The sequence below is a fragment of the Castor canadensis genome, chromosome 11 (assembly GCF_047511655.1).
Source record: "Castor canadensis chromosome 11, mCasCan1.hap1v2, whole genome shotgun sequence".
Classification (NCBI taxonomy): Eukaryota; Metazoa; Chordata; class Mammalia; order Rodentia; family Castoridae; genus Castor; species Castor canadensis.
This window is the reverse complement of record NC_133396.1, coordinates 620688-890208: the sequence shown is the minus strand read 5'-3', so window position 1 is coordinate 890208 and position 269521 is coordinate 620688. Positions and strand designations below refer to the sequence as shown.

General features: G+C 50.8%; 10 protein-coding genes, 4 long non-coding RNA genes and 1 pseudogene across 27 annotated transcripts; 9 read left to right on the top strand and 6 right to left on the bottom strand.

Annotated features, from left to right (window-relative positions):
- Nucleotides 1-13784: 13784 nt before the first annotated feature.
- LOC141414025 (uncharacterized) lies at nucleotides 13785-15360 on the top strand. Its single transcript, XR_012439129.1, has 2 exons — nucleotides 13785-14078; nucleotides 15211-15360. It is a non-coding gene; the product is annotated as an uncharacterized lncRNA (long non-coding RNA).
- A 24111-nt stretch (nucleotides 15361-39471) lies between these two features.
- Nucleotides 39472-43875, bottom strand: Cd7 (CD7 molecule). Of its 3 annotated transcripts, none has more exons than XM_074044830.1 (5): nucleotides 43676-43875; nucleotides 42306-42530; nucleotides 41148-41519; nucleotides 40779-40912; nucleotides 39472-39973 (listed from the first exon to the last, which is right to left on the bottom strand). In XM_074044830.1, the coding sequence occupies exons 1-5, from the start codon at nucleotides 43701-43703 to the stop codon at nucleotides 39866-39868; spliced, it is 867 nt and encodes a 288-aa protein (XP_073900931.1). In that variant the 5' UTR covers nucleotides 43704-43875; the 3' UTR covers nucleotides 39472-39865. The 3 variants fall into 3 exon arrangements, with proteins under 3 accessions (XP_073900931.1, XP_073900933.1, XP_020043279.1); XM_074044832.1 differs by having other exon boundaries at nucleotides 41148-41459; XM_020187690.2 differs by lacking the exon at nucleotides 43676-43875 and adding an exon at nucleotides 43092-43653.
- Nucleotides 43876-45319: 1444 nt separating this feature from the next.
- Nucleotides 45320-49603, bottom strand: LOC109702320 (secreted and transmembrane protein 1-like). Of its 2 annotated transcripts, none has more exons than XM_020187702.2 (4): nucleotides 49469-49603; nucleotides 47075-47383; nucleotides 46686-46733; nucleotides 45320-45620 (listed from the first exon to the last, which is right to left on the bottom strand). In XM_020187702.2, the coding sequence occupies exons 1-4, from the start codon at nucleotides 49560-49562 to the stop codon at nucleotides 45466-45468; spliced, it is 606 nt and encodes a 201-aa protein (XP_020043291.2). In that variant the 5' UTR covers nucleotides 49563-49603; the 3' UTR covers nucleotides 45320-45465. The 2 variants fall into 2 exon arrangements, with proteins under 2 accessions (XP_020043291.2, XP_020043305.2); XM_020187716.2 differs by lacking the exon at nucleotides 45320-45620 and adding an exon at nucleotides 46302-46453.
- LOC141413659 (uncharacterized) lies at nucleotides 47379-54263 on the top strand. The gene is made up of 3 exons (XR_012438393.1): nucleotides 47379-48399; nucleotides 49442-49826; nucleotides 52102-54263. It is a non-coding gene; the product is annotated as an uncharacterized lncRNA (long non-coding RNA).
- Nucleotides 54264-60156: 5893 nt separating this feature from the next.
- LOC109702357 (secreted and transmembrane protein 1A-like) lies at nucleotides 60157-66807 on the bottom strand. 4 transcript variants are annotated; one of them, XM_020187725.2, is made up of 7 exons: nucleotides 66673-66807; nucleotides 65214-65410; nucleotides 63600-63749; nucleotides 62393-62701; nucleotides 62007-62060; nucleotides 61622-61758; nucleotides 60157-60991 (listed from the first exon to the last, which is right to left on the bottom strand). In XM_020187725.2, the coding sequence occupies exons 3-6, from the start codon at nucleotides 63682-63684 to the stop codon at nucleotides 61655-61657; spliced, it is 552 nt and encodes a 183-aa protein (XP_020043314.1). In that variant the 5' UTR covers nucleotides 63685-63749; nucleotides 65214-65410; nucleotides 66673-66807; the 3' UTR covers nucleotides 60157-60991; nucleotides 61622-61654. The 4 variants fall into 4 exon arrangements, with proteins under 4 accessions (XP_020043314.1, XP_020043322.1, XP_073900934.1 ...); XM_020187733.2 differs by having other exon boundaries at nucleotides 61712-61758; XM_074044833.1 differs by lacking the exon at nucleotides 61622-61758.
- Nucleotides 66808-82324: 15517 nt separating this feature from the next.
- Nucleotides 82325-84879, top strand: LOC141414024 (uncharacterized). Its single transcript, XR_012439128.1, has 3 exons — nucleotides 82325-83618; nucleotides 83717-83947; nucleotides 84813-84879. It is a non-coding gene; the product is annotated as an uncharacterized lncRNA (long non-coding RNA).
- A 7928-nt stretch (nucleotides 84880-92807) lies between these two features.
- On the top strand, nucleotides 92808-96759 carry LOC141414023 (uncharacterized). Its single transcript, XR_012439127.1, has 2 exons — nucleotides 92808-94531; nucleotides 94630-96759. It is a non-coding gene; the product is annotated as an uncharacterized lncRNA (long non-coding RNA).
- A 7405-nt stretch (nucleotides 96760-104164) lies between these two features.
- Nucleotides 104165-105316, bottom strand: LOC109702261 (testis-expressed protein 19.2-like). The gene has a single exon (XM_074048901.1). It carries the CDS (start codon nucleotides 105314-105316, stop codon nucleotides 104165-104167), a length of 1152 nt encoding a protein of 383 aa, XP_073905002.1.
- A 40891-nt stretch (nucleotides 105317-146207) lies between these two features.
- On the top strand, nucleotides 146208-147398 carry Tex19 (testis expressed 19). The gene is made up of 2 exons (XM_074048900.1): nucleotides 146208-147069; nucleotides 147145-147398. The coding sequence occupies exons 1-2, from the start codon at nucleotides 146208-146210 to the stop codon at nucleotides 147396-147398; spliced, it is 1116 nt and encodes a 371-aa protein (XP_073905001.1).
- A 1381-nt stretch (nucleotides 147399-148779) lies between these two features.
- On the top strand, nucleotides 148780-155191 carry LOC109702283 (polyadenylate-binding protein 2-like; annotated as a pseudogene).
- Nucleotides 155192-158736: 3545 nt separating this feature from the next.
- Uts2r (urotensin 2 receptor) lies at nucleotides 158737-163103 on the top strand. Of its 2 annotated transcripts, XM_020187750.2 has the most exons (3): nucleotides 158737-158929; nucleotides 161380-162637; nucleotides 162749-163103. In XM_020187750.2, the coding sequence occupies exon 2, from the start codon at nucleotides 161456-161458 to the stop codon at nucleotides 162629-162631; it is 1176 nt and encodes a 391-aa protein (XP_020043339.1). In that variant the 5' UTR covers nucleotides 158737-158929; nucleotides 161380-161455; the 3' UTR covers nucleotides 162632-162637; nucleotides 162749-163103. The 2 variants fall into 2 exon arrangements, with proteins under 2 accessions (XP_020043339.1, XP_020043335.1); XM_020187746.2 differs by having other exon boundaries at nucleotides 161380-163103.
- A 14656-nt stretch (nucleotides 163104-177759) lies between these two features.
- Ogfod3 (2-oxoglutarate and iron dependent oxygenase domain containing 3) lies at nucleotides 177760-204526 on the bottom strand. Its single transcript, XM_020188309.2, has 9 exons — nucleotides 204368-204526; nucleotides 201285-201502; nucleotides 196169-196244; nucleotides 195052-195094; nucleotides 192840-192904; nucleotides 192248-192304; nucleotides 188522-188675; nucleotides 185309-185432; nucleotides 177760-178089 (listed from the first exon to the last, which is right to left on the bottom strand). The coding sequence occupies exons 1-9, from the start codon at nucleotides 204436-204438 to the stop codon at nucleotides 177953-177955; spliced, it is 945 nt and encodes a 314-aa protein (XP_020043898.2). The 5' UTR covers nucleotides 204439-204526; the 3' UTR covers nucleotides 177760-177952.
- A 52-nt stretch (nucleotides 204527-204578) lies between these two features.
- Hexd (hexosaminidase D) lies at nucleotides 204579-222470 on the top strand. Of its 5 annotated transcripts, none has more exons than XR_012438392.1 (13): nucleotides 204579-204680; nucleotides 205630-205760; nucleotides 211731-211840; nucleotides 213656-213743; nucleotides 215085-215249; nucleotides 216615-216798; nucleotides 217681-217752; nucleotides 218199-218394; nucleotides 219605-219687; nucleotides 220835-220913; nucleotides 220989-221090; nucleotides 221191-221268; nucleotides 221385-221982. XR_012438392.1 is itself a non-coding variant. In XM_020188299.2 (13 exons), exons 2-13 carry the CDS (start codon nucleotides 205677-205679, stop codon nucleotides 222195-222197), a joined length of 1458 nt encoding a protein of 485 aa, XP_020043888.2. In that variant the 5' UTR covers nucleotides 204579-204680; nucleotides 205630-205676; the 3' UTR covers nucleotides 222198-222470. The 5 variants fall into 5 exon arrangements, 4 of the variants coding, with proteins under 4 accessions (XP_020043888.2, XP_073900928.1, XP_073900930.1 ...); XM_020188299.2 differs by lacking the exons at nucleotides 221191-221268; nucleotides 221385-221982 and adding exons at nucleotides 221269-221358; nucleotides 221993-222470; XM_074044827.1 differs by lacking the exons at nucleotides 217681-217752; nucleotides 221191-221268; nucleotides 221385-221982 and adding exons at nucleotides 221269-221358; nucleotides 221993-222470.
- Cybc1 (cytochrome b-245 chaperone 1) lies at nucleotides 222360-228253 on the bottom strand. Its single transcript, XM_020188314.2, has 6 exons — nucleotides 228129-228253; nucleotides 227204-227245; nucleotides 226602-226675; nucleotides 225974-226070; nucleotides 224409-224553; nucleotides 222360-224113 (listed from the first exon to the last, which is right to left on the bottom strand). Exons 1-6 carry the CDS (start codon nucleotides 228211-228213, stop codon nucleotides 223993-223995), a joined length of 564 nt encoding a protein of 187 aa, XP_020043903.1. The 5' UTR covers nucleotides 228214-228253; the 3' UTR covers nucleotides 222360-223992.
- A 14027-nt stretch (nucleotides 228254-242280) lies between these two features.
- Nucleotides 242281-265292, top strand: Narf (nuclear prelamin A recognition factor). 3 transcript variants are annotated; one of them, XM_020168136.2, is made up of 11 exons: nucleotides 242283-242883; nucleotides 243884-243964; nucleotides 247378-247521; nucleotides 248508-248640; nucleotides 251458-251592; nucleotides 257372-257490; nucleotides 259198-259327; nucleotides 260919-260982; nucleotides 261589-261726; nucleotides 262191-262348; nucleotides 263709-265292. In XM_020168136.2, exons 1-11 carry the CDS (start codon nucleotides 242536-242538, stop codon nucleotides 263948-263950), a joined length of 1692 nt encoding a protein of 563 aa, XP_020023725.2. In that variant the 5' UTR covers nucleotides 242283-242535; the 3' UTR covers nucleotides 263951-265292. The 3 variants fall into 3 exon arrangements, with proteins under 3 accessions (XP_073900926.1, XP_020023725.2, XP_073900925.1); XM_074044824.1 differs by having other exon boundaries at nucleotides 242285-242871; XM_074044825.1 differs by lacking the exon at nucleotides 251458-251592 and having other exon boundaries at nucleotides 242281-242883.
- Nucleotides 265293-269521: the final 4229 nt, after the last annotated feature.

The window sequence follows — 269521 nt, the reverse complement described above, 5'->3', positions numbered from 1 at the left end:
GGCCATAAGAGGCAGTGCCCAGAAAAGGCCCAGACATGTTGAAGTGTTGCTGCTGGTTTTTTTTTTTTTTTTTTGAGCGATGGGGGGCTGAACTCTAGCCCTTGCACTTGCTAGGCAGGTGCTCTACCACTGAGCCATGTCCCCAGTCCTTTTTCCTTTGTTTTTGTTTTTTGTGGTACTGGGGTTTGAACTCAGGGCCTACATTGTGAGCCACTCCACCAGTCCTTTTTTGTGATGGATTTTTTCCAGATAGGGTCTCACAAACTATTTGCCTAGGCTGACTTTAACTGAGATCCTTCTGGTCTCTGCCTCCTGAGTAGCTAGGATTACAGGTGTGAGCCACCGGTGCCCGGCTTTCTTTGATTATTTTTAAAAGGGTTTTTCTTTATCCTGGGGCCAGCCTGAACTGTGACCTCCTATTTATGCCTTCTATGTACCTGGGATGTCAGGTGGACACTACCATGCCCAGCTTTTGTTGGTTGAGATGGGATCTTGCAAACTTTTTGCCTGGGCTGACTTCAAATTGTAATCCTCCTGATTTCCATCTCCTGAGTAGCTAGGATTACAAGTGTGAGATACCATGCTCACCAGTGTTGCTGTTTTTTGAGGGCCACTCAGCAGGGCCTGTGCTGGGATTCTTTTTTTTTTTTTTTTTTTTTTTTTTGTGGTACTGGGGCTTGAACTCAGGGCCAACATCTTGGGCCTGAATTGTGATGGGTGTTTTTCTCATGAACTATTTGCCTGGGCTGGCTTCAAACTGCCATCCTCCTGATTTCTGACTCCTGAGTTGCTAGGATTACAGGCGTGAGCCACTGGCATGTGGCCTTGCGCTGATATTCTTGACCCCACTGTCTCAGTGCTACAGGTGGCATTACCCCAGAGCCACAGCTATCCCCTGTGAATGCCTCAGTTTCCCATTTGGGAAGCAACCTTCTGGCTCCAAGGGCTTGCCAAGGCTGCACTTACCTCAGCTGCTCCCTATTTCTAGCCTTTGCAGGTGGGGCAAGGAAGTCCTCTGTGTGCTCATGTGCCACCTTCTGACTCTGCCATCTACTTGTGGATCTTGAGAAGGGACCATATGTCGGTGCCCCCAAGATCCGCCACACACAGCAACAACACAAGACCCAAGCAAGTGCTCGACAAACAGGCTGTGTTCTTCTGTTGGGAATGGCCTCATTAGCCTCCCAACTCACACTGACCCCAAATGATACCACACCTGCACCTGGCACACAGTAGACAATAAACAGTGGCTTCATAAGCGACTAGTGGACGGATGCCCACCCCATTGGCCTAAAGCCAGGCCAACCCCAAGCTGGCCCCAAGCTGACAAGTACAGACGCTGCCTGGGGCTGGCTTTTCTGGGGTCCCAACCCCCCCACTCCCATGCTCACACTTCTCAGCAACAGCACTGATCTGAGCTTTCCCTTCCCTCAAACTCACTCTCAAACTAGGACTCTCCAGGTATGCTCTAGAATGCACTGGGGGGCTCCTCTGCCCCTACCCAAGGTCTTTTTTTTTACAATCCATACTCCAGGGGAAGCCAAGTGTCCCCAGGAAAGTATGTGTGGCCTGGGATTCTGGGACTGAAGGCCTGCCCAGATACGTTCATTCCCTGCTGTGCACTCCACCTTCATTCCACTGAGCTTCACTGCCAAGGTCTCCTGTGTCTGCAGGCCCCTCCTACCCCACCTGACACTTTGTGGTTATGATGTGCTTCTGAATAGAGCCAAGAAAGACCCTTTGGCTTCAGCCCAAATTCCCGGACCTCCTGAACAGGGAGGTCAGGTTCCATATCCTAGTTTCAAGTGGGGAAACTGTGCAAAGGGAGCTGATGCCCAGCCTGTCCTCTCAGAAGAAGCAAAGTAAGAGAGCAGCAAACTGACCATGTGCTCTGTCCTGGTATGGAAGATTTCCCGTGTGAATGGCCGTGTGTACATGTGTGTGAATAGCCTTATCTAGAAATAGTTCACTTACCATACAACTCACCCCTTTAAAGTATGCAATTCAGCATTCTTTAGTGTATCCACAGAGATGCATAACCATGCCACAATTTTACCTCTTATCACCCCAAAATAACCCAAACTCATGGCTGTCACCCCCACACCAGGAGTGAACAAAGCAGCCTTTGCTAAAATGGCCAAGCTGGTCTCTGAGGTCAGCCGGGGCTGGCTTCAGGACCTGCAGCTTTGGTTTTCCAGTTTGGTCCTCAGAACTCAAGGTAGAAACCTCCTTGCTCCATCACCACCTCAGGTACAAGTCCTTGTCAGACAAGTTGTAGACATGCACCCAGTCTCCAGAAGCAAGAAAAGAGTGTGCGCATCCTTAAAAGAACACATGGGAACCTGACCTCTGTCTGGACATGAGATGGGGGCTGCTCCAGGGTTCCCTTGTGCCTGTCTCCTAGGTGGCCCTACACCTCCTTCCTTCACTGGCTGGCTTTTCTGGCTTCTAGAAGTTTTGCTTATCAGGCTTTTCCTAACCTCCCTACAGTGCGTCCATTCATCTTCCCAAGAGATGGTAACTGGGAGTCATTTCTTTTTCTGCCTCAGGTCACAGGCCATAGGTCCCTGGCAAGCCCAAAGATGCCACTCTAGAGGCAGTAATGGGGACACAGGGCCATTCACACAAACTGACCCCTGTGCATCCCCTGTGCCAGAGCCTGGGTCACCCATTGTCACCAAGTGCTTTGTGTCCCGGGCTTGCAAATGGAGAATGGGTTACCAGCTGCAGCCCACCCCAACTGGCTCCACAGTGAGCACTCAAAGGTCAAAGAGCCCCCGTTTCTATTCCTTATACCTACTGCAAAGCCACAGGGATACTGACAGGCATTGTGTCCATAGGAATTATCACTGTGGCAGAAACCGGGCCCATTGAAATGTCTTGATCTTTCATGGCAGCTCCAATTTTGGACATTCTGTATGAGTGGATAAAATGTGGCATAGCCATACAATGGAATGCTACTCAGTCTTTAAAAGGAAGGAAACTATGGCACATGCTACAGCGTGGATGATCTTTGAGAATATTATGCTTGGGGGAATGTGACAGTTACAAAAAGATAAATACTGAGTGATTCCACTCACATGAGGTCCTTAGAGTAGTCAGACGCATGGAGACAAAAAGCAGAAGGGTGGGTGCCGGGGCTGGGGAGAGGAAGTGAGAACAGGAAGTAGAGCATTTAATAAGTACAGAGGTTCAGCTTGGTAAGGTGGAAGATTTATGGGAACGGATGGTGGTGATGGTTGTTCAACACTATGGTTATCTGTAGGTGGGGAGATTTTGAGTAAGTGTGTGTGTGTGTGTGTGTGTGGTGTGTCTCTGTGTGTGTATATGCATGTGTGTGTGTCTCTGTGTGTGTGTATTTTGCTGGGATGGAACCCAGGGCCTCACATATGCTAGGCAGTGTTCAACCACTAAGCCACACCCAAGCTCTGTTTGTATAGCATTGTGTATATACTTAATGCTCCCGAACAGTACATTTAAAACGGTTAAGATGGCTTTTACCACAATTTTTGAAATACCATGGAAGGGAGGAAGGGAGGAAGGGAGGGAGGGAGGGAGAGAGAGAGAGAGAGAGAGAGAGAGAGAGAGAGAGAGAGAGGAGGAGCAGGGAGCCCATGCTGACTGCTCTCCATGCTGAATTGAGTCAGAAGGCTGTGACTGATCCTTCTTCCCAGAAAGACTTCCCTCCTTTGTCAACACCTGCTCGTGATCACTGCCTCTCCTCACTCCTCTCTTGGTAGCACCTCTCTGTTGGCCCCTTGTGGCTCTGATGGTCCCAGACTTTCCTGCTTTGCTCACTCCTGGTGCCAAGAATTAATACGGTTGCAACAAATACCATGCCCACCCCTCTGGTTTTTGTGGTTGTGGACCAATGGGGTGGCAGGGATGGTGGGTGAACCTGGCACATCTTAGGCCAAAGTGGTAGCCAAGGCTCCTCCCCACAGATCCAGCCCTAACCAACTGATGATAGAGAGGACAAACTGGGCCTGGGAGCCCTGGGAGTCAGAGAGAGGAAGACCAAGCAGGTGCTGTATACAGTAAATAGCAAACCCCACCCCCTAACATAAAAAACTGGCAAAAGTAAATGTTTATAGGTTTTCAGTCTACAAAAGGCTGCTACAAGGAGTTCTATCAGCACACTAGCCCCAAAGCCCAGAATCTGGAAACAGAGAATAGGGGTGAGGAAAAACTTCCCAGAAGTCTCATTAGAGATGGGGAAGAGAAGAGGAAGGGGACTAGGGTCTTCAGATTTCATCAGTGGAGGCTGTGAGGGACAGTGTAAGTGTCAGGGGAAACTGTGGGCATCTCCTTTGCATGAAGACAAAGAACACCTGACTTTGAGTGTTGGGACAGGTAAGAAGCAATTTCAGTGGGACTCCAGGTCAGCCAAGGAGGACAGTGGGGAGAAAGCTGCAAAAACTCATAAGGTGAAAAAGAGGAAGGGGCTGAAAGTGAAGCCCAGCCATCCTCACACCTGCCCTGTGAAACTCCTGCTCCAGAGACATCCATGGTTTTCTGACACTTCAGCTATTAAACCACACCCAGTTTGAATAACTAAAGCCTGCTTTTAGGTGTTCCAGGAACAGCTTCTCACCTGGCACTGGTGGGCCTGAGTCTTGGGGTCCACAGGAAAGTACAGATGGTCCCTCATTCCTCTGTGCCTGCCTGTAAAATACTAGTGTTTGGGACCATAGGACAGATGAGGAAACTGAGCAACACCCAGGTGATCAGCACCCAACAACCAGTCTCCCATGCACTCTGTGTGGCTCAGGTGTACCTGGCCTCTAACATGGGACTGACCCATGTTCTGTTCTGCTGACCTCTGGGCATTTGCTCCAGACACCCTGCTTCTAAGCCCAGCAGTGTATCAGTGGAGCTCCTTTGCAGCCCCACCTCAGGACCTTTCAGGCATCAATGACTGGACATTTTGGGATTAAATAGTAACAGGCTGTATCAGTCCAACCAAGTTGGGCAGCAGACCCCAGGCCTCAGAGATTTAAAAGAGGAAGAGTTTCTGTCATGAAACCAGCATCTCAGATAGTGCTGGTCACCACAGCTGAAGGAAGAGGGGGACCCAGGAGGGACTTGCTTTGGCAATGGCCTGCTTGTGACCTGCTGCAGTTCAGGGGCCTGGAGGTGCCACTATGGGCTGGGCAGATAGAATGTCCATGTGCTGGAACTTGGCAGTATGCTGGGGACCTCTAAGCAAGCAGAAGAGCCACTGGGAGTAGCACTTGTTGGCCTTGGTATGGGGGTGAGAAACTCCCTTTAGGGCTCCTTGGGCCGGGGAGGAGAGAGACAAAGCATGCAGCAGGCGCTACCCCTAGGACAAACGTGACCTCCCTTCCTGGTCTTCACAATGTCACCTGTTTCCTGTTACTTGGAAGTGCCCTGCAGGCCAAGATCTTGGAGGAGTGCCCCTCTGGAGCAGATGAGTTGCTGCCACTGGCCTGGCTGGACCATAGTGAGTGGGGTAGGTTAATGGAGTCTCCCTAGGTCTCCACCAGGCCCTCTGTAGTTCCCTCTTCTCTCTCCTAGCTGGAAACCACCCTTGACCTTGAAATGGTTAGAGGCTATCTGGTAACCACCAGGTCAAGTTGTCCTGAAGGCCAGCTTATAGTGTCAGGTGGACTCCTTCACCTACCTCACAGAGCGGGTGGCTGCAGGAACCTGTGGTACCACCACCAATAAGCCTACTCACCGTCTGCTCAAAAGCTCCTATTCCCCAGAACCTCAGCCTGCTGTCACTGACTCCACTTCTTCTAAAACAGCCTCCACTTTTACTGCTTTCTTGCTCTTAGTGAAAGGTGTGGCTTCTTCCTCTGGAAGCACAAGAGAGCTTGCCAAGCCTTCATTTGTGGGTTCAGGGTCATGATTCTGCACTGGAGTCCAGGTCCCTTCTCCTGGGACCCAGTACAGGATCTGACATTCAGGGACCGCAGTAGGGTCCCTTCCTCCACTGCTGTATAGACTAGCAACCTGAGGCCAGATCAGCCCCACCTGATCAACCTGGGAGACAGTTGTTTCCAAACACCCCAGGTGGCACTCAGTCTGATGCTGTCCTACCCATGTGGGGGTTCCTGTGTCTAGACCATGTCCTTCAGGCCCCGGTGCACCTCGCAGCATCCATTGGTTCCCTCAGTGAGCAAGAGGTGGCTGCAGAGACTAGGACTCCACTCTGAGGGCCCTTGCAGCCTGCACAGTGGGAGATCACCCCTCAGCACCACCTCAGCCTGGGGCTGGGCTCTGCTTACAGCGGCTGCTACCAGGTCAGACTCATCCATTTATACTTTCCTGTGACATGAAACCTTGTGTGGATCCCATTGCTGGCAGTGAAGAATTACATTCCCTGGTTTGATCTTCACAGTTCTCTGCTGACACTCCTGCCACTGCTTCTCTGCCCTGTCCCCAATGACCCCAGTGTCCTTAATTCCCTTCCTGCCTGCTGTCTGCACCATAGCCAGAGTTTGCATGAAGAGGGACACCCTGTGTCCTCTTGCTGCCCCTTTGTTAACCTTGTAGAGAAGTCTTATATTCCAAGGCCCCTCTGAAGTCACCTAGCTCACCTGCTGCAGGTCTGAGGCCTTAACACCTTCTCCAGGGCGCCATCCACACCCTGACCAGCAGCTGCCATCTGGGAGCCAAGCACAGGAACAAGGTAGAAGTAGCCCCTGGGGGTGAACAGGTAGAGGACTGCCTTTGCCCCTCACTGGTGTTCCTGAGTCAAGATCAGGGGGTGCCATGGGCCGAATGTGTCCTCCCAACTCAGTCAGCACCTCAAAAGCATTGGGAAGTCGGACCCTGAAGAGGTGACAAGGTCCTGAGGTCTCTGTGTTCACGAATGTACACAGGAATGAGTTCCTGATGAAAGGGTGAGTTCAGCCCCCACTGCCCTTCCACCTTCCAGCATGGATGACACAAGAAGGCCCTGGCCAGATGTGGAACCCTTGACCTTGGGCTTCTCAGCCTTCAGAACTATAAGAAACAAAGCTCTGTTATAAATGCCCCAGCCTGTGGTATTCTGTTATAGCAGCAGAAAATTAGGTGTCCTGTTGAGATGATTAGTGCTCACATCTGCCAGAGCCCAAGTCCCTACCCTCTGCCCTGTGTACTGATATGACCAGCCTGAGGTGAGCCACCAAGCCTTGTGACTGTCCCCAGCCCTAGCCCCTGTGAGGTTCAAGGAGGACTGTGGGGTGGGAGCTTGGTGGCCTGCCTGTTGGTTCCTCTAGAATTCTGGGTCCCTGCCCTGAGCTCAGGGAATTCCCAGTAGTAGCCAGGAGATGCTGGGTCAGAGGGATGTGTGGTGACAGGCTGGAGGCTAGGGTGAGAGTGGACACAGCTCTGACAGATGATATAGACTCCTGGGCAGTCTGGAAGCCCTTGTCTATTGGCTGTGTGTGTGTGTGGGGCGGGGGGTAGGTCTCTGGTGACATTCTTCCCTGGTAAATGAGGATGCAGCCAGTCTGGAAAATCTCATGGAGTTTTGCGAAGGGTCTGTGCAGGGATGAAGGAGCAGAAGCTGGAGCCTGAGTCCATTGTCCCCCAAGGCCTACGATTTGAGGAGTGTCTGAAGTATTGTCACCCTTCAGGACCCCAGGGAGTCCTTGAGAGAGACCATTCTAGTTGGTACCCATCCTCATTTTCCAGGGATAGCACAAACTAATGGGCTCCATCTTTGGTGGTGGTGGTGGTAGGTGTGTGTGTGGGGTGAGATGGTCAGGCCAATCCATGTACGAATGAATAGCAATTACCAACTGTACAAAGGGTGTGGGTGGCCCATAACAGTGCTCCATGACACAGGGCTTGCCCTGGCTGCTATCTCTAGCTTCTGGAAGCTTCCAGGGGGAGGTGACCACTGGGAGCCACCCAAGATGTGAAAGGTGAAGAGTGATCTTGACCTGAGAGAGTGACAGAAGTGTTCACTGTGGATCTGGGTATGGTAGGAATGAAGGTCAGTGTGAGTTCATGTATGCATGTGTATGCATGCATAGGTTGGTGTGTTGGGCAAAGCTGGCACCCAGCTGCTGGGAAAGGGTAACTCCAGGAAGTGCTGGGGTCACTCAGGGCTCAGGTGAGACGGAGGCACCCATGCAAGCTGAGGAAAGCAGTCATTCAGGTTCTTGGATCTCCAAGACAACCTTGATGAGTAACTGGGCAGAGGTATGCAGTCCCTGACCCATGCCAGAGGGAATGGAAGTGAGTTCATCCCCCACCTCCCTCCGTCCAGCCCCATGCAGGTGAGGTCTGCCAGAGGCCTAGACAGTGGTGCGTTGGTGTCAGGGGTGCTCTGTGCAAGGTGACAGGCACCAGGCAGATGTGGCTACTTAGATTAAATAAAAGTACTGTGAGGCACAGTTAAAGTTCAGTGATGCCTGGGCCAAATGGCTCAGATGGAGGGGCTTCTGGAGCCCAGGGGCCTGAACTGGAGCTGGTTTTGATCCCCAGGGGCATGTGACCACCACCACAGAGAATGCTCAGTAGGGCAGAGAGTCTCTGGGCCAGGCCATCCCTGACCAATAGTCCAGCCCACATCTGGGACAGCAACTTGCCCATCCAAAGGAGGTTTCATTAGATGTGGATCAGGTGGGGAGTGACTCACTGAAAAGGCTGGGGGGTTGAGGTGGGGGCTCCACTGTGCCAGTCCTGGGCTGGACTAAGGTGGTCCATGTGTGTGGACACTGTGAGGCAAGGCTGCATTCCCTGAACCGAGCTAGTATATATCTGACATTTTAAGTCTGACCTGGGGAACTGGAGAGCTGGCCTCTCATCTTCCATCCTGGACCCTTGGATCTGAATGGCCTCCAGGGCTGGCAGAGTGGCTCATGTGGTAGAAAACCTGCCTAGCAAGCAAGAGGCCCTGAGTTCAAATCTCAGTACTATTTAAAAAAAAAAAGAGCCTTATTTGAATGGCCACCTGGGCTAGGTGAGGCTCCAGTCTCTGTGTCCAGAAGCGTCCTGGGGTTCTCTGGCCCAACTCAGGAGCGCCCCTTCCTTCATCCTGGTGCTGCTGAAAGTCTAGCACCTCTTCCCTTCAGCCTCAGGCAGATGTGACCCCTGATGGGAGGGCTTCTTCTCCAGGAAAGTGGCATTGATAAAGGTTCTTGTTCTCTGCCCCACTCTTCCTGCTGGGCACTGAGAACACAGGACTAAGGCAGCACACTTTCTTTTTTGGACAAGAACCTGGTGCTTCATGCTGGTGATGGTGATGTTCTTCCACTGATGGTCTCATCTGTGGCATGACCAGTAGCCCCTCGGCAGGACAGTATCCTCTTTTCCAGAGCCAGGGGAGGTGGAGGGGCTGGGAACTCTCCCAGGCCTGGCCTGCCTTTTGCCCAGAGTCCAGGGAAGTGCCTGGCTCCCTGAGATGGCATCTGCCTTTGGGAGGTGCAGGGACTGCGCACAGAGGGGATTTTCTGGGACCACATCTTCTCCCTGTACAGTAGATAGTGTGCAGGCTTGGCCAGCAGGAAGGACTGGAGCCTGGGCTCAGGGGCTTGAGGTATGGCAGGCACCTGGCCAAGGACCTTACCCAGGCCAAGGCTCCAGCCACCAAACCCATCAGAGGCCAAGGAGAGACTAACTACCCATGCTTGTTCTGAACACACCTGTAGCCTGGTCCTCCAGGCAATGGGCAGAAAGGCCATTGGTGCTGCTTGAGTGTGCTTTGACCAGGATGGATGATCCCAACCTCTTCCTTCTGCTCTGGACCTCAGACACTAGTATGTTCAGCTAAATGGAGTAGATAGTCCTCAGGGTGCTCTATCTCCTGCTATGTGCTGAAGGCCCTAAGGAAATAGGAGCCAGGGCTTGTGGCCTCTCTTGCACCTGCCCAAGACCCCTTGCTCCATTCCCCAGAGTATGGGACAGAGTGTGACCCTGAACCCACTTCAGGCTGGGCCTTGGCGCACTACAGAATCCTCACGGCTGTGTTCCGAGCTGGACATTGTCATGCTCTGCACTTGGAAACTAAAGCTTACAGGGGTGAGTGACACAGCAAGGGTTTAGCCTCCTGAAATTGACCTCTGAGCTGAGGCAGCTCCTGGTGAGCATCATTAAGACTCAGGCGTGAGGGACAAGCTGCTGGAGCAACTCCAGGCATGGGAGTTGCCTCTATGGGGCCAGCTGTGCAGCCTTGGGTTCCCCTCAACCCACCACCCTCCCTCTGCCATCACCACCTGCCCTGTTTCCTGGGCTTTGCCACCAGGCACAAGTCCTGCAGACTCCTCTGTAGGCCCTGTTGGGTGGCAGGGACTTCTAACACCATCCCAGGTGCCAGTGTTAGGATACAAGGTGAGAGTACCTTGGCCTAAAGCAAGTCAGAATGGCCCCAGATGCCCCCCTCTCCCACTTGTGCTGAGGGTGCTGACCTCAATTCCTCCCTATCAAGGGGCTGCAACTGCTGGATATAAAGCCTCATTGGTCAGTGCTGACGGGGCAAAACTGGGAGGGTCATGCCTGTCTCTGCCCCCAGGGTCTTACTCCTCTCTAGGGGCATGGAGCCAACTGAGAGGCCCAGTCTGGCGGCCCACTGAGTCTGGGCGCCAGCCAGACCAGCAGGAGTGCTCATGCTTAGTGTCAGACATTGGGCATTTGTGCTCAGACACCCTCTTATCCCTGCTTATCTGCATCTTGGCACTGGGCGATGAGTCACTGGCTGAGCTTCTCTCAATTTCACAGGTGAGCACCCAGCGAGCTGGCAGCAATGAGAACTTCCCCAGCACTCCTTTGTGAGGTCTGCACATCCTAGACAGATTCGGCACCCAGGGCAACAACAGTCCCTGAGGGGGTGGGGGCTCTGGTCACCAAGCAGAACATTCTGCCAGCTCAGCTGGCAGAGTTCTTGCTCTGGATCAGTGACCAGAGAACACAACCCAGCCCTGGATAGCTCTGAGCATATTCCCTGGAGGTCAAAGGTAAGGGTGTTCTAATACCAGGGCATGTGCTGAAGGCCTTCTGGGTGAAATCAAGGAATGACTTGTAAACACTCAAGCTGGTTCACAGCTGCTGCCTGGGAAGGCAGGGGTGGGGTTGGGGGTTAGAGGAGATGGCTGTGTGGCGTCTAACATGGTGCAGGATGCATAGTGCTGGAGAAGAAACAGCTGTCATGATTGTTAGAAAAAATTGCTGGAAAGGGGTGGGGTGGCAAAGGCAGCTGACTGCTCCAACTATCATCAATTCCAGAAATACAACGCAGTTCAGAGCAAACCAAAGAAACAAGGATGGAAAAGAGAGAAATTAAAAAGGAAAGAAGTCAAAGAAGGGGGTGGGGGAGAGAAAAGAGCAAGGATTGACAAAATGCAAAATTGGGCACTGGAAGAACAGCATGAAGGTTCCCTGCAGGAAAGAAGACAGAAAAGCAGGCTGTGCCAGCTAACAAAATCCAGGAATAACAACTGGCACAACACAGTTTTAAAGGGGAGAGTTAGGAACACTAAGTAACACACTGACAAAAACTGAAAACCTAGATGAATTAGATGAAGTCCTGGAAACCTATGAAATGACAGAAGAGTAAATGAAAAGGGGAAAAACCAGAGCAGAACAGAACAGACTAAAACATGACTGTGGGATGCTCTCCTTTCAGCAGCTGGGAAGGGGTTGCTCCACCCCAAAGCTCCACTCAGCTTCCAGGATCCAGCGAATTCCTGCCCTGGACAAGATGTTCCCGAAAGTGAAAAGAGAGGGAGGCGTCCAGCTCACTTTACGGAGCTGGAATATGCCAAACCAGAGAGAACAAACAGAAAGACAGCATGAGAGGAGAGGCCTGTTCCACAAGGAACTGAGGTGAAAAAAAAAATACAATATTAAGAAACTGGACCCAATTACATCTAAAAACTGGACTTTCTGGTCCAGGTTTCTCTAATATCAGACTATATCAACACAACTCACCCATGAGTAGATTAGTAGGGAAAAAAACTCTATGGTTAACTCAGGTAGGCCAGAAAAGCATTTGATGGAATACAATGGATTTTATGACTAAATGTTATTAGTACAATAGATATGAGAGCATTTCCTTTCAATGGTAGAGGTCAGACACCCATGCCTACTGCAACCATGTTAGTGGAGAAACTAGGGTGGCAGAGACCATGACCAGGATAAATAAATAACCAAAGCAAAATGGACTGGAGGTGTGGCTTAAGAAGGATTGCACGAAGACCTGAATTCAAACCCCAGTCCCACTGGGGAGGAAAAAAAAAAGTCATGTTGGATCCTGGACAGAAAAGAATCTTAGGTAAAACCAAGAAAATATAAATGAAGTATGGGTTTTAATGATAAGGTACCAATATTGACCCATGATGGTAACAAATGCAATACACTAAAGTAAGATTTTAGCAAGAGACGATATGGAGGATGTGGGAACTCTATGCTACCTTCTCAGTTTATCTACAAACCTAAATCTATTCTAAAACAAAAATTTTATCCAGAAAATTAAAAAAAAAAAAAAGGGCTGGAGGCGTGTATCAAGTGGTAGAGCACCTGCTTACTAAGTGCGAGACCCTGAGTTCAAACCCCAGTGCTGCCAGAAAAAAAAAAAGAAAAAGAAAGTGATGGTGGCTGTTTGGTCAGAAGGCTACTGGGCCAGCTGTTGAGCATCGCTGACTTTTAGGTGAGGGTCAGCTGAACCTAGCAGGGAGAAAAGGCCTGGCCACTCTGAGATACCAGCCACAAAGTCCCCCTGTATCTAGAGATCTACCAGGAGAAATGAAGGCAGCACTATAGAGAGCCACATCAAGTTTTGATCCAGGAGCTGTCAACTGTGCATCATTAACAACAACAAAAAATCGAAATATGGTGACTAAGAAACACAAATGGAACTATCCTGAAGTATGTAAACAGATCTACAAGTATGGAAAGAGGGACAACTCGGACAATAATAAACTTGTGGAAAAATTTTGGGGCTGTTGGATCTACTACAATCACCATCACTAACTGTCCCTGGCATTACACCCTGAGCCTGGAACCTTTTCCATGGAGGGCTATGCCTGGGTCAACTCCTGAGGAGCCATGCACAGCCGGGGATGGACTCGGATGCCCGCCGGCTACTGTGAGGCTGCGTTCTGGGAAACATGGAGGAGGTGGTGGTGGTGGTGTGAGAGAGAGATTGTCCTATGGGAAGATAGATACTTCTGGGCTCAGGTCAGCTGCGCAGATGAGAGTCCTTGGATGTACCCCTTAGGGTGCATAGGATCAGATTTGGCCATTTGTAAAAAAATAAGTTTTTGGTGTAAGTCTGTCCCATGTGATGTAGACAAATCTGTAGGGACTGACAGCAGATTCCCAGGGCTGTTCAGGGGCATGAAAATGTAGACTTAGATGATGGGACACCTGCACAAGTCTGCTTCGTGGTTGTGCATTGCGGCTCAACAAGTCTATCTAGCTGGCCATGCTTTCCGCCTTCCCGTCCCCCGTGTGCACACGGGTCCCAGGTGCCTGCGGGGCCTGTCTCTAGGCTAGAGTCCCATGTCCCCAGCGTCTGGTGGCCACTGAATGTCCTCGTCCGACTGCCCAGGGATGCTTGGTTGCGTTCTCTGTGGCTGGCAACTAAGGTCACCTGCCACGTGGTCGGGATTCAGACCCACCCGCGACCGGAACCTCACGACGCATAGCCGGAGCGCGGGGGGGGTGGGGGGACCCCCGAACGCCACCGCCCACGCCACGCCCCCTGAGCGCTGTATGCTGGACTCTCATTGGGCCGTCCAGATCACGTGCCTGGCTATGGCCCAATCACGTGGCGTTTCGGATGTGCCCGGGGCGGGGCAGTACTGGCTTCCGGGGCGCAGGCTCCTGGTTGTCCGGATCCCCGACGCCGGCCGGGGTTGGGAGTCGCGCCTCTGGTCGCTTCCGGGTCCGGGTCGTCCGCAGTGGAGACCCCGGGGGAGCGAGGACCGAGGCTGGCGGGGTCACCCGGCCGGGGAGCCACTCTCGGGACGCCAAGCGCCGGCGACTCTGAACCGCCGCCGACGCCAGCATGCCCCACCACGCTGGCTGTTTGTGGGTTTAAATAGGGAATTGGTGGTGAAGTGCGCAGGCCTGGACGGCGGTACTGGGGTCTGAACTCGGGGCCTCGTGCTTGCTAGGTAGGCATTTCTACCACCAGAGCCTTTTTTTGCTTTAGTTGTTTTTTTTTAGGTAGGGTCTTGCGATTTTTGCCCTACCAGGCCCCAAATCGATCTTCTTAACTGGAACCCCAGGCACTTACTACCCCACCAGGCTTATTGATGAGATGGGGTCTCTGCAACTCTTTACCCCAGCTGGCCTTGAACCTTGATCCTCCCAATCCCTGTCTTCCTTGCAGCTGGGACTATAGCCATGAGGCAGGATGCCCAGCCCTATACACAAATCTTAGTTGTACGTGGACTGAGTTTTCGCAAAAACACACAACTGTGTGACACTGCTCTGGAGACGCACGGAGCACCCTGGGACATTCTTTGTCCACCCTAGCCCCCAGCAGCATTGCTGTACTGCTTTTTCCACTAGCTTGCCAGCCTGTCCTTGGAGTTCATATAAAGGAATCAGTGCATACTCTTGGGGGAAGGTTTCTTTCACTTAGCATAACATTTTTGAGACTCACCTCCACAATTGCACGCGGCCTGTTCCTTTTGGTTTTTGAGTAGTCTGCATTGTAAGCACACCACAATGTGCTGTTCACTCCACTAATGTTCGCTGGAGCTGTCTCCAGGTTTTGGCTGTCATGAGTAAAGTTGCTATGGACGTGGCTGTGTGGACGTGTTTGTTGTTTGCTTTTTCGGTTTTTGAGAGGGTCCCACTTTATAGCCCAAGCCCAGGCTGGCCCTGAACTCTTGATCCTCCTGCCTCTGCCTTCCATGTTCTGTGGGATCATTGTGGGAAGACAGGCCTGTGCCACCACGCCTGGCTGGACATGTTTTTATTTCTCTGGGAAGATACAGAGGAGTGAGTCAAAGACCACTGTTTTAGTTTACATGCGGGTGCTATGCTGCTTCTGTTCCATGTTACAGTTTGAGTTGTACTCTATAACCAGTCTTCCTGCTCTTTTCAGCACTGAGCAATGCCAAAAGCTTGTGTTTTTCTTTTTTTCTTTCCTTCCTTTGTGTTTCTTAGTTATTCTAACATAAGAAGTGGTAGCTCACTGTGGTCTTAATTTGCCTTTTCCAGATGACTAATGATGTTAAGACCTTTTGTCTTCCTAGCAGAATAACTCTTTTGTTCACCTTTTTTTCCTCCTTGCAGTGCTGGAGATGGAACCCAGGGCCTGGAGCATACTAAGCAAGCACTTCATCACTGAGGGGCTCCCCTAGCTCCGGACACTTTTTTATTGAGTTGTTTTACATCCTCCCTTCCCAACAGTGGCATTAAAAAAAATTAACATCTATCTATCTATCTCTCTGGTGGCACTGGGGTTTGAACTTGGGGCTCAATGCTTGCTAGGCAGGCACTCTACCACTTGAGTTATTCCACCAGCTTAACATTTATTCTTTTTTTTTTCTTTTATTCATATGTGCATACAAGGCTTGGTTCATTTCTCCCCCCTCCCCCCACCCCCTCCCTTACCACCCACTCTGCCCCCTCCCTCTCCTCCCCACCCCCTCAATACCCAGCAGAAACTATTTTGCCCTTATCTCTAATTTTGTTGTAGAGAGAGTATAAGCAATAATGGGAAGGAACAAGGGTTTTTGCTGGTTGAGATAAGGATAGCTATACAGGGCATTGACTCACATTGATTTCCTGTGCGTGGGTGTTACCTTCTAGGTTAATTCTTCTTGAACTAACCTTTTCTCTAGTTCCTGGTCCCCTTTTCCTATTGGCCTCAGTTGCTTTTAAGGTATCTGCTTTAGTTTCTCTGCATTAAGGGCAACAAATGCTAGCTAGTTTTTTAGGTGTCTTACCTATCCTCACCCCTCCCTTGTGTGCTCTCGCTTTTATCATGTGCTCAAAGTCCAATCCCCTTGTTGTGTTTGCCCTTGATCTAATGTCCACATATGAGGGAGAACATGCGATTTTTGGTCTTTTGGGCCAGGCTAACCTCACTCAGAATGATGTTCTCCAATTCCATCCATTTACCAGCGAATGCTAACATTTTGTTCTTCTTCATGGCTGCATAAAATTCCATTGTGTATAGATACCACATTTTCTTAATCCATTCGTCAGTGGTGGGGCATCTTGGCTGTTTCCATAACTTGGCTATTGTGAATAGTGCCACAATAAACATGGGTGTGCAGGTGCCTCTGGAGTAACCTGTGTCACAGTCTTTTGGGTATATCCCCAAGAGTGGTATTGCTGGATCAAATGGTAGATCGATGTTTAGCTTTTTAAGTAGCCTCCAAATTTTTTCCAGAGTGGTTGTACTAGTCTACATTCCCACCAAGAGTGTAAGAGGGTTCCTTTTTCCCCGCATCCTCGCCAACACCTGTTGTTGGGGTGTTGCTAATGATGGCTATTCTAACAGGGGTGAGGTGGAATCTTAGCGTGGTTTTAATTTGCATTTCTTTTATTGCTAGAGATGGTGAGCATTTTTTCATGTGTTTTTTGGCCATTTGAATTTCTTCTTTTGAGAAAGTTCTGTTTAGTTCACTTGCCCATTTCTTTATTGGTTCATTAGTTTTGGGAGAATTTAGTTTTTTAAGTTCCCTATATATTCTGGTTATCAGTCCTTTGTCTGATGTATAGTTGGCAAATATTTTCTCCCACTCTGTGGGTATTCTCTTCAGTTTAGAGACCATTTCTTTTGATGAACAGAAGCTTTTTAGCTTTATGAGGTCCCATTTATCTATGCTATCTCTTAGTTGCTGTGCTGCTGGGGTTTCATTGAGAAAGTTCTTACCTATACCTACTAACTCCAGAGTATTTCCTACTCTTTCCTGTATCAACTTTAGAGTTTGTGGTCTGATATTAAGATCCTTGATCCATTTTGAGTTAATCTTGGTATAGGGTGATATACATGGATCTAGTTTCAGTTTTTTGCAGACTGCTAACCAGTTTTCCCAGCAGTTTTTGTTGAAGAGGCTGCTATTTCTCTACCGTATATTTTTAGCTCCTTTGTCAAAGACAAGTTGGTTATAGTTGTGTGGCTTCATATCTGGGTCCTCTATTCTGTTCCACTGGTCTTCATGTCTGTTTTTGTGCCAGTACCATGCTGTTTTTATTGTTACTGCTTTGTAATATAGTTTGGAGTCAGGTATTGTGATACCTCCTGCATTGTTCTTTTGACTGAGTATTGCCTTGGCTATTCGTGGCCTCTTGTGTTTCCATATAAATTTCACAGTAGATTTTTCAATCTCTTTAATGAATGTCATTGGAATTTTGATGGGAATTACATTAAACATGTAGATTACTTTTGGGAGTATAGACATTTTTACTATGTTGATTCTACCAATCCATGAGCATGAGAGGTCTCTCCACTTTCTATAGTCTTCCTCAATCTCTTTCTTCAGAAGTGTATAGTTTTCCTTGTAGAGGTCTTTCACATCTTTTGTTAGCTTTACACCTAGGTATTTGATTTTTTTTTGAGGCTATTGTAAATGGAATTGTTTTCATACATTCTTTTCCAGTTTGCTCATTGTTAGTGTATAGAAATGCTAATGATTTTTCTATGTTGATTTTATATCCTGCTACCTTGCTATAGCTATTGATGATGTCTAGAAGCTTCTGAGTAGAGTTTTTTGGGTCTTTAAGGTATAGGATCATGTCGTCTGCAAATAGGGATATTTTGACAGTTTCTTTACCTATTTGTATTCCTTTTATTCCTTCTTCTTGCCTCATTGCTCTGGCTAGGAATTCCAGTACTATGTTGAATAGGAACATTTATTCTTAATTGACGTAAAATTATGTATCATGTATACAACATACTTTGAATATATACATGTGGAAAGGCTAAATCTAACTAATTAACATGCACTTGTTATCATATTTACCTTTTTTTGTGATAAGGACACTTAAAACCTACTCTAAGCAAAGTTGAAGAGACAGCAATACATTGTTTATAGTCACTTGTTTTTGTTTGTGTGGTACTGGGGCTTGAACTCAGGGCCTTCACCTTGAGCCACTCCACCAGCCCTATTTTTGCAATGTGTTTTTTGAGATAGAGTCTCATGGAACTATTTGTCCAGGCTGGCTTCTAACTGTGATCCTCCTGATCTCTGCCTCCTGAGTAGCTAGGATTATAGGCGTGAGCCACCGGCACCCGGCCTGACTTCCTTTTGTTTTTGTTTTTTTTTTTTTAAAAGACTGAATAGTATTCTATTTTATATATATGTATACTTTTTAAATTTTTAAGTGCTGTGGATGGAACGCAGGGCCTTACATAGGGTAGGTAGATGCTCTGACACTGTACTACATCTCCAGCCTTTTTACCTTTTCTTTGTACACTCGATTGATTGCCCTGTCTTGTCTATTATGAACAGTGTTGCCCTATTAGTTGCATTTTATTAGAAATGTGGGGACTCCGGGAATAGCTCAGTGCTAGAATGCTTGCCTAGAATATGACGGCCACACAAAAAAGTAACATACTATAACAGACAGTTTCCAGGATGGCATGCACTTGAAATGATTATGATGTGGAAAAGGGATTTTCAAATGCAAGCTCTGTGTTTAAAACCCTGATAAAATAGTAAAAATATAGTTAGCCTAATGGGGCCACTTAAAATTCTGTATTGCAAATAGTCTTGCAATGGCTTGACCACAGCCATTTTAGGTATAATCTCTGTCTGCAAGCCAGGTAACCTGGGCACTCCTCCCAGACTCTATCAGACAAATAAGGCTTGAAGACAGCCAAGTGTGCTGCGCTGGCCACGGACACTCAGAATGCTTCTTAAGTGACATTGGACGTGATGATGGTTTTTGACAAAGGCAAGGTAGATTCCAGCTGGTTGTGGCACAACTTTGTTTGGGTTAGTGCATAAACCTCATCCTTCCGCTTGGAGTGCAGGGGAGACCCTTCTGTCTTGCTGCCGGCCAAGACCCACTTCTGTACGTAAGTTTCTGTGGAACTACACATTGTGTGATCCTGGGTCCCAGCCTCCTTCTCCCCCTCACTGCACTTTCCACCTTTGATGGCCAGTTCTCTGTACTGGGACTTGTTTTCCTGAGAAGCAGTTGCTGAAGATGACTTTTGGGTCTCATAATTGCTCTTACACTGATGGATCAGGTCACGCTGCAGGGAGGGTATTTGACAACTGAGTGGCAATAAGGCTTTATTTCAGGCTGGCCAATTAAAGTGTTATATCTGGGTGCTGCAGAGTGCTTTAGCATGCTCAGCCCTGGGTTCCATACCCAGCAACTGAAAACAAACAAATGGAATGTCACATCTGAAAAAAGGTATATTATAACTTCTGTCTCAGTATGCAAACATTAGCTCACCCCATGGGAGCTCAGATTTCCCTCCCTGTCCCACTTCCTTTCTTCCCTTTGCTCCCTCTCCCCTCTCCCCTGCTGCCTTACCCCTCTCCACCACCTCTCTCTTACTCTTCCTCCTACCCTGACGCACACCTGGCCAAGTGACTCCCTCAGCCCTCCCACACCCAGGATCTAGAATGTTTTCTTTGAGCAGTTCTGCAAGGATTGGTATTTTATGACTTTAATTCTTGCAGATCTTTCAGGGTACAAAGATACAAGAACACCAAGTCACTTTTGCTCTTTTCAGTAGCAACATAGCCTAGTGTGCGCTGACATGAAGAGGGGAACAGGGTGGTCTCAAGGTTCTCAAATGTCACATTTCCGCCATTCCGCAGCTCAGGGGTTACTGCATCATCGCTGCATCATCATCTGTTGTTCCCAGCTGTTCTCCCCCTGAGTGTAATAGGAAGATGCTGGGGGGGGGGGGCACATGCACTGCCCAGAAGGACACCGTGCGCAGTGCAGCTGCAGTGTCCTGCAGTCTTCCCATGGGCCACCAGAGCCGTGGACCTCAGAGCACAGCAGGGCCAGACTCTTGCATTTGCTGCCCCTAATGGCAAAGAAGAGTGCCGCACAGAAGGAGAATCGAAACAGTTCCGATGTCGGAAATGACGCCTTCAGATGACGAGGTCCCAACCGAATGCCAGCCTCAGATCAGTGAGTGAACAGTCTGTGTCTCATCTAGCTGTCATTCGCTGGGAGGATGTCATCAGTCGGTGTTTTCCCCCCAGCACGTCGACCATCTCACGTAACCAAAGGACTCAGATCAGTGTGTCATCTTTCATGACGTCTGTGCTTCCAGAATTACTGGATACAAATAAGACAGAGGTTTTTCTGCATTTAAATTTTTATGAAAATGTCTAATACATGTTTTCACTAGGCTTCTATTTTTAATTTGTAAATTATTCATAAGCTGACTTAAAACAGGAAAAAAAAAGGGCACCATTGTACATTTCCTGGCACACGGAGGTGAGGACTGCTGGAACGCTAGGTGCAGTGCTGGGCTCAGCCCTCCAGGTCCCTCCAGGATCTGGGCAGAAGCCCTACACTCTGAGGCCAGAGGGGTGTGAGAGGGTGGGCAGAGGCTATGGAGGAGGTGCAGGACCGAGGCAGGGTCCAGTGTGTGCGTGCAGGCGGGTGTGTGAGAGAGCAGAGGTGGGCAGGCCCCAGCCCCTTCAAGGAGCCTTCAGGGTTGTGGGCCACAACCTCCTGCCAGCAGAGCCCCTTCTTCTCATGTACACTCCAAGACTGTGGCAGTACCACATAGGATACTCATTTGACAGACAGGTTTCCACTAAACCCTGATACATCTCCATTTATAAGCCCCAGACAGCCTCTACGAGGAAGTTGTGGGCTAGGAGTGACGTCATGGCTCAGGCCACGTGGACAGCGGAAACACGTGGTCCCATTACAGGAAATGATCACAAACACGAGGGACTGGGAGTGGAGCTCAGTGAGAGCTCTATCACTGAGCTCTAGCCTAGCATGCTTGAGGCCCTGGGTTCAACCCCTAAGCACTGGGCATGCAGGGGGCGTAGGGTGGATTGCTGATTCTTTGAGCCAGGCACAGTGGCACATCCCAGTTCCTAGGAGGCAGAGACAGGAGGATTGCAAGTTTGAGACCAACATAGTCTACATAGTGAGACTCTGTCTCAAACAAACAGAAACAAACCTGACAAACCCCACTGAACCCAGCAGGGTTGAATCCTTACCATAACTCAGGACTGCAGTGCAGTCCCTTCCTCAGAACTGGCTCCATCCTGTGCCAAGCCTCCCTGCCCCTATACAGGGCATTCCCTGGATCTGGCTTGTCATCCTGAAAGGGCAGTTTCCCTAGGAGCTCCCTCACAGGGCAGGGCTACATTTGAGGCCCTTGTAAGTATTGGAGGTTCCCTGGGTCTGACTCCAACAATGGAGGAGGCAGTATGAGTGTCCTGCTGCTGTGGCCGGGGAAGAGGAAGAGGGAGGCGAAGCCAGGACCCTGTCCAGGCCACTCCAGCCTTCAGTGGCCAGCTAGAGGAGGGGCCTGACCATGGACTGAGGAGGGGTGGTCTGAGGTGAGGGGTTGGTGGGTCCTGGAGCTCAGGGAGCTCTGGACAGGGCAGCCAGCCAGCTGTCCATTCTGCAGAACACAGGTCCTGCTGGGCAGAGGGCTGTGCTTTCACTTCTGCATGGTGAAAAGCTCTAGGGTGTGGAGTAAGGGTCTAGGAAGTGGAATTAAAAAGAATTTGAAGAGAGAAACTCCCACATATTAGAAAGTCCTCAACTTTTTTTTTTTTTTTTTGTGGGTCTGGGGTTTGAACTCAGGGCTTCCTGCTTACAAAACAGACACTCTACCACTTGAACTATACCTCTAGTCCATTTTGCATTCTGCTTTGGTTATTTTGGAGATGGGGGTCTCCAGAGGTCCCAGGCTGATCTCAACCTCCCAAGCAGTTAGGTGTGAGCCTAACTGAGGCTTTCTGGCTGAAAGCCCTCAACACTTGTTGCTCTTTGCTGTTCTGGAGATTGAATCCAGGGTCTCATACAGTTGGGCAAGTAAGTGCTTGCCCCCTGAGCTGTGTGCCAGCCCTCAACAATTGTGATAACTAAGCCGGAAAGCCCCAGAAATGTACAATGACAGATTTTTCTTGTCAACGTAGAGTCCCCAAGAGCAGGAAACCATAGTCAGATCCTCACTGGATGGTTGACTGTAGGGCATTAAAATCTCAGAAATGTTCCCCGCACACACCCCAGGAGCCACAGGTGAATGGGACATGGTGTCCAGGCTGTCGGGGCTTGCTCATAACAGCAGACTCTCTAGAGGGCATTTAGGGGTTCATGGGAAATGAGGAATTTGTACAGGGCTGGCAGAACAGTCTCTCTTTTTGCTCCTGTGATGCAATGTGGTCACTGGACAGGCAGTCGGGGGGGCAGGCAGGGGTGGGGGCAGGAACAGGCTGGCTGGCCCCAGAGGACAGCCTAGGGGTCCATATGGCTCCATCTCAGAGGAGGTAGTCTCTTCACTTGGCCCAGGAGCCCAGAGGCTGAAAAAGGCACCCTTCCTCCAGACCAGTCTCAAGAGCTGCCATCCCTGGTCAAGGCCCCTCCCCACCCTGGAGCCTAGTTCAGGCTAGTCTCAATCCCCTGCAAAGATTGCTGTGGAGAGAACAGAGTAAATATCTAAGTTGTGCCACCTTTCTAGAAATGGCTAATGAAAACAGAAACAAACACACCTGGAAGAGGTCCTGCAGGCCCATGGCAGAAAGACATTGATGGGAAGTCCAGCTGGCCCTTCCCAGTGACCCTTTCTCTCCCTTGAGCAGTTCCTCCTGTGACCCTGGGGAACCACGGGATGTGGAGACTGGAGGACAGGACCCAGTCTCCACTGCTGGACCTGAGGTTATGTCCAGCTGGGCCCTGCCTCTCCCTGGGAATTCAGTCTGCCTGCATGGTAGCTCTACCTCACTCTCTTCCCTCCTGCTCTCCTTTCCTGACTTGGGAAAACATGCTCATCAATTCCTGCCGCAGGAATTCACTATGACTGCAGCATTCAGTCATGTTCCCTACCCGCTCTCCTAGTAAACATTTGCCCTGGAGTATGTCAAAGCACCCACATTGCCCCTGATGCCAGGCCTGTTCCCTGTGTGGAGGGAGGACCACAGTGTGTTTGATGGGCTGTCCCCTGTCCCTGCCCTTATCCTGCCACCAGAGGGCAGGCGGCCCTTCTTGGAGCTGCAGCTGGCTTTATACTCTCTGAGGGTGTTACTGTGGCAGCAAAGTGACAGCCCAACAGGATGGGGACAGCTCCATGGAGTCCACAGAGCCTGGGGAACCCAAACAGCCACTGCGAAGTGGGGAGCTATGCACTGGGAAACTGGCTAGGAACTTCTCACCAGAGAGGCATTAGAAGCAGGGTTGTCCCCACGGTCAGGACAGGCTAGAACTGGCCCAGAGGATTTCAGCACAGATGACAGGAGATTCCTCTGGGCAGGTTGAAGCCTGGACCAATGTGTGGAGGGAGAGCCAGCAGGGTGTAGTGGACGAAGCTGCCCCTTGGGGCCACTCCCTTGCTCAGCTCCTTCTCTGGCTCCCCCAGTAGCAGGGAAACGTTGGACCCCATAAAACTAACTCTGCCTGGCAAAGAGATTCTGGGCAGTGAGAGGGTGGCCAAGCTAAGATGGGCAATGCTGGGTGCTGGGCAGGGGCTATGGGAGTGACGGGGACAGGTGGGCTGGGCAGGAGGGGGAACGAGGAGGCTGAAGGTGTGCAGGGTAGACACAAAGGAGAGGGGAGAGCAGTGTCTTGGGACAGACTCTGGGCAGGCTCTCTGAGGGAGGAGGAGAAGGCTTTCCGGTCTACTCGTTGGGGGCAGCCTGACCGTGGGAAAAGGGCAGCCGGCCTTGGACCTAACATTGGAGCTGAGAGCAGGGTCCAGCAGGGGTCCTCATGCTTGAGAGCTGACCTGGGTGCACATGGTATCCTGGGGAGGGGGATGAGAGAGGCCACCCCAGCCTAAGTGCCTATCCTTTCCTGACTGCTCGGGATAATGTGACCAGCTGTGTCACAGGATCACTTATCAAGGCTCCATGACTAGGACCTGGGGAAGGACATGCCAATTTGTCCCTGCGATCCTTTGGCAGCTGCAGGAATGCAACCGACTTCCAGAGCTGACCACTGCTTTCCGGACCCACTGCCACCCCACCCCTGGTAGGGGTTGTTGGGACTTAGGGGGTGGGAGGCTGACCAGATGCTTCCCAGACTCAGCCTGGTCTCTCAGGGAGTCCTCACACCCTGGATGTGAAAGGCAGAGTGGCCTTTAAGTCACTCTGCCTGGGAGAGTCTGAGGTCTGTGATGTCTTCTGGGTATGGAGGGGCCTGCTCAGGCACAGGGTGTGTGGGAAAGTGGGCAGAGGGCTCTCAAGGAAGAGGTCATCTCTCAGAACATGATGGCTATGACCCTAACCTTCTCCTTTGCATCACACCTGGGCGAGAATGTGGGTTTTCCTGAATATTCTGCACCCCTTGTGGCTCTCTGTATTCTCGGGACCTCTCTCTGGATACCATGTAACTCAGCTCCCATTAGAGCTAAGGCGGCCAGCCCAGTCCTGAAGGAAGGGGGAGCTTCATCTCCCCAGGGCCTCTCAAAACTGTGAGTGGGGCCTGGAGGGGACCTGGCCAGTGTCACTCTTGGTGCCCTCTGACTCCCAGGTCAGATCCCTGGGGACGAGAGCCCTCTGACTCCCAGGTCAGATCCCTGGGGACGAGAGCGGGGCGACCTCAGGGTCTTTTGTCTCTATTCCTTCCAGAACGGGCAGGAAACTGCTGAGTGGTTTTCTGTTCTTTCCCTGCCCTAGAGCTGCCTGGCACACAGTAGCTGCCGGCTGAAATCAGGATGACTCTGGTCCCAGAGTGTGAAGCACACAAGTGGAGGTGCCCAGTAGAAGGTGGTAGGGGCCTCCCTTGAGGGTCTCTGTCCTGGACCCTTTGCCCCTCTCACAAGGACAAGGTGTCCAGGCCCTGAGGGCACTACTGGCCCCCTGTATGTTGGTTAGCCCAGGGCTCTGGGGGGACTGGACATCTCTCCAAAGTATGGCCTGAGTTCAGGGAGAAGGACCAGGGCCCTGGTGTCTGGGGCTGGTGCAGGTCTTGTCCCCTGCCTGGGTCCCCCATTGTGTCTTCAGGCCCATCACAGGCTCACAGAGGGGCTAGTGGACCCATTTTCTGGGGCTCCTCATGACTGCTCTTCCCTGACCCCCTAGTGCCTTCCAGGAGGGGCAAGACTGGTCACTCAGAGATGGGCAAAAGTGACTGCATGCCTGGAGGCTGAGGTGGGGGCCTGCAACAGGATGTGGTGCCTGTGGCCGAGCCTGCCAGGCCTCTTTGTGCCATGTGAGGTCTGGTCAGGCAGACAGGAGGTGGCTGGGTTAAGACCTCATGAGAAGTGGGTCTGCCAGCTTCACAGACCGGAAAGGGGAAAGGACATCAGAAACCCAGGTCCCTTCGTGGGTCACTTCACTGCACTGGCCTTTCCAAGTGGTCACAGGTAATGTAGTGGCCTGGTCTGGAGCACTGACCAGGGTCCCAGCCCTCAGTATCAGGTAACATGCTCACTGGACCTGATGTGGCCTCAGGACTGGCCCTGGGCAAGAGCTGGGAGGAGGAAGAGGGGATACCCCTCTCTCACAAGGCAAAATCATCTTCTTGGGGCTTGGAGTCTCTCCCAGAGGAAACGCTCCTCTCCAAGTCACCCTTAGGATGAGGACCAGATGGCCTTAGCTGGGAGGTTCTTCTGAGCTTGGTGGGTGGGTGAGTGGCTGTACTCAAAGCTCAAAGTGGTCTGTTGGGGCCAGAGCCGTCAGCAGAGCACAAAGTGCCCCCATCATGACGAGGCCTGGGGCTGCTAGGCCGGGAGAGCTGGTAGGTCTTATTAGGACAGAGAGTCCTGCAGGGGGTAGAGGGTATCCCAGGCAGTAGGCCCCAGGCCAGAAGGAGAGGGTGGGTTGGGACTGGCTGCCTTGGCTGAGTTGCAGAAGAGTGAGCGAGCGCTCCCAGGAGGCAGGATGAGGCCTGGCCCACCTGTGACAAACAGGAAATTGAGCCTCAGCAGTCAAGACCTTGGCACTCTGCACCAGGTCCTGATTGTGGGTCTGGGAAAGCTACTCCTAGCTCAATTGCGTTCCCTCTACAAGGTCACAGCCGGCTGGGCGCCCCAAGTTTTTTTTTTTTTTCTTTTTGGGCACCCCAAGTTTGAGCACAGGCCTCTGAGAGCTGTTCCCCAAATACTATAGCAGACCACCCCCCCACAGTTGTGGCTGCTGGATGGGCCTCTCACAATGTGACCACAGTGGCTCTCTGTGACATGCTGATGCTTCTGTCCTAGGCTAAGGGGTGCCTGTCCCCTCAGCCCTGTGCCCAGTGGGGAGGGGAGGACAGGAACTGGGGAGGGTACCTGGGCTGCTGCAGAGTTGACCGGCCTCTTGTTAGCCAGCAGCCACCCCCTCGTTAATGACTTATGAGAGCCAGGATGGGGCCCCACCCCCCTCTTTTCTGGTGTCTTTTTCTGAGGTCTATGGAGGGCTTTGATCTTTAGCTCAGGAAGCCCCCAGGCTACACTGCAGAGCAGCAAGCACAGAGGTGCAAGCTGTAACTTCTACTTGCTCCCAGGGCGGGTTTCCCAGGTGGTTTTGTGGTGTGGGGGCCTGAGCAGACTGGCTGAATGCAGGAACATTTGCTATGTGTTCTGTTTGTCAAGCAGGGAACACCAAACTCCCCAAAGTATTTGCAGAGGAGAGAGCCCACCCCCTGCATACCTCCTGGGCTCCAGTCTGAATGGACGGGTGGGGCAGGGCCTTCTGACAAGGTGCCGCAGTATCTCTTAGAAACTTGACCTCCACAGGGAGGCAGTTGGGGTCTTCCAAAAGTCCTCTTCCTTCCTGGGTCATGGGTGGGGCCCAGGCAGCCTTGGCTAAGCAGATGTCCTCTGGGCCTTGCTAGCCTTTTCTCAGGCCTGGTTTTTATTTTATTTTATCTTACCTTGTTTTAATTTTTGCAGTACTGGAGTTTGAAATCAGGTCTAGGCAGGCACTCTACCATTTGAACCACACCCCCAGCCCAGGCCTGGTTTTGTTAAAGGGGTGGCAGTCCTTCTCCTCCCTGGACCCTAATGAAAATAAACGTTTTAAGTAACAGGGTGAAGTTTATGGCTTGAGAGAAGAGAGAAGCAGGTTGTCTTGAACAGGACTTCGTCTTCTTTCCCACAAGGGAGAAATTAGCTGTGTCCTGAACCCAGGTGAGTAGCCCTATGGTGGGGTTGGGATATTACCCAAGGCAGACTTAGGGTGGAGGCAGCAAAACCATGGCAATGTCCCTCAAGGGCCACTCAGACACTTGGGTCAGTGCAGCAGCATTTATTCACACTTCCAATGCACACCTACAAGGTCCAAGAGGAAGCCATGGCACTTGGTCCATCACCTCCTAGGGCACTGCACAGCAGGTAAGGCTCGTGCTTCTCAGGTGAGCCCCACCAAGCAGTCCAGGCTGAGAATGCCGGGAGCTCAATCTGCTCGGGAGGGAGAGCTACCACCCCGCAAGACCTCTCTTACTCCGGAGAGAGAGATCTGGCAAGGAGAGGAGCATGCAGGAGAAATTCCCTGTTGCTAACGTACGTACGTTGCTCGTGCCGGGTCCCCACCAGGTGCCCTTTTTATATCTTTTTCCTCCAGGGTTTTTCCCTCTTATATCATTTAGTCCTCTGCCGACTGATTACATCTTTGGGTGTATTCTAGTTGGGGGTCTGTGGCAGGCTGCTCTAGACGTCATCACATCTTAGCATGAGTGTCACCATATTGAACACCATATTGGGCATTTCTTGGCTGCATGCCTTATCAGTCCTGTCCATATAGATGGTGTCCTGGTGTTGATGGCAGTCTGATGGTGTTATCTGTAGTCCAGAGGTCTAGTAGCTCACTGATTCTAAACTGCAAAACACCCAAAGTATAGACAGACTTTGCAGTTTGTTAAGTGAGGCTTTATGTTCTCTACATAGGTGCAATGGGAGAGGTGTCTGAGGAAATGTGGTGCCCTGGGTCCAGGGGTATGGACTGGGTGGGTTCCAACCTTCCCTGTGGACCCAGGGAGGTTCAAGGAGGCCATGGACACTGCCCGCCAGAAGCAGGGCAGCCCAAGTGTTTGCAAAGGCACAGCTGCCTCCAGTCAGGTGCTTGCTGGTGGCCCTGCTGTCCTTGACCACTGGGGTCAAGGGGAGGGGCTGAGAGGACCAGAAGGCTGAAGACTTGGAAGGGAGAGGTCCCATCCTGTGAAGAAGGGAGGAGAGGGACTGGGCATGTGGCTTAAGTGGTAGAGCACCTGTCTAGCAAGCGCCTGGTCCTAAGTTTAAGGGGAGAAAAATGAGTGGGGTGCGTGAAGGGAGGCCAAGGAGAGGGGAGAGGAGGAGAGGAGGGATGGGATGGATCCCTGTCATGGTGAAAAGGCTACTTTTCCCTCTGCTTGCTGCTCTGGGAGGCCTGACAGGTTCTGGGCCCTGTATTCTGAGAAGTGAGTACCCAGAGCCGACTCTTCTCTAAGCTGCTGGGCTCTGGGCTCAGCCTGGCAAATTGTTCTCCCTGCTGCCCTAGGACTGCCTGGGCTCCACTCAACTCCCTCCCCTTTCACCCTTCTCCTTCTTTCCACCTCTCCTCACCTCTCTTCTCTCCCCATTCTCTACCCCCCCATGCCTATCACAAGACCCCTAATCCCCTTCTCCAACTACCCCAGGCCAAAGTTCAAGTGCTCATCCTGTCCTCTAGGGGCCTTTCCTACCTACAGTCACCCTTTGCAATAAGGCAGAAGCGGAAGGGGAAGAAAAGGTGGAAAGTAAAGGGTCTGTGTGGACCCCATACCTAGAGCATCTGCCCAGGTCAGTAGCAGAAGAACTGTCTGAATTCCCCAGTCAACCACGACCCCACAGTGGGAAGAGGTAGTTGGGGTAAAATGAGAGGTAAGGGCCCAGCATTAATTTGCATGGGGGGTGGTCCGTTACTGGAGGGGCCAGGTGTGGACAGGGGCTGGACAAGATGCTGGACAAGGAGGCCTGGCCTTCGGATCATGGCCAAAACATGGGTGGGGAACATGTTTTGTGTACCTGTCAGTTACTTGGTTTAGGAGTATGACCCCTCAAGCACAGAAGCCTGACTGGCTCTTACTGGTGTTGGGGGGGGGGCAGGGAGTGGGGCAAGATGACGGGGGCCTTTGAGAACTTGGTAGGCCACTGTAGGCACAGAGGGTCAGCTCCTTCCTGCCTCAACCTCTGTGAATCAAAGCCACACTCACAGCCACAGCAGACAAGCACCTGCAAGCAAATGTCATGCAGGCAGCTCTGCATCCTGCTGAGGGGAGGATAAAGGAGGCTGTGAGGGCCCCTGGAGGACTTGGTTACAGCCCTGACCCCTTGGGCAGATGCTAGGCTGAGAACCAGCTGGTGGCTGGGGTTCTTCTCATGGGCCATGAGAAACTTTGAGAGTCTGAGTCACCCCCTCAGCCTCCTCACCCTTCCCTCACCTTTGTATCATTAAAAAACAAACAACAGACACAAAAAACCATAGAGGGCATAGTTTTGGACTGAGCTCCAGTATTAGGTCCCAATAGGCCAGACCAGACCTTGGCCAAAAATGGGGTCACTCTTGCAAATACCACATCAAAACCTTAAAGAAGCCGGTGGACCATAAAACACACTGTCTCTCCTAAAACCAGAAGATTGCAGTCAGCCTGAGTCAGCACAATACAGAGGACTCTCTTGCTGTCAACATTACCAGAAAAGCAGACAGACATTAACCAATCAGCCTTCTCTATTCTGTTTCCTTGCTGTCATCTTATAAAACCATTCTGCCTGTAGGATGACAGCTGCCCAGATTCATGAATCTCTAACAAAAGGCAATTAGACCGCAGCTAAATTTGCTTGTAGTAAGCCTGTCTTTTGGCAGATGGTGGGGGCCGTGGAGAGGTGGGGTTACTGCTGCTCTGGCCCCTAGGTGCACTCCCACCCCTCCAGTCAGAGCTCTGTAGGTAAAAAGCCCACACCCTCTCTATTCTGCCCCAGCCATGCTGACCTGGTCCAGATGAGGTCCAAGAACCTCATCTTCAGGTCAGCAAGACCTGTAGGGCTCCTGACTCTGCTCCCTGTCCTAGGATGTCCCCGAGGGCTGAGTCTGAACCTTCTCTTCTGCTCTCAGGTGAGCTGAGCTTTGTTGTTGGCCTTGACCCCTGCCCAGTCTACTAGCTCCACCCCTTCTCCTGCCTCCAGCAAAGCCAGAACTGACCATCTTCACTATGCTGTCAACCTGTGTCTGCTCCATGCACTGCTGTCCCCAGCCAGAGGGATCCTGGGACAGCCTTGGCCAGGTTAGGCTGCTCCCTGCTGCCAGCCTTCTTTGGCCCCACCTTTGCCAGAGTGAGTGACTTGTCTGTTCTCTCAGACCCATCTGTTTCCTTGTCCTACCTGTGCCACCTTTACCACCACTTCTTGTCCCTGCCCTCAGGCCTCTGCCTACAACCAGGTCCCCAGACTCACCAGGATCTCTGTCTTCTTGTCCATGCCCTGGACACTCTGCCTGAGTGTCCTAATGGCTTGCTCTGGTCTCCCTCAGCCCTAGCATTGGACTCTCCTCTCTTCCCAACTCCCAGGATTTTCTGCTGCTGTCTAGAATCTCTAGTTTTTCCTGAAGGGCCTTAAGGGTCCGCCTACCTCCCCAAGCAACTCCATGGGAATGGGACCTTAGGTTTGTCCACTCTGCTCCATCTTTAGCACTCAGACCTGTGCCTGAGGCAGAGGACCTGCTCAGTCAGTATTTCTTGGACAAACTAAAAGTCACTCATTTGGAGGAGTGAGAACTTGTTCCTGACCCCCTTAGAAACCCTTAAACTGGTTTCTAGTTGCATGGACATTACTCAGATATGGCCTGTCTTGTTCCCCAGCCCAGTCACCATCACTTAATTGGGCTGCCCCATCCCTGGGAGGACCCAGAACTGACCCACCGGAAACAGGACACACAGGGGCCATCAGGCCAGGGCTTGCAGAGTGGTCTCAGGCCTACCCTGGGCTCATGGCCTACAGTAGATCCCCAGGGGAAGTGCAGGATGCTGTGGTCCCACCCTCCCCTCCATCAGGTCCTGTAGGCCATGCATGCAGTGCCCAGTACATGCTAGACCTTGGCGGATGCAACCATATCCCTGCCCAGCTTTTGCCACCCCATGCCCTTACAGGGTCAGGGTTGTGAAAAATTTGCTTTAATATGATCCAGCCCATTGTCTTCCCTGAGCTTCTGAAGCATCAGCTCAACCTGAGCCCTTCTGGGGCCTGGCTGAGGGGGCAGAGCTGGGGAATCCACGCAGTTGGGTTTAGTGGGATGCGTTTATGGGTATGACATTGCTCCAAGATTGATGTTCTTTCTAGCTGTCTGAGAAAGGGATGTCCTATTGGGTTGAATAGTATCCTCCAAATTCATGGCCACTAGAAGTTGTAAATATGACATTATTTAGAAACAGGGTTTTGGTAGATATAATAAGATGAGGTCACTGGATGGGTCTCAATTCAAATTGGCATCCTTATTTGAAGAGAACAATTTGGACACAGAGACACAGCCAAGGGACAAGCCACCTGAAGATGGAGACTTAATGGGAAACACAACGGTGGCTGGGAGACAACCTGCCACATGCTGGTTCCTTCTGGAGGAACCAATCCCCACCACATCTTTGTTTTGGACTTCGCCCTCCAGATCTGGGTGGCAATAGATTCCTGTGGTTTTAAGCCCCTGAGTCTGTGGTCCTTTGTTCCACAGTCTTGGGAGATTTACCCAGCTCCCCCAGGCGCACCCCGCCCCTGGCCAGCTGAGCAGGACTGAGGTAGCCTTCCATGCCACCTGCACTAGGAGGAAGTGGTGTGAGCTGTGTGGAGGCCATGAGAGTTGTGAATTTGCTGGTGGAGGGCTCGTTGCTGACCCACATTAGTCTCCCTGATGGAGCCCGTGACGTGGCAGCTTGCCACAACTGTGACCACACTACTCTTCTGTCTTTTTATTTTGATGAGTTTTTTTTTTTTTTGGTAGGACTAGGTTTGAACTCAGGGCTTTGCACTTGCAAAGCAGGTGCTCTACTGCTTGAGCCACACCTCCATTTTGCTCTGGTTATTTTGCAGATGGGGTCCTGAGAACTATTTTCCCCAGCTGGCCTTGAGCTGTAATCTTCCCCATCTCAGCTTCCTGGGTAGCTAGGATTATAGGCATGAGCCACCTGTGCCCGGCTGATGAGATTTTTTAAAAACAGAATCTTCCACAATCACTGTGTCCGTCCTGAGCAATTTGACACATTCTGTGCAGCCCCAACCAACCGTGTCCATCTCGGTCTATGGGATACATCCTAGTTGAAACAGCGTTTGGACTCCATATCTGCATCCTAAAAAATGACCTAACGGAACCACAGTCACCTGAAGAGGCAACCAGAGAGGAGGCTGCTGAAATCACACAGCAAAAAAATGCAATTATGGTAGAGTGCCTGCTTTGCAAGTACAAAGCTCTGGGTTCAAATCCCATTCCCACCAAAAAAAAATCTTGCTGGTCACTGGTGGCTCATGACCGTATCCTAGTCATGACTCAGGAGGCAGAGATCAGGAGAATCACGGTTTAAAGCCAGCCCAGCTAAATATCTCACGAGACCCTATCTCAAAAAAATCCAACATGTGAAAGGGCTGGCAGAGTGGCTCAAGTGGTAGAGCACCTGCCTACCAAGTGGGAGGCTCTGAGTTCAAACCCTAGTACCATCAAAAAATATAATTATGGATAGTGTCATTTAATTTTGGAATATTAGTTCCAGGGTGTAACTTTGTGTTTATTTTCTTGAGAGCACCCTTGAATTGCATTTGTTTATTCTACACTTGGCTGAATTGCTGTGTCCCTGGGACCCCTTGGAGCTGCTTGCTGTGTTCCAATCCGTGGTTGTCCACGGCCCCTCCAGTGGGCTTCTGCCTGCCAGTGCCTGTAAGCCCAGCACCTGGACTTTGGGCATTGGCTGAATGAGTGACTAATAAATACATAGACCATAAAGCATGGTTGGAATTAAGACTGATTTGTGTTCTCTTCTTTATTATGCTGCATGGTGTTCTTCACAATGGCTATGCATCATACTTTCATAAATTTAAAAAACCAGCTTTTTCATGTCCCGAATGGAATGGCCCCTTCTTCAGCTTTCCTAGGTTTCAGCATAGGTCTCCAGGCCACCCAAGGCAGCTGCTTCTTGGGGGCTACAGACTGCTGGTCAGGCTGGGAATGGCAGGACACAGCTCAAGAGAGAGAGCCAGGCCTTGCAGAGAGCGGGACCCAGGATGGATCTGGAGAGCTGCTTCCTCCAAAGCCCCACTCTGGGACATTTTGTACCGAGCAGGGAAGGGAACCAGGAGCCCAGGTAGGAGGAGAGTAGAGCAAGAGCTTGAGTTTGTCCTGGGGTGGAGCAGAGCTGGGTGAAGCCACATGTCAAGTTGGGTCCCAGACCAAGGCAGTCCAGAATATCTAGGTTACCTTACAGCCCTCCTGGGCTCTCCTCAGATACCCAGCGCTGAGTTAGCATAGCCTTATCACAGCTCACTCTTCTGCTTTGTGGTTCCTTGTTTTTTCCCTTATGTTAAAGAAAAAAAAAAAAAAAAGATAGCCTGGCACTGGTGGCTCGTACCTGTAGTCCTAGGTACTCAGGAGGCAGCGGTCAGGAAGATCACAGTTTGAAGCCAGCCTGGGCAAATAGTTTGCGAGACCCTAGCTCCAAAAAAACCCACAAAAATGAGCTGATTTCTTTTTTTCTTATAATGATCTTGAGTATTGCCTCCAACAGTGATTTCAGGGTTGATGTTGGTCATGAGTCTTAAGAACTTAGAAGTCAGGGGAGAAAGCGGGGAAAGGGTGTGGGAGGGTGAATATGGTACAAATACTGTGTACACGTGTGTGTAAATGGAAAAATGAGACCTGTGGAAACTGTTCCAGGCATGAGGGAAGGGGGGTAAAGGAGATGGGGGATGAGGGTGAACTCAAGTATGATGCATTTGATACATTGTAAGAAGTTTTGTAAATGCCACAATGTACCCTCACCTAGCACGATAGAAAAGAGCTTAGCTGCCTGAGGGTGTCTATCTTATCCGTACGCTGTGTGATTTAATTGGATATGACCGTACAGGAACACAGTTATTTTCTTTCAGCATTTAAGTATATTATTGCATTGCCCGCTGAAATTCAGAGCTGTCTTTGAGAAGCCTGTGCCACCTGAGTTTAGGATTTCCTCTCTGCTGTGGTGTTCTCGGGGTCCCTAGGCTGTGTCAACATTTCCACTTTTTTTTTTTTTTTTTGGTACTAAAGTTTGAACTCAGGGCCTCACACTTGGTAGGCAGGTGTTCTGTCACTTGAGTCATGCCCAGCCTGTCACATGGACGTTTTGACAGCTGATTTGGCAGTTTGAGGGTGGTCGAGGAGGTCTCTTAGGATGGTTTTGACTCATGCCGTTCTTCCCTTGCTCCCTTTCCTGGAGAGGGTTCCTCTCAGAATAGCCATTACTGCACCACTGAGGGTCTGGTGTGGGCAACACCTGGAGAGGCCCTGGGTGGCAGAGGCCCCGTTCCTTGGAGCCCTTTGCCCACCATGCTGACCCTCTCTCTGCTGGCTGCTGCCCTCTGGCTGCATCCTTGCATTAGGAGCTTAGCTTTAACAGAGGGAGCTGATCAACACCCTCTGGAGTTGATGAGGGGGTGGCAGGTGCTTCCACAGCTCCTCCACGGTGCCGGGCTTCCCTGGGTTGAGGCCGATCTCTGCTTTTCCAAGTCTAAATGCCCCCCTGCAGGAATCTCCCAAAGCCTCAGCCTCAGGGGTTGGACTTTCCCCTCAAGTTTTCTCCTTGTGGTCAACACTGTGCCTTCTAACTCCTATGGTGTTTGTCCAAGCTGATGCAGTGATGGAGTCCTGCTCTGCGGAGGTGCATTCTGAGAGCATTGCTAGCTGTACCTCAGTTGATCCTCGCGGCATCCAGCTATCATCTTGTCCCCATTTTACAGACGAGGGGCCCCGTCACAGAAGTCTGAGTGCATGTTCTCGTCATGAGAGGGATAAACCTGACATGCCCAGCATGGGGCCAGGCACCCTGAGAGGCTGCATGGGGTGGACTTGTCCCTGCTCTCCTCACCATCAAGGTTTGCACACAGCCAGAAAGGCAGTGATGACTGTGGGTGCTGAGATGAGTGGCGAACACTGCACAGGGTCAGGGGAAGGACTGTGGAGAGCGCAGCCCTGAGCATGGAGGGGGCAGGAAGTGGGAGCATTCTGGCAGCTCGGCCCTGTGCGCGTGTGGCCTGTGGTCAACAGGGTGGGGTCTGGTGGGAGTGATACTCAGATGACAAGGACTTTGCGAAGGGCTTATGGTGTTGTCTGCTTATCTTTTGGGAAGTTGCTTCAGAGCCGAAAGGGAAATGAGAGGGGCCTTACTTCCTTTTGGTGGGAGCTGAGGGGCAGGTGGACAGACCACCAACTCAGCCTGGCAACAAACAAAGTCAGCACTTGAGGGGAATGTGAACCCAACACCCCTAATTCACAGATGGGGAAACTGAGGCCCAGAGGGGCAATGACTAGTTCAAGGTTTCTTTGTTGAGTGGTCATGAGTAGGGGCCAGAATCTGCTGGGAGCTGATGGACACCTGCTGAATACCTGGCTCTACTCATGGATGAGCCACAGGTGGCCCTATTTCCTCCAGGGCTCTTTGGGACGCTGGGACACAGAATCAACCTCTTGGGCTCTGTTCCCCCATAGTCCTTTGCTCCTCGTGCATGAGGCTGCTGGGAAGAGAACTCCTGCTGCCCAGGAGCACAATTGTGCCAACATGGCTGCTTTTGGATTTGAGGGGGAAATTTTCTATACATCAAATCTTGAAGATGATGTGTATTTGTCAGTACTGGTCATGCAAAGTGACAGGGTTTGAGAGTCTTGGATGCCAGCGGTGCCAAAGCCATCCTGAGGGTCCCACACCTGTCCCTTCTTCTCTCCCTGGCACTGGCTCCACCTGATGGCTTCAGCCATAAAGAAGTCAGTGGTAACAACTATAAGCAACTTATCTTTGACAAAGGAGCTAAAAATATACGATGGAGAAATAGCAGCCTCTTCAACAAAAACTGCTGGGAAAACTGGTTAGCAGTCTGCAAAAAACTGAAACTAGATCCATGTATATCACCCTATACCAAGATTAACTCAAAATGGATCAAGGATCTTAATATCAGACCCCAAACTCTAAAGTTGATACAAGAAAGAGTAGGAAATACTCTGGAGTTAGTAGGTATAGGTAAGAACTTTCTCAATGAAACCCCAGCAGCACAGCAACTAAGAGATAGCATAGATAAATGGGACCTCATAAAACTAAAAAGCTTCTGTTCATCAAAAGAAATGGTCTCTAAACTGAAGAGAACACCCACAGAGTGGGAGAAAATATTTGCCAACTATACATCAGACAAAGGACTGATAACCAGAATATATAGGGCACTTAAAAAACTAAATTCTCCCAAAACTAATGAACCAATAAAGAAATGGGCATGTGAACTAAACAGAACTTTCTCAAAAGAAGAAATTCAAATGGCCAGAAAACACATGAAAAAATGCTCACCATCTCTAGCAATAAAGGAAATGCAAATTAAAACCACTCTAAGATTCCACCTCACCCCTGTTAGAATAACCATCATCAGCAACACCACCAACAACAGGTGTTGGCGAGGATGCGGGGGAAAAAGGAACCCTCTTACACTGTTGGTGGGAATGTAGACTAGTACAACCACTCTGGAAAAAAATTTGGAGGCTACTTAAAAAGCTGGACATCGATCTACCATTTGATCCAGCAATACCACTCTTGGGGATATACCCAAAAGACTGTTACTCCAGAGGCACCTGCACGTCCATGTTTATTGCGGCACTATTCACAATAGCCAAGTTATGGAAACAGCCAAGATGCCCCACCACCGACGAATGGATTAAGAAAATGTGGTATCTATACACAATGGAATTTTATGCAGCCATGAAGAAGAACGAAATGTTAGCATTCACTGGTAAATGGATGGAATTGGAGAACATCATTCTGAGTGAGGTTAGCCTGGCCCAGAAGACCAAAAATCGTATGTTCTCCCTCATATGTGGACATTAGATCAAGGGCAAACACAACAAGGGGATTGGACTTTGAGCACATGATAAAAGCGAGAGCCCACAAGGGAGGGGTGAGGATAGGTAAGACACCTAAAAAACTAGCTAGCATTTGTTGCCCTTAATGCAGAGAAACTAAAGCAGATACCTTAAAGCAACTGAGGCCAATAGGAGAAGGGGACCAGGAACTAGAGAAAAGGTGAGATCAAGAAGAATTAACCTAGAAGGTAACACCCACGCACAGGAAATCAATGTGAGTCAACTCCCTGTATAGCTATCCTTATCTCAACCAGCAAAAACCCTTGTTCCTTCCCATTATTGCTTATACTCTCTCTACAACAAAATTAGAAATAAGGGCAAAATAGTTTCTGCTGGGTATTGGAGGGGAGAGGGAGGGGGCGGAGTGGGTGGTAAGGGAGGGGGTGGGGGCAGGGGGGAGAAATGAACCAAGCCTTGTATGCACATATGAATAATAAAAGAAAAATGAAAAAAAAAAACGAAGTCAGTGGTAGCTGTCTGGGCCACAGTTGCTGGCTGGAGGCTCCAAATGTGGACACTATAGTGACATGCCCAACTCTGCATGGAGGGCTGGTGGCCTGCAGATGCTGAGGGGTGGGGTGCCAGGTGCAGAGGCTGGTGCACACTGCAGAAGCACAGGACACCCCAGTGAGGGCACTGAGCCAGTGAGGTGCTGGGGCCACAAGCAGAGGGAGGATGGAGAGGGTCAGGAGGGAGACTGTGTCCCTAAGAGCCTCTAAGAGAGCTGGGAAGCTAGGTCCCCAGGCTGCCCACCCCAAGCCCTCTGTGATGCTAAACCAGCCCCAGATAACACAGGCACTGAGAAAGAGGGGCAAAAGGCTCTGCATCCCACACTCAGAGAAAACCATTGTCAATTTCCTGTGCCTGTTACTCCATTTTTCACTCGGAAAGACATAAAATACATGCACAGCCGCAGAACATCCATATTTCATATTCTGCAGCCAGCCTGCCTGGCGTCATCGTGTCTCGTGCTGGAGACTGCAGGTTCCTCTTTGGCACAGGCAGTCTGATGCCTGCGGTATGCATGCCACGGTCAGCGCCACGGTCAGCATGGCAGCTCTCATGTGGACATAGAGGTCCTTTCTCAGTTGCTAATTTTTGCATTGAAAGCAACACTGCAACACGTAACACTATGATTTGGTTTCTGTGGCCAAAGATAATTTCCTGAAGATACATTCTAGACATGGTGTTTCCAGGGAGAAGGGACGTCATACTCTAGTGCCATTTTAACCTTTACAAACCCATGGCTCAAAGACTATGTTATCACGATGTCCCAGGGCTGGCTGGGAACTAGTCATCTCCTGAGTGGCTGGGATTACAGATGTGTATCACTGTGCCCAGCTAGTACTGTATATTCCAATTCATCTTCCTATTAATTGATAAGCCTCACTATAAATTAGGCATATTAGCTCTTGACCTGTTTTTATTTCTCAAACATTTCCTTTGAGTTTGTAGACGTCCCTCCATTCTTCTTCTTTTTTAATATCAGAGAAATTTATTTGAACCAGTACCATCATTTATTGTTTGTGCATTGTGGTGGCTTTTGTTGTTGTTGTTTTGTTTGGGGGTTTGAACTCAGGGACAAGACCCTGAGTTTGATATGCAGGCACTCTACCACTTGAGCCATTCTGTTAGGCTTTGTTGTGTTTTTATAGAGAGAGGTTTTAAGTTTCCACCCCACAGTTGATAGCATTGGTTTTGCCTTTGTGACTTAGACAGGAGGTAGAGGAAGCTGAGGGGTATGAGGTGGGGAAGGTGTGAGCAGGTGTGGGGTGTGGGCAGGTTGCAGGGGGGATGGTGTAAGGCAGGCACAAATGCATCAACTTTGCTTTTGTCCCCCTGATGGCTTCAGCTGTCCCAGGTGGCAATGTTGTGGGGTAGCTGGGGGCCTGGGCAGTTTCTCCATGTATCTTCTGACTTCCTGTGCCTCAGTTTCTCCATGCATAAAAGAGATATAAAGGCTTCTATCTCCAGGGAAGCACTGATAGCTGGGCTGGACTTGGAAGGTGTTGGGTGAATGTTGGGGTGTATGAGGTGGAATGGGGCTGAAGGAACCCAGGGCTGCACCAGTGCCCTTCCCAGAGCCTGCTGTCAGCCTCTGCAGACCCACAGAGGCTGGAGGCCTGAGAATGCTGCTTTCTGGAGCAGGTGGAGTGTGCAGAGAGCCCCTGGACCATGCCCTTCCTGTGCAGGTCAGCTGCTTTTCAGGGCACCCAGGGCTGCTGGGGTCCCTCCCTCCTCTCTGATCCTCTTCAGGGTCTCACACAGTAACAAAAGCTGCAAAAGCCCTAGTGGGTGCCTAGGGAGGGGGTTGGGCAGGCTAAACCCCTTGCTCTCCTCTGCTATGGGCTGGCTGGGGAATAAATGCCAAGGTCAGGAAAGGAACAATATAAGTGCTTTATTTCTCATGAGCTGGATGGGGACTGGGCCTCTCTGCTCACTTTGCCAGGCTATTTATTCCCAGGGCTTGGGAATCCACCCAACAAAGAAGGGGCTCCTTGGTCTTGGGAGGGGAAGGGTGCTGCCAAAGGACAAAGCTCAGCTTTTCCCGGATGGCAGCATGACCAGGGCCACCTTGGGGTATCCGGGCAGGCAGGGAAGCCCTCCTTGAGGAGGCGCCTGTACACACCAGAAGCATGGAGGAGTGCCTTCGAGAGTGGCCTGCACAGAGGCAGTGGGCGAGCTGGGCTGGGTGAGTCAGCAGGTCAGCAGACCTCTGAGCTCTGCTGAGGCAGGGCCTAAGGGATGGTGGGAGAGGGACAGAGGGCCCGGTGGGTTCACTGGTAGAGGTTCGGGGCAGACAGGGTGTTGCGGCAGCTGTAAGACATGTCTTCATACACCATGCACGAGGGGTTCTTAGACTCGGAGGTACAGAGCTTCTTGATCTAAAAGAAAGCCTGTTGTCACTTGAGCAGTGGCCAGCCTGGGGTCCCAAGGGACACCTGGCTCTGAGCACCCCCTTTCTTCAAAACACACACCCCTTGGGAAGCTTTTTAGTTTTAAGTTTCCCAGACCTGGGCAGTGATGGGACAGAGAGACCCCTCACCTGGACCTTGGAGGGCGGAGTAGACTAGAACCTGGAGGGGACAGGACAGACCCTTCACCCTGACCTGTGGGGGTGACAGGGCAGACCCCTCAACCTGGATCTAATGGGGCAGGGCAGACCCCTCACTTGGACCTGGGCAGGGGTTAAGCTGCAGTCAGGTACAGGCCTGGCTGCACCACCAGGGGCAAACAGCTGAGTGACCAGGGCATAGCCGACTTCTGCAAGTCCCCTGTGTCTGTCCCTTGTCCCCTCCCTTTCCCCCCCCAGCACACCCTGACTCTAACACACTCACACAGTGGCGTATGGCCCTCCACACACCCACCCTCACACCAGATGCACACAGCACACAGCACACTCACGCATGCGCTCAGTCACATGCAGTTGTGCTGCAATCTGGTCAGCCGGCCCCACCCTCTGGACCCTGTCCTCCCCTAGGTGCCCCACACACTTCCCACCGTTCCGTGTCTTTAGAACTCTGCCATCTACACCCTGAGAGCCCTCTGGGGACCCTGGGCAGAGCACTGAGTGGGCTCTGGGGCTTCCCAAGTGGCCAGCTCTGTGGGACTTAAGTCCTGTCCTTCTCTCCCTCTCTGCCCCTGTGAGAAGGGCCAGCTTGTGGGTGTCAGCTGTGGGCTGGCACTGACCTGTGACCTCCTCAGTATGCACACCATGCCCAGGCCTATCCCGATGAGGAAGAAGCCCACAGTAAGGATAGATGGGAGGGTGACGGACATCAGCTGAGGCTCCTGACACCTGCATACTCCTTGGGACAGCTTTTCTGGGAAGGGGGAAAAAAAGAAGCCTGTGGCAGCAGGGGACTCTCCTAGATGTTGGGGGACCCCATTAGAGCCTTTGGGGTTCATGGCAGGGAGGGGCTGTGGAGGAAGTAGAGGGGCAGCAATCTAGGAGGGTGCCTGGAGGAGGAGGGCTTGCCTGGAGGAGAAGCAGCTCCAGCAAGTGTAGGATGGAAAGTCCTTGGACCGGGACCAGCAGTCGGTCAGCATGTTCCCTACCTGTCACCACGACCATGGTGCCTGAGCCCCAGATGTCATCTTCCATGACAGCTTGGCAGGTGTAGACGCCTGAGTTGGCTAGGTGCAGGTGGTTCATGGTGATGGTTAGGTTTTCCTGAGACCCGGAGAAGGCAATGCGGTTCCAGAACTGCTTGTCCACGGTGGGCTGCTTTCCATCGTAGTAAATCACGTTGGTGGTCTGTGGCCAGGTTTGCTTCAGGAAGATCCCGTACAGGGGCTTGCTGCTGGAGCAGGTGATGCTGACCGAGCCCCCCTCGGGGGCTGTCGTGTGGAAGGGAAACTGCTGCACCTCTGTGGGGGGACCCGCTGCTGTCACCACCAGGCTGGCCAGAGGTACAGAGGCTGTCCTATCTATAGGACAATGGCGGGGTTATGGGGGTCCAACATGGCACCAAACACAAGGTGCCCATGGGGCCTTGGAGCAGCCCTGGAAGCTGGCACCTTGGGGACTGTGCTCAAGTTCTGAGGGCTGCATGGGGCCACAGGGCCAGGCTGCCCTGAGTCTTGGCATTTCTTCCTTCTGGGCAGCTCTGGCCACTCTGTTCCCTCTCTTAAGCTTCAAGTCCTGAGACAGCTGTAGGTCATTGTCTTTTTTCCCCTTAGCCTCTGTTCTCAACGCTGGCTGCCTCGGTTTCCCCCACCCTCGTTTCCAGGTGGTCAGAGCCTGTGGCTCTGTGAAGGGGGACCTGCTGGCTTGACCCCCAGAAACAAGCCTTGTCCATTCTGCCCAGGGCTCAGCAATGCTTAGCTTCTGGATGTAGACAGGATGCTTTTTTCCATGTGAACCAAACCTCAGCTTCTCACCAAACTCAGTACTCTGTGGGGTTATTTTTTGCACAGGATTTTAAGTGCAGAGCCCCAAGGACTCCCACCCACATAAATCTGCCCTGAAAGAAAACTAAAGGCCAAAGTCCTGACAGTGATAAAGGTAAAAGAAAGTCTTGGACATTAGGTAGAGAGAGAGACAAGAACTCACTGTGATGCTGCTGCCTGCCCAGACCAACGCTTGTTCTGACGCCTACCCCTGGAGGAGGGGTAGGGGCTCTGCAGGAAGGTGGCACTCAGCATCCCACCCCATTCCCCAGGTGGGTCAGTGCCATGCTGGGCAGGAGCCTTAGAGGGTGGGGTAGCTTTTACCTTGGGTGGTGCTCGCCATTCTAAGCAGCAGGGCCAGCAGCGAGAACCAGGTCATGCTGCCCAAACTCAGCCTGGCAACCCTGGCTGAGTGGCTCCTCGGCTGCATGTGCTTGATGTGCACCCAAAAGCCCGGCGAGACTAATGGTGGGGGACAGAGCAAGAGGCTTGGCAGCTCAACACAAGGTGGTTGGTGGTGGAGCTCAGAGGGCTTCCTGGAGGCGGTGCCTGGAAGAAGGGGGAGAGGCAGCTTTCAAGTGGGAGGAGCCAACCTCTGGTGGCTGGTTGTCCTGGTTCTCCTGGAGTGTCTCTTCAGAGGACATCAGGGGGAAGGAGAGACAAGGGGAGGGACGGGAAAGGAGGAAAGGAAAGGTCAAGGACCCCAGATGTGTGTGAAGGCAGGGTTGTGGGGGAAGTGAAGCTGTAGCTAAGGCCGAGGCTGGCATGCCCTCATCCTCTGGGTTACGTTCTGCTGGGATCTGGTTTAACCACAGACATCTGCAAAGTCACATGTCACATGCACAGACTGGGGTCCCTCCTCTGGCCTCACGGGGCCCATCTGGGAGTGACTCTGGAGGAGGCGCCTGTGCCTGCACCCAAGGCTGGGGCTGCTGGGGGGGGGTGGGAGGGGGAGGGGCAGATTTGCCCCTGTGGGATGAGGCTGGGGCAGCTAGGCTGGGACTGATAGGCTTGGGGTGCTGTGCTGAGGGTGGGGCTGTAGTGGGGGGTGCAGTTACCATCTCTCGGGCTGAGTCCTGGGGACGGGAGTCCTAGCCCATGAGGACATACCTGCTTGGGGGTGGGATCTGGTAAAAGGCCCTCAGCGGCCCTGCAAGGCGGCCGGGAATGATGGGTTCTGAGATACTTCTCCTCCCTAGTCTTGACTTCGGGCGTTTCTTCACTCTTGGACACTTGGAGTGGTTTAACCCTCCTGGCACCAAGCACAGGGAACAGAGAGGACGAGGAACACAGACCACTGGGGCTGACCTCCACAGAGGCCAAATGGACAGGAAGTAGGACACAGGGCAGGGGGGCGGGGTCTGTTGAAGAAGGTCAAGCAGAGGGGGCAGGAAGCCAAGGACTTGGGCAGGCAGATCACAGGGCCCCAGCAGGGGGAACGAACAGTAGATACAGAACCCTTGTAGCTGGGGAGGTTAAAGACAGGGAGGGGAGGTCAGGGTGGGGTGGGCATCGCAGTGACCAGCACTAATCCCCATCTGAGAAAACCTTGAAGAGAAGAGAAGAGAAGCAGCAGGGGACAGTAGAAAGAGCCAAGACCCCAGACTCAGGACTCCCTCCTAGGACTCCCGGAGGTGGAGGGCAAGGTGACTCTCCTGGACCCCTCCCACCATCATATGTACATGAAAGCTGACCTTTGACCTGACCTTTCTGCATCAACATTATTTTGATGGTCTCAGGCAGGATGTGACCGATTTCAGGGCCCAGGACCTGTGAGGGGCGGGGGGCGGGAATGTAGCCAGGACTCTGGGGGAGCTGGTGGACGGAGCTGGCCTGAGGAGGACAAACCCAGCATCAGCATCGCCCTGACTTGAGTCTTGTTTTGATCCAAGAGGTGCAGGCTATGAACACCTGGATATAGGCCCTCTATCTCCCAGGAGTCCATGGGCCCTGATTTTGGGGGTCATGGGCACCAGACACTGCCTTGAGGTCTCCCAGGTGAGCGAGGCCTCCCACCAACTTCATCTTCAGGACCACACCTTTGAGTGCTTTCAGAGGCCCCAAAGCTTCTTGTAGGGTTTTATGGTTTTCACTAAAACAATTGTATTCCCGGCTGATTGCTTGGATTGTTAATTATATCCCTTAATTATATATTCTTTATTACGTCCATTTAAAGATTAGGCTTATGGTAGTTATTCTAAAGCACTGGAGGTGGCATATCTAGAAAAACTTTCACTTTTCACCCAAGTGTAGGAAGAAAACGCTGAAATTACATTGTAGTAGAAAAGACAAGTGTTGTAAACACTTGGGCCTAAGAGGAACATCAGGTGCGGTGGGTGGATGAGATCAGAGTGGGGTGGGGTCTTCGGGGAGGGTCCCCTGAGGAGTCTGAGGAGCCAGGTTGTCCTCCCCGGGGGAGCAGTGACTCCAACAGGCACCTGCCTCCAGCCTCCTTTATCCCCAGTTCTCTGAGGACGGCCCAATCCACCCCCTGGTGGTGGGAGACATGTATGACCATCATTTTAGACTTCTAGTCCTCTCATCCTGGTCCTTGGAGCCCTGCCTGGGGTCCCCAAACATGCTACTCTTCCTCAGTCAAAAGACAGGTGTGTTGGGGACCAGGCATGAACCCTGGGCTGGGAAATAGTGGAGTTTGCACAGCCTCTCCATGGTAGGAGTTTGCACAGTCTCTCCTACTCTCATTCTTGACCTTTGTTCTCACATCTCCTTGAAGAACACAGCCTGCTGTGTCTGCATACCACCCCCTGATGCAAAACCAGATAAAGTACCAGAACTGTCAGGAGACTCCCTGATGCCAGATTAATCAACACCTTAGACAAGGTGTCCTGTGTGCTTGATGACTCCAGAACAGATGTGTTGTAATTAAGCTTCATTAGCCTTAGGAAAATTAGCCCACCAGACCTCATTCCTTTTACCATAGATCAAAGAATTGTTGAAGCTTGATTTTTACCTGAGTCTTTTCCTTGTACTGACCTATAAAATAAACACTGGCTCAGGTAGGCGCTCACGTTTCCCATCAGGAACGTGCAGCCCTCCCGTCCCCAGCTTTTCTGTTTTATGTCTGTATGTCTGTGTGTCTGTGTGTGTCTTATTTCTCATTCCCCACTGGTCTTAGTCAGGTTCACCAGCATACCCATGCAGGTTGTGGGCACAGGTGTGTGTGCAAGGTTCACTTAAGGCAAAGCTGGACTGTCCCCCCACCACACACACCCTCCAGCTGGCACTGGAGACCTTCAGAAGAGAAGAGAGGCCCTGGACCTAGGGGTCTTAGCCCAAAGAAAAGAGCCCAGGTCCCCCTTGTAAGAGGATAAGGATGGAGTGAACACCATGCATCAAGGTTTGTGCAACTTGAGATTTTGTCATTTGTGGAAAGAGGTGAGGGAGCTGAAGACCACAGAGGGGTCAGGTTGGTTTCCTGTCTTTGTGTGATGACCCAGAGAGGCCCAGGACACTGACCAGCTTCCTAGACTCTTCCTAAGTGAGCTCCTGCCCTCAATTTCTGCACAGGGACTGAGGGTCCACTATGCTCAGTCCAGGTCCCACGCCTCCTGTGTCCAGCAAACACTGACAGTGTCCTTCTTTTCTCTGCCAGGAAGGTGGTCATGGCTCCAAGAGCATCTGGAATCCAGAAGATGATGGTGGGCTGTGAGGGCTCCAATGCTGGGACTGTGACCACCCCATGCTGGCCCGGTGCCGGTGGGCACTCCCTCTGGCTCTCAGACTAGAGCCTCTTCATCTGGTGAGCAGGACAGGTAAGGGCTGTGCCTAGACCGAGGTGTATGGTACAGACACCTGGCACAGACACTCACAGACACAGCACCAGCCACACAGCTCTGCACTCAAGTCAGGCTCCACAAGCTAGGCTCACTCACACACCGTGCTGCTCCCCACCCAAGCCCTGCCTGGGTTTTGAGCCCAGGAAGAGTTGAGCCCACTTTTATGGTATTCTCAGCCAGGGGCCCCTGGGACAAAAACCACAGTTTCTCCCCAGGAGCCCTGGGAGGAGCCTGAAGACCACAACTCTTACTGCCCTCCAGGGTGTCCTGGGCACAAAGTGAGGGCTTGAGGGGAGGGGGTCCCTGTGGGCCTGGCCCAAGTTGGAGTCTGTGTTTTTGGTCATAGCTGACTGGAGTCCTGGGGGAATGTGGTGTTTGAGGTGCATGCCTTCCCCATTGTCCTGCTGACCCCTTTGGGAGCAGGGCTTTGGAGTGGTCCACAAGGTAAAACATCATGTATGGGTCCCAGGAAGACCTACAGCTCTGACCTGACTAGGTGCTAGGCTCATACCTGTTGGAGCCCCTAAGAATGGCGGAGCCTGTTCTGGGTGAATGCACCAATTCCCACAATTATCAGGATCAAGAAGAGGATGCCAGCGGCCACCACCCCTTCTGTGGATCGGGGCCCTGTGGAAGCCTCAAAACTCTTGGACTCCAGGGTTTCAGGCATTGAGTCTGGAGGAGAGAGGTGGGTAGGTGTTTACCTGCAATTCATTCACCCAGTGTCACTTACATCACTCACTTCTGTGCCCCACATGCACCACCTCTTCAGCCCCTTCCCATCACCTCTGGTCAGCAGGGGCCTCTGCTAGGGCGGGACTGGGAGGATGAGGGGTGAATGGTGCCAGGTGGGCTGGGGGCTGGACTCAGTAGTGTGATGACCCAAGCCCAAGGGGCGTGTACTTACCCCAGGAAGGCAGGGGCTCTGTCTGGTCTGCTTCCTGGTCTTGGGGCTCTGCCAGAAAGAAGACATCTGGTTGGGGGCAGCCCCAGTGCTCCCCTAGGCCTGGTAGCAGGAATCCAGGTAGATCCTGGTCTCCTGGCAAGGCCAACTGCAGTTCCTGCCTCCATGATGGATTAAACCAGGAGGGCAGGGAAGGATGGTTGCGACTGGGGAGATTTTTCAGGGAAGGAAAAGCGGAGGGGAAGGCAGTGGGTTTCAGGCTGGGAAGGGTCCATGGACTTGCCTGGTAGCAGATAGAATTCAAAGCCAAGAGCAAGAGGTCCCCTCTCCCTCTTCATCGTCTTTCCCACTCCCTTCTCCCCTGCTCACCCCTCCCCAAACCCTCTCCTCACCTGAAACATTCAGGGTGGTGATCTTGTTACATGCCTGGAGTCCGTGAAGACGCCACAGATACTGCCCTGCATGGCTGTCCTGGGCGGCTTCGATCACCAGCTGTGCCTGGCCTCCTTGAACCTGGAGCTGCCACCCATCCCGAGAGAAGTGCCCTGGGCCATCCTCGCTGAAGATGGTCTTGTTCTTCCCATGGGCACGCAACTTGATGGTGATGTGGGTGAAGGTGTTGGAGATATTGCAGGCCATCATGGCGTGCTCGCCCCTGGACACGAAAACCACATCCTCGGTGCAGATGGCGTTGTCCCACTCTGTGGAGGGGGCAATCACACACATGGGCAGCACGGGGCCTCAGGACAGTAACCAGATGCTCTCTTGGGGCCCTGGGCAGGGGCAGGTGTCAGTTCCTCCCTGGGCTTTTCCATTGGGTGGTCTGGGGTGAGGGCTGGGAGGTGTGGCAGGTGGCTGTACTGTAGCTCAGGTACCCTGGCAGGGAGAGAAGAGGTGGGGACTTGGACGAGACTCCATTCAGTAGCCCAGAGTAACCTGTCCTAGGTGGGACCGCATATGGGGTTTGTCAAAGCCCTGGGGATGTCGTTCTCCAGGGGGACATCCCTGTTGGGAATCTGACCTCAAATCTTACTGTGCTCTGTGGCCATCTAAGTGTCGACTGTGGGAGCTTTTTAAAAATGCCTTCCCTTTCTTTTCACAAAAATCATCCTAGGACTCCGTGTGTGCGCACACGCACAGTTCAACAATGCAAACACTCTCAACACACTCCTGTCCAAATCTGTACTGGGGTTGGCGGTAGGGGGAGTGCAAGGCTCAACACAAGGGCCCCGTGCCACAGAGACAAGTGCTGGCGTGTGATATTGTGAGTCAGTAAGAAACATACGGTTGACCTTCGTCCTGGTTCCTGAGACAGAGCTCCTCAGACCTTTGTGATTTCCTGGGGGATGGGAGCAGCTTTTCTCTTATGATGGCCTCTCAGGTTTTTGGATGCCTCCCGCCAGGGCTGTTGCCAGGGAGGTGATCAGAGGCTGGGACGCTTTATCAGCAGCCTGACCTCCCAGGAGGAGGGAGGGGCTGGAGGATGAGTTGATCAGCAACGATATGAGCGGTGATGCTTTCATAAAGAACTCTACTGAAAAACCCCAAAATTGGGTTGGGGTAGCCTCCAGGTTGCTGCAGATGGGGAAGTGCCCAAGGGTGGTGCTCCTGCAGAAGACGTGGAGGCTCTGCCCCTTCGCACACCTGGGCCTGGGCATCTCTCTACTAGCTGTCCACCTGTCCCCTGCATAAGATCCTTTAGGATAAACCAGTATGGGTAAGTAAAGTGTTTCCCTGAGTCCTCAAGCTGCCCTAGCAAATTCACTGGACTTGAGGAGGGGGTTGTGGGAATCTGACTTAGAGCCCACTGGTCAGAGGGACAGATGGCACCCTCTGGGGCTGTCTTGGGGCCTGTGGGATGTGATGCTGCACCAGGTCTACAGTGTCAGACTGAAGCAGTTAGGTGACCCCCAGCTGGTGAGAGCAGCAGGAAGGACTGATTGGCTTGTGGGAAGGAAACCTCCGTCAGATGCAGAGTGTTGTGTTGCGTGGTGTGTTTTCTTACGATGACTGATAGGTTGGGAGCAGGAGTTAGTCAATGTCTGAGAGAGTCTGAACCTCACTGCTGAGCTGGGACCTTACCTCTCAGGCTCTTGGTGACCACCTGAGGCCACAGTTGAGTCCCTGGAGGGGAGGGCTCTTTCCTGGTCCTTGGCTGGTCCCCAGTGCACTAAGGCCAACCATACCGTGGCGTGCTGGGGACAAAACACTACGAAGCCTCAGCTGGGGTTTGAGTAACTGCTCTGAGACGTGCCTTGGTGCCATCTTTTAAACCCCTCTGGGGCCGGGGGAACAGGCTCCAGTGAGCTGTGCTGGGGGACTACAGAGCCCAATTATGACTGATCTGAGGATCCATTCGTCTAAGGGCCCTGGCGATGCTGAGGCCGATGGACAGGGCAGATCCAGGCCCAAAACAGACAAGGCAGGTTTCTAGTCCTGTGGAGCTGGGGTTCTTCACTAGGACCCAGGCCTCCAACTCCTGGGTCTCTTCTTCCCCTAGAACCTGACCTGGTCTTGGGTGACCCCACCAATGCTCTGACAGTGACCCCAGGCACTGCGGGGGCCTTGTTGTCTGCCATTCTTAGGGGGCACACAGTTGCCCTTTTGCCACCTAAAGGTGCCAGCCCTGCTCCTCACCTTCAGGACCTGGGCCTGCAGGGTCACAGTTATCACTTGGGGCCTGGGGGCCTTCAGACCTTCTGAGTGTGACCTTGGTCTTCCCTTCCCACCCTGTCTGGCCCGCTGGACTCCTCCCCCAGCAGAGAGAGCAGAACCTGGAGACCTACCTTTATTCTGAGCATTCATGGAGGTGGCCAAGAGCAGGAAGGCCCCAAGCATCTTGGGAACATAGCCAGGGGTCACCCAACGGGAGCTCAACATGGCTGGCTGGTGGAACAGAGGCTTCAGGATTCCTTCGTCCTTGCCATTGGCTCTTGGGACACCCCTGGAGGAAGAAGAGCCCATGATCAGAGGCCTGTTGCAGCCGTTGCTGTGGAGGCCAGTGGGAACAGCCTGAGTCAGGCCACGGATGGGAATCTGTGGGCCCTGACTCCTCCTAGAGCAGCTCTTCCTGGGATGCCAGAGCCACTACCCAACCTCAGCAACCAGCACCCCAACCTCCTTCCTGTCCTTGTGCTTGGTAAGGTGGGTAGCGCTAGCATTTAAAAAGCAATGGGGAAATGCAAAGTGTGGTGGTGAAAGCTTCGCTGGGGAAGCCGAGGGAGGGGGATCTCAAGTTTGAGGCCAGCCTGGGCTACACAGAGAGACCCTGTGTCAAATAAACAAAGTGAGGAAAACACGGGGAAGTCAGTCAGAGCCCATCCACAGCCAGCAGCACTCAGGACCAAGTCCACATTGTGGGATTCTTTCTTAGAGTTTTGTACCAAATTATACAAAACTATGCCTGAGTTGCATTTCCTATTGGAACAGGGTGCTGCCCCAGGGAACACTTTTAGCTGCTTTTGACCTAATGATGTCTTGAGATCTCTTCCACAGTCCCCACCATGCTGTACTTTGAGTGGTTTTCCACTCAAAAGCAGCTTGTGCTTTTTTTTTTTTTTTTTTGGTAGAACTGGAATTTGAACTCAGGGCTTCATGCTGGCAAAGCAAGTGCTCTACTGCTTGAGCCACACCTCCAGTCCATTTTGCCCTGGTTATTTTTTGGAGATGGGAGTCTCATGAACTTTTTGCCCAGGCTGGCCTTGAGCCATGATCCTGATGATCTCAGCCTCCTAAGGTGTGAACCAGTGGCACTGGGTTCTGTGTGCTTCAGTGTTTAACGTGCACGCCCGAGGTCTCGGAGCTGCCATGAGGTCTTGGAGCTGCCATGGTGTCTGTCCGTCCATTCACTCGCTCATTCATTAGCTCACAATAATCATCACAGTCAACTGCCAGGAACCCACCCCCCGCCAAGTGCAGGCATGGGTCTCAACCTGCACCCACCCTCTTCTTGCAGCCTGTTCTCTGCCTCCCTCTGCCCAAACCCCAGCACAACCCACTGACCTGTATATATAGTCGTTTTTAGTACCTCTGTGCATTCCAAAAGGACAGGGAGGTTTTATTTTCCTTGTTTTTAGCATATGACAGGTGGTTTCTGGTGGGTGGGCCAGAAACCTCCTGTGTACTTTAAATGTTAAGGCTGCCCAGCTCATGTGGCCCCATGCCTGGGGGGACACCACATTCCATGGTGTAGTGACCCCATCCCTCACATGCCTTGCCCCAGGAGAGCCCAGTATCTGTAAGTAACTCCTTCCTCCACTGACTTTCCCGACTGGTGTGGCCTTTTCTCTTTCCTGATATGTCTAGAACCCTGTTACCAGGGCCTCTGTAGCACTCTGGAATAATAACCAAGGGTAAAGGAAAGGAGAGGTCCCCGGGAACTGCTCCCTACTGGGCTAGCCCCCACTTCCCAGGGGTCCTCTCTGTTGTGTCAGCACACCTAACCACCCTAGTCCTTACTTCCCAGCAGTTATTTCTCACCGACTCAGTGTTTGAACCTTACTTCCTGCTGCCACCTCACCTCAGGAAACACACCAGCAAAGCCACCTCCAGAGGTATTATTATGTATGCTTCATGGTGCACAGAAAATGCACAGGATGACCACAGCAGAAAGTGGCCTCTACCCCTGAAAGTACCCTATTTTCCCATAGAAAGCTGGCCCTAACACCCAAGATATCCTCCCCAGCTGGGATCTGGGTCAGCTGAGGATGGTGACCAGGGCTCCAGGCTTCTCCTAGTGCCCAAAGCTGGTGGCATCCCAAAAACTACCGCGGACAGGAAGTCTCTCTTTGCTCTCTCTGCTCTGTCCCTGTGGTCCTCCTGCATGAAAGCCAGGATGGGTCCAGAATCTGGATAGGACACTGGGCACAGGTCCTTTGCCCTCATCTGCTTCCATGTTGGGCTGGTTCTGTGGCCTTTGTCACATCACTGTGTTGCTGGTTGGGCATCAGAGAGCCAGTCTGAAAAATCACAGTTTGAAAAGCCTGCACTTCATTGGCTACCTCGACTGGCCAGGACCCTTCCCCAGAAGGACTGCAGGATCTGGGGCTGACTTTGTGTCCAGGAGCCCAGCTGGTGCTGAGCAGGCAGCCTGGCCTTGATGTGGTGTTTGTAGCTGCCTTGGGGACTGAGGTTAGCTGTGAGGGAGTGGGTGTGTGAGCTTACAGGTTCCCAAGGCCTGTTAATTTCTCACCGTTCTGGAATTGGAACTGCTCCTTCCCATCTCCTGAGTCCCCTTGCTTTTCCTCTCCTAAAGTCCCCAAAGGGACTCTGGGGAGCAGTCCAGTCAGTGGGGTGGACAGCAAACCAGGTCTGTTCTGGGTGGTGTTTCCTCACTGCTCCACACCCAGCTGCTCCAGGGGAATCCAAGCCTCACCAGGAAGCTGGGCAGCACCTGAGTGTGTTTTGTTCTTGCTTCCAGGAACTCTGTATCTTCAGGCTATGAATCACAGGTCAAGATCTCTGACCATCAAGTTAAAGGTCATCAGGATCCTCGGGCCAAGGTCCTCTAGCACACTTTTCTCAGCCCTTACCTCTCCTGATGTGCTTGCTCTGCTACTGTGTGGAGATCAGGCTGTTCTCTGCTCCGTATTGTAGAGTACAGTAGCTTTCAAGCTCTGCCTTGACTCCATTTTGTATAAAATTGTCAAGAGTAGAACGACTCTACATCTTGTTTATGCAGGCAGACGGCTACCAGGTGCAGCACACTATGAAGTACAAACTAATAATTTATTTGTGTCAATAAATACTTACATCTGGAATAATCTGAAAATACATCAGATCACATCAGAACACAGAACACCTATCAGTCACTCCAGTTGTAACCCCTCACATGGGGCTGTCAAAGGAGGAGTGCCCTACTCCAAGACTGAGATGTGGTAGCCACACTGACCCTCCACCTGGTCACCCGTCATGAGCCTCCACAGGAAAATTGCCAAGGTAAAGGACTTCTGCCTCTGTCCCTAGACGGCAGCTCAAGGGTAGTTTCTCCTGCCTGACACGCAGCACACTTCAAACTGGCAGTTGAAATGGCCTGTCACGCAGACCTGTGTGTGACACCTTGAACAGCTCTCGCCTGCGGCTCATAAACCTTGTCTGGTCTCCTACAGAGACTTTTCCTTGTGTTTCTAGCAGCTCATGTCTGTGCGGCAGCCCCTCTGAATGCTGAGGTCTCTTTTACCGGCTCTTAGCATTACCTGTGTCCTGCTGGTGTGTGAGGAGAATGTCTTGATGCTCAACACTCAATACCAGGAGTGTTCAGACTGGTAGATTGGAACGAAAAAACGTGTTGCCAATGGCTGTCAAGTGACATCAGTAGTGCTTGATGAATTAGTGAAATGGTGTCACTTGTGAATTTGTCATTGTTCATTAAGTTTGATGTTGTGGAAAGACACAAGCATGTTCTTTTACGTTTCTGACGTAGTCTGCTTATGACACATAGGCCATTCATGTGGAGGCACAGGCCTCGCCCTGGGTGCTACTGGACACTAACCCCTGCTTAGGACAGAGTGGACCCTTGGCTCCAGCTCTAAGTGCCCAGGTCCCAGAAGACCCTGAGGGACAGTGTCTGGCATGTGGCAGGTTCTGGACCAAGCTGCTCCTGCCAGAGCAGTGGCTGCAGCCGTTATCACCTGGCCTGAGAGTGCCACCAAAGTGCTGCCTTTGTTGTACGCTGAATATTAGGAATGGCCAAATATGGGATCTTTTTTTTTTTCTCTAAAGCCCTAACTGCTCCAAGCAGTTGAGGTGCACCTGCCTGCTGCCTCATCCTTCCAGCAGGACTGGGGCTTGGTGGCCATGGTAAGGATGAGGGCAACAAAAACTGGTACTGTCCCCTCTCTCTGGACTCCATCTTCTCTGTGGTCCCAGCTTCCGGTTTCCTGGACTCCTGGAACGTCCCGAGTCCCTCCATCTGTAACAGGTACTTAGAACCTGCTTTTGCTAAAACATACTGACTCCTCACTTGTGCCCACAAGATAACTAAAGGCAGAATAGAAGCCTGACATCCCTGCCTTTATTTTGCATCTGTCTCCTTTGTCTATGGATCAGCCTCCTGCTCTACTGTGCACACAGGTATGGTAATCTCTCAAGGAGTCTCTAAAAACCAGTGATACTAATCTGTCTCACCCCCTTTAGGGGCTAAAGGCCTAAAGACAAGAGTGACTGAGGCACCTTTCTGTCAGTTTTTACACTGTCCTGTTCCAGACCCTCAAAAGGCACCTGAAAGTCTCTAGTCATGGTCCTAAACCACACTGGATTTAAGGAACAGCAAAGCCTCATGGACAGATCTCCCTATGATGAGATCACCCCCAAGCAGGAGCCATCATCTCATGGGAACTTTTTCATCATCTCCTCCAGCAATATGAAGTTCTTTGGGTCACTTTGCAGAGCCTGATTGAAGCAATGAACAACAGACCAGAGTTTGACCAAGACTGCTTATCTTGGTTATGCATATCTCTCCCCCTGCCCCAGTTCTTCCTCTATTTAAACCCAAAGCTCTTATTGGTACCCCCCAAATTGGCTGAAATTCTTAGTCACCACCCTCCCAAAATAGCCATTTTTATTAAAATCCTTTCACAATTACTTTCGTTTGATTTCTCTGGAGTGAGTGGCAGGACCTGACATGTTGGAATCTCCAGAGTCAGGTCTTTGCTCTAGGAGTCCCCATACACAGCCCATGTGTTGCAGCTCCCCGGCTCTCACATCCGGGTGGCCTCACTGACCCTTCAGGCCCTTCCTTCTTCCTGCCACATTCCTCACAGCCGCCTACTTGATCCTTCTCCATGAACGTCTGGGCCCTGACCCTCCTCCACCCACGGAGGAGGGTCAGCATGAGTGCCACGTCTGGGAAGTGTCAGGAGCAGGGTGTACCCCTCTTCTGCAGCCCACCATATACTGCTGTTTGCCTAATATCTGGCAGGTGCAGAGAAAAGCCGGGAGTAAGTCAGCCAAGTCATCCCAGATGCACCAGGACAGGCTTACGGCTCTCCTCGAGGGTCACTGTCAAGGAGCCCTACGTGGATGGCTGGAAGATGACTTGGAGGGGCTCAGGAAGTGGGGTTGGAGTGGTCACTGGAGGAGAAGGGCAGGCCTTGTTCCCTGGCTGAGTGCAGCTCCTCAGAGTAGCAAATCTGGGCTGGTACATGGATTTGCTCCCTTTGGGGAGAAAATTTACTCTGGACACAAGGATCCTCTCTGTTACCACATATTTCACATCCAGTACACTCAGTTACATTTGAATGCCAGATAAGCCACCAACCTTTATGGGCCCTGGGCAACTGCTTTTCCTGGCTTCCCACGGGACATTGGGAACAGGGAGTGAGCCTGGTCTGTGGGTACTGGGTGTGCTTGGGACTGGGTACATTGGGGTCCCGTGTGGTCAGCAGGTGTCTCACTCACACCAGTACCTGAGGGGCATCCGACAGTGCTGCCCACCTGCCGTGAGGACTCTAGTAACCCGCAAGCCTTCTTGTCAACTTGGAAAGGCCCTTGTGCCTGGGTCCACTAGCACTTTGAAGGATGTGACCTGCCAGCTCTTAGAAGACAACTGCAGTCTGCAGTCACAGAGCCCACCCAGAAGGTGCAGGCTGCTTAGACTTCTGTCCTGGTGGCTGCTGAGACAGGCCAGGGGGACCCCAGGTGGGCAGCAGAGTCCTCTTCCTGGGTCGGACCCAGTGAACCCTTCCCCCTTCAACTGTTGCTGCCATAGTGACCCCTCTGCCTGAATGCTCCTGACAGTCCTTTGCCTGCTCTGGGCTCACAGGCAACCCTCCCTTCCCTCCCCATACCAGCCAGGGCCCCCCAGCTGGCAGCACTTGGCATTCAGGGTCCGTGATCCTCTACCCAAGGCAGGGAAAGTGGTTCACCTTAACCAAGGTGGTGGGGACTCTAATTGAATTGAGAGAGTTCTGGGCAGTTAAGCCTTCAAAACAAAAGGGAGAATGGGAAGGAGCAGCTGGGAGGCTGGGCTCAGCAGAAGTGAACCTAGAGTGAGCTTCAGTGTTGTGTTCAGTGTTGTGTTCAGTCCACAAGAGACATAGACTGTTCCGCGTGTGGGAACAGAGTGAGGACAAAGGCCATGAGGGAGCACCCTTGAGACTGCACAGAGGGGAGAGCTTGTGTATGAATGTGTGTGTGGGGGGTGTCTCTTACAGCATGCATGATTTGAGAGTGCAGGAATTGTGTGCAGGTAAGGTGAGTACCTATGGGGTCTTATGCAGCCCTGAAGTCAGAGCCTCTGGTGTGGTTGGAGAGCCAGAAAGGGAGGGGGCACCATCCAACTCAGTGGATCTAGGAGAACCCAGATGCTGCCTGTACCCCTCCCAGAGCTGAGCCTGAGGTGCCAGAAGAGATTCGGGTCTTGCCACAACTGTAGTTCAGACCCTGCAATGTCCCTTCTGCTCACTGCATCCCACACACCTGGCTAGCAATGCTACCCTGCCCTTGCCCTGGGCAAGTCCAAGAGACCAGAGTAGCGACAGCCAGGAATGCCTGCATCTGGGATCCTGACAAAACACATGGAGCCTCCACCCCTAGAGCACCCAGGTCCCCTGCACCCTGGCCTCCTCCACGCATGCCCAGAAGCCATTCCTTACCTCTTGCTCCAACCTGCAGCAAATCCTCTGGTGCCTCTGTTGCCGCTGGCATTCTGAACTCACCCAGTTCAAAGGAAAACTGAAAGAGCCAGAGGGAGGGGCCAGAGGAGGCCGGTTCCTGCAGAGGGCTGTCCTAGCCTGAGAAGCAAATCTGTTCTGGGAAACCACAGGAGTTTCAGGAACTACACTGTGTCCACAGAAAAGGGCTGTCACCTCACGTAGTACACACATTCTGTATTTTCATTATAAACAGCATTAGCTGTTCATGTCAAGAAAACAGGAGGAAGGCGGGGCTTTTCCAGAGATAACCATGGCTGGGTGGCTTGCTCAGGGCTCAGGAGCTGCTCCTTTGCGGTGCCTGTAGGATTCACTTTCCTGCAAGGGTCAGGACCCACTGTGTGCTCTGGGACCAGGCGCAGGTGAAGGGCAGGACTAGCAAGACACACTGAGTGCTCTTGGAGACAGGCACAGGGGTACAGGAGGTCTCTCAGGGCTCAACTGTGAACAGACAGATTGGGCAGGGCTGAAGGTGCAAGGAATGAGAAGCTGAGATGGTCAAGGGTTGACCACCCTTTAATGACCATACAATAAAGCACCAGGGACAGAGGAGTCCTCGTCTGCTCCTCTCCATCAGGAACATGCACTATGTGACAAAACCTGGAGGTTGCCTTGGCCCCACCAGGGAGAGGCCATGTAGGCTGAGACTTCACAGAAGATTGGTGGCCAGTCCTGCACAGTGGCTTTGGTGGCTGTTATGAGGGATGAGTTTAAGAAGACTCACAGTAGAGAAAACAGACTGTGGTCCCCTAGAGCTACTGGAGGGAAAGGAGGCTGGGACCAGACTCCCAGGTCGGCTCCACGTCCACCTCACAGCGGCAGGGACTCAGAGCCTGGCCTCTGTCCACTCGCTCCCACCAGTGGCCAAAGCGCTCAGCCCTCCACGCCCCAGCTTCCTCTAGGCTCAGTTGGCCATGTTGCATCAGCCCAGTTCCTGTGCGGTGAACTCACACCAGGGCAGTGGAGGGGGATCAGATGACCACGGGCACCACCCCAGGAGACCCCTGGGAAGAGGTCCTGGCAGGAGGGGCAGGAGATGGGCTGGGGGACTGCTCAAGGGCTTGTCTCCATCCAGAAAGTGGCTGGATAGTGAGGTGACCTTGCAAAGGCCAGCAGGGGATGGGGACCGTACGTACCGGGTCAAGTACTGAGTGGTTCTTCTCTAGGGTCTCCAGGCCTGGTGGGGAAGGTTCTGGATTGTACCTTAGGGAGAAAACCCAGAGGTGTGGGGTGTGGATGTGATCTGAGGAGTCCGGAAGGACAGGGTTCCAGGCTGGGTGGCAGGGGCTGGTCATGCCACTCGACCTTAAGATGACACACCAACAGGGCAGGGTTTAGGGGCCAGAGATGACCTGGCACACCAAGGAGGGTCCCCACGGGCTGCAGACACGTGGGGGTCAAAAACGAAACAGGGAATTGACAGTGGGGATGTGGGAGACTCTGTAAATTCACGGATTAGAGTGGGAAGCAGAACCCAATTCTGGGAAGCCTGGAATTTCGGGGAGGGCAGAGAAGGGAGCCAGACTGACCCAGCATTAGTCCCAGCTGCCACACAGGTAGAGCTAGAGACTCACAGGATTCAGGTGAGAAGACTCATCTTCCTGGGGCACATGGGGCCTGAGGGTCAGCTGGTCCAGAGCTGGCCAGCAGAGGACAAAGTCTTCAGGTCAAAGCAGGAACTCCTCCTAGTGGACAGACAAAACTCAAAGCCTACCAGGCTGAGGAGGATGGCGCCGAGGTCAGCATGGAACCCAGCTCCCCACAGGAGGCACAGTGGCCAGTCCTTGGCCCCCCCTTCACAGAGCCCCCAGGCAGCCCCAGTGCCAGCAGGTGCTGGAGAGAGGCCCACAACTGACCACCACATGGGAACAGAAGTGCCACCCACTGTAAGTCCTCTGTACCTGGGGCCCTGCCCTCAGTCTCTGGTGTTTCATCCCCACCCACTGAGACGCCCTTTGGGATTGATAAAAATCCCTACCTCATTGCATATTGAAAATGAAACCAGCTATGTATTTTCAAAATGATTAACCAGAACAAAACAAAATGTTTATGATAACATAATTCCCATCCAGTTTCAGTTCCAGAAGTGACTTGTGCCAGCCTTTCCTCAGCTTTCTAGCCATTTCCTGCGCACACAAACACACTCACGAGAGCTCTGTGTCTCCTCCAGTTCCTGCCCCAACCCTGGACACCTGGCTCAAGAGTTTTCTGCCTTTCTCCTCCAGGATGTCCACCTCTGCTTGTTCCTGGATCACAGTTTCCTCTGCCTGGAAGACGGTGGCATCTCAGAGTCTTTCATTCCTAGGAATTTGTAGGGCTGGCCATGCTTTGCAGGTTTACTCAATTTATTCAGCAGAATGTTCTGAAAACTCTGGAAGTGCTGATTTATCTTATATTCTTTTCTTCTTGGTGATGGGGATGGACCCCAGGAAATTGCCTATGCTAACTCAGCCTTTGTTTTGTTTTGTTTTGTTTTTTTTGGTTTTGTTTACTTTTTTGCCATACTGTCATTGGAACCCAGGACCTTACGCTTGTTAGGCAGGTGCTCTCTACCTCTTGAACCATGCCCCCAGCCCTTTTTGCTTTAGTGATTTTTTGAATAGTGTCTTGCATTTATGCCTGGATGGGCTTGGACTGCAATCTGCCTATTTCTGCTCCCCTGACAGCTGTTATTACAGGCATGCCTGTAGACTGGGGGATGCTCTCAATCCTCAAGTATTTGGGGTCCTGTGGTATGGACAGGGCTGAGATGTGGGGTACTGGTTTTTGTCTGCTGGGATGAGGGTCCTGGGGACTAGGAGGCCTACCCAAGAAGTACATATCTATTTGGCAGAAGGTTCTGGTCACAAGTCTCTCAGGGTTCCTACAAGGCTTTGCCAGGCAAAGCCTAGCACATGGGGTATGAGAGAGTTCTACTCTCTAGTTTAAATCTCTTGCATTTCCTCACTTAAAGACACTTGTGAGGGCCTTGTGCCCATCCCTGTACCAAGAGCAGAGGACAAGGACTCTGACCCTTGGAATGACTTCCACAGAGGCCAAATGGACAGGAAGTAGGACACAGGGCAGGGGGGCGGGGTCTGTTGAAGAAGGTCAAGCAGAGGGGGCAGGAAGCCAAGGACTTGGGCAGGCCGATCACAGGGCCCCAGCAGGGGGAACGAACAGTAGATACAGAACCCTTGTAGTTGGGGAGGTTAAAGACAGGGAGGGGAGGTCAGGGTGGGGTGGGCATCGCAGTGACCAGCACTAATCCCCATCTGAGAAAACCTTGAAGAGAAGAGAAGAGAAGCAGCAGGGGACAGTAGAAAGAGCCAAGACCCCAGACTCAGGACTCCCTCCTAGGACTCCCGGAGGTGGAGGGCAAGGTGACTCTCCTGGACCCCTCCCACCATCATATGTACATGAAAGCTGACCTTTGACCTGACCTTTCTGCATCAACATTATTTTGATGGTCTCAGGCAGGATGTGATTGATTTCAGGGCCCAAGTACTATGGGAGATACAGGGGCTGTGCCCAGTGTGACCAGGACTCTGGGGGAGCTGGTGGACTAGTCTGGCCTGATGTGGCTGAAACCCAGCATCACCTGACTCGAACCGTATCTTGATCTGAGAGGTGCAGGCCCATGTGAAACTGGGTCTATGAACCCTGGCCACAGGCACTAGACACCATCCCTGGCCTCTGCCTTGAGGTCTCCCAGGTGAGCGAGGCCTCCCACCAACTTCATCTTCAGGACCACACCTTTGAGTGCTTTCAGAGGCCCCAAAGCTTCTTGTAGGGTTTTATGGTTTTCTTTAAAACAACCGTATTCCCAGCCGATTTCTTTGATTGTTAACTCCTTTATTATATTGATTTAAAGATTAGCATAATGGAGGTTTTTCTAAAGCACTGAAAGTGGCATGTCTAGAAAAACTTCCTTTTTTCAGGCATGTGTAGAAGAAAACACTGAAATTACATTGTAGTAGAAAAGACAAATGTAAACACTCTGGGCCCAAGAGGAACATCGGGTTGGGATGGATGAGCGTAGAGTGGGGCGGAGTCTTCACAGTTGGTCCCCCAGCAGGCACCTGTCCCCATACAGAGGACCCACTCTCCCCCTGGTGGTCAGAGAGGGGTATGACCCATTATCTCAGACCTCTTTTCTCGCCATCCTGGCCCTTGGAACCCTGGCTGGGGTCCCCAAACATGCTACTCTTCTCTGTCAAAAGACAAATGTGTGTGCAAGGTCCACCTAAGGCAAAGCTGGGCTGTTGTCCCTCTTGGCTGGCACTGGAGACCTTCAGAGAGAGAAGAGAAGCCCTGGGCCTAGGGGTCTAAGCACAAGGAAAGGAGCCCAGGCGCCCCTTGTAAGAGGATTGGGACAGAGTCAAGGTCAGGGTCAAGGGTTGTGCAACTTGAGATTTTGTCATTTGTGGGAAGAGGTAAGGGAACTGAGAGAGCAACTGAAGACCACAGGGGGCTGAGTGCTTCCTGTCCTTGTGTAATGATCCAGAGAGGCACAGGACACTGACCAGCTTCTCGGGCTCTTCCAGAGTGAGCCGCTGTCCTCAGCCTCTGTACACACCACTCCATTCGGTCATATGGTGCAGGGCCCTCTGTGTCCAACAAACACCGACAGGGTCCTTCTTTCCTCTGCCAGGGAGGTGGTCATGGCTCCATTAGTATCTGGAACCAGAAGATAATGGTGGGCTGTGAGGGTTCCAGTGCTGGGACTGTGACCACCCCATGCTGGTGGCCTCATTCTAAGCCTCCAGGAATTAGAAACCACACTCTAAGTGTGCACCAAGAAGCTCCTGTTGGCTGTTAGGCTAGAACCTCTTCATCTCAGGAGCAAGAAGGATGACGGCTGTACCTAGACCCAAGTGTGTGGTGCGGGGCCTGGACACAGACACACCACCAGCCACAGAGCTTGCACTCAAGGCAGGCTCACCACACTTAACTCACACACTCTGATGCCCCCCCCCAGCCCTGACTTGGGTTTTGAGCCCACTTTCATGGTATCCTCAGCCAGGGGCCCCTGAGTAAAAAAACCGTAGTTTCTGTCCCCGTGCAAATACCCAAGAGTTCTGAGAGGAGCCTGAAGACCACAGCTCTCTGCCCTACCACATGTCCTGGGGACAAAAGAGGCTTTCTATTGTTGTGGCCCATGTCCCCTTGTGTTGACAGCCAGCACCAAAAATGCAATCTTGGGCCTGGGAGAAACTTGATTTCTGGGATAAGTGCTTTCCTCATTGTCCTCCCAGGCTCCTATGGGAGCTGACTTGGGGTAGTGTCACCAGGCACTGGGCCTCATACCTGCTCAAGCCTCTGTGAACGGCAGCACCAGTGCTAGTTGAGGGTACCCACCACCAGAATGGAGAAGACACCAGTGACCACAGCTCTCACCAGGGACCAGAAGCTGGCCTCCGACCCCAAGGGCAGTGGCTTTGGTCCTGAAGATGGGGGGAACGGTCAGAGGGGCATGATCCCCCCTCCTATTGGCTGTCTCGCACATCACTCACTGGTTTACAACTCCACCCCCACCATGCCCGCCACCTGCTGCCCCACAACCCCCTGGTTAGTGACACTTGCTGGGGCAGGATGTAGAAGGTGAGGGGTAAAGAATTCCACATGGATGGGGCATTGGACAGGGACAGCCCCAGGGCTGAAGACCCCTCTGGGGACAGCAATGAAAACCTACCCTTGGAAACCACGGCCTGTCTTGGACCAGATAACTCCTCCTGGTCTTGGGACTCTGTCAAAGAGAAGCTGTCAGGTTGAGCGCAGCTCCGGTGCACCCCTAGGCCTAGGCATCAGGGGTCAGTTGAAGCCCCTGCCTCTTGGCTCAAGAGTCTATGATGGACTGAACCAGGATGTGGATATAGAGAAGGAGTGTGGGGACTAGAGAGATTTTGCAGGGAAGGAAAAAGGTAGGGGTGGCCAGTGGGATTCAGGCCTGGAGGGGTCCATGTTCTTGCATGGCAACAGATGGAGTCAGAGCCCAAGTGCAAGGAGTCCCCTTCCCATCTCCATCCTCTTTCCCACTCCCTTCTCCCCTGCTCACCCCTCCCCAAACCCACTCCTCACCTGAAACATTCAGGGTGGTGATCTTGTTACATGCCTGGAGTCCGTGAAGACGCCACAGATACTGCCCTGCATGGCTGTCCTGGGCGGCTTCGATCACCAGCTGTGCCTGGCCTCCTTGAACCTGGAGCTGCCACCCATCCCGAGAGAAGTGCCCTGGGCCATCCTCGCTGAAGATGGTCTTTTTCTTTCCCTGGGCACTCAGCTGGATGGTGATGTGGGTGAAGGTGTTGGAGATATTGCAGGCCATCATGGCGTGCTTGCCCCTGGACACGAAAATAGTGCCCTCGGTGCAGGTGGGGTTGTCCCAGTCTGTAGAGGGTACAGTCACACATGTGGACAGAGCAGGGCAGGGCCTTGGGACATGAGCATGCTGCTCTCCCAGGTGTCAGAGCCTCCAAGGGACATGACTACTAGTTATACAACAATCACTGAAATCCACACATGCATGGAGCATGGGAAGGACAGAAGGACAGTGAAAGGGAAGGGAGTACCTGCACCCTATCTGTCGCTGTTTCCTGGGGGTGAGCCAGTTGTCTCAGGGGCTTTCCTCTGGTCCCCTCCCCTGTGCATTTCTGTAATGTGGGCTGCACAGAGATCCTTGGGGTAGACGCTCTCATGTAACACATCCTGTGGGGTTCTGACCCCAAATCCCTGCTGTCCCCTGTGGCCAGTCAAGTAATCAGGCACTTATATCTTTCAAGCCACTTTGTGACTTCTCTGCTTGGGCCCAGGGAGTCCTTGGTTTGGAGAACTGTGTTGGAGACTCCCTGGGTCCCGTGCTGACTGCAGAGCTGGAGTCTGGCTGGACTGAGCCTCTGTTCTTCTAAGGGGTCATGTGATGCTGAGGCTTCTGGAAAGGGCAGATTCAGGCCCAGAGCAGACATGGCAGGTCTTCAGTCCTGTGGAGCCTGGGTTCCCTGCTAGGACCCAGGCCTCCAATTCCCGAATGTGTTCTTTCCCTTGGAACCTGACCTGGTCTTGGGTGTCCCCACCAGTGCTCTGACAGTGACCCCTTAAGGGTACATGGCTACCATTTTACCATCCAGGGGTGCCAGCTCTGCTTCTCACCTTCAGGGCCTGGGACTGTGGGGTCATGGTTATTACCTGGACCGGGGGCCTTCTGGGTCTGACTTGGGCTGTCATTCCCACCCTGACTTCTCCTCTGGGGCCCTCCCCCTGCCAGAGAGTCTGGGATCCTGAGACCTACTTCCATTCTGAGCATTCAGAGCGGTGACCAGGAGAAAGAAAGTTCCAAGAACAGTTCCAGAGGACACTGAGGAGAAGGTCAGCATGGCCAGCTTGTGGTACTGGAGGTCTTAGGGTCCCTTGTCCTCGCCATCAGTTCTTGGGAGACTCCCTGGATGAAGGAAAACCCATGGTTAGAGGCCACCTGACCAAGGTGTTTTTTTTTTTTTTTAAATGTTAAAGTTTGTTTTTAAAAGTGTCCTTTCAAAAAATGCTTCCTGGTCCTTGGAGAATCCATGGATCACCAAATTTCCAAATCCACCTGGAAGTTATTTTGTAAGCAGCAGGTGACAGGGGCTACCTCTGCCCTTCCCTGAGGAGAGCAGGTTGTACCCAGGAAACACTATATGGGGCTGTGGGGCTCCCTGTTTCCACTGTGCAAGACCCCTGGTGCTTGGGGTCCCTTTGTCCCTGCCTGGGGCATCTCCTCCGATCCAGGCAACGGCAGTGCCCCAAGCCTCAGGGAGCATCTTTGTCCTCTGATTTAACACCTGGCAGGCACTTCCTCTCTTTGCTTTTTATCTTTCTTCAGATCTGTTTTCCAACGAATGTATTAGTACAATTCTATGCCATTTTTTTCTGAGAACCAGGAGTTTGGTGATGAGCTGCCCAGTCCTGCCAGAACCTGTCCTTCATCACGTGACAGAGTCCGTGTTACCCATTCTGGTACAGACTGGCAATCACCTGCCTGAGCTCCCTCCAGGTGTATTCCAGGCCCTGATGGGAGGGCAGATTGAGGCAGAACGAGGTTAGTATGCCACCTACACCTGTGAAATGCAGCCCCCATTTCCTGCTTTGCTTCTGGCAATCACCTGGAGGAACATAAACAGCTCACACATATTCTTAGCACTTCCATAAATAGAAAGTTCTAGAAAGAGGTGTGGCCACTCACCTGAGGCCGGGCTTTCCACCTTACATAAGATCTGATCAGGGGTTGGGGATTTAGCTCAGTGGAAGAGCGCTTGCCTGGCAAGTGTAAGGCCCTGAGTTCGGTCCCCAGCACCGAAAAAAAAAAAAAAGGAAAAAATAGAAAAAAAAAAGCAAAACAAAAAAGACAAAAAAAAAAAAAAAAAAAAAAAAAATAAGATCTGATCAACCTCTCCCTGTGACAGTTTTTGGAACACTTTCCCTAATTTGGAAGATTCTGCCAGGACACACAAAATGTCTGGGGCAACCTTGCTGGCCATGATAGTGGCCACCTGGGGCTCAAGGTACCTGCTACTCTCAGGGTACCTGTGCTTGCTGAAGGCTGGGCCCTGCCTGGGGCTGTCCTACCTGAAACTGGACTGTGCATAGAACTGCATTTTATGAGTGGAGGGGGCATACTAGCCTTGTCCTGCCTCCGTTGTCCTTCCCATCAGCGCCTGGAATGCTACTGGACAAAGCCTCAAACAGGCCTTTGCCATTCTGGTCTTCTGCTCTAGTTTCACACTGGTCCTTTCCCCCCAGGTGCTACCTCAGGCCTGGAAGTTGGCAGTGGGGGGACACGGTGGGAACCTGTAGGTTCTTGCTGGCCCTGTCAGGTCCTGATGTGCAGGGAGCATCATAAAGACTTTGGTCCTGGGTTTGCTGATACCTGGGTTTCTTTGTGGTCACGCCTCCCTTCCGGTGGTCTCTGGAGGATGCCTAGCCTCAGGGATGGCACCTTTGTTCCTTGGTCATCAGTGGACCTGTGTCTCCTGCCCAGGCCACAGGCTCTTTGACTGCAGTGATCTCAGCACAGCCTCTGCCCAATGTTCCCCAGCAAATTCAAGTGTAGCCCCAGACCCTTACCTGCAGGTGAAAGGGCAGAAGGCATGTCAAGAGTCTCTTGGTTGAAGGTGTGGGAGAGCATATGTTCAAGAGGCAGCAACTGACTGGCTACCCTCTGTGACTGGTCCTTCCCCCCGGGGGCCATTAAGTCAGTTCCAGTCCCTTGAGAGAGTGTTATCCAAACCAGGGGACTTCTAGCTCCTAGGGAAGCAAGGCCAGAAGACTCCTGGGCAGTTAGCCTCCTACAGGGTCTAGCCCCAGTCCTGGTCGCCATGATTCCTGGCTCACTGTGTCCCTGTTGATCACCCAGTGGAATGTCCACTCCAATGTCAACTGCACAGACATGGTATCTGAAGTACCCAGAGCCCCTTGTCCAGGACAGGAGGGGAGTTGCCTCAGAACCTCCCCCTTGCTGGGGGCAGGGGGCTTCCACCCTGCAGGGAGCCCACACCTTCAGGGCCTCACTCCCTGAGATTCCTGCCATGTTGTCCCGGAGGAATCAGGCCTGGACCTGGCCGCTCTGCTGGAGTTTCTCTGCCCACGGCAGAGACAGTGGTTCTCAAACCGCAGATTCTTTGCCAAGGTGTGGAGAGAGATATCATTGAATTGAGGGAGTGCTGGGCAGGTAAGCCATAAAAACCCAGGAAAAATGGGAAGGGGCAGCTGGGTGTCTGGGGTTAGGGAAAGTTCTAGATGCTTGCTCATATGCTGTGTCATGGGTATGTGGTGAATTCAGTGTGGGTACGACAAAGGCCCGCGAGAAGACACCCACACGACTGTACGTGAGAGTTCGTGCATGAGAGTACCTGCCCATATGGGATGGGAGTGTGCAGAAGTTTGTGTGCAGGTGGAGCCAGTGCATTTTGCTATGGGCTCCAAACGCAAGGCCTGAATCCCATGACCCACCCCTCCAGGTCAGAGAGCCAGGAACGGCGTGACTCCGTCCCAATTGTCACACTCAGTGAAAGCCAGAGAGCTAAGACGCTGTCTCTGACCTCCCAAAGCTGAGCCTGAGGCACCAGAAGACATGGATTTGGTGAACACAGCCAGAACCCCCTGCCCCCATCCCCCTCCTCCCCTACCACCCAAGCACCTGGCTGGTAATCCTCCCTGCCGCTGCTCTGAGCAAGACTGAGGCAAGAGGCAGCCAGCCTGGTAATAGGCCTGGAGAGATCTGTGTCCAGTGGTCCCATCCCAGCCGTTCCCACCTCACAGAGCCCTCGGCCCTGGGATTACGCTGATCACCTCCAGTCCTCTCCTCCGTTCACACCCCAGCCTCTTACCTGCTGTCTCCTGCATCTGACCCTCTAGTGCCTCTGTTGCTTCTGGCTTTCTGCACTCACCCAGCCCAGAGGAAAACTGAAAGAGCCAGAGGGAGGGGCCAGAGGAGGCCGGTCCTGGGTAGGGAAGGAAACCCATTCTGGGAAGATGGAGGAATTTCAGGAACTACCCTGTGTCACAGCACACAGCTGTGACTTATCGATAGTGCACATTTTGTGTACTTTCATTAGAAGCAGTGCATAAGTTGCTTATGTCAAGGAAACAAGAGGAGGATGGGGCTTTCCTAGGACAGAATGTGACTGGGTTGCTTCTTTGGGATGCCTGGTAGATTCACGTCCCTGCAAGATCAGGGCAGTCAGGATACCCTGTGTACTCAGGGAGCAGGCACACAGGTGCAAGGCAGGGCCAACAGAACTTCACTGTGTGCTCCGGAGATAGAAATAGGCACAGAGCAAGGTCAGCGGGATCCCACTGTGTGCTGTAGGGACAGGCACAGGTGCAAGGCATTGCTAGCAGGACCCCACTGTATGCTCTGGGGACAGATACAGGTGTAGGGCAGAGAACACAGAATTGAACTGAGGACAGGCAGGTTGACTTCATCCTGGGCAGGCCTGGATATGCAGCAGGAAAAGTCAGCTGGTTTCCAGCAAAGCAGATGACCACATAATAAATCATCAGAGACAAAAGGAGCAATTTTTCCCTTCTCCCTACCAGGAGTCTGCACTCTGACAAACACTGGAGGTCACCTTGACCCCACTAGGAAGAGGTCATGTAGGTAGGGACTTCACAGGGGATTGGTGGTCTGTCCTGCACAGTGGCTTTGGCGGTTGATATGAGGGGTGAGTTTGAGAAGGCTCACAGTAGAGAAAGCAGAGACCACCATTCCCTGGACTACTGGAGGGAAAGGAGGCTGGGACCAGACTCCCAGGTCGGCTCCACGTCCACCTCACAGCGGCAGGGACTCAGAGCCTGGCCTCTGTCCACTCGCTCCCACCAGTGGCCAAAGCGCTCAGCCCTCCACGCCCCAGCTTCCTCTAGGCTCAGTTGGCCATGTTGCATCAGCCCAGTTCCTGTGCGGTGAACTCACACCAGGGCAGTGGAGGGGGATCAGATGACCACGGGCACCACCCCAGGAGACCCCTGGGAAGAGGTCCTGGCAGGAGGGGCAGGAGATGGGCTGGGGGACTGCTCAAGGGCTTGTCTCCATCCAGAAAGTGGCTGGATAGTGAGGTGACCTTGCAAAGGCCAGCAGGGGATGGGGACCGTACGTACCGGGTCAAGTACTGAGTGGTTCTTCTCTAGGGTCTCCAGGCCTGGTGGGGAAGGTTCTGGATTGTACCTTAGGGAGAAAACCCAGAGGTGTGGGGTGTGGATGTGATCTGAGGAGTCCGGAAGGACAGGGTTCCAGGCTGGGTGGCAGGGGCTGGTCATGCCACTCGACCTTAAGATGACACACCGACAGGGCAGGGTTTAGGGGCCAGAGATGACCTGGCACACCAAGGAGGGTCCCCACGGGCTGCAGACACGTGGGGGTCAAAAACGAAACAGGGAATTGACAGTGGGGATGTGGGAGACTCTGTAAATTCACGGATTAGAGTGGGAAGCAGAACCCAATTCTGGGAAGCCTGGAATTTCGGGGAGGGCAGAGAAGGGAGCCAGACTGACCCAGCATTAGTCCCAGCTGCCACACAGGTAGAGCTAGAGACTCACAGGATTCAGGTGAGAAGACTCATCTTCCTGGGGCACATGGGGCCTGAGGGTCAGCTGGTCCAGAGCTGGCCAGCAGAGGACAAAGTCTTCAGGTCAAAGCAGGAACTCCTCCTAGTGGGCAGACAAAACTCAAAGCCTACCAGGCTGAGGAGGATGGCGCCGAGGTCAGCATGGAACCCAGCTCCCCACAGGAGGCACAGTGGCCAGTCCTTGGCCCCACCTTCACAGAGCCCCCAGGCAGCCCCAGTGCCAGCAGGTGCTGGAGAGAGGCCCACAACTGACCACCACATGGGAACAGAAGTGCCACCCACTGTAAGTCCTCTGTATCCAGGGCCTTGTCTTCAATACCTGATCAGGGCAGCTGAGTGTCCAGTGTTTCATCCCCACCCACTGAGACGCACTTGGGGGTTGGTTAAAATCCTCGTTATAAAACTCACACCCTGAAAGTGAAACTAGTGTATGGTTTTCTGCTTGTTTTGTTTTATTTTGTCTTGTTTTGAGACAGGGTCTCACTGGGTAACCCAGGCTAGCCTCAAATTCCAGATCCTCCTGCCTCTGCCTCCTGAGTGTTGGGATTACAGGTGTGCACCATCACATCCAGCTAGTTTGTGTATTTTGAAAGTGATTGAGCCAGATAGAAACCATTTGAAGTCTTCTGTAATGACATAACCCCCACACTCCAGTTTCACTTCCCAGAGGTGACTTGTGCCATCCCTTGCTCAGCTTTCTAGCCATTTCCTGGGCACACAAACACACTCACGAGAGCTCTGTGTCTCCTCCAGTTCCTGCCCCATCCCTGGACCTTGGCTCATAAGTTTTCAGCCTTTCTCCTCCAGGATGTCCACCTCTGCGTGTTCCTGGATCACAGCTTCGTCTGCCCAGGGGACGGTGGCATCTCAGAGTCTCATTCCTAGGAATTTGTAGGGCTGGCCATGCTTTGTGGGTTTACTCAGTTCGGCAGTTATCTTTTGTGATCCCTGTGACTTCTTGCTAATGTGTGACTCCACTCTCTGGGATCCTCAGCCTTTGAAACTTGTTGGGATTGTGCAGGTGACTGTATGGTCACACATGGATCATTTGTAGACATGGCTTGTGTCCTGAGCCAGGCGTGTCTTCCTTGGTTGGGAAGCAGAGTCCGCAGCTGTTACATGTCCTGGATGGTCAGCGGCCTAGGTTATCTTTATGGATGTGCCTATTTGGACTGGCTTGAGCCATCAACAAACAGAAGTGGGGTGCAAAATAGCTATGTTCCTTGTTATTTTACCAGGCACATAGATGTTTTTAAAATGCTATAATATTGCCAGGCTCAAGTTGGTCTGCTTGAAAATCAGTACTAGGGAGAAGAGAGTTGGTGTGAAGGAAGTCAGGTTTATTCGAGGGTCAACCCAGAGAAGATGGAGGAGCCATGGTTTGGTACAGGACAGGAAGAGAAGGAGGTGCAGTTGGTCAATGGACAGGAAGCAAGGATCTTCATCTCGGTTCCTGTGTTTTTGTTAGACAATGGGTCTATTGATTTTCTGTGTTAAATCTTTCCAGAATTTATGTGCTTTGAGTGAAGTGGTGCACAGGATTAAAGAACAAGGAAGGTGATTATTACACATTCTGATGTTATCTGAAGGCAGGCAGTTGTTCTAGGTACCATAAATCTAGAGAAAGATCATTTAGCAGTTAACGTCTCGATTATTTAGGTGTGGCCTTTCTGTAGAATTGAGAATGTTTGCAACTGGAGGGAAAGCAAAAGGAGAGCTGGCAAAGTAGCAGCCAGTGTTGCACCATTTCCTGAAAAGTCCACTAGAGAAAGGAAGGAAGGAGAAAGAAGTGCTAAAAATGGACCACGGGAAGAAGAAAAGCGAAGATGAAGTGGCTGGACGTGATGGCGAACTGAATCTTTGTTGCTAGACAGTGATCCTTTCTATCCTAACTGTCATGTTATTTTAAAGTCTATCTGTCTGATCTCAAATAGAACAGCACCTGTCTGCACCTGAATATTTTTGATAGATCTTTTCCAGAATTCCAGCTGCAGCCATTGTGCGTCCACAGGCTAGGGGAGTCTCTTGCGGGTAAAGGTGTAGGTTTTCGTTCTTACAGTCCCCGCCTGTAGCTATCAGTGTTCCATTAATGGTGGTGAGGGACCTGTTTCTACCACGTTACTTTGTTACTGCTGTGTGTAACACTGTTTTCAAGTTCTTTGTAATCCCTTCCTTACTTTTTTCAAAAACTGAGATCTAAACATCTCCCCCAAAAGACAAAGCTTATGGTGCCACCAGGCATCCAGTTCTGAGGCACACGGTCACCTTCTCTCCTTGAGTGTCCGGGCAGTTCCAGAACCCTTGGCTCTCCTGGTTTCAGGTGTCTGAGTGGCAAAGCCTGAGAATCCATGACCTAATCATCAGCCCCTTCATGTTGAGCAACCTGTGCCGGCCTCCAGTTCTACCATCTTCCTTTCTCCTTTTTTCAGTAGTTTGGCTCCCGTGGTCTCTTCACGCAGAGCAGCTAAGGGAGAATATGTCTGCTGCGTTCTTTTTCAACTGCAAGCCATTCTGTAGGGAACATTTTTAAATGTTCTCTTCTCTTTGGCTTTCTTGCACTTTAAAACAGATCTTTCTTCTCATTTTTATAAATACCAAGGAATTAATTTCCTTCCTGTATTCTTCAGAGTTTTCTGGAGGAACAGAACCAAAAGAACATTTTATTAGATTGGTCCGCACGTTTGGAGGCTGAATTGTCCCAACAATGGCTGTCTGCACTTTGGAGAGGCAGAACATTTGGCTCAGTCCCAGAAGCCGGAAGCCTCAGAACAAGGGGTCATTGGGCCAGTGACCACTGGTGCAGCCCCAGTCCAGAGCGGAAGGACTGGAGGCTCCCTGGAGAGTCGCTAATGAGTCCACACTGAAAGGCTGAAGAAGCTGGAGTCCGATGTCCACAGGCGACGGCGGCAGCCATAGACACTCGCTCAGGAAGCGTGGGATCTGCGCGCCCTGCCTGGCTTCCTCTTCTTCACTTTTATTCCGTCTGGGCCCCCTGGCTATTGGACATTCAGAGTGGGGCTTTCTCCCTTTCTGTCCCTGTCACATGTCAGTCTTCTCTGGAAACTTCCACAGACACAGACATAGGTGTGCTTTACTAACCCTAGGCATCTCTCAATCCAGTCATGTGGATAACCAAGATTTCTCAGATCCTTCTTCTTTAGTTACACATTTATTGGTTTATTTATGCAGGTCTGGGGATGGAACTCGGGGCTTTGCCCATGCTAGGCAAATACTCTATCACTGAGCCAAATCCCCAGCCCTTGTTTTTTTGAGACAGAGTCTCACTATGTAGCCCAGGCTGGCTTCGAACTTAAGATCCTCCTGCCTTGGCCTCATGAGTGCTGGGATTATAGCTGTATGCTACCATGCCTGGTCACGTTTCACTTTTCATTCTCCCATAGTGCAGTTGTCAGGCAGTCCCATCACAACTGTTTCTTTCTCTGTCCTTTGTTCTCCCAGTGGCCTTTTCTCGGTGGCCTCTCCCAGCCCTGTCTTGCCAGGAGCTGCTTCCTGCCCCAGCAGCATCTGAGGCTGCTATCATCCCATCGCTGGTATTCAGCAATTCAACCGCTTTTTCCTTAAATAAGATTTTCACTTGATTCTTTGTTGCCATTTCCTTATCATCATTCTCCTAACAACCTAATCCTAATTAATCTGTTTTAAGAAGTTTAGCAGTTCTGAAATTTAAAATTTAGTGTCTGGGGGCATAGCTCAAGGGGTAGAATGCCTGCCTAGCAAGCACAAAGCCCCGAGTTTAAACCCCAGTGTTGCCAAAAACAAAAAATATTTGCAAAATGTAGGGGAAGGGGTGAGATAAAAAAAATTTTTTTGAGGGTTTGAACGCAAGGCCTACACCTTGAGCCACTCCACCAGCTGTGATGTGTTTTTTCAAGATAGGGTCTCGAGAACTATTTGCCCCGGCTGGCTTTAAACCGTGATCCTCCTGACCTCTGCCTTCTGAGTAGCTAGGATTACAGGCGTGAGCCACCAGCTTCAGCTAAAAAAGTACTTTTTAAAAAATTTAAAATGTAGTCAGGTGTGGTGGCACATATCTGTAGTCCCAGCTACTTGGGAGGCTGTGAAGGGATAGGGTCTCCAGTCCGAGGCCAGTGTGGGTGACATAGCCAGGCTAGGCTCCAAAACCAAATTTTTATCCCAAATTCTCCCCCAGCTGGTATCTGTTTCCAACACAATCCAGTGCAGTTTGTTTTCTGTCCCAATGGCTCCAGACCTTGAACATCTGGTTCTGCCTCCGGTCACCCATCTTAGTATTTGGAGTGGGATTTTATTGTCATTAAACTTCGTTTTAGAAACAACCACATCTTTAATACTAACCCAAGGAAGGCTTTTTTATATTCCTCAGCCCACCATAAAGTGCTCTCTGGAGAAGTACTTTACACTTCTTACAAAGGATCTTTTTTAAATTGTTTTATTATTCATATGTGCATACAAGGCTTGGGTCATTTCTCCCCCCTGCCCCCACCCCCTCCCTTACCACCCACTCCGCCCCCTCCCTCTCCCCCCCACCTCCTCAATACCCAGCAGAAACTATTTTGCCCTTATTTCTAATTTTGTTGAAGAGAGAGTATAAGCAATAATAGGAAGGAACAAGGGTTTTTGCTGGTTGAGATAAGGATAGCTACACAGGGCATTGACTCACATTGATTTCCTGTGCGTGGGTGTTACCTTCTAGGTTAATTCTTTTTGATCTAACCTTTTCTCTAGTTCCTGGTCCCCTTTTCCTATTGGCCTCAGTTGCTTTTAAGGTATCTGCTTTAGTTTCTCTGCGTTGAGGGCAACAAATGCTAGCTAATTTTTTAGGTGTCTTACCTATCCTCACCCCTCCCTTGTGTGCTCTTGCTTTTATCATGTGCTCATAGTCCAATCCCCTTGTTGTGTTTGCCCTTGATCTAATGTCCACATATGAGGGAGAACATACGATTTTTGGTCTTTTGGGCCAGGCTAACCTCACTCAGAATGATGTTCTCCAGTTCCATCCATTTACCAGCGAATGATAACATTTCGTTCTTCTTCATGGCTGCATAGAATTCCATTGTGTATAGATACCACATTTTCTTAATCCATTCGTCAGTGCTGGGGCATCTTGGCTGTTTCCATAACTTGGCTATTGTGAATAGTGCCGCAATAAACATGGGTGTGCAGGTGCCTCTGGAGTCACCTGTGTCACAGTCTTTTGGGTATATCCCCAAGACTTACAAAGGATCTTGGGGGCATTTGGTTGCCACCGTAGGTAGGATGCCTTTCCCTGAGGAGTGAAGGCGTGAGACCAGGTGCACTGCCTCTGCCCATCTGTCCAGAAAGCCATGTCCTTCCATGCTTTTCTCTTGCTGTCCTTTCAGAGCCTGTAACTGCACCCGAGGGAATAACAGCAGGTTTTTGATGAACCCCAAAGTGCCAGCCCACAGCTCTTTCGGGGGTCCCTTGTATCCCACAGGTACCACCCAGGCACCTAATCCTAACCTGTGTGGACCCTGTGGGAACCAGCTTCCGGAGGTCTAGCTTGAATTGCTCACACTGAATCTTCTGTGTTGACCTATGCCCTTTCATTCCGGGGGAGGGACTGGCTGGAATAGCAGTGAGGTGGCTCCACCTGGACTGGTAGAAAAGCACAGATGGGGCGGGTCACACTCACCTGAGCAGTTGGTGCTCTTCCCCATGTTATGATAACACATTTATTGAAGAATATTTTCAAACTGTAGATAATGGGAAATTTAAAAATGACCTGTAACAATGAGGGAACTTTCAGGCCTCTGCTGTGCTCACATCTGCAGTGGTGTTAACACTTCAGGGTTTGCCACATGTGCCCAGTGTGTTGCTGGGTCCTCTCTGGCTGCTGCTGTAGAGGCACCTTTCACCCCCACCCCTTTCTGTAGCTAAGTGTATGGGGAGCCCCCTTTCTGGGCAGTGTCTCCCCCCGCCCCCACCCGGCTCTCAGGCTTGGCACAGGCCTAGTAAAGCCATAAGTGGAAGGTGGAACCCAGGGTTCCACCCTCCTGCACTCAGGGAACAGAGTGCTGAGGCCCCTCACCTGTGCAGCAGCTGCCCCCAGTCCCAGTCCACCTGCCAGGCTCAGCTTCCCTCTAGCCCAGGGCAGCGTTGTAACCAGGGCTTAAAAGCTGCTTTTGCTGAGGAGCACTGACTCCTCTTTTCCATAGAAATGGAAGGAATAAATTGACAGTGGGGAGAATGTAACCAGGACCACAAAAGGGAAAAACTTTTGATGTAGCCAGCTTGCATGCTGGCCACTTAACTCTGCTTATTAATCAAACAGACACTTTTCTCCCTCTTTGTCCATATGCTGGAAAGCCCAAAGTTAACTTCCTTTATGCTTCAGCTACACCAGTCTTCTCCGCCGTATCTCTCTCTGACCACCAGAGGCGTAAACCTGCCACCAAGACATACGGCTTCAAGGCACCGGGCACCTGGAGAACCAAGGCCAGCACTCATTTTGGCTAGACCTGCATTTTGTCACACAGTCAAACTGAGTCTCTGAGCCCTCCTTTAAAAAGCAGACATTTTCTCTCAGAAGTAGGACAACAGACCTTGGAAAGGTTGATGCTCCCTGTCCTACTCTTCATCTGACGAATAATAAACCTTATTTCCTTTTCCTCAAAAACCCTGCTCTCGTTATTTGTGAAATGACATCGAGGCCCAGGGAATGGCTTTCAGGTAACAGTGTCCCCATCAGTGTGGTCTGTGTCCTGAGAGCGAGGTCTGCCCCTTTGTTCTGCACCCTCTGAGCTCAGGGTGGATGTTCTGCTCTAGATGGCGCCCAGCTGGACCGTTTTCCTGGGAACTTGGGCTGTGCATCAGTGTGAGGAATTCACACTGCTACCCAAAAGTCTAGTTGTAGTGTGAACTTTGTTGTGTTCAGTGAGAGAATAATTCAGGCAAGACGTGAAAGTGATGGTAAAGTTTATTAGGAAAGGAGAACGCTTTCAATAGACTGACTGAAAGTGGGTCTGTCTAGATGAGAACAAGGATGTCAGCATTTGGAGTTGAAATATTTGTTGAGGACTTCTCAGTCCTTGGTCCATTTGGCCCCCAAGAGGGGCTCCTGGGCCTGGTATCTTGTTAAGTGAAAGAGTTGCATGTGTGAAACTCCCAGCCCTAGGCCTAGCTGGTGTTAGGGTGTGGTTTACTCTTTATTTTTTTAAGTGATATTTTTTTAAGTGAACTCAGGGCTTCGTGCTTGCTAGGCAGGTGCTGTACCACTTGAACCACTCAGCCAGCCCTGGTTTACTCTTGAATAAAGAAAGGGTTAAGCTTTAGGTGAGTGTCTGACTTCAAAGCATCCTATGACATCCCTTGGCATAGGTGGGTTACTCTGATCTTAACAGAGGCTGGTCACCTGTGGATTTGGGAAGTTTAATTACAAATGATTCTCTTCCTCTAGTGACCACCACTTATGTCTAATTGCTACCTAAAGACACCACTCCTAAGTGGTGGCAGGTTGCTGGGCGGAGAGCCCCTGGCAAGAGCTGGAGTCTGTATCCAGGAGGGTAAGCCAGTCCTCCAGGCCTTTCGCAGGGCCCCAGACAGCAGGAGGAAGAGGCTATGGCTCTGCCCCACCCAGGGGGCCTGGCCTCAGCCTCAGATGCTCTGGCTCCTGAGGGAAGCACTGGGCCAGCCTCACCTGGCACCTATGAGACGCGGGCCAGGTTGCCACTCAGACGAGAGGGAGCACGGTGGCTGGCCTGCCTCAGGCTTTTCTTTGGCACTACATGTACAGGTTTTTGTCCTCGGTTCTTGGTGGTTTGCTTCAACTCTTCTGACCTAATTAACTTGGATTCTTTCTAACTCCTGGAAATCTAGCAGACAGGCCTTATGCTGAGTGGATGGGCAGTGGGCTGGCCATCCCCACCCCCATCCCAAGGGAGTCCAGCATCCCCTAATTCCAGAACATCCCCTGACCCCTCTTCCAGAGGAGTCCAGCTAAGCATAAGTGGCGCCACCCTGGGACGATCCCATGGCCCTTTCAGTCTATGCTTGCTGGCAGAGCTCCCATCCAACATGCCAGGGTGGTGCTCATGCAGGGAGGATCCCTGCCACCTGCCCTATCCCTTTGGCTGCCTGCCCCCCATTCCTAGAACTGCCTGAGAATCAGAACACTTGTCCCTGGAGACCCCACCACAGAGAGTTCACAGGCAGCCAGGATCCTGGAGCCCAGGCAAGGGACTGTGGCCCCAGCAGTCCCTGGTATATGGCTCTTTGGGTCAGAGCACTTTCCAGGGAGATGCCCTCCTCAGACCCTGTGGGAGGAGGCAGGAAGGTCCTGAGAGGCCTCTCAGAGCTCTGTCCTGTTGCTGCTAGGGGAAAAGTATGGCAGGGGCCCCCAAGGGACCCCTCTCCTGCTGTCAGCTCCCAGTCAGGCTCCATCGTGTGCTGACGGTCAGTCAAAGACAGGGTGGCAGTGCACCAGGAGGCTGCTCCACATGGCCCATTCCCAGGCAGGGCCTGCTGCTAAGGCCCCCACCCCCACCTCAGAAGGTTGAGGAACTATTTCTGGAACATCAGAATAAGGAACCTGGGGCTGCCCTCAAGAGCCTCTACTGAGAACAGCAACCCCGATGCTCTCTGGGGTCCCAGCCGGACACCATGGACCAGGTTCCCAAGCATCCTACGTCTTTGAGCCACCACTGGGGTCCACTAGGTTCCCCATTTGACTGTAGAGGGTCACCGAGACTTCTGAAGACAGGGGGAATTGTTTGGTAAAATAACTTAAAAGAAAAAAAGAGGGAAGAGCTGGAAGGGGAGAAAGAGCAGCATTGCTGAGTGTTTCTGGATTCTTGCTTATGCTTTGGCTGAGAAGTGAGTTAATAAACCAGATATGTTGAAGGCAGTTCTCCTGCCCTGTGAACCCTCAGGCAGGTTCATGAAGACACTTGCCTTGGAGGAATGGCTGGTCTTAGGAGCACCCTCAGGGGATGAGGACCCCACAGTTCTGCTGTCCTGCTCCCCAAGAGCTGTGTGCTGCAGAGTTCTCTAGGACTTCTAGGCTTGATATAACTGCCCAGTGTTTCTTATTGTTTTAATCCCTTGTCTGTTTTGGGAAAAGCCCCATCTGAGTCAACCGTGGCAAACAAATCCCTCTGAAACAGAGATGGCATCTGTGGCTTAGAGTGTGCAGTCTGGCCATGCTCGGTGTGGCTCCAGGTCCCCAGGCGTGTGTCTGGTCTCCCAGAGATGTGAAATATCGTCAGGTCAGGGCAGCAGGTCATTGCTCTCCTCGTGGTTGGGCGCTCTGTCTGATGTAGCCCTTGCTCCTGCAGGTAGATCTTATCTTACTGTATACAGTAGGTGCTCAGAGCTGGCTCTCAGCAGGCATGGATGCCCTGGAGCAGAAGATGGCCCCAGTTTTCACAGAGACGTTTACGTGGAGAACTGGCCTCTCCTGAGGCCCCTTTCTCCTCCTCTTAAGCACATCCAAATAGAAGTGAGCGAGAGTGGGACATTCTGGAAAATTCTGTCCGGTCTGCTTCATAAAACACAATTGTTGTAGTCTCTAAACCTGGTCAGATTTTCCTGTAGGAAGGAATCCAAGCAGGACAAGTAGATGGAATGAGGCACATAATAAAGTTTATTACAGGTGAGTGAGGGCACCGCACGAGGGGTGTGGCCTCTGCCAGGAGGCTTGGAGGAGCTGCATGGGAGAGAGAGAGAGAGAGAGAGAGAGAGAGAGAGAGAGAGAGAGAGAGAGAGAGAGAGAAAGCTCTTTGTTTCAAAGTGCTTTTAAAATACCAAAAACCATACCGCAGTTCCACTGTTACAAACGTGTTCTACATCTGCGCTTGTGTGTGATCATGCTTGTTTTTGTGAATATGTTTATCTTTGGATCTGTCTTCCACATATGAGAGAAAACATGCAGCTTTTGTGTTTCTGATCCTGGCTAACTTCACTTTCGATGTCCTCCGGTTGCATCCATACATCTTCAAGCCCCGTGTCATGATTCCTCATGGCTGAGTAATGCTCCACTCTGTACACAGACCACAGTTCCTTCATCCATTCAGCAGTTGTGGGGCATTGGCTGTTGTGAACAGTGCTGTGATGAACACCAGTGTACAGGGGTCTCTACTGTATCCTCTCTTAAGTTCTTTTGGGTAGATGCCCAGGAGCAGTGTCACTGGATCATATAGCAGTTTTGTTTTTTTTTTAAAGAGGTTGTACAATTTTATTTACTTAGCATTATACTTAACGGAGAAAAACTGAAACCATTCCCTCTAAAATCAGGAACCAGTCAAGGATGCCCACTATCTCCACTCCTATTCAACATAGTATGGGAATTCCTAGCCAGAGCAATTAGGCAAGAAGAAGGAATAAAAGGAATACAAATAGGTAAAGAAACTGTCAAAATATCCCTATTTGCAGACGACATGATCCTATACCTTAAAGACCCAAAAAACTCTACTCAGAAGCTTCTAGACATCATCAATAGCTACAGCAAGGTAGCAGGATATAAAATCAACATAGAAAAATCATTAGCATTTCTATACACTAATAATGAACAAACTGAAAAAGAATATATGAAAACAATTCCATTTACAGTAGCCTCAAAAAAATCAAATACCTAGGTGTAAACCTAACAAAAGATGTGAAAGACCTCTACAAGGAAAACTATACACTTCTGAAGAAAGAGATTGAGGAAGACTATAGAAAGTGGAGAGATCTCCCAAGCTCATGGATTGGTAGAATCAACATAGTAAAAATGTCGATACTCCCTAAAGTAATCTACATGTTTAATGCAATTCCCATCAAAATTCCAATGACATTCATTAAAGAGATTGAAAAATCTACTGTTAAATTTATATGGAAACACAAGAGGCCACGAATAGCCAAGGCAATACTCAGTCAAAAGAACAATGCAGGAGGTATCACAATACCTGACTTCAAACTATATTACAAAGCAATAACAATAAAAACAGCATGGTACTGGCACAAAAACAGACACGAAGACCAGTGGAACAGAATAGAGGACCCAGATATGAAGCCACACAACTATGAGCAACTTATCTTTGACAAAGGAGCTAAAAATATACGATGGAGAAATAGCAGCCTCTTCAACAAAAACTGCTGGGAAAACTGGTTAGCAGTCTGCAAAAAACTGAAACTAGATCCATGTATATCACCCTATACCAATATTAACTCAAAATGGATCAAGGATCTTAATATCAGACCACAAACTCTAAAGTTGATACAGGAAAGAGTAGGAAATACTCTGGAGTTAGTAGGTATAGGTAAGAACTTTCTCAATGAAACCCCAGCAGCACAGCAACTAAGAGATAGCATAGATAAATGGGACCTCATAAAGCTAAAAAGCTTCTGTTCATCAAAAGAAATGGTCTCTAAACTGAAGAGAACACCCACAGAGTGGGAGAAAATATTTGCCAACTATACATCAGACAAAGGACTGATAACCAGAATATATAGGGCACTTAAAAAACTAAATTCTCCCAAAACTAATGAACCAATAAAGAAATGGGCAAGTGAACTAAACAGAACTTTCTCAAAAGAAGAAATTCAAATGGCCAAAAAACACATGAAAAAATGCTCACCATCTCTAGCAATAAAGGAAATGCAAATTAAAACCATGCTAAGATTCCACCTCACCCCTGTTAGAATAGCCATCATCAGCAACACCACCAACAACAGGTGTTGGCGAGGATGCGGGGAAAAAGGAACCCTCTTACACTGCTGGTGGGAATGTAGACTAGTACAACCACTCTGGAAAAAAATTTGGAGGCTACTTAAAAAGCTGGACATCGATCTACCATTTGATCCAGCAATACCACTCTTGGGGATATACCCAAAAGACTGTTACTCCAGAGGCACCTGCACATCCATGTTTATTGCGGCACTATTCACAATAGCCAAGTTATGGAAACAGCCAAGATGCCCCAGCACTGATGAATGGATTAAGAAAATGTGGTATCTATACACAATGGAATTTTATGCAGCCATGAAGAAGAACGAAATGTTATCATTCGCTGGTAAATGGATGGAATTGGAGAACATCATTCTGAGTGAGGTTAGCCTGGCCCAAAAGACCAAAAATCCTATGTTCTCCCTCATATGTGGACATTAGATCAAGGGCAAACACAACAAGGGGATTGAACTTTGATCACAAGATAAAAGCGAGAGCCCACAAGAGAGATATGAGGATGGGTAAGACACCTAAAAAATTAGCTAGCATTTGTTGCTCTCAATGCAGAGAAACTAAAGCAGATACCTTAAAAGCAACTGAGGCCAATAGGAGAAGGGGACCAGGAACTAGAGAAAAGGTTAGATCAAAAAGAATTAACCTAGAAGGTAACACCCACGCACAGGAAATCAATGTGAATCAACTCCTTGTATAGCTATCCTTATCTCAACCAGCAAAAACCCTTGTTCCTTCCTATTATTGCTTATACTCTCTCTTTAACAAAATTAGAAATAAGGGCAAAACAGTTTCTGCTGGGTATTGAGGGGGTGGGAGGGAGAGGGAGGGGGCGGAGTGGGTGGTAAGGGAAGGGGTGGGGGCAGGGGGGAGAAATGAACCAAGCCTTGTATGCACATATGAATAATAAAACAATAAAAAAAAAGCAGAACATAAATTATGACCAAGAATTTATAAATGAAAAAAATAAAGAACTTGTACAATTTTATTTATTTTTATTTATTTATTTATTTATTTTTATTATTCATATGTGCATACAGTGGTTGGGCATATAGCAGTTTTATCTCTAGTTTTTTTGAGGAATCTCCATACTGCTTTCCATAGTGGCTGTACTAATTTGCATTCCTCCCCAGCATTTGTTGTTATTACCCTTTATTGTGGCCATTCAACTGGGGTGAGATGAAATCTAAGTGTTGTTTTGATTTGTATCTCTTTTATAACTAGGGAAGTTGAACACTTCTTCATGTCTTTGCTGGCCATTTGTACATCTGCCTTTGAGAATTCCTTTTAATTCATGTGCCCAGTTCTTCACTGGGGTATTGATTCTTTGGGGGTTGAGTTTTTTAGAGTTCCCTGTAGATTCTGGATATTATTCCCTTATGGGATGAGTAGCTGGCAAAGATTTTCTCCCATTCTGTGTACTGTCTGTTGAGTCTAGTGACCGTTTCTTTTGCTATGCAGAACCTCTTTAGTTTGATGCAGTCCCATTTGTTCATTCTTTCTTTTAGATGCTGAGCCTTTTGGGTTTGACTTAGGAAGTTGTTTCCTATACCTATACTTTCCAGTGTATTTCCTACTTCTTCAGCAGTGGGGGTGGGGTGGGAATCTGAGTGGTCCCTGGGCTAGAGTGACAGATCACTCTGCACATACGCTAATTCTCAGGTGTCCTAACTTCATGTATGAGGACTGGGTGGGGATTATCCATGGGCTTTCTGTCTTCCCTGCAGAGGATTTGCAATTGAAAAGGGCCTTCCTGACTGCTAACGTTTTACAATTGAAAAGAAGCTGCGAGACAGAGAGAGGGTGTCCAATCTGAAATGCACTAGGCTAATGGCACCTATGAGTGCCAATAAATTTCTTTCTCTATTTTCTAGCTTGCCTTGCGATCACAAGTGCTAGGGATGTGACTCAAATGGTGAAGAACTTGGACTTGGTGGGGGTGAGTGGTATGCCCAGCAGCAGTGTTTATTTGGTGCAAGGTTCATCTCAGCATTTGGTCCCGAGGCTACAGAAGCAGATACAGGACCCTTAGGCAGCTTGGGAGCTCCAACATTCAGCCTGTTTGGTTGTTTTTGCTTGGTTTTTAAAGAGACTAGGTCTCACTATGCTGATCAGGTTGGCCCTGAACTCCTGGGTCTAAGGGAACCTCCTGCCTCAGCCTCCACATGGACTCCTGGCCTGGCAAGCAGCCTATGTGGATGCTATTAATACGGCTGTATTCGTGATTTATGGTCACATCTGGCAGAGTCTAAATCTATCCCACAATTACAACCTTTGTCACTCACTTTACTGCTTCTTGCTGGTGGCATAGAGCAGATTCTTGGTTTGGCTTGTTTGCTGTTGTTAGTTTTAGTCCCAAAGAAATCTCTGAATAACTCTGCAGTTACTGTGCTTTTCTGGATCTTAGACATCCTATTTTGATACTTCTAGCAGAAACCCTTAAACTAATTTTCTCTTCTCCCCATCCCCTTCTCCCTCTCCCAGGGTGGCCTTAAACTTGGGATTCTCCTGAGTGTTAGGAAAAACGCCACTCTCAAAGAAAGCTCACGAGAAAAGTCTCACGTGCATAGAGCAAGGTTTAATGGCAACCCCAAACTGCCAGGCTGGCCGGGGAAAAGATGGCGCAGCCCCGAACTGGGCGAGCCGTGGCTTTTATAGAAGGGGGAGGGGAAGGAAGTTGGCACAGGTGCTGGAGTCTCTGGTAGGGGTGGGGCTGCCTTAGAGCGCGGGAATTGGTTTAAGGGCGGGGCTGCCATTTTGGCTGATTCACAAAATGGCGACATTATTGTTCTATCACTGAGTGCTGTCATTGCAGGTGTGAGCCACCATACCTGGCTACTCTTTTTCACAATGTAAAAGTGAAGCAGGCTAACTTAGAGAAAGTTCAGAACTCTTAGAACATATATGACTTTAATGTCGTATTTCAGATTTGAACATTTTTCTCTTTGTCCGAGTCTTCTTTTCAACTGCAAATATGTGCAGATTACTCATGCCCTAGCCTGGGGGACAACTCAAATCACCACCCCTTGGCCCAGGAGCCACCCAGACCTTTCCCCACTCATCCATTATGTGAGGAATTGCCCGGGGTTTTCCCTTGTCACTGGTTAGCACAGCTTTTTATTTTTCTTTTTATTTTATTCATATGTGCTAGCACAGCTTTTTAAGAGCACCTGGAAACAGGACGGGCTTTCTCTCTCTGCTTCTACCTCATACCTGGCCCATCATCGCTGTTTGTAACTTTTCCCTTACCCTTTAATAAACTCTATCTGTTTCCTTGCTACACCTGCATGTCCTGTCTGGATGCTTCCACGTGGGACACGAAGAGTCTGATCAGAGTCTACAAGAGCCTATGACGGTAGGAGGTGAAAAGATTGACACCATCTTCACCCCTACTCCCTCCTCTGCTGGCTCACTGGCAGGTGTGGGGCGTGGAGCTGAGTTGAAACCGTGGGACACTTGTCATCCTGGGAGTCAGTGGGGCTGGGACCTGCCTGCCCCTCAAGTTGTTCTGCTGGAGAGCTGAGACCTTTGGGAGGTGAGTGAAGCAGCATCCAGGCTGGGGTGATGGATGAGCAGAATTCCTATTCTTTCTTTTCCAGGAACCATTGTTAACAGTCTCACATTTCCTCAAAGGTCCCACATAAGTGGAGACTCAGAGGTGAGTCAGCCTCAGCATCTGCTTCCTGTGCCCACCTGTGTCCTGAGGGCTCCCCTGCGTGACCTGCATGGTACCCAGCTTTCCAGGAGCCACCCACCTTTTCTGGGAATCAGAGCTGTGCTGATGGACGTCCACAATCTTCATCCCTTAAGTCAGGAGTTGGGATCATCAGTGCTTGCAGAGTCAGCCGAGTGCACAGTCTGGAGGTACGGCACAGGTTGTCTGGGGAGGGGTCCCGTTCCACACTCAGGCTCCTGTTGGCAGGTCTGAGTCAATGCTAAGGGGGCTGGGTGGCGAACTGGCTCACACTCAAAGGGAACCTTACCACAGGCGCTTCGACAGTGCGGTGATGTGCAGGGCTCAACAGTGCTGCAAAGCATGACTGATTGCAGGCTTTGGGGGAAATGTCTGTACAGAGCACATGTCACCAGCAAGTAGTGCGATCCTGGTCACAGTGGCAGCCCTGTGATAGCCAAGGGGGCTGGAAATGGGGCAGGGGTGCTCTAGCTGACATGCTCCCATGGGATACTCAGGGCTGCCCTCCAGGAGCGCCCTCCTCTGCTCAGAACTGGACCTTCACAGACTGCCTCAGTGGGCACCACAGCCTGGCACCCCACATTCCTCAGGGCTCATTGGCGTCCAACGTGCCCCACTGCTCCCACTTCACGTTCAGTGTTGGTGAGTCTCCTCCCACCCCAGAGCTACACAGATACCATGCTCACATAGTGGGGACAAGCACCTTTCTTTTCCCTTCTTTTGTATAATCTCTGCCAGAATGACTTTGAGTTGGCAGAGCAATGTCTACTTGTGGGTGCGTTTTGGCTGGAGCCTCACAGGCTGATCAATGACAGCACAAGTCACTTTCAAAACTGTTGGCAAAGCACAGAGTGAATGACACCCGCCTTGCTGTTCTTTTCTGCTGTGGGGCCCCTTGGGCTCTTGGCCACCCACCCCAAGTCAGATGCTGGGCCATAGCTGAAACAAGTTTTACCCTCTCAAGAACCTCAGCTCAGCTCTCTGGACCAGTCCTCCATCTACCCAGACTCACTGAACTCTTCTTTTTCCTGTTAGGGTCTGAGGCCGGCCACCTTCTGAGAGGACAAAGGACACTTGAGACATAGTAAGTCACAAGGTGAGGTTTATTTATAGCTAGCTAGGGTCCGAGTATCCGCCTGATGCAGCAGGTTTCAACAAGGACCCTGATGCAGTTTAAGCAGGTCTTATACTCTTTAAAGCATCAATCATTGTCACATAGGAATTCCTCATGCCCCTGGGGTCACATTTTCCTAACATTGCCCACATCCTGGTGGTGGGGTAAGATTATTTATTGGCAACTGGAAAAACACCAGACGTTTACTTATCAGGTTCACCTGTCAGGAACTTGGAAAACACCAGATGTCTTAACATATTGACTCACATTCCATTCGGCAAGATTAATCGGAAACACTCCCTGTTCCCAGAAACGGTTTCACCTCCCTTTGTTCCAGGGAGTGGGGCTCGAGGTTACCCAAGGATCATGCCAGTTATAGCTGATTTCTAGGCTAGGTGGGCTGCCAGTTAAAGTACCCCAACATTCCCCCCTTTAGATGTTCGTAATGAGGAATCATGCTCATTTGGGTGATAAGCATAAATATTTTCAGGGCTAGGTAGCCCTTCATATTGCTGTCTCAGGACCATGAGTTGGACTGTACTAACTCGATCTTTTACAAAGGTCACTAGCTTATTCAGAATGCATGGGCCGAAAGTTAGGATAAGCAGCAGTATAACCAAGGGACCCACCAGGGTGGAGACCAGGGTAGTAAACCAGGGGGACCTATTGAACCAAGCTTCAAACCAACCTTCTTGGGCTTCTCTTTCCCGCTTCCTTTTTGCCAGTCCTTCCCTCACTTTAGACATAGACTCCCTAACTACTCCTGAATGATCAGCATAAAAACAACATTCCTCTCCTAGGGCTGCACATAGCCCCCCTTGCTGAAGGAACAAGTCTAGCCCCCGTCTGTTCTGAAGTACTACTTCAGATAGGAAGGTAAAGGATTTTTCTAGGTGACTAATGGAGGCTTCTATTCTCTCTATGTCCTCGTCTATGGCCACGCGCAGTGAGGACATCCTGCTATGTTGAGTAGCCAGGGAGGCTATGCTGGTTCCTGCTCCAGCCACTCCTAGGCTAAGTAGGGTAGCAATGGTTAATGCAGAAATAGGCTCTCTCTTCTTTCTCTCACCTGTTCCTGTATTCCAGTATGAATATAGGCTCTCCTCAGAATGATAGATGATGCGGGGCAGCACAGCCACTAGGACACAGAATTCTTTAGAGCCATTAAAGACATTAGTTGATAGGCAAGGGGTAAGCCCGGACTGTGAGCATACCCACCATCCATTGCCTTTTGGAATTACCCACTTAATACCATCGCCCCAGGTGGGATTGTTATCTATAACAGCACGTAGGTCCTATTTTCCCGCCAGCACCTTCCCTAAGCAGGTTCCTTGGCTGCTCACTTGTTGTATGGTCAGACCTCTCTTACGGTCTCCCCAGGATCATTGAGTGGGGTTTTCACTAGTCGAGACATTGTAGGTGGCATTTAGTCCTATTGCCGCATAGAATGGGGGCCTCACATCATAGCACAGCCAGCAGGAGGTAGTCATATTAGGGCTGGTGTGGTTCAATGTTAGGAATGCAGCATTTACCAAATTCCAGAGGGGGTCTGTGGACCCGGTCATGAGACTGGGCTTCACCAAGGGAGGGCCGGTGCCTAATGGTCCTGGAGTTTTAATACTAGCATTTGTGTGAGGCCGGGAAGGGACCGGGGTTGTGCGAGGTCGGGGAGGCAGCTCCACATAGGGCGGCTTAAGTACTTTATTGGGGCCTATCGCCCAAGTAGGGGCTGGTTGCTGTGTGAGCCAGATGGTAAATAGGGCTCCCTGGTCTTGGGCCCCAAGCCTCATCAGGTCATAGTGGCAAATTCCCCAGATGAGGCCTGATATCCATAGACTGTCAGCTTTACCTTTTTCTGTAAATTTGATTTTTACAAGGTCACAGAGGGGCCTCCAGCGGCTTCTTTGTTCTGTTATACAGCCCTTAGACACAGTAATTAGGTCTGTTTTTTCAGGGGGTGGCCACCAGATGTTGCCAGTGGACACACAGGACCAGGAAGTGCAAAAATAATTCGATGCCCCCCGCACTGTTTACTATTACTTTTACCTTTTAGGTGTCCTGGAAAGACGTAAAAGTTATCCTTTAGAATCCCTGCACGGGCCACCAGTTTTGTCAGATCAAAAGTTAAATCAGGGAACCAGACGTTGGGAGGGGTCACCTTGGAGGTCTGAGTGAGAATCTCCCCTGTGGATGTATCTCTGACCACCCAGGTGAGGTGGTAGGGCTGGTGGGGATTAGGGTTCTGGGCAGGTCCCACCCAGCATAGACACAGAAGGCTTAGAATGTGCAGGAGGAATTTTATCATCTTGCTGGCTAATGGACCCTGGGGTCTGCCCTGGTCTGGAGGTCACTGCAGGGGGGCGTTGAGAGTCACGTGGAGAGTTGCTCTGTATGTCTCCTGGGCCAGATGAGCTTCAGTTTTAATGGATTATTGGGGTGTCACCATGCGATCCACTCTCTAGCCTCTTCCTGTTCTTGCTGACTGGCTTGACACACATGGGAGTGATGGACCCAAGGCCTGACGCCGTCAACCTTAAGAGCAGTGGGGGTAACCAGAATGACCATTAAGGGCCCTTCCATCTTTCTTCTAAAGTGCGGGCTCTGTGGCTCTTTACCCATACCCAATCCCCTGGGACGATGCCATGTTCCGGGTTTGATGCATCTTTTGTCTCATACAAGGAGCACACTAAGGGCCAGATCTCTCGTTGGACCTCCTGTAGGGCTTTTAAGCTGGCCAAATAATTTGGGGCTGTACTGGGGTCTTGGTCCAGTAGAGTTTGGACAACAATGGGGGGCGGAGCCCCATATAGAATTTCAAAAGTTGTCAATCCATGTACATATGGTGAATTTCGAACCCAGAAGATGGCATGGGGTAGGAGGGCCACCCAGTCTCCGCCAGTCTCAATGGCTAATTTAGATAAGGTCTCCTTTAGGGTCCAATTCACTCTTTCTACCTGCCCTGAGCTCTGGGGGTTATATTCACAATGCAGTTTCCAATTAGCCCCCACTGCCTGGGCCAGCCCTTGTAGGACATTACTGATGAAAGCCGGACTGTTATCAGAGCCTAGAGTTTCTGGGATGCCATATCTGGGTATGATTTCCTCCAGCAAAACCTTAGCTACAACCTGAGCAGTCTCTCGTTTTGTAGGAAAGGCCTCCACCCAGCCTGAGAAGGTGTCTATCAGAACCAACAAATACCTATACCCATACCTTCCTGGCTTCACCTCAGTGAAATCCACTTCCCAGCTCCGTCCCGGCGCCCTCCCCCGTACCCGTGTACCTGTATGTAGGAGTCCCCTTTTTGCTGGGTTTCATAGCCTGGCACCTGGCACATTGGTCCACAATCTTTTGAATCTGGGCTGTTTGGTGCGGGAACAGGAGGCGGGCCGACTCGAGGAGGGCGAGTAGTTTCTTCTTGCTTAAATGGTTGGCTCGATGTAGGTTGGAGAGGAGAAATAGTCCTAACTTTTCAGGAAGGATCAGTCGCCCTTCGTCATCACAATACCAGTCTTGCTGATTGGACCCCGGGCATCGGTGACCTTGGATCCACTGTCTGTCTTCCGAGGTGTACTCAGGTTGCGGTGGCAAGTGCAGTAGCTCAGGCATGGGTAAAGTCAGCGCTAGGGTCGTGGAGACCAAAGCAGCATTTCGGGCCGCTTCATCCGCTTGCCAGTTCCCCATAGCTTCTGGAGTCTGGGAAGACTGGTGACCAGGAACGTGTACTACCGTGACAGCCTGAGGCTTCTGCACCACAATCAATAATCTCTGAATCTCCAGGAGGTTACATAGCTCCTTTCCTTCTGCTGTAATGAAACCCCTTTCCCGGTAGATGGCGCCATGTACAGGGACGGTGCCGAAAGCGTAGTGGCTGTTGGTATAAACAGTCACTCGTTTTCCCTCAGCCTGCTCGAGTGCCTCTGCCAGCGTGATCAGTTTGGCCTTCTGGGCTGAGGTCCCTAGGGGCAGTGGAGCACTCCAAATTATGCTCCTACCTTGGTCCACCACTGCTGCCCCCGCCTTACGCACCCCATCCGAGATGAAGCTACTTCCATCTGTATACCATACCAGCTCGCTGTTGGGTAGGGCTGAGTCCTGGAGATCGGGGCACACTTGGGTGATTTCAGCTATGATCGCCTGACAGTCATGTAGAGGGGCTTCCAGGTCCAGATTTGGCAGCAAGGTGGCGGGGTTCAGAGAGACTGGTTCGGAGAAGAGGATGCGGGGGGCATCCAGCAAGAGCCCTTGGTAATGAGTCAGTTGGGCGTTGGTCATCCATCTACCTGGAGGGTGCTTTAGGACCCCCTCTACTGCATGGGGGGTTACCACCTTCAGATGTTGCCCAAAAGTGAGCTTATCTGCGTCCTTTACCATTAGGGCAACTGCCGCTATGATCCGCAGGCATGGGGGCCAACCCGCTGCAACTGGGTCCAACCTTTTGGATAGATAAGCAACTGGACGCTTCCAGGGCCCTAGGTGCTGCATTAGTACCCCTTTCACTATCCTCTTCCTTTCATCTACAAAGAGGGTGAAGGGCTATAGAGGGTCTGGCAGTGCCAGGGCCAGGGCTCTCAGGAGGGTGGTCTTGAGCTCCTCAAAGGCCTTTTGTTGATCTGGCCCCCAGGCCCAAGGGGCCTTGTCCTTAGTTGCCTCGTATAAGGGTTTTGCCAGTTCAGCATACCCCAATATCCACAGCCGGCAGTAGCCCGCCGTCCCCAGGAACTCGCGGACTTCTTGAGCTGAGGTGGGGACGGGGAGTCTGAGAATAGTTTCTTTCATAGCATTTGTTAACCATCTGGTTCCCTCTTTTAGTTCATACCCCAGGTAGGTGACTGTTTGTCTACAAGTTTGAGCCTTCTTTGCACTGGCCCGATAGCCCAACTTCCCCAGCTCCTGGAGGAGGTCTCCAGTGGCTTGCCGGCATTCAGCTTCAGATGCAGCTGCCAGAAGCAAGTCATCTACATACTGCAAAAGTGTGATGGAACCGTGGCTCCAGCAATATGAGTCCAGATCCTGATTAAGAACCTCATTGAACAGAGTAGGGGAGTTTTTGAAACCCTGTGGAAGTCTAGTCCATGTTAGCTGTCCGGGGGTTCCTGTATTTTCATCATGCCATTCGAAGGCAAAAATGTGTTGACTATTGGGTGCCAGGGCTATGCTAAAAAAAGCATCTTTCAAGTCCAAAGTGGTATACCAAACATGGGAGGGGGGCAAATGGCTCAGCAAGGTATAGGGGTTGGGGACTGTGGGGTGGATGTCCTCGACCCTCTTGTTTACTTCCCTTAAATCTTGGACTGGCCTATAGTCTTTTCCCCCGGGTTTCTTAATGGGGAGGAGTGGAGTTTTCCAAGCAGAACGACAGGGCCATAATATTCTGGCCTCCAGGAGACGGTTAATGTGAGGGGCAATCCCCCTCCATGCCTCGGAAGACATGGGATACTGATGGACTCAGATGGGCTGAGCTGAAGCCTTGATCTCTACTATTACTGGGGCTTGATGTTCCGCCAGCCCCACACCTGCTATTTCTGCCCAAGCCTGGGGGTAGGTTTGAATCCATAAGCCACTTCAGGGGACCACTCAATAGGTTTTGGGGGAGGGTCCTGCAAGGAGAACAAGCGATGTTCATCCTTGAGAGACATGGTCAAGACTTGGAGGGGCTGTCCTTGTCCATCTGTCACTTTGATACTGTCCAGCTCAAAGTGAATGTGAGCCCTCACCTTAGTTAGCAGATCGCGTTCCAGAAGGGGGGCAGGGCACTCAGGAATGACCAGAAAGGAATGAGTCATCTGATGTCGGCCCAAATCCACCTGACACTTGCTAGTCCATTGATATGCCTTGGACCCAGTGGCTCCCTGTACGAGACTAATTTTCTGGGACAGTGGCTCAGTAGGTTTATTAAGGACTGAATATTAGGCCCCTGTGTCCACCATGCATCTCACGGGCTTTCCCTCCACATATATGGTTACCCAAGACTCGGGGAGGGGATCCGAGTCCCGTCCCCTCTAGTCACTGTCCATTCCGGCTAACAGGACCTGGGTGTCATTATTGGGCCTGCTATTTGGTCCCAGGCAACCCTGGAGTTTGGGACATTTCTTCTTCCAGTGTCCATATTCCTTACAATAGGCACATTGTCCCTGGTCTAGCCTGGGTTGGTCTCTTCGGTCCATCCAGAACTTGGTCCGGCCAGACCCTGGACTCCTGCTAGCAATATCTTAGCCATCTCCTTTTGCTGTTTCTTGTTTTCCTTACTCTGGTGTTCCCTGTCCTCCTTCCGAATCCTTTCTTGTCGTTCCTGATTCTCCTTCCTGATTCTATCCTCTCGTTCTTCTGGGGTTTCTCAGGTGTTAAAAACCCTTTCGGCTACTTTCATCAGATCCCAGATAGTCATTTCTCCAAGTCCTTCCTGCTTATATAGTTTCTTCCTGATATCTGGGGCAGCCTGATTTATGAAGGACATTATCATGGCTGACTGATTCACCTCTGCTTGTGGGTCTAGTGGGGGTATACTGTCTGTATGCATTGTAAAGATGCTCAAGGAATGCGGCTGAGCTTTCATTTTCCCCCTGCATTATTGCCTTTACCTTAGCCAAATTGGTAGGGCGGTGAGCTGCCACCCAGAGGCCTGCCATAAGAGTCTGGCGGTGGACCCAGAGATGCTCCCTACCTTCTGCATCCCCATAGTCCCAGTCGGGTCTGTTCAAAGGAAAACGATCATCAATCAGGTTTGGCAGGGTGGTCAGTCGTCCATTGTCACCGGGGACATTCTTTCTGGCTTCAGTGAGAATCCGCTCCCATTCCTCGGTGGTGAATAGAGTCTTATGGAGCTGCTGACAGTCATCCCATGTGGGACTGTGAGTATGCAAAATGGACTCAAACAGATTAGTCAGGACTCTAGGGTCCTCAGAAAAAGAAGGATTCTGGGCTTTCCAGTTGTACAGGTCACTACTTGAAAAAGGCCAATACTGATAGGTGCGTCCCCCATTGAGACCAGCACCACCCAGGGCCCGAACCGGGAGGATGGGGGCCCCGGTGGAAGTGGAGGAGGGCTCCTCCTCTGGGGTTTCCATATGGCAGCGACATATGGTGGGGGATTTACTTCAAAATCTAAGTCTATCAAGGATGGATGGAGAATCAGTTCTTCCTGTAGAATAGGCTTTTTAGGGGAAGTAACGGGAATGGGGGTGTTCCCCGACATGGCCAGTATCGTAGGCCGGTCTGCAGGTGACTCATGGATAAATGGCTGCAGCCAGGAAGGAGGGTCCTCTGCCAAAGTCTGCCACATAAGGATATAGGGATATTGATCAGGGTGGCCGTGAAGATCGGGTCTATTAATGACGTCTCGGACCTTCTTAATCGTGTCCAAGGAGAAAGTACCTTGAGGAGGCCAGCCTACATTGAAGGTTGGTCATTCTGCTGAACAAAGAGTGTTAAACTTACCTTTCTTAATTTCCACGCCATAATTGTGTCCCTTAGCACGGATTTCTGAAAAATGACTCAGAAAGAGGGTCTTAGGAGTTACCTGAGCCTGTCCCATGATGATCAGGAGAGAGGGACAGAGGAGACAGCAAAGAACAAGAGAGACAATTCCAGCAGACAAACGAATTTGCACAGGACTCTCTAACATGCACAAGTACTGGCCGGTCAACCAGACCACTCTCACAGGCGCAATTCCATTCACACCAGATTTAGGATCCTTACCCAAAGACTGCCCAAACGGCATCCACTGAGGATGCCGGCGCGGTTCCTGACCATTGGGGACATCTCCCACGACTTCCAATAGTGGAGCCTCCAGAGCTGTAACCCCTTCCTTCCACTCAATGAGAATTCCCAACCAAATTCAGACGGGGACTCTAAGTCCCTCCAAACAGAGGTGGCCAATCCTCCTTCCGCGGTCTTTCTCAACTAAACCTCGGTGTCGGAGGCCGTTTGTTCCTCTCAGGGAAGGGCTGAGATCTCGGTGGGACCTCCAGATGTTGGGGTCCGAGGTCGACCACCCCTCAGAGGAACAAAAGACACTCACGATAATGTAAGCCACAAAGCAAGGTTTATTTTCAGCTAGCTGGGGTCTGGGTATCCGCCTGACGCAGTGGGTTTCGATGAGGACCCTGAATGCAAAGTTCAGGCTGCTTTTATATTTTTTAAACATTAGTCACGGTCACACAGCAATTTTTATGGCCCCTGGGGTCACATATTTCTGATATCACCCACATCCTGGTGGTGGGGCAAGATTACTTGAAGATTATTTATCAGGAACTTGATAAACACCAGGTGTCTTAACTCATTGACTCACATACCATTTAGCAAGATTAACCAGAAACAGTCCCTGTTCCCAGAAACCGTCCCAACTCCCTTTATTCCAGTAAGTGGCAGCTTGGGTTGTTGGCCATGGCTGGTTCCAGGCTGAGTGGGCTGCAAGCCTCAAAGGTACCTCAACAGGCTTGTTTGCTGTTGTTAGTTTTAGTCCCAAAGAAATCTCTGAATAACTCTGCAGTTACTGTGCTTTTCTGGATCTTAGACATCCTATTTTGATACTTCTAGCAGAAACCCTTAAACTAATTTTCTCTTCTCCCCATCCCCTTCTCCCTCTCCCAGGGTGGCCTTAAACTTGGGATTCTCCTGAGTGTTAGGAAAAACGCCACTCTCAAAGAAAGCTCACGAGAAAAGTCTCACGTGCATAGAGCAAGGTTTAATGGCAACCCCAAACTGCCAGGCTGCCCGGGGAAAAGATGGCGCAGCCCCGAACTGGGCGAGCCGTGGCTTTTATAGAAGGGGGAGGGGAAGGAAGTTGGCACAGGTGCTGGAGTCTCTGGTAGGGGTGGGGCTGCCTTAGAGCGCGGGAATTGGTTTAAGGGCGGGGCTGCCATTTTGGCTGATTCACAAAATGGCGACATTATTGTTCTATCACTGAGTGCTGTCATTGCAGGTGTGAGCCACCATACCTGGCTACTCTTTTTCACAATGTAAAAGTGAAGCAGGCTAACTTAGAGAAAGTTCAGAACTCTTAGAACATATATGACTTTAATGTCGTATTTCAGATTTGAACATTTTTCTCTTTGTCCGAGTCTTCTTTTCAACTGCAAATATGTGCAGATTACTCATGCCCTAGCCTGGGGGACAACTCAAATCACCACCCCTTGGCCCAGGAGCCACCCAGACCTTTCCCCACTCATCCATTATGTGAGGAATTGCCCGGGGTTTTCCCTTGTCACTGGTTAGCACAGCTTTTTATTTTTCTTTTTATTTTATTCATATGTGCTAGCACAGCTTTTTAAGAGCACCTGGAAACAGGACGGGCTTTCTCTCTCTGCTTCTGCCTCATACCTGGCCCATCATCGCTGTTTGTAACTTTTCCCTTACCCTTTAATAAACTCTATCTGTTTCCTTGCTACACCTGCATGTCTTGTCTGGATGCTTCCACGTGGGACACGAAGAGTCTGATCAGAGTCTACAAGAGCCTATGACGGTAGGAGGTGAAAAGATTGACACCATCTTCACCCCTACTCCCTCCTCTGCTGGCTCACTGGCAGGTGTGGGGCGTGGAGCTGAGTTGAAACCGTGGGACACTTGTCATCCTGGGAGTCAGTGGGGCTGGGACCTGCCTGCCCCTCAAGTTGTTCTGCTGGAGAGCTGAGACCTTTGGGAGGTGAGTGAAGCAGCATCCAGGCTGGGGTGATGGATGAGCAGAATTCCTATTCTTTCTTTTCCAGGAACCATTGTTAACAGTCTCACATTTCCTCAAAGGTCCCACATAAGTGGAGACTCAGAGGTGAGTCAGCCTCAGCATCTGCTTCCTGTGCCCACCTGTGTCCTGAGGGCTCCCCTGCGTGACCTGCATGGTACCCAGCTTTCCAGGAGCCACCCACCTTTTCTGGGAATCAGAGCTGTGCTGATGGACGTCCACAATCTTCATCCCTTAAGTCAGGAGTTGGGAGCATCAGTGCTTGCTCTGCTCGAGGACAGAGGGCTGAGTGCACAGTCTGGGGGTGGGGCACAGGTTGTCTGGGGAGGGGTCCCGTTCCACACTCAGGCTCCTGTTGGCAGGTCTGAGTCAATGCTAAGGGGGCTGGGTGGCGAACTGGCTCACACTCAAAGGGAACCTTACCACAGGCGCTTCGACAGTGCGGTGATGTGCAGGGCTCAACAGTGCTGCAAAGCATGACTGATTGCAGGCTTTGGGGGAAATGTCTGTACAGAGCACATGTCACCAGCAAGTAGTGCGATCCTGGTCACAGTGGCAGCCCTGTGATAGCCAAGGGGGCTGGAAATGGGGCAGGGGTGCTCTAGCTGACATGCTCCCATGGGATACTCAGGGCTGCCCTCCAGGAGCGCCCTCCTCTGCTCAGAACTGGACCTTCACAGACTGCCTCAGTGGGCACCACAGCCTGGCACCCCACATTCCTCAGGGCTCATTGGCGTCCAACGTGCCCCACTGCTCCCACTTCACGTTCAGTGTTGGTGAGTCTCCTCCCACCCCAGAGCTACACAGATACCATGCTCACATAGTGGGGACAAGCACCTTTCTTTTCCCTTCTTTTGTATAATCTCTGCCAGAATGACTTTGAGTTGGCAGAGCAATGTCTACTTGTGGGTGCGTTTTGGCTGGAGCCTCACAGGCTGATCAATGACAGCACAAGTCACTTTCAAAACTGTTGGCAAAGCACAGAGTGAATGACACCCGCCTTGCTGTTCTTTTCTGCTGTGGGGCCCCTTGGGCTCTTGGCCACCCACCCCAAGTCAGATGCTGGGCCATAGCTGAAACAAGTTTTACCCTCTCAAGAACCTCAGCTCAGCTCTCTGGACCAGTCCTCCATCTACCCAGACCCACTGAACTCTTCTTTCTCCCTCCACTGGCCCTCTAAGAAGCTCCAGGTTACGCTAAATCCAAATCACAGATGCTGGGATACGGACCATCTGCTAAGATATCAATATTTCTGGGTCATGAGTGAGATTTTTGTTCCTTTTAAAATGTGTTTAATAGAAAATGTGTGTGGCACATGGTTCAGACATTAAGGTGAGAAGCTTCTTATTATCCTATCCCCAGGTGACTGTGTTCTTCTTTCTATTTTTCTAGCCCTGTCAGAGCTCCTTTATAAAAGCAAGAAAAATATGTGTTCTTTTCTCCATCGTACTAAAGGTCCGTCTTCATCTTTCCTAGGTAGAGCTGGTTCATCCACCACGCTGCTCTGAGTTCAGCTTTCTGCACCGTGGGCTGAGCTGCAGACCTCCCCACGTGGGCAGTCTTGTCCCCAGTGCTGTGCCTGGTGGAGCTACCATACTGGTTAACTAGCACCCCTGTAAGTGGGCACTGGGTGCTACCTGCAACTCTGCAGCGTCCAATCCTTGCTTCCCAGGGGTGAATGTGTCTTTTGGACACATCCCCAGGTGGGTTGCTAACTGCTGCATCTCATCCTGGAGGATGTGAGGCAATGGGTTTGTTCATGGCTTGACTGCCTAACTTGGTTATGGGTCTCCACTTCTGCTGGCACAGGGAGCCCTTCATGGCTCTAAAGCACTGCTGTTTCCTGCAGAGACTCCAGCTGGCTTTTTGGGTTTCCATCTTATGCTGTAGCTCTGGCCTTTCTGCCCTCACATGCTCATTGTCACATGGGGCTTGTGTCCAAATGCCAATGGTGTCCAATGCCATCAAAGATCTGGAAACATGAGGCCTGTGGCAAGCCTATAGTTTCTTGTCCGTGTGGAGTCTCCTTGGTGTGACATCTGACAGCTATGTGTGTTTTCCTTTGAGCCATAGTCCACATCTGTAGGGCTCTTTGCTGTGGACACTGGGGTCAGTATTTCCTGGCTCTCTTAAGTTAAGGTGGGGCCCAAAGACACCCATTCCCTTGAAATGAATAAAACTCAATACCATTCCTGAGAGAGTTGTTCATGAAGTTAGAAAAGTAGTCCTAAAAGTCATATGAAATACCAAAGAGCCAGGAATGGCCAAGATGTTTTGAAGAACAAGTTCTTAGGACAAAGCTCTCAGCCTTCTCACTCCACGTCTGACTCATGACAGGGTCACCTCTGGACACAGGAGTGGGAAGACAAGGGGCAGAGGTCCTGGGGTCCATGACAGGACAGCCCAGGGCCAGCCATGTGCTGGAGCCCCAGGCTCTGCCCCGAGAGAGGCCAGAGCCACACACTTAGGGCTCTGGGCTTGGATTGAGGCCTCTCCGAGGAAACCCCCTGACTAGAGCCTGCAGGGGAAGAGGCTCTTCCTTGGACCTTTGCACATCTTTGTGTGTGTGGACGTGCAAGTGAGTGGTGTGAATTAGCATGTACAAGCCAGCGTGTGAGTGTGAACTGTGGGGAAGACAGTGTGGGTGGGTATGAGTGCACCAGAGGCATTGGCAGCCACTATGTGGTTTGCCCTGCACCAGGAGGAAGGGCCCAAAGGAGACTCGTGACTGGACTATCACAAAGGAGTAAGTAATTCCTGCACACTCCATGCAAAGCTGCAAGCATCTGCCTGCTCAAATTTGGTGAGGAAGTGTGAACTCTATTTTGAGTAAGTTGGCGTGAAAGCTGCCAAGTGGCCAGAGCTTCCACTAGACACGACCCCAGGGAGGTCCTCAGAGAGCACTGGAGGAAGGGCTGTCCGCTGGCCACCAGCCTAAAACAAAGCCCAGGGAACGAGCACCAGTGCACACCACCCACAAGCACACGTACCACAGGCTCACTGCTGCCTGCACCCACTCACACACACCTCACACGTACCGGGCTGCAGAAGTCTGAAGAAATTTAGGCCTAGGAACTGTCTGAAGAACTTTCATTTTAAAACTGGCTACTGTTGTGGGATGGAGGAATGGTTCTGGGTTTGAAATGGCGTCAGGTATCAGCCACCTCATCTCCGCCATGCGAGCTCCTCAGACCTCTGGTACCTGGAAGTTCCTGTTTGTGGCAGAAAAATGGGCTCAACAAGTGACTGCAGCGTGGGCCTGCCCAAGGATTCTCATAGACTGCCCACAGAGGGGCATTCTTCCTGACCCCTGACCTGCCATGCCCCTTCTCAGTCACAGCCCAATGTCGTCCCGAGCCAGCCCCTGGCCACAGTGGGTAGTCTCAGTGGGCCTTAGGCTGTAGCACCTTCCATCCTCCAATGCTAGACTCAGAGCTAAAACAGAGATCCAAAATCTCACTGCCCATGCTAGGGTCAGGGCAACACAATTTTTCTCCATTTCTGCCCCCAAAACATGCCTCCCTCCACACTTGATGCACACTTCTAACTTATTCCTTGTCTATTATTGAACCAACATTTTATTGTTTTTTGTTTTTTGGTACTGGGTTTGAACTCAGGGGCTACACCTTGAGCCACTCCACCAGCCCTTTTTTGTGAAGGGTTTTTTTCGAGATAGGGTCTTGTGAACTATTTGCCAGGGCTGGCTTTGAACCATGATCCTCCTGATCTCTGTTTCCTGAGTAGCTAGGATTACAGGCGTGAGCCACTGGGGCCCAGCTAACATTTTATTTTTATCTTTCTTAAGAAAGCATGCCAAGTAGGTGAAGTTAGCACCACAGAGTGAGAGAAGCAAATGTTTTCTTTCCACATTTGAAAACCCAGCTGGAAGCCTGAACTGACACCAAGCAGCCATTGGTGCAAGGTGACATTTCTCCTTGTGACTTTGGGCCCATTCATCCACACCAGTCTCCCCTATGGGTCTCCTGGGGAGACTCAGAAAAGGCCATAAATGTTAACCCAGGCACATGGGTAGAGGCATAAAAACCCTCATTCTGAATCTGATTTTTTTTTTTTTTTGAGACTGGGATTTGCACTTGCAAAGCAGGAGCTCTACTGCTTGAGCCACATCTCCAGTCCATTTTGCTCTCTGACTCTGATTTTTAAATGTTATGAAGGCGCTTTCAGGGATACCAGCGCTCCCACTGTGACCCCACCTCCAGCCAAGTCACTGCCATCCAGCATTCTGGGATCTGGCCCGCCCTGTCCATGCCTGGTCTTTTAGGAGAGGCTCACCTGCACAGGGTGAGCTGCTCTGGGGTGGTGGGGGCAACAGAGCTTTGCCTGGCAGAAGCCTAGCTTGGGGGGAGGCAGAGCTGATGTCCTGAAGGAAAATGTTCTTTATTACAGGAAAGTTTAGGCGCTAACAAATAGAATAGAACAACAAGCCGGGATTCACCCACTGCCTAGTTTCAAGTATCAACGGGTACCTCTTCTGTTTCCTCCCTCTGGTCCTCACCCCTCTGCCCCTACACTTTCCTGGCCCTCAGCCGGCTTCCTGAAACGTGGACAGCACATCCTTGCTGCCTTGATTTGCAGGCAGCCTGAACATCTTCCTGATGTTCTTGGTGGTTTTCCTGATTCTGAAGCTCTTACAACCAGGTCACTCTCACACGTTGGTTCTTTCTCCCAAAACCTTGATAGGAAGGACTTTTAATGTACTGATTCTGTGCCTTCCTGAGTGAACACAGGTTACTGAGGCCAATTTTGATTTTCTGGGTTGTCTGGGGCTGAAGGACCAGCTCCTTTCAGTACAAGTGTCCCCAAAGGTAGACTTCTGGAACTTAGCTTTCCCCCGGGAGCAGTCTATAGCTGTGCTGAGAACCATGCAGGGGGTGTCTGCCCTGTGGGAGGCTCCACTTGGCCCCGGGAACACCTTCCCATGTTGCTTTAAAAAGCTGGTGTGTTATGGGGTTGGTGTTTTAAGTGGTTCCAGGATGACTTTAGGTGAACTATGGCAGTGACACAGCATGGTGTCTGTCTTCATCCCCAGCCTCTCTCAGGGCCCCACCACACAGCACTGGTGGTTTTCAGGACAAGATGCCTGGGGTGGGATCCAGCTGACCTCAGGTCCTCGACAGGCTGTTTATAGGGCTCTGTGGAACAAGGTGGCATTTGGCCTGGACCCCTGGATTCCATCTAATGTAGCATGTCATGTTTATCCAGGTCCAGGGTAAGCCCAGTCACATGTGACCCATCCTGGAGCTGCATGTTTCAGAGGTCAGCTCCAAATCCAGACCTGGAGTCCCCTCTAGACAGGTCACCTGCTCTAGCAGCAGAAGCATTTGTGGGTACCACTTTTCCCAGACACTTGCCCATTTTGTGGGAAGAGTCTCATTTGTCATAGAAAGAGCTAAAATGAGAGAAGATGGGTTAGGTGACAGTCCCCGGTGATAGCACAGTGGTTGGAGCCTCAGGTCGGTCCTCACAAGGCTCTGAGCCACCAAGAGAGGAGGTTCAGTCTACCCCATGCTACCTACAGAGCCGAGGCCCCAGCTTTCTTTGTGTGTCAGCCCAGGAGGTGCTGCCCCAGTGACTAGGCCCAGCCCACACTGTGGACACGGTGTTGCAGACAGCACGGGTTGATTCTTCATTTCTACAGTAGTTCAAGTGACTTTAAAAGCAGTGAAAATCACAGGTGAGCAAAAAATGTGACCATCCTGTGTCATCTGCCCACAACAGTGGCCTTAGCCACACCAAGTACTTGGTCCTCGCACCTACAGCTCCTGCCTGAGGGCCCATGATTCAGTCAGCCCCTGCTGTCTACTTCACTCTAGTAGGTGTCTACTAGCAGCCATACCAGCCAGGTCCCTGAGATCACAGCGTCTGGTCCTCGAAGCCTCAGAGGACCTGCACATGCTCACACATGTAACACCTGCAAATGGGCCTGCTCTCTCACATATGCAAACCACACTTACTGTCAGCCTCAAAAACTAGGGCAAGTGGTTGAACTGGACAGAGGGGAGGAAGACAACATGCCGGGGTGGCTCCGACATAGCCTCTCATCCCAGCCTTAGCCACATGCCAGGACTTAGGACATTGCAGACGCACCGATTTCACAGATCCCAAAGCCAGGGCACGGGAGGTGGCAGAGCAGGGAGGTCTCAGGAATGTTTAATAGCCAGGACTGGCTATTGATTTTCAGTTCTTCCTGGGAGCCAGGCTGGGGACAGAGCCTACATACAGCTGTAACTCCCTGCAGGTCTGAATTTGGGAGTACTGATGCTCCAGCACCTGTTCAGCCTGGAATGGCCACTAGGGGAAGCTGCAGGCAAACATAAATTTCACAGAGTCCCAGCCTGGAAATAGATCCTGTGGGCTGACCAGTCCTCCACCTTGTCCAAGATCCCAGGAGGAACTTGCCCCCGGCCAAATGGTGGTGACCAGGTGCACCTGGACCGGACCTCCCCTCCCCAGTTTCCACAATCTTTTCTCTACCAAAAGGTATGTGGGCTTGATTCAGTCCTCTTTCTGGACCATGTTTTCGGGGTCAGGAGGATGGAGAGGATCTCAGTCCAAGGCTTTCATACCTGCACCCTTCCTGAGCAGGAGGCTCAGTACCTGGGCAGGGAGAGGCACCAACCCAGGCTTCTCTAGAGAAGAGGTGGTAGCTGGACAGGACCCCAGGTTCCCACCTGCCTGCCAGGAGCAGGTATCTAGCCACTGAGAGAAGGGGTGCCAGCTGGCTTTGGGGCCCTTTGTGCATCTAACTGAGGCCCCTCATAGAGTCTCTGGGTGCAGTGCATGGTGATGAGGCAGTGGGGGGCATGTTTAGAACCAGGAGAGCCTCCCTGGTGCATCTTGGCCACTGTCTCCAATGTAGGAGAGCACAGCCTGTGGGTGGGACGCCAGGGAGTCCACACAATCTGAGCCTCCCAGCTTACATCTTCCATACAACTTTGGTTTTGCTTATACTTCAAAACAAACAGGTTAAACTTGAAAAAAAAATGTAAAGCTGTTTTTAACCAAAAAAAAAGTGCTATAGTGCGCAGTACTGTTGCTATTGACTACGGTGAGGCTTCCATGAAGACAGATGGCCAGCACCAAGGGTCAGGTGGGGTGACACCGCTCTGATTTGCACAGAATATCTAATTCTTGACTTTTTCCTTAGCTTCTTGTAGTCTTTTTAAGGAGAGGCCATTCTGTAGGTAACGGGAGGAATCAAAATCAGCCATGAGGTTCCACAAGATGCAGCTCTGTCCCTTCACATTTGAGTCATTGGAGAAGGGTCTCCTGCTAACAGAGCTCCACAGCAACCAAGCTGTGCCTCAGTTTCCCGGTGGGGACCAGGGAAGGGGGTTTTGTCCAGGGCATTGTACCTGGAACTTTAGAATCAGGGAGCCTCCCTCAAATGCTCCCCAGAGCTCTGCATCCGCTGCAGCAGTCTGAGGGAGGGCAAGTGAGTGGCCACATGCAGTGCCCCTCCACATAGCTGCTGGAGCCCTGGGTGGGGAGACCGGGTCCCCTGTGCCACCTGCTACTGTAGGGTTATAGACAGAGTATACACAGGAGCTTGAAAGCTGTTTCTGACCACCAGGCTTAGGTTTGCTTCACATCTATTTCCTTGACTTGCTGTGTGGAGCTGAAGTGCGAGGTTGCCTGTACCCCAGTCTTGAAAGGTTAGGAACCTCAGGATGTGGGGCTCAAACTTCCAAGTGTCTGGAAAAAGTTGGCAGTGGAGAGGAGATGTGGTCACCTTCACAGGCAGCCTTTTTCTAAGCTGGATGGGGCCAGGGAGGCTCAAGGGTCTGGAGGGCCAGTGATTCCAAAGGTCTGAGTGTGGGTGGGACCTCTGTCCCTTCCTCCAGTCCTGACCCCAGATGCCAGTCCCCATCCCACCCCACCAGGCTGCTCAGAGTTGTGTCAATGACACTTTCTCACCTGATTCACATGACAGCCCCACTCTTGAAACTGTTGATGAGGGAAACCCCCAAGCCTAAGGGGGCTTGCTCATCAGGGTCCTGCATGGCCTCTTCCAGCACCTGACTTGGGACCCAAATGGCTAGAAACCCACCTTAAGTGGTCCCAAGTTCTCTGTGTTTTCCAGAAGGCCAGGGCCTAAATACAAGGTGGAGACCAAGGCCTAAATACAAGGTGGAGACCAAATGTGGCAGCATGGAGCTCTCAGGGAAGGGCTTCAGGGGTCTTCTGGTCAGGGGCTGACATCTGCATAGTCCCAGAGGCCTCTGGAGGGGCCAGAGGCTCTGGACTCAGGAAAGCGTAATGCACACCCCATAGGGCTAGGCACAGAGCTGGCCACAAATGATGTCAGCACCCAGACCTGCCCTTCTTGGAGCCATTCCGCCTACCTGAGCATACACAGAGACTGCACCTTTAGATTTTTCTTTCAAAACTAAAACTCATGCCAGGCAAAGTGGTTCACACTGTAATCCAGGTATTTGGGAGCAGGAGACAGGAGGATTGTGAGATCAAGACCAGCCTGGGCAGTTAGCAAAAACAACAGAAAAAGCAAAGGACTGGGGGGCAAGTCTCAAGTGGCAGAGTACTTGCCTGGAAAGAACAAGGCCCTGGACTCGATCCCCAAACCCTAAACACTGTAAGTATCCATAGGAAAAAATAAAACAGTATGTATCAAGTGCTAGCGAATGCACGACTGGCCATGTTAGCCCTCCTATTTGCTTTCCTGTTTTCTAAACCCTGACAATGAATATGCATTATCTGAAATGAGCAAACAATGCCTGAAGTCATTTTTCAAAGGCCATGATTAAGTCAGGCCTCCAGGAGACCCACAGAGCAACGATGGGAAACCTGACCAGGGCACATGGAGGTGTTTCCAAATGAGAACAGATGGAGGTGGGAGCTGGGGTGAAGGAGGGCCAGCCACAGTGCCCACACTCATGTTCAACACAGGGCCCTTCGTTACAGTCGGTTAGAATTTATGGGCTTATAAATAATGTGATTGATAAACACCAGTAACACATCTCCCCACATGATCATGAAACAGACCAGAAACCTCATCTATCTCCTACCCCCATAGCCTGGTGGGATTTCCAGCCTTCAAGATGATCACAGAGCCTCCAGGAGACAAATATGAAGACAACCACACAAACAGAGGACTGACTACCCAGGGCGAAGCAAAGCTCTTAGGACTTTATTTAACCAAAAACAACATGTGAAGGAACAGGAATTAAACAGTCACAAGACACAAGTGCCCAACAATTGAACCAGGTCTCTTCCCACTGAAGACCAGAAACCCCAGAGTTGCTGCCAGGGTCCTGTGGCACCTCAGAGACCATAATAGCAAGGGACAGAACATGTGCCACTCATCTGTGTGATCCTTGGTGTCACACACAGCATTCCCTCTGCACCAAGGGTAGACCTAGTACACCATTCTGTCCCTGATCCCAACATCATGAGAGGCACAAATGTCCACCCCAGCACGGCCAGGTCAGCATCACCTTCCAAACTACTTGGCAGTCAACTGATAGAACTTAACTCCTGATTCTACCTGCAATCTTTTCTTCTGACCCCTCAGGTCCCAACACCCAGCCCCTAAGGTGGGTCCACACTCTGACTCCATCAGTGAAGGTCCCCATCCTGTGCCAACTGCTCCACTACTGCTGGAGAGGAGCTGTTGTTGGAACTTCCTGGTCCCTGGTGTTCTGGAGCAGGCAGGACAGTGGTGGCTGCCTGGGCCTCAGGCCCTCCATTCTGGGGCCCAGGGCTAAGGGACTGGAAGCAGGGCAGCTGCTCTGGGGCTGAGGCTTCCACAACATTGAGCCTCTCCCCAGACCCCCCAGGCCCGGTGCTCCAGTTCTCAGCAATGCCAGGATCTTGTCCTTGGGTGGAGGACTTTGGCTTAGAGGCTGAGCCCCCCTCTTCTGCCTCCCCCTTTCTACAGAGTGAATAGGAAATGATTTTGAACCCTTTCTTCTGCAGGACAATGTCTGCAGGGACTAGCTCTACCCCGAACTCTGTGGTCTCCAGAATGCTCAGCTTCTGCCCAGGCAGGTCAGGCTGCTGGGGTGCATCTTGGAGCTTCACAGTGCATACCTCACCAGCACTCAGCAGGACTTTCCAGTGCTGGTCTGAAGCCCTCAGAACACAGCCTGGAATCATCTTCCTGAAGTAGGTGGCATCATAGTGGCCCACCATGGAGAAAATCTGCAGGCCTAAAAACCAGGCCTTCATCTCCACAGGGTCCACTGGCAGGTTGGTGACCACCTCCAACATCATGGGCTCCCTGGAGGGTAAGTCCGTGTTGAAAAAACATGGCCGTGGGATTGGGGGTTGTGGCCAGTGTGAGCAGGGAGGAAGCCCCAAAAATCTCCAGGGAAGGGCCTGGGTCCAGTCATCATCCTCTGGGCCCAGATCCAGAGGCACTGCCTCCTCAGGCCCCAGCTCAGTTGGCACAAAGGGGTGGTCCAGGCCCACTGCACCCAACTCCCCCGGAACAGATGCCAGGGGCCCTGGCCCCCCAAACTCAGCACCCCCCATTGCAGGCTGCCCAGAGCCAAGTCCCCAGCTAGGCCCTGGCCAGGTTGGCCCCCCCTGCTCAGGCCCTACCGCAGGAGATTCCAGGGGATCAGGGTCCCAGTCTTCATCTCCCTCGTCATCCGACTCCAGGGTGTCTTTAAGGTCCAGAAAGGCAACCTTGAAGCAGGCAAAGCAAAGACCCAGTGGTTCTCCGTGGAGCAGCTGGTACATCCAGGACGCATAAAGGTAGGCCATGCCCTCTCTCCCATGGCGCACACTCACAGGGGGGCACATGACCCTGTCTGCCTCCTGTGGGTGGACAGCAGGGCAGGAGCTGATGGGGCAAGGAGGAAGGGGAAGAAGGAACAGGAGAAAGGGGAGGATGAGAGCGTTCCTCGTCTAGGGAAGTGGGGTGGGGTGGAGGAACGGGGTCCCAATTCAACAGGACCTGTAGAGGTTGGGAGGCTTGTATTTTCAGAAATTCTCAGCCGTGCTGCAGTCCCTGGGGAGCTGAAAAGCAAAGGAAGTGAGGTCAGGCGACACTGGCGGGCAGGGTGACGGGGCAAGCCAGGCGAGGGGTGTCGTGGACCTGGTGTAAAGGGTCCGGTTCAGGCCAGGCCTCTCGGGACAGACTCTGCTGGACTTGAGGCGCACAGGTCCTGACGTCCTTTGGGCAACCCCGCCAGCCGCTGCAGCTCTCGTCAACCCGATCCCCGAGAACCCCAATATACACCCGGGCAGCCTGGTCTGTGGAACTGAAGATGACCAAGGAAGCGCGAGCCTGGACCCTGATGCCCAGGCTGCGCCTGCAGGACAGAGGCCCATAAGGGGCTTCAGCCCACCCAGCTCCAGACTCTGGCGCCCCGCCCTGCTAGGCCCCGCCCTGCTAGGCCCCGCCCACTCGGCCCCACCCCGACAGGCCCCGCCCCGTCCTCACCAGCCGCCCTCTGCTCCAAGCAATCCTGGGGAAAGGCGGAGCTGAGCCCGCCGGGCGCTTATAAAGGGCCACCTCCCATGGTGCCCCGGGCTCATCTGCATATCTCCCATGAGCCCCGGCCCCAGAAGGAAAAGGGCTGAGCTGTCTCCTGGCCCAGGCAGCCTCGTCTGCCCTCCGGCGCCCCCTCTGGACGCCCAGCGCAGCGCCTCCTCCTCGGGCCACGCCCACCGCTCCGCGTCCTGCGTGTCCTGCGCGGTTCTGGGCTTCAGCAGGCGGGTGCTGCCCAGGCCCCGGGCCCTGTCCCTTGGCGGGACTCGAAGGCCCTGTCCTGGGTCCTGGCACGTGTTTTCAAAGGCAGATTTCTCCTTTGCTGTCTCCATGGGCGAAGTTCTTTATGAACTTCGCAGGACGCCATGGCTACCCGCCATCTTCCCCTCTCTGGTTCATCTTTCCACCTTTTAACAAAGAGTCTCTGCCCCTGGTCATGGGTCCTCCCCAGCCCCTGGGGGTCATGATGTCCCCTGTGGGGGTTGCGTTCCCACGATGGCCCCGGCTGGACTTGTGCACACTGTCACAGGCCCCTTCTCTCATTGGTGACACGCAGTCCACTTTCCCCTTGAAGGCCCCCATGGGCGCTTCAGAGCCCACGGACGCCCTGCACTTGGCCAGTCACCTTCAGGACACCCAGGCTGCTTCCTGGAGGGGAGACTGTGAGAGCAGCTGCTGACAACTGCCTTAGGCAGGTTTTCTGGACACAGCTCCTGTGTCTCTTGGGTGAACCCCGAGGAACACGAGTGCTGGGCTGTAGGGTGAGGGTGGGCTTAGGTTTCCAAGAAACCGCCATGCTGCCTTGCAAAGCGGCTGTGCCATTTCCGCTCCAGCAGCGCTGAATGACAGACGCTTGGTGCCACGTCTTCCCCACCATCTGCTCTGTCACGTCTGGATTCTGTGTCACTAATGCAGGACTGGAGGACTCGCACCCATGTTTAAACCCAAGTCCCTCAATGACACAGGACGCTGGCATGACGCTTAGGGTGCTTGGGACAAAATAGCGTGAATGAGGGCTGTGAACAAGAGGAACTGTGGAAGTCAGGTTCCAGGGCTTGGCTGACTCCTCCATGGACAGCTGCGGGGGCTGTGGACGACCACCACGACCATGGCTGAAGACAGCCTGCGCCAGCTTGGAAAGCAGCGCTCCAAGCCAGGGAGCTGTGGGTGACCCTGCACCTATTCTCATGCCGGCCAGAGGGGGAGCACTTCCCCTGGGGCCCAGTGGGAGCCTGTGATTGGTGCAGACACAATCCTTCATTTGCATGGAGGGCTGTGCTGTGATTGGTGCAGACACAATCCTTCATTTGCATGAAGGGCTGTGCTGTGATTGGTGCAGACACAATCCTTCATTTGCATGGAGGGCTGTGCTGTGATTGGTGCAGACACAATCCTTCATTTGCATGAAGGGCTGTGCTGTGATTGGTGCAGACACAATCCTTCATTTGCATGAAGGGCTGTGCTGTGATTGGTCAAATATTGTTGCCATGGCTTCCTCTTGAGTATATCAAGGAGGCTGCTCCTCTTATTTTTTCAGTCACCCAGACATACTGTCGTCTGCTCTTCCTGGGTGTTGACACATTGTGATCTACATCATGGGTGGAAGAAGACTGAGTTTGCAACATGAAGACAGTGACGCAGCAGCAGCAGCAGGTGGAAAGCCTCTGATTTGCTGAGAGCAGCCAGAAGTGCAAATGAGGACTACCCCAGCGGCTGAAAAAGAACTCTAGGCTGCTGTGGAGCAAGCTGTGACATTACTCACTGTAAGGTTGGAGGCTCTTGTTACCTGAGGTTCAAGAAGAGGCACTAGCTGCTGTTAGGAGCCATGGGTCACAGTACCCAATACATGGGAGCTTTGACTTCTGGTACTGATTGCCACTTCCACTCTTGCTGCCCAAACCCCATGGCAATAAACCTGTAGTGTGAGCCCCTAGATCCATAAGTCTCTGGCCTCTGGATCCCAGAGCCACAGGCCTCTAGACTCAGGACCTGAAGCTACAAACCTGAGAGCGTCAGCCCAGCCCATAGACTGAGGGCCCTCAAAGGCCCAGCTCAGCACAATTTCTAACCGAGCACAGGAAAAGGACTCAGCCAGCTGATGTTATGGTCAGGATCAAGGAGTGTTTTCCTCCTGGCTTGCTGACAGCCACCATTGCTATGTCTTTACATCACGGACAGAATTGGGGTGCTCTCTCCCCCCACAGCATTTCAGAGTAGAAATCCATCCCATGACCTCCTTTAACTTGATCTCCTAAAGACCTTGTCTCTAAACAGTCACACTGGGAGATAGTGCTTCGACATGTGAATTTGAGAGGGACACAGTTCCGTTTATAGCACTTTGCGTTAGTTTTTCTCTCACGGTGTCAAAGGTAACTGAGAAAATCGTCCTAACATTCACTGTGGCTCATTGTTTCTGGGTGTCAGTCCATGGCCAGTTGTCTCTCTTACCTTCAGTTTATGGTGAGGTGGAGCATGGCAGAATGGCTTGGAAACTGCTTACCTAATGGCAGCCAGGAGGCCTGAGATAGACAGAGCCTCCAAGGACACCCCTCAGTGACCCACCTCCTGCAACTAGGCTCCACCTCTGAAAGTTCCCACCCCCTCCCAATAATGCTGTCAGATTATGGTTGCCCAGTGCATTAAATTAACCCCCTGATCATGTCAGAGTCCTCATGATCAAATCCACCATCCAGGGACCAAGACACTGTCTCAAATAATAAATGAATAAATAAAAAAATGGAATTTTGCTTTTGTTAATATAATACAAGAATATAGATAGATGGGTCTTACAAGGATTTGCCAAATTAATCAGGTAATTCTTCTTTCCAAACTTATGTCTGACTGTACCTGGCATGTCTGTCTCCCTCCAACCCCCAGCTCTGGGGTCACCCTCAATGAGTAAATCTGCATCTGGGCTCATCGTCAGCACCAGCCTGGACAATGACTGCAGGCAGGAGATGCTGTGGGTCTCTGGAATTCAGTGACAGCAAAGGTCTTTGGACTAGTGGTTCCTTGATTTTTGCTGCACCTCGAATTTTCCTGGGAGTACTGCAAAGTCCTAATACTCATGTCACAGCATGCGGTCACTCTGAGTGACCCCTGTGAGTTACACCTTCCCTTAGTTTCAAGGTACTCTGTGACTTGCTTCAGTAGAAGAGGCTAAGAGGCTTCTCTTTTTTTGTGGTACTGGGGCTTGAACTCAGGGCCTTCACCTTGAGCTGCTCCACCAGCCCTATTTTTGTGAAAGGTTTTTTGAGATAGGGTCTCGCAAACAATTTGCCCAGGCTGGCTTTGGACCATGATCCTCCTGATCTCTGCCTCCTGAATAGCTAGGATTACAGGTGTGAGCCACCAGTGCCCAGCTAAGAGTCTTCTTTCATGTACACGTACATCATCACACATGTTATAAGGAGTTTATTACCTGATGATGTATAATATTTTACATACACATGTACACTATCATATATTTATTATTTGTGGTACTGGAGTTTTACAGTCAAGATTTTGTACCCACTAGGCAGGAGCTCTACCACAGCCTTTTTTGCTCTGGGATGGCCTGGACCATCAATCCTCCTGATCTCAGCTTCTTGCTTTGGATGACAGTGTCTTGCTGAATTTTTGTCTGGGCTGGTCTTATACCATGGTCCTCCTAATCTAATCTTCCAGGTATCATAATTTATTTTTTTTACATAGATACATATTTTATGCACATTTCTATACATCTTATACACACACATACACACACACACACACACACACAAACAAGTGAGCCGATTGCCTCTTTCTCCCACCCTGCTGGTCTTGAAGCAGCCTGTGCCTAGGAGCTAGGTTGGCCTCTGAGATTTGGAGGTGTGTCCAGCCCACAGTCAGTAGAAGCTGAGGCCTTTAGGCCTGTGGCCACAGCAAAAGCTTCTGCCACCTGAGAGCATGGCCTGGCAGAGGCGCTGGTTGCAGGGAGTGAAATCTGAGCTGTACTGCACATGGCCTTCTGATCCTGAGGCCCTGGGGGAGTGGGAGAGACTGAGTGAGGAAGGGACTTGTATGAGTTGGTGGCACATGGGCTGTGGGGCTTGTTTGGTGGTGCCAGCTCCCTGCTGTCCTCCTTTGACCCTCCTGACCCTCTATGTCAGGGGAATGCATGTCAGGAGAGGATGGGCCAAGGCCTTCCCTGCACCTCCCTAGACTGGCAGCCTCTCTCATGACAGCCCCATGGTGCAACCATGGATATCTAAGTCCCAATACTCTTGGAGACCCAGATCTTCTGTCTCTATGAGTGGGCAGACCAAGGGAGGAGAGGCACCTATAGCATGAAACCTGAGCTACCAAGATTGGGCACAGTCTAGACGGCTCTTCCTGAGATCCCATTGGGAGGGTGTCTTAGGGGTCCCCCTCATGCACATTCAGATATGTGGCTGGAAGAACCCCTGCCCTGCAGGGCCCCCAGCCGCATCCCCATACCCTCCCAGCTCCCACTCCTCCCACCATGCTGCTGTGCCTGGCTCAAAGTCATCCATACACCTGGTCAGGGCCACCCTTCATCTTGGAGATCCATGGGATGAGACGGGGTCAGGCATTGCTGTCCACGTCTCACAACCAAGAAAATGGAATTTGGGAAATTGAGCAACTTGCCCAAACCATGGAGAATCCAAGGTCTGGGGCTGGGTTTCCCAAAAAAGCTCCAGATCCCGGCTCTCTCTGAAAAGCTGCTTGAGTCTCTGGGCAGTGCTGACAACTTAGCCAAAAATACATGTGTGTGTGTGTGGAGGGGGGTCCCCTGCAGGTAGGAGGACAGCAGGGGTTGTGGTATCCCAGGGAGACAGGACCCCCCGATGCCTCACCAGGTCCCCAACATGCAACACATAGCGCAGTTGGTGCCGGGAGAGTCATTTCCCAAAATAGGTATTGACAGAGCAGCAAAGCCAGTGTCATGGGGCAGGTGCTCTTGCTGGCTTGTGTTGCTTTTGACTGCCATTGTGGTACAATGTCCAGGGGGTGCCCAGTGGGCTCAGTATTGGGATCCACCAGGAAGCATACCAGGGAGTGATGGCCAATGAGCTCAGGTGTCCTTCCAGGAGGCTGTGACCAAGTGGGCCTGGCTGGCTAGGGGCCGGGACCCCTCCCAGCTTGCGAATATGGAAGGTTCCTTTCTAAGGTCTCCATTACACAGTGTCCTGGGCTTCAGCCACTGTCCTTCAGAGCATGCTCCAGCCTATGGCCAAACCCAACTCTTGCTGGCATTGGCGATGTTTCAGGGAGAAGGTCTCCAAAAAGGAGGAGGTCTCCGCCTGGCCCTTGGATACTGGGATGTTGTACAAAAAATAATTTTAGGGCATATCAAGGTAGTGACCAAGAAAGTTTTATTAGTTAAGCAAAACAAAGCAAAGATAGAAACATAGTGCCACCCAGACATGGTGTAGCACATCTGATAACAGGTTCCAACAGGGCTCTAGCACCAGGCGTACGTATTGTGAAAAAGTGGGCTGGGGTGGTTGGCCCTGTCACCCTAGGATGAGGACTTTCCATTACTCTGACACCTGGTGTATTTAGTCATGTGTTTTAAATCATTCCTGCTGTTAATGTCTTATCCATGGGGCCCAGAGATTTCCAGGTTGCTCTGCTTATTGAATTTGGGTCATTATGAATAGACCATAAGGGGTAAGAGCAACCCTCTAAACAAAGGCTGGGTTTTGCCAGATGCTCCCTTCAGGACAGGTGTCTGTCTTTGAGGTAAATATTTTCTCTTGCAGACACTTTTTGCCCAGAGAAGTCATTTTCCCATGTGTTCCCACCACCACCCAGGATAAGTGTCTTTCTTTAAGATATCCTTGCTCAGTTCCCAGAGAGCACTAATTATTTGGGCAGGTGGGCAAGGTCAGAGGGAGAGAACTGCTCCTTTTCCTTTTTTTTTTTTTCTTTTTACTAAATGTGGCAGCTTACTGAGGAAGTGTAAGGCTGAAAGCAAAGAAAATCATGCCTGTGTGTTTTTAATCAAGCTGTTCTTTAATAGTGTTATCTCTGAATTCCTGACTCTTGTTTCCCATAGCTCGTTTCCCCTGATCTCTCCTGACCCATTATTATACTGTACTTATGGCCACTGGTTCAGGTCAGCCTGGGAAGATGCATGCTGGGCACCCGAGCTTCTCTGAGGTCACTCAGATTTGCCTGTGGTCTGCTAGGTGATGAGATGTCCACAGCATCTCTCCTCCTCCTCCACTGCCTGCCATTCCCTCCCCTGGTAAGTCCCATGCCCTGTCTACTCTCCTACAGCTCAGTCACGTGACAAGAGCCACACACCCTGTTCGTTGACGTTTGCAGAGTGGGGTGCATGAGCTCAGTGGCCCTCAGGCTGAGTGCAGACACCCACAGCCACATGAGGGTCATCGGGTTTCTTTTCTTTTTTTTTGATGGGACTGGGGCTTGAACTCAGGGCATGATGCTTGCAAAACAGGCACTCTACTTCTTGAGCCACACCTCCAGTCCATTTTGCTTTGGTTATGTTGGAGATGGAGTCTTGAAAACTGTTTGTCCAGGCTGGCCTTGAGCCAGCCTGAATCCTCCCCATCTCAGCCTCCCAAGTAGCTAAGAATGCAGGTGTGAGCCACCCGTGCCTGGCCCAGGTTTCTTTTCCCAGGTTAAGTAAGTGGTATTTTGACAAAGTGTTCAGATATGAGCTGTCGTGAAATGTCCTTTTTGTTTGTTTGTTTGTTTGGAAGAGAAATGATGCCATGTTACCCAGGGAATTAAAAAACAGAGATTTAGTAAAAATTGTGTGTGTGGTTTTGAGACAGGTTCTTACTATGCAGCCCAGGCTAGCCTTTAACTTACAATCCTCCAGTCTCAGCCTCCCAAAGGCTGGGATTACAGGTGTGAGTCACTATACCCAGCTGAGATCTCTTTTTTAAAATAAAGTATTTCAAAATAATTTTTCATTACCAGATATTAACGTGTTGGAGAGCAGGCATGGACCCTGGACTGGGAAATAATGGAGTTTGCACAGCCTCCCCATGGTAGGAGTTTGTGCAGTCTCTCCTCTCATTCTTCCCAGCACCTGGTGTCTTGACCTTTGTTCTCACATCTCCTTGAAGAACACAACCTGCTGTGTCCACACACCAGCCCCCTGATGCAAAACTAGATAAAGTACCAGAACTGTCAGGAGACTTCCCGATGCCAGATCAATCAACACCTTAGATAGGGTGTCCTGTGTGCCTTGATGACTCCAGAACAGATGTGTTGTAATTAAGCTTCATTAGCCTTAGGGAAATTAGCCCACCAGACCTCATTCCTTTTACCTTGCATCAAGAATTGTTGAAGCTTGATTTTTACCCGAGTCTTTTCCTTGTACTGACCTATAAAATAAACACTGGCTCAGGTAGGCGCCCACATTTCCCATCAGGAACGTGCAGCCCTCCCGTCCCCAGCTTTTCTGTTTTATGTCTGTATGTCTGTGTGTCTGTGTGTGTCTTATTTCTCATTCCTCTCCGCTCTTAGTCAGGTTCACGCAGCACACCCACGCAGGTCGTGGGCAAATGGCGCCATTCTTGGGGCCTGACGACAGGAGAACTCTTTGGATAAGGGAGGAAACGCTCCGCGGAGGATGCGTCCAAGAGGAAAGTAAGGTGGGGACAGCGCGCATCGAATGTAGCGGGGAGTCATAAACACGGGACACACTGGATCTAAGGAGAGAGCTCTATGTGCGCATGCTTAAAACTAAAGGTAAATCTAAAGTCTTCAATGTCTAAGAGTGCACTGGACATTAATGTAATTGTTTTGTGTTTCATTGTGGAGTTTTGTGTATGTCTATTGTGTGATTCACTTATTAGTGACAAAAAACTGATAGCTATGGCAACAGTCTCATTAAAAATGGAGACAGACCTAAAACACTTTCCTAAAACTGACTCTTGCCTCAGCTGTTAAAATGAGTCCTAAAGGAACAGAATGGGTCACTTCTCAATCTGCTCCTAAAAGTTTCAAGAAATTACTTCTCAATGTACTTGTGGCCACTTAGTTAATTTTTACATGTTCTTGAGTTCTTGAATCTATGGGCACTTAAATTAACACTTATGGCATGCCTAATTTAAAAACTTTTTTACACACATGTATATTTAAACATCTTTAGGAGGATTTTTTATAAAATTATTGTAAAGAAATACAATAACAAAAAGCTTCTGTTCATCAAAAGAAAGGGTCTCTAAACTGAAGAGAACACCCACAGAGTGGGAGAAAATATTTGCCAGCTACACATCACACAAAGGACTGATAACCTGAATATATAGGGAACTTAAAAAACTAAATTCTCCCAAAACTAATGAACCAATAAAGAAATGGGCAAGTGAACTAAACAGAACTTTCTCAAAAGAAGAAATTTAAATGGCCAAGAAATACATGAAAAAATGCTCACCATCTCTAGCAATAAAGGAAATGCAAATTAAATCCACACTAAGATTCCACCTCACCCCTGTTAGAATAGCCATCATCAGCAACACCACCAACAACAGGTGTTGGCGAGGATGCGGGGAAAAAGGAACCCTCTTACACTGTTGGTAGGGATGTAGACTAGTACAACCACTCTGGAAAAAAATTTGGAGGCTACTTAAAAAGCTAGACATTTGATCCAGCAATACCACTCTTGGGGATATACCCAAAAGACTGTGACACAGGTTACTCCAGAGGCACCTGCACACCCATGTTTATTGCAGCACTATTCACAATAGCCAAGTTATGGAAACAGCCAAGATGCCCCAGCACTGACGAATGGATTAAGAAAATGTGGTATCTATACACAATGGAATTTTATGCAGCCATGAAGAAGAATGAAATGTTATCATTTGCTGGTAAATGGATGGAATTGGAGAACATCATTCTGAGTGAGGTTAGCCTGGCCCAAAAGACCAAAAATCGTATGTTCTCCCTCATATGTGGACATTAGATCAAGGGCAAACACAACAAGGGGATTGGACTATGACCACATGATAAAAGCGAGAGCACACAAGGGAGGGGTGAGGATAGGTAAGACACCCAAAAAACTAGCTAGCATTTGTTGCCCTTAATGCAGAGAAACTAAAGCAGATACCTTAAAGCAACTGAGGGCAATAGGAAAAGGGGAACAGGTACTAGAGAAAAGGTGAGATCAAAAAGAATTAACCTAGAAGGTAACACCCACGCACAGGAAATCAATGTGAGTCAATGCCCTGTATAGCTATCCTTATCTCAACCAGCAAAATCCCTTGTTCCTTCCTATTATTGCTTATACTCTCTCTTCAACAAAATTAGAGATAAGGGCAAAATAGTTTCTGTTGGGTATCGAGGGGGTGGGGGGGAGAGGGAGGGGGCGGAGTGGGTGGTAAGGGAGGGGGTGGGGGCATGGGAGAGAAATGGCCCAAGCCTTGGATGCACAATCAGGTCTAACTAAATTACAGGCATTATTTTATGGACAGTAACCTTAATCTGTTTTATTTTGTCATAAGTAATCTATATTCAATTCTTTTATAATTAGATGTATTAACCAAAGGTGTCTCAAAAAATAAGGCTAACTAAAAAAACAATTTTATTTAAATTTAAAATTCTTACAAAAGTTAATTTTAAAATACAAGTTACAAAGTGAACAAGTAGAAAGGATCTAGATAGGTATTGAATGTGTTTTTTTAGGAAAAGTTAAAGGAAAAAAAGAATGGTTTTGGATGAGAAAGGATTTTTAAAGAAGGGTTTGTCCTAAAGATCGTTCCAAATATGGAGAGGAGGGATAAGGACAAACCATCAGAGGGATCAGAATGTTAAATGAAGGTTCTGAGAAAGTGTTAAAATGTATAATAAAAGCTTCGGTGTGTGATAAAGTTGAAGTTGACTATAATCTAAGAGTTGCCTAAAAGATTTTCTAGGCTCATGTCAAACTAAAGTTTAATTCTCTATGTCCATAAAATAACAAGGCTATCTTAATATTATTCTGCTTTGAATAACATCTGCAAAAAACTGTTATTTGGAAAGATTTTGTCAAGGTAATTACTTGTGTTTTCTGTTGATCTTGTCAAGCTTTAGTACTACTAAATCAGAGTTCATTTACATATTTGCTCATGTGTTTTAAATGACCACCTTGTAACTGTGTTCTGTGTCTAGACTTTTTCTAGATATGGTACATTTACAAAGTTAAAAGTGTCCGTTTATGTAAAATGATGAGCTAAAGCTCTCTTTTATCTAAAAGCGTTACTCTAAACCTTTGACGTAAAAATGCTTAATGAAACTTTTGACAGGTGTGCTGTTTGTAATCAGTGACATTCAGAAAAACCTTGCCATTTGGGCAATCCTGCTACTTAAAACCTGGCCTGTATTAGTTTTCATCAAGTGTTCTGTATGTGGATGAAATGTACATCAAAAATAAGGCTATTTGGGATCACAGGCCTTGGCCCCCTACCTTGAAGACCTGTAACGATGCTAGACTTTTGCAAGCTTGTGTCCACGTGTTCCTAATTGTCACAGGAGCATTGGTGGTGCTGTTTTAATATTATCAGTCATAATTATTTTCCTTAAAATACAGTCTACAATAGAAATAACTAAATGTCTGACAATTCCCAAACTACTTTTCAGTATTTTAACCATGGCTATTCTAAGTCTTTTCATTCTCAGTCTGGGTCCTTCTTCAGAGCATTTGCAATTACCCAGTACCTATTTTCAATTGAGTCAGTCTTCTAAATATTTACTTTTGTTGGCTTTTTTCAAAACCTTTAACTGTTGTCTGCTGACATTCTGCAGCATTTTTAAGTTGTCAGGATATCATCTATAGTCCAGACAGAACTAAAAGTGGATGCCAGGTAAGCCCACTTGTTCTAAACCTCTTTTGTTGCTTATAATTTGCCCAAATGGGACTCATTGTATCTCCAGGTAAGATACAAAAGCAATCCCCTTTTCATATTTGGGACAGCTTATTATTGAGGGACAGACTAGGTAATTTAAAAACTTTAAATGATTTTCAAACATTATTAGGTGATAGAAATTGGCTATGTCCTGCCTTATAACTTACTATCCGTGAACTGTCTCCTCTCTTTAAAATTTCACAGGGAGAGACTCAACCATCATCTCCTAGATGTCTCACACCAGAAGGTCGAATGGCCCTGGCTAAGGTTGAACAAGCTATTCAAAAGTCTCAGGGAACTCGTGTTGATTATTCTCAACCAATACAGCTTCCTATTTTGCCTACTGCAAGTCTACCCACAGGAGTTCTCTGGCAGACTCAGGGTGTACTAGAGTGGCTACATTTACCTCACTCCCCTGCTAGAGTCATCACTCCTTACCATAGCATGGTAGCAAAATTAATAGCCATGGACGTTTTTGCACTGTACAACTGCTAGGAGTAGAACCGTCCCTTATTATTGTCCCATTTACGAAAGAACAACAGGCTTGGTTATGGTGTACTGATACCATGTGACAAAATGCACTGGCAAACTTTACAGGACAGCTTGGAGAACATTTGCCTTCCTCTAAACATCTTAATTTTGCTTCTCAACATGCTTTTACATTTCCTCACAGTATCCAAGAGGATCCCATGCCTCAGGCTCTTGTGATTTTTACTGATGCTTCAGGTTCTGGAAACACTGCTTACTTTTCCTCTCAAGGACAAAAGGTTGTACAAACAGGTTTTTCCACTGCTCAATGTGCTGAGCTTCAGGCAGTTATATTGGTTTGTCAGGACTTGGCTTATGTTCCTTTTAATTTGTACACAGATAGTGCACATGTTTATGGTGTACTTAAGACTATTGAAACTGCTTATATAGGACCTGATAACGATGAACAGATTTTTCATCTCTTCCATGAGTTAAGGGCTTTATTACAACAACACCAACATCCCTATTTTGTGGGCCATCTCTGGTCCCACCCTGGCCTTCCTGAGCCATTGGCAGAGGGCAATTGCCAGGCCGATGCCTTGGTTTCTCCATTAATTTTACAGGTGGATACCTCATCACCAGTAAACCAGGCCATACAAAGTCATTCTGAGTTCCACCAGAACTCCAGAGCTCTCCATAAACATTTTTATATCACCCCAGAACAAGCTCGTCAAATTGTTAAGTCCTGTTCAGAATGTGCTCCTCATTTGCCTGTGCCCAGAAAGGGAGTTAACCCTCATGGTCTTCATCCTCTATCATTATGGCAGATGGATGTTACTACACTCCATCTTTTGGATGACAGCATTCTGTCCTTGTTGTCATTGATACTTACTCTGGTTTTGTTTTTGCCTCTCCAAGATCAGGAGAAGCAACACGCCATGTCATAGATGACTGTTTAGCCGCCTGTGCTGAGATGGGCAAGCTGCTCCATATTAAAACTGGTAATGACCCAGGCTATACATCTACTGCCTTCAAGGCTTTTTGTTCCTCCTACACAGTTCTTCATACCACAGGCATGTCCTACAATCCCCAAGGCCAAAGCTATAGTAGAATGAGCTCACCAAACTTTAAAACTTCAATTGCAAAGACAAGAAGGGGGAGACAGCTCCCTGGCCACTCAAATTAACAAAGCTCTTTTTACTTTAAATTTTTTAAATTGCTTTGAATCTGGCTTTACTCCAGCTGAAAAACATTGGGAACATCGTAATAAACAACATCTGCCACAGGTATTGTGGAAAGATGTAAGACTGGGGCCTGGCATGGCCCTAGCCCACTCTAGTTATGGGGCCGAGGCCATGCTTGTGTTTTTCCTAATGGTGGAGAAAGCCCAATTTGGGTACCCTCCCGGTTTGTGAAGACGCATGGAAACATAAGCCATCAGATGCAGAAGCTCCACCTGATGGAGGAGGAGAGGAGATCCTGTCACTGAAAGCAGTAAGGAACCATCTTTACTGGTCCTACAAGAGTCAACATCATCACCTTGACAAACTCAGTAAACAACCCGGGGATCGACCCCTCAACTTGGGGTCAAATAAAATGCTTGGCAGATATGGCCAAGAATGCCATTAAGGGGTGGGGACAGGAAGGAACTCCTGCTGTTCTTCTGCTAGCTATGATCACCATCATTAGTCAACAGGTAAATGCTGCAGAAGCCCAGAACTTAGTGCATTGTGCCTCATCCACCTCTGCTTCATGCAGTTACCTGGAAAAGTCCACCTATATCAGTTTTTACTAATGACCCTGAGCTGGTAGGAGGTCACTCCTACTTTCACTAATTATAATTTCACAGGACAAGCTGTTGCTTTACCCATATGTCTGGGGAATTTGCCTCATTGTCTCCCTCTCACGCCTATTTGGAAAAGTGCTCTGTATGGAATGGTACTCAGTTTCTTGATAAAAAACTAGAATTTTTTGGCTTTAATGCCACTGAGCTGTCTAATGCTACACACCGGCCTCACGTTCCCTGCCGTCATGACAAATGCAATCCCTGGCACCCCCATAAGGGAGCCTCGTGGGAACAATGTATGTTTGCTTCTCCAATGGCTATTAATGTTACAGACTACAAGCTTGGGTATTGGTCTCATAGGCACTTCTGAAACCAATATTATGGGGTATTGGACCACCCCTCTGGTGGGACCAGATGAGGAACCATTCAATCAGATATATGGAAGCATGGAGTTCTACTGCTAATATCAATCTAACCAGCCATTCAGGCAGCTCTGTTATTAAAGGATTGCAAACTTGTGTTCAACATCCTTTTGCTTTATTGGCTGGATCAATCAACATTTCTAGAAATGGAACTATTGTTTATATCTCTTGTTCTAATTGCAATTTAACCTCATGTGTGGACAATTACATAAATGGCAGCCTATTATAGTAAAACAAAGCCCCTATATCTTGGTACCTACGATTCATGGGACCATGGTATCATGATAGAGGACTACAGGTTGTCAAAGAAATAAAATCATTATTAGTAAGAGAAAAGTATTTGTAGGGTTCTTGATAGCAGGCATTGTGGCAGCCATCACTGCTATTGCCACCATGGCTACTGCTGCAGTAACCCTCTCCCAAACATTCAAAATGCTCTTTATGTTAGTACATTAACACAAAATGTCAGTTATGCCTTTCAACAGCAAGTTGCTATAGGTGAGAAAATTGATATCCACTTAAATTCTCTAGAATCTGCTTTGCTGGCTATGGGAGATGAAGTTCAAACGCTGAAATTCCATCAAGATTTACTGTGCCATGCAGGCCTCTAACCTGCACCCTACAATGCCACAGGCTTCCCATGGAAACTCGTTAAAGCACATGTCATGGGAGCCTGGGAAAATAACAATGACTCTCTTAACTTACAAGCCTTAAGACAGCAAATTTTAGCCATGCAGCAAGCACGTGATCAGGTGTCTGCTCCTGCAGATATAGCAAAAACAATGTTAGATGAATTGCAAGGATTTAACCCTTTTAATACTCTGAAATATTCCTTTTGGTATTTCATTGGCATTGTATTAATGATTTGTTGTTTTTGCTTGCTTTCAGTTGGAACTTGAAAAATCAAAAGGCATCTCCTAGGATTAAACATAGAAATGCTTCAGGAGCTTTTAAGAAATAGAGTAGGGGGAGATGTTGGGGACCAGGCATGAACCCTGGGCTGGGAAATAGTGGAGTTTGCACAGCCTCTCCATGGTAGGAGTTTGCACAGTCTCTCCTACTCTCATTCTTGACCTTTGTTCTCACATCTCCTTGAAGAACACAGCCTGCTGTGTCTGCATACCACCCCCTGATGCAAAACCAGATAAAGTACCAGAACTGTCAGGAGACTCCCTGATGCCAGATTAATCAACACCTTAGACAAGGTGTCCTGTATGCTTGATGACTCCAGAACAGATGTGTTGTAAGTAAGCTTCATTAGCCTTAGGAAAATTAGCCCACCAGACCTCATTCCTTTTACCATAGATCAAAGAATTGTTGAAGCTTGATTTTTACCTGAGTCTTTTCCTTGTACTGACCTATAAAATAAACACTGGCTCAGGTAGGCGCTCATGTTTCCCATCAGGAACGTGCAGCCCTCCCGTCCCCAGCTTTTCTGTTTTATGTCTGTATGTCTGTGTGTGTCTTATTTCTCATTCCTCTCTGCTCTTAGTCAGGTTCACGCAGCACACCCACACAGGTCGTGGGCACTAAAATGCATTACAAAATGAGTTATTAAAACAGTGATGTACTAGGACAAGGGCTGAATATCAATGCAGCAGATTCTTGGTCACCTAAAGAGAACGAGACCTAGGGAGGATTTGCACACAGGTAAGGTGGCATGGTGACATATCCAGCCTCATCAGAGGGCCTTGGCTGGATGTGCTGCCATCTGCCCTCAGGTGACTCAGGTTGCCAATATCTCCCCTTCTGAGAGGAACCTGGGTGGAATAGGTGGGTTGTTCAATAAAGGACTCTGATCCTGTCCCACCACACAAGCCAAAGTAAGTCCAGGTGGATCAGTTGTAAATCAGCAAACTGAAATTAATGAAAGACGAGAGACAACATGAACAAATACTGCTGTAAACATTTAAGCCCCATCTGTAAATAAGAGGAGACCCGCATCCAGCTGGCCCTGGGCCTTGGCCAGGCTGAAGCACATGAGCCCAGGTCCTCAGAATGTCATCAGATCCTGAAGGAATTCTCAGCCAGGGAAGGTGTGGGGTGGACAATTGAGAAAGTAGTCTGTCTTCTCCTGATCATTCAGACAATGCCCTAACCCTCAAATCAGGGTTTCACTACCTGGCTGGGGACAAGCTGTCAAACAGGTGCCCATATTGACCACAGCCTCTGAGTCCTGGGGCTGAGAGGCCCACAAAAACCCCCAACTGCTATAGCCCAAGGGCCACTAGACTTAGTCTGCAGAGAGAGTGTGATGGGGAGCTCCTGCTGGCCTCAGGGATCTGACCCTGCAGTGACTAGGGCTTCCACAAGGCTGTTCCTTTCTCCCTACTTCCATCAGTAATGGCCCAGCTGGAGGTGCCAGGGTGGTGCCCAGCTGAGGTTCGCAGGCTGGGGCTGAGGGGAACTCTGGAGGACTGGTCCTCTCCTCCTCTGTGGGGCTCAGCAGCATTGACATCTGCCTGGTTGCCTGACACACGTGGAGAAAAATCCAGGGCTGGGGGGATGACCACCCATGGGAACTGTGAATCTACATGGCACAAGCCATGTAGCTTGTGCCCTGCTCCCGACCCAAGGTTCATCACTAGGCTGAAGACTGCCCAGTCTCCCCAACTCTGGACAATCATTGCTGTGGCCCGTCCTCCCACAGTAGTCAATGTCACCTTCATGCCCTGACACAGCATCACTGTTCAATGAGCCCACAGCTTCTGGGGCAGTTTCTGACCTGTGAATTTAAAGTAAGCATTAAAAGTGTTTATGGCTGTGAAATGTGGTGGGTGGGGGACTGACGGTGAGCGGGAGGGGGACTTCTCTGGCTGCCTGAGACCCCTCAATCCCCACAGCAAACCAGGAATGGGAGGTTGCTTCCTTCTCCTAGTAGAGGCCATCAACAGCACAACTGAAGAGGCAGGCCAGGAAGGAAACAGGAAGTGTGCTTTCTGCTCCAGCCAGCCTTGGTCCTGCCCACTTGACCAGAGAAAGACACAAAATGCAAAAGTGGACAAGAAATGAGTCAGGATCCATAGAGTGATTTGTAAATAGGAAGTGCACAACACTCTACAGTGAATTAGAATTGATGGTGTTTGCTACATAGAGTGTGCAATGACCACTTGTATTTCTAAATGCTGGAAACAAACAGGAAGTGAAGTTTTATTTTAAAAGATGACACATTACTTGGGAAGCAGAGATTGGAAGGATTGTGGTTCAAGGTCAGCCTGGGGGAAAAAAAAAGTTAGCAAGACCCCACCTGAATCAGTAAGTTAGTGTGGCCATAGGGGCCTAGCATCCTAGCTCTACAGGAGATGTAGGTAGGAAGACATGATCCAGGCCAGCTCCAGGCAAAAATGGAAGACCCTATTCAAAAAATAACTAAAGCAGGAGTCTTTGCTTCCATTTCCTGCATGGGGAACAGGAAATGTTCCCCCCCCACATCTATGCTTTATCCTGTTATACTAAAATAAATCCTTGCTAGAACTTAAAGCAAAAAAGACTGGGATATAACTCAAGTGGTGGAGCCACTGCCTAGCAAGTGCAAGACCCCGAGTTCAAACCCCACTACCGCCATAAATAAAAGAGACAAAAGACACAGTCTACTTCTGAGGAATAAGTAGAACAAAAGATGTGCAAGACCTTCTGGAAAGTGTTATAAGAACTTTATTAAAAGGCAGGGAAGATTCCTGAATAAATGGAGAGGCCTCCTGCATGGCTCGCTGTTGTAAAGACATCTGCTGCCTACCAGTTGAATGATGGGTTCACTACAACCTCACTCAAAATCCTAGCAGGTTTTTTTGCGGGAACGAGACAAGCTATTTATGAAGCTGGGACACATGAGGTCTTGCATTGGAGAAGAGACAGAGATGCAAAAGCATGAGCCAAAAGTGAGTGAACAAATCTGGACAAATCAGAAGAGGACCAAGAGTGGTCCTGGCCTTCAGGGGCCCCCAGGTACCCCGAGGGCTGGGTACAAGCACTGGCTGAGACCTCGAGAAGAAAGAGGAGAAGCTCTGGGTCATGCCTCTGTCTCCCTCACAGTTCCAGAAGTGTTTGTGGGGTTTGTGCAGTTTCAGGAAGGCACATTCCTTCTCCTTCATTGGATTACTGATTGGCGTCCTTGGCATGGCCACGCTGGCGTTACTGACCCGCTGTGTCCTCTGGATGATGCTCAGAGCCTCCCTGGTATGGTATCTTTCCCAGTGAGTCCGGGAACCTGATGTAAGCCATGCCCAGAGAAACTATCCAAACCACAAAGCCTCCCAGACCCACGTGGGCTTGGTTCTGTTGGCGGGTGACCCAGTTGGAATCAAACCCTAATTTTAAAAAAAGAAAAATGTGTTTAGACTCACCAAATAGAACCTTCTGGAAAATTGTTGTAATAATCAAGACCAGGAAAGGATTACTGAGTACCCTGACTTTGATTCTAAATAAACATCTGCAACAAACTTCAGTTCTCAGTTCTAGTCTCAATATTTGCAGGAAGCATTTCAGTAGCAGATGCAGTCACATTTTTATTGGTTTTTCCCTCTCATTCCTCTTCACAACCAATAAAGAAGGATGAACATTTTACATCTTTCTTGCATAGATTCACTGCAGGGAGCTCTTCACATCTTCACAGAGATGCCTGGTGATGCCAAAGAAAGCCATTACTTTCACCAAGAAAAAAAAGCAAGAATTAGTGTTGGCGGCCAAGAGGTAGGACACACCCATGTGCATGGAGAACAGATGTGTTCTGAAAAGTCGCCTCTTCTATGATTTTCTGTATGACTTATTATATTTTTTATGCTGACTTGCCCCATAAAATTAAAGTTATGTTTCCAAAAAGAATAAAGGACACACAATAATTCTCTGACTAATGCTAATAAGATTCCCATAAGCCATAAAAACGAAGAAGGTTCATAAGTTTATTATAAAAATAATTTATGTGGCCATTGTTTCTGTTTCCCCATTTACTGGGGACACAACTGAAGTCACACACGAGTAAGGCTCCAGTGCGGTGTTTCAGTTTCCGTAGAGGCACATACTTCTTTAGGGACATTAAAATTCAAATACCATAATGAATCTGAAGCAGGAGCAAGTGTCTTAAGTCTTCCATTTTCATGCTATATGAACTTAGTGTGTATAACCCTCTTAATTTGGTTTAGTTTGTTCTTATCATTTGAACTTTATAGAATCACATTGTTCTGCTTGCCTCAGTTTTCCCTTCCATGCTGATGGACTGGACTGGCTGTTACCTAGTTTCACATCCAGCTCCCTGACTCTCTTCCCATTATCCTTTCTACTTCCAGCAGCAAAGGACTTCCTTTCCCCAAAGAAGTCTCTTGCTCTTTCCAGTCTCTAGGCAGAGCAAGCTTCAGGAGGCTTCCTGGGGGATAGCAGTAATGAAATGTGCTCCTTGCTATGGAAGATCTACTGGGCATCACATACACTGAAGACAGAGGACCCTTGGAGTGGCCACACTCGTCATGGCACTACCCTTCCTAGCACTTGCTGCTATCTGAAGTTGCTGGTAAGACCACTGCTAATGTCTTCCTACTAAAATGTAGCCTTCACAGGCACTCAGCAGATAACTTGTCAAATGAATGGCTATGTGAGTGAAGTGGTGGGTACAAGAATGGATGGGTATGTGAGTGGTGGATGGATGAGAAGGTGGTTGGATGAATGAATGGATTGGCAAATGGGTAGGAGGATGAGTGGATGGATGCATAGGTAGTGGATGGATGGATTGATGGATGGATGAGCAGATGAATGGGTGGATAGGTGGGTAAATGGGTGGGTGAATGGATGGGTAAATGAGTAGGTGGATGGATGGATGTGAATGGATGGGTGGATACATGAATAAGTGGATGGATAGATAGATATGGATGGATGGATGTGGATGGATGGATAGGTACATGATGGGTACTGGTGGAATTGTCCAAATGGATTCCAGTGATGCCCTATCAGCGGGGACTTTGACATGGGTGAGAAGAAAGTCCTGGCCCTCCCTTCTTAGATCTACCTGTCAGCATGATAAAAGCGAGAGCACACAAGGGAGGGGTGAGGATAGGTAAGACACCCAAAAAACTAGCTAGCATTTGTTGCCCTTAATGCAGAGAAACTAAAGCAGATACCTTAAAGCAACTGAGGCCAATAGGAAAAGGGGAACAGGTACTAGAGAAAAGGTGAGATCAAAAAGAATTAACCTAGAAGGTAACACCCACGCACAGGAAATCAATGTGAGTCAATGCCCTGTATAGCTATCCTTATCTCAACCAGCAAAAACCCTTGTTCCTTCCTATTATTGCTTATACTCTCTCTACAACAAAATTAGAGATAAGGGCAAAATAGTTTCTGCTGGGTATCGAGGGGGTGGGGGGGAGAGGGAGGGGGCGGAGTGGGTGGTAAGGGAGGGGGTGGGGGCAGGGGGGAGAAATGAACCAAGCCTTGTATGCACATATGAATAATAAAAGAAAAAGGAAAAAAAAAAAGATCTACCTGTCAGGATCAAATTTGAGGCCAAAGGTCTTGTGGCATTACCAGAATAATGTGACATGTGTACAGTGGCCCCTGGTGCTGCTTAGACTTCAACTCTAGGGCCAAGACAGGAGTGAGGGCTAGAGAGAGAGAAGTGTTCTACTTAGTGTCACACTTGGATTCTCAAACTATTTCAGATTCCTAACTTCTCAAGCTAGTCTTCAGAATCTGAGGCCTTTTAAATCTGGCCATTATAAGTCTCCATGTTTTAAGAAACTACCTAGTTGTTTCCTTTTCCTTCCTTCCTTCCTTCTTTCTTTCCTTCTTCCTTCCCTCCCTTCCTCTCCTCTTCTCTTCCTCCTTCTTTCCCTCCTGGAACAAGGGGTAGTAATTCTCCCCTGTTATGAGTAAACCTCATGCCAATTAAACACACTTTCCTATTTGTGGCTGTTCAAAGTGGACATGTCTGAATCTGGGAAGGTGTGACTGGGTGGTTGGGTTGGTGGTGTGTAGACATTATAGACATTGCCTAGCCTATGATGAGGTTCACCAGGAGGAAGGAGATGAGGGGCCTCTCTCTGTGCAACTCCTGACCCTGATCAGGGGTCTGGGCACTGTACTCAAACTGCACAGTGAACTGAATTTTGTTTTGCAGTACCGGGGTTTGAACTCAGGGACTTGCACTTGCTAGACAGGTGCTCTGCCATTTGAGCCATGATATTGGAGCATAATGGACAGGTTAAAACACCAGAGGTTGGTATCCCATCAGGAATTCTGGAATGGGTGGTAATGAGTTTCATCTGCTACACAGCAAATTACCAACATAGTGGCCTTAAACAGCACCCACTTGTACTATTTCCATGGGTTAAGATCAGCATGGCCCTCTGCTCAGGGTCTGATCTATAGCAACCTGAGTGTCTTCCCAGCTGTGCTCCCAGGCGGAAGAATGATTTTCCTCTGGGCAAGGAACTGAGGGCCCTGGCTTCTACTGGCTGTCAGCTTGGTGCACATCCTGGTCTCAGAGGACAACCGAGCTTCCAGGCTGCTCCTGCCCCAGCTCACAGCCTGGCTGTCTCCTGCTTCAAGGCCAGAAGGAGGGAGCAAGAGGCAGTCAGTTCTCCTCCCTCTCCTCTTTCCTTCCTTCCTTCTCTCTGCGTGTATGATCTATCTATCTATAAAAATAGATATATGATGTGTGTAAAATGTAATATGTAATAAATTCCTTATAATATGTGTGACGATGTATGTGCGTATAAACTAACATAACCAAAGGGTTGTAAAGCTAACAAATGAACCTGAGTGACTCAGTTTTCTACCTAGACTCCATTTTATGCTGGCTCCTGTCTAACCTTGCTTATCTTTTTCAGACCAGACCCCGCTGGGAACTTCTCTGTTCTATTCTGAGACTTCTGAAGATCCGTGTCCCCAAACCTCACCCCAGTCAATGTGCTGTTCTAATTAGGATACCCACCCCACCATCTGTCAAAGGGACCAGTGACCACCTGTTCCACTCCCCACCCATGTTCCTACAACCCCTGCCTCACAAAAGCCCTTAAAAACTCACACCCACTGCCCCACGGAAAGGATGGTATCTATAGCATCTGGCCCTTTCCTCCTTTGGAGCATAAATAAACCACTGTCTCTGCTTTAATTCCAAACTTTGTGAACTCTTTCACACCCTACACACAGGCTACACAACTGTGACCTCACAGTTCTGTTGGCCCGTATGGGGGTCTTCCTCATGGGAATGTCCCACCATGAAGGTGGTTTATATATCCCCTTCTCTGGGACCAACCTCTCACTGATTTGGTAAGTTCACTTAAATTCTGCTTTCAGGCAACTTGAGGAGTCAAGACATTTCTCAGGGCATGGTGACAGTTCTTTTGGCTTACAATTAAAAAACCCCTGACATCAGCCTGTCACCATTCTCTAGGTGAGAGCTGTTCAGGCAGGAATGCCCACTTGACAGACCTCTTTTTGTCTTTGGGTTGGTACTCACCAGTGGTTTTGGGATACTGAAACTCAGGAAGTTCCCGTAGGTCATTCTGTCCCTCCCAAATTCACTCCTCTCTTCTTCCTTGTACTTGTCGCTATGAGAAACACTCTAATGACACTCCTACATGATCTTTTCTGCCATAATTCTGTGCCTTACCTCCCTAGACTTTGCAGTCTGCCCTCTGCTCAGAGGGAAAGCCTGTTGCTCTCCTCAGACATTTTTTGCACTTCTGGTTACAGTCTAAGCTGATTAACAACCTCCCAGTTTTCTCAGCTGATGAAACTTGTCAATTAGATGAAACCTCCTAGAATACCAGAACAGCCTCTGGGGGTCCACACAGGAAAAGAAATTCTTGGGTTTTTTTTTTTCTTTGTTTTATGTTTGCCATGTCTAACATGACTTCCTTCCTTCTTTCCTTCCTTCCTTCCTTCTTTCCTTCCTTCCTTCCTTCCTTCTTTCCTTCCTTCCTTCCTTTCTTTTTTTGGTGGCACTGGAGTTTGAACTCAGGACCTCATGCTTGCTAGGCTAGGCCAGTGCTCTTAAAGCTTGAGTCACTCTGCCAGTCCTAAAATGTCTTTCTATTCCTTCTGAAAGCCCTTTGGAAAAATCTTGAGTTTCACTGGGAAAGATAAAAAACAGTAAGTTCCTGTCCCTAGGTCAGCCAGTCTAATAGTATGAGTAGAGCTGTACAGGACCCTATGGGAGGGAAAAGAGACAAAGAAGGGAGCTGAGACTGCAGGAAATCTCAGTAGAGATCCTAGTGGAGGGTCCCCATCACAGGTAGAAGGAGTCCCTGGACTCAAGGGTTTTATGGGCCAGGTGCAAGATGAAAAGGGAAAAGGAGAGGATCCAGGGAAGATAGCAGAGCACAGGATAGAGGAGGTGGAGTACCCAGGGTGTGTTGTGGGGGTGAAGCTGGGAACAGACTTTGTCTACCAGACAGAGCAAGGGCCCTGGCTCTGCAGCCACCTTCCTCTCTAGCTTTGGCTCCTGCTCCTCCCAGGGCCTGAACACCACAGTACAGAGGAGGAAAATAACTCACTTGGTCCCCAGTACCTCTCCAGCTCCATGGATGTCACATCTACAGGCACAGGGTCTGCATTCTGCTGGGCAGTTCTGCCAGACCACTACCTCGTCATATCCTCTTTCTACCCACAGAAAAAGACAAAGAAAAGGGGGTGGGTGGGAGGATCCTAACTCAAAATCCTCCAGTTTATTAAGTCAGGGACAGATTTAAGGGAATCAGTTACATCAGTTGTGATCTATACATTTTTCTTAAAACATGAGTCCGTCTTGTTATCCCCTAAGGAAAATAATAATTAACCTATGGCTAAAAGGTTTGAGAGTACTCTAAATTAATATAGTTGTTTATATGTGTTATTTTTGCCCATTAATATATCAAGCATTCACCGAAAACTTCTTTTGCTTCTGGAATTCCAGAAAAAAACTAATTACTGAAGCCAGTTTTCAGTTATGTTCGCTTTATGCATGCTTAAATGAATAATATTTTTTACATTCCTCATTTAAACAGTTGTGTTTAATGTTTGTGTGTCTGTGTGCATGCCTATAAATACCTCTGGTGGAAGGTGGGATAAAGGAGAATGGTGGAGGGGGTGAATTCAAGTATGGTGTATTTGATATACTGTAAGAACTTCTGTAAATACCACAATGTACCCCCACCCGGGACAGCAATTAAAAAAAAATCTTTAGGATGGTTCGTACACTACTATAATAAAGTTAATATGCAAAAGCAGTTGTCTCTTAAACTTATGTTGTTAGGACCCGGAATCCTATTCCCCCGAGAGACAGAGAGCCAGGCGTGAATGCAATCTACAAAGCAGAGTTTATTGGGCTGGCTAGCCAGGGTCGAGCTCCCACACGGACACGCAGGACCGGTTAGGAAAACACGACCCTGAGCCTCTTTAGGGGAAATCTTATATAGACCGGGGTGGCGTGCATATTTTCGTTATCAACATTGGGCAAGCAGGCAGAGCACATCTTGCGCGTACCTCACATCTTGCACGTACCTCACATCTTGCATGTACCCCCCGCTCACATTCCCCACGTTCTATATGCCCTAACTGAGCCCTGCCGCATTGCTTATCTTATCTACATGGGATGTTTGGTACTGGTTTCTCCAACAAGGGGGTTGGGGCCCGCTGAGACCTCCTATTCCTTTCATTCCCCCCTTTTCTTACGGCCTAAACTGAGGAATCATTTTCAAGGGGATGAAGAGCCTGATATTGTTGGCGGAGGACCAGAAGTTGGATAGTATTAATTCGACTTTTGACAAAAGTCATAAGTCGGTTTAGAATCCAGGGTCCTATGGTAACAAGTAATAGGATGATTATTATTGGCCCTGCCAATGCAGATAAAAGGGTAGCCAACCATGGGGACTGGTTAAACCAAGACTTGAACCAGCTTTCCCCGGCCTCTCTTTCTCGTTTTCTTTGTTCCAGGCTCTTTCGAAGTTTAGACATGGAGTCACGAACAACTCCGGTATGGTCAGCGTAAAAACAACATTCTTCCCCTAGAGCAACACATAGTCCCCCCTTTTGGAGGAACAACAAGTCCAGACCTCGTCGGTTTTGAAGTACTACCTCAGACAGGGAAGTGAGGGATTTTTCTAGGTGGCTAATGGAGGTTTCTATTCTCTCTATATCTTCGTCTATGGCTGCACGCAGCGAAGACATCCCTTTCTGCTGGGTGGCCAAAGAAGCTATGCCGGTTTCTGCTCCCGCTAACCCTAGGCTGAGTAGGGTAGCAATAGTTACTGTGGAAATAGGTTCTCTCTTTTTCCTTTTTTCAACCATTTTTGTATTCCAGTATGAATATAGACTCTCTTCCGAATGATAGAGGATGCGGGGCAGCACAGCCACTATAACACAGAATTCTTTAGAGCTGTTAAACACCTTAGTTGATAGGCACGGGGTGAGTCCGGACCGCGAGCATAGCCACCACCCATTGTCCTTTGGAATTACCCATTTAATAGCATTTTCCCAGGTAGAACTGGCGTTAATAACAGTACATAAGTCCCGTCTGTTCTTTGGCACTTTTCCTAAGCAGGTTCCTTGGCTGCTTACCTGCTGTATGGTCAGACCTCTCTTACGGTCTCCCCAGGAACATTGAGTAGGGTTTTCCTCAGATGAGGTATCGTGAGTGGTGTTTAGCCCTATTGCCTCATAGAATGGGGGCCTCACATCATAACATAACCAACAGGAGTTAGTCATGTTAGGGTTGGTGTGGTTTAACGTCAGGAAGGCAGCACCCACTAGCTCCCAGAGGGGGTCTTTAGATCTGGTCATGAGACTGGGCCTCACCAGGGGAGGGCTGGTTTCTGATGGTCTTGGAGTTGTAACATTAGCCCGGGCTATGGTTGAGGGAAGGTGATGAGCTGTGGAAGGTCGGGGAGGTGGCTTTACATAGGGTGGCCTAAGTACCTTATTAGGGCCTATTGTTAGAGTAGAGACTGGTTGTCGCACACACCGCAAAGTAAAAAGGGCTCCTGGATGATTTGTTTTGTAGAGTCTGACTCCCCAGGATTTACCCAATTCCCAATTCGTTGCCTTTTTTCCTAAATCAGTGAAATTTATCATAATGGGATTACAATTGGGGGGAGTTGGGCATCCCTTATTTATAGGTCTAGGTTGGTGGTATGTAATGCCAGATTGAGAGACTCTACTTAATTGAATAAGGTCCCCCTGTTTGGGGGGTGGCCACCATATATCCCCTGAGCTCTCACAACCCCATGACTTACAATAATAGTCTGCGATTCCTCCACATTTTTTTCTGTGGTTGGGTTGGGGAGCGGGGCAGACATAGAAGTAACTTTGGCGCAAATCCCATTGTCCCCTGCCAGTGAATAAGGCCCTTAAGTCAAAGTATAATTCTGGGAACCAGGTGCTGGGAGGGGTCACCTTGGAGGTCTGGTTAAGAATGTCTCCTGTGGACACATCTACAATCATCCAGGTCAGGTTAAAAGGTTGATGTGGATTTGTATGCCCCCAGCAAGTGGTGGACAGGGTTAGAAAAAGGAATAAGGTTACCGAGGTCCAGTATGAAGTTTGAGTTTGAAAAAATTGTCCTTGTTGTGGGACACCCTTCTTGTTGGCAGGAAGCCTTTCTTCATAGCTACCGGATCTGCCGGTCTGATGTGGGTGTAGTGGACCCAGGTGATAATCCCATTCTAGGAGGGCTGCAGAGCATCTGGAGTGTTCTCGTTTTTCGGAGCATCCCGTATCAGCCGGAGCTTGAGTGGGTTTGTTGGATGCTTCCGTGCAGACCAATTTTCCTGTTTTTTCTCCGGAGGGTGAGCCCGTCTTACATGGGAATGGTGTACCCATGCTGCAATCCCGTCGACCTTGAGGGCGGTAGGGGTAGTAAACAGTACAACATAAGGTCCTTTCCATCTAGGCTCTAGGGTTTTGGACTGATGTCTTTTAACCCATACCATATCCCCCAGGACTATGCCATGCTCCGTGTTCGGGGTCCTCTCTGCAGTATGGTACGCTTGAATTAGGGGCCATATTTGTTGTTGTACTTTAGCTAAAGCCTGTAGAGTAACACGATAATTTGGGGCCAGATCACCTAGTCTCGGGCTTAAGGTCCTCTGAATGATGGGGGGTGGAGCCCCATACAGGATCTCAAAGGGAGTTAGCACGTGGACATATGGAGAGTTCCAGACCCAGAAGATGGCCAAGGGAAGGAGTGTCACCCAATCACCGCCAGTCTCCAGGGCCAATTTGGCTAAGGTCTCCTTTAGTGTCCTATTCATCCTTTCTACTTGCCCTGAGCTCTGGGGGTTATATTCGCAATGTAGCTTCCAATTGGCCCCCATAGTCTGGGCTAGTCCCTGCAGGACTTTACTAACAAAAGCCGGACCGTTATCTGACCCAATTGCCTCGGGCACCCCATATCTGGGTATGATTTCCTCTAGCAAAGCCTTTGCCACTACCTGACTCGTCTCCTTCTTTGTAGGAAAAGCCTCCACCCAGCCTGAAAAGGTATCTATGAATACCAGCAAATATTTGTACCCAAACTTTCCCGGTTTTACCTCAGTAAAATCCACTTCCCAACTTCTTCCCGGAGCCCTCCCCCGTTTCCGAGTACCTGTATGGTGCCCCTCCCTTCGTCCTGGTTTCATGATTGTGCAGCTGGCACAATCTTCCACAATTTGGCGGACTGCTATGGTCTGGTTCGGAAATCGGAGCTGCGCAGATGTCAACAAGTCTAGTAATTTTCTCCGCCCCAAATGGGTGGACTTATGTAAGTTAGCCAACAGGAATCGTCCGAGTTTTTCAGGCAGAATTAACTTGCCTTCCAAGTCGCTTTTCCATCCGTCTTCCCCTTCTCTAAAGGGGGAGTGGGCTCTCATCCAAGTGAAATCTTCTGTGGAGTATTCTGGTCGGGGGGGTAGCAGAGGGAGCTCTGGGACTGGCACGTCTATCGCCGCAACCGTGGAAGGTTGCCCTGTCTCCATGGGAGGACTCACCATTGCTACTCTCTTTGCTTCTTGATCTGCTCTGTTGTTACCGACAGCTTCCGGCGTCTTGGCAGACTGGTGGCCTGGGACATACATCACTGCCACTGCCTTTGGTTTTTCCACTGCCATTAATAGACGCTGGACTTCGGCTAGGTTCTTTAGATGTTTTCCTTCTGCTGTGCGGAATCCTCTTTCGCGATAGATGGCCCCGTGGACATGGATGGTACCGAAAGCATAGCGGCTATCGGTGTAGATATTGACTCGCTTTCCTTTTGCCCTCTCCAGGGCCTCTGCCAAGGCAATTAATTCTGCTTTTTGGGCTGATGTTCCGGGTGGGAGGGCGCTGCTCCATACCGTATTTCCTTCTTGGTCGACTACAGCTGCCCCTGCCCTTCGGGCTCCATCTTGGAAAAAACTGCTTCCATCCGTGTACCAGTTTAATTTGCAGCCGGACAGGGGGGTATCCTTTAGGTCAGCCCGTACCTGTGTAACTTCAGAGAGGAATTCTTTGCAGTTATGGACAGGTGTCTGCAGTTCCGGGTTAGGCAACAAGGTGGCAGGGTTCAGGATTACGGGATCTGTGAATGTGATCCGAGGGGAATCCAACAAGAGCCCCTGGTAGTGGGTGAGCCTGGCATTCGTCATCCATTTCCCAGGGGGTTGTTTAAGGATTCCCTCCACCGGGTGAGGGGCCGTTACCCAGAGGGCCTGTCCAAAGGTTAGTTTATCGGCTTCTCTCACCACACGGCAATGGCCGCTATGATGCGGAGGCAGGGGGGCCATCCTGCCGCTACTGCGTCTAATTTCTTGGAAAAGTATGCCACTGGTCTCTTCCAGGGACCTAGCTGTTGGGTCAAGACTCCTTTGGCTACCCCCTTTTTCTCATCTACAAACAGAGTGAATGGTCTTGTAGGATCTGGCAAGGCTAAGGCAGGGGCCTGCAAAAGAGCGTCTTTTAGCTGATCAAAGGCCTGTTGTTCTCTCTCTCCCCAACTCCAATCTGGAGCTTCTTTGGTGGCCTCATATAGGGGTCTGGCTATTTCCGCAAATCCTGGAATCCAGAGTCTACAGAATCCCGCGGAGCCCAGGAATTCTCTCACCCCCCTAGTGGATGTCGGGGATGGGATAGCCAGAATAGTCTGTTTCATGGCATCAGTCAGCCATCTTGCCCCATCTGCAATCCGATAACCCAAATATGTCACTGACCTTTTACAGATGTGAGTTTTCTTGGCACTTGCCCGATACCCCAGCTCACCTAATTCCGTTAGCAGGTGTTCAGTAGCCTTGATGCACTCCTCTCGGGTTTCTGCCGCTAACAGTAAGTCATCAACATACTGTAATAGAGTGACTCGTGGGTGGCTCCGATGAAAAGGTTCCAGGTCCTGGCTCAGGGCCTCATTAAACAGGGTGGGAGAGTTTTTAAATCCTTGCGGCAGTCTGGTCCAAGTGAGCTGTCCGGATTGGCCCCCATCTTCTTGCCATTCGAAAGCAAATAGCGGCTGACTAATTTCTGACAATGGAATGCTGAAGAAAGCATCTTTCAAATCAAGGGTTGTATACCATACTTGCGAGGGGGGTAGGTGGCTGAGCAAGGTATAGGGATTCGGAACGGTGGGGTGAATGTCCTCCGTCCGCTCGTTTACCTTTCATAGGTCTTGCACAGGCCTATAGTCCCCGCTTCCCGGCTTTCGGACAGGGAGCAGAGGAGTATTCCAGGCAGACTGACAAGGCCGCAGTACTCCTTCCTTTATTAGCCTGTGGATATGAGGGGCTATGCCTCTTCGGGCCTCCTCAGGCATAGGATACTGTTTCACCCGAATGGGGAGAGCAGAAGCCTTCAATTGTATAACTACGGGCGGGAGGTGTTTGGCAAGGCCGGTTCCCGCAGTCTCTGCCCAGGCCGTGGGAAATCTTTTTACCCAATGAGTCATGTCCCCTCCTGGTTCCTGTTGACTCTCAAACAGACGATGCTCGTCAGCCAATGATAGGGACAAGACATGAATCGGGCTCCCTTCTCGATCAGTCACAATTATTCCATCTGGTTCAAAATGGATATGGGCCCCTATTTTGGTGAGTAGGTCCCGTCTGAGCAGGGGAGCGGGGCTCTCAGGGACAACCAGGAAGGAGTGTGTGACCTGGTGTTTTCCTAAGTTCACCTTTCTTTTGGTAGTCCATGTACATAACTGCGTACCGGTGGCCCCCTGAACAACACTTGTTCGTGCCTTGTTCAAAGGTCCATGTGCCTTGTTTAAAACCGAATACTGGGCGCTGGTATCCACCATGAACCCCATCGGCTTCCCCTCCACATGTATTGTTACCCAGGACTCGGGGAGGGGGCCCGAGCCCCGTCTCCTTCAGTCCTCTTCTCCGGCTAGGAGGACTCTGGCCTGCTCTACTGCTCGTTCCCTTTCCCTGTTTTCCCCCGGTCTCCTTCCAAACCCTCTTCTTCCCTTTAACTTAGGACATTCTCTCTTCCAATGCCCCGTTTCCTTACAGTAAAAACAGTGTTCCTTATCCGGGGTCCTGGCGTGGCCCCCTCCCCTGGGTTGGTCCCGGACACCCGCTAGGAAAATACGGGCCATTTCTCTCTGTTGCTTTCGGTTTTCCTTAGCCTGGAACTCCCGGTCCTCCTTTCTCAATTTCTCCTGGGCCTCCCTGTCTTCCTTTCTCCATCTTTCCTCCCTTTCTTCTGGAGTTTCCCTAGCGGTAAAGACCTTTTCCGCTACCTGTAGCATTTCCCTTATAGTCATCTCCCCTAAGTTTTCCTGTTTATTGAGTTTTCTCCTAATATCTGGAGCTGCCTGATTAATGAATGAGAATACCACAGCAGACCGGTGGAGGTCCGCCTCAGGGTCAATAGGGGTGTACTGACGGTATGCCTCATAGAGGCGCGCTAAGAAACCGGCCGGGCTTTCGTTTTCCCTTTGAACGACTGCTTTCACTTTTGCAAAATTGGTGGGCCTTCTAGCGGCCGCTCGGAGACCTGCCATAAGAGTCTGGCGGTAGATCCGAAGACGCTCCCTACCTTCTGCGGTCCCGAAATCCCAATCAGGGCGGCGTAGGGGAAAAGCCTTGTCTATGGCCGGTTGGAGAGTTGTGGGTCTCCCATTATCCCCCAAGACGTTCTTCCTCGCTTCGTTGAGGATGCGCTCTCGTTCCTCCGCCATAAAAAGAGTATTGAGCAGCTGATGACAGTCATCCCAAGTGGGACGGTGTGTATGCATGATGGACTCCAAGAGATCTATGAGACACTTGGGGTCTTCAGAAAAGGGCGGGTTCTGCGTCCTCCAGTTATATAGATCACTGGAGGAGAAGGGCCAGTACTGAAACTGTTGCCCCCCTCCCGGTCCCCCTTGGCCCACCATCCGGACTGGAAGTGTAGGGACAGTTTCCTCCCCCTGTGTTGATGAGGGGGGCCCGTCTTCCCCCTCCCTTTCCCGGATCCCTCGGGGGCGAAGTCTTCGACCCATTCCTCCTCCTGCTGCCAGTCCTGTTGAGGTGGATGAGGAAATTTCCTCCTCCGGGGCACTGGCTTGGCCAGGGGGAGTCATATATGGAGGCGGCCGATCTTCCTCTGCCCCTGTGAGGGATGGGTAAAGGGGGGAACTCTCTGGTAAGACCGGAGATGGTGAAGGAGATGCCCTAATTTGAGGACCGGTCAAGGTGGGAAGAGGAAGTTTTTCCTCCTCCTTTATGACCAAGGCGGGCGTGACTGGGGTTTTAGCCCCGGGGGCCGAACTGGAGGGGTGGGTCAGAAAAACTGTTAACCAAGGGGGAGGGTTCCTCACCAGATCCTCCCAAACCAAAATGTAAGGAACTTGGTCTGGATGACCTCGATTGTCTGGCTGAAAAATGACTGCTTTAACCTTAGTGATCATGTCTAGGGAGAGGGAACCTTGAATGGGTCACCCGACTCCAAAGGTGGGCCACTCTGTAGAACAAAAGGTGTCAAACTTACCTTTCTTGATGACCAGACCCGCATTTAATGCCCTTTCTTTAACTTCTGAAAAGTGAGAAAGGATCAAAGACTTTGGGGTTGTTTGTCCCTGTCCCATTGTGGAAGGAGACTCAAACACCAAGAGAGAGAGAACAAAAAGGGTGAAGACAACAATAATTCCACACACACACAACACTCTCCAGCACTCGCTCGGACCGGTCCTTCTCTCACACTGGTGCGCACCCCATTCAACCTCCTCACCGTCCAACTGGGATATCAGGCCGAAAGGCGTCCACTTGATGGGTGGTTGGTCGACTAGTTCAATTAGTTCTTCACCTGGCGCCAGGGTTCCTAAAATGCTCGAGCCCAAATGAGAGGAAAGCCTCTCCCAATAGGACCCTGTGGTCCTCTTTGCGAGATTCCCAGAATGAATCTCCCTGGGGATTGGCCGAATCCCCGCCGCGGCCCAAATGGAACACTCAAGTTCCTCCAAATGAGGGTCTGGGATCCCCTCCCAATGCCTAGGACTTGAAATTGCCCCTGCTTTCTCGCAGGCAGGTTCTGTCTCTCGAGAAAATAAAATCTCGGTGGGACCTCCAAATGTTAGGACCCGGAATCCTATTCCCCCGAGAGACAGAGAGCCAGGCGTGAATGCAATCTACAAAGCAGAGTTTATTGGGCTGGCTAGCCAGGGTCGAGCTCCCACACGGACACGCAGGACCGGTTAGGAAAACACGACCCTGAGCCTCTTTAGGGGAAATCTTATATAGACCGCGGTGGCGTGCATATTTTCGTTATCAACATTGGGCAAGCAGGCAGAGCACATCTTGCGCGTACCTCACATCTTGCACGTACTTCACATCTTGCATGTACCCCCCGCTCACATTCCCCACATTCTATATGCCCTAACCGAGCCCTGCCGCATTGCTTATCTTATCTACACGGGGTGTTTGGTACTGGTTTCTCCAACAAGGGGGTTGGGGCCCGCTGAGACCTCCTATTCCTTTCAATGTAAAGTTCTTATCTCAATCAGATCTAACTAAAGTACAGGCATTCAAAAATTAACTTTTAGGCTTGGGCTAAAAAATGTTCTAGACTCAGGTGGCAGCTTGCTGAAAGGGTCTTGAAATTTAGTTGTTTTTTAAAAAACTATCTTACTCTGATTCATTTTATTATAATTTAAATTCATTTTTTACAGTAAATGAGTCTATTAACAAATATATTTTCTGTAAACTTTTTTTTAAAACAGGGGAACAATTTAAGATTGCTTCCTTCCTGAGTCTTCATTAAAATATAAAGCCACTAAAGGTATTTCAATTTAAAATTTGTTTATGTTTGAAAGTTTTACAACAGTCATTTCAAAATGATTTTACATTTTAAAAAAATTGTAAAGTAAACTTTATCCTAAAGAATTGTTCCAAAAATAGGAAAAGGAGGACAGGGATATAATCCAAAAGGCTCAGAAAGTTGTACAAAGTGTTTTAAACAGCTGCCTAATAAATATGGCTAAACAAATTAAGTCATCCTAGAACATTTGCTGCCCTGTGACCAAAAGTGTGTGAAGCTGTATATCTCAAATTTATCTAAATGTTGTATAAATATTTAGAGTTAAAATATGTAATTTAATACATGTAAAATGACCAGCTAATGCTCTTTTATTCAAGATACGTCTAAATCTCCTACATATAAAATTGGTCAATAGGATCTTAGACATTTCTGCTATTTATGGTTGGTGCCATTCGGATGGGTGGGGTCTGCCATTTGGGCATCCCTGCTGTTTACTTGTCTTGGCTAGAGAAGCACTGTTGTATACATGAGATGCACTTGCACATTGAGAAGTCAGGCTATTTGGGGTCACTAGCACTGTCCCCCTAGCTTGTGGGAAATCTATGGTTTTGACTTTTTGTCAGTGCCATATGCCTGTTCTCTTACCTCGTCAAAGATTAAAATTTTTACTTTAAAAGTTAAAGCTAAATTAATATGTGTATATGACATCTGTGTATCTGTGGTGCTAACTGTTGCTGGTTCTTTTGTTTATTAAATATATTTGTGTTCCCCAAATATATAAGCCTTCTAAAATGCAAAGTTTAGAAAAATGCTTTACCAACTGGTGACCTCTAAATTAAAGTCGCCTTGTACAGGCTTGCATCCATGTGCTCCTAATTAACAATGATGGTGCTGACATAAAACTGTCAATCCTAATTATTGTGAAAATAATAATTGCAGACAAGGAAACTACCCAGACTGTTATGTCAATTATTAAACTGTTTTTCCTCATTTTAACCAGTTATTCTATGTCTTTTGTCATTGCAGTTTTTTTCTTTTACTAAAACACTTACAGCCAGACTCATAGAGTATGACCCCAAAAGCCTTTATTTGTCAGAACCTGCCCTTAAATACTTGCTTCTGTTGGGTTTTGTTTTGCGTTTTCCTTGAAAAACTTTGTAACTGTTGTTTGTTGACATTCTATAGAAGTACAACTTGTGATGATAGCAACTACTAGGATGTCACTTTATAAAACATACAAAATTAAACTTAATGGGCTCCAGTAATGGTCTAAGAGCCACTTTTTCTAAACCTTTGTTGCTTACATTTGCCCAAAAAGGATCTTATTGGCACTGACTCCCACCTAACCTGTTTGTTACTTCCTCTCTGGGTGGGATTAGATCATCCCAGCAACGGACAACCATTTAGAGACAAACAGTTTTAAAAACTGTTCAGACAAGAGGGAAGTTGTAAGATTCCAGTGAGTCACTTATGTCAGCTCTTCTAAAAATAACTAAAGCTTTCTCATAAGCATGGCTACCTAATGTGAAAGCCATGCCTGTCTACTTTCCAACTGGACAGGAACTTGTGCTAGCCTTTCTTATCACCCACTATTCCTATAACTTCAGGAAAAAACCCAGAGTCCCTCTTTTGCTCAGGCCCTTTGAGCTTATGTATGGATCCCCTTTTCTCCTTGCACCACACATACACTGGGGTCCTCCTTCCTTGGACTCATACCTGCCTGCTATGAATAACCCACAGGCTTCTCAAAACAAAACAAAAAAACAACACAGACCAAGTCCTCTCCTAACCTGAAAACTCTACTTCTAAAACACTCTCTTCACAACCCAGAGATTGGATCTCTCAGAACAAACAACAGCAAACTCTCCCACCACCTTGAAAGAGTCCCTTTTAAAGTCATACTAACTACCCCCACATCTGCAAAACTCTTGGATCTGCCTTCTTGGACTCATTTATCTAGGCTGAAGATTGCTGCCTCTCCACCAAATGGATATCCATCCACTGGACCTGACTCCACTGCTGCCTCCAAAAATCTATCTGCTACCAGAGGTTCTATCAAGAACCTCTGTGAGCCTGCTGGAGACTTTTGCATGATCCTCCAATGCAATCCAGGAGACACCCATGCCGGATCATAATTTTATGGATGATGTTACTCATTATATATGCTACCATTCTCTCTCTTTTGTCCTGTTAAAAAGAACTTCCCACCTGCTGGTTCTCTGTCTAGCATGTGAACATTAGTATCACTACTGGAAGTCATCTGCCATAACTGTGGCTCAATCCCTTGGGGTATTGCCTGGCATGTGCCATATGACACAGACTTCACAGACCCTCCCACACTCCCCCTTTGCTGCCTTAAACCAAACCCAAACTAACATGCTTCCTTTTTCTGCTTTATAATAACCTTCCTTCAGGACCAAATAACCGCATTAGTTACAAACTTATACAACCCCAAGACCCAAACACACTACTAGGATATTTGATTTTGACCCCTACCCTAAAGCAACCCCCTGACTCCTCAGCAATAGCTCTACAATCCTTCTGAGCATGAAGTAACTATAAAAGATGGACCTCCCTCCCTCAACAACCCTAGAGTGAGGTTGCTCCTCCTGATGTAAAGCTAAGGGATAGGCCTAAGTAACTCCATTTAATATCTGGACTCCATTTTGTCCTGGCTTCTGTCTAATCTTCCTTATAATTTTAAGACCAGACCTATCTGTTAGGCTGAAAAGGCATGGAGAGACAGGCAAGGAGATGGCTCAATGTCAGCACAGGCTTTATTCAGGAAAGAGAGCTGGTGGAGGTGGGTCTCTAGCAGAAGCTGGAGCCCACTGTCATTTACAGCCTGGGAGTAGATATAGGGGGAGCTGGTGGAAGGTCACTGAGTGGGAAATTTTTCTTGTGGGTCACTAAGGAGTGCCATTGCTGGGTAACTAAGGAAGATAAGCTATAGTTCGCTCACTCATCTGCTTAGCTGTCCTTGGTCCCCAGTAAGAATGCCTAAAGGCAAATGTTTGTCCTTCTTTGGGGTTGGGTGGGGCTTTCCAGTAAGTCACCTTGCAGGAGGAGTGGGTCTGGTCCTAATGTGACTGCCCTTATATTCTCTCTCTCACTCCCTAGTAACTTCTCTGTTCTACTCTGAGAAACCACAGTACCCAAATCTTAGAAAACATGTCGAGGCCAAATCACACCTTTCTTAACTTGCTGGTTTAACCAGGATACCACCCAACCATGTGTTAAAGGGACAAATGACGAATCTTTTCACTCCCCACCCCTTCTTACAATCCCTACCTCACAAAAGCTCTTAAAAACTCACACCAATTATCCCACAGGGTGCTTGCTGCCTATAGTTTCTGGACCTTTTCTCCTTTGGAAAGAAAATAAAACATTGTCTCTGCTTTAACTCTGGCCTTGTGAAATCTTTTATACTCATGCCCCAGTCACACAAATGATACCTATTAGGGGTGCCATCCATCACCTTAGCTTCTACTGATCAGAAGAAACCACAGTACCCTCCTCCAGTTAAAGGGAGGGCATGACTCACAGGGGTCACTGGGAGTATGTCTGCCATGTGCTGTGGTGTGGGCATGGGAACTTTGCAGCATTCCCAAGAACACTTGAAGGTACAACAAAAGAGAGGTCACTGAATTCCAGAGACCTGTATCTTCTACCTGCCATCACTGTCCAGTCCAGCACCTGACCATGCGCCCAGATGCAGACTTACTCACTCAGGGTGACCCTTAGACCTGGTGGTTGGAAGGAGACAGACATGTCAGGTACAGTCAGACAGACATTTGGAAAGAAGGGTTAAATCACCCGATAAATTTGGTAAGTCCTTGCAAGACCCATCTATCTATATTCTTGTACTATAGTAACAAAATGTTCCTTTATTAATTTTTATTTGAGACATGGTTTCACTATGTAACCCATGCTGCAATTAAAACTCCTGATCCTCCTGCCTCAGTTTCTGAGTGTTCAGATTACAGCCATGTACCCCATGCCTGCTCTCTCTTCCACTAAGTCATCCATAATCTGATAGCATTATTGGGAGGGGGTGGGAACTTTCAGAGGTGGAGCTTAGTTGGAGGAGGCCTGTCCTTGAAGGCTATGTCTATCTCAGGCCCCTCTGTCTCTCTCTGCCTCCTGGTTGCCCCAAGGTGATCAGCTCTCCTGTGTATGTCATGCTGTCCTGCTCTGTCTCATCACAGGCCTGAAAGTAAGGGAGACAACTGGCCATGGACTGAAGCCCAAAAACAATGAGCCACAAGGAATCTTTTCTCCCTTAAGATGATTTTTCAGGTATTCTTGTTACAGTGATAGAAGAACTAACACAAACGTCTATAAAAACTATATGTCAAAGCACTATCTCCCAGTATGACTGCTCAGAGACAAGGTCTGTAGGAGATCAAGTTAAAGGACACCATAGGGTAGGGCTCTATTTTGAAATTCTATAGGGGTGCAGGTGAAGATATAGAAAGGGTGGCTGTCAGTGAGCTGGGAAGGAAATGCCTTTAGATCCGGACCATAACAGTGTTACCATCAGCTGGATGGGTCCAGCTCTACTCAGGTAAAAATTGCAACTAGGAGAGCAGTTCTTATCTGGAGTGCCGAGGCTTATGGGCTGGGCTGACAGATTTGGAGACTTACAGCTCCAGGTCCTAAAACTAGAGGCTTCTGACTCTGAAATCTAGAGGCAAGGAACCTAATGGCTTTGGGGGCTCACGTTACAGTCTCTGGTAGCTGAAGTCAATGGCAGGCAGTATTACAGCTTCCACGCACTGGGTGCTGTGACCCATGGCTCCTGAAAGCATCTAGTGCCTCCTCTTAACCCTCCAACCAGGGATAGACAGCTCCTTGGAATTCATCCAATTGGGGTGCCCCTAAGTCCCATTAGTAATTCTGATCGGGAGTTACTTTCAGGAACTCTTCAGAGGCCCTCTAGCTACTACTATTGCTGCTGCTGCTGCTGCTGCTTCTCTCTCTTCACCTCACCTGCTCAGCCTGCTCTGCCCATCATAAGATCATAACGTCACACCACCAAAGGAGAGCACTAGTGGGTGTGCTGTAGGTGACTGGAATAGTGAGCCCAGCAGCCTTCTTATATAGCCAGGAGGAAGCCATAGCAACAATATTTGACCAATCACAGCACAGCCCTTCATGCAAATGAAGGATTGTGCCTGCACCAATCACAGCACAGCCCTCCATGCAAATAAAGGATTGTGTCTGCACCAATCACAGCACAGCCCTTCATGCAAATGAAGGATTGTGTCTGCACCAATCACAGCACAGCCCTCCATGCAAATGAAGGATTGTGTCTGCACCAATCACAGCACAGCCCTTCATGCAAATGAAGGATTGGGTCTGCACCAATCACAGCACCGCCCTCCATGCAAATGAAGGATTGTGTCTGCACCAATCACAGCACAGCCCTCCATGCAAATGAAGGATTGTGTCTGCACCAATCACAGCACAGCCCTTCATGCAAATGAAGGATTGTGTCTGCACCAATCACAGCACAGCCCTCCATGCAAATGAAGGATTGTGTCTGCACCAATCACAGGCTCCCACCGGGCCCCAGGGGAAGTGCTCCCCCTCTGGCCGGCATGAGAATAGGTGCAGGGTCACCCACAGCTCCCTGGCTTGGAGCGCTGCTTTCCAAGCTGGCGCAGGCTGTCTTCAGCCATGGTCGTGGTGGTCGTCCACAGCCCCCGCAGCTGTCCATGGAGGAGTCAGCCAAGCCCTGGAACCTGACTTCCACAGTTCCTCTTGTTCACAGCCCTCATTCACGCTATTTTGTCCCAAGCACCCTAACCGTCATGCCAGCGTCCTGTGTCATTGAGGGACTTGGGTTTAAACACGGGTGCGAGTCCTCCAGTCCTGCATTAGTGACACAGAATCCAGACGTGACAGAGCAGATGGTGGGGAAGACGTGGCACCAAGCGTCTGTCATTCAGCGCTGCTGGAGCGGAAATGGCACAGCCGCTTTGCAAGGCAGCATGGCGGTTTCTTGGAAACCTAAGCCCACCCTCACCCTACAGCCCAGCACTCGTGTTCCTCGGGGTTCACCCAAGAGACACAGGAGCTGTGTCCAGAAAACCTGCCTAAGGCAGTTGTCAGCAGCTGCTCTCACAGTCTCCCCTCCAGGAAGCAGCCTGGGTGTCCTGAAGGTGACTGGCCAAGTGCAGGGCGTCCGTGGGCTCTGAAGCGCCCATGGGGGCCTTCAAGGGGAAAGTGGACTGCGTGTCACCAATGAGAGAAGGGGCCTGTGACAGTGTGCACAAGTCCAGCCGGGGCCATCGTGGGAACGCAACCCCCACAGGGGACATCATGACCCCCAGGGGCTGGGGAGGACCCATGACCAGGGGCAGAGACTCTTTGTTAAAAGGTGGAAAGATGAACCAGAGAGGGGAAGATGGCGGGTAGCCATGGCGTCCTGCGAAGTTCATAAAGAACTTCGCCCATGGAGACAGCAAAGGAGAAATCTGCCTTTGAAAACACGTGCCAGGACCCAGGACAGGGCCTTCGAGTCCCGCCAAGGGACAGGGCCCGGGGCCTGGGCAGCACCCGCCTGCTGAAGCCCAGAACCGCGCAGGACACGCAGGACGCGGAGCGGTGGGCGTGGCCCGAGGAGGAGGCGCTGCGCTGGGCGTCCAGAGGGGGCGCCGGAGGGCAGACGAGGCTGCCTGGGCCAGGAGACAGCTCAGCCCTTTTCCTTCTGGGGCCGGGGCTCATGGGAGATATGCAGATGAGCCCGGGGCACCATGGGAGGTGGCCCTTTATAAGCGCCCGGCGGCGGCGGGCTCAGCTCCGCCTTTCCCCAGGATTGCTTGGAGCAGAGGGCGGCTGGTGAGGACGGGGCGGGGCCTGTCGGGGTGGGGCCGAGTGGGCGGGGCCTAGCAGGGCGGGGCCTAGCAGGGCGGGGCGCCAGAGTCTGGAGCTGGGTGGGCTGAAGCCCCTTATGGGCCTCTGTCCTGCAGGCGCAGCCTGGGCATCAGGGTCCAGGCTCGCGCTTCCTTGGTCATCTTCAGTTCCACAGACCAGGCTGCCCGGGTGTATATTGGGGTTCTCGGGGATCGGGTTGACGAGAGCTGCAGCGGCTGGCGGGGTTGCCCAAAGGACGTCAGGACCTGTGCGCCTCAAGTCCAGCAGAGTCTGTCCCGAGAGGCCTGGCCTGAACCGGACCCTTTACACCAGGTCCACGACACCCCTCGCCTGGCTTGCCCCGTCACCCTGCCCGCCAGTGTCGCCTGACCTCACTTCCTTTGCTTTTCAGCTCCCCAGGGACTGCAGCACGGCTGAGAATTTCTGAAAATACAAGCCTCCCAACCTCTACAGGTCCTGTTGAATTGGGACCCCGTTCCTCCACCTCACCCCACTTCCCTAGACGAGGAACGCTCTCATCCTCCCCTTTCTCCTGTTCCTTCTTCCCCTTCCTCCTTGCCCCATCAGCTCCTGCCCTGCTGTCCACCCACAGGAGGCAGACAGGGTCATGTGCCCCCCTGTGAGTGTGCGCCATGGGAGAGAGGGCATGGCCTACCTTTATGCGTCCTGGATGTACCAGCTGCTCCACGGAGAACCACTGGGTCTTTGCTTTGCCTGCTTCAAGGTTGCCTTTCTGGACCTTAAAGACACCCTGGAGTCGGATGACGAGGGAGATGAAGACTGGGACCCTGATCCCCTGGAATCTCCTGCGGTAGGGCCTGAGCAGGGGGGGCCAACCTGGCCAGGGCCTAGCTGGGGACTTGGCTCTGGGCAGCCTGCAATGGGGGGTGCTGAGTTTGGGGGGCCAGGGCCCCTGGCATCTGTTCCGGGGGAGTTGGGTGCAGTGGGCCTGGACCACCCCTTTGTGCCAACTGAGCTGGGGCCTGAGGAGGCAGTGCCTCTGGATCTGGGCCCAGAGGATGATGACTGGACCCAGGCCCTTCCCTGGAGATTTTTGGGGCTTCCTCCCTGCTCGCACTGGCCACAACCCCCAATCCCACGGCCATGTTTTTTCAACACGGACTTACCCTCCAGGGAGCCCATGATGTTGGAGGTGGTCACCAACCTGCCAGTGGACCCTGTGGAGATGAAGGCCTGGTTTTTAGGCCTGCAGATTTTCTCCATGGTGGGCCACTATGATGCCACCTACTTCAGGAAGATGATTCCAGGCTGTGTTCTGAGGGCTTCAGACCAGCACTGGAAAGTCCTGCTGAGTGCTGGTGAGGTATGCACTGTGAAGCTCCAAGATGCACCCCAGCAGCCTGACCTGCCTGGGCAGAAGCTGAGCATTCTGGAGACCACAGAGTTCGGGGTAGAGCTAGTCCCTGCAGACATTGTCCTGCAGAAGAAAGGGTTCAAAATCATTTCCTGTTCACTCTGTAGAAAGGGGGAGGCAGAAGAGGGGGGCTCAGCCTCTAAGCCAAAGTCCTCCACCCAAGGACAAGATCCTGGCATTGCTGAGAACTGGAGCACCGGGCCTGGGGGGTCTGGGGAGAGGCTCAATGTTGTGGAAGCCTCAGCCCCAGAGCAGCTGCCCTGCTTCCAGTCCCTTAGCCCTGGGCCCCAGAATGGAGGGCCTGAGGCCCAGGCAGCCACCACTGTCCTGCCTGCTCCAGAACACCAGGGACCAGGAAGTTCCAACAACAGCTCCTCTCCAGCAGTAGTGGAGCAGTTGGCACAGGATGGGGACCTTCACTGATGGAGTCAGAGTGTGGACCCACCTTAGGGGCTGGGTGTTGGGACCTGAGGGGTCAGAAGAAAAGATTGCAGGTAGAATCAGGAGTTAAGTTCTATCAGTTGACTGCCAAGTAGTTTGGAAGGTGATGCTGACCTGGCCGTGCTGAGGTGGACATTTGTGCCTCTCATGATGTTGGGATCAGGGACAGAATGGTGTACTAGGTCTACCCTTGGTGCAGAGGGAATGCTGTGTGTGACACCAAGGATCACACAGATGAGTGGCACATGTTCTGTCCCTTGCTATTATGGTCTCTGAGGTGCCACAGGACCCTGGCAGCAGCTCTGGGGTTTCTGGTCTTCAGTGGGAGGCGACCTGGTTCAATTGTTGGGCACTTGTGTCTTGTGACTGTTTAATTCCTGTTCCTTCACATGTTGTTTTTGGTTAAATAAAGTCCTAAGAGCTTTGTTTCGCCCTGGGTAGTCAGTCCTCTGTTTGTGTGGTTGTCTTCATATTTGTCTCCTGGAGGCTCTGTGATCATCTTGAAGGCTGGAAATCCCACCAGGCTATGGGAGTAGGAGATAGATGAGGTTTCTGGTCTGTTTCCTGGTCATGTGGGGAGATTGTGTTTCTGGTTTTTATCAATCATTATTTATAAGCCTATAAATACTAACCGGCTATAACAAAGGGCCCTGTGTTGAACATGAGCGTGTCAACAGACAGTCTTATCCTAATTCATGTCCCAGGGTTTTAAGAGAATGTATAAGCCAAGCAAGTGTAAAGGATGCCCATGTCTGGAGACAGATACCTGAGCACTTGTGCCTGCACAGTGGAGGAAAGTGGGGATGGGCTCATCTGGGTGCTACAAACAAGTGATCCTGTGTGTGCCAGGTGTCTCCTTTAGTTGTTCCGTCTGGAGGTATCTGCAGTTTTTCCACTGTGCCTTCTGGTAATTCAAGATTGGGCCCTGTTCCCTCCCATTGAGGACAGAAGGGTGCCTGCCCTGAGGCCTTCTTTTGTCAGTTAATGGTGGCAGTATTGTCCTATTATCTAACTTTGAGGGCCTTCTTTCATGTAATCCAGAATTGAGTTTCTGTGTCTTAAATCAGGAAAGTTTCTGATGCTAGTTAGTGGAGAAAATTCCTCATCATGGCAGACGTCAAGTCACTTAAAGCCTATGCCCAACATGTACTCCACCTGGGCCCTTTGTCCTCAACTCTCTCCATTCCTCCTTGTTAAGCAGTCCATCTATTCACTATCACTATTGTTTTGTGGAAACTTTTTTTTAAATGATCCTGTTGGTGTGCGGTGTTTCAGGGAGAACCCAGCTCTGTGCTACAAGTCTGCAGCTGGATCCTTAGCTCTTACCTGGAGATGGGTAAATACCAAGTCAAAAGGCTCTGGGATGGAGAAGCTGAAGGTGTGGATCAAGTAATAGAACACTTGCCTTGCAAACACAAGGCCATATGTTTGAACCCAGCACCACTAATAAAAGGACTGCAGGTGGTAGGGGCTCTTGGCTGATGTGTTCTGGGGGCCAGTGGAGAGATGCAGGAAACCCCAGGGTGTGTCAGGAACCATGGGTTGACTTGGAGTCTGAGGGAGCAGGTGTCTGAGCCTGAACCTGAAGGGGAATCCCCTTCCCCAGCCCTGAGCCCCTCATTGGGAGCTCTGAGTCAAGGCCTAGCTCCAGAGCATCTGGCAGCCAAGAAGAAGAAGACTAGGACTTGTGGAGAGTAAGCCCGGGGCTGTGCTTTTGAGGACCCAGAGCTGGAAGCAATCAAAGCTTGAGTTAGGTTGATGGAGAAAGAAGCTGAGAAGCTAAAGGAGCTAGAGGGAGGTGGAGTCAGGTGAATGTGAGTCTGCCTCCAGGCCATGTTGCCCAGTAATCCTGTCTATTGAGAAGATGGAGGCTGACATCAGTTCCATCTATGTTGGCAACACAGACTATGGTGTGATAGCAGAAGAGCTGGAAGCTCACTTTCATTGAGACCGTGGTTGGCCAACCGAATTATGCTCTGTCACAAACTTAGCAGTCATCCTGACGGGTTTGCTACAAGGAGTTCTCAGAAAATGAGTCAGTGAGGACCCCCTGGTCTTCCATGAGTCCCTTTTTAGGGGAAGACAAATCAGGGTGACTCCCAGACCAGCTAATAGACCAGGCATCTGCAGTTTTCCCACGTGCCCACTAATGTGGACAACCAACTGCAACAGTTCACAATCTTGATTCTATAGTGGTTTTAACAACAGACTCAGGGTCATGTCTACAGTATCTGAGCAACATCACGGTGTTCCCCTTAAAAAAAAAGTGTGAAGTGTGTATTAGGAGGAGAGAGAGAAAAAGAGGAAAAGAAGGGGAGTTAAGAATTTAAAAAAGTTAACCTTGCTGGAAAAAATTTATTAAAAAAAAAAGCCTGGAACCATGGCTCATGCCTGTAATCCTAGCTACTTGGGAGACTGAGATCAGGAGGATCACAGTATGAGGCCAGCCCAGGAAAATAGTTCATGAGACCCCCCATCTCCAAAATAACCAGAACAAAATGTACTAGAGGTGTGGCTCAAGTGGTAGAGTGCCTGCTTTGCAAGCATGAAGCCCTGAGTTCAAACCCCAGTACCACCCCAAATTTTTTTTAACAATAAATAAATAAAGATATATTGTGGAAGGGGGAGAATCACATAACCACCTGCCAAGGAGGACCTGTTTTGGGGAGTAGGGGAAGGCCAGGCACGGGCAGGGGCTGTTCATTCACACTGAAGATTTGCCATGAACCCTCTCAACTGTGCAAACTGTTCCCATGGCTTCCTGCCTCCTTTGCCCCCTTGGGGGCTGCTGGAGGGTAGGTGGGGTGGGTGGTAGGGTTTCTTACCTAGCACTGTGGAAGGACACCAAGCTGTTCCCCCACCCCTGCCCTCCTGCCTCCCTGTCCTGCCAGGTCTACCACCCTCCTACCCTGTCTCTGGTCCCTTGCTACCCCAGGTTGCCTGTTGGTCTATTTTGTCTCTCAGTTCTGAGTTTCTTTACAGGTTTCAGCAGCCAGATCTCCATTCTGCTGCTCTAGTGTAAATTTCCCTTCTCTCCAGGGAAATACACTACCTTATTTTTGGGGATTTGGGGTTTGGCTTTTTTCAGTTTTGTTTCTTTGCCTTTATTCCTGTTTTATTTGGAGGGAATAGTAGGAAGCAGGAATAGGGAGATGGGAGATGGATTTTGTTTATTTTTTAGCTCATTTCGGGAGGGGAGTTGGCAGTAAGGGGGTTTGAAGTCAGGGCTTCATACTGGCTAGGCAGGTGTTCTACCACTTGGGCCATACCCCTAGGCCTTTTTTCTCTGGTTATTTTTGAGATAGGGTCTCGCTTTTTGTCCAGGCCAGCCTGGACTGCAACCCCCCTGTTCTATGCTTTCCTCCATTGCTGAGATGACAGGCATATACCACCGCACCCAGCCATTGGTCAAGATGGGGTCTTGCAAAGATATTTGCCCAGGCTGGCCTGGAATAATGATCCTCCCAATCTCAGCCTCCCAAATAACTAGGATTCCAGGCATAAGCCACCGGTAGCAGTAGCAGTAGCTATGAGGCATGAGTTACTGGCACCTGGTGGGGATGAGAAATTTTTTTAAATATGTGTCAGGAATAAAGTTGATTTTGAAAACTTAAAAAACTGTTAGGATTGGGGCATAGATCAAGTGGTACAGTGCTTGCCTAGCAAGTGGGAAACCCTGAGTTTAAACCCCAGTACTGCCCAATAAAATAGAAAAGTAACAGTGATGATGAAATAAGATCAAGTTATCCTCAAAACACTAAGCACAGAATTTTCTGCACTTCCACTCGTAGGTATACACCCCAAAAGAATGAAAGCACACATGTACTCACCCATGACAGCACTGTTCACGGTAGCTGGAAAGTGGAAAGTCCAATGCTGAGCAGTGGATGAATGAATGAAATCACTGTGGCAGGTGATACATGGTTAATATGTGAATATCTCCTAAGTTTAACAAAATCGAAGGTAACTGCTCTCCACATTGGCCCAGAGTAGGGAGGGATCCCTGCTGGCTCTCTTCCCCGAGCACCTGACCTAACACACAGTCATGTGAGCCATCCCACTCCAGCATAAGGCAGCTGTGACAGTCTCGCTGTTGACAAGGCCTCTGTGTCCCATATGATCACTCAATTTCCCTGAATCCAAAGCTGCACCACTGTCATACTCATTTGCATTCACAGGCAGGTTTTTGATAGGGGCATTCCAAATAGCATTAAAGTCATTTATCATTGATCAGAAACCCAAATGTAACAGAATCTTGTCTTTTAGCAGACATGCCTCCCCGGGCCCCATCAGGATCCACTGGCATCTGTCCACAAAGGGGGTGGTGTGTGGAGATGGACAGAGAGAGGGACAGAGATGGCAGGGGAAATAGGCATAGAGATATCAGGGTGCCCAGTGTCCTACCCTCAGTGGTGTGGACCCACTCCAGAAACATCTACTGAGAGCCTGTCATGTGCCAGCAGCATTCTTGGCCCCAGGAGGAGGCCAGGGTGGGCACTGCAGGTCATGGCTCCTCTGACCTATCCCAGCCAGTACCTGCCCCTTTTGGCATGACTCCTGTGTCCTCAAGGAAGCAAGAGTTCAGGACTGGCCATCTCTCCCAAGGTTTCAAGCTAGACAGACAAGTGCAGTACCTGCAGCTGGCTGGGGAGGGCTGCTGGGAGGGGCTTTGATAATGCACCCTGGGACTCATGTGCTGACCTGCAAGTCTTGTGTCTGGGTTTATAACCAATCACCAACACCTTGAGCCCCGTACACAGCAGTGGCCCAGCAAACACAGTTCTGCCATGTTTCTGATCTCAGGCAAGATCGCAGCTTCACCCAGAATGGGACAATAGTCTCTTTTGTAACTGGAAGAAAGAGGATGGCACAAGTTGCATTAACAGCTGGAAACTTAGGGTCTACTTGTCACATTCCACGTATTGAAGGGGGCCTGCCCAACTCCTCCCTCCTAGTGACCCCTGCAAGCCCCCTCTAAATGACCCACTGAAGCTGAACCCTACCAGAGTCAAGCCTCTCTGTCCTCTGGGAACCCTGGGATAATTTCCTCAAGAACAGCAGTAAAAGCCTGTAATCCTACTACTCTGGAGGCAGAGAACAGGAGGATCGCAGTTCAAAGCCAACCATCACAAAACAGGGCTGATGGAGTGGCTCATGTGGCAGTCAGTCTGCCTAGCAAGCATGAGACCCTGGGTTCAAACCCCCTTACTGCCAAAAAAAAAGAACAGCAGTAAATTGAAATTGAGATCCTCCCCTTGTGGCCCTCTTTACCCTTCCTGTGCCACCAGTGGAAAGTCATATAGTGGTCATTACGCCCTCAATGCACATTCTTGACCTTGAGATGGGTGGTATGCTCCACAAGAAGGATATAGAGTCGTTATCTTAGTTGTTGGTCCAGGGTGTGGGCCATCTGGGGTTTTATGACTCCTCCATCGGGGGAGTAGAATCTTGTACCTTGGGGCATTTCCTCATTCCTGCTCCTGTCCGCCTATGTGCTTTTGCTAACTGATGGTGATGGTGATGGTGATGATTATGGTGATGAGGATAGTGGTTATGGTGATTGTGACAAGGAAGATGATGGTGATGATGGTGATGATGGTGATGGTGATAGTGGTATTTGTGGTAGTGATGGTGACGGCAATGACAATGGTGATGGTGGTGGTAATGATGACGGTGGTTGTGACAATGATGGTGGTGATGATAGTGGTTGTGATGGTGATGGTGATGGTGATGATGGTGATTGGGATGATGATGGTGGCAATGATGATGGGTGGTTGTAACAATAATGGTAGTTGTACTGGTGACGGTGATCATGGTTATCATGACGATGACAGTGATAATTGTGATAGTAATGATGATGGTTATGGTTGTGATGGTGATGATGGTGGTGATGGTGATGATGGTGGTGATGGTGAAAAGAGTTCCCAGGAGGAAACCTAGAGGAACAAAGGTCCATCCTCTTAGATTTTGGCTGTTACAGAAGCCATTGGTTGCAGGGCAGGAGAACTGCACTGCTATTAGATGATGTCAATGGTTCTGACCCCCTTGTTTCCCAGGGATCAGGAGGGGGCACAGCCATGCTGAGGGAAGAGGAGTGTTTGCACTCCATTACATAGGCTCAGGAGTAGACCACAGGACTTGGTGAGGATGTGTGGTACTGGCTCTATGCTTACAGACTTCTGGAGCCCTGGGTTTCTGCCCTCACTCCAGTAGCCATTTCTACCTCTGCAATCCCAAGTGCTCCCCAAGGCTCTGCTTGCCACCTCTTCACTCAGGACATGACTCGTGTGTCCTGAACTAGGGCCTTTTCCAAAGGTCACCCAGCCTTCCAGTGGCCTCACAGGACCAGGGGGAGCTGCAGTGTTGGGATCTCCTGCACCTCTTTCAGTGGCAGAAGGTCCCAGAGATCGGTTCTGAGAGAAGATTGGGAACTAGATATTTTTCTCTCTCCTGCCTTTCAGGCATTTTAAATCAGGGACATTCTCTGAGTTCATTCTGCCCTGTCAGCTTCAGTGTTTCAGCCACTTGGGATCATTCAGATGTCTGAAGCTGTTCACTAATTAATTGCCCCCTCCCCAGCTGCAGACCTGTGCAGGTTTTAATTGGGTTGATTGATGTCATTATCTCTCCAGCTGTGTCTCAGACCTGGGGACACTGAGACCAGAACTGGGAAAATGGCAGTGCCTGGAATGGGAAGTAAGGGGAAATATTTGTAGCAGTAACGAGGGGAGCACCTGCTGGAAGAGTAGAATGACTGATAGACTGGCAGGGGTGGATGCAGGAGTCCCTGGCTGTGGACAGTTGGTGCATCCACAAACCCCTGGGAGACTTCTAGGCAGCTGACACCATTAAGCTTCCGGGGCCTGGTCATCATTGCACTACAGAGGGGGCTGCTGGACTCCACTAGGGGTGCAGTACAGTCTTGCCCCCTTCCTTCCTCTCTCCCAATGTTTTCCATAACAAATCACTGCTCTCTGCTGACCAGGGTTTGCCTGAAGCAGCTGAATGGACCCCTGGTCTCTGAGAACCTGGAGGGACAGGTCCTGAACAAAGTGTCCTTTTTGACAAGCCTGAAAAGCACCAATGTTGAGGCTAGATAGGCACCTGGAAAGACTGGAGCCAGCTCCTGCCAGCAGAGCTTCATTTTCTACAGAATGTAGCAATGCAATTGGAAACGAGTTCTTTCAGAAAAATTACCATTTCCAAACATAATGAGCCCATTATGTGCAGAGCAAAGCTTTAAAATTCACATTTGGGGAAAATGGGGACTTAATGATTACAACTTATGATTTAATGGTACATGAAATGAATCACAGGTGGATAGGGACTCTTTTGCACAGAGCACAGTAGGTTTGGGGGAGGGGTTGAGGGCTGCAGGCTAAGGCAGCATTTCCCAGTAACCTTTGGGCATCCAGGCCCTCATCTGAGCACTGGGCCTCTCCTTGTGGGTGTCCAGGTTCTCTAATGGGTCCAGACCAAGGTCACCTGTGCAGTTGAGGAGGGTTCCCAGTGCCCTCCTCCCATCTTCAGTCCTTGAGCTCTCTCCCTCCTTGTCCCTCCTACCCTACCTGCTTCACCCCTGCTGTCCATTCTCACAACAGCCCAGCACCCCTCCACCTGACCACCTGACCACAGGTATCCATGCTGGATGGAAGTCTGTCCATCCCTTGTGGTACAAGTGGAGAAAAGAATGTTGTGGTGTGACCTGTGACTCCACAGGACATCGTGATGAAGAGAAGATGGAGTTGGCCACTCCTAAAAGCACAGGAAACTGACAGAGGCCTTTGACTCATGACTTTCTTCACCATCAGTTTACCTGGGCTGTGACCCTTTGGGCTTATGTCAGACTGGGTGTACAGTGACCTTAACAGCTGGCCCTGAGCAGGCCATAGGCTCCCGGAGGCCTCTCTCTGTGGCCTCAGCACTCATCAGGTCAGTGAGTTGGCTGAACACGATGAGGCTGTGGATCACCTGCTGCGGGAGGAAGAAAGCGAAAGTGACTCCCATTAGCTGCTGCTTGTTGAGACTATCCCTGCAGTCAGGCAGGTTAGGGCCTCCTTCTCTGCTTGTGACATAGACATTTCTGTACCAAGAACTATGGGGGGAAAGTGTGACAGATACTCACTGGAAGGCCTTCTGCCCCTCCTGCCTGAGGGCACAGAGTTGAGATGGACACCTTAGTGAGGAGTGAGGAGTGGAGGGGCCATGGACCCAGTCCCTGGATTTAGAGGAGGATGTAGGAAGTCAGATTGCTCTGTGTGGAGGAGGGTGAGTGGCATAGACCAGAAAGGAAATAGAGGTACAAAGCAAGCAGCCCCAAGGTAGAAAGGCCACTCCTGCCACAGGCTGAATGAGGGAAGAGACCTGGGACCGGGGGGAGGCATGCACAGAGGGGGACATAGCTGAACATAGGAAGGGAAAACCCCAAGGGAGACTCCTGGCACTTCTCCAGTGGCAATCATCAACTTCAGCCTACTGGGAGCTCTGATGATTCGTTCTGGTCCACCATGACCTTGACACCTGACCGCTGTGGACAAGCCTTGATGAGTGTCGCTTCACTCATTGTGCCAGCCTGACTCAGCCAGAACTTCACATGGTGCCATCAGCCATGAGTGGAGACAAGGTGAGGTGTGAAAGGGACTCTCTGCACCCCAAGTTTGCCTCCACAGCTGAGCCACCTGAAAATGTGGAATCAGCCACTTCAGCTAAGAATGGCAGGTCAACAAGGCTGCCACTCAACTCCAGGCTCCTGTGACGTCAGGAGAGGCAATGGTCAGTGTGTCCCCAAGGTCCTTCCTCTGGACATTTCTCCTGCTCACACCACCTGAACTATCAGCAGGCTCCACACAGTTCACCTTCAGCTTCAGCCCAAAATGCAACATTGGCAGGTGGATGAGCTATAGAGGGTCCTAGCTCCCCAGCACACAGCAAATGCTCCTCACAATACAGGATGGCAGGACCGATTCCCTTTCACCCGTCCCTGTCTCCTCCCAGCGTAGCACTGGGAGGACCAGGAAGGACCTCAAGGACCCAGAGCGTCTCCTTTGTCTTTTATTTTTCTTTTATTACAGCTGAAATTGACTTTGGGGTTTCTGATTGAGATGGGAGGCCCAGCTTGGAACTCCTCTGCTCCAACCACAAAAGAGGAATGAATAAATAAAACAGAAAAAGGCAGAATTAAGCTGCAGAGTCATGCTCAAAACCAGCAATATCTGTCATGACAGTGCCCATGAAGGAGCAGTGTTTCTCAGGTCCCCACACAGATATTCAATTCACGAGTTCAGTCCATTCCCAACCCAGTTTATAGACAAGTGGCAGAACCACAGACCTGGGCCAAGATTCCAGTGTCTGAGAACCACAAAGATGAAAAGAGTCACCACTCCACAAACCAAGTTGGAATATGAATTCACAAGCTACAATATGAAAAGGATGGAAGAATGGACAATAAGGACATTTAGGGTTTTTCAGAGAGATAGGGAATTTCATTCACAAAAGGAGGAGAAAATTGTGAAACAAAATAGCAGCATTTTTTACAATGGTGGAAAGATAGAAACAACCCCTTGATTGTATATATCAGTCTTGCTGTCAAGATGAGGGATGAGCAGATGCACTAAAAGTCCTGAGAATGTATGGACTTCTCACATGGACTCTCATATCCCCTTTGGGTCAGGGAACTTGAGTTCTGTGCAAGACGCTCTGAGCCCACCCTCCACACTTAAGAACACTCTGAGTCCTGGGAGGATGAGCGCATGGACCGCTCCCTGCCCCTCAACTTCCAGCTGGACCTGAGAAAAGAGAGCCCCAGATTCACACTCCAGTTCCATCTTCATGGAGCCGGACTGGGACATTGGCTTTGGATGTCCACTCAAGGCCCAGTGGCCATTTCTGCAGCTGTTGCTCCCATAACCTCCCCTTCCCTTCAACATGGGCAGTGGTGGCCTTCCCTTAACCTTGTTGTTACATCTGTTAAAGTCTCCAGAACTGGCTGTGTCCTCCTGGAGGCATGCTCAATCTGTGATGCCAACCTAGGTGTGTCCAGGGTTGAAAGCCACACCTCTACCCTCTCCTGCAATGTCCCCTACCCCACGATAATCCCCACAATACCCACCTCGAATCTGTTTGGCCAGTGCCACCTGTATCCCAGCAACAGAGTGGGGACAGTGGTGCTCACCTGTAGAGGTAACAGTCTATTCCCAGAGGAGACAGCAAAGAATCTGGGGAGGGGCAGGCACTGGTAGCTCACGCCTATTATCTGAGCTACTCAGGAGGCAGAGATCAGGAGGATCAAAGTCAACCTGGGGCAAATAGTTTGAGACCCTTTCTTGGAAAATCCATCACACACACACACACACACACCCCACAAGAACCTAGGGAGGAAGAAAAGCTACAGGAAGAGATCAGGAAGGGGCCAGGTCACCAGGGAAGTCTGAGACCTGACAGTCACAGAGATATGACCACAAGCCTGTAACAGGCTGGGCCACCCAAACCCAGTCAGCTCTCCAGGCTGGCTGGATGAGGTGGTGGACATGGTGTCCCGGGTGGATGGAGAAAGGGTTACAGAGATGTCCCTGGGGGGTGAATGTGAGTCTATGGAGTCCTCCCACACCTGGGAGACCTTGTCCTCTTCATGGGTTTGGCCTGAGAGAGGGAATCCATAAACTCAGAAGACCCTTATTGGGATCAGAAGGGACAGGAAGGGCACAAGGGAGGTCAGAGGCAGCCACAGTACCCGTAAGTCCCCAGACCCACAAGATTAGGGCATCTGATCTGAAATCCTCAAAACCCCATGCAAAGAACTGGATCCAACCCGGGCTGGGCCTGGAGCCTCCCCAGTTCCTCGACTCTCCTGGGGAGGAGGGGGGCAGTGATTCTTTATTCTCCTACCCTACCCCTGCCTCTTTCAATTCCTGGACATTCTTTCTATCAAAGAAGCGGGCAGGGAGGGGGATAGAGGGGATCCTCGAGATTGTGGGGTCTGCGCGCAGACCGGCCAGGCCTTGACTGCCAGCGAAGAATACCGGGCTCCGCACTGGGAAACCGAGGAGCAGGGGTGAGTGCAGGCAAGAAGCCGAGAGGCAGCCGAAGGCTTGTGGGTCGGCCTTGGCTACTTGGTGACTCTGGGCTCAGGGCGGTGCAACCCACCCAACCCGCCAGGCGACCGCAGATCCAGACCCCACCCCGGCCCTTTTTCTCCGCTCGCGCCCCCAGCGCCCCCAGCGCCTCCAGCCCGAACCCCAGCCCTGCCCCGCGCGGCCGGGTTATTAATACCGCGCCCTGGCAAGGGCGGGCGCATTCCCAGCTGGCGGCCGGGCAGGTGGCGGCGGCGCAGGAGCGGGCGTGGCGCGCGGCCCCCCGCGGCACTGGTGGCCCGGCGCCTCCACCACGCGGACCCTCCGGTCCCTCCGCACCTGGTAGGGGCAGCGCCGGGGGCCGTCCCGCGGCCCGCTTCCCTCGCAGTGACCGCCGCCGAGACCTGGGGCCGGGCGGACGGAGCTGATGGCTCAGTAACCGAGGTGAGCGCACGTGGCGCGGCGAGTGCCAGGGGAACGCGTGGGGCGCCCGCCGGCCCCGCACCGTCCCGCGGACTTAGGCCTCCCGGGCTGGCAGTGCTGGGCGCGCGGCGGGAACCGGGGCCGGTGGACGCCGCACGGGGATGGGAGGCGGGTTGCGGGGGACGCCGCACGCCGCCTCCACTCTGGGCTGCGGTCCCGGCAGGCGGCCGCCACTCCTGGCTAAAAGTTTCGTCCTCCCGAAAGCTACTTTGTCGCCCGCGCTGGTGGCCTGGGGGGATGGGGGGTGGGACCCCGGCCTGGCGCCTTCCTAGCGGTCCCCTGGGACATGGCGCAGCCCGGCAGGGCTCGGCACGGCCGGCGAGCTGGGGGCGCAGCGGGGTCGACGAGCCGAGGGACAGGGCGCCCTGCTTCCCTCGCCGGACCAACGAGAGAACCGAGAGACCTGGAGCCATGACTCCCAGCCCTGCACCTGCTAGTCCCCTTCTGCGTCACACAGACAGGGATGGCCCACATTTTTCCTTTATATTATCAGCTTTCGATGGGATGAAAGAAAACATCTAGATTCATTTCTGTGCCTGGGTTTAGAGGAGGCAGGCGATATGGGGGTCTTTTTTTTTTTTTTTTGGAGGTATTGGGGTTTGAACTTAGGGCCTTGCTCTTGCTAAGCGTGCGGTCTACCACCTGAACCACGCACCCAGTCCCCCTTTTCCCCCCACTTTATTTTTCAAATAGGGTGGGCCTTTTAGCTCAGGCCTACCTCAGACTGGGATCCTTTTATCTATGCCTTCCATGTACCTGGGATTATAGACGCGAGCCGCCATCCCCCGCCAGGGCTTTCTTTTTTTTTTCTTTTTTTACTTAATATTCTGCAGGCTCCTTAAGCGAGCAATTCTGAGCTTTCACGTGTGACCACCACTCAGAGCAAGGCTCCCCAGTGCCCCACAGCAGCCCCCGCACCTCCCCTGTCATGACTCAGCCATAGGAGCCACTGTGGAGCTCTGCCTGCCTTTTTGCTCAACCTATATAGTATATATGAGTGGCACCCAGGCCGTTGACTGCAGCAATAATTCTGTCATCTTCTTCGTTGCTATGGATCATTTTTACAGAGATGTCACCATTTGCTTATCCATGCCGCTGTTTATGGACCGCTCCTTGTAGGAAGCACAATTGCTGTGAGCACCTGTTCTCGCTCTTACCTTTCTTGTGGACTATTGTAGTCATTTCTCTCAGGCACACACCTAAGACTGGAACTGATGGTGAGAGCATATACACCTGTTTCACTATATCAAGAGCACCAAATTGTTTTCCAAAGAGGCTGGACTGTTTCACATTTCCAGCCTGGGCAGATGAGAGTTCCAGTCCCTCCACATCTTCCCAACACTCAGTAACAGTAACTGCCGTGGCCATCCTGGTGGCTGGGCAGTGAAGTCCCATCGTGATTTTGATTCTCATCTCTCTGGTGACAGATCATATTGAATATCTCTCCATGACCTTCTTGGCCACCTGGGTATCTTTCCCCACAAGTTCTAATTCACATTTTGTGTCTTTCTCTTTTCTCTCTCAAATGGGTTTTAGTCTTTTCTTCATTGACTTATGGTTCCTTGATTATGGTTCATTTTGGTTATGGTTTATGTTTTTTAATTGTCTTAGTAAAAAGTCTTAATTTTAATGACACTTATTTTTAAGAATTTTTTTCCTGTCCTGAGGGCATGGTTCAAGTGGTAGAATACCTGCCTAGCAAACATGAGGTCCTTAGTTCAAACCTCAGTGCTGCCAAAAAAAAAAAAAAAAAAACACCCTTTTCCTACCAAAGATTGTGCAGATATTCTCCTGTTTTCTTCCACAAACTTGATAGAACTGCTTACTTTCTGCATGCAGGTCTGCCATCCATTGTGTGTGGTATGAGACAGGGATCCAGGCTCATTTTCCTTGTAAGATAAGTGGAGATTACAAAGGCCTCCCCCATTATACAACTTTTTTCTATTTGGACTTTTTTAAGTCAGCAGCTATTACTTTTGCAGTTGAAGAAAGCGTTTTTAAAAGTGTACAGGCGATCCTCATTTGTATAGTGGTTTCTGAAAAAAGAAACACATATAAATGAAATAAAATGGGAGAAAGGACTTTACTTGGCAGGGCTGGAGCCCGGGACTCCCACCTCCATCCTCTGTTCATCTCTGTCCCACAGGGGCTGCACTGCTTAGCTCTGCTTTTTGGAAAAGCTCTGCTGACCTCAGAGGCCTTGAACAGGTCCAAATGGCTCTACAATCCTCCTGGGTAGCTGAGGAGATAAAGAGCGGGATCTTATTACAAGTCTTAAGGGGCTGGGATGTGAGTTAGTGAGGCCGTCTCTCTGCAGCTTGGCAGTGGCTCTGTGGCACCTGTACCATCACAGGGACCTTGTGGGCATGGAGGGGACCTGCCTGCAGCTTTTATGGTGTCTTCTCCCACAGGACAAGCTTGTTACCCACAGACACCCCATCTTTAAGGAGTGACGGGTCCCCGCTGGCAGCCTAGCCTGAGGCAGACATGGCGTTGATCCCAGAATCCACAACCGGGTTCCTGCTGTTGGCTGTGACAGGCAGCACCGTGCCCGAGCTGCCTGGTGGCCCCAATGTGTCCCTCAACAGCTCCTGGACCAACTCAGTGGAGCCCAGTTCCCTGCAGGACCTGGTGGCCACAGGCGTCATTGGGGCAGTGCTCTCGGCCATGGGCATGGTAGGCATGGTGGGCAACATATACACACTGGTGGTCATGTGCCGCTTTCTCCGAGCTTCGGCCTCCATGTATGTCTATGTGATCAACCTGGCCCTGGCTGACCTGCTGTACCTGCTCAGCATCCCCTTTATCGTGGCCACCTACGTCACCAAGGACTGGCACTTCGGCGATGTGGGCTGCCGTGTCCTCTTCAGCTTGGACTTCCTGACCATGCACGCCGGCATCTTCACCCTGACCATCATGAGCAGAGAGCGCTACGCGGCGGTGCTGAGGCCTCTGGCCACGGTGCAGCGCTCCAAGGGTTACCGCAAGCTGCTGGTCCTGGGCACCTGGCTGCTGGCCCTGCTTCTGACTCTGCCTGTGATACTTGCCATCCGGTTGGTCCGCAAGGGCCCCAAGAGCCTCTGCCTGCCGTCCTGGGGCCCTCGCGCCCACCGGGCCTACCTGACACTTCTCTTCGGGACCAGCATCGTGGGGCCTGGCTTGGTCATCGGGCTGCTCTACGTCCGCCTGGCCCGGGCCTACTGGCTGTCACAGCAGGCTTCCTTCAAGCAGACACAGCGGCTGCCCAATCCCAGAGTGCTCTACCTCATCCTCAGCATCGTCCTGTTCTTCTGGGCCTGCTTCCTGCCCTTCTGGCTGTGGCAGCTTCTCGCCCAGTACTGCGAGGCCCTGCCACTCACACCCCGGACCGTGCGTGTCATCAACTACCTGACCACCTGCCTCACCTATGGCAACAGCTGTGTCAATCCCTTCTTCTACACATTGCTCACCAAGAACTACCGCGAGTACTTGCGTGGCCGTCAGCACTCGCTGGGCAGCAATGGCCCGGGGCCCAGAGGCATCGGCAGCTTCCCCCCCAGCCGAGTCCACTTCCAGCGCGACTCAGGTCGCTCACTGTCCTCTGGCAGCCAGCGGGCCACTGAGACCCTAGTACTGTCCCCCATAACCCCTGCTAGGGCCTGTATCTTAGAGTTGCCTGCATGAGCCTAGGTAAGGGGCAGCAGGAGTCCAGGCAGGGAAGGGCCCCAAAGCCAGGTCACTCTGCAGCCCCTTCCTAGAGTCCTCCACTCTCAACTGACCATCCCTGCCTCTCTTCCTCAGCCCTGGTCTGGAAAGTTCCCAGCTCTCTCTTCCTTGTTGTTCACGTCACCTCCACCAGCGTCTTCCCCACAATGCCAAGGTACTCCTCCTCGCGTCTGTCTCTGAGGGTGTTCAAGAGGCTCCAGCCTAGACTGTGGTGAGTCCAGTCTTCCGAGACCTCCTCACCCACAGCAGCGGACGCCAGCTTCTGGCTGTGTTCCTGACCCCCTGTGGGATGCCCCTGCTGGCTAAGACCCTCTTCTCCTGGTTCACAAGTGGCCTGTGGGGCTCCTCTACTCTCTTCCTCTCCCTGCCCACCCCTCCTGGCCTCTGTGGCTCCATTCCTCATGTCTTCAGTAGTTGGGACAATAAACCCTGAGCTCTGCATCTGTCCTGCCTTAGCTCTGGGGATGGACGTCTGAGGGGTGGGAGAGGGTCCTAGGCCCTCACACGGGAACCACACGGAATGCGGAGGAGCCTGCCTGGCTGCCTGGTGAAAGTGTGTGTCTGCCACACCTTTGCCAGTAGCTGGCACCCTTTCCCTGCACGGGCGCTTCCTCATTTGGGAAAAGAGGGCAAGACAGCAGGGGGTCTGAAAGGCAGGCCTACCTGAGGCTGCGGGGGAGACCCCGGCGGGAAGGGCCGAGGGTGGCAGGAGGGGACCCCAGCCAAGACTGAAGCTCAGGCACACAGAGCTGGAGGCCAAGGTGCTAGCCAGCTCTGCCAGGCCCCACAGGCCTTGCATAGGCAGCCACAACCTCCGCGGGGCTCATATTAATAGCCGTAAAGCCCTGGACTCACTGTCCCCTGGACAAACTGCTGCCCCCAACACTGCAACCATCCTCTCCCTGACTGACTGCTCCCCCACCCAACAGCTGGGCCTGGGAAGCTCGTGGGGGTGCCCACCCCACCCTCCTGCCAGCCCCTCAGGGTCTCCCTCTGTGTCCCTCCCATGCACGGACCTCAGAGAGCTCCCAGCCTCTGAGGGGTCAACGCTGTGCTGCTGGCAGGACCTCACTGAGTGTCAGGGACAATGTGCACATGGTGGCTGTCCCCAAGCCCCCAGAAAGAGGCGGGATGCCCGTGGGGTGCAGGTCTCCTCTGGGGAAGGACAGTGCCCTTAGAATAGACCATGGAGGCTGGGTAGCAGTGTGGCCATGGCTAGGGCCACACAACTGTGCACTTTACCGTGGCTAAGATGGTTTGTTAGGAGTGTTTTACCTTACTGACAAAAAGAGGGAGCTGGATGTGGTGACACATTGCTATAATCCCAGCACTTGGGAGGCTGAGGCAGGAGGATCTTGAGTTTGAGGCCAGCCTGGGCTACATAGTGAGACCCTGTGTCAAAGCAGAAACTTTAAAAAGGGTTGTGGGTGCAGATCAGTGGTATAGCACGCACTTAGCCCGTGCAAGAGCCTGGGTTCAATCCCCAGCATTGAGAGAGATGAGAGAGGAAGAGGGACGGGGTAAGAGAGAGGGCGGGAGAGAGACAGCAATTGTTGGCTGCAGTTAATTTGAGGATCCTGACTTCCATTATGGGGATAGGACTGGAGAAACCTCTTCTAGAGGCTTCCCAATGCCCTTGCCTGCCCCTACCCCGCTGGCCTGGCTGTCCCCCTAAGCCCTGGCCGCCTCTCTGATGCCCAGGGGAGCTTCAGGGTTTAAGAAATCCTATTTCTTTCTCAACAAAGCCTGGCTCCTACAGTTTTATCTCTGTGAAGAAGCCAACACAAAATCAAGAGTGACATGACGGCCAGAGCTGCTCCCTCACTATGTGAGCCGGCTGGTACCATTCTTGCCTGACACTGAGGGCTGTGGTCTCAGTCCTGGCCAGGAGCGGCCCTCACTCCAGGACCCCACTTCTCTGGGAGGCCCTCTCGTTCTCTTGAGCTGAGATGCTCCAGAGGAGGGGGTTTTGAGCCCCATGATGGAACACAACGGAAGAGGCAGGTCCCATGAGAGAACCCCACAGTTGCACACCCCAGAGAGGACCGCAGCACCCCAGCAGTGCCCTCCCCCCCAGTGTCTGTCACTGCTGTGTACGTGTGTGCCGGAGGGTCCTCTCACTCCTGTGAGGGTGGTTCTGAGGAAGGGCAGAGTGGCCTCAGACTGGGTGATCCTGAGTGATGTCAGCACTCTCATTCCAATACCTGAGGTCAGGGAGGTTACCAAACGTGGGTTTATGAGCACATATGTCCTCTGTCTAGGAAGCCAGGAATGGCCCAGATCTCCCCTTGGAAAAGATTTCCAACAGGAATAAGAGTCCTAAAGAAAGACCAAGCTTCTGAATGCTGAGTGGCGGGAAGGAAAGTGTGTGTGCACATGTCCACACGCATGTGCACATGTCTGTATAGGTGCGTGATGTCTGCATAGGTGTCTGTGTGTGTGTGAGCACTGGTTTGTGCACGTCTGCACAGCTGTAGTGTCTGCACAGGCGTGTGCTCTTGCCTGCATAGGTGTGTGTGCACAGGCATGGTGTCTGCACAGGCATGTGCTCTTGCCTACACGTGTGCACAGAGGCGTGGTCCCTACACATGCCCTCAGCATGAAGGAATAAGACAGGAGTGAGGGATTCGGGGAGGGAGAGAGCTGGAAATGAAATCTAGGCCTCATCCTCTCGGAAATCCAGGAGACGAATGCTGTCCTAAGCAAGGAAAGAACAGAGATGGGCCCATGACGCCGTCAGCCTTGGTGGCTAAAGATGACCTGCTGCGAGGCAGAGGAGGGACACAGCCAGCAGCACAGCCACATGGCCCTTCTCCCCCCGGAGCCACATTGGGAAGGGGACGTTCCCTGCAGTGCTGGTCGCCCGCGTGGGTGTGGGTGAGATGAGTGGTGCCATGTGACCCTGCAGCCTACGAGGCCCCATCCCTGTCATCAAGTCACCATGACCTGGCCTATGCCTTCCCCTCCCAATGAGCAACCCACAGCATGTCTGCCACCTGAGGGCCCATGACGATGACAGACAGCTCCGTGACAGCAGCTCTCAGTCCCCTGCCCAACACATACCACAGGCACGTCACACACTCAGCACCCATAGACACACTCCTCACACCTCCCACAGGCACACGCGTGCACACACACAGACTGCATGGTTCAGTACAGCTCGCCAGCCGCCCTGGACCCACTTCCCCTCTCTCCTGGCACCCAGTCCCCGTGGCGGCCACAGCCCAGCTCACAGCAGCAGCAGGCGTTGCCAGTGCCAGGAAGATGATTTACAGAGGCCTTTTTGGCTGGGGAGCCTGGCATAAGCCCCAAAGGCGCCTGGCCCGGCCTGTGGCCCAGCCTGCCCTGGTCACCTCCCTGATCAGAGGACAGGCTAGGTCCTGGTGGGGGCCTTCCAGGCCCTTGGACCCAGTCTTGTCCCCAAGACTCTGAGCCTGCCTAAGGTCCGTGAGGTGTGAGGCAGGGCAGGCCTAGGACTAGGTGTTCAGCAGGGTATAGGGTGCGGGGTTGAGGTGCACGTTTGCATTTCCAGACCCAAACATGATCTGCACCTTCGCAGGTGGCTGCTGAAATCCACCTGTGTAAAGCTCAGTCGTGTGCAGAACTGCACAGCCATCATCACCATCTTGATCTACAACTATCTATCATTCTCCTAAGAAAACCAACAGGACAAACATCCAAATAACAAAAGACCTGTAAGGAGCTGGCTCGTGCCATTGTGCAGCTGGCTGTCAGCAGGAAGGCTCAATGCAACTTCTAGGCAAAATTTCTTCTCTTCTGGGGCTTTGCTCTCAAGGACTTCTACTGCTTGGCTGAAGCTACATTACAGAGATGATCTTTACTTAAAGTCAGCTGGTCATGGATGTGAATCCCACACACTGCGTTCACAGCAGCCCTCAACCCGTGTTCAGTTGAAGAGCCTGGCCACGTTAGCACGTAGAGCTGCCCATCACAGAGCCCTTCCATGGCCTCCAGGCTTTCCCTCCACTACGTTTGCAGTCAGCCTGGCCCCTGACCTGTGCTCTGTCCCTGTAAATTCACCTGTTCTGGACATTCCATACAAATGGACACAACGTGTGGCCTTTTGTGTCTGGCACTTCACTTAGCTACGGGCCACACCGGGGGAGTCAGCACTCCATTCCGTCTCACAGTCGAGGTGGCCACATTTTGTCTCTGCTGCCGTCTGTCTGTGGGCACTTGGGTTGTTTCCACTTCTCTCTAGTGTGGATGCCACTGTGACAAACCGTGCAACTGAGTGAGGACGTGTGCTTTTGTTTCTCTCTGCGGATGCCTAGGAGTGCAATTGCTGAGCTTAACTTTAGAGGACTAACTGCACTGTTCTTCAGAGTGGCCGTAACCACCTTTGCTTCTTCCTGGAGTTCATGGCCCCCGCCCCCTAACACTTGTGCTTCTGGGCAGCTCTGTTTTCATCACAAAAGAGCAGCCGTCCCGGAGAACTTGGGTTAATAACCAGCAGCTCTGACAGCCTCTGTACCTCCAGTCACAGCGCCTGCTATCCTCGGCCTCGGGGTCTTCCTGGCCTAGCTCCTGACAGACAGAAGTTGGTGCCTGGACAGTGATGCACACACACCACTCACTCCCCCCAAACATACACACTACACACACATCACACACATCACACAAACCAGCCACAACCCACACACTCCTGCACCACACACCCACCTTCCTCCAGGTGAGCGCCCTTGAGCTGTCATTGGGACGTGACACGTCAGTTCCCAACACAGAGCCAGCCTAGGCCTGGCCTCCCATCTTCTAGGAGCTCCCTTACGAGGTGGGGCCATCATCACAATCAACATGTGGTCACCTTAGCTCCATCCTCCTCTGGCCAGTCCTCTGGTCCCCTAAACCAGGGAAGCAGTGGCCAGGCATCCACACCCTGACTAGCTGGGGGGGCTGCTGGGACTTTCCAAACAGCTCGAGACCCTTCCTATCATCTCTAGCACAAAATGAGATCTTTCTGTAGAGCAAAGAGCCATGTTGGGGTGCAGGGCCTCACTGACCCATCAGCCTGCCCTTCTTGAGCTCTAGAGTGTCCCACTCACCTCACCAGATTCCTGGGGATGTGGTGACAGTGCCCTCGTGGGTGGGCATGAAACATGGTGTTTTCTCTTTCTGTTCTTTTGTCCTATGGGGTCTTTACCTGCCTGTTTTAGGTGTTTGAGAAGGTGCCCATGCTGAGGAGGAAGCACGGGTGTGGAGGCCGGGCCTGGGTGACTGGCTGTCCTGTTGGGGAGATCTCAGAGATTCCTAGGAGCTGGGCCTTTCTAGATTAGTCCCCAAGTTGGCATTGGGGAAGAGGCAGGAAAGGCAGGCCAGCTGCCTGGGAAAGCCAAATGAGAGAGCCCTGCACTGGCCAGGCCACCCCGGAGGAAGGTGTTACCTATTCAGAGGCCAGAGCTGTCCCTCAACACCCAAAGGCCCTGCAGACTAAGGGGAAGGAGTCAGGGGGCTTGGCTTGCCATCCTGGTCACTCCTGAGCAGCCTGGAGTCCCATGTGAGGTCCTACTGCCCCTTCACCTATGAAGCACCTATGGTGCTGACCCCAACCCTGAGGCAATGACCTGCTGACCCTGGGGCTGCCAGGCATCCCATGAACCTGACTTCATATTTCACCTCTAGGCCTCAGTAGCATCTCCCACCCCTCATCTCCACGCAAGCATCAGACCACTCATTCTGGAGCCCAGGGTCAGTGCTGGTTCTAGTCCAGATGCCAGGCCCTTCTACATTCAGTCCCCACACAACCTGCAGGACATGGACACCCAATCTGGGGCAGAGGTTGACCAGAGCCTTGGGCCTGAGGGGCTGTCTGTGCTGAGCCTGAGTCCTTGTCTGTGAAGGGCAGGTAGACCCTCCCCAGGTTACCCAGAACCTCGGTCCTCAAGAGCCCAAAGGCCTGGCCCCCAAGGCCCCACCCAAGTGTCCCCTCTCCACGGCCAGTGGCCTCCACAGGGTACCCTGGATGCTCTGGCAGTCACTAGGAGGAAGCCTAGCTGGGCTGTGGACATCTGGATGGGGTGCCGAGCCCTGGAAGAGCACAGCTCTGCCCAGAGTCAGTGCAACCTAACCAAGGAAGAAGGGTCATAGCCAGCCCTGTAGAAACCCTGAGTTCTAGTCACCGGCTCCTGTGTATCTGTCATTTCCCAAGGTATCAGACCCTAACTGGGGTCCCGCAGGCTGGAGACCTGGTTCAAGGGATGGGACGGGGGAGGAGGGACAGGAGAGAGGAGGCAGTGGAGGATGCAGAGGAGGGGTCCCGTGCTTGGGGGTGCAGCCTGGATGCTGATGGGCCGAGGGCCTCCATCTGAGTCCAGGCATAGCCTCCAGAGCAGCAGTGGCCAGTGAGACTGGAGAGCTGCTGGCCTGTCTGATGGATGAGCACACAGAGGCCAAGGGACACTCAGGTGACGGACAAGTTTCTTTGGTCTTTAAATACCATCCATCGAACACCCAGGCTTGCAGGCAAAGGAGAAAACCCATTCAGATGCCCCAGTGTAGCTCCGCCCAGCTCAAGACATAACGGCTCCTCGTGAACATCGTCTTTAGAGGATGAAGCACACCCCTGACCATGCCCAGCTCCCTGCTGCTCGGGACAGCAGAGCTTCTGGGACAGCATACGAGGTTTATTTCCCTTCGGGATGTCTGACCCATCCATCCTGGCTCCACTTGGCCCATGGAGGGAGGCGTTCTATCCTCCCTTCCTGGGTCTCCATTGCTGGTCAGTCCTGAGGTGACAGTGGCTGGAAGGTCCTACCAGGCTCGTCTGGGCTCAGGCTGCCTGTGCCCTAAGGCTACAGGGTTGGGCAGGGATGGTTGACAATGTCAGAGAAGCAGGGTCAGAAAGGCTCTGGGGCCACTTCCCTCTGAGGCTCCAAAACACCCTGACGCCATGGCCTTCTGACAGTGTGGCCTGGCTCAGCAACAAGGCAGATGAGAGCTGGGTCGGCCCAGGGGAAGGGGGAAGAGGCCCAGGTGGAGGTGGTCATGTCCCGCAGACAAAGCAAAGCCCAGGTGGCATTTTATACATAAATGTGAGATATAACATCAGTAAAAGAATGAAGAACAAATACAAGTGACTGAACTTCTAAAACAAGAAACAACGAGGTGACCGAAAATCTGACTCAGACCCCAGAGCCCTCCAGAAAAACTGGGAGAACTCTGGTTATGTGAGTCATTTAGAATTCAATGCAGAAAAAAATACTGAAAGAGATGACACAGTAAAGAAGGAATGGACCTTGGTCATCATGATCCCTGTGGGGCTGGCATACAGCTCAGTGTGTAGAAGACCACTTGCACCAGGTCTCAGGTCCCATTGTCAGCACAGGATGGATAGGTGATAGATAGATGGATGGATGGATGACAGTTAATATTGATAGATGGTAGATAAGTGATAGAAAGATAGATGATTGATATGTAGATAGACTGAAGATAGATAATGGTTATGATGGATTGATTGAAAGATAGATAATTGATTGATAGAAAGACAGATGATAGATAGATGATACCTGAGCAATAGGGTTTTACCCTGAAACCTAAAAGTCCTCGGAGAAAAGCAATGCTCTGACAGTCATAAAACACTAAGTCTACGGCGTGGTAATCCCAGAGTTCATTTCGAACAAGCAAAAACACGAGTGAATGTGTGTGAGTGGTACACAGGTAGCTGTGCCCAGGTGGATGTGTGTGTGTGTCACACATGTATGAAGGCATGCTTGTATGTGCACATGTGCACACACAGGAAAGAACTTGACAGAAATGCTTTAACGTATCAGTAATGTTAGTTCTTGATGGGAAATTAGGGGTTTTTTTTAACCTTATGTTTTTTCTTTTTTGGTGGTACTAGAATTTGAACTCAGGCCTCAGACTTCCTAGGCAGATGCTCTACCACTTGAGCCACACCCTGGCCCTTTTTTGCATTAGTTGCTTTTCAGGTAGGGCCTCGTGTTTTTGCCCAGGGCTAACCTCAGACCAAGGTCTTCCTACTTATGGTCTCTCACGTAGCTGGGATGCCTGCTTTGTTTGTTGAGATTAGGTCTCACTAATGTTTTGCCTGGACTGGCCTCCAGTTGAGATCCTTCAGATCTCTGCCCCCCAAGTATCTAGGATTACAGGCGTGAGCCACTACACTCAGCCTTAACCTTATGCTTTTTGAGTATTTTCCAAATATCCCTCAGAGGTGTACACAGCTTTAAAATCAAAATGTTATTTAAATGTTTAAGTGTCTGATGCTAGGTCCAAGGCCGGTGAGTGCTGAAGAGCTCCAGAATAACAAGGACCCTATACACTGAGCCATCATCACTCACCTTAGGGAGGAGGAAATGGGGTGAGTGCAAGAGGCTGGGAGCTGGTGAGGCTAGACCTGGGGTCCAGGCTAGTGCTGCCTGACCTCCTTGTGTCCCTACCTGTGAGGGCCCCTACTCCACCCAGACCCTTCCCTTCCCCAGTGCCCACCTCCCTTATTCAGGCCTGGTCCAGCTCCCTGCCTGGCCCTGTGCCCTGGGTCCTGAGATCCTTTGCTCTGTGAATGTCCATGGCGGCCCACCTCCACCATCTGTATCCAAGGCAGGGGCAGGAGCCTGCTCAGTGAGGAGCCAGCAAAGTGAGGGCATCATGACACATCAACCAGCACCCCACAGTGTATCTCAACAAAAGTCTTCTCTGCTCCTGGCTCTGCCCAGGCCCCAAAGAGGACAGAACCCAAGGCCTGGGCTGCCCACAAGCATCATGGCTCCACTCGACCCTGTGGCCCTGCTATTCGAAGGCTCCCAAAGGCCGTATCTCTGCCACTTGGATTTCACTGGTTCCAGAACTGCTACAAATGAATCCCACAGTCTGTGGTCCTAACAGCTTTTAGACTGATCCGGACTGTGGCATGGCTAAAATTCATTATGTAGCTGGTCACCTACAGAGAGCCATCTGGTCCAGAGTTGGGTGAATACAGACCAGGCTGCCAGGACCACTGCTGTCTTTGCCCCGGGGTAAATCCTGGCAGTGGAGCTGCTTAGTGGACAGTGTTGATCTTGAGTAGAATCTGAGTCAAGGCCATGCCATGACTGCCCACCACGGGCCTTCCTGACCTAAGCCCCTGCCTGGGATTCATATTTTGGGTGCCTTTGGGAAAGGAATTTCAAAAAAGCTGCCAAGACTCCCTTTGTGAGACCGTGGCAGGGCTGGGATCAAATGCCTTGCAAATTCAAGCTTGGGTCCATGGGACCATTTGAAACAAGGTTAAATAGTGGGGGTCCTGGAGTGGGGGAAGGAGGGAGCACAAAGCCCCTGGGGAGACCTCAGGCAGCTGAGCAGCCAGGTGGGCACTGGCTAGACTGGGTGCCACCTGCTTCAGGAGAGTGGGGACAAGAGCCAGGCCACAGGGCCCATCCTCCACCACTGGAGGGAGGCAGCCTCAGCCCCGAGCAAAGTCAGGAGGCAGGAAGGTATCTCAATAGCTACGGACCCCACAGACAGGACAATGGAGGCCTGGAGCCCAGTGGGTGAACAAACAAACAAATGAACTGTATCCCTGGGCTTGAGAGTGGATGTCTGGTGGGTGGGTTTACCAGGCGGCCTCGCATTCCTGGCCAGCAGGTCCATCTGTCCCCAGGCGTCTCTGGTTTGGCTTCGGTTTGCTCCTGCTAGTGGGGGTGAACGCCACGTCTCCCAGGCTGGCTGTTTTCATGGCTCTGTGGCAGGGAAGGTGGGAACTGTCCAGCTAGCTGTGTGGAGCATGCCAGGGCAAGGACACATGATCTCAAAGTCCCTAGGTGCTTGCCCAGGTTGACTGTGCCTGGCGTAAGTCATTCATCAGAGGAAAAGCACACACATTTCAAGATTCACTGTGTTCCTAGTCTTGCCAGGGATAAAGTTCTTTGGGAAGTAGACACCACTGTTTACCTGCCAAGGGAGCTCTCTGCTTGTGGATACCATCTCCATCAAAAGGAGCCTGAAGAGTTACCACTGAAACTGTGGAGATGACAGTGACAGCGTTTGTGGCCTGAGAAGTGGCCCTGGCCTAGGTGGACAGCAGGAGCAGATAGCTGTGGCTGGTTTGTAAAGACCGGGCCTCTTCCTGTCCAGAACCTGCACCCAGTCCTACACAGGTCCTGCCTGGTCACTGGGAGGCCAGCCCCTGGGGGGGAGGGAGCCTGGACTCTTCATACCCTGGGAAGGCACTGAGGAGCTCGTCCCAAGCTGTCTGGGCACCTTCCCTCGACACACGCAGGTTTTTCCATTTGAATTCCAGACTGATGATGTGCAAGCAGGAAGCCAGGCTGCCTGTGGCCAACAGCAGGCAGCTTCAGACTCTAGCCTTTTCCAACCCAGAGAGAGCCTGGCTCCATGTTGGAGGCCAGGAAGCCAGTTCCCCTGGGACTGACCCATGCCCCAGAAGAGCCCCATCCCCCAACCTGCCAGGCATAGGTGCACAGGTTGGCAGCGAGCCAAGGCTGGATAGCACTACACTCCGGGAGCTGTGGACGCCCAGGCTGGGCAGGGCTGAGTGGTGAGTAAGAGTGGGCAGGCAGCCTTGGGTGTCAGGAGCCTGAGGACTCTGTCCAGCACTCCAGACCCCTCTCTGCCCTCCCTCCACAGCCAGCACAGCTTGTGATCTCGGCCAGTTCAGGGGTCACCTCCTGGGCAGGCCCCTCTGCTTAGCTCATAGTGCCCCTGGGCCACACAGACTTGGCTGGCAGCTGCGTCTTTCAGAGTCCCACAGTGACTTTCTCCGCTGACCCTGCCGCTAGACCAGCTTTTCTAGTAAGCCCTGTCAGCCAGGGAACTCAGGGCACAAGGAGCCAAGGGCCTCCCCAGAACCTACAGGTGGGGGTCCTGGGAGCAGATGCTGCTGAAGTGCCAGAACACCTTGCAGGGTGTCAGGCCGGGATACTGTCAGTCAAGGTGGCTATGAGCTGAGAATGCAGTCTCTCTGGTTGGCTGACTTGGGCTACCCTGAGCCCTTTGTGGCCTGAAACCCTGCAGTGTGATTGAAAGTCCAGAACCTGTGTCTCACTGCAGAACTATGTATCAGTGTGAAATCCAGAGGTGCCGAGGATGCCCAGGGTGGTGACCCTGTTTGCTGGCAGTCAGTGCCCATGCCAAGATTCCACCGAGCCTGGGGGCCTGGATGACACAGGTCATGAACAGTCTGGGTGTGAAGGTCTCTGTGAGGGGTCCCAGGGGCCAAGAGGCAGGAAGGGCCCAAAAGGGGTGTGGGGAGAGGGCAAATCATTGGATGCACCTGCAAAATTTCCCCAAGGTTGCCCCAGCCTACCCTGAGACTGGCCTCATTGAGAGAGGTGGAGATGGGGAGGGCTCACTGGGCTGTCCCACCTCACTACTGTGGCTCTGAGCCCTCACACCCTTCCAGCCCCCTCAAGGCCCCCACAGGTCAAAGGGGAATCCAATAGGGGGACTGTGGCAGGGGCAGAGCGGGTTCCTGGGAAGGACAGGCTGAGACCCATGTGCCCAAAGGGGAGAAGCCTTGATCCAGGAGCCCACCTGGGTGTGGAGACCCTGAGAAATCCACCTCCTTTCCCCCACGGCCCTTCCTGAGCCCCCTCAGGAAGGTCAGAGGAGGAGATGGAAAGGGTCAAACTCCCAACCCTTTGCAGTGGGGGGGTTGCTCTGTGGAGGCCTTGAATCCCCCAGTTGTCTTAATCTCCCAGGCCTCGAAAAGGGTTAAGAAGGTGGAAATGGGACCTGGTGTGCTGGCAGACAGGGCAGAGGCAGCACTAAGGCAACATGCACAGAGGAGCTGCTGGGAGCCTGAGGCCTCCAAGGGAGCTGCTGGTGTCAGCTCTGCCCCCTGCCAGCCAGGACCTGCCCCCTCCTGATAGGGACAGGAAGGAAAGAGAGGCACAGAAAAGGGACTCCCTCCAGAGGCACTGGGGAGAGAACAGGGGAGGGACGGGGGCTGGGTGCAGTGGGCCACCAGGTCCCTTCCCAGGAAGGAATGTGGGGCCAGCAATGGGCCCTGCACATTCTCCCCAGAAACACAAGAATGAGAAACAGGAGAAGCCCTGAGTTTTACAATGAGCAGCAGGTGCATGGGAGAAGCCACGGAGATGAGGCTGGAATGCAACTGATCCAGGAGCCTTGGGCCTCAGGGTATGCCCAGCCCTCTCCTCTGCTTGCTCTTAATCCACTGGTTCTAATTTGTCTCACCGCTTTGAATTTTGTTGATGTTCTCCAGAGTTTTTTGAAAGTGTCAGTCCAGCAAAGGAAACGCATGGTTTAGGGGATAAATGCTGGCTCTCCACACTGGGCCTGTCCTTTTCCTCACCACCCACGTAGTGAGCACAGAGGCTGGATGGAGGCTGAATACAGGCTAGGTGGGAGATGGACAAAGGCTGCCCAGAGGATAAATAAAGGCTGTGCAAGGAGGCTGCATAGAGGCTGCGTGGACAGGACTGGGCAAGAGGCACTGTTCAGGCCTCCCCAGAACTCTGCTGTGAGGACTGGGTGTAGGAAGCACTACAGAGGCCTGGGATGGAGACCAGAATGGCCACAGGCTTCCTTAGTGCTTGGACCACACCTGGGCTTGTGAGGTCACCCTCTGAGGCCTTTGCTGCTCAGAGCCAGCAGGCTTTCTGTAGCTTTCCAAGCCCTGGAGGTTTGCAGGCATCTGAGAATGCAGGACCCACATTACTGGTGTCTTAGATCCTTGGCCCCTGTCTTGGTGACATGCAGAAGGTCCCCAACCTGGTCCTTATGACCACTGTAGGTGTGGGAAGAATCCAGTCCTCAGAGCATACAGTAAGCACGCATCCTGACTGTAGGAACAACCTTGCCTGAGGCCCAGCAGGACCTGACCCACATCACATCCATGGTCCCTCGGTGCCTCATGGTGGGCTCTGTCTCCAGGCAAGGAGGCGAGACCCAGATGAAGACACCAACACTGTAGATACGCATTGGTGATTCTTTTCCAAGTGCTTGTCCCAGATTCTATATGATGTGTTTGCAACCTTTAAATAAACCAGCTTCAGAATCAAAAGCACACCCTCAGTGATGTAAGAAGTGACTCACACGGGCAGCTTAATCCTCTCCAGTTCTGAGGTTCAAAGACAGGCAAATAGCCACTTGATTTGTATGAAACAGGCTGGAACCATATCACCTAGCTGAGGCTCCCCTCCCGGGAGGGTCCTCCCTTAACCACTAGGTCATCTTCCCTCTGCCCCAGGCTCCTGCCTGTTGCTGATGCCCAACCCAAGAGAAAGAAATCCAGTATGCTCTTAGCCAAGTGGCCCTTCCAGAAACCTGAGGCTTTAGCCAGCCCAACCCCGGCCCTCCCCATCATGCCTGGCCAACTTGGGCCACCACTGAGCTGGACAAAGCTGACCAGCCCCCACCCCCCATGAGGCAAGAAGACAGCAACATCCAGGGCAGCAGGGCCAGCCTTACTCTGGACACCAAGGCTGTGACCCTGGAGGAGGGGAAGGCGGCCTTGTCACGTCATCTACTGCAAGGACCTGGCATGCCTGCCCAAAATTTGACTGGAAAGTCAAGGGCAGAAGATATACGAGGACCAAGTGCAGAGAATGCGGGAGCCATTTACCTGCCCTATGGCAGCCCACAAGGACATCTCACCCATCAGCCAGAGGTTGGCCCTTGCCCTCCCCTGAACTGCCACCATCCTCCTGCAAAAATGTGGTCCTCTCCCCAGTGTTCTGCTCAGGAGGACAAGGAGGGGACAGCAGAGGCCCAGAGCTCCTTCCTCACCCGCCAGAGCCCTCAGCCCTGGCTTAGAGGGCCTAGCCACCTGTCCACACCAGAGAACTGGGAGCACACTGGGCCATCGGGCACACAGCACAGGAAGGCGTGACCAACCACAATGCAGACCTAGGGTCCTTAACTGCCAGACCTCCTGGCACCTCAGCTGGCCTTGTGTCCATTAGAGGTCCAGGAATGATCCCTCTTTCTCTATTAGCCCATAGAGCAGCTCCATGTCCACAGTGTGACTGACCTCGGGCCCTGGGAACTTGTTGTGTGGGGGAGTTGGAGGACTGAGGGTGGTGGGTCCTTCCAACATTGAGGGCAACTGCTTCAGGTGGCCATGCCGGGTGGGCAAAGGATGTTCTGGCCATTCCTCCCAGGTAGTGTGGGTCATTCTGGTTCCTGGGAGCATTTCTGGGGCTCTGACTGTACGTAGAGGGTGGTCAGCCCTTCTCCTGTAGAGGTGCCAAACCCAAACTAGTAGCCTTGAGGCAACTGTGGAACTAGGCCTGACCTGGCAGAGGTTGGGTTGATGGATGTGCCCCTTGGGCTCCCCGACATGGCCCTTCTATTCACAGCTTCTTTGACTGCCCCTCTAATTTGGAAGGCAAAGAAAACCAGTTGCAGTGGCTCACGCCTGTAATCCTAGCTATTGATCAGGAGGATCACAGTTCAAGGCCAGCCCAGGCAAAAGGTCTGGGAGCTCCCATCTCCAAAATAACCAGAGCAACATGGACTGGAGGTGTGGTTCAAGTGGTAGAGTACCGCTTTGCAAGTGCAAAGCCAAGTTCAAACCTCAGTCCCTCCCAAAAAAACTAGACCAAAACAAAAACAAAACAAAAAGGGCAGTGACAGCACTAGGATGAGAAGGGGCTGTATGGACAGTGCCTCACTGGGCGGGGGCCACAGGAGGTGGGGACAGGGATGCTGAGACCCTCCTTGGCAGGGACACATTCAGACATGGACTGTCGGGGACCCTGGTAGTGGCAAGTGGAGCCCAGGACAGCAAGACTGTGGTGCCCAGGCTGTTTCTCAGGCACAGACTCAGCCAGTGAGGATGTGAAAGGTTCATCTCCACCTTGAATGTGCAGAACTGCTCTCAGGGTGAAAGGATCACAGCTGCCTCCCAGAGGCAGTGCCCCCCGGGACCTTCCCCAAAGTGCCACCATCCCAGGTCCTGTGTCCTAGCAGAAGCTGCTGACCCCACCTTTTCTCCATCCCCATCAAGTCTGCAGTGCTCTGGCCAGGTTTCAGTGGTCCAGGTGGTTCCTCAGCACGGACCAGAGCAAGGCGACCACCTCTGTTCACAGGCTGTGTTTCTCCCCTGGTCCAGGGACCCCTCTCCTGCCAGAGCAAACATGGTGTGTGTGAGGTGGAAAAGCTGCTCCTCTCTTCATTTACTCACAGATGAAAAGATTAAAACACCAGCAAATCAAAATTCGGGATAATTCGTAAGGCACTCTGGACAGGGAGACGGCTGCAAGGGCAGGGGCAGAGCACGTGCTAAGCACTGTCCGGGACTGCTGCCCTGAGCGCGCTGCTTCCCCACATGAGGGGCTACGTGAGTGCCGGGTCCTCAATGCCGTGGTCAGGGTTGCAGGTGAAGGCGATGGTGATGGCGTAGCGGGTGCCCCAGCGCACCTTCTCCACCCGGTGCAGGTTCTCTGAGCCCGAGGTGAAGAATGAGACCCGACCTGAGGAGGAAGGGAGAAAGAGGTGACCTCAAGGCCACGTGTGTGGCCAGCAGGGCTTTCAGAGAACACAGCAGCCACTCAGATGAGCCAAGGACTGCGGCCGTGGGAAGCCAGAGTGTAAGGACCTAATAGCAGCATCTTTCCCCGATGGAAGGACAGGCATCCCCTCCCCTCCCAGCCAAAGGGGCCCTTTGTTGGGGGGAGGGCAGAGGAAGAAGCCACAGACTTGGGATAAATGCATGAGAAGCCATCCATCCCCAGGGAACCCCAGAGACCCCCCCCAGATCTGACGTGTTGAGAATAAAAGCCAACCTCAGGGACAATGACAGTGTTCTAACAACAGAAGGGCAAGTGAGGATGGGAGGCCCTCAGAGCTGGAAAAGGCCTCTCCCGGCAGCACTCAAGGCCACTGAGGCCCAGGCACCGGGGTGGGGGTCAGGAGTCCTTCCAAGCATTTGTTCCAAGAGAATTCTGTTTATTTGCCTGAACATCTGACTAGCCATGCCCAGACTTTTTTACGGCAAGCATTCACTGCTAAATACCCCTGTCAACCCAGTGAAGTCGTAAGTCAAGAACACTGGGATCCGAAAGGCACTGCACTCGCCACAGCCCTGCTCCAAACGCTCCCTGACGATTCCATTTCCCTTCAAAGGCTACTGCTGGAAAACAGCATTTCTCCCTTTTGTCTTTGCAACTCACCCTAACTCTGAAAAGTGCCGCGAGTCTACCCTGCATGCTGTGCATGTTGGTGGTCTAAGAGATGCACTGTCTAGAAACAGTAACGAGAAACCACACCGGAGACCTCAGGCGGGGCCCAGGGATTCCTGGAAGGAACTCACACACGGCAGAGAGATCTGGAGTCATAATACTTTCTGAGCTTATGGTTTTTAAAAACATTTTCTCCTTGGTTTCTTTCTATTTCAATCAAACCTGAGATGTCAGAACTAGCAGGCCAGGCCTCTGCACAGCAGGGCGCAACGGTGCAGCCAGGCATTCGGGACCTTCCACCCCTCGTGCTATCTACCCCTCTGTCCCCACTGTGACAGACACACTTCTCACTGTCTGCATGGGGGATGGCACACGTCTTGTGCCTCAGGCTACAAACGACCTGCCACCGCTGCCATCCAAGCCACTGAGCCCTAGACACCTGGGGGAGGAAGAGGATGATGAGGTTGATGGAGGCTCCAGAGCGAGGGAAGGGCGTGAAACCATCCTTCTTTCATGTGCTGGAATCTCAGTGAGGAGGAGATGAACACAGGGCAGGACGACTGCTGAAAGAAGTAGGACTAAAACTCCCCAACAGGACAAAAAAAATCCCAGTTTTTACACTAGAAAAGCTAAGGAACTCCAAGCAGGATAAAGAGAAACAAATCCACAACTAAAAGCACATCAAAGTCGAACTTATGAAATGAAAGAAGACAGTAGTTTAAAAGCAGGAGAAGGAAAGACATGTCACACAGGAGAACAGCAATATGAAGATCAGCAGGCTTCTCACCAAAACAGGGGAAACTGGAACAAAAAAAATTTCTGTCACACAGAATTTTAAATCCAGTGAAAATATCTTTTTAAAATACGATGAATGGTGCAGGGACCAGTGGTACACACCTGTAATCCCAGTACTTGGGAGTCTGAGACAGGAAGATTTTGAGTTTAAGGTCAGCCTGGATTTTGAGACCTTGTCTCAAAAAAAGAAAAAAAAAAAGCTGGGCCCAGTGACTCATATCTGTAATCCCAGCTACTCAAGAGGGGATCCCAGCTTCACAAGAGGGGGAGATTGGAAGGCTTGTGGTTTGAGGCCAGCATGGGCAAAAAGTTAGCAAGACCCCATCTCAACCAATGTAAAAGCTGGTGTTGTGGTACACACTGGTTACCCCAGCTACACCAGGGCATAAATACAATCACAGCCTAGACTTCCCATTAACTCCCACCATAAACATGAGACACTATTAAAAAAAAATAACTAAAGCAAAAGGGGCTGGGTGAGTGGCTCAAATGGTAGAGAGCCGGCCCAGCAATCACAGGGCTATGAGTTCAAACCCTATTACTGCCAGAACAGTGCAGGCCAAGGGTGTAGCTCAGTGGTAGAGCACTTACCTAGCATGCATAAGGTCCAATCCTGGGTTCAATCCCCAACACCACAAAAACAAAAACAATCAAACAAAACACCCAACAGGTGACATACGGACACATTCAGAAAAATCACTGCCATCCAATCTGCACTATGGCAAACATTTCAGGCTGAAGGGAAACCCACGGATGCCAACTGGAAACCTTGATCCAGAGGAAGGGAAGTAGGGCTCTGGAAGTAAGTGGGAAGATGCAGAACACTGTATGTATTCTCCTTGTGGTTCTTCCAAAACAAACATCTAAAGGAAATGACACCAGCACAAGGTGCTGCTCACCACATGTGCAGAGTAAGATGCGTGAAAACACGACCCCAAGAGTGGGGTCAACGAGCACAGTTCTGTTGTGACGTGCGAGGTGTGAGGCAGGAAGTGGGCTGCTGTCCTGCTTTCCATTCCTCAGTAGGCTCAGCACAACTCCAGATCAAAATTTCTGCAGGCTTTCTGAAGAAATTAACAAACTGCCACTAAGATTCATATGCAAATGAAGCCAAAAAATTTTGGCAGCCAAAGCCACTTTGAAAAGGAAGAAGAAACCCTAACACTGCTGTCTATTTTCAAGACTTTTTATAAAACCACAGCAATGGGAGGCTACGGTGTCCACAAAGAAGGACACACTGACCTGTGGGACCCGTGGGGATGTGGTGCATGGGTTCTTGACAAAGGCTTCAAGCGCGACTTGATGGGTAAGACAGCCTTCAATCAGTGATGCTTAAATGTCTGTAAATCCAGAAAACATTTACCCCTGCCTCACACCACACATCAGTACTATTCCAAAATGTATCAGAGTTATAACGTAGGTGCTGAAACCATAAGATCTCTAGAAATAAATGTAGGAAGAAAATTCCTATGACCTCAGGGTGGGCAAACATTTCTTAGCATTATCCAAAAACATGAACCGGAAAAGACAGTGGTCAGTAAGTTGGACTTTACTGATAGTTAAAGCTTTTTTCCCTTTGAAAGACAGACTTAAGAGAATGAAAAGGCCAGCCATATACTGGGAGACATTTGGAAAAGTTTTATCCAGGATATATAAAGAATCCTCACACTCAGTGAGAAGACTAACACCGGGTTAAAAGGGGTAAGACATGGCTAGATGCTTCACAGGAAGGTACCCAAATGACAAGAAGCACAAGTGTGTTCAGTGTCATTTGTCATCAGGGAAATGCAAAGTAAATCTCACGGGCGCCACTGTAAGTCCACTTGAGGCCGGCAGCCTCTGAGATGTCCCTGAGATCCTGTTACTCCTGCCCTTCATCTGGCCTTGGCCAAGCAACTCCCTCCCCAGGAGTAACGTGCCAGAGTGACAGAGGCCACCTCCAAGGTGAGGGAACAAAAGGACTGTGGCTGCCTTCTGGTTCACCATCCTATGGAGAGGCCTGTGTGGCCAGGGACTGAGGGAGGCTCCAGCAAACAGCCCACAAGGAGCTGCCTCCTGCTGACCACCTCGGAGTGAGCCTGGGGGCAGAACCTCCCAGCCCAGCCTCAAGGGGTCAGCAACCCCAGCTGACCCCTCCACGCCCCGACCAGAGGAGCAGCTGAATCAGGCCGTGAGACAACTCCTAAAAACCTCGAGGAAAAAATGGTGGTATGAAGCCACCGAGTTTGAGGGTAAGAGGTAGCTGATACACCTTAAAAGACGGATACCACCAAGTGCTAAAGGAGGAAGCGGTATGGGCAACAGTGTGGAACAGGGTGGTCACTCCGTGCAACACTTACCGTGTGGTCCAGCACTTCCACTGGGAAGGATTTAACCAAGAGAAATGAAAACTACGTCCAAAGACTGAGACAATTTTTAAGAAAAGGAACCGTGAAGCAGAGATCAGGCAAGATGGAACCGCTCATCAGGAAATTCAGAGCTTTGGATTCTTGAACCATGTCAGGGGTGAGTCCAGATGGTCCCACCATGTACTGGAGGAGTAAGGCCACTGACTTCCCAAACAAATGGCGAATTGGTGACCAGGAGGAATGGTGGAGGGAGAGGTGGGGATTCAGACCAGAAAACCTACATTTTATTCCAACTGTATCTAAACTGCAGCCAAAACAACTTTCTAGTCGTTCACCTGATAGATCTGACCTCACTCTCAGCCACGAGCTCAATTCACAGAGCAGGTGGCAGCAGCACCACCTCCTTTGTGGGGAACCACCCTCCCGGGGCCAAACACCAGCCTCTCTATGTTGTCTAGGATGCCTCATTGCACCCCCAGGGCTGCAGCCTCTCCTGCACCACCCAGCTGAGGGACAACAAGCTGATGGCAGGCGGCTCAGGTTGCACAGACCCAGCCCTGGCTGAGGGACAGGCATATCTATGGAGGGCCTCTGGAGTTGCAGAGCACAGCTCACCGTGCAGCCATGGAAACTGTTCACATTGTGACCTAGCTCCCCGACTCTCTGCGTCAAACGTCAGAGTGATTCTCTTAGGTGGACCAGGGCCAGCGCAGGCTTCATTTACTTTTAATAAATTCCATTTAACACTGACAGCTCAGAAGTCCATGTCATTAAAATGATGACAGATGCTCCAGAGAGGCCTTGTAATCACCGAAGGGCAGGACCCTCGTCACTGGGACCATGAGGCGCTTCCCAGGATGTTAGCCCGGGGCAGAGACGAAGACAGACCAACAAGGACCCACCGAGGGCAGTGTTGATGCCCAGGAATGGTGCAGCCCACAATTCTGTGAGCACAGCTACTCTGGCCCTCACAACAGCAGCTGGCTGGACACCTGCCCTCCCCAGGGAGCTACTAGCAGATGATCTCCCACTTCCTGAAAGCAGGACTGAAGAGTCAAACACAAGACAGACTTGGTTCCAGAATCTTGCATCTCTCCCTCTTACGATCAGAGTCCCCTGAGTGACAGATGACACCAGACTTGCACTGGCTCTTGGCCCAGTAAAAAAAGCTCTTGGAACCCACAGGAGGTGACCTTAAAGATGTCCTGGGGACCCAGCACAGAGACTGATCAGGAAAGGGCTGACTGACCACACACCCATTCCAAAGAAATACCTGGCCCTTTGCCCACCTGGGAGGTGACCTCTGAGTCATCAGAGTCTTTGCTGACCTGGGATACACAGTATGGTTTAGGCCAATAGTGTGATTTACCAGCAGGGCCCCAGCCAACACAGAATAAGCCCAATCTCAGAGGTCAGGAGACTCTGGTCAGCCATGGGGGTGGAGCCAGTGCTCAGCCACGCCCAGGCGACCACTCTCCAATAAAAACCCTGAACACCAAGGCTCAGATGAGCACCCCAGTAGGCAGTACTCCATGTGTACATCACACATCGTTGCTGGAAGTGAGGACTGCAGGTTTGGCTCAATGGGACAGGGTGGCAGGAAACTTGCCTGGCCTGCCTGGGACCATGCTCCTCGGCCTCTGGCCTGGTATGTTTTAATAGTTTTTCACTATAAATGCATTTTGGCCATGTGTGTTGAGTTCTGAGTCCTCACTGTGAGTCCCCAGGTGTTCCCAGGGGCTCCTGAACACTCACAGTTTCATAAAGTGCAACTATATAATTATCACCTAAGTGCACCCCGTGTGTGAGTATATGTGTACTATACAAAACCACATTTAAAATTACACAGACATACATAGTAATATAGACAGGCATGTGTGAGACATGTAGTTAATTATCTGAGAGATTATGATACAAAAAAAAAAATATATATATATATATATATATATATATATATATCATGCTTAAAATGTTTAAAACCAAGATATGTTTTCTAGAAAACCTTGATCTCCTTAGGAAATATTTGCCTTGTGCTGTATGAGCTTTGAATCTTCCCACAAAAGTGCTGTGACTGGATGTCTGGGGTAAGGAAACATAAGTCTGTCCAAACTGATAACAGACAGACAGGGTGAGGCCAGGACAGAGTCCAGCTAAATGTCCCTGAGAACCACAACTGGAGGTGGAGGCCAGCATAGGGCTGGAGTCCAGGGTCACTGGGTTCAAGAGATAGTCCACATCTGAGCCTCTTGTGGGTGATGGGCAGAAGTGCCCACAGGTAGTAGGTCTGTGGGGAATGGGCTTGACAGGCCCCTGAGCTATGGCCAGGGCAGCCCAGGTTCCATGCCCTGGGGGACAGGCAACAGCAGGAAGAGACAACAAACATGGGGAGGGTGGGGAGACAGAAAAGGTCCCCTCAGAACCAACAATGAGAAGCAGGAGTTGCAATTCTCTGCCACAAAACACAAATAACCGAGGGGCCCCACAGCAGACATGCTGGAGAGTGCCAAGGAGATTAAGACATGCCTACCGCAACAAATGGAGACACAGGCACCCCCAGCCCTCTGAGAGACCCTAGAGCAGGACAAGAAGGGTGGGATCTGCTCATTTCTCAGCCTGGATGCTGACCCCCAACCATGGGAAAAGTGTATGCATCCAAAACCCCTCCTCACCAGGGCAATGAGACCTTCCTGCCCCCCTGCAGGCAGGTCCTCAAGAGGATACCCTCCTGAACAGAACATGAATTACAGCTCCATGCCAGCTCTGCCTTGGCTCTGGAACCCCACTTTATCTCTTCACCCTTGACGGATGACACGCCCCCTTTTCTAGACCCTGTCTGTCTCCTTGACCTAAGTGTAAGCCCCATGGGACAAGGGTTATTGCCTCTTGTTCACCTGCAGAACCTGAAAATGAAAAGCACCTTTGAAAAGCACCAGCACAGGCTGGTGTTTAATACCCATCAGTGAACTACTGTACCACACGGCCAGCCAGCATCCTCTAATCTTAAGTTGGTGAGTCCCTTTGAGACGTGCACAGAGCAGGAGCACAGGATGGAGGCAGGTGGGACCCAGTATACCAAGAGGATGCCATCGAGAACTGGTTCCACTGCTAATTGAAGAGACCTAGAGTAACTGGGCCTCAGAAGCTGATCTCCTGGGTGCCACGAGCAGGAGGTGACCTGGGAAAACTCAGAACCAAGCCTGGCACAGCCGGTGTTCCAAATCAAAGCATGGCTCTGAGTAAAACCGGCCCCACCCCACAGCACACATGCACGTGTATGTCCACACATGTGTAAATGGAGGTCACTGGGCTGGTGGAGGGACATGGGTCTCTCGCCCTCACCCACCCACCCGCCAGCCTGCTAATCCTACCAGCTCTTGGCTCCACTGTCTTGTTGGCTCCCTCCTCCATGAACACAAAACGGCCTCCACCAAAGTCCTCCAGGTAGTCAGAGAGGTACAGCAGTGAGGTGTAGTCAAAGGAGCCATAGGTCACCTGTGGGACAAGTTAGAGGGAGTAGATCAGACCTGCACATGCTCATGAGGGCACCCTCAGCCATACACGACATGAGATTTGCCCTCAGTCCCCTGAAAGATCACACCTCTGTGGCATGGAGCACTTCCAGGTGCTATATGGCCATCACCACCATCCATCTCCAAGACTCTCACCTACCCTAATTCCCCTCCCGCCCTTCCTGGTCCCTGGCACCCACCATTCTGCTTTCTGTCTTTTTTCTCCTCCTCTTCCTAATCCTCCTTCGACAGTACTGGGGTTTGAACTCAGGGCCTTGTGCTTGCTAGGCAGACTCTCTACCACTTGAGCCACACCTCTAGTCCTTTCTGCTTTGGTTATTTTTTAATAGGATCTATACCTATTTTTTAATAGGACCATCTATACCACAATCCTACTTACACTTCTTGCATAGCTGGGATGGCAGGAGCGCAACACCACACCCTGATTTTTATTAGTTGAGATGTGGTCTCATGAACTTTTTCAAGTTCCTCGATCCTCCTTGACCTCTACCTCCTGAGTAGCTAGGATCACAGGTGTGAGCCACTGTGCCTAGCTGACACCCATGTTTTTACATAGTTTTGCTCACTGAAGTGGACATTTTTGTTAATTAGAAAACAGGGGCCATCAGATGCTGCTTTGGCTCCCTGATAGGACAGGCACGGCTTAGTTGTGTCCAGGGGAGAACTGGCCCGGGAAAAGCTGTTTTCATGCTCTGTCTAAAGCGGTTGCTTTGTGCCGTTGAAGTACCAAGGACAGACATACAGAGGGAGAGGGACGGTCACCTTCTCCCAGCACACACACTGTCAGCTTTCGAAAGAAAGAAGTCCTACGCCACCTGCTGGCATTGCATGGCCCTACAGCCAGGACCTGGCATCTGAGGAGAGATGAGGTTGAAAGGCAAGCCCAAACCTGTGGATTCCTTTATTTTTCTTACTCCCTTAGGTTTGCTGTTTTAACACCAAATGGTGAAGGTTAAGATAGTCAGCTGCCTGCAGACTGTAAAAACCATACCAAGGGCAACGGCCACAGCCGGGGGACTCAGAAAGCAGCAGGTGCACAGACCTGGGCCAAACCTAAGCCAGAGTCAGTCTTCAGGCTGCTTCTGTCCTTGCTCTGACCTGGGGCAGGCCTGGGGTAGAAACCTCTGTAAGAAATGCCCTATTCCTATCAGAGGACCTGGAAAGAACCTCTGGGACCGGGAGCTGGGAATCTTTGCTCTCCTAGCCCTGCCTCAGGCTGGCTGCAGGGGTAGCCAGGTGCTGCAGCAGAAATCTGAAGGAACACCTGTCTGGCCAAGGTCTAGAGTCTCTGGGGAGCTCTGCTCACTCTTCTTCCTTTTCTCCTGCTGCTTTATCCTGAAGGTGGGCCCAAGTCACACAGAGAGCCAGAGAAACCCGGCTTTGACAGGAAGAACAGGAAAGGGGCTCCAGGAAGATGAACAGTATGGGGCAAGTCCCAGAGAAGACAGAGCTAGAACAAGGGGTCCCTAATTCTCAGCAGGGACCTACACATCTTTGCCTCACCCTGGATTCACCCCTGACTCATGTGCAGAAAACACTTGAGAAGTCCAGCAAAGCCTGCAAGACCTGAACTATGTACAAAACACTACCCAGGGCCCAGGTCATCCATGAGGGGTCCGGGGGGGGGGGGGGGAAGCGACACAGCAGAGGTTTTGAAAATGGTAACATTGGCAACTCCACTATAGAAAGCAACAGGACTTGTGGTCTGAATGGAAGTAGACCAATGGCCTGATGACAGGAGCAATCGATTAAAGGTTTCCAGAGTCTCAGGAGGGTTAAAATGTCCAGGGCATGATTCAGAGTTACTCTGAACAAAGGACCAAGTGAGGCAGATCAACAACCAAGTGAAAGAACAATCGATGGGTGCCAATCACAAGATGACCCAAACAAACACTGTCCAGCTGACAATTTTTTTCTCTTTTGGTGTGACTGGGGTTTGAACTCAGGGCTTCACACTTATTAAGTAGGTGCTCTATCACTTGAGCCACACCTCCAGTCCATCTTGTCAACCAGAAGCCTAGGATGGCTTCAACCACAGCCCTCCCAATCTGCACAGAAGCTCACTGTGCTGTGCCTGAGGTTTGATGTAAAATCAGTGAGATGGTTGCAGAGGAGCTAAGTGTCTGTAACAGGCAGAGCAGGTGCTTCCAAGAGTCTTCAGGTAAGAACACTCACAAGAACGAACATCAGGTTAGTGAAAGGAAATAGTGAGAAGTGCTGTTTTTTTCACACACAGACAGTGATGTGTAATGTACCCAGAATTTTAATCACAAAACATTTCCAGCCTGGTGAATCTTTCAATTAGCAAGTCTGGGGTAAGAGACAAGAATAATGAGAGACCAGGGACCAGCTCCAAAATGTTAGGCCACTGCTGCCCTGCTGTGCCGTCCGGCTCCCACGCTTGAGTTCCTGGGTTTAAGGAAAGACGAAATGGGTTTGATCAACCCTGCAGGTGCCTGGAACCAGGCCCAGGAATCAAGGCCAGGCTCATGTGCCTATGTTCTGCAGTGTCTGTGCCCCCACCTGTCACCATGACAACAGTCATTTGTCCACAGGGTGAAGTAACCCAGAGGGGGCAGAAGACCCACAAAAGCTACTATACCAGTGAGGTGTCCGAGACACCTCCCACGACATGGCAGGACTGAGGTAGGATGCCTGACTGTGGGTGTTGGACTCTGTGTGGATCTACCTTGAGAGGGGCCCCCAGCAGCAGTTCCTCAAATAACAAAGTGACACACATCCTGCAAACCACCTGGGCACTGAGTCTCCAGTAGCTTCAGTACCAAACTTCAAGTTCACAGAAAACCAAACATGAGCTGGGTCAAACAGATGACTTTATTTCCTCAACTGTATCAACTAGATGTAGGGCACACCCTAAGACCTCAGGAAGACAGATGTCTAAAACGCCGCAAGCCAACCCTGAAGAGCAGATGCCTGAGGTCCCGCCAAGCTGAGTCAGCAGTCCTGGCCACTGGGGAGGGAGGAAGAACTAGCTTGGCTTCATGGTGTCCCCAGCCCCAGGAGACCCTGTGTGCGGAGCCCAGCACTCACCTTGTCCACATGTGCGTGCCAGTACTCATCGTGCGCCATCCGGGCTTCCGTGCTGTTTATGCGGGAGAAGAACGTTGGCTTGGTCAGATACAGCGAGGATGCACTGATGCCAAAAGCATTGGCGATGGTGAGCTGGACCTTCCGCCGCACATCCCTGCAGAGGATATAATGTGTCATTCAGGAGTGGCTTGGCCTCAAGGGAGATGAGGGAATTCTCTGTGGGTCCCTGGGGCCTGCACACACCATAGGAGGACAGAGAGATAGACAGCATCCCCAAACACAGGACACAGCATCACAAGAACATCAGGGGCCCTGATAACCAGTTCTTGTGGGAATGACCACAGTACCCATGGCCTGCCTTTTCCAGAGCAGTGCAAGAGGCCTGGGGAGGCCTCCCTGTGTGTGAGCAGGGCAGGGCCCAGGAGTCTGACAGTCAGATGAATGGCAGTGCTCATGGGGGCAGGGAGAGCATCCCCTCCCCTGAAGACCAGGGCCTGGGCTCCAAGCCGTGCATGTGTAGCTGTGTGACTCTGGTTGTCTGGGGCACGGTGTGACCTATCAGCATCCAAGGGAAAAAGGGGGACCACCAGCCCCTCTCTGGATGCAGCTGACTAGCATCAATGCTTTGAGCAATTCAGCAGAGCTGGATTCCACCGAGCTCCAAGGAGTCAATTGTAGGAGGCCAGCATGCAGGGAGCGGGGCTGGACAGGCTAACCCATGTCTCCCAAGTGTCCACACAAACCTACCTGCATACACATGTGCATACAGACCTACCTATCCATAAAGGTACACACACACTCACACACACGCACACCTTCATACATACCTCAGTGTATACACATACAACCCACCTATACATACCTACAGACATATGTACCTTTCCACATGTACATTCACACATACCACATAAATTCCTAAGTGTGACACACATGTATACACACTCATACACGTTCATATATGTACTAACCTACACACCTACCTACGTGCACACCCACATGTATACATACAAAGCACAATAAACTAAGCCCCAAAGCCATGTGTCCACCCTTTGACTTACGGGAATGCCGTGCATTCCATTGGCTTAATTTTCTGACTTTTGTTCACTTCAAATTCTAAAACTTTGCACCTCACACTTGGTCTTGCTGCAAACACAGACGATTTCATCCTTGCAATAGGTGGAAGCTCTTCTTTTGTTGCCCCCTTCCTGACCCCTGCAGGTGCAATTGTCCCAACTGTCAAACTAACGCCAACCTTAGCCAACTTTTCTGCTTTGGAGCTCCTCTCTCAGTGTCCACTATGATGGCTGCTGGAGGCTTGATGGCCCTCGGGCCATCCCTAGCAGGGACTACACATTCTCTCTGATGTCCACCTGGTGAATGGCAACTGGATTTGACCTGTTGCATTAAACCTACTCCTGCACCATCCAGAAACAGGTGCACATGTGACCTAGAGTTGAGTCTGACTCTCTGGAGAAGGGCCAGAGTGCAGACAGGAACTGTGCTCCAGCACCACCCAGCAGTCACCTGAGGGGGTGGATACCACTTCACACTGACGTGCTCTATCTGATGTGCTTCCTTCCAGCTCCAAGAGATCAACGAAGCTGTGGAGTTTGAATTCTGTGTGAGTCACCAAGTCCTTTCTTGTGGGGCAGGTAGTGCCCTTCGGATGAGTTAAATTGCCCCAAACATCACTTTCTTGTTCTGGCAAATATGTTTTGGGGCCATTGAGAACATAAGTGAGATTGTGTGACATTCCATATTGGTAACATATTTTCATGTCTAAATATGCTTTTTTTTTTTTTTGCAGTGCCACAAATGGAACCCAGGACCTTGCAAATGGTAGGCAAGTGCTCTACAAGCCATATCCCCAGCTCTAATTTTTATTGTTGTTGTTTTCTCATTTTTTGAGACAGGCTCTACCTCTTGATCCTCTTGCCTCAGCCCCTCAAGTGCTGGAATTACACGTGTGCCCCACAACACCTAGCCTAATTCTTTTTAACTATAGCATACAAAGTGTTAAAATTAGCTGGTGAGGCTGGGGCATGGTTCAAGTAATAGAGCACCTGCCTAACAAGCACAAGTCCCTGGGTTCAAACCTTAGTACCACCAAAAATAGATAGATAGATAGATAGATAGATAGATAAATAGATAAAAATGGTGGAACTCTCTTTAAGTTTTCTTTTGCTTTACAAACAATGATGGTTTTGTAAGTTTTAGGTATTTCAAGTGTTTTCTTGTGTAAAACTGATTGGTAATAATCTTCTTCCCATTTTGCTTCTTTGATAACCAGAAATCCCCCCTGAATCCTAACCGAATGTAGTAGACATCCTGGTGAAATCAAAGTTCAGCGTTTTGCACCTGTGACCCTCTCTGCACACAGTCTACAAGGAACATTTCCTGAGGCTGGAACAACATTCACACTGACTGGTGCAACACCACCCTGCCACCCTGCTTTTCACCTGGAAACACAAGGTTTCTGACCCATATGTGCTATTCCTGGTCACCATTGTCCAGGGTCCCATGTGTCGTCAGGAGATGTCTAGTTGCATGGTGGCTGTTACTGACAGCTCTACTCTGTCTCTGCACATTCAGAAGGCCCATATCCATGATACTCAGGGAACATAAAGTTCACCTTTGTTTCCTTCCATTCTCACAAATTCTACAAACTATCAAAATGCCAAACTATGACTTGAACACTTTCTACTTAAGCAAGTATAGACATACCACCTACAAACACAACAAGTGAGGGCTAGCAGCACAGATGGTCACCTGGGAACAACTGTGGACTGGGCCCTAAGCCAAGTGCCAGGTAGGACACCTCCCCAACCCCTGCACAGGAGCAGGAACCACGGTCCCACGGGCTACCATGACACCTGTAGGGGTGGGCTTAAACCAAGAGTGTCTACTAGACACACCACCCCAGTCACCACCACAGCCATCACTGCCTGTGCAGAAAGAGCCAAGCTCTGCACCTGCTCTCTGAAGCAGTGGCCTGGGCTTTGCTTAGCCGCTGTTTCCCTGGAAACACGATAAAGGTGAAATGTCAGCTGTATTTCCAGGCTGACAGGGATGGTGTGGGCGGAGCTATAAAAGGGGTGAGTGGTAATTGCACGTTCAACATCTTGAACCTGACCCTCATGGTGATAAAATGATGTAGAACTCAACCAACATACTCACAAAAGGGTGCAAGAGTAAATCGGAACTCTGAACAAAGTTGCAGGGTTACACCAAGGTCTATTTTGAGGAGTGAGTGATGTCATACCCCAGTTATACAACTCATCACTGGCTTGGTCAAGCAAGCAGAGGCATACGGAATCTCCCTGTGGTATTTCCTATAAAGGCAATATGAGTCATGATAACCTCTAAATAAAGGGTTTAATTTCAAAAGTTCCCTAGGTAGATGAGCTGCCTCTGGGTGGGGACTGTGCCTGACACACAGGTACCTGGGGTGTGAGACAAGTGCTAGGCTCACCTAGTGTGAGAGTGTGGTGTGACTTTTAGCTGAGTGCATCCCCTACAGAAAGTAAGGGCTGCTCAGGAGGCTGTCAAAGGAGTTGCTGGTCCTCCCCAAAGCCTGGCTGGCTTCCACCCCCATCCTAGGGTCTCATTCCCTCACACAGGAGCTGTCACCTGGGCTGGTGTAATGGGACATCACAGAGAGCCAACCTCAGCCCCCTCCTCCATATTTGGCCCCAGCCATCTCCGCTCACTCCTTCTCATCCTTACCGGTATAACTGGAAGTCTTCTTCGGAGAAGATATTTTGTATTTTATCCCCAAAGTATCTGCCAAAAAGAAAACAAAAAAACAAAAAAACAAGGAACATCAGCAATGTAATGTTTTACTCATCAGTTTTCTTTAAGTCTGTCTTTCCTTAAGCTCACCAGCATCTCAGAGTGAATCTGTTTCTACAATGATCATGATATTAGAGGAAAAGGAGGACATGCAAGCAAGGAGCGAAGGAGTTCACAGGCCGAGGATGACAGAGACCAGCCTGGGAGAATCTTTTGGGTCTCAGGCCCCACAGAGCATCAGATTCTTTGGGCCCACAGTTCTTGGGACCTCCCCTGCCTCCCGTCTCTCCACCTGTTCCTCCAGCCATGTCCTTCAGCCTAGACAGGACCCATTTCTAGAATGTGACACCAGAATCAACCCTAAAGCTGTGTAAACAAAGACTCTGTCCTACAACAGGCCCCAGAGAGAAGCCCACAACCCAGTTCCTGCCTGACAAGGAGCCCAGAGAAGGTGCTCAGCAGACCCCTGAGATGACCAGAGTCTTATGGTAGTGTCTGGGGTCGCTGTCCCCTCTCGGCCTCTCACCTGTACAGGTTCACAAAGTGCTTCCCAACAGACAGGGCCCCTGAGTGCAAGTCCAGGATGGATGCCTGAAAAAGATGTTTGAGGGGTCAGATAGTGGGTGATGGCAACATTAAATGCTGCCTAAGTTAGACCCCCAATTTTACCAGATCACCCTACAAATGCCTGGGTTCCTACCTGTGCACCCATCCACCTGAGCAGGCACATCTGCTCTCTCCTGCCTGAAGAAAAATGCCAAACCTTTAGTCTAATGTTCTGGACAGAGCCCAGGGACACCTCCCTCCATTCCTCCTTCCCTTGGCTCCCTCAAGGTAAAGCTAACATACTCAGAAGTGTCTGTGTGTGAAGTATGCAGTGTGACAAGCTTTGACGTAGGTGCACACCCCTGAAACCACTTCACAATAGAAATAATAAAGGTGCTGTCACCCCAACTCCTCACACCCCTGCAACCTCTCTCCTCCCTCCACCTCTCGCCACTGCCACCCTCCCAGGCACCCACAGGTCCATTTTGTCCAGATTGTTGTGTTTCTTGTTTGGGGTGCAAACTGCAGCTGGGCCTTTCAGTTGGCTTCTTCTGCTCAGCATAACTCGTGCTACCACTCCAGTAATTATTCCTTCCCACCTATGGCTAAGGGGCTTCTGCTGCACAGATGCCCCAAAACTTGTCACCATCTGCTCGCTCTGTGACAGCTGAGGATGGTTTCTGGCTGGAGCTATTGCTAGTGGAGCTCTGTGCACACTAGTTCCAGTGTGTGTGAACCCGTGTTCTCAGGGCTCTTGGGTAAATTCCTCACATGGAACCACAGGGTCATAAATGTTTTCTGCCCCTGACCACCCACCTCCAAGTCCTTCCCTGAGTTCTGGGAAGGGAGTGGCCAACAGCAGGACCATTTTTACCTGACCTATGACCCAGGAGGAGTGGACACTGGTTCCCTCTCCTCATTGCTGCAGTGACTTAGCCCAGGGGTGTGAGCCAACCTGGGCTTAATAAACATTAGCTGAATTTAAAGGCATCAAACACTGACATCTCCCTGAAGGAAGACGAAGAGAGACTAAACAGTTTTAGTAAGGTATCCCCCCACCTCAAACAGCTGGACTGAAATAAAAGGAGGAATTTCATTTTCAAAACTCAAAAGAGCTGGTAGATGAAGTCATGCAGATAACTTCAGAAATAAAGTCTGAAAATCAATCTTCCTGAACTTTCAGATACACCAGCTGACTCAGGTCCATGTGGTGACTATAACTCAAAATGATCACCAACATAGACAGGGTGAGGAACTGGCCCCCAAACAACCCCACACACAGAGCAAGAAAGTCTGAAGAAAACCATATATCAGGTCCCGGCAATCTCAATGGCTGCCCCTTGACAGCTGGCACCCAAGGTGCTGCTGGCCCAGCAAAACCTTACTCTCTCATGCTTTTGAAGTCCAGAGGTCCAAAATCAAGGTGTTTCATGGCCATGTTCACCCCAGAAGCTCTGAGGAGGGTCTGTCCTGCCTCTTCTATCTTCTAGGAGACCGAGGTGTTCCTTGATTTATGGTCCTATCAGTCTCTGCCTCTACTTTCACATGGGCTTTTTCTCTTCCTTCCAAATCTCCCTCTGCTGCCTTTTATAAGGACACCATTCTTGTATTTAGGGCCACCCCAAATCCATAATGACCTCATCTCTAGACCCTTTTCCAAATCAGGTCACATGCACGGAGTCCAGGTAGACAGGCCATACAATCCCCTGCAATCTCACACAGTGGTCAGCCCACACTGCAGGTGTCTGTGGAGCCTCTGGTGTGAAGTGACCAAGTCTGTCACACATCTTCTGTTCAGAGGGGCTCTTCCTTTCCCGGTAGCTCTGCTGACTGCCAAGCTCCTGACTCCCTCCTCAGCTGCCTGCCTTCAAACCTTCTTCATTCCCCCTATACCCAAAGTGTCTAAAATGCCAGAGTGCCCTGAAGCCAAGGGTGTGACACACTCTGAAGAGATGGCCAGGCATAGCCGAGGACACACTCTTCCCAAGAGAGACACACCTCACACCCACTGGGTCCTTGGCAGAAGCAGTGGCCACAGTCTGGCCAGAAACATTGAGGAGGTCATGGCTAACCCACATCTTCAGTGAGGGCACCAAGGGGACCCTACATATCCAGTACCTTTTCCTTCCCCCTGAGGACAGCAAAGTTAAAATGTACAGAGAAAACTGGGGCAGGAGCCACATTCAACTCACCCCTCCATCGGATCCTCCCAGGGAAAGCCCCTTCTCCGCTATGCTGTGTGGGGGTGAGGAGGGAGGGCAGAGAATAAGTTTAAATCAGAATTTAGTCAACAGAATTACCAATAAGGTATCTAGGCAAAACATCAATCAGCACAATTAGTGCTGTGTTAACAGGTTCTGCTTGTTTAACACTTAGGATGTAAACAGATGTGTGCCAAGACCTCAACTTCCAAGGCTAAGTGAGGATATATCATGGTCTCCATCTTGCTAGTAACACATGGCCTGGCTTAGGGACAACTGGACTTAATTCCTGACCTTAACACTGAACCAAGTCCAGATGAGACCAGAGTAGTCTCCAGCTTGGTGGGGGCTTTGATAATCACAGCTCAGGAGGTGATGAGGCCCCATCAGGGTAGGGAGGAAGACACCAGGGAGCTGGTCATACCAGACCAGAAAGGACCACTCCACTCAAGAACCAGTAGCTGTGATGGACTTCTCAAGGCCCTGCAGGGACACTGACCCCTCTGTAAAACACCAGGAAGCCCCATGTATGGCAGGACAAGCCCTGTGTCAGAGGACAATGTACAAGGCACAGGCTCCCAGTTGGGCCTTTCAAAAGGACTCAGCATATGGACAGAGGAGGATGGGCCTCAAGGGCTGAATGGTATCCCATTGAGTCTAAACACTTAGTAAGAAAGTCAAACCTTTCTTATAAGATCTTGTTTTTAAAATCTCAATAAGGAAAATTCCAGCACCAACTGCTTCCCAGAAGGCTTTTGTAAGCCACAGTAAGTGAGGTTGGCCAATGGCTGGAACCCAGCAGTTTTGGAGCAGAAACTGGAATATTATCTAGTGACCTTCCACCCAAGGCTGGGGCACACATCTCCATGACAGGCAGCAGGCCAGCATATGGGGCTCTCATGATGGCTGTAGGGTGAGTTCCTGGAGAGGAGGCCAAGCTGCTGGAATGTTCTGACATCCAGGGCATGACTGAGGGCCTTAAAGCCCATGAGGAAAGTCCATAGACTTATAGGGAGTTCTGCCTCCTACCCAGCCCCACTTTCCCACTTACTGGCTTGAACCTGACCCACAGACACCCACCCTGCACCCAGGCAGAGACATGAGGTACCTGCGAATGCGGTCTGCCTCCTCCCTGGTGATGACGATGTCGGTGATGCCCCTGCCACACTTCCTGGGGGTGCATCCTGGAGGGTGACAGTCAGGGACAAAAACTGACTTCCAAAGCCACTGTCCCAGGACAATGGGATTTGGTGAAATGGAGCTGGCCAGGCCCTTCCATAGGACAAGGGTGGTCAGTTTGGTCAACACACCTGCTCAAACATGAGCTCCGGGTAAGCAGCCATAGCTTTCCAGTGGAATTGCACCCTGTGCAGAGCCTCAGGAGCCCATGGCTCGCTGGGCACCCTGGGTTTCCAGCTGCCCCATGGTGGGTGGGTTCATCCCCAGACACCTGTGGTTCCAGACCCCTGAGGACCCACAGAAGCCTCCAAGACAGCACCAACAACATTCTTTTTATATGGTTGGAGTTTTTTTGTTTGTTTGAGGGTCTCACTCTGAGGCCCTGGAACTCACACTCCTCCCAAATGCTGAGATTACAGGTGTGAGCCACCATCCCTGACTTGACAACATTCCTGAACAAGCACTGATGGCTGGTCTGAGTACTCACAAACACCTATCAGAAAGTCCTCCCAGCAAGCCAGGCTGACTCATGGAGATTGCAGGGGTGGGGTATGGCAGTTAGTTACACATGGCTAAGTAACATATTGACATAGATGTCTTATTTCAAAACAAAAAGCCAACTGTATGTTTTTTTTTTAAATAAGTGTTGCCCCATAAAACACAGTGACACAGAAAAGTTGAAAGCAAAAAGCAAATACAATGCGCAAAGCAGGGGTGTGGGGTCGTCTCACAGCAGCAGGTGTGCATTAAGAGGGGCAACACCACAGCCAGGGGCCAGGTGGAGAGGCTGGGAACAGTACTCTAGGAGGAAGGCTCCGCCACAGGAAGACCAGCCAGGAGGAAACGGGAGCGTCTAACACCCCTCAGTGACCCACGGGAGAAAAAGGCAGACACTGGTGAGGACAGGGAGCAGATTCAATGAGCTCAGGCCAGAGAGTCACAGAATTCTCACATAACCATGAGGAAACACACATGTGTAACATGGGCAAAAGCAGGTCATAGGTAAGGCCATGAAAAAAAGTCAAACTGGGTTGGCTGTGGTTCAGTGGTAGAGCACTTGCCTAGAGTGCTTGAGGCCCTGGGTTCTATCCCCAGCACTGCAAAGAAAAAAAAAAAGGCCTGAACCAATACCAAAGAATCTATATTACACAGATGATATTACTTTTAACAACAATTCATTGGGTTAAAAGTCAACTTTTTAAAGAGGAAAACAAAAATCCCCATCAATTGATTTTAAAGTATGCTTCCATTCAGGCATGGTGGTACACACCTATAATTCCAGCATGTGGGAGGCTGAGGCAGGAGGATCAAGAATTCAAGAGGACTGAAGGAGTGGCTCAAGAGGTAGAGTGTCTGCTTTGCAAGCATAAAGCCCTGAGTTCAAATATCAGTCTTACCAAAAAAAAAAAAAAAGAGTTCAAGACCAGCTTAAGTTACAAGATAGATCTTGTATTAAAAAAAAAGTGTATTTCCAAATAATTCATGGATTAAAAAATAAGGGCTGGGATGTAGCTCGGTGTTAGAGCACCTGCCTAGTATTGGCAAGGCCCTGGGCTCAACTTCTAGCACTGCAAATAATAGTTTTAAAAAATTAGAAAATGATCCCAAAAACTGTCACATATCAAAATATTAGGGATTTAAGGTGTCAGTCTACGGTCATGGTGGGTAACAGAGACCAGATTTAGCCTCTACCTGCAACTACTAAAAACCAGTCAGAGTACATGAAATCATGGTTCTCAAGACCAGGACACCAGGCAAGGAAGGGCAAAGACCCTGAAAGATTGGAAAGAAGCCAGTAGAGCCAGTGCCTACCCAGGAAGGGAGGGGACATGGGCAGAACAATGAAGGACCAATCAGTGAAAGGTGGAACCAGGAGGGATGGAGCTGCAGGCGGCCACAAGGCCTCCCTCGAGTCTTCATGACACAGTGACCCCATAGACCAAAAGGAAGCATGGTGTGGGGAGACCAGTGGTCACAAGAAACATAAGTAAAGGGCCAGAGGGAACAGGTGTGGCTCACAGTGCAGAGCTGGCCATTCTCACCAGCCAGACGGCCAATGAGTTGTGGTGCCCAGAGGATCTCCCTTGGTGGGGGAAGAATCGGCCCCGGACTACATACTTCTCTGGTTCTCCATGACAAGCTTAAGGCAAGACCAGAAAGGAGCCAACTGTTCCCAAGTACCAGCCCAGAGCCAAGCTCTGCAGCATTTGTAGGAAGATGAAAATAGCCGGCACCCAGGAGGTGACATTCTTAACCTGTGGTGTCTAGTCAAAATTAGCAGAAACACAGGAAAGCAAGAACACGGGATCCACATGGAGGACAGTGTCCCTTCAAAGGCAAGAGACAGATGGGCACAAAAGAGCCTGTGCTGCAAGGCCACCCTGCAGTGACAGCTTCACCTGAACAGGCGTCAGGAGAATAATTTGGCTAAAAAGTTGTGAGCAGATGACTCCTGGGGACTTGTGTGCCCTCTATAAACACACACTGCCTAAAGTTGAGCAGGGATCTCCCTGCCTCCATCCTGGGCCTAGGCCGCTCTCATAACAAGCCACCACGAAGAGCAGACATGAGCCCTGTCTCATATCTCTCACCTGGAGAACGAGGGAGGTGGAAGCAGGAAGGCTGGAGACTTCAAATACATTCCAACTTCTTTAGCATAAAACATGTGCAACATAAAATTTAGCATCCCATGGTCAGGTGCCTATGGCTTACGCTTGTAATCCTAGCTACTTGGGTGGCTGCGATTGGAAGGATTGAGGTTCAAGGCCAGACTGGACAAATAGTTTGTGAGACCCCATCTCTAAAATAACCAGAGCAAAATGGACTAGAGGTGTGGCTCAAGCAATAGAACACCTGGTCTGCAAATGTGAAGCTTTGAGTTGAAACCCCAGTCCCACAAAAAAAAAGAAAAAAAAAACAACAAAAAAATCAGCCAGGAGCCAGTGGCTCATGCCCATAATCCTAGCTACTGAGGAGGTAGAGGTCAGGAAGATCAAGGTTCAAAGCCAGTCCAGGCCAACTGTTCAAGAGACCCACTCTCGAAAAAACCCATCACAAAAAAGGACTGGTTGAATGGCTCAAATTGTAGGCCCTGAGTTCAAGCCCCAGTACCACAAAAAAAAAAAAAAACCAAACCCAACCAACCAAACAAAAAAAAAAACTATTTTGAGGGGGAGGCTAAGGCAGGAAGACCATTTAAACCTAGGAGTTTAAGGCTAGCCTGGACAACACAGCAAGACCCTGTCTCATAATGAAAAGAAAAAATTTAACATCCATTAAATGTATATATGTACATATATATGCATACATATGCACATACTTATGTGTACTTATACAGAGAGTAGGCTGTTGGAGGGGGAGAGTCCCAAGACAGAGCATCCACACAGGGAACATGTGTTTCCCTGACACCATTGTGGCAGTAACCCTGCCCACAAAGCGGTCAGACTGCTACGGAGAGCCCTGAGGTCATGTGTGTTGCAGTAGCATCCCTTTTGTGGAAGAACCTGCCAATCTGTTCTTGGTTCAAGTTCAAAGCATTTTGCTTTGAATAAAAAATAATTCTCACTGGATGTGGTGGAGCACATCTGTGGTCCTAGCGACTCCTAGCAGAGGTAGGTGGATCGTGGTTTGAGGTTGGTCTGAGCAAAAAGGTAGCTGTCTCAAAGACAAATTTTTTTTTTTTTTTAGTGAAAGTAACAGTAAAGTTTATTAGGAAAGCTACACTGTCAACCGACTGAAAGTGGGTATCTCTAGAGTGAGAGCAATAGGGTCTGGGGGAGAGAAAGAGAGACATTTCCTGTTCCCCACACAGGAAATGGGAGCAAAAGCTCCTCAAAGACAAAATTTTAAAAAATAAAATAAAAAAGGCTGGGTGACAATGGCTCACTCCTATAATCCTAGCTTCTTGGAAAGCAGCGATCAGGAGGATGAAGGTTCAAGACAGGCCTAGGCAAAAGGAAAGACCCTATCTCAAAAAAACCCAACACAAAAAAGGGTTGGCAGAGTGGCTAATGCAGTAGGGCACCTGCCTAGTAAGCAAGAAGCCCTGAGTTCAAACCTCAGTACCTCCAAAAAAAAAAAAAAGAAAAAAAAAGACTGGGGCATAGCATAAGTGGTAGAGCACTTATATACCAAGTATGAGGCCCTGGGTTTGATTCCCCAAGTACCATTAAACAGATAAAGTAATTCTATCCTAAAAACCCAGTCCTCATGGTAGGTTTTAAAATCTGAGAACACAGGCTGATAGAGTGACTCAAGTGGTAGAGAAGTGAGGCCCTGAGTTCAAACTCCAGTGCTGCCAAGAAAAAAAATAAATAAATACTGAGAATGCATCTGGGTGGCCCAGAATGTGCTCTGAGGGCCAGTGGTCATTCTGCTGGTGTGTACGCTTTCCTGGCACTGCTGGCTTGCACCATGTCTGGTGGCTCTCACAATGGGGCTCTTTCATCTTGGCTTCCCTGGGCCCAGACCACAGGGCCCTGATCTCTGACCAGCCACTGGGACTCACCAGTGCTTTCACTGTGGCTACAGAGCCAGAGCTGGAAGCTGGGAGCCGGGACACATTTGTGGTGATGGTCATTTACGAGTTAAGCCATGCTCCTGACCCTTTTTTGCTTTAGTTATTTTTCAGATAGGGTCTCATGTTTTTGCTAGGACTGGCCTCAGACTGTGATCTTCCTTTCATGTAGCTGGGATGATAGACATGAGCCAAAGCACCTGGCAGGTTGCCATTCTCTGTGACATCCTCTATCATCAACACCTCCTCCAGCTTCAACTTTCTCATCCTCGCTCTCTAGTGCTGTTACTTCCTGGCAAGTCACCACTGGACTCTGCCGCCTCATAAAATGCTGACCATGCCAAAGGGGACTGGGGATGACCCAGAAACCTCTGCCTTTCACAGCCAGGTGTGGATTAGCTTGTCTGGGTTGGGGAGAAGACTGCACACTGCTTTCAACCTGTCTCCCACTTGCAGCAAAACGCATTGTTACATTTCATTTCAACCCACTGGTCTTTCTTGAATCACTGAAGAATCCATGGCACTGTACCTTCAAACCTTCGGTGGCCATCGTAGTCCTCAGAGCAGGGCACCTCAATGAACCTTCCTGCCAGTACCTCGCCACGGAGGGCCAGGACCTCGGCGATACCATCATCAGTCCCCAGACTGTTCCACAGCAGGAGTGCAACCAGCACGAGGCCAGCTCCCAGACCTACAGTCTTCAGCCATGGCCTCTGCGCTTCCCTTGGGACCTGGTCCTTCTTGGTGCTGAGAACAGAAAACACAACCACTATCATCAGGATGCAGTTGTGAATGCTGAGAATGAAGTACAAGACCAAAGAACACATGTAGACCGGCTGCAACCAACCAGGGCCTACAGTGACCTCTGGTCAAGACGGGCCCCATCAGATGGTAGGAAAAGGGAGGGTCTACTTCTGCCTCTAGGCTTGTCAAGATGCCCACCACACCCCACCCCCAGATGAGCAGCTGTTCTGACTGACCAGGCAGGGCTGACTGTGCCCAGTAATGGGCAAGAAGATGGGCTGACCCTCAGAGGCGCCACCTCCCAGCCCTGTGTGAAGGATTCCCATGGAATGTGAGCCCCTAATCATACTGCCTGTGTCCTTAAATGACTGACCCAACCCCAAACATGGACTTAAACCAGCTTATGTGAGTCAAACCCACTTAAAACAAAAACACAAGACAGAGGAAGAGTGCAGAGGCACCCCAGAAATTACTATGCAAATAAGACGCCTTTTCTACAATCCAGAGCTAAGTGCGTGGTTCAAATAGCCCATGCTAAAATTGCGTGCTTCTACATGTGTAAGGATATGCATGTGTGTGTGTGTAACTGGGGCATACATGTGTTCTGCTGTTCAGGAAATACTTCATGGGCTATAGACCTGAGGGATAGGAAGGACAGGAGAGAAGGCATCAGGATCTTGACCATTAAGAATACAATTAGAGCCAGGCACAGGTGGCTCACATCTGTAGTCTTAGCTACTTGGGAGGCTGAGATCAGGAGGATTGAGGTTCCAGCCCAGCCCAGTCCTGGGGGGAAAAAGAAATTGCAACACCACACCTCAGGGGAAAAAATAAAAAGTTGGATGGGTGGTGCCCGCCTGTCATCCCATCAACAGCAAGAACTGTAAAATAGGAGGATCGTGGCCCAGGCTGGCCTGGGCAAAAAGTAAGACCTCCACCTCTAAAATAACCAGAACAAAAAGGGCTGAATGGGTGACTCAAGATGTAGAGCAGCTGCCCAGCAAGCACAAGGCCCTGAGTTATTAAAGCCTCTCTCAGCCTCAGTATTCTTCCCGATATTTTCTAATGTTTTCAAAATGTCAAGAGAATGGAATGAGGCAGTCACCAGAGGAGCAAAACATAAGCAAGGAAACTGGCTTCTTGCAGGCTATAAGATTTTTCACTAACACAAAGCAGCTATAAACTACAACATTTAAAGATTCCGAAATCAAGCCATCCTTCTACAACTCCATAACTCCATGGGAGGGCAGGTTTTGTGCTTTAACAGTGAACGTCTGCAATGCTCCCTGCTCACACACAGGCGTTTCAGGTTATTTTACCGCCAGCATCTGCCTAGATACAGCCAACACACACCCGGTCGCACAGAGCAGCAGCAGCTCAGAGGTGGGTGCAAGAGCTCCTCCTTCCATTCTGTGCCCATCTGGGTGGCATCTGCAATCTGGACACTGTCTCCCTACACTTCTCCCCTGTCCACCCTCTGCTCTGTCCTTCCATCAATATCTTCCGGTTGCTCCTATGTAGGGAGTGTGAGAAATATCTTTAAGATATTAGGATGTCAGGAGAGAGAGACGACGCAACTCAGAAGTCAACAGGCAAGGCAAAATTTACTTCTGCAGAAGGGTGCACCACAGAAAAAGAGCAAGCACACCCAGCGGGGAATCTGCTGGTGTTTTATCTCTAACGCAATGCTACCCGTTCCCTGAATTGGGCAGGTTTGGGGTTCACAGTCTCCATGGTTGGCTAATTGGAAAGAGGACATCAGGAGAGGGCATTGAAGACAAAGACGTTTAAAAGCTCAGGGAAACAATAACTGTTTTAGGTTATCAGCTCCAGAACCAGGGCATCTAGTGGAATTTTGTCCAGCTGAGGGTAACAATCCTTTGTTCTTAATAGAAACTTTTATCAGGTTAAGCAGAGTCCATGAAGCCAGCGTATGGCCAGCGAGTTAGTGGGACTAACATTTGTAACAGCGGTGGTTACTGATTAAATGCTTTGACAGAAAGACCCAACCTAAGTTGATTCTCAAAGGAAGTAGCCCCAGTTTGCATTTTAAATGCCCATGCTCACCACATCTCCTTCTGCCCGGTATGCAGGTACTTGATGGAGCAAGGAGGCTGCTGGGGCCCAGGGGCCCAATTCCAGGTGAAAAAACGATAGGCAAGGCCTGAACTAAAGAAGTGGTGAGGGGAGCAGTTTTGAGGTGACTTTGAAGACACACTCTCAGGGCTTGGTGCCTGTCCCTGTGGGCTCCATTCCGGAGGCAGGAGTCTGGGGCAAGGTTGAGGGCAGCTTTGGATGTATGAGGCATGAAAGGCTAGGGTTAGGTAACCCGCACAGTTGCGGAGAGGTCTGGACTGCAGGTACAGTGGTGGGGACCACAGGACTCATAGGCTACAGCACAGACTGACCCAACAAGGGCTTTCCCGCGCTCTGAGCATAGAGAAGTCAGCCACGTGGACTGCGACCACCCCGCCCTACCGGATACAGGAGGTCACACCACAGCCACGCCCCACGTAGACCCCGGACCACGCTGCCGCAGCTTTCAGTGACCCTCCTGGCCACGCCCCTCCTCGCCATGGCCCCACCCGGAATGGCCTGTCACATCCCACATGACCTCAGAACACGCCCCTATCGGGCCCCGCCCTAACGTGCCTCCGCCCCACACCACCCATTAAACCCCTCCTCCCCCCCACCCCCGCGCTCTTGTCAGGCCACGCCCCCATCCTTCGGTCGGGCTCCGCCCCCGGCTTGGCTCCGCCCCCGGCTTGGCTCCGCCCCGCACCTCCGAGTCAAGCCCAGCCCAGGTCGGGCCACGCCCCCAGTCCTCCCGTCAGGTCCCGCCCGCGCCACGCGCGGCCTCCCCACTACCTGCTCGGGCGCCCGCGCTCGGCCGCACCGCTGCCCTCAGCCTTGGGCGCGCCCCTCCTCTGAGGTGCCATCGGGCCGGCGGCCGCGGAGCCGGGCTGGACGCCCGCGCGAGCAGCCGAGCCCGGGGCGAGAGCCGCGACTGGGAGCGCCCGGCGGGCGCGGCGCGGGGACGCGGGAGCGACGCAGTCTGCCGTCCGCCCGGCTGCGGCCAGGCGCGAGCAATCGGCGGCCGAGCGGCGCGGCGCGGCGAGGCGGGGCCCGGCCTGCTCCTCCCCACGCGTCGCGCACCTGGGTGCACCTGAGACGGCCTCCGGTGAGTCAGGTACCGGCCCCGTGTCTGGCCGTGCCGGGCCGGAGCGACCCGTCCCCGGCCTGTTGTCCCCACCTCTCAGCGCTTCGCCGAGGCCATCAGCCCCGCCGGGTGGCCGCCCTGAGGGCCGTGGCAGGTCCTTGCGGCCCAGTGACCCATCGGGGCGTCTGTCCACCGCCCGCGGGGCGTGGCCCCTAGAGCCCGGCTTGGGGACCTTTGGGACCTGCAGACGGGCAGGTGCATCAGGAACGGGTGCATGACTTCCTCTGCCCTCCTGTGCATTTCCCACAGGCAGGGAAAGATGAGTTTTTATAAAAGCTTCCCCTTTAAATTGTGCCCTTATTTTACTTTTGGTGTGCCGGGGATAGAACCCGGGGCCTTCACATGCTAAGCAAGCGCTGGATCACTTGCAGACCCCAGTCTGCCAAAGCATCATTGCCTTGTTTTAAATCCTAGACAGTTTTCGCTAACCTGGAGTAGATTTTTCAGCTCCATCCTCCCTACAATCAAGCTGACCTGAGTTCCAGAAATGAATTAATTTTAATGTTATCCCCAGAAACATGGTATCCTGGGGCCTGATAAAAAATGTTTAGAGACGTCTGACTGTTTTCTAGTGTGTCTAGTTTAAGAGAGCCTTTGGCTGTCTAGCATGAGGTCCTCCACCCAGCACTGAGACAGAGAGAGAGATTAGAACGAAATTATTTTGCAATTGTTCATGTTGCTTTAGATCACAACTGTCTCACATAAGGAAATAATGCTATTCCATTTTAGGGACAAGTCACAAATAACCAAAGTCTCTATATTTGAATATGGAGATGGGCTTTTTGATTCATTTTCATGTTAGTAAAATGAGCTTCCTCTAAGTTAATAAAGTAGAATTGGTCCAAAGTATCAGGGGAGGGCAGAAGGAGAAGCTGCTGCTTGTGTTTATGACTCTGTTTTTCTCCACCAGGAAGAAGTCCCAGAGATTCCGTTACAGGAGTTTACAAAAACACTAAGATGTCAGAGTCTGCACCATTTAAGATGAGATTAGTTCATTTGGACCTTAAAGGAGCTCCACCAAAGGTCTCCTACCTCTCAGAGGTAAGGACCTCTCCTCTATAGAGCCACCTTTTCTCTTGGGTTTGGTCTTTTAACATTGCAAGGAGTATTCTGTTGAAATGGGTGCTTGTGACACAACCACTCAGCCCTAGGTTAGGGCAGGGTTGGGTTTGGTCTTTTAATATTGCAAGGAGTGTTCTGTTGAAATGGGTGCTTGTGACACAACCACGAAGTCCTAGGTTAGGCAGGGTAGTGGCAGCAACATAGGTTTTTCCATTTTCTTCCACGTCCCCTCACAAAACCAGATACAACAGCCATGATGGCACAAAGAACAAAAGAAAGGACAAAAGAAGCTGGGCATGGTGGCTCACACCTGTAATCCTAGGTACTTGGGAGGCAGGGATCAGGAAGATCATGGTTCAAGACCAGCTTGGGCAAAAATTAAACAGGACTCTCAAAAAGATAAACTGGGGGCGGGGGGGGGGGGCAAACAATGTATACACATATGAATAAATGAATAAACAATAAAAAAAAAAAGCTGGGCATGGTGGAGGCAGAAATAGAAAGATTGAGATCCAAGTCCATCCCTGGGCAAAAGATAAGTTCAAGTCTTAAACCCTGGTACCTATGAATGTGATCTACCTGAAAATAGGTTCTCTGCAGATATAATCAGGTGAGACATGCTCGTAGTGGATTACAGTGAGCTGGAATAAGGGAAATGCACACACAACTGTGCTCAGAGGGAAGACAATGAGGAGACACCAGAGGGCACTGGTAACAGAAGGAGATCAGTGACAGCCACAGCCAAGACGCCGAGGAGCACAGCAAGCACCAGCAGTTGGGCAAGGTGCAGAGGGACCTCCCTTGAGGCCCTCAGAGACAGCATGCCCTGCTAACACCTGTACTTGGGACATCTAGCCCCTGGAGCTGTGGGAGAAAATTCCTTTTGTTTTAAGCCTCCCAGTCTGTGGTCATTTCTTACAGCAGCCCTGGGAAACCAATACACTCTTCAACAAAGCAGGGTATCTGGTGTCTCCTTGAGTCCCCAGGTAGAAATGGGTGGAGCCACACTAAGATGCCATAACACCTACGTGGGGTCAGCAGCCCAGCAGGAGGTAGTGGAAGGTAGAGAAGGAAATTACAACAGTGCTGTGACCAAAGGACCCAAAAAGTAGCACCAAAGTAGACTCCCATAGTGAGAAACTGGGGGAAATTTTTACTGGGTCTAGTTTGAGAATGTTTGCAAAAAGACATGAGGGTGGCCCTGGGGCTCTGGAAGGCCACAAGACTCTCAGAGATACATAACAGAACTTCCTTCTGAAACTGCAGAGCCCCTCAATAAGGACAAAAGTTGGAAGAAGCATCTACATTGAACTGGAGAGGAGCACTGAGGATGAAGGAAAGCATTCAGATACTGGGGGAGAGGAGGCAGAGGCCAATAAGTACTGTAGAAGTGGTAACACAGCCTGTAGTTTCAAATGCCTGTGGTAACAGTAGAAGACAGGTCTGGGGGTGATTCATCTCCATCCCAAACACAAGAACCTGTTCTTAAAAGTGAGCAACAGAAAGTGGCAGAGCACTGGCCTTGCATACACAAAGCCATGGGTTCAATCCCCAGCATCCTCCCTCCCCAAAAAACAGGGGGGTGATTAAAGACCACATAAAGACACTTGATCAGGGGAGAGTGGTCTGAATAGCATGGCAGCAATGAAGTGCATCAGGAACAGGGACCACAGAGCAGATGAGGAAAGTACCCTGATATTCAAAGTGACATCAGGCAGAAGCTAGGAAGGAACACCAGTAATCAGAAACACAGGAGCCAGGAAATGTGATGATTGGACAAAAGGCGGTATGAAATGATTGCCTGAGGAGCTCAGGGATGGATAAAGGAAAACAATCAGAAATAAAGACTAAGCTAGAACAACCTCAAAGGTGAACAGACACATGAAAGTGCAGTGTTTGGAAATAAATGACAGAAAAGAAAAGAATCCAACATGAAGAGACAAAAAAGCATGGTGACAAATTGACAAGTACAAAACATAAGCCACAAAGATCCAACTTGCATGTACTGGAGTCCCCAGTCTTCCTACTGCATGACTGGTCACCCCAAACGAGAGGCTGACGGCAGCAACCTGCCCCCCTGCACACTTCTGTGGATTGACTAGGTTTCTGCTGATCTGCGCTGGACTCCCTTGTGCGATCACAGTCCCATGACAACTAGAAACTCCTCATGACCCCTATGTGGCTTCACTCACGTCTGACCATTTGTGCTGTTAGCTGAGATATCTTGGTCTCCACATGTGTCACGCAGGAGCACAACCTGGCCTCTCAGCATGGCGATCTAGGGGCAGTGCTGTGTGAGAGCAGGCGCAGAAGCTACAAGGCCTCTTGAAGCCAAGGCCCTGCTGCCTCTTACTGTTGGGAAAGCAGATCCCTAGGCTAGCCAGGTCCACAGTGGGAATAGACTCCCCATCTTGATGAGTGGGTGCACAGTCCTTTGGCCGTGGTTTCCATTTTCAGCATTCCCCAAAGAAGACAACCAAAGCTAATGGTACAGAACAATGCTAAGAAACAATGACTCAAAAACACTTCTCTGAAATAAAAAAATACCTGAATCTACACATTGAAAGGCATACCATGTTTCTGGAAAATGTATCCAGAATGAAGTACATACACCAAGACATTTTTACTAAACATATCAGACATTAAGGAAAATGAAAATGAAAAGGAAAAAAAAAAAACAAGTTTGGTGCATTCAGGACAAAGTTCCAAGTCATATAAAAAGGAAAGAAAGCCAGAGTGCCATTATCCATTTAGACAGCAATGTTTTATGAGAACAGAAAAGGGAGTGACAGACTTAAGATACTCAAGAAAATAGAAAACCAGGTGTAGTGGTGCATTGCTATAATCCCAGAACTTGGAAGACTGAGACATAAGGGTATCTAGTTTGAGACCAGCATGGGCCATATAGTGAGATCTCAAAAAAACAAAAAGAAGAAGAAGAAAGGAAGGAAGGAGAGACAAGGAGAGAGCCGGGCACCAGTGGCTCATGCCTGTAATCCTAGCTACTCAGGAAGCAGAGATCAGGAGAATCACAGTTCGAAGCTTGAAGCCAGCCCAGGCAAATAGTTGAAGAGACCCTATCTCGAAAAAACTCTTCACAAAAAAAAAAAAAAGGTGGGGGAGTGGCTGGTGGAGTGGCTCAATGTGTCGGCCCTAAGTTCAAACCCCACTACCACAAAAAAAGAAAACGAGAGAAAGTCAGCACCTTCAACCCTGATGAAATCCTAGTTGGCAGTAACTCACAGGGCATTACAGCCTTTGGGAAGAGGTTCTGGCGATGCCAACTGAACCATGAACCACTGACAGCCAACATCTCTGCAGGTGGAATGGACAGACATGGACCCTGTATAGCCCTTTGGGAGCATTCCTACCTAAAGTATGATGAAAATTGACTCAAGTAATACCTTTGCTAACTCCTCACATCAAGACAATGGGAAAAATGAGCCAGCACTGATTGCTCATGCCTGCAATCCTAGCTACTGGGGAGTCAGAGATCAGGAGGATCAAGGTTCAAAGCCAGCCCAGGCAAATAGTTTGAGAGACCCTATCTCGAAAAAATCCATCACTGATTGGTTCAACTGTAGAGCACCTGCTTAGCAAGTGTCAGGCCCTGAGTTCAAACTCCAATACTGCCAAAAAGAAAAAATGTAATGAAAAATAGATATGCTAAGGGTATCTTGAGAATGCAGTCAGATCCAAATTTTGAAAATAATACATAACAAATGACTTGGTTTCTTCAACAAATAAATTTCAAATTAAAGAAGTCAGGTGCCAGTTGCCCATGCCTATAATGCTAGTTATTTGGGAGGCTGAAATAGGAGGATCGAGGTTAAACACCAGCCCTGTTAGTTCAAGAGACCCTATCCCCAAAATAATTAGAGCAAAGTGGACTGGAGGCATGGCTCAAGTGAAAGAGTACCTGCTTTGCAAGTGCAAAGCCCTAAGTTCAAACCCCAGTCCCACCAAAAAAAAAAAAGCAGGGGCTGTGGAATGGCTCAAGTGGTACAGACAGTGCCTGCCTAAGAAGCATCAGGCCCTGGGTTCAAGCCCCAGCTGCCAATAAATAAATAAAAGCAGAGGAGAAAATGTTTAAAAAAAAAAAAAAAAAACCTCAAAAAAATGTAATATATGGATCTGATTCAAACAAGCTATTTTTGTGGGGTTTTTTTCAAGATACAAATTGGAAGTATTTACAAATGAAAAAAATGGGATTTTCTTTAAAGTATTGCAGCCAAAAAATGGAAATTAGCTTAAATAAAATTGGCAAAATGTAGGCAACGATGGATATCAGTTTTGCCTGTTCGTATTTTGTAATTTTGTAGTTTTACAAGGGAAACCTCTGCCCCAGTCCAGTACATAGAGGCCACCCAGTTCATGCGTCTTGCAACCCAGGCCTCCCTGGTCTCAGCCTCTCAGATAACTACAGCACAAAGGGTCGTTACAGACCCACAGCAGCAGAGCCACCCAGTGTCCCACACAGATATTAGGATGTCACAGGAGGCAAAAGAGGCAACCAGAAGCTAAAGCACTCACCTGTATGTGGGTTATTGGGTTAGATTACTTCTTCCCACAGCCAGGCTGCCTCTTTCTGATTTGCAATCACTTGTTAATTACCCATTTTATAAATTATCTACAGCTAATTTTTAGTCCTGAACTGATTTCCTCCTTCAGATCAGCATGCTCCAGAGCTTGGCGTTTCACTAAAAACACTTCGATAGGTCCATCAACTAAAGGATTTACAAACCATAGAAAGCATGTCAACAGTCCCTCATCAGTGCTAACATTGTGATGTCTTTTAGCCCTGGCTTTAATGCCAGACTGAAAAAAAAAAAAGTGTCAAGTGTTCAACAGTAGACATGAACAGGTCCTAAGAATCCTTGATAGCCCAAAAGACCAAAAATCATATGTTCTCCCTCATATGTGGACATTAGATCAAGGGCAAACACAACAAGGGGATTGGACTTTGAGCACATGATAAAAGCGAGAGCACACAAGGGAGGGATGAGGATAGGTAAGACACCTAAAAAATTAGCTAGCATTTGTTGCCCTTGACGCAGAGAAACTAAAGCAGATACCTTAAAAGCAACTGAGGCCAATAGGAAAAGGGGACCAGGAACTAGAGAAAAGGTGAGATCAAAAAGAATTAACCTAGAAGGTAACACACACGCACAGGAAATCAATGTGAGTCAATGCCTGTATAGCTATCCTTATCTCAACCAGCAAAAACCCTTGTTCCTTCCTATTATTGCTTATACTCTCTCTTCAACAAAATTAGAGATAAGGGCAAAATAGTTTCTGCTGGGTATTGAGGGGGTGGGGGGTAGAGGGAGGGGGCGGAGTGGGTGGTAAGGGAGGGGGTGGGGGCAGGGGGGAGAAATGACCCAAGCCTTGTATGCACATATGAATAATAAAACAATAAAAAAACAAAAAAGAATCCTTGATAGGGAAATTCCTGCCTTTTAACATAGAGAAGGAAGTGGTGGGAGAATGAGGGAGAGGAGCCCTGTGAGCATTCACCCCCTCCTTAGCACTCTCCCAACCTGCCTTTCCTCCCCACCTGACCCCCAGCCCTTCAGAGCCCCTTGGGCTGCCCCTCCTTCTGCCCTGGTTCTGTGTGTTAGGTATGCCCCTAGGCTCTGGCCCCTCTGGTGCACCTCTGTATAACTTCTGTCCCCACTGGCCTGAGCCTTCTCCCCAGCAAAGCCACCAGAGTTGATTGCTGTTTACTGACAGCTCTATTCAACAGCATATTACCCCTCCTGTGCAAAATAGACAAATCACTAAATGAGAGTTTTATTTGGTGTAACATAAAGTACACAGTCCAGTTAAAGTTTCCAGGAAAAATATGACTATCAGCTCCCATCCTTCTCCAAAGCCTAGAGAGAAAGTCTACGATGCACAGAAGTTGCCATCTGTTCAGTCACTTCCTAACACCCCTGTCTCCCCCAGATTTTTCCTCTGTTCCGCGCTCTAGGTGCAAACGGCCTCCTCATTGAGTATGAAGATATGTTTCCCTACGAGGGCCACCTGAGGCTGCTGAGGGCCAAGCATGCCTACAGGTATTGGACAGCCGGCAGAGAAAGCCAAGGGATCTGAGGGTCTCCAGGCGGGAAGGTGTGCCTAGAGATGTGGGTAGGACAGGCAGGAATCTAACTGTGGTGGGTATATTCCTTTCCTGACTTTCTGAAGGTATATTTTTAATTACCCAAATAGACTATGAAATTAAAACAAACATTTAAAAGCAAAAGTAAGCATCCACCAGGACCCCATGAGCTGCCACTTGTGTCCCAGTCTCTAGTCTGCCAAGGAGGTGTGCAGAGGACACTGGGCAGGCAGGAGATGGAAGGAGGGGGGAGGTGTGAATGACCTGCTCTTAATGCTGCAGTCCAGGTCTAAAGTCAGGATGCAGGTTAAAGAGATGGGATCAAAATCAGTAAAATCAGATGTGGTGGAGAAGGGGTGTTTAGCTTCAATGACATCTCCCTGGGTCAGATAGTCCAAAGGAAAAGGAGTAAAGTTTGTGAGCTGGCAGACCCTGAAAAAAGTAGAAGTGGCCAATAAGTATATAAGAAAATGTTACTTTCTCAGAAATCAAAGAGATCAAAACAACTGTGCTGTGCCATTTTGGCTAATGAGTTGAAGCTTTTAAAAACTTTTAGCGCTAAGCTGGGGGTGTAGGTCAGTGGTGGAGCACTTGTCAAGCACAAGGGAGGCCCTAGGTTTCATCCCCAGCACTGGAGGGAAAAACACATTGCTGATTCTTTAGCCAGGCTGGTGATGCAAGCCTATAATCCAAGCACTTGGGTGACTGAGGCAGGAGGATCACAAGTTTGAGGCCAGCTTGGGCTACTTAGCAAGACTGTCTCAATGAACTAAGTCACAGTACTCTGTGATCATGGCATGAGGAAAAATGAACCTTCTTCTGGTGGGATGTAAAAGCCCAGCCATTCTGCAGGGCAGTTTGGGTCTGTCTGGGTGTCGAGTTCTCTAACACGCCCTTGCCAACATACCACATGTGAGCACACAGAAGATGGGAAAGGTGCAGAGCATGGACGCCACGGCTGGTTTGTCAGTGGTTTGCATGTTTGTGCACTGCTATGTTTTTTGCCATATTTTGTTTGTCTTTCAAAGTGAAAAAAGCCCACAGTTCCTTTGGAGCTGGAATCATGAATATTTACAGCAAAAGCAAACTTGTATGATTAAATTTATAGAACTGGTTAACTTAAGAGATGGTTTGACTTAGATAAATTCACTGGATGCCAGTGGCTCACACCTGTAATCCTAGCTACTTAGGAGGCTGAAATCAAGAGGATTGCCATTCGAAACCAGCCTGGGCAAATAGTTCTCAAGACCCTATCTCGAAAACCCTTCACAAAAAAGGGCTGGCTGAGTGGCTCGAGGTGAAGACCCTGAGTTCAAAGCCCAGAACCACAGAAAAAACAAACAAACAAAAAAAACAGAGAGAAAGACTTAGATAAATTCATAAAAGACTGAAAGAGTTGACAGCAGGGCAGTGGATTGACCCTGTGCAGTAGGCTGTTGGCCTAATGGGACCCATGCTTAGGTTGAGGGCTGTGCAAAAAAAAAAAAAATCAGCCACGGGTAGATTTGCCAGCCTCTGCTTTGAAGAGGTTGTGCTGGAAGAACCTGGTCTGTGCTATAAAATGACCTCGTCTTCCTGTAGTGGTCGGCAAGAGCAGCAGTGGAAGTGACTGCCTCTGTGACAGAGCATCTCCTGAATCCCAGAGCTGCCTTCCCTGCAACCTTGCATCTGTCCAGCTTTGTAGTTAGAGCCTGACGAGGAAGGGCTGGGAGAGTGAAGTAAGGTGCTGATCAGGCTGGTGTGAGCCTCTGTGTGGTGTGTGTTTCTGCAGCCCCTCTGAAGTCGCCGAGATCTTGCATCTAGCCAAACTCAATGAGCTGGAGGTCATTCCCTTGGTGCAGACATTTGGACACATGGAGGTGAGTGGCAAGGATGGACATTACCTGGTGCCTGGTTGGGATGGGGGCGGGGCGGCAAGGGCCCCATGTGTGGGGTAGCAGACAGCCACAGACCAGTGCTACCCTGAGAGGCCACTGGTTTAGGAAGCACTGGCCCTGTGACCACAGAACACACAGCTCCTGGTCAGGGCAGCTCTGCTGGGGAGCAGAAGGCAGCTTCCATTTTCTGCCTGTGTCTTTTTCTCATTTACTATTCAAAAAAATTTTTCTTGTGTAAGTCAGACAACTAGGAAACAAACACAGTGTTGATTTAATGACTCTTTAGTTGTATTTTTTCCTCTAACAAATACTCTGTTAGCTGGGGGCATGGCTCAAGTAGCAGAGCATTTGCCTCGTATGCACAAGGCTGAGGTTTCAAACCACAGTACCACTAAAAACAAAACAAAATAGTAACTTGCTAGATTTATCAGCAGCCTGGTTCCTGCTCATGCTTGCACCATGCGGAGGAGGGTGCTTCTGCTTAGAGCCTCCTGGGGTTCTGCCGCATGCCTTCCAGAATTCTCTCCTAAAATTCAGCCCTGATGACTTTCCTAGTACACTTTCCCTGCTGTGCCATCCTGGGTCCTGGGGCCGATGTAGTCTCTGGCTCCCACCACCAGTATCCTCCACATCACCAAATCATGACAGGCTTCTGTCCTCTCATTGACTCTTGTAGCCTCTGGCATCACGATAGCCCTCTCTGAGCCTGCACCTTCCTGGTTTCCCTGCTGGCTCTGGCTGCTTTTCCAGATGGCATGAGGGAGCAGGGAAGGGTTGACTTAGCCCCTCTCAAGACTGTCCTCTCTGTGGTGAGGCTGCTGGTTCTCACAGCTAGGGACCCTGAATGGGGAGAGCAGGGAGAAGCCCTCAGTGAAAAGGCTGCCCCACCACTCACAAGCATTTCTCAGTTTGGTTGACATCCAGAGCTCTGAACTGGCTGTCACTTTTGTACCTATTGGGGAGCTCTGCCAACCTCTTCATACTGTGGCAACCCGAAGCATGTGCCTACAAGTTCTGAAGATGGAACCTGCCTCTTCAGTTTTGTCACCCAGTCCAGTTAGAACTGGGAGGCTAACCGGCAACTGAGGAGCCAACTGAAGGACTCAGCTGGGAGTGGGCCAGAGGCTACTGCCCTGCGGGAGCTCTGGAGCCTGTGTGGCTACACACGTCCAGAAGAGTCAGGAGTGAGCTGCAGGCCAGAGGCAGACTATGAGCAGAGATTCTCACAGTGGGCAGCAGCAGCCGGGAGCCCTTGCCAAAGACACATGGGCCAGAGGAGCTCAGGCATCAGCCTACCTCCCTCAGCCCCCTGTCTTCCCCCAGTTTGTGCTGAAGCACGCGGAGTTTGCTCACCTCCGGGAAGTGGTGCATTTCCCCAACACCCTCAACCCTCATGAGGCTGAGTCCCTGGCACTGGTGGGAGCAATGACTGACCAGATCCTGGAGCTACACAAGGGCGCACGGTGGCTCCACATTGGGTGTGACGAGGTAAGTGCCTCACCCACCCCCAGCGCCCCCTCCCCACACTTGCCAGGTCTATGGCAGCCTCTTCTCTTCAACATCATCTTGTCTTTTGTCAGTTTTTTTTTTTCTTTTGTTTTTGGTTTTAGGGTTTTTTGTTTGTTTGTTTTAGTTTTTTGCAATTTGGGTTTTGAACTCAGGGCCCTGTGTAGCTACTTCCTGAGTAGCTAGGATTACAGGTATGAGCCACTGCACCTAGCTGATATGCTGTTTGTGTTTGAGACATGGTCTGCCTGTGTATCCCAGATTGGCCTGGAACTTGTGATCCTCCTGCCACAGCCTCCTCAGTGCTGAGATTACAGGTGTGTACCACAACACAGGCCCTATAGTTTCTGGGAGCTCCTTTTAGGGAGCTGTTGTAGCCAATGTCTCTGGAGAGGGTCTCCGTGGGGCAATCCTGCAGGGACTAAGTAGGACTCCTATAGGTCAGATGAGACCACCACCCACTGGAACAGGCTGGGACCGGAAATGGCTGTGCTACCCCTAACATAGACAGAACCAGTCAGGACAGATTCATGCCTCTAGACTGTTCTAGCCACAGAAATGCAGTTTGGGATGGTAAGAAGAAGAAGGGTTACTTTTGGACCCTGAAACTCTAGCTGGGAAAGGTGGTCTCTTGGGGTGCCTGCGGGTACACCCAGTCCCCCAGCAGGCTGCCCTAGCTCCTCTGAATATCTGGCTTGACTCCAGTGGTGTGGCAGGTCCTGGGGAGACTCTGAGCCCCAAGGCCTCTGCAGGTCTGTAGCCCTAGGGAAGCCTGAACTAGGCTTGGATTTGCAAACATTTAGTTCCAAGGTTTCCCTTTCTTTTTTTAAGGGAATTGTATGTGAGTGTGTGTGTACCTCAGCAGCTCACGGTACATTCATGATGTCGTGTAACCTTGTGCCTAGTTCACTGCAGAGCACATCCATTGCTCTAAAGGGAAGCCCCCCCCACCCATCCCCTCACAGCCTCTGAGAGCATCCAGCCTGTTCTGGATGTACCTAGTCTGGACCTTGCACATAAATGGCATGACACAATGTGGGCCTTTTCTACCTCTAGCTTCTTTCAATGCCATAGTACATGCAGGCCAAGGCTCATCCACATTGTAGCATGTGTCAGGAATATCCCATCACCTACTCCCCGAGGAATGGACAGGGTTTTCTGCCTCTTGGTGATCTGAGCAGAGTGCTCTGAACCCAGAGGGCCTCTGAGGGAAGCTGAGGACTGTGAAGAAGGCAGATCTCCCTGTTCTCTTCCACATACATGGCTGCTCGAGTCTTAGGTCACTTTGGAAACCCCACTGTGCCAAGGGCAGTGCCGGAGGCAAACCTGTCCTATTTCTTCCTCCAGGTCTACTACTTGGGTGAGGGGGAGGCCTCAAGACAGTGGCTGCAACAGAGGCAGAACAGCCATGCAAAGCTGTGTCTGTCCCATGTGCGGGCAGTGGCCAGTCACGTCCTGGCCCAGCACCCCGGCACTACACCGCTGGTGTGGGATGACATGCTGCGGGATATCCCCCAGGACCAGCTCACAGGTTGGCCGCATGGGGCCTGGGTGGGTGAAGGCTTACATGTGGCTCCCCAAGACCTCTGACTTAAGAGGTCTTGCAAGTGAGCTTCCCACAAGAACCACTTTTTATGTGTGCTTTGATGAAAATGTCAGGTCTCTGTCTTTCCCTTATAGTCTCGGCAGAGTCCTGCAGAGGTTGAGAGCAGGTGTGGGCTGCTGAGTTGCCCAGAGGGGCAGTGGGAGTGCCCAGTGCCTCTGGCAGCCTCAGCCCCACACATTCTCCATGGCCAGCCCCATGCAGGCACAGGCATAGGTTCAGGCTGGCCTCTGGATCAGCTACATGGAGGGCAGTGGCCAGCTCCTCCAGGGGCCCAGAGCCAGGTTCACAGCCTTGGGGATGAGAGCTGATGAGTGCTTTCCCCAGCGTGGAAAGTGGCATTGAACACATCCCCTTGCTCCATGCAGAGCCCAGGTACCCTGGAGATCCAGGGCTGTGGTTCCCCACACTTCTTTGAGGCCTCTGGGTCCTAGGGTTGCCCTGTCCTCGTGGCAGCAGCTTCCCATGTGTCTTAATGAACTGGAATTCACTTCAGTTAGAGATGTGCTCCAGGGCGCCCTGGGATGCTGAGGCAGATGCTCTGGGACGAGCTTCCAGAGCCGTCATTTCCAAAGCATTGTTCATGTCTGTAATGTTCACAGGCAAAAACCTAGCAGAGCGCCACACCTGTACTTAAAACCCACATGACCTGAGAAGATGGTCTAAGTTCCCATTTTAATGCCAAAAATATGTTGGAGCTAGGCTGCACAACAAGACCCTCTATCAAAAAAAAAAAAAAAGGGTGTTTGAGGAGGTGGGGGTGTGGCCTGCACAGTCCTGTCTGCACTCATAACCTCACTCTGTCTCCAGTGTCTGGGGTGCCGCAACTGGTGGAACCTGTGCTCTGGGACTATGGGGCTGACCTGGATGTCCACAGCAAGGGTCAGTATAGGTTGTCTGGGATTTGCCCTTCATGGCCCACGTGCCTGGATGGGCTATTCCCCTATTCCCTGTCCCCTGTAACTTTGACTGCCCAACCTGGGGGATGCAGGCCTTGTCAGCTTGCTGGCCAGCACAGCCTTCTGCCCTGGCTCTACTCCTGCTTCACTGCAGACCCTGTGCTGGAGGAGCCTGCAAGCCTGGGCAGTCACAGGCTGTCTGCCCCTCACAGATGTTCTTTCTTCCCAGTTCTCGAAGGTCTTTTCCTAATGAGCTGGTGAACTAAGGGCCACTCATCTGCTAGATGGTGGGGGCGGAGGTGGTAGCATAGATCATGGGTTGCTCTGATTGATGGGTCAGGATGAGTGTGTGACCTGGAGTTGTATATCCTGGACCTTCACAGCAGGCCATTTCCATGGGCCTGCTCACCTGCTTGCTTTCTTGCCCAGTCCTCCTCATGGAAAAGTACCGGGAGTGCGGTTTTCTGCGGCTGTGGGCTGCCAGTGCCTTCAAAGGTGCCACGGGGGCCAACCAGACCTTGCCCCCTGTAGAGCACCACCTCAGGAACCACACACAGTGGCTGCAGGTGGCAGGCAGTGGGCCAGCGGACGTGCTGCAGGGTATCATCCTGACTGGCTGGCAGAGGTGAGCTCTCAGGGAGGCCTGTTCTGGGAAGCCTGAAACAGACCCCATTACCCCCATCGTGGTCCATCCAGTGTTGGCTTTGGCCTTCCTAAATCGAGCCCCTCATACTCCTGTAACCAGCACCTCAACTCTGCTGAGGGTACCAGCAGAACTGGGGCTTGGTGTACTCAGGGCCACACGTATGTGGTCCTCCTGCCCCCAGCACTGCCTGTGCTCCGCTCGTGAAGCCCTTTGTCTCATGTTCGGCATGGCAGCCATTAGGACAGATTTTGGCTCCTTCAGAATTAAACGCCATTTGAAAAGTGAGCTACAAATTAACACCTAGTCTTTGGTCAAGTTCTGGCCTTGGTCCCACATTCAAGTAGGAAGGGCGGAAGCCAGGCAGATCTGCCAGTAGAACAGCTGAGGCTGCTCTTCCCCTATGGGGGAGGCATCCCTCTGGAGCCATCAAGGATTCTAAGATGCAGCTCTAGGGCTGGGCCTTCTGGGCTGCCCAAGTGAGGCTGGCCAGCCTGGCTGCTGGTATAGGGTCGCTCACAGCTCCAGTACATGTCCAGAGGTGACAGCCAGCTCCACAGAAGCTTCTAGATGGCTCCCATGAAGATTCCTCAGGCATCTACCATGCAGGCACGGGGTGCGTCAGAGTGTGGACTAAACCAGGACTGTCCCAAATAAAACACTCCTTTCCATGCATAGAACAGTGGCTGGGAATCCCATCAAAGTCAAGGAGAACCAAATGAGATAATGAGGTGGAGTCATCTGGCCCCGTCCACTTGGCTCCACCTGCCACACCTGCTGGCCTTTCTACTCCTATAACTGAGAAACCAAGGCTCTGGCAGGTAGAGCACCCTGCAGCAGTGTGACCTGTCATCTTCATGGGGCTTTAGGGAAAAGTGTGAGACAGGCTGGGCTCAGGCTACAGCAAAGGTCCCAGAGAAGGGGTGCCAGGGCACAGCCTCCAGGAGGTGAAAAGGTCGTGGGGGAGGGATGAGGACAGCTCCACAGAAGCTTCCCTAGGGTGTGTTCAGGGTGGGGGCTGGGCACAGGTGGCAAAGCAACAACAAATTCTAATACCAAGCCCCCACCATACAGAACCCACTTTGAACCCCTGGGCCAGGCTGTTTTCAAGGACCCTAGAACAGGAGCAAGGCTACCCCAAATCAGGGCTGGCCGAGAGCCACAGAGCTGAGTGCCCCTCTCCTGAACATAGGTACGACCATTACTCGGTGTTATGTGAACTGCTCCCCGTGGGAATTCCGTCCCTGGCCGTCTGTCTGCAGTCACTCCTACATGGTATGTCCAGCCAGTAGCCCTAGTGCTGCTGGCTCCTCCTGGCAAGATGGGAGGGCAGGAGGCCGAGCACTGGATGTCCCCTGACCACTGCCTGCTTGGACTGAGCTGTAGTCTTCCACACTAGAGAGAATACTCCCATGGCCCCAACCACCTGCTTGCTTACTGTTGGCCCAGGCTGACCCAAACCCAGGTCCTTAAGCCTAAACCTAAAACAGGCCAGGAAGTCAGAGGGATGAGTCCCTCAGACGCAGTGAACTTGCAGAAGAAACTCAAGTCTTCATAGGGATGCTGCATAAATGTTCTGAGAGCTGTGAGGCAGGTTCTGCAGAACAGGGTGTCCCATCCCTGGGGGTCCCCTTAGCCCAGTGCTCCCAACCCAGACCACCCAGGCAGGTGGTCAGAGCAGAACCATGGTGAAATAAACCATGCACATTTGAAGCACAGGACTATGCGGGCAGTTTTGTGTGCTGACGCAGAACGACGTCCAGATGTAGTGAGGAAAGCTGAGGCCTGAAGATGTGTCATTAGGAGAGGCAGAGCTGTGCACAATGGCAGTGGGAGGATGTAGGGGCCAAGTATTTCAGCTTTTCTCAGCATTCATTCTGGACTCTGCACAGAAACGCATGGACGAGGTGGGCACAGCCACCCCTTACCCACTCTGCAGAGGCTGACGTAAGCGCTATTTGCTTTGGTGCTGCCTTTTCCAAGAGCACCTCTACAAAACAGAACTGGGGGACCCTGCCTTCTGCCCACCCACGACAGCCTTTTGTGCTGACTCGGAGGTGTGTCTGCACTGGTACCATAGCCCCACTGGCTTGCTTTAGGTGCTCTAGAATATTCCACCGTAGAGTGAGTTTTGGGTGCAAACTCCACCTGCAGGATGGGCTCCACAGGGAGGTCAGGGCTCCTCCTGGTGTGGTGCTGCTGGCACCACCGTTCTCCTGATCTGTGACAAACACCGCTGATGTGTTCAATGAGAAGTGCAGGGCTGGCCCATTTCCAGGGTCTCCTTGGAGTCAGCACTTGCAGAGCTGGGCCCAGCTGGGGCTGCCCCGCCCCTGCTGCAACTACTGCCCACAGCACCTAGGAGCCTAGAGGTCTGGACAGTGAGGCCCTTCCAACAGCTCCCCACTGTGGTTGGTTTCAGGAGGCTTCACTGAGGATGTTAAACTGAGAGTGGAGAACTTCCTCGGGGTTTCTAGCCTGGAAATAATGGATGCTGTGAGGTAGCCCCACCCCCACCTGCCCACCCCTCCTCTTCCTCCCTGGGAACCACTGTTCTCAGTGTGGCTCTCTGGCAGTGAAGGGGCCGGCTCCTTCCCTGGTAGTGACATCCATGCACTCGTCACACAAGTCAGCCTCCACCTGCGCAGCTCCGTGGACACACTTCTGGAGAGGAACAGGTAAGCAGGCCCCCACATCCCTGCTTGTCTTGTCTTTCACAAGGCTTTCTAGGGGGACGTGACTTTTTAAAACTTTTACCACATTGTTAAGTTTCCCTAGGGTGTTATTATAAAGCCCCCTTGGCTGCCTACTAACCACTACTGGTCCAGTGAACACACCTGTCTGGATTCGCCCCAGGTATGTCACTGGCTGGTTCAGCCCCTACCATCGCCAGCGGAAGCTCATTCACCCTGTCATGATCCAGCACATACAGCCAGAGGCACTCAGGTAAACACGCTGTCTCACCTTCCCAGGTGCCCAGCCCCTGGGGCAGCTTGTGCCCTTAGAGTTGTACCACCTGTAGCAGTCAGCGTTGAGCTGTTTCCAGGTGTTGCATTTGTAGATCTTGGATGAATCAGATTTGCTCCACTGTTCACTAACACCGTCTTAACGTTAGTGAGAAGGTAGGTCATTCTTAGCATAAGAGGGGGCGTCACCCACCTGCCCAGGCAGGTCCCAGGCTCATTTTGGAAATCAGGCCACCTGGGGTCAATCCTGGCTTGACTGCAGTCTGGAGGACCCGGGCTGAGAGCCCTGTGTCTTTGTGAGTCCCAGGCAGCCTTCCCAATCATCTCCTGGTTCAGGGCTGTGAGTTGACCTATCACAGGCTGTCTCCCCAGAGTGCAAGATGCTATCAACAGGATGACCCATTCGTGTGCCACCAGAGAAACTGATAGCTAAATGTAAAATACATTCCAGTTTCAGGTGTTAAAAATATGACCGATTTGCTGAGTTGTCCCAATAGGGAAAGTGAGGCACAGAGCACTGGTGACCTGTGGGGCTAAGGATGTGAGTGTAGAGTGCATTGACCATGAGCCATTGAGTCCTGGCCAGACAAGCTCATGGCTGCTGCTATCCTCAGCCTCCTGGGCAGGTGGAGCACCCTTGTGCAGCGACTAGAGGGGGCCTTGCAGCTGGTTCTCTACCCAGACGCCGTGGAGGAATGGCTGGAGGAGAACGTGTACCCCAGCATGCGGCAACTGCAGGGCCTGCTGCAGGACCTCAGTGAGGTGGCTCACCAGCCCCCACCCACCAGCGCTGGCTGGGACCAGGATCAACATCCCTGAGGGTCTCCTGCAAGGGCTGGAGCCTGTGCTATCAGCCTGGACAGCATAGGGCTGAAGTGGCTGTCCCATCCAGCCCCAACGTGCTCTTCCTGCTGAGCCCTGGGCAGCTTTGTGCAGGAAAGTAACCTCTGGGGAAAGCAAGAAACAACAGGACAAGGCACATGGGACCTGTTTTATGATCTGCCTGTGGAGCTTTATTGATTTTTCTGAAAATAAAGGACAGTATAAGCCTAAGTCCCACTACCAAAATTCAAACCAAGGTTTTACAGACCACTCTGGCTTATGGTGTGCTTCATTCCTCCTGCACCCAGGTCAAAGTCCCAGCCCTGGGGCAATGCAGTGAGGGACTGACAGCCCCTGAGGATAGGCATCTCCCTTATCATCCTAAGAGCCAGAATAGGCAGTCTTTCACTTTTTATTTTAGTAAAAAAAAACATCTCAGATTCAACCACTGAAGTAGCTGACTTTGACTTGTTTAAAGGACCATGCCTCCCAGATCAGGGCTTGTAGGCAGCCACTGCTAAGCAGGAAGACCTGCCCTGCCCAAGGTGCCATGGCCTCAAGGCAGCCTCAGCCCATGTCTGAGTGACGCTGCACTTTCCCAGTTCTACCTGGCCATGCCTAAGTACACAGCCTCCTGGGGGCAGACCAAGGGTCCACAGCTCTCAGGCCAAGCGGGGCTCTCTTAATGCACGTTACACCTTGAGGGCACTCAGAAGACCAGCAGAGCAGGTGTGGGTTATCAGCAGTTGACACCAGCTTCTAGGAGGGGTGCTGTAGACAAAAGGTGGGGCCACTCCTGCAGGTCTTTTGTCCTTTTGTTTTTAAGACAGGGTCTTGCTGTGTGGCCTTAAACTCTAGATCCTCCTGTCTCAGCCTCCCAAGAACTGGGATTCTAAGCATGCACCACCATTCCTAGCTTCCAGTATCCCCAGAGATTCAGAAGTTTGTTTCTTGGTTTCTGCAAGAGCTCCCAATCTTTGGGCACTGCAGGATGCTAGATGGGTGACCTCTCTCCTCCACAAGTGGCTTCTGCTGAGGCCCTCCCATGGTCCACAGCTGCACTGCAGTCCTGGTGGGATCTAAGATAAGCCATCTGGACAGGGTCAGCATGCTGATTTTCCTGGCATCAGCAGATCCTTAGGAAGAGGCAGCCTCTGAGAGCACTGCAGCCCACACAGCCAGCACCTGACCCCCACCCTAGCAGCCAGAGCTGCCCTCAGCAGGAAGCCCAACCACAGAGGATGGGCAGGGAAAGGAGATGCCAGGATTCCCAATAGCAGCATACTGGTGTGGTTTCTACAGAGCGGCAAGGCCCTCCCCACACACATGCAGACATCAAGTTCTCCCTGTAAGCCAAGCTCTGAACTCCAGGCCAGGCCCTGGCCCAGTGCTGGACAAAGCCAGGGCATCCTGTTTCACTTGCTTTGGGGTGGGCTTGTCCAGACCAGGTCACACTGCTTGTTGCCCTCACCCCACACTATCCAAGCAGGGAGCTGCTAACCAATTAAAAGAGGCACTGATTTCTGAGCTCCATGTCCCTTGACCTTTCCTGAGCACTGCATCCTGACAGACCCAGCCCATCCCTTCTGGGCCATTGAGGAGGTCCAGCCTGTAGTTCTGTGCAGGGTAGAAGCAGCAGCATCACAAGCAAGAGGCAGGTGGTCCACCTAAGGCTGCCAGGGAGCCATAGGCAGGTATCCAAGATCTGCCTGGCCAGTTAGCTGCAGACACTGTCAGAAGCTGTGGCCAAGGGGACACTGTAGATAGTGTTCACCGCAGCCTTGCTGGGCTGTCAGCTTTGATTGCTGGGGCCGTCAGTCTCACTATCGCTGCTCTGAGACCGCTCTGAGGGGCTCTCCAGCCGGTGCAGCTCCAGGAAGCTGGTGATGAGCTTGGCGATGGCTTCCACATCACTGGAAGGTCGGCACCAGAGGCCAAGTCACCTCAGCACAGGGGAGGACCCCATAGCAGCCAGCCTCCCACCTGTAACAACCCTAGGGGGTCCCAAACTGGTCCCAGCACCTCCTATCCTGGACCCACTGTCATGGGACCCCAGCCCATTCTGTGATGCTTCCCTACATGACCATGACAAGGCTGCCCCCAGGCACACAGCATTCTTCCCATGTCCTCTCTATAAACTTGACGCTGGGCAGTCAGCAAGGAGGGCTGGAACATTCTACCCTGCCTGAGAGGGGCCCCCTGCCTTACCTGCGGTGGCCCATGACTGCACTCTGGGTAAGGGGGTGGGAGAAGCCTGTTGCAAACCGGAGCACCACCATGTAGCCCTTCCCAAAATACCGGACCTTCTCCTCCTCCACATTCACATCCTGGATATCATTCAGCAGGACCACCACTGCGGGGGGGATATAGGTCAGTGACCATAACCCCCTCACTACCCCCCTCCCAGCCTATGCTGCAGAGCAGGTCACTTCAGGGCTGCCAATAGTCACTATAGCATTGGTGGGGTTTCACAGACTGTTATCACAGCTGCAGGTCCAGGGCAAAAGTGTGCTGTCCACAGCAGCCCCCCAGCCAGGATCCCCTAAGCCCCAGGTGCCATCTTCATGCTGCACTTACTCCCCAGTTTTACACAAGACTGAAAACCCTCCCGCTGGGCTCCAGTGGCCAGCTACTGGGCTACAAGCCACCAGCCACTTCCTGTGGCTGCTCAGAGAAGGCACCTGGGTGGCTAATCTGGCTTTGCCAAGAGCCTTAGCACAGTCTCCTCCTGCTGAGCCTCCCAAGGCCCAAGGCTGAGCCTACAGGGCCTCTTCCTGCTGCCACAGTGAGCTGGGGCTGACCCTATGGTCTGGTGCCTATGGGGACTGGCTCTCAATCCGTCAGGCCCCATCAAGAAGCAGTTTGGTTAGGTGCCAGTGGCTCATGCCTGTGATCCTAGCAACTCAGGAGGCAGAGATCAGGAGGATCGCAGTTCAAAGCCAGCCCTGGGCAAACAGTTTGTGAGACCCCTTCACAAAAATGGGCTGGCAGAATGGCTCAAAGTGTAGGCCCTGAGTTCAAGCACCAGACCATAAAAAAAAGAAGCAGTTTGGGGCTGGCAGAGTGGTGAGCATTTGCCCAGCAAGCCCCGAGTTTCAAACCTCAGTGCTGCCAAAAAAAAAAAAAGCATAGCTTGTGCAGAGCTAAATCCCTGCCTACTAGCAACGCTGGTCCTTATCTGTGCCTCCTTTGGGGCTGTGCATGGGCCAGGGCTCCACACAGATCAGAAGGCCAGAAACCCTTGGGGCCTGACCCCTCCAGATAACTCTCCCCACTCACTTAACACCCAACCAAGGGGCCTCTGCATGTTCACATGGCCACCTGCACATCACAGGATAATGCATCTATAAAAACCTTTTGCTGACCCACAGTCAGGCCAACTCCCAGGCCCGAGAGAAGTTCACAGTTGAGGGTTCTTCTATCCATCCAGCCCCTCATTACAACCCCAGCAGAACTGACAAAGCAGCAGGAGCAGGGCCTGGGAAAACCAGGGGCCCCTAGAGAGCAGGATGGTGGCTGGCTTCAGAGCCACCTGCTCACTGCTACAACTCAGCCTGCCTGGCACTGTGACCCACCCCACCTGAGAAGAGCTGCTGAGGGGCTCCCATTGTCTCTGACAGGCCAAGCCCCTAAAGTACAAAGAAGACCTCAGGAAGTGGGGCAGATGGCTGGATTCCACCCTGCAAGCCAGGGCTTGTCTGGGGATACCCCAGCCATTAAGCAGGCAGACTTGGACCCAAACTTGCACTGTACCCCAACTCCTCACACCTTACCTTGGTCATGGCCTGCTCTGAGAAGAGTCAGCAGCTTCCTGTAGAGGCTGAATGTTTTTAAGACAACCTTCCCGGTGCTCTTGTTGAAGATGGCTTCCTGCAAACCAATGTGCATTGACCACACACAGACCTCCAAGAAGAGGATCAAGTGGATACCAACATATCATCCCCACCCACCCCAGAGAGGACACTCAAGAAGGGTCCCAGTGCTCTCTACCAGAGCCTATGTTTTTGTCTGACCCATCAAGTTTCCTCTGCTCTTTGCAATGGGAACAGCAGCAAGGCCATCAAACAACAAAAAAAAAGGTCAGAGAGCAGCATCAGGTCAAACAGCTTCAAGGACTTCAAGGGCACCCAGGGAAGGAGGAGGGGCTATCCCAGAGGGATAGTGCAGACTTGCCCCTTGTCCTGTGGCAGTCCAGGAACAAAAAACTTTGGTGAAAAGTCATGAGGCATTTTTAGGAGAGCCCTTGGTGCATGGATGATCACAGGGAAAGCCCAAGTCTGAGTCCAGCTGAACAGACACCTCCAAGTATGACAAATGCTTAAAGAGTGTGTGTGTGTGTGTGTGTGTGTGTGTGTGTGTGTGTGTGTGTTGGGGGTGGGGGATGGTTCTGCACTGCCTTACCTCCCAGTCTTCCAAATTCTGTATGGCCACAAACAGGCAGCCTGTGACGTAAAAGAGCTTCCAGCCTAGACTATCTGTAGGCAGACAGGACACCAGGCATGAATGATGGGGTGAAGGCAACATACCCACAGGAGGCCCAGCCCTGGCTGACCCTGCCTCTTGTAAGGGCCTCAGGCAATAAGCTGTGCTGCTGGCCCTGCCTTGGTCACTCAGACACACACACTGAAATCTCTGCCCAGCTCTGTAGGGGGTCCACCTGGGAGACACAAACTAGTGATGGAGAAAAGGTGGAGAGCATAGCTTCTCCCTGCAGGTGGGCACCAGGCAGATACCAAAGAACCTCCTTCCGATAGTATTTCGCGAGCTAACAGAATGGCTCAGTGGTAGAAGGCCTGCCTAGCAAGCGTGAAGCGCTGAGTTCAAACTACAGTACCACAAAAAAAAAGTATTTCACGACATAGGAAATGCTTGAGATTTCGGATGTGGGGAGTGGTCTGTGGGGCAAGCATTCCACTGTAGGAAAGTGGCCCTGCACTAGGTGAGGAGGTGACTGCTCACAATGACAGCTTTCCCTTCTTTTCCAGAGGGATGGTGTACTTTACCTCCGCTGTAGTAGGCAGCAGCCAGGCCAGTCGACAAGATTCCTGCAGGGAGAGATTGAGTGCTCTGCTGTAGAACCCAGTGGGAGTCCTACCTCCTCCCAGTGCTGCCACCCCTGGAAAGTGGGCCCTCCCCATTGCAGAATGGCTATGCTCTGGGGCATAGCAGGTGGAGACCAGGGAGAGTGGAGGAAACAAGAAATTTGTTCAAAATCATAGTATTAGCCATTGTATTCCCTAGACACGTTTGGAGCTGACCCAGGAATGCACAAAGGAGCCTGACACAGGTATTACCCGACAGCGTGTGGTGAGGAATGAAGACAACACTGTACACAAAAAATTACAACACAGAGTACAGAGCACAGCAGAGCACATAAGTGGCCTCCTGTGTGTCACAGAAAAGATGGGCCACAGAGACTCAGCTGCAGAAAGCACAGCCAGTGCCTCACCTCACACCATGTCCAGTCAACACCAAGTGCAGCTGTCCCTGAGGGTGCAGGGCCCTCCTGATGGGCAGAAACAGGGAAGGAAGGCCAGGAGGCTAAGTGGACTCGTGAGGGGGACTAAGACAGAGAAGAGGAAAAACAGGAACCCATGATTGCCAATCCCATGGATCAGCAAGTAAAGAGGAAACATAGTGATCTCAGAAAAGCACACCAGGGCTGGGGGTGCATCTCAGTGATCTCAGTGCAGGAGATCAGGAAGGGAAAAGGGAAAAAAAAGGAGAGAGAAGAAAGGAAAAACACACTGAGTGTTGAATACAGACATGCATGATGGGTAACACCTTCTAGATAGAACATCTAACAGGATACCAAAAAAGAAAAAAAAATAGATCCTCTGTTTTTGGGTATAGAACAAAAGAGGAATAGATGGGCTTGTTTTCACTGGTTTTTAGAGTTTGTCTTGGGGGGAATTTGGAAAGCCTTACCGACCAGCAGGGACCAGGAGCGGATGCCCGGAGCCCTCTTCAGATGGAGGCAGGAGCTGGTGCGCGTCTCCACCTGCATGTACATCCCTGGAGCGGGGTCCTCCTGCTGGGAAGATCGTGCACCACGAGCCCTGCAGTCACAGGCCCACGGAACCCCCAGGCCAGGGACTGCCCGGGTCTGCCTGCAGCCCAGGAGGTCACAGGATCCCCAGGGGACCCCCTCCACAAGGGCCCTCCACTCAGTTACACTTGGGGGGCCACATCGCCCGCAGACTCGGGGACCCTCGTTAGCCCCCAGCAGCCCGCAGCTTCCGGCACCCTAGCAGAGCCTTGCAGGACCTCCTCTCCCCCACGCTGGCCTCCACGGGAAAGGGAACCGAAAGCGCCACCATGGCGGAGGCCCCCGTGTCACGGGAGAGCCAGCTTTCTCCCTGCTCTCCGCCAGCTGCTGGAAGTACAGCCCGTCCCCAGCGGGCCCCGCACACGGCCGCCTGCAGACCGGCTCTGGCGGCCCCGCGGCCACGCCTCGCCGTCAGGCCTCTGACCCCAAATCCTCATGAATCCAAGGTAAGGCTACGACTCGCCCCTCCGCTTCAAGGTCCACAGACGCCCAGGCCCCGCGCGCCCGTACACACGCGCATCCCAGGGCCAGGTCTGCTCAGCCCGCAATCGGCCCCGCGTCCCGGGCTTACGGGTCCGAGAGAGGACGCTGCCCTCTGCGGAGGACGACCCGGGTCGCGGGAGCCACTCGACGTGGAGGACCAAGAGGCCGCGAGTGCCACCCCTGGGCAGGCCCAGCTGAAGGTGGGAACGCAGAACGCGCCCACGACGCGGGGGAAAAGCGCGGGGCCACCCGCCCTGGACCCCACCGGGGCGCGCGCACCTGCGCCGCAATCCACGGATGCAAACCGGCGAGAGTGTGGGGAATCGCAGCCGCGCTGACTTCCGGGGCGAGGGCGGGGCCAGGGACTTCCGGGGGAGAGGACCTTGTCGCGCAGACTTCCGTGAGTGAGGGCCGTGTCGCGCGGACTTCCGGGGTGTGGGCGGGGCCAGGGAACTTCCGGGAGAGGGGGCGGGGCCAGGCCTTCCCGGAGTGAGGACAGGGCCAGGGACTTCCGGGAGGGAGGGCCAGGTCGCGCAGACTTCCGGGAGTGAGGGCCGTGTCGCGCGGACTTCCGGGGTGAGGACGGGGCCAGGGACTTCCGGGGGGAGGGCGGGGCCAGGGACTTCCGGGGGCGGGGCCAGAACTTCCGGGGGAGAGGGCCGTATCTTCCGGGACTGAGGGCGGGGCCCCGCGGAATTCCGGACGAGAATTAGGGGCTCGTGGGGTGGGGTGGGGTGGGAATCCCCGAGGGCGGTCTTGTCTGCCCAGTGCGGAAAGGCTGCAAAGGGCGTGGGTACGTGGAGCGCCTCAAGTTAAGCACAGTAACTTTATCGTGAAGCCAAAAGCTGGAGCGGCCACCTGGCACTGCCACTCGAGTGGCCTCCGTGCGGCTGGAGCGGCCTGCTATAGCTAGCATTTCTATTCCTTTACTTTCTTAGATCTGTTTAGCCTGTGTTTCATGATTCACATGGATATTAACGAGACAGTGCAAAATGACAAGAATGTACACACATCAGCATACATCGTCACAGAGGTTTCATGGAAATACATGACGCATTACAAGAGAATTTGGAAGGCTAGCGGTGCCTAACACGTGCGAGGCCCTGGGTTCAACCCCCAGAGGGAAACAGCTTTTCCACTGTCAGCTTCTCTCGGTACTGAAACATGAGCTTGCTCACATCACATGACCTGGACTGTTTCTCATTTGGTGGCCTTGCGGGGCCTGAGAATTTAGGTGCTGATGCTGCTGCACCCAGAGCCATGAGAACCACGGCTCCGGTCTACAGCAAAATTAGGTTCTGAAATTGTGACCAGAGAAAAACCTAAAGAAACCCTCTAGTTTCGTTTGCTTTAAGTTAATTTTAAAAGACATTTGTTTTGGCGGTCATGCAGCTGAACCAGAATCCTAGCTTCCCACCAGCCTTGCTGTGGATGACACTGCCTAGAAGTTTCCTTCAGGAGAGGGCACTCACTCCACCTTCTCACATGTGGGACCTGAGAAGCCATCACAATCTCCAAGGAGGCAGAAAATTTGCTCCAAGTTCCCAAACATGTATCATTTGTGTAGCAAACCATGCAGGTGTTTGGGAGTTGTGCTGAAAACAGGGACTGTTTAAACCCAGGTAGGTTCCCAAAATACATGAATTTCAGCTGAGGGCCAAGCTTGTGACATGCGGTAGCTGTCTTCATGACACCCATGCCAATCAAGTTTATGACATAATCACAGAGAAGAATTTAAGGATGAGTGTTAGGTCCGAAGTTTATAGTTTTGTTGAGCAAAGCAGAAATGCAGGAAACAGCGCATCTCAGTAGGCTGGAGATGTGGCACCTAAGAAGTCTCAAGTTCTTTGTGTGATGCAGATTTCTGAGACTCAAGTCTGTCTAGAGTTATAGGGTGTTTGGCTGGTGGGCAGCCACCATGGCGATCAGGGATTTTCCACTCCGTGCTCCCTGTTCTTCTTCCCCCTCTGGTTGCCACGGCAACCCCTGCTGGCAATAGGTTTCAACCTATCCTATAGATCCATATTACCCTGAGCCCCTCCTTCACTAGGCCTCAACCTATCGCAGCGTTCCCCAATACCCTAAACTCTTGACTTCACCCAGATTATAAAAACTGGGCTGCCATTTCTCGGGCACGACTTCTCCAGCCCTGTTCTGTGTGGACAGTGAACCTCACCCGAGAGCACACTCTCAACAAAGCCTGCTTGCTTTGTCATTTGACTCTGATTTGGCCTTTCCATCCGCGTCGACCCGGGAGGAAGTGCGCCTTACCCGACTCCAGGCAGTCGGGGCCCTGGTCCAGGCTCTGGCTTGAGGCCCTTCCTCCTCTCCAGATCAGCGCTCCCCGTTTTGTTCCTCCTCAGGCCTCTGTCCTAGCCTGGCCGCGCCAGGATCAGCCCCTCCATTTCTCCTCACACCTGAGCACCGGAGAGACGTCTCCCCTGCCCAGGCTGCCTCCTCCGAACCGGGTCTCCTCTTTTAGTGAGGGACGCGTCTCTAAAGGTTGAGACTCACTGACAATTCGGGGATGGGGGTCCTCCCAATCCAAGCTGGACTCAGGAACTCCTTTGTCCAGTCTCCTCTCAAATTTCCAAAATTTGGGACTCTCTCCAGACCTCTGCCGCAAGCGGCTCATTTTCTACTACACCACGGCATGGCCACAATACGCCTTAAACAACAACTCAAAATGGCCTCCACAGGGCACTTTTGAGTTTAGTATCCTCACTGACCTTGACAGTTTTTGCTGTTGAACCCATAAATGGTCTGAGGTCCCATATGTGCAGGCCTTCTGGGAATCTCGCCCCTCTCTGTGCCTCCAATGTTATCCTTCCTAGATCCTTCTCCCTCGAACACCCAATTCCTCTGGATCCCCTCCCCCATACCCCAACCCTTCTCCTCTGTCTGAGTCCACTGAATTCCTTGCCCCTCCTCCCCAATGACCACAACCACCCTCATCACCCCACCCGGCTTCCCCTCCCCCTCTCTGCGCAAGCAGCCGCCTCCTTCAGCCTTGCCTCCCACTCCCTCTGCTCCACCCACTCCCTGCCCTCCAATGTCCCCAACAGCCTTCCACACCCGCTCACACCACCCTCCCCACCCCCTCTCCTTTGTCCTCTCCGAGAGGTGGCTGAAGTGGAAGGACCGGTCCGAGTCCATGTTCCTTTCTCCCTCCAGGACCTATCACAGACAGAAAAGCGCCTGGGGTCCTTCTCTGCCAACACCTCTGCTTATGCCGAAGAGTTCCGCTATCTATCTCAGGCCTATGACTTAACTTGGCATGACATATTCGTCATTATGGCCTCCACCCTTACCCCTGATGAACGAGAACGCATCAAAGCGGCAGCCTGATGCTATGCCAATCAAACCCACTTGGCTGACCCCACAGTCCCTGTTGGGGAAGACGCAATTCCTGACTGGGACCCTAACTGGGACTACCAACCTGAAGCTCCAGGTCATCGCAGGAGAGACACAATGATTCGATGCCTCCTACAGGGCATGGACACAGTGTCCAACAAAACTGTAAATTTTGACAAACTCCACGAGGTAACCCAAGGGGCTGATGAAAATCCGGCCCTTTTTCTTAACTGCCTCCGGGAGGCCCTCACCCAATATACCTGATTAGACCCCACCTCCCCCGCTGGGACAGCAATCCTGGCTGGACATTTTATATCTCAGTCCACACCAGATATTAGAGCTAAACTAAAAAAGGCCGAGGACGGCCCTCAAACCCCTATACAGGACTTGATAAAAATGGCATTTAAAGTTTTAATGCCTGATAAGAGGCAGCAGAATCAACCCGCCAAAAACACCTCCAACAAAAAGTGGCCCTCCAAACCCAAGCCTTGGTAGCAGCCCTGCGGCCAACTGGATTACAGCCCCAAATCAAAGGAGGAACCCGAAACTTCCCATCAGCTCCTCTGGGAGCCTGCTTCAAATGTGGCAAAGAAGGCCACTGGGCTCGCCAGTGCCCCAACCCAAGACCTCCAACTAAGCCCTGCCCAAAATGCAAACAGGTGGGTCACTGAGATTGCCCTGGACAGGGCTTACCCTCTACGGCTCCTCGTGGAGGTTCAGCCCCCACCAGCTATCCAGATCCCTGACTTTCTCGGACTGGCAGAAGACTGACAACACCTTGACTCAGGGACCCCAATCACCCTCGCCAAGCCCAGGGTCATGCTCCAGGTAGCGGGTAAGTCCATCTCCCTCCTCTTGGACATGGGGGCTACCTATTCTGTGCTGCCTGCCCACTCGGGTTTAACAGTTCCTTCATCAGTCTCTGTTATGGGAATTGCCGGCTCTCCCTTCTGCCCATATAAAACTCTGCCCCTTCCTTGCTCTGCGGGAGGTATACCACACTCTTTCCTTATCATCCCATCCTGCCCTGCCCCACTTCTAGGTCGAGATATTCTAACCAAACTTGGCGCCTCCAAAACCATCCCTCCCCACCCGCCAGAACCTCTAGCCTCCCACTCACTCCTTCTGGCCTCTGCTAGCCATCTAGCCCCTCCTCCTCCTGGATCTGCTCCGCCCACCCTTCCCCTTCCAGTCAACCCATTGTCTGGGACACCTCAATCCCAATTGTGGCTACACACCACCCGCCCATCCACATTTCTCTTAAGGACCCTAACCAATACCCCTGCAGACCCCAATTCCCTATTTCAGAAACTCATCGCAGAGGCATAAAATCAATAATTACCAAACTCTTTTTTTTTTTTTTTCCTTTTTTTCCTTTTTTTTTTCTGGTGCTGGGGACTGAACTCAGGGCCTTACACTTGCCAGGCAAGCGCTCTTCCACTGAGCTAAATCTCCAACCCCAATTACCAAACTCTTAAATCAAGGTCTCCTTATACCTTTAAATTCCCCATGTAATACACCTATCCTTCCAATAACAAAAGCCTTCTGGGTCCTATAGACTAGGCCAAGATCTACACATTATAAATCCCATCCACCCATTGGTCCCAAATCCTTATACAGTCCTCCTGATACTACTCATTTTTCTGTCCTCAATCTCAAGGATGCCTTGTTTACTATCCCCCGCAAGACAAGCCAAATGCTTACTAGGATGGCTCTGATTTCTGCCTCCACATTCCTGATCCCTGGGATTCTAAATGGACAAATGGGGTAATAGCCAAGGGATATGCACGTGGGGCCTCCTCATACCCCTCAACAACCTTCAAGATCTGGAGGGAGTATGTGCAAATGGTCCCTGAGATCCTTGATGTACTAAAGGACCAGGCAAAAGCCATTAGGGAAGCAGAAAACTGTCTTCAAAACAAAACCCAGAGGGACCCTATTTCCTGGCTGTCCCTGGCGCAGGAAGGTGCCAACTTGCTAAATAGGTCAGGTCTGGCCAATGTAACTAAATGTTTCCTTTTTGCCTCATTGCCCAGGCCCCCACTCATAGCTGTTCCCTTACCTGGGCCATTCCCATCAAACGGGTCAGCCTCCACACCTCTGCCCTCCCCCATCGTGGGAGCCCTTCTATATAGAGATCCTCTATCCCCACAGTTGCCCTTCTACTACTCTGATCCTGGCCAACTATGTAACACCACTAACTCTACCATATCAGACTCCCTCTGGGCCCCTCCAGGAGGCTTCTTTGGTGTAACGACACACTTTCAAAAAACCTTACCCAACAGGCCCTGACTTCCCAGCTTTGCTTACCTGTCTCTATGGTTCCCCAGCTTACCATGTGTGGAAGAGGAAAATTCTTCCAAATCATAGACCTTACCTCAAAAATCCAGGCTTCACCTCAACTTAGAACTAGGAGGGCTGTCTTTCTGCCTGTCCTTGTGGGCATATCTTTGGCAGCCTCAGTGGCAGCCACCGGTTTCAGCTCCAGTGCCCTGGCTCACTCAGTAATCCAGACCCAAAGGCGCTCTCAATAGCTCCTGGCAGGCTTTGAGGACTCAGCAACATCCCCTGCCTCTCTTCAAAGACAGATAACTTCCCTAGCTCAGGTAACCCTACAGAACTGCAGCGCCTTGGACCTTCTCACGGCAGATAAAGGGGGAACTTGCTTCTTTCTTCGGGAAGAATGCTGCTACTATATCAATGAGTCAGGCCTGGTGGAAACTTGTGTCCAGTCTCTTCACAAGCTACAGTACTGCCTCGACTGACACCCCTGGCTGGTGGAATTCACCTCTGTTTAACATTCTCACCCCACTGATTGGTCCCCTAGTAATTATTTGTCTCTGCTTCTGGCACCCCTTCTCTTTCGATTTTTCCAGGACCGCCTACACCAGTTAACTCAGGTGACCTTCAATCAAATGATGCCCCAGGTTCATGACTACCAACCTCTCTCCATGGGGTCCAGCTGCACCGGTCAAACAACCCAAAACATCCCTAGCCCCTAACTCCGCCCCCTTTCAGCAGGAAGTAGCCAGAACCAATTCTGCACCCCTTATACCAAAGAGTCTGGAATGTTTGGCTAGTGGGCACCCACCGCATGCTGATCAGGGACTTTCCACTCCACCCTCCCTCTTCTTCTTCCCTCTCTGGTTGCCACGGCTACTCCACCACGGCCGGCAACCCCTGCTGGCGGGCAATAGGTTTCAACCTATCCTATAGGTCCATATTACCCTGAGCCCCTCCTTCACTAGGCCTCAACCTATCCCAGCGTTCCCCAATACCCTAAACTCTTGACTTCACCCAGATTATGAAAACTGGGCTGCTATTTCTCAGGCGCGACTTCTCCAGCCCTGTTCTTTGGGGACAGTGAACCTCGCCTGAGAGCACACTCTCAATAAAGCCTGCTTCTTTGTCATTGGACTCTGATTTGGCCTTTCCATCCACGTCGACCTAACAATAGGTCCTAAGCTCTGCACATTCTGTTTCATTTCCACCAAAGGGCATGTTAATGTTTTGCTGTGACAACTCTCCTCTAATTGCTTTTGACACGCACAGGAATTTCAGGTGCTCAGGGTTCTTGGGTCAGCTCTGAGAATGAAAGCACAGGCGGACTCCAGCAGCAGAGGTTGGAAAGATTTTATTTGTAGAGAAGAGAGGGAAAGAGCTGCATGAGGACATGCAGGGGAACCCAGAAACTAGTGGTCCCCTGGGTCAGGTTGGAAATTGGGTTTTTATAGTCTTTTTGCATTGCCTGAGGGCAGAGATGTCTCTCAGGTGCAAACAGAAGTTTCCTGGGGAGGAGAGGTGTGTCCTTGACCACTTATCACCTTTTGGGACCTCCTGCAGTCCATCCTTCAATCCCCCCCTCTCAATGGTCACCCTAACTGCTGTTAGGAATATACTGCTTCCTGCTGACAGGGGGCAATGAAGGGGCCAACAGCCTCAGGGCTGACCATGAGAGAGGAGTAAGAGGGGACAATAGTAGGTTGTTTTCATCTCCATCAGGGGCATTTGTAGTCTGATGGATTCTAGGCAAGAGGAAACAAACTTGACAAGTAAGTTTAAAATGCAAGGCCCAAACACACGCAAGAGAATAATGGCAACTATAGGCCCCAGAAAGGATAGGAACCAAGTCCTGGAGGGGAGCCAGGATTTTATTTGGTCCCATACCTGTGTGGATACCTGAGTTTCAAGAGATTGCTCCCGGAGCCACTTAGCCTGCTGGAGAATGTAGTCTGCACGTTCCTCTACAATGCCTGAAGTGTTTATGTATGTGCAACAGCAAGTACTGGCGATGGCACCTACCCCTCCTTCTTTAGCCAAAAGAAAATCTAGGGCCAGGCGGTGGTCCGTGACCACACAGTCAAGGGACGACAAAGACCTTTGCATGTCCTTAATGGCAAGGCCTACCTGGTCTGAAGTGCCCTCTACTACTTTGGTTAGGTTTTTTGGAGTTACATGATTGGCAATCACCCCATAGCTTATTCCAGCTAGGGCTGTAACTAATGCTTTTATACCTAAAACCATTAGAGTGGTCTCCCTTTTATTTCTATGGGAAGTTGTTCCTGTTGTAGTTAGCATTCCTCTTTCCTTCCAGATGGCTACATGAGTGTGCAGGATCAGGAAGGCATACTTAGATCTGTATAGATGTTGACTCTCTGTTCTTTTGACAGTCTTAGGGCTTCTGTTAGGGCCACTAATTCTGTCAATTGAGCACTTGTATTAGCAGGAAGAGGACCTGATCTGAGGATAACAAATTCTGTTACAAGAATGGTGCATGTCTGACACCATTCTTGACAAAGGAACTGCCATCAGTGCATAATTCTAGATCTGGGTTTTTTTAAAGTGATTGGTTTTAACCAATCAGTTAAGTCAGGTCAGCAGTATAATTTTCCATAAGTACCTCCTCACATGAGTGTTCAGGATTTCCCTCTTCTTCTGGTAGGAGAGATGCAGGATTTAGGCTCTGACAGGTCCTTAAAGTTATTTCTGTCCCTCTCAGAAGCTGGGCCTGGTAGTTAAGTAGATGGGCATCAGGTAGCCAAAGTTCTCCTTTTGAGTTTAAAATTCCCCCTAGGTCATGTGGGGTATAAACCGTTAGGAGGTGGTTTAGGATAAGTTTCTGAGTTTCAGGCACTAGAAGGCTGACTGCAGCCATGGCTCTAATACATCCTGGCCATCCCTTGGCTACCTGATCTAATTATTTAAGTAGCCCACTAGCTGGGGAGTGCTGCCCCAGAGCTGAGTCAACACTCCCAAGGCCAGTCTTCCCTTTTCATAGACATATAATTGAAACTTGTCCTGTACTGGGAGACCCAGGGCTGGAGCTGTCATTTAACTGGTGGAATGCACTTTCTGACTTGTCATCCCATTCAATAAAGGGCTGGGGATCCTTCTGTGCTTCCTTAAGGATTTGATATAAGGGCCTGGCTAGGTCTGCATATCCCAGGATCCAAATTCTATAGTATCCTGTGACACCCCCCTCCAAAGGCCCTCAATTGCTTTAGAATTTTAGGTAGAGGAAACATCAGGATTGGACGGATTTTGTCCCTCGTAGAGCCGTCATTTCTTTTTCCAGGACAAGACCTAAATATGTAACCCTAGACTGACACAATTGGGCTTTTTCTTTAGAGATTTTATAACCTCTGTTTGCTAAGAAGTTTAGTAAGGACTCAGTGGCTCGTGAAATGACAGGCTCACTTGGTCCACAGACCAGGAGGTCATCTACATATTGTAGCAGAGTAGCTTGTGGATATTGCCACTCTGCCAAGTCTTGGGTTAGAGCTAACCCAAAGAGGTGGGGGCTATCTCTAAATCCCTGGGGGAAGACATTCCAGGTGACCTGTCCAGACTTTCATGTGGGGGTCCTCAAAGGCAAAGTTAGGTTGACTTTTAGGATGTAAGGAAGTGCAAAAGAAGGCATCCTTTAAGTGCAGGACAGAGTAGTAAGCTGTACCTGGAGGTAGTTGGGCTAAAAGCATATAGGATTTGGAACTACAGGGTAGAGAGACACTACTGCTTCATTGACCAGGTGGAGATCCTGGACTAGCCTCCATCTGTTAGGTCCCTTTCTGACAATGAGAATAGGAGTATTATATGGGCTGGAGCATTCCATTAGCTGTCCCTGTCTCTTTAAGTCTTTGATTATGGGAATTAGCCCCTCTTAACTTCTGGTTTTAAAGGATGTTGTTTTTGATGGGAAAACCAGGAGGGATCCATGACATGAATTAGGACTGGGACTACTGTTCGTGCCCGTCCCACAGTGTGTCCATCTGTCCACGCCATGGGGTCTACTTGTTCCTCTATCAGGGGCAAGCAAAAGTACTCCCCTGGGGTAAAAGGAGCTGAACCCCCAGTTTAGATAGAAGGTCTCACCCTTGCAGAGGAGTGGGAGTTTCTGGGACAATTAAAAAGGAGTAACAGAAGTGGAAATCTCCCCAGGAGCCGGCTAGAGGGTGAGTGAAATAACGCTCTAGAGGCTGGCCTGATATGCCTCAAACAGTAATTTTATTGGAGGACCTGGGTCTGAGAGAGAAAAAAATAGCTGAGGTGCTGGCTCCAGTATCAGTAAGGAGGCTGACCTTGTGCTTTTCGATAGTAAGTATAACCAGGGGGGCCCCCTGCCTTTATGGTGGTTACAGGAGCCTGTATAGGAGGCCCTGGGACCCGTCATTGGGTGGGAAGCTCTGGCCTTGGTTCCCCTGGGAACTGGGGACAGTGTGCCTTCCAATGTTTTCCCTGACAAATGGGGCAGGGTTCCGGGGGTGGCTTCCACCAGGGGCACTCCCTCCTAAAATGGCCTGCCTGTCCACACTGAAAGCATGTCCTCCAGTTTGGACTTTGCCCCAGTGACTCCTCTCTGAGTGTTCTGATCAGAGCCTCCTGCCGTTTGTCCTTTCTCTTTTCCCTCTCCAGGTCCTTCTTTTCTTTTTCTAAGTCCCTATTATAATATACAGATGTGGCTATATGGACCAATTGATCTAGATCTCTGTTCCCTTCAGCCACCAGTTTTTGAAGCTTTTTGCGGATATCTGGGGCTGACTGTGTTAGAAATTTATCTTTTAGGACAATTTCCTCCTCCTGTGACTCTGGCACAATGTTGGTATGCTTTTGTAAAGGATCCTTAAGTCTCTGTAGGAAAACTACTGGGGTTTTCTGGACTGTACAGAGTTGCTGTACAGTCGTGACTTGGGAGTAATTAAGAGGTTTCCTTAGACCCTCAAGAATGCAGTGGATGAAGTGGTTACAGGTCCATTCATCCTTGTCATCTTCAGGGTCCCACTTAGGGTCATAGCTAGGCACTGCCTGATCCCCTTTGGAATTGGGAATTAGGGTTCCCTTTTAGGTATCCCATGTCTTTGTCTTTCTCCTCACTCCTTGCTCCTCCTCCTCCTCCTCCTCCTGTGAGGGCCCAGTCTGAGGGAGGCCTGTAAGGCCAGTTTTATCTAAGTGATAATCATCCCCAGCTTTGGCTGCCTGCTCTCCTACCTGCTGTTTCTCCAGAGAAGTAAGGGTCTGAGATAGGATTAGCAGTACATCTTTCCAGCTCAGTTCAAAGTTTTTGCTGACTTCTCTGAATGTCTGGATGTACTGAAGTTTGGTTCCACCCACATAGCATTGGCAGTCCAGTATAAATCCCCGGCCAGCCCCCAATTCCTCCAGTTGCCTGCCTTTCAGCTGTAATGGGCTCAGGGCTTTTCCTCAGGTTCCCAAGGGAGAAATCCTCCTTAACAAGAGAGAGGGAAAGAGAGAGAAAAGGGCATCCTGAGAGTTCCACCATAGCTAAGCTGCGGTGGGGGGAAGGAGAGACTTCTAGGATGGAGTCTCTCCTGGAAAACAGACTTCATCAGAGTGCTGGGAAATCACGTTCACTTTCCTAGACAGCCTTTCCCAGTTTGGCATAACCTATACCAACCTCAGGTGTTGGCTGGTCCCTTTGTGCATCGCCAAATATGACACACGGGTGACACACACAGGAATTTTAGGTGCTCAGGGTTCTTGAGCCCACTCTGAGAATGAAAGCACAGGTAGACTCTAGCACTAGAGGTCAGAAAGATTTTATTTGTAGAGAAGAGAGGAGAAAAGCTGCGTGAGGGGGCATGCAGGAGGACCTGAAAACTGGTGGTCCCCTGGGTCAGGTTGGAAATTGGATTTTTATAGCCTTTTTGCATTGCCTGAGGGCAGAGATGTCTCTAGGTGCAAACAGAAGTTTCCTGGGAAGGAGAGGTGACCACTTATCACCTTTTGGGACCTCCTGCAGTCCGTCCTTCACTTTTTTTTTTTTTTTTGAGTACTGGGGTTTGAACTCAGGGCCTTGAACCAGCCCTTTTTGCTTCAGTTAATTTATCAGGTAGGACCTCACATTTTTGCCTGGGGCCAACCACTGACAGCAATCTTCATGCCTATGGCCTCCTGAGTAGCTGGGATTACAGCTGCAAGCCATCACACCCAACACTTTGGATTTTTTTTGTGCCCTGGATTTTAACTTTTGCTCTCATGCCTCAGTGTCCTTAATTTAGCCTGCCTCAGAGCCAATTCAAGGTTGCATAACAGACAATAGAGCCAGAGCTGTTAGTGGAGACATGGGCAGTAATGTAAACCGGTGCAGGGGTAACCAGAGACAATGCAGTATGTGCAGTGTGAGCACTGTGTAAGTGCTGCTTGTATCGGAAATTTCCCCACAGAAGAAAGGAGCAGCAGACAGACAGTCAATGAGGTTAAGTAAGAACCATATGTGCCTGGATGTGAATTACAAGTACCAGTATCAACTCACATTTGTTTTTTCAAAAGTAAGCTCCCAGGTTGGCCTGGGCCTGGGCTATATAGTGAAACCCTGCCTCGTGCACCTGCCCTTTAGCTAAGTGGGAAGCATAAATAAGAGGATCTCGGCTTAGGCCTGTTGGGGCATAAAAGAAATACCCTATTAGAATAAAAACAACAACCAAAAAAAAAAAAAAAGAAGAAAAAGGGCTGATGGAGTAGCTCAGGTGATAGAGAACTTGCCTCATAAGTGCAAGGCCCTGAGTTCAAACTGAGTATCACAAAAAATAAATAAATAAATAAAAGTAAAACAGAAAATTCCTACTGATAAATTGGAGCTGTCTCAGTGTTACAGCACTTGCCTTGCTTGTATGAAGCCCTGGTTCCACCCTCAACAACGAACACACAGAAAACAAATTATTCCCTAGGTAATATCATCAATGACTGCTAATTTTAATATTACAGAAAAGACAGTTACATACTGGAAGTACACACAATCTATGAAGCAGTCTTGCCGGAAAAATTTTAGTCTGAATGTGATCAACCCTCTGAAATGATTTTCCCTTTTTTTTCTGGCAGTGCTGGGCTCGATCCAGACTTGCTAGGCAAGTGTTCTGCACCACTGTTAGAAATATCTTTAAGACACTGGGTTGGCACAAGAGAGATTACACTAGGCAGACGTAAATAGGCAAGGCAAAGTTTACTTCTGCAGGAGGGTGCACACCAAGAAGTCTGGGGGGTATGCACACCAGGCAGGAAGTCCGAGGGGGTTTCATCTGAGGCCATGATGTCCCTCTCCTGCCCCTAATCCACAATCTAAGGGGTTGGCTAACTAGAAAGGGCCTTGAGAACAAACTTTAAAGTTCAGAGAAGCAACAACTATTTTAGATCATCAGCTCCAGAACCAAGGCCTCTGGCAGAATTCTTGCCCCACTCAGGATAACACCCTTTGTTCTTAATAGAAACTTTTATCACGTTAAGCAGTCTGTGAAGCCAGCATACGGGAGACCCTTTGTAACAGCAACGATTACCGATTAAATCCTTTGACAGAAAAGACCTCACCTAAGTTGATTCTCACACTTACATCACGCTGAGCTCTCTCAAGCCCACTCTTTGGTTTCTCATTTCTGACTTTCCTGTAATAAACGTGCACCACTTTTACAAAATGTTTGTAATTTACACTCCAGTGTTAGTATTCCACCTCTGCGCATTAAGTCTTGCTCAGCTGGCATCAATTTCTTGGAGGAACAAGAATTACTTGCAAGACTGTTTTCAGTTTTGTAACTTTCAAGGGTTAGACTCAATACACTTGATACAACTGTAACGAATGGTCAACAGGATCACAATCAATTCAACCCACTCTCAGCCTCCCGCCCCCGCCCCGCGTGTTACGCATGCGCACTGCTGCCTCGCCAGGTCTACGTGACACGCCGCTGGGCGGCTATGGCGGCAGGCGAGAGTGGCCTCCGCTCCGCCCCCCCAGAGGAGGAACAAGAGAAATGAGAGTCCCAGGCCGAGCTGACGGAGCGGGCCAGGCTGCGGCTTTCAAGCAGAGCACCCGGAGCTACCCAGGTTCGACCTCAGCATGGAATCCCTCTTCCACCCTTGTAAACACATCCTTAGTTTTAGCCACCCAGCCTATGTGAAGAGGAAACCAAAGTAAGAAGCGACTGGGGGCCTTAGCGGCGTACGATGGAGGTGAACAAGCTCCGCCCATACTCTCTGATTGGCTCCGGTATCGGACCCGTCTCTTCCTGGCACTCTCATTGGCCTACACGGAGACGGCTGGGGTGGAGGTCGCACCGCCCCCCGTGCGCTCCTCATTGGCCTAGGGGTGTGGCTCTCTCTATCTCGGCGCTTTCATTGGCTAGGCGCAGGCGTTGGAGGCGGAGACTCGTCGGGGCGAAGACAACAAAGGTGACGGGCAGCGGGCCGCGGTGTTCGCGTCTCCCGTGCTGTGTTCCGCTGAGGCGCTCGGGCCTCCTACCAGCCCCGCTCCAGATGAAGTGTGAGCACTGCACGCGGAAGGTGGGTGCTACGGTAGGCACGGGGAACTGGGGGGGTCGAAGGTCGGAACGGAGAGTTGAAGCAAGGGGATGGAGGTCGGGGCTGGGCTGGGGTCTGGGTCGGGGCCGGTGCCTGGGGTCCGGGATCAGCGGAGATCCGGGACCAGGTCTGGGGTCGAGGCCCAGCCACGTGTCCCGCCCGCCCCGGGCAGCTCCTGGGCTCCGGACGGACTGTCGGCCGTCTGTCGGTCAATGGGTGTGGGTCGCCGAGGACGCGGCGGCGAGCTCATCGCTGGCTCGGGCTCCCGGCACCTGGCGATTGATGGAGCGATCGGAAACGCTTTAAGCATTTCTGACACTCCCAAAAATTGCACGCTTTTAGTGACAGTGGAAACAGAGCAGGCCCTGCTGTCCTGTGCGCTCTCCTGGGTGCCCGCGGGAACTGACAGCTCCCGCTCCTGCTGCCATGCTGCGATGAGTAACCACGCACTGCGTAGGAATCGTTTGGGGTTTTTGCAAAAATTAGGTCATTTCATAAATAGGACTCCATAACTTGGTGTCGTTCACTTAGCTTTATGGGAAGCCCCTTTTCAAAGACCTGTATATAATTCTAGTTCATTCTTTTTTTTTTTTTTTTTTTTTGGTGGTACTGTGGGTGGAACTAGGCCCGCTTAAGTCACATCTTCAGCTCTAGTTCCCTCTTGGTAACAACTGCATCATATTTTAAGTTAAGTGTACCTGTGTCCAGGTAAGTCAGCTATTCATTAGGGCCACATCACTTCTAGTTCTTAGTTAGGCAGACAATACAGAGAGAGTGGTTATTGTCTATGTTTGTGTATCCATCCATCCTTAAGTATGGGTGCTTTTGTTTCTGTAGAAAAGATTTCTAGATAACGAAGTTAATTGGTCAGTGTATGTTTTTTGTAATAGCTAGAATCAGGTTGTAACTTGGTTTTTTACTAAATTCAAGCCCCAGTACTCTCAAAATAATTTTAAAAAAAAGTTCTTTAACCATGTGCCATTGCCTTTTCTAGGAATGTAGTAAAAAAACAAAAACCGATGACCAAGAGAATGTGTCAGTTGATGCACCAAGCCCTGCCCTGGAAAATGGAGAGGCAAGTAGACTTTTCAGTTTTGTATCAGCCTGAATGAGGCTGTTACTGTTTTTCTCTTGTTCAGGAGCTCATGTCACCATACTCATCATTAGTCTAAGAAAGAATGGTGCAAAAGTGAAGTACTAAGGGCTATGTGCAGGACAGTCCACCTGTCTTCTTAAACACTAGGCTGAAATACTGTATTACGAATAGAGAAATAGCAATGTAAAGACTTAACTTCAAGTCTTTGGAAACTTCGATTATGTAAAATGTGCTACTAGAACATTTATGAATAACTCAAATTTCATGATTTTTAAAATTTACTATATAAATGGGTTCTTCTCTAATTCAGTTCTCATTTAGCCAGTAGTAATGGTTTGTGTTTATTTGGTACACACTCTGATCAGGGCTTTATATCTACAGTCACATTCGTGCTCAGAATGGCCATTTAAGTAAGCCCGAGTAGGGATAGTGGAGCAGCTTAAGTGATAGAGTGCCTGCCAAGCAAATGTTGAGGCCCTGAGTTCAAACCTCAGTACTGCAAAGAAAAGCCAGGCACTGGTGGCTCACGCCTGTAATCCTAGCTACTTAGGAGGTAGAGATCAGGAGGATCGTGGTTTGAAGCCAGCCCAGGCAAATAGATGCAAGACCCTATCTCAAAAAACCCTATCACAAAAAGGAGCCGGTGGAGTGGCTCAAGGTATGGGCCCTGAGTTCAAGCTCCAGTAACACATTCACACACACACACACACACAGAGTGAGCTCTAGCGGTGTCCCTAATTCACAGAGAAGGGTATGGTGTAAGGAGGTTAAGGTCACTTCCCTTAGAAAACACTGGAACTAATTTTATAACTGAAGAATTGACATCGTGGGAGAAGCAGATGACAGGGTTTTCCTCTAAGTTTAGTAGTTCTGATCAGCTGTTTAATCTGACAGGCATTTGTCTGGCTTCCCTATGTGCCAGTGCTGTGCTGTAGAGGCAAAGAACTGAGGAGAAATAGGGCTTGAGACAAATACCCAATGAACCGTCCACCAGGCATAGAGGCAGCTAGTTGGGGCCGGTGCTCCGAGGCAGCCAAACCTGGGGCCCCTTCATGCCTACCCTTTGTTGCATCACCTTGGACAGAAACCTGCCCAGCATGGTGGTGCATGGGAAACTGAGGCAGGAATATCATGAGTTTGAGGCCAGTCGGGACTACATAGCAAGACACTGTCTCAAAAGAGAAAAAGAACATGCCTTGTGAGGCTCTGTTCCTTATCAGTGTTGTGGGGAGTTGGGTTATTACCCTCCCAGGGCTCTGGTGAGGAGGAGATAAGACCTGTGCACAGCTCAAGCAGGCACCTGGCAGCTTAGGATGAGAGCATTGGGGAGGAGTTGGTAGATGGGCCCTGAAAGGGGGTGAGGATTCAAGGTGAGACATGGGGAGGGGTTCTGGCACAGAGGGCTTGTGACCATGCAGATGGTCAACTGAGGAGGGGCAGTACAGGCTTTTGGGCAAGGGAAAAACCTCAAATATGTGTTTTAGGGCAGGTGACAAAAGCAGCAGACAGAAGCTGGGAAGAGGAGGAGAATTTGTGGAAACCACTGAGGAGGCAGCTTTGAGGGCCTGGTGAGCCAGCCAGAGTGGCAGAGAGGGTGCCAGACTAGCTTGAGAGTACGAAGGTGTCAGAAGTGGGGACAGTGTGGCTGGATGGCTGTACCAGCAATGGTGAGGCTGACAGGCTAGATAAAGGAATAGGCTCCTGCAGAGACTCAAAAAGAATTTTGTGGCATTTAAGAAGTAGGAAAAGAAAGGAGCAAAGGCAAGCAATGAGAAGGAGGAGGACAGAATTGTGACCGGGGTGGACATGGGCATTGGATGGTATGGTCTGCAGGTGTGATAAATGCAGAATTCTCAGTGTCACCCCTTGGGATCTCTCAGGCACCAGACCTCAGCCACACCACAGTGCCCACCCCACCTTGGAGCTTGTTAGAAGTCTGAACTCTTGGGACCCCATGTAGACCTTCTGAGTCCACATCTGCAAGAAATGAGATCCAGTGATGAGTAGGCTGCACTAGAACCTTTGGTCCTGTCTGGGGACTCTGAGCTCCCATTGAGAGCGTGCCATGGAAAAGGAGCACAGAGTTATCTCATGTCCAAACCATGTTTTAAAGAAAAAAAAACCTGCATAGACTCCCTCAGGAGCTTCTGTGACTGACTGAAATGACTCTGGTAGGCTTCAGCATTTTCATATGTTCTACGCACTAAATATTTACTGAGCATCTTCTGTGCAGTACCTCTTAGAAGTGCTGGGGAACAGAAAGAGTTGTTTCCTGAGAGCTCATGGGTGGAGGAGGGAGGGACCAGTCCATTAACACTGTGTGGCAGTTGGTATGTGAAAACATGTAAGGACATCCTCTGTGGCAGGGCCACCAAGGGATGGGCCAGAGCTCTCATGGAGACTTCTACTGAGGGTTGCAAAAACCCAAGGCCAGTGTGCTAGACGTGAACACCGAAGGGGAGGGGTGACAAGCCAGGAAAGATGGGGCTATGTGTGGGCACATGAGGGTCTACAGTCAAGGACTCGAAGCAAAATGGAAATAGGGTTTGTGCCTTAGCATATCTCTCAGGGTTACAGGGGGCCAGAGTGTTACACGGGCTAGACAGAAAGGAAAAGGGGAAAATAAATGAGAGGACAGAGGGTATCAAGGGGCTAAGTGAGCTCTGTAGTCTCAGCATCCAGGTGGGCACTCTTGTAAGTACCGTGTGCTACCCATTGTGCCACTGGAGCTCTTGGTGAGTACTCTACCAAGGTTGGGGATGGGGCAGGTCTGAGTATCAGTAGTCATCCCAGATGGTCTGAGGACCCTGTTGCACATGCAGGTGGAAACCCAGAGCTGGCAGTGACCTGGAGGGAGAGCCTGGGTCCTTAGGGGAGCCATGGAACTGAGTGAGCTTAGGGACAGTAGAGCTGGAGCAGCTGGGCTGGGAAACCAGAGACTGGATCACAGGCACTAAAGGGGAAGGGCTTGGAAGGAAGAGACGGCCATCAGGCCAGTGTGCCACATGCACTTGAGGCATTGGGACAAGTGGCCCAGAGTACCAGCCTCAGCTAGCTCAGGGTCCAGGTACTCTTGCCTCTCTGCCTGGTTGCCAGCTTGTTGGGCTTTTGTCTCAGGAGTGTCATCTTCCTACACATGACATGGTTGGGACGGTTCCTCCCTTGGTTGTCATGTACATGATTCCCCCATGTCATACTGGGCCAGTGCCATGCACTGTGTCCCACTACCTCAATGAGTACTCAGAACAGAGATGTCCTCTGCCGTTCCTGGAGCGCCAGGCCTTGCCCTGGCATCGTCTCCATGTTTAGTGTGAGCTCTGTGTATTATGCTTGTGCTCTTAACCTTACTAGAGAAGCTTAGGTTAATCCCAAGGTGTCATTTTCTCTCACAGAAGGGAGAGTTCCATAAGTTAGCTGATGCCAAGATATTTCTAAGTGACTGCCTGGCATGTGACAGCTGCGTGACTTCAGACGAAGGGGCCCAGCTTTCCCAGCGGAGCACCAAGGTCTTCTTCCGTGTCCTGAACCTTAATAAGGTACAGCATCCAGGCATCTTCATGGCCTCGCTTGCCACACCAGGTGTGGGTTTGGGCCTCCGGAGGCATTGGAACAGGTGGCCTCAGCATTGTCTCCTGCCCTGTGTCAGCTTAGTCCTGTGGGGCCATGACTGCACCAGGCCAGTTTTCAGCTAGATCGTCTGAGGAAGTTGAATTCCGCAGCAAAGGTTTCCTCCTTTTTTTCATTTTCTGAGAGCTGCTGATGGGGATACTTCCTGTGGTTTCCAGGAGGGGACTGCAGGGCCACTCTCCCTCCTTGTCACATCCCCATGTCCCTCATGGGAGACCTCCCTGTGCTTCTCCTATTGAGCTGCCACCATCTAGTTTTCCTTTCAGGGTGTTGATCGCTTGGTGATTTTATGCTTGTTAATTCGGTATTTTTAGAACATTTTGTAGATGAAAATTATCAGCTCTTGAATAATTAAAAAAATTTTAGTGACTGTGCTTGGCAGACTGAGACAAGAGGACCTAGAATTCAGCCTAGTCTTTATAGCAAGACTGTCTCTAAAAACCAAAATTAAAAAAAAATGTAGTGGCTAAAATTTGCCCCTAACTGACCCAGGCTTCATGATTTTTAGGGACTGATCTTGTGTACCAACTCAGTGTGTGTCTTTATTGTTACCGGATCAGTTCTGTTATTTATGGGCCAGTGTTATAATTTAAATTTTTCCTTTTAGAAGTATCTATTTCTTTCAGATATTTACACTTATTGCTAGAATATTGTTTTAAAATTGTCAAAGTCCAGAAAAAAATACTGTCAAAGTCTCTTATGTATGAAGTTATGCCTATTTTGGTTTTGACATTTTCTTCCTCTTTGCTTAATTATATTTGCCAGCATTTGTGTATTTTATTAGTCTTTGCGTGGAGTACATTTTATATCCACGTGTTCTGAATTTTTCATTAAGGTGTCTTATTTTGCTCCAGACATGGTCAGACATGTGAGAATACTCTCTTTCTCCTTCTAGAAATGTGATACCTCAAAGCACAGAGTGCTGGTAGTGTCTGTGTGTCCTCAGTCTCTGCCTTACTTTGCTGCTAAATTCAACCTCAGTGTCACAGATGCATCAAGAAGGCTCTGTGGCTTCCTCAAAAGTCTTGGTGAGTCACCTTCTGGCAGTAGTGTGGTTTTATACCTTGAGTTCATGAAGGGCCCTTTCTATCTCTGAAGTTAAAATTTCAAGGACACGGGAGAGATAAACTCCCAGGAGAGTCTCGTGGAATGAAAAATGACCCCGACCTATGTTTTGTGAAACCAGTCTCCCATCGATGGTAGGCAGGTGTCATGTTACCCTGTTCATGTGTAGATGGGTGTTCTGTTACAATGAAGCTAACCCCTGTAGATCGAGAAGTGACCACCTGCAGGCAGTATGGACAGGGACATCTGGGAAGCTCCCACCCTTACCCTGCAGTCCCCACGTCACTCCAGTTCACAGGGTGTTTACTTGAGAAAATCACTTCTGAAATGTTTAGTGTCCACTTGCCCAGAAGCTCTCTCAGGAGTGGAGCAGGAAGGAAATGAGCATGTTTGGGGTTTTTGTTTTTTGTTTGACACTGGAGATTAACCCAGGGCCTCGATGGCGAAGCAAGCACCCTACCACTGAACTACATACATCCCCAACCCCAGACCTGTGTTCCTTACATGAGGAATGAAAGGTGGTGACTTCGTAATACAATCAAAGAACTCTTATGTGAACGCTGGTATTTTGGGGATGCCCAAAATGCCAAAAGTACTTCTGCACCTTCTGCTTTGGTCAGGCTAACCTGCCTCAGTCTGGCCGAACCACCCATTTGCTCTGTGGGATTTCCATACCCTTTCTACATCTTCATGGCATAGCAGCCCAGGCAATTTAAGAAGGGGGAATTAAATGATTTGCCAATAAGACTTCCTGTTTAGATGTACTACATACATTTTAGTAGTAAAACAAGCTGGGTGCTGCGGATTACGTCTGTTAATTCCAGCTACTTGGGAGCAGAGATCTGGAGCATAGTTAAGGCCAACCCAGGCCAAAAGTTTATGAGACTCCATCTCAACCAATAAAAGCTGGGCACAGTGGTGTGCACCTGTCATCCCAGCTACACAGCATCAGTAGAAGGATCTTGGTTCAGGCTACCAGGGCATAATTTGAAAAATAACTAAAACAAAAAGAGCTGGGGCATGTCTCAAGTGGTAAAGTACTAGCCTCGCAATAGTAAGGCCCTGTGTTCAAGTCCCAGTACCACCAAAAAATAAAAAGTACATTTTAAAAAGCGACACCTTTTAAGCATTATCAGAAAAAGCTGCTGCAAAGCAGCCTGTGCCACACTGCTCCTTGGTGCTCTGGTGAGTAGAGTTTCTCAGGGCTCCTATTTGGGGTGGTGTGCTGTAGCCGCACCTGTGCTCTCTTTAAATTATTTCTTCTTTAGTGCTTTAAAATTTGTGATATTTATTTTTAAAAGTGACTGCTTTTAAGTTTTAGATTAGCTGTGGATATTAAAGTTATTAATTTATTTATTTGCTTTTATTTATTTATTTTTTTGGCTGTACTGGGGTTTGAACTCCAGGCCTCACACTTGCTAGGTAGATGCTCTACCACTTGAGCCACTCCACCCCACCCCACCCCACCCCCCACTTAATTTATTATGGTTATTGAAAGTACATTTGTCTTGGGCTACTTACCAATATTTAAAAAATTATACTTAGGAAAAGATAGCTAGTTAAAAAGCAACATAAAAATTGAAACTACTGCTGGGTGCTGGTAGCTCACTCCTATAATCCTAGCTACTCAGGAGGCAGAGATCAGGAGAATCAAGGTTCCAAGCCAGGCCAAGCAAATAGTTCGAGAGACCCTATCTCCAGAAAAATCCTTTACAAAACAGGGCTGGTGGAGTGGCTCAAGGTGTAGGCCCTGAGTTCAAGCCACAGTACTGCAAAAAAAAAAAAAAAAACTGAGACCATCATAAAAGTGTACTTACCTGATTTTTTGACTGCTGGGGATTGAACCCAGGTCTCAATGCTTGCTAGGCAAGGTTCTGTCACTAAGCTAAATTCCCAACTCCCTTACCCATTCTTTTGTACTCTTTTATTTTAAAGATAACAAGGACCATCACAGACTGAAATGTCATTTGCCAGTGAATTGGAGGAGTGCTGTTGCATACCTTTTAATGGCTGTTAACTCATAGGGAGCACTGTAAAGTGACTGTGCTAGTATAGATGTGGAGAAAGAGAAGCAGCAAGAGAGAAAATACATGTTGTGCTGTGACAATGGCACGTGCTTATTGTTTAAAAAAACAGTGAGTGGCTGCTTCCTGAGGGACTTGATCTGTATTGAACACTATGACTTCTCCAAAAGAGACTCTCCCTGAAAGAACAGATGTAGAAAAATCTTCCTGAGAGGTATAACATACACCTCAAGGTAGTAATAAGGGTAGATTCACAAGTCCTTTTAGGGGAGGAGCTATTGTTAAACTGGTGCAAGAGTTTCCATTTGGGGTAATGGAAAACTTTGGAAATAGACAGATGGTGGTGATGGTTACAAGATATTATGAATGTGGTTAAAGCAACTGAAATATCCATTAGAAATGACAAAAGAAAAACAATGAAAAAGTCAAAAAATGAGTAAGGTGGCAAATCTTATCATATGTCTACATTTCAACAATCTTTAAAATTAGCACCATCATTCTTTTGCACACTTTACATGGTGAGTTGTCTGGTATCCAAGTATTCATAATAAAGCTGTTTTTAAAAATGTTTTAGTTAAAATAAATATATATGAGAAGTAAATCTACTGTCTAAACCCTGCCATCAGAAAGGGCCAGGACTGAGGTAGCTCAGGTGAGGCAGGCCATGGTGCTTGTGCTCTGCTTGTCTCAAATGTGAGAACTGGAGCCTAGAGTGACCCGTGCTTGTGCTAAGAACTGTGTGCCCCTTCCCTGCAGGGGTGCACTATGTGTTTGACATGACGATAGCTGCAGATTTCAGCATCCTGGAAAGTCAGAAGGAGTTTGTGCGGCGGTATCACCAGCACAGTGAGGAGCAGCGAGCCCTGCCCATGCTGACCTCTGCCTGTCCTGGTAAGCCCAGGACCACTGGACTCTGGCCTGCTGAGCCTTCACGAGCTATGGGGGCAGGCATGGGCCCTGGATGAGGCTGGAGGCGGGGTGGGCCCTTCCAACTGGCCTGATGCAGAGTTTATTGTCAGCTAATGCATTCATAAACTACCTAACTGAGTGTTTTTTGGTTTTGGTTTTGTGTGGTGCTGGGCCTGGAACCTAGGGCCTTCCACTGGGTAAGCACTGTGTTACTGAACTATGTCCCCAGCCCTTAATTTTTTATTTTCATTTATACATATTTCTAGGTTTTTGGTTTTTTTTTCTTTTTTTTGGCAGCACTGGGGCTTGAATTCAGGGCCTCACACATGCTAGGCAACCTGAGCCACTTGAGCCATTCCACCAGTCATTTTTGTATTCGGTATTTTCAATGTAGGTCTGGTGAACTATTTGCCCAGGCTGCCTCTCAAGTAGCTAGGATTATAGATGGCACTTGGCTCATATTTCTAGCTTCTGGACAGAGATACTGTGTTTTAATAAAAATAAGTATTTTAGGCCAGGTATGGTAATTCCTGCCTATAATCCTGTAACCTCAGCTACTCAAGAGGTACAGATCAGGAGATTCTTGGTTTGAGGCTAGCTTGGGCAAAAAGTTACTAAGACCTCATCTCAGCAGACAAGCTAGGCATGGTGGTGTATATCTGTAATCACAGTTTGCAAAGCAGGTGCTCTACCACTTGAGCCATACCTGCATAGGGAACATTTTTTAAACAAACTGTCTTTAATTAGGTTTAGTGCCTGAGATATTGTCTTAGTCCTTTTTCTGTTGCAGTAGTCTGAGTGTGGGCAACCAAGTAATTTACAAGCAATAAAGGTTTCATTGGCTCATAGTTCTGAAGGCTGAGAAGCTCAAGGTGGTGTGGCTGCATCTGGGAGGTCCTCACTTGGCCAGACACAGAATCTTAGCTCAGGCCTCACCTCTTCTTATAAGGCCACAGACCCAGCCTAGTGTGGTGGCATATGCCTGTAATTCCAGGTCTGGGGCAGCTGAGATAGGAGGATGGAGAGTTCTAGTCCAGCGTGAGCTACACAGTGAGACCTGTCTCAAATAACAACACAGACCCCTTGGATAAGGTGCCCACCTTTATGGTCTCATTCAGCCTTAATAACCTTCCACCAGAGGGATTAAGTTCCCTCTTCATAACTCAGTAGGGATTAGATTTTAACATTAGTGTTGGTGGGAACATTCATATCATAGAAAGAGTAGAAAAGACTTATCGTAGACTTCAATTCTGGAAAAATGGAAGGTTTGGGGTAAGGAATTTTTGATGCATTAGGGTAGGAAGAAGGAATTACTATACTGACAAACAACATTTAGTCAGATTATATGCGTCAGGACGTGAGGTCTGTGAGAGCACAGGAGAGCCACACTGTGGGCTAGTTGTAGGCTGTGTAGTTTCTAGAGTTTGGTTCATGCTTCTGTTTTCAGAGCACTACCCTCATCATGGTTCCAAAATTTGCTAACACTATACATGTCATCAACTTTTAATCATTAGGATCATGGTTTAACAAAACAAGTCAGTGACTGGAGGCTCAAATGGTAGAGCATCTGCCTAGCAAGCACGAAGCCCTGAGTTCAAACCCCAATACCAGAAAAAATAAAATGATGACATTATGGCTGCTTAGAATTTAGAAATTCTTTCTACCCTTCTGTAAAGCCATAAAGAGAACCGGGTGTTGGTGACTCATGCCTGTAATCCTAACTACTCAGCAGGTAGAGATCAGGAGGATCACAGTTCAAAGCCAGCCCGGGGAAATAGTTTGCGAGACCCTATCTCGAGAAAACCCTACACAAAAAAGCCTGGTGGAGTGGCTTAGGGGAAGGCCCTGAGTTCAAATCCCAGTACAGGGAAAAAAAAAACCCATAAAGAGAAAATTCACCATCTCCCGAAGAGGCTGCCTTGGTTGACTTGTTAGCCAAGTTAAGTTTCCTCTTCATAACTCAGTAGGGATTAGATCATCACCATGATTCTGGACTGCCTTGGGTGTGTGGGATTAATGGCAAGTTTCAGGTGCATGGTTTGTCCTAGGCAGCAATTCACAAATTTCTGTATCAAAAGTCTAAGCCAGGTGCAGTGATGTGTGCCGTGGTCCCAAAAACTCAGGAGGCTGAAGCAGTAGGAGCACTTGAGACCAGGAGTTCCAGCCCTCGTGGCAAGACCCTGTCTCTAAAAACAAGTGTGTGTATGTGTGCGTGTGCGCGTGCGTGCGTGAGAATAGGACTTTGCTGGATTCTGGGTATCAGTTCAGCTCTGTTCTTCCAAGTGTTTGCAGGTATAAAGAGCTAATCTGTAGCTGAGGGCCGGTACCTACTCTTGGCTTCTGGAGTGGCCTGCAGAGGTACTGGGTGCTCGTGTGTTGACCCACCTTCCTCTGAGTGTCTGCCTTTTGGGGCCCATCACACAATGCCCTGTGCAGCGTGGCTTCTCAGGACCAGTCTGTGTTGGTCAGTACTGCTCCTCATGGGAGGACGAAGCAGTGTAAAATGACCCAGATCTGAGACCTGTGTTCCTGGAACTGGCTTTCCAAACTTTCTACCCATGCTTCCCAGCAGCAGGGCAGAACAGGAATTCCTGTTCTCCACTGACCCCAAAGCGACAGACATTGGTGATTCCTTATGTGCAGGCCCTGTCTGGATGGAACCTAGAACGAAACCTTCAACTCACTGCAAAGAACCAACAGTGCTGGTGGGTGAAGTTCACAGACTGTGAATAGCGTAAAAGCCAGGGAGCCCTCTGCCGTGGTGCAGACAGTACTGAGTGGGACCCAGGCCTCTTGGTGTCCCATCTCCTGGGGCCTGGTGCCTTTACCTGCTGCACCAGCTCATTGCCCACTGCCCTATTGTGAGATCTGTGTTTCACAGTCCCAGTTGTTCGTGTTGTTTCTGGTTGGTTTGGAACTTCTAGAATGTTCTTTCTAGTTATTGATATGCTTTCCTCAGTGGGTCACAGCCATAACCCTGGGTTAGGTTGCCACCCTCCAAATCGGGGAGCTGAATTCATGAGCACTAAAGCTTTCCTATGATTTGTTGCTGACAGTTAAGGAAACAAGCAGTGCCAAGGTCAGCTGCTTCACTTAGTTTTTTGTTGTTGGTTTTTTTCCTGTCAGTATTGGGATTTGAACTCAGGGCCTCGTGCTTGCTAGACAGGCACTTTACTGTTTTAGCTACACCCCAGCCCTTCACCTGGCACTTAGACTTGGGCCTCCAGTGGCCCAATTCTTTTTCCTAAAAAAGAATTCCTGACTTAGACCCCTGACAGCCAGACATCCAGAGTCCCCCATCCCGAGGGCATGATTAGCAAGCTGCAGCAGCTTCCTCAGGGCTCATGAGGGCAGCATGTGCTGCCTGGAGTCAGCTTGCTCAGCTCCTCGTTCCCACAGACCTGTGTGTGTTCCCCTGCCAGGCTTCCCTTTGCCTAGTGCCTAGCAGAGGAAGGGAAATATTCAGCTTCTAGACACAGCTCTCAGGCCTCTGGGGCTCTGAGAGTACCACAGTTGTCTTCTGCCCCTGTCAAGAGCACTGGGTACAGAATCATGGGATGTAATCTCTGACCCCTGGATAGTGCCTGGAGCCAGGCTGCTGGCTCGGCATACCTTTCTGTCATTAAGAACCACTGAGGAGTGGGGTGAATGTCCTATAAAAGGAAAAGTGCCACAGCCACCAAGTGGGAGGTAGGTGCTCTTGTCATGCTGATTGCAGCCACAAGTGGGTAGGGCCACAAGGACTCAGGGAGGCAGCTGGGGCTGACCAGGCCCAGTTCCTGTCTATGGTAGGTCCTTGGTAAACTCATCAAAGAGCCAGGTCTGGTGACTTACGCCCATTATCCCAGCTACATGAGAGGTAGAGATTAGGAGGATCACTGCTTGAGGTCTGCTCAAGCAAAAAGTTCTCAAGACCCCATGTCAATAAACAAGTCAGGTGTGGTGGAGCACTCCTGTCATCTCAGCTACTCAGGAGATCATAGGTAGGACGATTGAGGTTCAGACAGGCCCTGAGCAAAAACATGAGACCCTAGGCCAGGCACCAGTGGCTCATGCTTGTAATGCTACTCAGGAGGCAGAGACCAGGACGATCACGGTTTGAAGCCAGCCTGGGCAAGTAGTTCCTGAGACACTGTGGTGAAAATACCCATCACAGAAAAAGGACTGGTGGAGTGGCTCAAGTGGCAGAACACCTGCCTAGCAAGCATGAGGTCCTGAGTTCAAAACCCAGTACCAGAAGAAAAAGAAAAATCTGATTGGGTGTCCCTGTATAAAGCCAGCCTGTTAGCTGTATATGTGCTTCAAGTGGGTAGTGTGCTTGTGAGCCCCAGTGGATGTTCCTCACTGACAGATAGCTGCACCTTTCAGGGATGGCCCTCAGCTGCAGGGACAGATGCTGTCCTCCTCAGGCCCATGTTGTTTTGCCTGTCCTCCCAGAGCCCAAGGCCTGCAAAGCCTTCATCTCAGCACAGTAGGGTCACCTGTAGTTGTACCAGACATCCGGCATAGTGGGTGTGCTGTGAGACCTGGGTGGGCAGCCAGCAGGAGGCCTTGGTCCTGCCAAATGTTTTTTTAAAGCAGGTCAGCTACTACTCCTTTTTGTGTTGGTTATTTTTGAGGTAGGGTTTCACATTTATACCCGGGCTGGCCTGGACCACAGTCATCCTACTTACAGTTCCTGGTGTAGCTAAGGGTGACAGGCATGCACCACCACACCAGGCCATTGGTTAAGGTGAAGGTTTTGTTAACTTTATGCCTAGGCTAGCCTCAAACCACCATCCTCCCAATCTCTGCCTTCTGAATAGCCAGGATTACAGGTGGAAGCCACTGTGCCCAGCTCAAATGCTGTTTTTAAGATAGTCTATCCTTTTTGAACACCAGCAGGTTTGAAGTGTACAGGAGCTGGGTTGAGGAGATGCCTCCTCCCTGCAGCATTCCCACTATAGTGGCTTCTGTGTCTCCAGACATTTCCTGAGCACACGGGCATGCACACAGCTGACATCCAAGGGTTGAGATTCCCATCACTCAGTTGGGGTTCTTGCATTGGCTGGCATCTGAGCAGTTTTGTGGCTTCTGTTCCCAGGCAGCAGCTTGTCTGTTGGCCATTGTTCCTTATGCTGCTGTCCTCTCAGGTGTACACATGGGTCTCAGGTTTGATTAGAACACTCAGTGCCCTCTCACCAGACTGCACCCCAGAGGGAGGAGGGAGGTTGGCTTCTACAGGTAGAATTGCCAGCTGTGTGATCAGCTAACCACCCTGACCCAGGTCCACCCTGGAAACCACAGCAGCAGTGCCCTCGCTGGTGGGAGTCCGTGATGGGAATTAAGCACCATGAACTGATAGTTTGTTTGGTAGTCTAAATTCCTCCTGTTTATTGCTCTGAAAAGTGGGCAGCTGTTGGGCTGATTACCAGCAGCTTGGCAAAGTTGGTGAGCATTGTGGCTGCTGCTGCCTCCCACTGAGCCATGGCCACTTATCTGGCATGGTGGATTTCACATCTTAACCACTGGCTGCTGCCTACCTGCTCCTTGAAGAGTACCCCTCTGTGCCCTCCCCCCAGGGCCTGCACAGTGCCCCCACATCTTGGATTCCTTTGCCCACTGAGTTGCTGAGGAGCACTGCTTGTGGTAAGAACAGCGTTGCAAGCACCTGGAAGCATGAAGAAAAGGTGTCACCCTGGGGTGGCAGGCTTAAGAGCTCAAGTGCCCAGGAAGGCAGGAGGGCATGGTAGGAGTTAACCTATGGCCTCCCTCTCTCCAGGTTGGGTCCGATATGCTGAGCGGGTGTTGGGCCGCCCCGTCACACCCCACCTGTGCACCGCCAGGTCTCCCCAGCAGGTGATGGGCTCCCTGGTGAAGGATTACTTCGCTAGACAGCAGGTAAGCACAGCATTCAGGTTGGGAGGAGACGACCTCAAACTTAAGTCCCGGGTGAACTCCAGATGGAGATGGCTTTAGGACCACAGCCTCCATGGCCTTTCCTGTTGACATCCATCTTTGCTTCTCTTTGTCATAATCTCTCTGCCTCACCCCCCCCCCTTTTTTTTTTATGGGACAGGGGTTTGAACTCAGGGCTTTGCACTTGCAAAGCAGATGCTCTATCACTTGAGCCTCACCTCTAGTTCATTTTCCTCTAGTTATTTTGGAGATGGGGGCTTGTGAACTATTTACCCAGGCTGGTCTCAAACTTGATCCTCCTCATCTCAGCCTCCCAAGTAACTAGGACTACAGGTGTGATCTGCCAGTGCCCAGCTATCTCTTCCCTTCTTAGTCTTTTTTCCCTGAGCCCATTCTGGCCTGAGTGGAAGTATGCCCACCCCCTGAGCATACTTCTGGGGCAACTTCCACAAGAGGCCTAGCACAGCCCATACCTGAAGGTTCAGTGCTGCTGTCACTCAGAGAATCAAACCTCACTTCTGCCCTGGTCTTCCTCTCAGGCCATGTGCATCACATGACTAGCTACTTCTTGAGCCTGTCTTCCACAAGATAGGGTGAGTCCTCACCTGGGGCTCCTGCATGCCCCTGCCTCAGCCTGCCCCTCTCCTGTCCCTCTTCTTTCCCATGGTCTTTGGCAGCCCTGGGTCCAGGCAAGGCTCCCCACAAAAGGCCTGATCACTTGGCTGCAGAGGCTTTACACTGTCCTTTCTCCTTCAGGAGAACAATCATGTGTGGGCACTGTGGTGACCAGAGAAGATAGCAAAAGAAAGCAAGGATCTTCCAAACCTTCAAAGCCAGCCTAGAGAAGCCATGTGTGCCTGGCATAACCTAGGGAACATTTTCTTCTCTTCTGCTTTGCTCATAAAGTCACCACAGTTGGCAGATTATCAATGTGACAATGGTGTTTGTTTAGTTGGGTGGGACAAAAGAATGCACTGGAGCCATCTGGCTTCCTTGTGCCCCCACCTGCAGGGGGTCAGGTTTTCTTTGTCTTCTCAAGGCTGCCAGAGCCTAAACAGGGCCCAGAGCTCACAAATGCTCCTGGGAACCACTGAACCTCAGAGACCTGGCGTCTGGTAACTTCTTGTTTAACTGCCTGGCAGCACTGCATTGGGGCAAGTTGCCTCGTGGGCTCTATCCCTGCCCTGAGTGGGCCTTTCCCAGACCTCACTACAAGAGTTACTGGATAATGGCTGGCTCTTGGCTTTTCCCAGTTCCCATTCAGCTCTAGGTACCTGCTTCTCATGATAAAGCCCTAGGAGAAGGGGCAGCCTGGGACAGGGTCACTCAGGCAGCTTCAGGAAAGTCTGCAGGTGCCTGGTGGTGCATACCTGCCCTCACTTGCTGTGCCCTGTGTGTACGAGCTCAGGAGAAAGGGGCTCTCCTCCCCTAGTTCCTCCAGGGAGCTCCTCAAGCACACTCTGGGCTCTTTAGATTCTGTGGGTAAATCTGGCCCCATCCAGAGTGAGACATCAGACATGCAGCAGAGGAGGGACAGGAACCTGCATGCTGCAGAAACTGAGGCTCTGGAGATGGGGCTCAGATCCACAGCAGCCCATCCCCTAGACAGTGTTCTCGTGCTCTAGGGATTGACTGAGCTGCTGTCATGGCCTGCCCTGCAGCCCTAAGCCCAGGTGTTTTCCTTTACAGAATGTGCCTCCAGAGAAGATTTTCCACATCGTTGTGGCCCCTTGCCATGACAAAAAGCTGGAGGCTCTTCGTGAGGGGTTCTTCACTGCTTTGCATGGTGCCCGGGGTACCGATTGTGTGCTAACATCAGGTGAGAGGTGGGCAGAGGTGCACCTGGACACCATAGGGGTCTCTGACTAGCCATTGCACACAAGGGCTAGGCAGCTCTGCATGGCCAAGCCATCTGAGGGCACTGACAAATGGGGGTGCTTGGGGCTTCATGGCTGAAAGTAATGAGGAGGAGATGGAGGCGATGTCCTGTCTCTTCTGCATCTTCCTCCAGATAAGTCAGGTTTCCAGGAGAGCCCCAGGCAATGTGGCCTGTGATCTTATGTTACATCCCATTGACACGCTTTCCCACATGTGAGCGCAGGACTAACCACCTGCACTAGAACACACTGAGGACTTGGTACGGAGTGAAGTGGAAGATGCACGTCTGCTCCAGGGACAGTGCCCTCAGCCATCATGTGGACAGAACTTTTCAGGTGCTGTGCTTAGCGCCTGTGGCAGATGCTGTGTCTGTTGGAGGTAGAAATCCTCCAGAAGAAAACACTTGGTATCGCTTGTGAAGGGCTAGTTAAGGTCCAGGCAGGCCTACCAGAATCAGACTCTGAAGTCAGGGCCTCACAGTGTTTAGCCTAGCTGAAAGGCAGAATGGTGATTCTCAGGGTGACCTTGAAGCGCAGGGATTCTCCTTACAGGTACCCTAACCTGAGAATCTAGTAAGCTGACAACACAAAGGGCTCCACCCTGCAGGCGGGCAGTGCAACAGAGCAGGGTCCTCGGTACTGCTTCCTCCACTTTCTGGCAAAGGCCCAGGGCTGTCTGCTCATGTTGATAAAACAAAAGCCTTGTGTGATTCATGCTGTGCTTTCATGGTGCCTGATGCTCGCTCTTGTTGGTGGTGTTCTTTGGGGATTTTTTTTTTTTTGTACTGAAAGTTGGGATCGAACCATCACTGTTATTTAGGGAACTTTCTACCCGGGGTTTTTCTTAGGAACACTCCTATAAAAGGAAATAAAAAGCTGGTGCGGTGGTACACACCTGCATTACCAGCACTCAGGAAGCTGGGGCAGGAGGATCAACAGTGTGAGGCTAGCCTAGGTGAGAGACTGAATCTTAAAAAAGGGAGGGGGAGGGTGAAGGGATGGCTCAAGTGGCAGAGTGCCTGCCTAGCAAGCAGGAAGCCCTGAGTTCAAACCCCAGTGCCAGGCTGGCGGAGTGGCCCAAGTGGTAAAAGTGCCTGCCTAGCGAGCATGAGGCCCTGAATTCAAATCTCATTGCTGCCAAAAAACGAGAGAGAGAGAGAAGAAAAACAAAGGAAATATGTAAAGTGCTTCTGATTTGAAGCCTATTTCATTGCACAGTAACTATATGTCACATACATGTAGCAGTGTGGTTTAGGTCATATACAAAAGTTTTCCACTTGGGAGACAACATGGAGTTATTGTTCACATAAATCCCTCAGTTGAAGCACAAAAAAAAGGGAATTAGAGTATTACATTCTATAGTGCTTTTCATTTTATTAGTTAGCCCTTGAGATGGGCTCTTGCTGTCTGTGGTGGAGATGGTATAGCAGGGAAGGTGTCCCAAGTCACTAATGCAGAATGTCCTGCAGGGAAGGAGAAGTGTGGCATTCCACCTGCCCTTTCACAGTACCTGTGTCTCTTGTTTGTCTTTAGGTGAAGTTGCTCAGATGATGGAGCAAAGTGACCTCTCAGTGAAAGATGCCGCTGTGGACACTCTGTAAGTTGTTTCAGCAGGGAGGGTCCTCTTATGGGCCGGGCCTCTGTTGGCTGTTCCAGGGATTCTCTGTTTTGTGAGCACTGAGACGTGATTCCCCCATGGCCAGCCCTCAGCCTTAGAACTGGATTCTAAGGACCCTGGTGGGGACAGCCCTCCACCAGGACTGCAGGGACTCAGTGGGCTTCCCCTGTGAGTGGTAGGACAAGGGCAAGCACAGAAGGCCACATACAGCTTGCAGCTATGACCTGGGTGCTGCATTTGTGCCCCTTTTATGGGAGCTGAGAATAAAGTTTATAGAATTTCAGCAACGTAGTACCTGCTGCTAGTGTCTGTGCTTAGGCCCTGGCTGACCAAGGCCCTCATCCTGGCCTGGGCAGGGAGGCACATGCTCGAGTCACACTTAGTCTTCTTTCCCGAGAAGAAGTAAATGAATGAGCCAAAGTAAAGCACAGCTGTCTCTTTATACAGAAAATGAAACTTCATGTTGATCACTGAAGCGCAGTAAAAGTTTCTGTAGAATGTATCTGTAGGAGACACCCTCGGAGACTAGGTTAGTGCCTGCTCCCCCTTCATCGACATTAATGAGGTCTTGTCCTCTCTGCTGAGGTTTGGAGATGTAAAGGAGGCAGTGGTGCGGCGCCACGATGGAGTGGGCTCAGACGGGCATCTGGCCCATGTCTTCAGACACGCTGCCAAGGAGCTGTTCGGTGAACATGTGGAGGAAATCACCTACCGTGCACTGAGGTATGAGCGGGCACTGATGTGCCTGCAGGCAACAATGCCAGGTTGACCAGAGCCAGTATGCAGCAGTATGTGCACATGGTGTGTGCTGCCATGGGTGATGTGTGTATGTGTGTGCTGAGTGGGTGATGTGTTTGTGGCATGTGTGTGGGTTGTATTGTAGCTGTGCAGGAGAGCCTAGACCAGTCACAATGGCAGGGCCTTTTATGTGTCTATCCATTGACTTTATCTGACTAACATTCCAAACTTAAATTGCAAAATGACTGAGCATGGTGGTACATGTCTGTAATCCTAGAACTCAGGAGGTGGTGGCAGGAGGATCACTAATTCAAAGGCATCAAGGCAAATGTGGGCTACATAGTGAGATCCTGTCTCAAAAAAAAAAAAGAAAAAAGAAAGAAAGAAAAAAAAAGCTGATCTTCATCTACTAATAGAATACCAAGTGTTAAGTCCCATGATATTTGTAGAAACAAAGACTTCCACGAGGTCACCCTTGAGAAGAATGGGGAGGTCTTACTGCGCTTTGCTGCTGCCTATGGCTTTCGGAACATCCAGAACATGGTCCTGAAGCTCAAGAAGGGCAAGTGCCCATACCACTTTGTGGAAGTCCTTGCATGTCCCAGAGGTAAGCAGTGGAGAGCCTGACTGAGCAGGGCCACAGGTGCTGGGGCCTATCCACCAAAGGCCTTGCTGGGTGGGGTACACCATCCTCAACTGCAAAGCTCCCCTCTTCCCCTCACTGTGTAGTGTGACAGTGGATGGTGACACTCAACCTTAAACATTTCCTTGGGGAGGTGCTTCGTGGAAGCCCCCTGTGGTACCAGCTGAGGCCCTGGTGTGGACTGACTGCTCCTTCTGTTGGGAGCCCTATGAAAGGTGGTGGCAGGAAAGGGCACAATGCAACCTGTACTCTAGGGACTCCCCCTGCTGCCAGGAGGAGAGTTCTAGATAGGTCAGAGCCAGGACAGGGCAGATCCCCAGGAGGACCTGCTGCTGCAGCAAGTGGGAGCACTGGGGCCATGAGTACCTTTGGGTATGATGGAGCTGCCTCAGGACCCAGGGAAGTCTGTCGTTCTGAGTTTGGGACAGGTGAGATATTTAAGTGGAGGTAACAGAGGAGCTCTCAGGTGGGCAGATGAGGTGCTAGTGAGGAATGGAGTCACAGGACAAGGGTGGGAACCTTGGAGAGCATGGACAGAGGAGACTCCTCTTGTCCTGGTCCCATGAACTGAAGGATCTTGGAAAGGAGGGGGGTTTGGGGTTTGGAGAGCCAACCACGCTGAAGAGGGGTGAGGGCTGGGGCAAGTGTGGGCTTTGCATACTGGGGGCTAAGGAGGGCAGAGTCTGTGGCCAAGTGGGGAGTAGAGAGGAGATGGCTGGGGTGTCAGGACCCTGGCACTGCATGGCTGTACTCTGGGCAGTGTGTAGGACTGGGGTCTGAGGAAGAGGGAGTGGGCTGTCCAGCTGCTGGGTCTCCCAGGTCAGTGGAGGTTTCCCCGATCCAATCTCTCATGAATCCTGATGCTGATGTTCACGTAACCTGAACACCTGAGTGAGTGGCAGTGACAGATGGGAGGCAGGTGTTTATTTAGGCGGCATTAGGTGGGCTCACCCTGGCCCTGGTGCAGCCCACGCTCGGACACCAGAATACTGCGGGCAAGAGGAGCACGAAGCCGTCAGAGGCTCCATGCTCTCCAGGCTTGGATGAGCCCCAGGGGAAGCCAGGACTCCAGCGCTGCAGACCAAGCTGCCTGTTCCAAAAAGTTAGCAGCTTGTTAGGCTGTAGGTAAAGCCAGTCATGGAGAATATAAATGGTAAGAATAAAAGGCACCTGGGGCTCCAAGCCTGGGTGGACCCCTGAACAGCCCCAGTCAAGGTTCAGCTATTGCTCTTCTGCCCCCAGACTGTCTCCCATTGAGGTGAAGCTTCCTGAGACTGATTGTCCCATGGGAGAGAAGAGGCTCACCTGTGTGTGTGTCTTTCAGGATGCTTAAATGGCAGAGGCCAAGCACAGACGGAGGATGGGCATGCTGACAAGGCCCTGTTGCGGCAGATGGAAGGCATCTACTCTGACATTCCCGTGCAGCGTCCAGAGAGCAGTGCACACGTGCAGGAGCTATACCAGGAGTGGCTGGAAGGCACTGACTCCCCCAAAGTCCAGCAAGTGCTACACACCACATACCAGACCCCAGAGCCTTGCACAGACAGCCTGGACATGAAGTGGTGACAGCCAGGGAGGACAGGAGGGCCCCTCTGAGTGTGTGGTGTTGGCACTTGAAGAGACAACTGAACAGGTCACTTTGGTGTTCAGAGTTCTCTGCCTCTCCTGGGACACACAGTTTCACATGGTGCTATCTTCAAAGTGTGCATGGGAGTGAAATGTTTTCACGTGGGAGAGGCGCTTCCCTGGTCTAAGTACCTTTGAATTCTAAGATTATGAGTAAAATCCCAAAGAGTGAGGATGGAGACAGACCACTGTCTTTTAGGTTTAACCTCCCCCCCCCCCCACACACACACAAAAAGTATCCTGGAAGAGTGAAGGCCCCCGGGTGAAGATCCATACACCTCAGATGATCGCTATAAAATGGAGGGTGCCAGCTGGGCCAGGCTGCCGTGGCCACCTGCTGGCCTCTGGGTTTGTCAGGCAGGTAGTACACAGGCTCAACTTCCTTGCCCAGTTGACTCTTATCTTCAGTTATGTACATTTCTGAAAATAACTAAATTCTGGTTGACAGTAGGTCATGTTTTTTACAGTCACCAGTGTGCAGCATCCACCACCCTCCTGGGATCTCACACAAACACTGTAGGGTCACGTGGGCACTGGTGACTTGAGTTAGGCCCCATCTCGACCTTGTGGACTGTCTTTGAGTTGAACTCAAAAGATTGACCGTGAGGGTGGCAGACCTCACAAGAAGAGCACAGCATAGCATGTGGGGGCCCTGGGTTCAGTCCCCAGCATGCAAAAAAATGAAGCAAGCGGAGTAGAGATCATGAGGGCTACCTGCTGGGCCATGAGGTCATGGGACAGATCCCAGCTTATAGGACCCTCACAGGATGGTAAGAGGGAGCCAAGGCCCCACTGACCCTGGAACGGGTGAGGCGGCCTCCTCATGTCCTGCCTCCCACAACTTAACAGGACTTTCTTCCAACACAAGTGGGCCTGGTTCATCCCTTCAGCTCCACAAAGCCCTCAGTGTGCTCAGTGACAACATCCATCCAGCATCACTGCACTGTTAGTGTGAGCTTGCCTTAAAGACAGGAGAAGCAGTGTGTCCACAAGCAGAGGGCTGCCCAGTCATAGAGTCCATAGAACCCTGAGACACACTGGGGTTCACTTGGGAGGAGATACCTGAGCAGGCCCAGGGTGGTTTCATAAAGCACTTACAGTTTGATGACCTTGACCCTTCAGTGTTGTGAGTTTCAGCACAGTGGATCACCCTTATCCTCTGTTGTGTTGTACCTGTGAACCTGTACATAACTGCACATATTGTGTTAAACTTTATTTTTTTGCTTTCACTCTGTATATGGTTGGTGTCTGTCCCCGATTATGGAATAAACAGTGGAAGAGGGTTTTGAGTGTGGAGTTGAGGGAACATCATACAGTGTAACCTCCCTCACCTTGCCTGAGCTTAGGTAACCTGCCCCAAGTCCCTCCCTGGTGCAGGGTGGGGAGCAGTCCTGTCTGCCTTTGAGAAAATGCTCAGCAGGCCTAAAGCTGGGAGTTGGGTGTGGAGGAACCACCTTCCTGGTAGCATCATCACACAGGCTACAGCAGCCACTGGGATACAAGGCCTTCCCTATAGCTAACTTGGGTTGTGGCCCTGTGCATTCTGCTTCTGCCTAAGTGCGTGCAGTGCCCGTCTTTTCGTTCCTTAAAACCCACACGATGCCAGCAGCAGGTAAGAAGGGAAGCCAACGGTTGCCATCTGGGGTGAGTTGCCTGGACACTGCTGGTGGATGTGGCCAGTCCAGGTATGAGGGTGACAAGATGAGCCCATAATCACATCCACCCTGTGCCCACTGCCGCACAGAGCACAGCTGCCTGAGTTCTGTTGCTGCTGTGTATACAGGGCCTGCGTTTCTGAGGAGAGTTCATGTGTGCGTGCCAGCCATCTCAGAGAACCTCTGCTTCTCAGTGCCTGTGGTCTGGCTGGCAGAACCCGATTTCTCAGTTGGTCCTCCCTGGCCCAAGTGCTTGGCTGGTTAACGCCAGTGCACACGTCTCCCCATTCCACTCCTTAGCATTGCTGCAGCTTTGGGTGGAACTCACTCACTGTTGCCTGTTCCACCATTTGGTGCATCCTCAGTGTGGAACCAGGGCAGGCCCTTGGTGGTGGCTGACTTTGAAGGTGTCTCTGGCCTCCCTGCTGGCCTGAGGCTCCTAAGCTCATGGCCTACAGTGGACATATGACCCTCAACTTCCAAGTCTAGGGCAGATGTGTCAGTTGAGGGAACTGGGACCCACGGCCCAAAATTGTACTAAAGTATATGTGAAAGGGCTTAAGCCTTATCTTTAGGTTGAAATATGAATTGTTTTATTTTTGTCCAATAGATGGGCAAGTGGTGTTTTTTTTTTTAGTACTGGGATCAGGAGTCAGGCATGGTTCTTCAGACTTGTAATCCAGCACTCAGGAGACTGAGGCAGGAGGACCTCCAGTTCAAGGACAGCCTGGGCTACATAGTGAGACCCTGTCTCCAAAAAAAAAAAAAAAAAAAGTGACATGAGCCACTACACCAGTCCTTAATTTTTTTTTTTGGAAGTACTAGGGTTTGAACTCGGGGCCTCACAGTTGCTAGACAGGTGCTCAACACCTGAACGACTCCGTACGCTTGGCAATGTGGCAGTCATGCTGCAGGTTGAAAGAGGAATCTCTGAAGTTCACTGTCAGGGATCTTCCCACAGTGCAGCAGCTCACGGGTGCACATAGGGTGGCACTGCTGCGTTTGCAGAGGGTGAACAATCTGGTGCCAACTCAGAGTCGTCAATGGAACTGAAAAAGCATTTGTCAGTACATGAGCAGGTTTCTTGTCACTGGTGAGGAAGTCTTAGAGCAATACAGACTGTATGAGCTCCCTTTGGTCTAGAGGGGAAAGGGGTTAAAAAGAAAAAGGTGCTTGAGGCCCTGGGCTCAGCCCCTAGTGGGGGATTGGAGGAAGGAGGGAAAGATAGAAATCCTAAGTGTGGGTCCCTTTGGAGAGGGGAGGAGGCCCCGCCCTATGGCTCCTCACCTGGAGGGAGCCCCCATGGGTAGGCAGATTCTCAGCACCCCCTTGGAGGCCCAGAGGGGTAGACTCAAAAGTGGGGTTGTCGGCCCAGAGGACACAAGGGAGGCGGACCAATTGGAAGCCCTCCAGGGGAACAGAAGGGCCACTGCTGGGCAAAGTAGTTTCTTCAGAGACTCAAATCCGGATCACTTGATTCAGAATCCAGAGTGCTGACCATTACACCATGGGACCAGGAACCGCTGGGCCTTGCTGTGGGGCTGCTGCCAGCCTGTGGACCTGGAGAGGCAGGTGGGGGAATTGCTCTGGTTATTTTGGTGACAGGGTCTCCTGAACTATTTGCCCTGGCTGGCCTCAAACTATGATTCTTCCTATCTCAGATCTCAGCCTTCCAAGTAGCTAGGATTACAGTCATGAGCACCTGGCTCTTTTTTTTTTCTTGCAATGCTGGCAATGGAGACCAGGGGCTTCTACATGCTAAGCAGTGCTCTACCACTGAGCTGCACTCCATCCTTCAGTGAAATTCCTATGAGCAGGGTCAAAGGAAGCCAGAGCCCCACAGCACCACAGCAGTGAGGCTGGACAGGTAAGGGTGGGGCTGTTCCTGGACCGTGTGAGAGCTGGAGCGGATAGAGTCAGCCACCAAGCAGGAGCCAGGGCTGTCACGGGGGAGAGAGGACTGAGGAACACAGCCTCTCCCTGCCTGCTGTGTCACCTTGCCAGTCCTCCCACTGCTGCAGCCCTTAGCTCTCTGGCCCTCTGACTTGCAGATAGTGTCAACGGAGGGAAAGGTGGGGGCTTCCCTGAGGTGCAGCAGAAGACATCTTCAAGCACTGCAGGGAAGGACTCTAAACCCAGATGTGTAAACTCTCTCGCTGGGGCACTAGCTGCCAGGGCACTGCAGGGTGGACCAGGTTGGGATGGCTCAAAGTCAGCTGTTTAGGAACTCGGGCACCAGAGTTCCACCTGGGTGAGGACCTCAGCCAGGCTGATGATGTGATGTGCCTCACAGGACACTCTGAGGTGGCAGGTGGCCGCTGGGAAAGCCTCTGAGCATCGCCAGAGGGTAGTGGCCCAGGGCTGGCCAGACTGGAGGACCGGTGCAAAGGATGAGCGGCGGCAATACATTTTTTTTTTTTTTTTTTTGGTGGTATGGGGTTGGAACTCAGGGCTCCACCCCCGCTAAGACGCTCTTAGTACTTGAGCCACTCTGCCAGCCCAGGCGGCGCACTTCTTGCAACAGGCCCGAAGTTTGGAAAAGGCAGGTCCCCGCTGCTGGACAGCTTCAATCGGGACAGATGCCTGTCACTTCTCTCCAGCCAGCCCCGTGGTGAAGCCGGTCTAAGCGCTATGGGACCGGGAAGTACACGTGCCAGAGCTGACGACGCCGACTCCTGTTTTCTCACGAAGACCGCCCTGGCTGGGGGCCCATGGACTGGGGGAGGGGCAGCCACCTGCTGGCAGGTGACGTCACTAGCCATGAGGGAACCAACCGCGCTGTGCCAGCGGGGCGGATCCTCCGGAGGTGGGCAGTGCAGACATCGAACTCGCGGTCGTCGGGACACGAACACCGGCTCCAACCCCAGCAGGATCAGTCTGGTAGGTCGCAAGCCTGGCAAGCTCCCGGCAGCAGGCTAGGAGGCGGGCGGGGCCGGAGTGCTGGTCACGTGGGCGCAGCCACGTGCTGCTCGCCCCGCCCCTTCACCTCGCTGGGGCTCGCGCATGCGCAGCTGCAGTGCGGGCGCAGGAACGCGCGGGCGACCGGGGAAAGCGGGCACGCGGAGCGCGTTCGTGCGCGTGGCCGCGACTGCCTCCCTCCATTCCCACCCGATACGAGAAGCTTTGGGTCCGAGCCCAGCCACACGACACGGGGCACCGCCAAGAAGGCGGACGGCGAAGAAGGAGGAGCAGCCTCTCCGTCTCTGCTCGGCAGGGAGGGGCCCCAGTCCTTGTCAGTCACTTGCGGCGTTGCCATGACTGCCACTGCACTGAGTTGCACAGCCTCCTGTCCCCCGTGCTGAGACTGGTGTTCTGCACGGTAGATTGCCAGCGGCCTCCTAGGAACCTTCGTCCTCGCCTGTTCCAGCATTTCCCGTTAATCAGGAAGTAAAGGAACCGGACTTCTATGTTGAGAATTCACCCTTCACCACAGGACATTCTGTTCATTTTGCCTGTCCTTCAAGAAGGGACCTCCCGTGTGCTTATGTAGTGTAGGTGTGGCCCAAGCCTGTGTGATGTGCATGCCTGAAATCCCTGCACTCAGGAGGCTGAGGCTGGAGGATCACAAGTTCAAGGCCAGCCTGAGCTACCCAGCAAGATCCAGTCTCAGAAATGCAAGCAAGGGCTGGCAGAATGGCTCAAGTGGTAGAGCACCTGCCTAGCAAACCCCTATATATATATATATATATATATATATACACACACACACATACATGCAGACAGACAAAAGGACTATATGAGCAAAACAACATAGGCAGTGCTTAGACTTGGAATAGGCTAAACATCACAGTTTTACTATTTAAAAAAAAAATCCTCTCAAAACCACTTCTCAAAATGGTTTGAGAAAGCCAGGTGT

What these genes read in the sequence shown, in the direction of transcription:
- Cd7 (XM_074044830.1), bottom strand. Translation starts at nt 43,703, where the DNA reads ATGTTGATGCAGAAAGGTCAGGTCAAAG. An exon ending in GCAGAAAGGTCAGGTCAAAG is followed by an intron (nt 42,531 to 43,675) that starts GTCAGCTTTCAT and finishes CCCTTCTTCCAG; the next exon opens with GCACCGCCTCCAGGAAGCCC. An exon ending in CACCATGGTCGTGGTGACAG is followed by an intron (nt 40,913 to 41,147) that starts GTAGGGAACATG and finishes CCCCCTTCCCAG; the next exon opens with AAAAGCTGTCCCAAGGAGTA.
- LOC109702320 (XM_020187702.2), bottom strand. Translation starts at nt 49,562, where the DNA reads ATGTTGAGCTCCCGTTGGGTGACCCCTGGCTATGTTCCCAAGATGCTT. An exon ending in CATGAATGCTCAGAATAAAG is followed by an intron (nt 47,384 to 49,468) that starts GTAGGTCTCCAG and finishes CCCCCTCCACAG; the next exon opens with AGTGGGACAACGCCATCTGC. An exon ending in AGAGCCCCTGCCTTCCTGGG is followed by an intron (nt 45,621 to 46,685) that starts GTAAGTACACGC and finishes TCTGGATTCCAG; the next exon opens with ATGCTCTTGGAGCCATGACC.
- LOC109702357 (XM_020187725.2), bottom strand. Translation starts at nt 63,684, where the DNA reads ATGCTGACCTTCTCCTCAGTGTCCTCTGGAACTGTTCTTGGAACTTTC. An exon ending in TCTGAATGCTCAGAATGGAA is followed by an intron (nt 62,702 to 63,599) that starts GTAGGTCTCAGG and finishes TACCCTCTACAG; the next exon opens with ACTGGGACAACCCCACCTGC. An exon ending in ACAGGCCGTGGTTTCCAAGG is followed by an intron (nt 61,759 to 62,006) that starts GTAGGTTTTCAT and finishes CCCCATCTTCAG; the next exon opens with GACCAAAGCCACTGCCCTTG.
- LOC109702261 (XM_074048901.1), bottom strand. Translation starts at nt 105,316, where the DNA reads ATGGCCTACCTTTATGCGTCCTGGATGTACCAGCTGCTCCACGGAGAA.
- Tex19 (XM_074048900.1), top strand. Translation starts at nt 146,208, where the DNA reads ATGTGCCCCCCTGTGAGTGTGCGCCATGGGAGAGAGGGCATGGCCTAC. An exon ending in AGGGTTCAAAATCATTTCCT is followed by an intron (nt 147,070 to 147,144) that starts GTTCACTCTGTA and finishes CCCAAGGACAAG; the next exon opens with ATCCTGGCATTGCTGAGAAC.
- Uts2r (XM_020187750.2), top strand. Translation starts at nt 161,456, where the DNA reads ATGGCGTTGATCCCAGAATCCACAACCGGGTTCCTGCTGTTGGCTGTG.
- Ogfod3 (XM_020188309.2), bottom strand. Translation starts at nt 204,438, where the DNA reads ATGGCACCTCAGAGGAGGGGCGCGCCCAAGGCTGAGGGCAGCGGTGCG. An exon ending in GAGCGCGGGCGCCCGAGCAG is followed by an intron (nt 201,503 to 204,367) that starts GTAGTGGGGAGG and finishes TTCTGTTCTCAG; the next exon opens with CACCAAGAAGGACCAGGTCC. An exon ending in TGGGAGGATCCGATGGAGGG is followed by an intron (nt 192,905 to 195,051) that starts GTGAGTTGAATG and finishes CATCTTTTTCAG; the next exon opens with GCATCCATCCTGGACTTGCA.
- Hexd (XM_020188299.2), top strand. Translation starts at nt 205,677, where the DNA reads ATGTCAGAGTCTGCACCATTTAAGATGAGATTAGTTCATTTGGACCTT. An exon ending in ATCCTGACTGGCTGGCAGAG is followed by an intron (nt 218,395 to 219,604) that starts GTGAGCTCTCAG and finishes TCCTGAACATAG; the next exon opens with GTACGACCATTACTCGGTGT. An exon ending in ATACAGCCAGAGGCACTCAG is followed by an intron (nt 221,359 to 221,992) that starts GTAAACACGCTG and finishes TGCTATCCTCAG; the next exon opens with CCTCCTGGGCAGGTGGAGCA.
- Cybc1 (XM_020188314.2), bottom strand. Translation starts at nt 228,213, where the DNA reads ATGTACATGCAGGTGGAGACGCGCACCAGCTCCTGCCTCCATCTGAAG. An exon ending in AGAATTTGGAAGACTGGGAG is followed by an intron (nt 226,071 to 226,601) that starts GTAAGGCAGTGC and finishes ATTGGTTTGCAG; the next exon opens with GAAGCCATCTTCAACAAGAG. An exon ending in CAGAGCAGGCCATGACCAAG is followed by an intron (nt 224,554 to 225,973) that starts GTAAGGTGTGAG and finishes TCCCCCCCGCAG; the next exon opens with TGGTGGTCCTGCTGAATGAT.
- Narf (XM_020168136.2), top strand. Translation starts at nt 242,536, where the DNA reads ATGGAGGTGAACAAGCTCCGCCCATACTCTCTGATTGGCTCCGGTATC. An exon ending in CTGCCCTGGAAAATGGAGAG is followed by an intron (nt 243,965 to 247,377) that starts GCAAGTAGACTT and finishes TTTCTCTCACAG; the next exon opens with AAGGGAGAGTTCCATAAGTT. An exon ending in ATCACCTACCGTGCACTGAG is followed by an intron (nt 261,727 to 262,190) that starts GTATGAGCGGGC and finishes TGATATTTGTAG; the next exon opens with AAACAAAGACTTCCACGAGG.